Genomic DNA, 240,909 nt, shown 5'->3' on the forward strand with positions numbered 1-240,909 from the left:
ATGGCGGGCAGCCCAGCTGGCATCTCTCAAAGGGGAGGGCCCAGGCCAGCCTGATGCCAGGCTCTGGGATGAGGCAACAGCTGGCACTGAAGGGGCATCAGATTAATGGTTGTGTGCAGGGGAGTGAATCAAAGGGCAGAGCTGGGGACACTGAGGGGCAGGACTGGGTGTTTCCTTAGTGTGTAACTAGAGCCAGGTGAGTTCTCACTGCCGTGGTCCCCCACTGGATGCTGGTTTTTCCTCCCCCTCCATCTCAGCTCTGCTTGTGTCATACACACGCAGGCTGTGTCTAGACTGGCCAGTTTTTCTGGAAAATCAGCCGCTTTTCCGGAAAAACTTGCCAGCTGTCTACACTGGCCGATTGAATTTCAGCAAAAGCACTGACGATCACATGTAAGATTGTCAGTGTTCTTGCAGAAATACTATGCTGCTCCCATTCAGGCAAAAGGGCAAAACTTTTGCGCAAAAGGGCCACTGTAGACAGCTTAGATTTCTTTTGCGCAAAAAAGCCCCAGTCGCGAAAATGGCGATCGGGGCTTTTTTGCGGAAAAGCGCGTCTAGATTGGCACGGACACTTTTCCGCAAAAAGTGCTTTTGCGGAAAAGCGTCTGTGCCAATCTAGATGCTCTGTTCTGAAATTTTTCCGTTAAAAGCATTTCCGGAAAATCATGCCAGTCTAGACATAGCCGCAGTGCTTGGGAGCTGGGAAGTGTTTCCCTTCAAGTGCCCACAGCAGAGCTGTTCAGTGATTCTAGAGGTGGGGCATCTCCAACTGGTCCCTTTGTCTATTTTTCAAAAGGAGGCCCTGGATATTTGACCCAACACTTGTTGCTGCTAAAACCAGTCTCCAGACCATGTTATGCCCCCAGATCACTGTGGCTTTCAGCCCTTCAGGGGTGGGACACAAAGCCGACACTTTCTGGGAACCAACCAACCCTCTATAGGGAAAATTCATTTTAAAACCTGGTGGATAAACAGTCAACTGCTGTGTGGCCCTAGCTGTGATTCTGGTGCCCCCCTCACATACATGGTCCCAGCCGTGCCAGGGAGCAAGGCCAGGAAACACTCAAAAGTGTCTGCAACAATCAGTTTAATTGCAGCTGGGATGACAAAGCACAAAATGATTGCTGCTGGCAGCCAATGACAGTGGGTGAAGAGAAGGGAATGTGGGTGCCTTGGCTGACTGGTGCTGAATTGAACAGGTCTGGACCCTTTTGGGTATAACCTCAGGTCAGGAGTCCTGGGGGTTTGTGAAGTTTGGTTTGCGGATAATCAACATCCCTGGGAGGAATTTAACCCTTGAGTTACTGAGACAGGCTGTCCCCTGAGAGAGTCCTCGATAAGGGATCACTCTGGGGCTGGCTGGTATCCAGAGGGAACAACCACATGGATCCTGTTACAAGCGTTATGGCCAGAACGCACCACTCAAGGAGGCCGATTGTGCAGCCCCTACCACTCTGTTTAAAGCTGCTGTTTGTCCCCTCCAGAAGAAGGGTAAAATGCTGAGGAGAGCAGGCTGCTGTGGGCAGAGATATGACTGGAGGGTGGAGAGGGAAGGGGCGGTGCAGGAAATTGGGTGAGGTCTCTGGCAGAGTGAGGGGAGGGTGACACAGGGACGATGGAGGAGTTAGCAAGTTAGCAAGGCAATACACGGAGCAGGCTGCCCCAGGGAATGCAGGGGAGGAAGAGCAGAGCAGGTGCAGGTGAATACTTAGATCATTGAGCTGTTGCTGGGGTGTCCCGCAGGGAAAGTGGGGTAGGGTGGTGCTGTGTGTGTTTGGGGGCAGGAGTCTACAAAGGAGGGCAGGCTATGGAGCTGGACAGACCCTGTAAAGCTGGGTGTGGGGCTGTGGGAGAGGGGCAAGTCCCTGAGGCTGGAGATGGGAGATGTTAGTGGTTCCACTTGGCCTAGCAGTGATCCACAGACTTGCTCACCCCTCCCTTATCTAGTGCTCTGGGCCGCTAGGCTGGGGAGTCACCTGCTGCCCTGGGGGTTAGCATGGGGGCTCTGTCCACTGCTGTGTTACATTGGATGTAGTGGCAAAGGCTGGGCTGGCGCTGAAAGCCCTCTTGTTCCTGCAGCCTTTGCATGTGGAAGTTGTCCACGGCCACGTTGCAGTAGCTGGGGTAGCCTAGTGAATGGAGCCGCTTGGCCATCACGTTACTCAGCACCCTGTTGTAGCCGCGCCCCGGGTGTTGGGGCAGAGTGTAGCCATGCATCAGGGCACCAAATGCATCTGAAGCCAACCAGCTGACAGGGCGGCCGGTGGCATCCAGGAGGCAGGCACTGGGGAAGTGGTGAATCAGGCTGGCCAGGTATTTCCTGCTCTTCTCGTTCCCCCCAAGAGCCACGTCTCATTCAGCAGGTCGACATGGGAGACATCCAGGGACGAGAGTTTCACAGCCGGGTCGACCCTAGGGGGGCAGAGAGCAACAGGGCGGAGCCCGAAAGGTCAGGGATGGGGACTGAGACCCCAGAATGACGACACTGGTCCGACGATCTTGAGGCTTTAAAAAAGTATGATTCTGTATTGCTGGTCTCCCTTGAGAGCTGATCTCCCCTGGCCCCAACCCTGCCAGTGCTCTATGATTTATTATGGTGATAGCCACCCCCGTCTCCTACCTCCTCATCGGGGCATATCCCCCCCATATAATCATTCTGCCCCAGCCAATCATTCTGCCCCCGTACAGAAATCTCAGCCCTGTGCCCAGCCTCACAACCCCCCCTTGGCACCTCCTGGGTTCTTCCTCCCCTCCCTGTCCTGTGGGGGCTGCTGCAGGCTCCCCTCTGCTGTTCCTAGGCCAGCTGTCCTAGAGATGGGGGAGCAGGCACACTGTGCTGTCCCATTGCTCACAACAGGGGAGGAAAAGGAAGGAGAGGAACTGCCCTGGGATACTGAGCAATTTCTGTTCCCATGAGAAGGTGTCATGCTACTGCCGGGCCTCTTACTACAGCAGCTTTGATTGGCTGCTTTTCCCCAGTATGTCCTGTGGGAGAGGCGGCCAGTCAGACTGGGCTTTCACACACACACCCGCCCAAGCGGTGCGGAATTCTCATGATGGTATTTGTAAGCCGGTTTCAGACCTGGCCAGACTTGTGGGACTCGGGAGGGGAAAGACAGAATCAAGTGATGAGGTGAGGCGCTACCTTGCTTGGGGGATAGAAATGGGACCCAGAGTCTTTCTCTCCTGGGGGGCAGCTCTGATCTGGCCCCAGCACATGGGATATCTACTGGGCCAGGGGTGGGAAATGGGATGTGGGGACTTTCCCTTTATACCCACATGACGGCAACACTGCCAAATGTCCCTTCTTGTTAGAACTGAGCACTTCCTTCCTCCTTTTGGGAGAGACCCCCCCCCCACTGCCCACATCACCCCCTGGGTACCTGCCCCTCCCTGGGTCCAGGTGAAAAGCCAAGTTCTGAACAGGCTGTGGGCAGGGCAGGCTCCTCTCTACCCTGGGCCAGGTGAGACGTGGTGCAGGGATGTGAGGAGCGTGGCCACTCAGCGCCTTCTGGGTTTCCTGGCAGAGGGCAGGGCCCTGTGCAGGTGCTGAAAGGATCTTGCCACCAATGGGAGGTCCCAGCCCATGGCCACACTCCCCAGTCCCTGCGGGGTCCCTGAGGGAGGCTGGGCTCAGCGCCAGTCCCACTGGGATTCTGCTGGTGGCAACAGGACCCCAGTGCTCCAGGCCCTGCATGGGGAGCTGCCAGACAGAGCTTGAGCATCCAAGTAGCCTGCTGGCCAATGCCCCCACCTCTCAGCCTGCTCCCTGCTCCACCACGCTCCACTCCTCCCCCAGTGCCTGGCTATGGAGCCCTGAGGCACAGGCAGTTACTGACCGGATCTCAGGCATGGAGCTGGGATCGGGGTGGAAGTAGGTGAAGTAGCGGTACACGTCCAACTTGGCCCCCTTGGTCTGGGCGATGTCCCTGGAGGCCTCGTACAACCCGTCACAGAACCCTGTAGGGGGCAGTGATGGGCCGTGAGCCATGTGGACCATAGGGGAATGGTTATGAGAAAAGGGCCCATACATGTGGGGAGCCCAGCCTGGCACAGGGGGCCGGAGTCTGAGCTACCAAATCCACCTGCCCCAGGCTTGGGGCTTGGAACAGGACAGGACAGATGCTCAGTAGCTGGGGGGCTCTCCCTGGTGGTGTGGGCCCCACGTTACCATGGATGCAGAAGGCCTGGTTCCAGTTGATGGCACTGCCCAGTAGGGCATGGCAGGCGCCCAGGTCCCGGTAGTGCACTGCATACGTGTTGGTGTAGAAATCAGAGTCATCCGATGCCACCTGCCGGGGGACACATGGAGCCAAAAGGGGAACTCCTATGGAATAACTGATCTGCCTCCGTGCCTTTGCAATCCTGGCCCCTTCTCTGGGGTTCCCTAGAGGTGAAGGGCTGCATATCTCAATCCCAGCCCCCAAACCAGTCTTCCCCCTGAGGGCCCTAGAAGAGGAAGGGTCTAAATCACATTCCTGTCCCCTCCCTGAGCCAACCTGCATCCCATTCTGGGCCCCTATAGAGGCAAAATCCCAGGTCCCATTCCAAGGTGTTCTCCCAGATGCAGAGCTGTGGCTGTGGGGCTGCACCTCTCTGTGTGGCCGGATAAGGACAGCTTTGAATTCGGGCCATGAATCCATCAGCACCTCGTGTCCAGCCAGGTTCCCGCGGTTTATGTTCATCACGGCACTATGGACCTGTGAGAGACAGAGACAATCCTGCGCTCCCAGAACTGGAAGCCCAGTCTCCTTCACTCATGGCAGGATCGAGCACCGCTTGGAGGTATTGGGGGTCAGAGGCAGGGGAGGGGCTGCAGTTCCAGCTTTCCCAGCTCTGTGAAGAGCCTCCCGATGTTTATTGAGGGGTTTCAGCATCTTGTGAGCCCCTACAAATTGGGGGAGATTTTGCCCTTTTGAAAAATATCCTTTGTCTTCCATTACTGCCTATGGGGCTGACACCACAGGCTGCCTTTAGTGAAGATGGTCGCCACCCGTGTTCCCTGTAAGCTGTGCATTTGTGCAGCCACTCAGGAGTAATGGAAATGCGTCCCATATGGTTAGCAGAGAGCCCACAGGTAGGGGCTCAGTGCACCGGGAATGGCCCGAATTGCGCACCAGCTGCTGTAGCCGGGCCGCGCATACACCTTGCGCCCTGGGTGCGGGCTCGCGCACCCTAGGGGGGCGGACCTGTGCTCCCAAGGGGGGCGGGCCCGCTCACCACGGGCGGGGCCGCGTATGTGCTGTGCACCCGGGGGCGGTGCCATGCACCCGTGCCCAGGGTGCCAGAATACCTTGGGCCAGCCCTCGGTGTGGGGAATGTGAATAGCAGTGAGGAGACGAGGCTGTGAGGGGTGGGGAGGGACAGTGGAAGGCACTAGGGGTTGGGCTGAAGGACAAGAAGGGAAAAGGGGGATGGGGACATGGGCCGCGCTGTTTCTAGTCACCCTGGGTTCACTCTCCTAATTTTTGGGTCAGACCCTGCTGTGTGGCTTATATCACAGGGGAAATCCTGAGTGTGTGTGTGTGTGTGTGGGGGGGGGACAAATGGACTGTTAAGCCCCCCCCCCCCCGCCTCCACACACACACACACACATTTGAACCATGTGAAGGGCCTGGAGTCATGAAGGGAGCCAGAGTGACCAGCTTGCTAAGCGTTTGGCACTGAATCCGCCTGTGCAATGATTGCTTCATATGGCAAGAATCTACCGTATGATTGACTGGGGGGGACGTCCCGCTGGCTATGCTGGGTGAGCAGCAGAAATAGGTTCTGGGTTTGGGTTTTGGGAGACAGGAGGTGTGGGTGGGGATGGGGTAATCGAAAGAGCAGCCAGAGCGGGAGAGGGTCCTGCCTGCTGCCAGCCAATCCCTGCCCCATCCCTGGCAAGAGAGAACTTTCTGCCTCACTCCCATTACTATCCCAGGAGGTGCCATGTGGGGGGAAGGCAGGTCCATTTCACCAGCAGAGTCTCAGGCAGGCTCCTCCGCAATGTCCCCTCCAGCAGCTGCAGCTTGGAGGAGCAGCTCCGGAGCAGCATCTCCGGTGGGGACGGGCCCTCGGCAGCTTCCAGCAATGACTGCGCAGGGGACGCCCTGGGAGGCAGGGAGACATCAGTTCCCTGCAACCTCCCTGCTCCCACCTCCCTGGAGACTCACAGGGTGTCTGCAGCCTCCCAGACCTGCCCAAATAGCAAATCCTATTGGCTGACCCCACCATAACAAACCAGGCGGATGCAGCTCCTGTGCCTGGGTGTTGTTCACACTATTGCACCAATGGCTGTTTTCTCAGAGCAGCATTTCCTGAGGGTTTTCCTCTCCCCTACGGATCAGAACTTCCCTGCAGTTAATCCTGGAGCTTTTCACTTTAAAAACCCCGTTACATGAGAATTTGCACAAGTGTCACTTGGACGTTCCCAGACCCAAGCAGTGGTGGGTCAGGACCTCGACTGGACAATTCCCTTTGAAGAGAGAACAAACCTTCCCACTATTTCCCCCACTTTTTTGAGCTGTGTTTGCCTGGGTCAGGACCCTCCCATAACGCACCAGTCTGGGTGCAGCGCCCTGCTCACCATAGACCCTACAACAATAATACGTCCTGTGTGACCCCAGGGCAGGACTAGGCAGGCCTAGGGTGGCCCCAGTAGCTCCCACTCACCTGGGCAGTCTTAGCGCTGGGATAAGGTGCAGCCCCAAAGAAGTTGGAGATACAGAGAGCTGGAGGAGCAGAGAGGTTCCTGCTGGACAGCAGCTGGTTCTGTCCCTGCTGGTCTCTCTCTTGGGGGCTGTTGTAATATTTTATCCCTGAGCAAATGAACCATTAACAGAGTCTGTGCCTGGCTGGGAGCCGGGACAGTCACGTCCCTGCCGTAGCAAGGCAGGGTCAGGCTCCTTCCATGGGCAGAGGGGGAGAGGTGATTTCCTGGGGCCGGTGGAAAGGAATTCTGAGGAGACGTGAGTACGGCCAGGAGTGGGGCGCAGGCGACCAGCTCAGCTGGCTCCTCTTGAATCCTGACCCACGTCCTCGGCGATCTCAGCTCTGGGCTCCCCCATGGCAGCTCCTGCCTCACTCTGTCTCTCTCAAACAGAAGCCTTCGCTATCGTAACCGTAGCCAACCTGGTGCTCAGCTGGCGTATTGTATGAAATCATTCAGCAGCTGCTTTGCTGTCTCCAGATCTCCGGCCTGGGACAATCCTGCAAGTACGGGGCCCCTGAGCAGCGTGACGGGTCCATGGATCTCGGTGGGTTGGCATCCGCAGGAGTGCACCCATGTCGATGATGCAGCTTGGGACAATAGCTGCATACACCTCAGTGGGTGCTCACAGCCCCCCTCATCTGACCAGTACTCAGGAGCCTGTGCCATGCACTGAGCCTGCCTGTTCTCAGCTCCTCACCCTACTCTAGTGGTGTGATTTAGGCGCATCTGGTCTGCGCTCTGCTCCCTGCCAGCAGCACAAGGCTTCTCTGGATGCTGGCTCACACTGGGGGCAGGGAAAGTAGATCAGACACCCCCTAGAGGGCAGGGTCCCCCAGATCCCAGCACACATGGGGGAGACAAGTGTTCATATACGAATGTAGTTGTGGCAATATGGCCTATGAGCTTGAGGGCTAAGAGTACTCGAATCCTGTGATTGCCCCGACAGGTATCTATTCGCAGCGGTATTGACTGAAACCTGACCACAGGTAGAAACGCTCTTTCTGCCTTGGAGTCCAACCTCGCCACAATGAACTCTAAGTATTGGGTAGGGAGCAATATTGATTTGCCCTCATTCCCTACTAGTCCGAGAGACTGGAAAGTTTGTGTGGCGGTGGCTAGCTCTCTGCCTACCTTCGAAGGCGATCGGGCCTTCATAAGATAGTCGTCTAGTTAGGGGAATATGATCACCCCGTTGAGTTGCAGATGAGCACTGATAACTGAGAGCACTATTGTGAACACTCGAAGTCCGAATGGAAGGACCCTGTATTGATAGTGATTTTTGCTGACAACAAACCTGAGAAACCACCTGTGTGCGGGGTGGATCGTAACAGGGAAATAAGCCTCCTGTAGGTCGAGAGCAACGAACCAGTCATTCTGCTCTAAGGCTGGGATAACTGATGCAAGGGTCACCATTTTGAAACGCTGTTTTTGAAGATATTTGTTTAGTTGCCTGAGATCCAAGATCGGTCTCCAACCCTCGGTTTTCTTGTGAATCAGGAAATAAGGGAATAGAAGCCTTTCCCTCTGAATTCGTGCAGCACTCTTTCTACCACGCCGATATACAGCAGATGATTTATTTTGCATGGTTTGGGGGGGTTGTAGGTGGGATAGAGAGGAAGGGTATGACATAACCGGTTCTGATTATCTCTAGGACCCATCTGTCGCTGGTAATGTTTGTCCAGTGCTGGTAAAATAGGCGTAGGCGACGGTGAAACAGCGGGATGGTAACCGGTCAGACTGGTTGAGTGCTCCCAACCAAGCAGTCAAACCTGCTGCCTGGTATTGGGTTGGTTTTGTGGATAATTATTCTGATTCTGATGCCTGCTGCAACCTGGAGGAATGATGCCCTTCACATGACAACTGCAGTGACAGTGGCCCTGGCTGCAGTGTCTGCTATGTCAGCCGCTATCTGTAAGCTGGTCCTGGTGGCAGCGTAACCATCCTGAACAATAGCCTTCAGAATGGGTCTCAGATTCAGGTAGAGACTCCATGAGGGTTGTCAGTTCTGAGCAGTTGTCGAAATTATGCTTAGATCAATGTGCCAAATAGTTGGCTATTGGGAGAAGAAGTGTTGATGATGTACACACCTTCCTTCCAAATAAATCCAGCCTCTTTGAATCTTTATCTGATGTTTGGCCTCTATATTGTGCCACCCATGCTCTTTGTCGTTCCGCATCAACCACCAAGGAGTTGGGGAGCGGGTGGATGAATAAGAACTCTGATCCCTTGGGGGGACAAAATATTTCTTGTCCGCCTTCTTGTTAGTAGGCAGTACTGATTCTGGGGTCTGCCACAACTCATTGGCGACTTCCAATATGGCCTTATGTAGGGGAATCGACAGTTTAGGAGAATGAGATGTCTCGAGATTCTTGAATGCGGTGGTGTTTCCCTTAGATTTCAGTGAGCTGCATCTCCTGAGAGAGAGCTACTCTTTTGAAAAGCTCTTTAAATTGCCTGAGATCATCGGGGGAGAGGTATCCCCTGGTATAACCACCTCGTCCGGTCAGGATGACGATGGATCAGTAGGCGATATCTCAGGCTGGTGTGTTTCCTCCAGTAGGGGCTGCCCTTCTTTTACGTAAGTCTGGGTGGAGGAGCGGGGACCTTGAGTCACGTCGGGAACAGGGCGGGTCAGTCACTGGTGAGTATCTCACAGAGGAATCATGTGTCCTAGATCTAGGAAGTGATCTGGACGAGCAATGATAGGAGCCGTGGTATGGCAAATGAGTTCTATAGCACGTACAGTTCTTGTATGGCTCCTGATAATTATAGGAGGAACAAGATGGCAAGCGGTCGGTGCCGCCCTTGGCATTGGTGCAGGTTTGGCTCGAGCGGAACTTGTTGGTGCCGACAGCGCTGACATACCGGGAATGGGATTTGACTGTGCCAGAGACGTCAGTGCCAATAAATGGTATGTGGTTGGCACCGAAGAGCTGGATTTCACTGATTTGGACGTGCTGTGTGCACCGTAGACACACCTGAAGTGCCCGGTTTACTGCCAATGCTCAATCTTCCATGCGAAGTAGCAGGTAGAGAGCAGGTTTTACCTACCAGCCCTGTGCTCTTGGGAGCCAGGGAGTGACATTTATGGAAAACCATCCTCCCCCCCTTCCCCTAAGCCTTTGCTAGAATCAGACAAAGCAATGAAAAGGCCAGGGAAGACACACCTCAACTAATTAAGGAAACACCCCAAGCTCATCTGCATTGAAGATAGAACCGATTAGCATACAGAATGGAGATCAGCTCTTCCACTGCAGGAACCGCAGTGAACTATGGGATACTGAAAGCAGAGAAGCACTGCCTGATGGGAAATCTCTTCTCCAGATGCTAATGAACCTCGGCCTACTCACACCCAAATTAGTCATTATCAGACCAATTCTAGTAACGATCCTATTGACATCCCAAATGCTGAAACTGCCTAGTTTCATTGTGAGCTCCTTCAGGGAACATCACCCATAAGGAGGGATGACCAGTTTCTATTGTCTCTCCTCTTGCTCTTTGAACTATTGTCCTATCCCTATAAAACTCGTATCCTTGCCCCAAGAAAAACTGTTCTGATCCTGGATTTAAACTGCATTAGTCCCATTGAGACTTCTTCATCTCCTGTCTGATCATGCTGGGGGCTCTGCTCTGCTTGTCTCCTGCCCTCTGGATCCCCAGCTACCATCATCAGCTGGGAACCCCGATCAGTGCAAGCTCCACGGAGTGGTGAGCTCTCTCTCTCTCTCTCTCTCTCTCTCTCTCTCTCTCTCTCTCTCTCCCCCCCCCATCAACTACCTCTCTAGGCATAGCCTCCTGACCCTGCCCTGTCTAAACTGTTATATGGTTACCTAACATTTGTGATCAGTTTCAATTGAGATTTAATATTGTAACTGACTTCATGAACTGGGCTTGTTTAGTTTGGAAAAAAGAAGATTAAGGGGGGACATGATAGCGGTTTTCAAATATCTAAAAGGGTGTCACAAGGAGGAAGGAGAAAATTTGTTCCTCTTGGTTTCTGAGGACAGGACAAGGAGTAATGGGCTTAAAGTGCAGCAGGGGAGGTTTAGATTGGACATTAGGAAAAAATTCCTAACTGTCAGGGTGGTCAAATATTGGAATAAATTGCCAAGGGAGGTGGTGGAATCTCCCTCTCTGGAGATATTTAAGAACAGGTTAGATAGACATCTGTCAGGGACGGTGTAGACGGAGCTTGGTCCTGCCTTGAGGGCGGGGGGCTGGACTCGATGACCTCTCGAGGTCCCTTCCAGTCCTATGATTCTATGATTCTATGATTCTAACTGTTTGATATCTATTCACTACTCAGAAATAAATAACTTTCATTGTTAAGCTGGTTGCTTCTCTCTCTTTCTCTTTTGCTCAGTTTTCCTCAAGGGGTGTTTTGGCTTCCCCATTCGCTCTGCAACAACGCTTCTTGTACCCAAGCTAAAGATCCCTGTAGTGCTCAAAATCCTGTGGGGTTTGCTCATCGTGTGGTTCATAGAATCATAGAGCAGGAAAAGACCTCAGGAGGTCATCAAGTCCAGCCTCCTGCTCTAGGCAGGACCAATTCCAACTAAATCAACCCAGCCTGGGCTTTGTCAAGCCAAGACTTAAACACTTCTAGGGATGGAGACTCCACTACATCCCTAGGTAACCCATTCCAGTGCTTCACCACTCTCCTACTGAAATAGTTTTTCCTAATATCCAACCTGGACCTCTCCCACCACAACTTGAGACCATTGCTCCTTGTTCTGCCATCTGTCACAACTGAGAACAGCCTCTCTCCATCCTCTTTGGAACCTCCCTTCAGGAAGTTGAAGGCTGCTATCAAATCCCCCCTCACTCTTCGCTTCTGCAGACTAAACAGACCCAACGCCCTTAGCCTCTCCTCATAGGTCATATGCTCCAGGCCTCTAATCATTTTGGTTGCCCTCTGCTGGACCCTCTCCAATGCGTCCACATCCTTTTTGCAGTGGGGGGTCCAGAACTGGACACAATACTCCAGATGTGGCCTGACTGATTTACCAGTGAATGATTGTGGTGGGAAAGTGGAGATAGGGAAGTGCTGAACCTGGGGGTGTATGAGGATGGCAGCTTAAAGTGCTGTTTAATTCAGCCCATTGAGTCCACAGGCAGATGAGGGTGCAGTGTGGCATTGCTGTCAAACCCAGCCAGCTGAGTCCAGGGACATATGAGGGGGTCAGCTTGTGAGTGCTGACTACCCAGTCCTCTCAGACGTGCTCTGTTAGTGGGTGTAAGTGTCTGTGTGTGTTGCTAAGGTGGGAAGAACCCCATCCTGAGGAATCTAGTTCCTGCAGGAAAGCTCCAGTGGGAGGGGGAATTGGCAGCAGGGAGAATTCAGCTCCATATGAGAGCACAAGTAAGCACAAGCAGCACACTGATAGAATTGTTAACCTTCCCCCAGTCCCATAAGAGTAACCCTAATACATGAGCATACCCCAGAGTATTGGAAAAATCTGATAACACGGGTCGGAGACGGCTTCCTCTTTCTTGGTGGGGCGGCAGTTGGAGAGGACGCCCTTCTTTTTTGTGGCTCTCTTGATGGTCTCGGGGGGAGGCAGATCCTTGAGGCTGAAGGGCCTTATCGAAGAGGAACATCCTGAGCCTCATCGCTCTAGCTGTAAGCTTAGAGCAGTGAGGGCATTTTTATGGAACATGGCCCTCCCCCAAACAACGAATACAGGAGGAATGGCCATCCAAGGCCTCGCAGCAGGCCTCACGTTTTTTGATTCTTGGTGAACAAGGCATTATTGTAACGTAACTTCGACTTCACTAAACTTCACTTTTAACTTCGTCTCTTTTTTTTTCTTTTTAACCAGGGAGAAGGTGATGAGTAAGAGGGAAGAAAACTGAAGCTTAGCAAGTAAGGGCAAGTAACGTCTGGTAACTACTTTAAACTGTAACTTTTAACTTTAATGTGATTTTTTTAAACTAGGAATGGAAGGAGAAGGTAAGTATAAACTGAGCGAACCAGAGATAAGAAACAAGCTTGAATTCCTCACAAACAGGAGAGTTCCAAGGAGAGAGGTTTCCTCCGCCTGCAGCCTGAGGCGGTTCAGAGGAACTGGTTCAGACCAGACCGAGCAGCGTGAAAGGGTGCGAACGCCGTGAGACACTCCCCTCACACGTGTGGTCCGGCCGGACTACTGCTGCGAAAAATCTCCATCCTCCGGCGCCGGGGCAAACCAACCACCAAGAGTGGAGCACCCACGGGGACATCACTCAAAGAAGAACGAGCTGTTCCCGCTGTGACAAACTGCACCTGCTAACTCTTATGGTTTGAGGAAACTGTACCTGAAGGACAGCAAATTATTCAGGCAACGCTTAAACCAGTAACAACGAAATAAATTCCGTGAGTGAGGGTTTGAGGGGGGGGGGGAATTCGCAGGCAGAGGAAATAGGGTTGCAGTGACCTGGGGCTGAAGCAAAGGTTGGGGGAATATGGGGATATAAGTGGCATTAGGGGGTTCAGGTGAGGGAGCTTGATATCGGGAGGGGTGATATGATAGTGGCAAGGAAGGGGCAGGAGTATCTTTCTTCTAATATGTGCTCTGAGTTTGGGAGGTTCTGGGCTTTGGGGGTGTCTGGGGCCACACTCAGAATCCCGCGGTCCCTCTGCCTTAAGGGGGATCTGACCTGCTCTCCATGCCGCTATACAGGTGCCAGAATCTCCTGTTCCCTGGCCCTTTACAGGGGTGTCTGAACACTTCTCTCCCCTCATGTGTGCTGGGATCTGGGGGACCCTACCCTTTAGGGGGTGTCTGATCTACTTTCCCTTCCCCCAGTGTGAGCCAGCATCCAGGGAAGCCTTGTGAGGCTGGCAGGGAGCAGAGCGCAGACCAGATGCGCCTAAATCACACCACTAGAGTAGGGTGAGGAGCTGAGAACAGGCAGGCTCAGTGCATGGCACAGGCTCCTGAGTACTGGTTAGATGAGGGGGGCTGGGAGCACCCACTGAGGTGTATGCAGCTATTGTCCCAAGCTGCATCATCGACATGGGTGCACTCCTGCGGATGCCAACCCACCGAGATCCATGGACCCGTCACGCTGCTCAGGGGCCCCGTACTTGCAGGATTGTCCCAGGCCAGGGATCTGGAGACAGAAAAACAGCTGCTGAATGATTTCATACAATACGCCAGCTGAGCACCAGGTTGGCTACGGTTACGATAGCGAAGGCTTCTGTTTAAGAGAGACAGAGTGAGGCAGGACCTGCCATGGGAGAGCCCAGAGCTGAGATCGCCGGGGACGTGGGTCAGGATTCAAAAGGAACCAGCTGACCTGGTTGCCTGCACCCCACTTGTGGCAGTGCTCATGTCTCCTCAAAATTCTTATTCACTGGCTCCAGGAGATCGTGTCGCCCCCTCTGCCCATGGAAGGAGCCTGACCCTGCCTTGCTACTGTAGGGACATGACTGGCCAGGCACAGACTCTGTTAATGGTTCATTTGCTCAGGTATAAGATGCTAGAACAGCCCCCAAGAGAGACCAGCTATTGTCCAGCAGGAACCTCACAACTCCATGACCTCCCTGTCCCTCCAACGTCGTTGGGGCTGCTTCTTCTCCCACCACTGAGACTGCCCAGATGAGTGGGAGCTACTGGGGCAACCCTAGGCCTGCACAAACCTGCCCAGGCATGGCAGGAGCCACACAGGGACAGACAGGATGTATTATTGTTGTAGGGTGCCTGGAGAGCAGAACGCTGCACCCAAACTGGTGGGTCTTCCACTTGACGTCCTGACCCACCGCTTGGAACGTCCAAGTGACACTTGTGGAAATACTCATGCAAAGGGATTTTTAAAGTGAAAAGCTCCAGGATTAACTGCAGGGAAGTTCTGATACGTAGGGGAGAGGAAAACCCACAGGAAATACTGCTCTGAGAAAACAACTATTGGTGCAATAGTGTGAATAATGCCCAGACACAGGAGCTGCATCCGCCTGGTTTGTTACAGCCAATAGGATTTGCTATTTGGGCAGTTCTGGGAGGTTGCAGACACCCTGGGTATGTCTACACTACCCTCCTAGTTCGAACTAGGAGGGTAATGTAGGCGTACCGCACTTGCAAATGAAGCCCGGGATTTGAATTTCCCGGGCTTCATTTGCATAAACTGGGCGCCGCCATTTTTCCATTTTTCGTGGAATGAGGAGTAACGGTAGTTCAGACTAGGAAGCCTAGTCCGAACTACCTAGTTCGTGCCCCATATAGCCACGCTGCACGGGGTTCGAACGAGCAGGGATTTAAAAATGGCGGCGCCCAGTTTATGCAAATGAAGCCCGGGAAATTCAAATCCCGGGCTTCATTTGCAAGTGCGGTATGCCTACATTACCCCGCTAGTTCGAACTAGCGGGGTACTGTAGACATACCCCCTGTGAGTCTCCAGGGAGGTGGGAGCAGGGAGGTTGCAGGGAACTGATGCGTCTCTGCCCCCCAGGGCGTCCCCTACTGCCGAGGGCCCGTTCCCACCGGAGATGCTGCTCCTGAGCTGCTCCTCCAAGCTGCGGCTGCTGGAGGGGACATTGCGGAAAAGCCTGCCTGAGACTCTGCTGGTGAAATGGACCTGCCTTCCCCCACCACGCGGCACCTCCTGGGATAGTAATGGGAGTGGGGCAGAAAGTTCTCTCTTGCCAGGGATGGGGCAGGGATTGGCTGGCTGCAGGCAGGACCCTCTCCCGCTCTGGCTGCTCTTTCGATTACCCCATCCCCACCCACATCTCCTGTCTCCCAAAGTCCAAACCCAGCACCTATTCCTGCTGCTGCTCACCCAGCATGGCCAGTGGGACACCCCCCCCCAGCCAATCATACGGCAGATTCGTGCCACAGGAACCAATCATTGCACAGGCGGATTCCTTGCCAAACACTTAGCAAACTGATCACTCTGGCTCCCTCCATGACCCCAGGCCCATCACATGGTTCAAATGTGTGTGAGTGGAGACGGGGGGGGGGCGGGGGTCAGAGTCCATTTGTCCCCGCGCTCACACACACACTCAGGGTCTGCCCTGCGGTATAAGCCCGGGGGCCACACAGCAGGATCTGACCCAAAAATTAGGAGAGTGAACCCAGGGTGGCTAGAAACAGCGCGGCCCATGTCCCCATCCCCCTTTTCCCTCCTTGTCCTTCAGCCCAAGCGCTAGTGCCTTCCACTGTCCCTCCCCACCCCTCACTGCCCCTTCTCCATGCTGCTCACTGGGGTCACGACCTCACTGGGGTCACGATCCCCAGATCCCCAATCTCTGGCTCTCAGAGCCTGGGACAACCAGCTTCCCTGGCCTTGGCCCACTGAAATCATTGTGAGGTGGCAGCCAATGTGCCCTCTAATCTTTTCCTTAAAAGGGCAGATTATTTCTATCCAAGTGTAAAATAATTACTATGTGCACTGAGGCATGTGGGAATGTCACCACCTGTAGAAACAAGCCCCTAGCCGTGGGCTCTCTGCTAAACATCTGGGAAGCATTTGAATTACTCCTGAGCTGCCGCACAAGACCACAGCTTACAGGGAACACGGGTGGCGACCATCTTCACTAAGCGCAGCCTGTGGTGTCAGCCCCATAGGCAGTAATGGAAGACAACAGACATTTTTCAAAAGGGCAAAATCTCCCCCAATGTGCAGGGGCTCACGAGATGCTGAAACCCCTCAGTAAACATCAGGAGGCTCCTGACAGAGCTGTAAAAGCTGGAACTGCTGCCCTGCCTCTGACCCCCAACACCTCCAAGTGGTGCTCGATCCTGCCATGAGTGAAGGGGACTGGGCTTAATGACCCCTTGAGGTGCCTTCCAGTTCTGGGAGCCCAGGATTGTCTCTGTCTCTCACAGGTCCATGGTGCCGTGATGAACATAAACCGCGGGAACCTGGCTGGACACGAGGTGCTGATGGATTCATGGCCCAAATTCAAAGCTGTCCTTATCCGGCCACACAGAGAGGTCTGCCCCACAGCCACCATGCTGCACCTGACCCGGGGGAACAGTGTGAAATGGGACCTGGGGTGTTTCCTCTGTAGGGACCCTAGAATGGGAAACAGGTTGGCTCAGGGAGGGAACAGGAATTTGATTTAGACCTTTACTCCCCTGGAGCCCTCGGGGGAAGGCTGGTTTGGGGGCTGGGACTGGGACATGCAGCCCTTCACCTCTAGGGAACCACGGAGAAGGGGCCAAGATTGCAAAGGGGGGCAGGCAGATCAGTTATTCCATAGGAGTTCCTCTTTTGGCTCCATGTTTCCCCCCGGCAGGTGCCATCGGACGACTCTGATTTCTACACCAACACGTATGCAGTGCACTACCGGGACCTGGGCGCCTGCCGCACCCTGCTGGGCAGTGTTGTCAACTGGGACAAGGCCTTCCGCATCCACGGTAACTTGGGGCCCACACCACCAGGGAGAGCCCCCCAGGAACTGAGTATCTGTGCTGTCCTGTTCCAAACCACACGATCTTACCAGCCTCGAACCCACAGTTCCCCCAAAATTCTAAGGATGTTCCCAAGAGCAGTATAGGGGCTGGCGTACGTGGGGCAGCCCCTTACCAGATATGGGCTCAAATTGGTTCACCTGTCAACATTCCCTTCCATGAGGCCTGGGGCAGGTGGGTTTAGAAGTTCAGACTCCTGCCCCCTGTGCCAGGCTGGGCTCCCCACATACATGGGCCCTTTTCACATCACCCTTCACTCCCCTGTCCTCAGGGCTCCATGACGGGCTGTACGAAGCCTCCAGGGACATCGCCAGGAGCAAAGGGGCCAAGCTGGACGTGCTCCGCTGCTTCACCTACCTCCACTCGGATCCCAGCTCCTTGCCCGAGATACAGTCAGTGTCTGCCTGCGCTGCTGGGCCCCACAGCGAGGGGAGGAGGGGGGATGTTGGAGCAGGAAACAGTCTGAGAGGCAGGGGCACTGGCCAGCAGGGCACTGGGATGTTCAAGCTCTGGCTGGCTGTTCCCCCTTTGGAGCCTGGGGCACTGGGGTCATGGTGGTACCCACAGATTCCCAGTGGGACTGGCACGGAGCCCGCAGGTTCAGGGGAGAGTAGCCATGGACTGGGGAGATCCCTTCAGCACCTGCACAGGACCTCTACCCTCCTCCAGGAGACCCACATCCAAATGGCTTCTGTGGCACCAATAGGGCCCTGCCAGTGGCACCAGGCACCTGACACCCCTCGCAGCACCTGGGTACTGAGAGGCCAAGCTCCCCCCATTCCTGCACCACATTGTGCCTGGCCCAGGCTAGAGAGGAGTCTGCCCTGCCTTCAGCCCGTTCAGAGCTTGGATTTTCACCCTAGACCCAGGGAGGTACCTGGGGGTGAATTGGGGAGTTGCGGGGAGGGTCTCTCTCAAGAGGAGGAAGTGCCCCGTTCTAGCAAGAGGGGACATTGGGCAGCACTGCCACCGTGTGTGTAAGAGGGGATAAGCCCCGCCCATGTCCCATTCCCCACCCCTGGGCCAGCAGATCTCCCTGTGCTCGGGCCAGATGAGAACTAACCCCCCTTGGGAGAAATGCCCTGCAATTTCCATCCCCCCAAAGGCAACCGCTCACCTCTCTGTTTGGTTCTGTCATGAACCCCTCTGAAGCCCCCTAAGTCTGGCCTGGTCTAGAGCCGGATTTCCAAAGCCCATCAAAGGAATTGCCCCACCTGGGGTTGGAGTGGGGCAGCCCAGTCTGATTGGCTGCCTCTCCCACACAATGTCTTGCAGAGGAGCCAATCAAAGCTGCTGCATTGAGAGGTCCCTGCCCCTCTCCTTCCTGCAGTAGCGTGACACCTTCTCATGGGAGCAGAAATTCCTTAGCATCCCAGGGCAGTTCCTGTCCCTCCTTCCCCTCCCCTGCTGTGAGTGAAGAGACAGCACAATGTGCCTGCTCCCCCACCACAGGAACACCTAGTAAGGGCAAAGGGGAGGCCCCAGCAGCCCCCACAGGGCAGGGAGGGGAGGAAGAATCCAGGAGGTGCCAAGGGGGGGCTGTGGGGCTGGATATAGGGCCGAGGGTGCCTGTGCAGGGATAGAATGGATGGTGCAGAAAGATACGCTGGCGAGGAGATGGGGGGTGGCTATCACCATAATAAATCATAGAGCACTAGCAGGGTTGGGGCCAGGGAAGATCAGCTCTCAAGGGAGACCAGCAATGCAGCATCGTATTGTTTTAAAAACCTCCTGACCTTTGGCCCAGTCATCATTCAGGGGTCTCAGTCCCCATCCCTGACCTTTGGGGCTCCGCCCTGCTGCTCTCTGCCCCCCTAGGCTGGACCCGGCTGTGAGGCTCTCGTCCCTGGATGTCTCCCATGTCGACCTGCTGAATGAGACGTGGATCTTTGGGGGGAACGAGAGGAGCAGGAAGAACCTGGCCAGCCTGATCCGCCACTACCCCAGTGCCTGCCTCCTGGATGCCACCGGCCGCCCTGTCAGCTGGTTGGCTTCAGATGCGTTTGGTGCCCTGGGGCCTGCCTACACTCTGCCCCAGCACCGGGGGCGTGGCTACAATACAGTGCTGACTAACATGATGGCCAAGCGGCTCCATTCACTGGGCTACCCCAGCTACGCCAACGTGCTGGTGGAGAATTTCAACATGCAGAGGCTGATGGAGCGACAGGGCTTCCAGCGCCAGCCCAGCCTGTGCTACTTCATCCTCCACAATGCAGTACTGAACAGAACCCCCACGCTAACCCCCAGGCCAGCAGGTGAGTCCCCAGCCTAGTGTCCCAGGGCAGCTCACATGGGAAGGGCAGACAAGTCTGGGGATCACTGTTAGGCCAAGTGGAACCACTAACATCTCCCACCTCCAGCCTCACAGACCTTGCCCCTCCCCCATAGCCCCATGCCCAGCCTTACAGGGTCTGTCCTACACTTCTGAACCCCATATCCTGCCCTCCTTGGTGGACCCAACTCTCCACCCCATACACACAGCACCCCCACCCCACTTCCCCTACACTGCTCCAGCTCGCTTCCTCTGCCAGACATCCCAGTAGTGACTCAATGTTCTTGCAGCCAATCAAGCTAAGTGTCCACCTGCCCCTGCATCTGCTCCGCTCCTTCTCCCCTGCTTCCCTTGGGGCAACTTCCTCTGTGTATTGCCACTCTAACCCCTCCATCTGCAATGTGTCATCCTCTCCCCAAACTGCCAGAGACATCACCCCGATCTCCCTCTCACCCTGTCCCTCTCCACCCCCCATCACATCTCTGCCCCGGTCAGCCTGCTCTCCTCAGCTCATTTCCCTTCTCCTGATCCGGACAAACAGGAGCTTTAAACATGTGGTAGTGGCTGCAAAATCAGCCTCCTTGCGCTGTGAGTTCTGGCCATAACACATTAGCACGGGATCCATGTGGTTCTTCCCCCTGGATAGCAGCCAGCCTGAGACTGTTCCCTTATTATGGACTCCCTCAAGGGACAGCCTGTCGCAGTAACTCAAGGTTTAAATAGCTCCCAGTGATGTTGATTAGCCTCAAATCAAACTTCACAATCCCCCAAGTCTCCTGGCCTGAGGTTACACCCAAAAGTGACCCAGACTTGGTAGATTCAGCACCACCAAGACAAGTGCTGTCCACTTAACTCCACCCACTGTCTGTCATTGGCTGATAGCAGGAACCATTTCCTGATTTGTGATCCCTGCTACAATTAAACTGATTGTTGCAGACACCTTTGTGTGTTTCTCGACCTTGCTCCCTGGCACGGCTGGGACCATGTATGTGAGGGGGCACCAGAATCACAGCTAGGGCCACACAAGAGTTTTGCATTTATCCACCAGCTTTTAAAATAAAATGTTCCCTGTAAAGGGGATGTTTGCTCCCAGAAAGTGTCGGCTTTGTGTCCCACCACCAAAGGGCTGAAACTCACAGTGGCCTGGGGGGGTGACCTGATCCGGAGCTTGGTGTCTGCAGCAACAAGAGTCAGGTCAGATATTCAGGGCTTCCTTTTGAAAATCACCCAAGGTAGCTGCCCCAACTCATTTCTAGAATCACTAAATAGCTCCGCTGGGGGCACTTGAAGAGCAAGCACCTCCCAGCTCCCAAGCACCGGGTGTGTATGACACAAGCAGAGCTGGGTTAGAGGGGAAGAGGAAACCAGCACGCAGTGGGGGAGCACGGCAGTGAGAACTCACCTGGCTCTAGTTATACAATATGGAAACTCCCAGTCCTGCCCTTCAGTGTCCCCAGCTCTGCCCTTTGATTCACTCCCCCGCACACAGCCATTAATCCGATGCCCCAACAGTGCCAGCTGTTGCCTCATTGTGACAGACCGAGCTGGTCTGGGCACAGCAGAGGGCGTCCGCTCAGGGCAAATTGCTCAAATTCGGGACTCCTTACAGCCCCCAGACTGGAGACCTTCCCAAAGAGGCCCACAAACTAGTCCCACAGAGCGCTTCAGCTGCCTGCCTGAAGCCTCACGAGCAACACCCTTCCGACACCCCAGCAATATCCGTGCCCCAGATGGCCCCAGGCCTCATACACAGGTGGGGGGTCTTAGAACCCAATCCCACCTACCCCGAACAAGTTCTGTCCGGTTCCAAGAAACCAGCCACAGATCCCTGGTCAATTTACCCTCCGGATTGTACCCACAAATCATGCTGAGCCAATCTTTTAGCATCTAACATCTAAAGGATTATTGCTACCAGAAAGAAGAGCATGATAGTAAGGTTGCTAAAGAATCATACATTACATGCATCGAATCTCCCAGGTCTCGATGCAGGCTCTAGCAGAGATGTTATAGCTGCTGGCTTAAAAGTCCTTGTGGCACATCCTCGGTTAGGATGGGTCCACAGTTCTTTCCGGCTCTTCGATCCCTGCACTGCTGCATCTGGGATGAAGTGCTGAGCTGAGTCCCAAGATGGAGTTGACCACATGGCCTCTTTATACATCCTTCATGGTCTCTTCTTGGCTGCAGCAGGTCACCTGACAAGCAGCCTATCCCTGTGTTCCCTGCTGGCAGCCCTTAGGTGTCAGCCCTCATTCTTTAGGTGTGTCCTTGGCCCATTGAGTGCCATTGTCCCACAGGGCCTCGCTAATTAGCATGTCCATAGGCCGGGTTCTGCCCAGTGCTCAACCACATGCAGGGAAATATTCAGTATCCATACAAAGTGCATGCTTATAATTTCACACACAAACATTATACAATCACATGACTAGCGTACATAGGATTGGCAGACAGTGAGCTTCTATTCAGCACCTCACATGGCCCCCTTTTATACCATTTTTGGGGCCAACACCCCCTCCTATGGGTGCAGCTGTGATCTGGCTGCTTCCCTCAAATTCGGTAACATGACACTCATCCCAGAGCCTGGCATCAGGCTGGCCTGGGCCCTACCCTTTGAGAAATGCCAGCTGGGCCGCCCACCACCCAGGTCTGGTGATTTGGGCCTTGTTTATGTAGGGTGAGGGAGAGCTGCCAAGGCCTCCTCACCTGCTGCCATGCTTGGCTGCTTTGGCAAAGGGCTCCCTTGGAAGAGTTTTCTGACTTTGCTCAATCTGCCCCCTACGTCTGGTGGATCCACAGTGCTAGGATGAACTTGAAAAGCAAGAGAGCTTAAAAAAGAGAGAGAGAGGGAGGTAAAAGAAAAAAAAACCATTCCAGCCGGGTTCCAATAGCTCTTCTTAACAGTGGGAACCTGGCTGGAGTGGGGTTATCTCTAACCGCTCTCTCTTTATTTTTTTTCAAGCTCTTTTTTTGGCAGAAGATCTTGGGGTATCCTGGGGATGGGTGCAAGAGTTCACCCTGGTTTTACGGATAAAAATCACTTGATGGTGGGAGCAACCCCTCCTCCCAAATCTAAGTATTGTGATTCTGGGGGAAGTTTGTGTATCCAGTGATTGTAGCAGCAAGGTATATGTAAAGTCTTTTCCGCCTTCACCTTCTGCACTCAGAGGCTGTGTCTAGACTGGCAAGTTTTTCCGCAAAATCATCTGCTTTTGCGGAAAAACTTGCCAGCTGTCTACGCTGGCCGCTTGAATTTCCTCAAGAACACTGACGATCTCATGTAAGATCGTCAGTGTTCTTGCGGAAATACTGTGCTGCTCCCGTTCAGGCAAAAGCCCTCTTGCGCAAATCATTTGAGCAAGAGGGCCAGTGTAGACAGCACAGTACTGTTTTCCGCAAAAAAGCCCCAATGACTAAAATGGCGATAGTGGCTTTTTTGCGCAAAACCGCGTCTAGATTGGCAACGGATGATTTCCGCAAAAAGTGCTTTTGCAGAAAAGCGTCCTACCAATCTTGACGCGCTTTTCCGAAAATGCTTTTAACGGAAAACTTTTGCGTTTAAAGAATTTCCGGAAAATCATGCCAGTGTAGATGTAGCCTCTAGAGTGTCAGAGTGGAGAATAGCCCTGACAGGCCCCCGCCGCAGCATCACACACCTCTGACTGCTACACCCACATGGACACAGAGTTCTCCCAGGCCTGCTGGGCACAATCAACTGACATCAGGCCTTCCGTATCCACAGCTACATCGGGGGCTGCCTCCTCCTAAGTCCCACAGCCACCGCGTGTCCCATCAGTATGTGGGGCCACTCTCTCTAATGCTCCCCTGCAGCGCCAGCCTGCGAGTCTACAGGTGTCTCCAGTCCCCACCAAGCTGCACCTAAGAGCCCCAAAGCTCAGGACCGGGCTCGACTGATGCAGGCCCCCATTTGTGAGACCAGAGCGTCAGTGGGTCAGTTTGGCCTCCTCAAGTCCCCGCACAGCAAGCTCAGCCCCCCACAGCCACGTTCCCCTTCGGGGCTCCCACTGCTAAGGGCCTCTCCCTTAGTGGAAGGTCCATGGACTGGCCATCTGGCCTCACGCTGAGCCCCAGGCACATGGCAGATCCCGCTGGGAATGGCCTGTCCCTGCGGTCTGCTCTCTGGCTGCTCAGGGACCCTGCAGACACGACACAGCTCAGGCACAGGGGTGCGGTGGGAGGGGGGTTCCTGGCTTCCCCAGCACCAGAGGTGTCATTTCAGAAGAACTCTGGGGGCAAAGCTCTGTTTGACATTCCATCCTGCAAAGCCAGGTACGGCAAACAGCGCCGCAGATAAACCTGTCGGGGGATCAGTGTCTAGAGGGGCCCTTGCTCCACAGCTGATTATGCCTCTGCCCAACTGTTCCCCAGGCTGCACCTTGGCAAGCTGCCCAGGCTGAGCGCAGACGGACACCAGCCTCACTTCTTCCACCAGCCACCTGCCCCGTTACATGGCCCCACCAGGCACAATGCCTGCCCGGACCAGAGGTGCCTTCCCTCCCCAGACCTGTAGCATTGGCAGCTCATTCCAGCCCCCAGATCAGGCTCTGGCTCCAGGAGGTGCTTTGGGAATGGGGAGAAGCTGCCATGGTGAGATACCCCCTTTGGGTGTGTCTGGACGACATGGCCCTGTCGACGGAGCCATGTAGATGAGTTGACCAGACATAGGAGAATGAAGCGGCAATTTAAATAATCACCACTTCGTTTACATCAAAATGGCCGTCGTGCTGTGCTATCAGCTGTCTGGCGGCACAGCGCGGTAGTCTGGATGCACTGCGGTCAACAAGACTGGACTCTGCCAAGACATTCTGATCCCTGGACATCACCACACTGACCTGCTAAATGAAATGTGGCCCTACAGAGAAAAAAAGCGATACCTGCACCTCTCTGTCACATGTGCCAGCCTCAGGAGCGGGGCTCTAACCAATTCATGCTTCTTGTTGGTCCATTGCCCACTCACAGGATTTTCATATTCGTCAGCTTCATGGTTTCACACATTTTAATCTTAAATTGGGTAGTGTCCAAACTATGAATCTCCTGACCCACTATGAGGCAGGATGCAGGCTTTTGGGAGCGGTTGACGGGGGCACTGGCCCTTTAAGGATGAAGCCCATCCTTAGGAGAAGGCCGAGAGCATGTCGGCCACAGCTGAGGTAGAGATAGACAGTTAGGGCCCAGCTAGGGCTGTATAAATGAGGGTTCCAGGAGGGAGGACAGCACAGATATTCCTGCTCTAGTTGCGGGAGCAGGAGGGGCCTAGCTGCTGGGGGCTTCCCGAGACATAGTGCTGGGGAGAGGCAGGCAGAGCTGGGGAGGTCTGGCCTTACCTCACTCCTAGGCTGCAGGGCCTGAGGGTACTAAGGCTGCAGAGAAACAGCCAGGATAGGCAAAGGCAGCAGGTCCATCCGTTTGGCTAATGCTGAGTGGCCATTTGTGACGGCGCGTTGGGGGTTCCCCGTCTCCTGCACCCCGAGATGGCACAAACAGACTGCACCAGCCAGTGGAATTGAGGGTGGTTTATTGCTCCTCCAGCACAGCGCAGCACAGATGTAGTCTGGTCACAGGAACTGGGCTAGGATGCCTCAGGCCCCCTTGAGATGGGGGAGACTGGGCCCCTAAACTCCAGCCCCTTCCCCTAGGCTCTCCTCCATGCCCTCCGACAGCCAGCAACCAACTCACTCACTTCCAGCCCTGCCCCCCAGCCAAGGCAGCATCCACCTTCCTTTGTTCCTCTCCATGGGGGGTGTCTGGCCACTGGTTTGCATAGTGACTCATCCTGTTTTGCTGGGTCATGGTCCCCACGACAGCCAGTGGGGGTTACCCCAGAGCCAGCAGCATAGAAACCAGCCAGGTACCCCCACTACGTCACAGTTCTCCCCCCTCCGAGAGCGAACTGAGCAGGGTCACTCCGCTCGTGACCTAGGGAAGTTCGGGTCCTCTGCGTGGGAACCCGCCCTGGGGACATGGGTGCTCCCCTTGACTCGGGCCGGCCGTGGCGAGGCCCCACATGAATTGGCTTCCCTCTGTCCACTCGCCGCCCCGCTCCAGGGCGACTGGCACAGGCCTGTCCTCGGGGGTCACACCCACCCTTCCACTGGCCTTGATCTCTGGCCAGGGTCTCTCGGGCTGGGGCCATGAGCCCAGCGAGCCTTCTCTGGACAGCCAGGGCGGCTTCCACCCCCGATGCTCCATCCAGGGAGGACTTCCCCTCCCATAACTCTCTCAGCCAGCCCAGAGGGTCTATCTGGGGTAGAGACCCCCAAGCCGCTTTCCTACTGTCTTGGGCCTTCCCGCCCCTCTGGCAGGAGTCACAGGACCGGCAGTACCGCTGCACGGCTGTAAAGATTCCCGGCCAATAGAAGTGCTGGAGCAGCTTCAGCCGGGTGCTCCGGATTCCCCGGTGGCCCCCAACGGGGGAATCGTGGGCCAAATACAGCAGCTTGAGGCGATACTTTCGGGGGACGACCAGCTGCCGCTCTACCCTCCATGCCCTCACCTTCCTGGGGGGGAGCCACTCACGGAACAGGAGCCCACGCTCCCGCAGGAATCTCTCCTGGCCACCTCTCCCCCGGGGCTGAGCTGCATGGAGGCCAGCCTGGTCCCTCAGCCTCTGCAAGGAAGGGTCTGCCTGCACCTCAGCCTGGAATTCAGCTGCTGAGGCAGGGATCGGGACCTGTCCCCCACCTCTGCCTAGGTCCGGAGTCCCAGCCTGGCTGGACCCCGTGTCCACTGGGATGGGACCCTGAGGATGCTGCCAGGAGTCCTTCCCTGGACCCACGTTGTCAGCCCCCCGCTGGCTCTGGCTCCAGGTAGTGACTAGAGCCCGCTGGGATTCATGGGGCCACTCCTCTAGGTCATTCCCCATCAGCACCTCGGTGGGCAAGTGCGGGTGCACCCCCACTTCCTTGAGGCCTTCCTTCGCCCCCCATTTCAGATGCACCCTGGCTACAGGCACCTTAAACGGGGACCCGTCTATGCCCTTCAGGGTCAGCTGTGCGTGGGGTAGTATCCGCTCCGGGGCCACTATGTCGGATCGGGCCAGAGTCACCTCCGCCCCCGTGTCCCAGAAGCCCGTCACCTTCCTACCATCCACCTCCAGGGGTATGAGGCACTCGCTCCGCAGGGGCCGTCCTGCCCCCACCCGGTACACGGAGAAATCCGCCTCCCGAGAATCAGACCTCCCAGGGGAGGTGCACTGAGCATCCTTCCCCTCTCTCTGAGCTGAGGTTTGCCTGCCAGCCCCTGCCTCTGGGGCAGCCTGCCCTTCCTCCCGCCCCAGCCAGTTAACCCTGGAAAGTCCCCGGTCCTGGGACCTGGTGCACTGAGCCCTCTTGTGGCCTTTTTGCCCACAGCGATGGCAAGTTAGGCTTTGGGCTGTCTCTGTCCAGGCCCTGGCTGGTTCTCTGGGGCGCAGACGACCTGTTCCTTGGTCTCGCCCCATAGTTGACTCCCTCCGTCGCTCAGCCGAGATCCGGTCTCTGCGCGGTTCCCTCTCTCTCCGGGACTCCCGTTCACACCCGGACCGGCTCTCCGTGAACTCATCCGCCAGTCTCCCGGCCTCCTGGGGGTTCTCTGGTCTCCGGTCCTTGAGCCACAGCCTCAGTTTGGGTGGGCACGCTTCATAGAACTGCTCCATCATGACCAGCTTGAGCAGCTCCTCTGCGGTCTGGGCTCCGACTCCAGACACCCACTTGCGGCAGTATTGCGCCAGGCGGGAGGCCAGGTCCACATAGGTCTCCCGTGGCCCTTTCTGTACCCCCCGGAACTTCTTCCTGTACATCTCGGGGGTCAGCCCGAACTTGTGCAGCAGGGCCTCCTTGACTCGGTTGTAATCCCCTGGCTGTAGGTCCTCCAGCTGGCTGAGCACTCCGGCCGCCTCCTGGTTCAGTGCGGGGATGAGCTCCTGCAGCCAGTCAGCTGGGGGGACCCGTTGCAGTCCACAGGCCCTCTCAAAGGCACTGAGGAACCCGTCTATGTCACCCATGTCCTTCAGTTGGGCCACCACGAGCCTCTCCAAGCATTTGGCAGTCCTGGGACCCTGGGGCCCATCCGCACTTGGCGCAGCCGGTGCCCCGCCGGTTCTCCGCTCTGCCATGGCCAGCTCATGCTGCCGCTGCCTCTCTCGATCTTGGCGCTCCTTCTCTCGATCCTGGCGGTCCCTCTCTCGATCTTGGCGCTCCTTCTCTCGGTCCTCTACTTCCAATTCCCTGATCCGCAGCTGGATCTCCAGGCGCCGCAGCTCCGCTTGGCTGGCCCCTGCCCTAGATGGGCTACGGCTTGCAGGCCTCCCGGGAGACGCTGTCTCATCTCTCCGTTGGGTTCCAGCGCTCCTCCCCCTCTCTGAGCCTGACACACTCTCAGGGGGGGTCTGGCTGCTTCCCCTGGGGACAAGATCCTGGCCCTGTGGCTGGTCATTATCTTCCAGCTGGGCAATCAGCTGGGCCTTGGTTGCTTTCTGCACAGGCAAGCCCCTCTCTCTGCACAGCCCCACCAGCTCTGCCTTCAAGAGTTGGGCGTAGGCCATCTGCCCGCTGGTCCCCTCGGTGCAGACTCACCAGTCTAGTGCTGCAGCGCCCCACGATTCCCAGGAACCGCTTCGCTCTGTCTCCAGCACGCCTGGCTCCAGGGCTCTTGCTTCTACAGCGCCTTGTTGCTCACCGCTGGAAGCTCCATCCACGGGGTGCAGTGGATCCCGCTCCTGACACCAGTGTGACGGCGCGTTGGGGGTTCCCCGTCTCCTGCACCCCGAGATGGCACAAACAGACTGCACCAGCCAGTGGAATTGAGGGTGGTTTATTGCTCCTCCAGCACAGCGCAGCACAGATGTAGTCTGGTCACAGGAACTGGGCTAGGATGCCTCAGGCCCCCTTGAGATGGGGGAGACTGGGCCCCTAAACTCCAGCCCCTTCCCCTAGGCTCTCCTCCATGCCCTCCGACAGCCAGCAACCAACTCACTCACTTCCAGCCCTGCCCCCCAGCCAAGGCAGCATCCACCTTCCTTTGTTCCTCTCCATGGGGGGTGTCTGGCCACTGGTTTGCATAGTGACTCATCCTGTTTTGCTGGGTCATGGTCCCCACGACAGCCAGTGGGGGTTACCCCAGAGCCAGCAGCATAGAAACCAGCCAGGTACCCCCACTACGTCACACCATTTCAGGCTGCAGTTTGCCCCTGAGCAGGGGCTAGTCCAGGGTACTGAGTATGAGGCTGACACTAGGGTTGCCAGGTGTCTGGTTTTGAACCGGACAGTCCAGTATTTGAGCTTTCTGTCCGGGAAACAAATTGAGAAAATACCAGACATATAAATGTCCAGGATTTTCTAATTAAGGTTTTATTATTATCATGAGTATCAGTACGGAGTTTTGTACTGACTGTCGGTTAGACACGCTACCAGCCAGACAGTACGCAACTGCACAGTAGAGAAGAGAGGGGTGGGGTGGGATAGGGCTGGGGCGGTATGGAATTCCTGGGGCCAGACTCGCCCATACGCCCTGCCGGGACCATGCGCCAGATGGGCAGCACCTGGGGATCTGCCTGCGGCCAGGCCAGTCCCGCTTCTCGCTGGCCAGTTCTCCCCCTCTCGCTCCCCTCTATCCCCGGCTAGCCCCGCTCCCTGGCAGCTGGTTCTCCTCCGGCCAGCCCTCATTCCCGCTGGATGCTTCCCTCCTCACACCACCAACGCTCCCCTGGCCAGCCCTGCCCCCTCACCCCTCCCGCCATCTGAGATCAAGTGTGTCCACTACCGTGGTCAGGAGGGACTCGGAGCTGAACCAGCAGGAGACCTGCCCCAGAGCCTGGGACACCAACCAGCAAAGGGCACTCCGAGGCAGGAGTGCCAATTCCTGGAGCAACCAGTGGAAGGTGCCAGAGGGAAGGAGGAGGAGGGGGAGGGGGAGTGCCCGCCCTGTGATGGGAGTCAGGGGGGGAATCATGAAATTGGCACCCTTAGTTGAGGAGGTGCTAACGAGGCTGCTCCTGGCAGGGATCCTGCCTTCAGAGCTGGGCTCCTGGTCAGCAGCTGCTTCTCTCCAAGTCGGTTGCCCACCTTCTAAATGAAGTGCTGGCGCCAGCAGCTACAGAAAGCTAAGGGTGACAATCCTGCAACCTCCCTACAACAGCCGGGCCTCATGGAGGAGACCAGAATTCATGCTCCCAAATTCATTTTTCACAGCCATGAATTTGCTAAGCCCTTACTCTTGGGGCCAGCTACTGCAGTTCCATAACCAGCCTCCCTGGATAGAACCTACCCTAACTCCTAAACACATAGCCTAGGTCTACACTGCATGCTTATTTCAATAACTCGTGTTATTTTGAAATGAGCGAGTGCGAATCTACACTCATGTTATTTCAATCTAATTTTTAATAAAGGGTTTCTAACTCTGACGTCTGTAACTCATTTCGTGAGTAGTAAGGAAAGTCAAAGATACTGTCAAATGTCAAGTCAAGCTACTTCAAATTCAGCAACGCTATGCAATTAGCGTAACTGAAGTTGCCTATGTAAACTCAGCTTTCTCTCACAGTGTAGATGTATCCATGGGCTGTGTCTAGACTGGCCAGTTTTTCTGGAAAATCAGCTGCTTTTCCGGAAAAACTTTCCAGCTGTCTACACTTGCCGCTTGAATTTCCGCAAAAGCACTGCCTTCCTACTGTAAGAAATCAGTGCTTTTTGCGGAAATACTATGCTGCTCCCGTTCGGGCAAAAGTCCCTTTTGCACAAAACTTTTTCGCAAAAGGGCCAATGTAGACAGCTGAGATTTGTTTTCCACAAAAAAAACCCCGATGGCGAAAATGGCGATCGGGGCTTTTTTGCCAAAAGCGCATCTAGATTGGCACGGACACTTTTCCGCAAAAAGTGCTTTTGCAGAAATCGTCCTGCCAATCTAGATGCTCTGTTCCAAAAATGCTTTTAACTGAAAACTTTTCCGTTAAAAGCATTTCCAGATAATCATGCCAGTCTAGACACAGCCATGGTGTCCTCTGTCCTAGTTCCTCTTCACTGTTCCGTCCTTGGTTCTCAGACAGCCGAGCAACTATAACAACCTCCCATCCAATACTAGTTTATGCCATAGCGCCCTGTAGCTCAGAGGTGTTACAGCCCCATGGTGGTTAAATGGCTGTAAGGTCACCTCTGACCCTTGGCAGAAGTCTGAGAATGAGCTGTTCCCGCTGTGACATACTGCCCCTGCTAAAAGGAGTTCTAATCTTGTCCTTTGGGGAAACTGTACCTGCAGGAGAGAGAATTACGCAGGCAACGCTTAATCTAGTAACGTGAGTGAGGGGTGGGAGAATTAGCAGGCAGAGGGAATAGGGGTACAGCAATCTGGGGCTGAAGCAAAGGTTAGGGTATATGGGGAGATCAGAGGCATTAGGGGGTTCAGGTGAGGGAGTTGGATATTGGGAGGGGTGATATGATAATGGCAAGGAAGGGGCGGGAGTATCAGCCACTTTCTTTCTTCTAATATGTGCTCTGGGATTGGGAGGTTCTGGCCTTTGGGGGTGTCTGAGGCCTCACTCAGAATCCTGCGGTCCCTCCAGCTTAAGGGGGATGTGAGCCGCTCTCCATGCTTGTATGCAGGTGCCAGAACCTGCAGTTCCATTGCTCTTTACAGCGGTGTCTGAACACTTGTCTCCCCTCATGTGTGCTGGGATCTGGGGGACACTGCCCTCTAGGGGGTGTCCAATCTGCTTTCCCTGCCCCTCGTGCGAGCCAACATCTAGGGAAGCCTTGTGCCCCTGGCAGGGAACAGAGCACAGATGTTCTGGCAGCATGCGCCTAAATCACACCACTAGAGTAGGGTGTGGAGCTGAGAACAGGCAGGCTCGGTGCATGGCACAGGCGCCTGAGTACTGGTCAGATGACGGGCGCTGGGAGCACCCATTGAGGTGTATGCAGCTATTGTCCCAAGCTGCATCATCGACATGGGTGCACTCCTGCGGATGCCAACCCACCGCGATCCATGGACCCGTCACGCTGCTCAGGGGCCCCGTACTTGCAGGATTGTCCCAGGCCAGGGATCTGGAGACAGCAAAGCAGCTGCTGAATGATTTTATACAATACGCCAGCTGAGCACCAGGTTGGCTACGGTTACGATAGCGAAGGCTTCTGTTTAAGAGACACAGAGTGAGGCAGGAGCTGCCATGGGAGAGCCCAGAGCTGAGATCGCCGGGGACGTGGGTCAGGATTCAAAAGGAACCAGCTGCGCCCCACTCCTGGCCGTGCTCATGTCTCCTCAGCATTCTTTTCCACTAGCCCCAGGAAATCACCTCTCCCCCTCTGCCCATGGAAGGAGCCTGACCCTGCCTTGCTAGTGTAGGGACATGACTGGGCCAGCTCCCAGCCAGGCACAGACTCTGTTAATGGTTCATTTGTCGGGTATAAAATGTCAGAACAGCCCCCGAGAGAGAGACCAGCAGGGACAGAACCAGCTTCTGTCCAGCAGGAACCTCACTGCGCCATGAGCTCCCTGTCCCTCCAACTTCTTTGGAGCTGCATTTTATCCCAGTGTTGAGACTGCCCAGGTGAGTGGGAGCTACTAGGTATACCCTAGGCCTGCCCAGTCCTGCCCTGGGGTGTTATTGTTGTAGGGTCTATGGTGAGCAGGGCGCTGCACCCAGACTAGTGTGTTCTGGGAGGGTCCTAACCCTGACAAACACAGCTCAAAAAAGTGGGGGAAATAGTGGGAAGGTTTGTTCTCTCTTCAAAGAGAATTGTCCCATCGAGGTGCTGACCCACCACTGCTTGGGTCTGGGAACGTCCAAGTGACAAATTCTCAGGAAAAGGGGTTTTTAAAGTGAAAAGCTCCAGGATTAACTGCAGGGAAGTTCTGATACGTAGGGGAGAGGAAAACCCTCAGGAAATGCTGCTCTGAGAAAACAGCCATTGGTGCAATAGCGTGAACAACGCCCAGGCACCGGAGCTGCATCCGCCTGGTTTCTTATGGTGGGGTCAGCAAATAGGATTGGCTATTTGGGCAGGTCTGGGTGTTTGCAGACACGCTGTGAGTATCCAGAGAGGTGGGAGCAGGGAGGTTGCAGGGAACTGATGTGTCTGTGTCCACCAGGGCATCCCCTGCGCAGTCATTGCTGGAAGCTGCCGAGGACCCGTCCCCACCGGAGATGCTGCTCCTGAGCTGCTCCTCCAAGCTGCGGCTGCTGGAGGGGACATTGTGGAGGAGCCTGCCGGAGACTCTGCTGGTGAAATGGACCTGCCTTCCCCCCACGCGGCACCTCCTGGGATAGTAATGGGAGTGGGGCAGAAAGTTCTCTCTTGCCAGGGATGGGGCAGGGGTTGGCTGGCTGCAGGCAGGACCCTCTCCCGCTCTGGCTGCTCTTTCGATTACCCCATCCCCACCCACATCTCCTGTCTCCCAAAGTCCAAACTCATCACCTATTCCTGCTGCTCACCCAGCATAGCCAGTGGGACACCCACAACCAATCACGAGGTAGATTCTTGCCATATGAAGCAATCACTGCACAGGCGGATTCCTTGCCAAACACTTAGCAAGCTGGTCACTCTGGCTCCCTCCTTGACTCCAGGCCCTTCACATGGTTCAAATGTGTGTGAGTGCGTGGGGGGGGTGGTCACAGTCCATTTGTCCCCGCGCTCACACACACTCAGGGTCTCCCCTGCAGTATAAGCCCAGGGGCCACACAGCAGGATCCGACCCAAAAATTAGGAGAGTGAACCCAGGGTGGCTAGAAACAGCGCGGCCCATGTCCCCATCCCCCTTTTCCCTCATTCTCCTTCAGCCAAACCCCTAGTGCCTTCCGCTGTCCCTCCCCACCCCTCACTGCCCCTTCTCCACGCTGCTATTCACGATTCCCAGATCTCCCACCTCTGGCTCTCAGAGCCTGGGACAACCAGCTTCCCTGACCTTAGCCCACTGAAATCATTGTGAGGTGGCGGCCAATGTGCCCTCTAATATTTTCCAAGTGCAGATTTTTTCCATCCAAGTGTGAAATAATTTCTATGTGCACTGAGGCATGTGGGAATGTCAACACCCGTAGAAACAAGCCCCTATCTGCGGGCTGTCTGCTAACCATCTGGGAAGCATTTGAATTACTCCTGAGTGGCTGTTCCCAAATGCACAGCTTACAGGGAACACGGGTGGTGACCATCTTCACTAAGGGCAGCCTGTGGTGTCAGCCCCATACGCAGTAATGGAAGACAAAGGATATTTTTCAAAAGGGCAAAATCTCCCCCAATGTGCAGAGGCTCACGAGATGCTGAAACCCTTCAGTAAACATTGGGAGGCTCCTGACAGAGCAGTAAAAGCTGGAACTGAAGCCTCTCCCGTGCCTGTGACCCCCAATACATCCAAGTGGTGCTCAATCCCTCCATGAGTGAAGGGGACTGGGCTTAATGGCCTCTCAGGGTGCCTTCCAGTTCTGGGAGCGCAGGATTGTCTCTGTCTCTCACAGGTCCATGGTGCCGTGATGAACATAAACCGCGGGAACCTGGCTGGGCATGAGGTGCTGATGGATTCATGGCCCGAATTCAAAGCTGTCCTTATCCGGCCACACAGAGAGGTGCAGCCCCACTGCCAGAGCTCTGCATCTGGGAGAACAGCATGGAATGGGACCTGGGGTGTTTCCTCTGTAGGGGCCCTAGAATGGGAGACAGGTTGGCTCAGGGAGGGGACAGGAATTTGATTTAGATCTTTACTCTTCTAGGGCCCTCAGGGGGAAGGCTGGCTTTGAGGCTGGGATTGAGATGTGCAGCCCTTCACCTCTAGGGAACCGCGGAGAAGGGGCCAGGATTGCAAAGGGGGGCAGGCAGATCAGTTATTGCATAGGAGTTTCCCTTTTGGCTCCATATTTCCTCCCGGCAGGTGGCATCGGACGACTCTGATTTCTACACCAACACGTATGCAGTGTACTACCGGGACCTGGGCGCCTGCCGGGCCCTGCTGGGCAGCGCCATCAACTGGGACCAGGCCTTCTGCATCCACGGTAACGTGGGGCCCACTCCACCGGGGAGAGCCCCCCAGATACTGAGCATCTGTCCTGTCATGCTCCAAGCCCCAAGCCTGGGGCAGGTGGATTTGGTAGCTCAGACTCCTGCCCCCCTGAGCCAGGCTGGGCTCCCCACATGTATGGGCCCTTTTCTCATAACCCGCAAAAGCGATGAGGAGTCCTGTGGCACCTTATAGACTAACTGAAGTGTAGGAGCATAAGCTTTCGTGGGCAAAGACCCACTTCGTCAGATCTGAGGAAGTGGGTCTTTGCCCACGAAAGCTTATGCTCCTACACTTCAGTTAGTCTATAAGGTGCCACAGGACTCCTCATCGCTTTCTCATAACCATTCCCCTATGGTCCACACGGCTCACGGCCCATCACTGCCCCCTGCAGGGCTCTGTGACGGTGTGTACGAGGCCTCAAGGGAGATCGCCGAGACCAAGGGGGCCAAGTTGGACGTGTACCTCTACTTCATCTACTTCCACCCCGATCCCAGCTCCATGCCTGAGATCAGTAACTGCCTGTGCCGCAGGGCTCCATAGCCAGGCACTGGGGGAGGAGTGGAGCGTGGTAGAGCAGGGAGCAGGCTGAGAGGTGGGGGCATTGGCCCGCAGGCTACTTGGATGTTCAAGCTCTGTCAGGCTGCTCTCCATGAAGGGCCTGGAGCACTGGGGTTCTGTTGCCACCAGCAGAATCCCAGTGGGACTGGCGCTGAGCCCAGCCTCCCTCAGGGACCCGCAGGGACTGGAGAGTGTGGCCATGGGTTGGGACCACCCATTGGTGGCAAGATCCCTTCAGCACCTGCACAGGGCCCTGCCCTCTGCCAGGAAACCCAAAAGGCGCTGAGTGGCCACGCTCCGCACATCCCTGCACCACGTCTCACCTGGCCCAGGGTAGAGAGGAGCCTGCCCTGCCCACAGCCTGTTCAGAACTTGGCTTTTCACCTGGACCCAGGGAGGGGCAGGTACCCAGGGGGTGATGTGGGCATTGGGGGGGGTGTCTCTCCCAAAAGGAGGAAGGAAGTGCTCAGTTCTAACAAGAAGGGACATTTGGCAGTGTTGCCGTCATGTGGGTATAAAGGGAAAGTCCCTGCGTCCCATTCCCCACCCCTGGCCCAATGGATATCCCATGTGCTGGGACCAGATCAGAGCTGCCCCCCAGGAGAGAAAGGCTCTGGGTCCCATTTTTATCCACCAAGCAAGGTAGCTCCTCACCTCATCACTTGATTCTTCTTTCCCCTCCCAAGTGCCACAAGTCTGGCCAGGTCTGAAACCGACTTACAAATACCATCATGAGAATTCCGCACCGCTTGGGCGGGTGTGTGTGTGAAAGCCCAGTCTGACTGGCCGCCTCTCCCACAGGACATACTGGGGAAAAGCAGCCAATCAAAGCTGCTGTAGTAAGAGGCTCGGCAGTAGCGTGACACCTTCTCATGGGAACAGAAATTGCTCAGTATCCCAGGGCAGTTCCTCTCCTTCCTTTTCCTTCCCTGTTTTTAGCGATGGGACAGCACAGTGTGCCTGCTCCCCCATCTCTAGGACAGCTGGCCTAGGAACAGCAGAGGGGAGTCTGCAGCAGCCCCCACAGGACAGGGAGGGGAGGAAGAACCCAGGAGGTGCCAAGGGGGGGCTGTGGGGCTGTGCACAGGGCTGAGAGTTCCTGTACAGGGGCAGAACGGCTGGGGCAGAATGATTAGCTGGGGGGGATATGCCCCAATGAGGAGGTAGGAGACTGGGGTGGCTATCGCCATAATAAATCATAGAGCACTAGCAGGGTTGGAGCCAGGGGAGATCAGCTCTCAGGGCACACTAGCAATGCAGCATCGTATTTTGGTAAAGCCTCAAGATCATCGGGTTAGTCTCAACATTCTGGGGTATCAGTCCCCATCCCTGACCTTTGGGGCTCCGCCCTGCTGCTCTCTGTCCCCCTAGGCTGGATCCGGCTGTGAAGCTCTCATCCCTGGATGTCTCCCATGTCGACCTGCTGAATGAGATGTGGCGCTTTGGGGGGAACGAGAGGAGCAGGAAATACGTGGTGAACGTCATCCGCCACTTACCCAGTGCCTGCCTCCTGGATGCCACCGGCCGCCCTGTCAGTTGGATGGCTTCAGATGAATTTGGTGCCCTGAGACATGCCTACACTCTGCCACAGCACCGGGGGCGCGGCTACAACACGGTGCTGAGTAACGTGATGGCCAAGCGGCTCCATTCACTAGGCTACCCCAGCTACGGCCACGTGGCCGTGGACAACTACCCCATGCAAAGGCTGCAGGAGCGACAGGGCTTCCAGCGGCTGCCCAGCCTGTTCTATCTTATCCAATGTAACACAGCAGTGGACAGAGCCCCCAACCTGCCCCCCAGGGCAGCGGGTGAGTCCCCAGCCTAGCGACCCAGAGCACTAGACAAGAGAGGGGTGGGTAAGTCTGGGGATCATTGTTAGGCCAAGTGGAACCACTAACATCTCCCACCTCCAGCCTCAGGGCCTTGCCCCTCTCCCACAGCCCCATGCCCAGCTTTACAGGGTCTGCCCAGCTCCATAGCCTGCCCTCCTTTGTGTGCCCCCGGACATACACAGCACCTCCCTATTCCACTTCCCCTGCGGGACACCCCAGCAACAGCTCAATGATCTTCCAGCCAATTAAGCTAAGTATTCACCTGCACCTTCTCTGCTCTTCCTCCCCTGCATTCTCTGGGGCAGCCTGCTCGGTGTATTGCCTTGCTAACTTGCTAACTCCTCCATCGTCCCTGTGTCACCTTCCCCTCACCCTGCCAGAGACCTCACCCGATTTCCTGCACCGCCCCTTCCCTCTCCACCCTCCAGTCACATCTCTGCCCGCAGCAGCCTGCTCTCCTCAGCATTTTACCCTTCTTAGGAGGGGACAAACAGCAGCTTTAGACGGGGTGGTAGGGGCTGCACAATCGGCCTCCTTGAGTGGTGCGTTCTGGCCATAACGCTTGTAACAGGATCCATGTGGTTGTTCCCTCTGGATACCAGCCAGTCCCAGAGTGATCCCTTATCGAGGACTCTCTCAGGGGACAGCCTGTCTCAGTAACTCAAGGGTTAAATTCCTCCCAGGGATGCTGATTATCCTCAAACCAAACTTCACAAACCCCCAAAAGGGACCTAGACCTGTTCAATTCAGCACCAGTCAGCCAAGGCACCCACATTCCCTTCTCTTCACCCACTGTCATTGGCTGTCAGCAGCAATCATTTTGTGCTTTGTCATCCCAGCTGCAATTAAACTGATTGTTGCAGACACTTTTGAGTGTTTCCTGGCCTTGCTCCCTGGCACGGCTGGGACCATGTATGTGAGGGGGGCACCAGAATCACAGCTAGGGCCACACAGCGGTTGACCATTTATCCACCAAAGTTTAAAATGAAATTTTCCCTATAAAGGGTTGGTTGGTTCCCAGAAAGTGTCGGCTTTGTGTCCCACCCCTGAAGGGCTGAAAGCCACAGTGATCTGGGGGCATAACATGGTCTGGAGACTGGTTTTAGCAGCAACAAGTGTTGGGTCAAATATCCAGGGCTTCCTTTTGAAAAATACACAAGGGGACCAGTTGGAGATGCCCCACCTCTAGAATCACTGAACAGCTCAGCTGTGGGCACTTGAAGGGAAACACTTCCCAGCTCCCAAGCACTGGGGGTATGTCTACACTACCCCACTAGTTCGAACTAGCGGGGTAATGTAGACATACCGCACTTGCAAATGAAGCCCGGGATTTGAATTTCCCGGGCTTCATTTGCATAAGCGGGGCTCCGCCATTTTTAAATCCCCGCTTGTTCGAACCCTGTGCCGCGCGGCTACACGCGGCACGAACTAGGTAGTTCGAACTAGGCTTCCTAGTTCGAACTACTGTTACTTCTCGTTCAAGAGTTCACCCTGGTTTTACGGATAAAAATCACTTGATGGGGGGAGAAACCCCTCCCTCCCCAAATCTAAGTATTGTGATTCCGGGGGAAGTTTGTGTAACCAGTGACTGTAGCAGCAAGGTATATGTAAAGTCTTTTCCGCCCTCCACCTTCTGCACTCCCCTGCAGCACCAGCCTGCGAGTCTACAGGTATCTCCAGTCCCCACCAAGCTGCACCTAAGAGCCCCAAAGCTCAGGACCGGGCTCGACTGATGCAGGCCCCCATTTGTGAGACCAGAGCGTCAGTGGGTCAGTTTGGCCTCCTCAAGTCCCCGCATGGCAGGCTCAGCCCCCCACAGCCACGTTCCCCTTCGGGGCTCCCACTGCTAAGGGCCTCTCCCGTAGTGGAAGGTCCATGGACTGGCCGTCTGTCCTCACGCTGACTCCCAGGCACATGGCAGATCCCGCTGGGAATGGCCTGTCCCTGCGGTCTGCTCTCTGGCTGCTCAGGGACCCTGCAGACACGACACAGCTCAGGCACAGGGGTGCGGTGGGAGGGAGGTTCTTGGCTTCCCTGGCACCAGAGGTGTCATTTCAGAAGAACTCGGGGGGCAAAGCTCTGTTTGACATTCCATCCTGCAAAGCCAGGTACGGCAAACAGCGCCGCAGATAAACCTGTCGGGGGATCATGTCATGGGAGGGGGGCCTTGCTCCACAGCTGATTATGCCTCTGCCCAACTGTTCCGCAGGCTGCACCTTGGCAAGCTGCCCAGGCTGAGCGCAGATGGACACCAGCCTCACTTCTTCCACCAGCCACCTGCCCCGTTACATGGCCCCACCAGGCACAATGGCTGCCCGGACCAGAGGTGCCTTCCCTCCCCAGACCTGTAGCATTGGCAGCTCATTCCAGCCCCCAGATCAGGCTCTGGCTCCAGGAGGTGCTTTGGAAATGGGGAGAAGCCACCATGAGATATCCCCTTTGGGTGTGTCTGGACGACATGGCCCTGTTGACGGAGCCTTGTAGATGAGTTGACCAGACATAGGAGAATGAAGCGGCGATTTGAACAATCACCGCTTCGTTTACATCAAAATGGCCGCCGCGCTGTGCTATCAGCTGTTTGGCAGCACAGCGCGGTAGTCTGGGAAGCCCTTGTCGACCGCTCCGGTAAACCTCATTTCACGAGCCATGTAGTCTAGACATACCCTTTGAGACCCACTGACCAGGGACATGACTCAGTGCTGCTCCCATCTGCATTAGTGGGGCAAAAGCCCATGTTTCACACGTCACTAAACCAGCCAGGCCCCCTGAGCCAGGGCCAGAGTGGAAGGCCTCTGTGCCCTATTCCCCATCCCCTGAGCCCACCTGTTCCTCCCTCCACTTGCTCCTACCCTGCTCCCTGTGCCCCCAGGCTGGACTCTGCCAAGAGATTCTGTCCCCTGGACATCCCCACACCGACCTGCTAAATAAGACATGGCCCTACAGAGGTACTGAGCAAAAAAGCGATACCTGGCCAACCTGGTTCTCCACTTCCCCAACTTCTGTCTCCTGGATTCCGGCAGCCACCCCATCAGCTGGAGACTTCTGGACCCCTTTAGTGCCATGGTGCATGGCGACACCCTGCCCCAATACCATGGGTGCGGCTTCATGCAGGTGGTCAGCACCATGATGTTCAAGCAGACGCATGCGCAGGGCTACCCCATCTATGACCTTGTGGTACAAGAAAACCAACCTATACAGAGGCTGCAGGAGAGCCAGGGCTTCCAGTGTCAGCCCAGCCTGTGCCACTGTGTTATCCACACCCAGGGAGAGCAATGGCCCCTGCCAGGGCACCCTGGCCTTGCAGCTGCCACCATGTCACCTAAGTCCCCTTCCTGGAACTTCTATGGGGCAGGGCTGAAGGCCAGCAGGGTGGCCAGGGAAACTTCAGTCTCAGCACATGGCTCAATGAAGCTAGAAACATCTCCCATCTCTCCAGCACCTCTCCATCACATGTGCCAGCCACAGGGGCGGGGCTCCAACAAATTCATGCTTCATGTTGGTCCCTTGCACGCTCACAGGATTTTCATAATCGTCAGCTTCATGGTTTCACACATTTTAATCTTAAATTGGGTAGTGTCCAAACTATGAATCTCCTGACCCACTATGAGGCTGTGGGGGCAGGTTGAAGGCTATGGGGGCGGGGGGGGAGAGAATTGATGGGGACACTGGCCCTTTAAGGATGAAGCCCATCCTTGGCAGAAGGCTGAGAGCATGTCAGCCACAGCTGAGGTAGAGATAGACAGTTAGGGTATGTCTGAACTACATGGCTCCGTAGATTTGTTGTTTTCGCAAAGGTAAATGAAGCCGCGATTTAAATGATCGCGGCTTCATTTACATTTACATGGCTGCCGCGCTGAGCTGACAAACAGGTGATCAGCGTTTTGTCCGCTCAGCGCGCTAGTCTGGACGCTCCTCTGCCGACATCAAAGCCCTTTGTCGGCAGCCCCGGTAAACCTCATCCCCCTCTCGCTCCCCTCTCCCCAGCAGCTGGTTCTCCCCCGGCCAGCCCTCATTCCCGCTGGCTGCTTCCCTCCCTACACCACCAACGCTCTCCTGGCTGGCCCCTCTCTCCCGCCCCTCTCCTGGCCAGACCCCCCATTCCTCCCGCCATCTGAGATCAAGTATGTCCGCTACCATAGCCAGGAAAGAACTCGGAGCTGAACCGGCAGGAGACCTGCACCAGAGCCTGGGGCACCAACCAGCAAAGGATGCTCCGAGGCAGGAGTGCCGATTCCTGGAGCAACCAATGGAAGGAGCCGGCGGGGGGGGGGGGGGGGGAGGGGAGGGTGAGTGCCCGCCCTGTGATGGGAGTGGGGGGGAAATCATGTAATTGGCACCCTTAGTTGAGGAGGTGCTAACGGGGCTGCTCCTGGCAGGGATCCTGCCTTCAGAGCTGGGCTCCCAGCCAGCAGCTGCTTCTCTCAAAGTCGGTTACCCACCTTCTAAATGAAGTGCTGGCTCCAGCAGCTACAGAAAGCTAAGGGTGACAATCCTGCAACCTCCCTACAACAGCCGGGCCTCATGGAGGAGACCAGAATTCATGCTCCCAAACTAATTTTCACAGCCACGAATTTGCTAATCCCTTACTCTTGAGGCCAGCCTCCCGGGGCGGAACCTACCCTAAGTCCTAAACACATAGCCTAGGTCTACACTGCATGCTTATTTCAATAACTCGTGTTATTTTGAAATGAGCGAGTGCGAATCTACACTCATGTTATTTCAATCTAATTTTTAATAAAGGGTTTCTAACTCTGACGTCTGTAACTCATTTCGTGAGTAGTAAGGAAAGTCAAAGATACTGTCAAATGTCAAGTCAAGCTACTTCAAATTCAGCAACGCTATGCAATTAGCGTAACTGAAGTTGCCTTTGTAAACTCAACTTTCTCTCACAGTGTAGATGTATCCATGGGCTATGTATAGACTGGCCAATTTTTCAGGAAAATCAGCTTCTTTTCCAGAAAAGCTGTCTACACTGGCCGCTTGAATTTCCGCAAAAGCACTGACTTCCTACTGTAAGAAATCAGTGCTTTTTGCGGAAATACTATACTGCTCCTGTTCGGGCAAAAGTCCCTTTTGCGCAAAACTATTACGCAAAAGGGCCAGTGTAGACAGCTGAGATTTGTTTTCTGCAAAAAAAAAAAAAAAACCCTGATCGCAAAAATGGCGATTGGGGCTTTTTTACGGAAAAGCGTCCGTGGCCAATCTAGACACGCTTTTCGGAAAATGCTTTTAATGGAAAATTTGTCTGTTAAAAGCATTTCCGGAAAATCATGCCAGTCTAGACACAGCCATGGTGTCCTGCATCCTAGTTCCTCTTCACTGTCCCGTCCTTGGTTCTCAGCCAGCTGAGCAACTATAACAACCTCCCATCCAATACTAGTTTATGCCAGACTTAGTGCCCTGTGGCTCAGAGGTGTTACTGCCCCATGGTGGTTAAATGGCTGTAAGGTCACCTCTGACCCTTGGCAGAAGTCTGAGAATGAGCTGTTCCCGCTGTGACATACTGCCCCTGCTAAAAGGAGTTCTAATCTTGTCCTTTGGGGAAACTGTACCTGCAGGACAGCAAATTACGCAGGCAACGCTTAATCTAGTAACGTGAGTGAGGGGTGGGGGAATTAGCAGGCAGAGGGAATAGGGGTACAGCAATCTGGGGCTGAAGCAAAGGTTAGGGTATATGGGGAGATCAGAGGCATTAGGGGGTTCAGGTGAGGGAGTTGGATATCGGGAGGGGTGATATGATAATGGCAAGGAAGGGGCGGGAGTATCAGCCACCTTCTTTCTTCTAATATGTGCTCTGGGATTGGGAGGTTCTGGCCTTTTGAGGGTGTCTGAGGCCCCATTCAGAATCCTGTGGTCCCTATAACTTAAGGGGGATGTGAGTCGCTCTCTATGCTCATACGCAGGTGCCAGAATCTGCAGTTCCATTGCTCTTTACAGGGTGTCTGAACACTTGTCTCCCCTCATATGTGCTGGGATCTGGGGGACCCTGCCCTCTAGGGGGTGTGTGATCTACTTTCCCTGCCCCCAGTGCGAGCCAACATTTAGGGAAGCCTTGTGCTGCTGGCAGGGAGCCAAGCGCAGACATTCTGGCAGCATGCGCCTAAATCACACCACTAGAGTAGGGTGAGGAGCTGAGAACAGGCAGGCTCGGTGCATGGCACAGGCTCCTGAGTACTGGTCAGATGAGGGGAGCTGGGTGCACCCACTGAGGTGTTTGCAGCTATTGTCCCAAGCTGCATCTTCGACATGGGTGCACTCCTGCGGATGCCAACCCACCGAGATCCATGGACCCGTCACGCTGCTCAGGGGCCCCGTACTTGCAGGATTGTCCCAGGCCAGGGATCTGGAGACAGCAAAGCAGCTGCTGAATAATTTCATACAATACGCCAGCTGAGCACCAGGTTGGCTACGGTTACGAAAGCGAAGGCTTCTGTTTAAGAGAGACAGAGTGAGGCAGAAGCTGCCATGGGAGAGCCCAGAGCTGAGATCGCCGGGGACGTGGGTCAGGATTCAAAAGGAACCAGCTGCGCCCCACTCCTGGCCATGCTCATGTCTCCTCAACATTCTTTTCCACTGGCCCCAGGAAATCACCTCTCCCCCTCTGCCCATGGAAGGAGCCTGACCCTGCCGTGCTAGTGTAGGGACATGACTGGCCCAGCTCCCAGCCAGGCACAGACTCTGTTAATGGTTCATTTGTCGGGTATAAAATGTCAGAACAGCCCCCGAGAGAGGCTGGATCAGCCCCCGAGAGAGAGACCAGCAGGGACAGAACCAGCTGCTCTCCAGCAGGAACCTCACTGCGCCACGAGCTCCCGGGTCCTCCAACTTCTTTGGCGCTGCATTTTATCCCAGTGCTGAGACTGCCCAGGTGAGTGGGAGCTACTAGGGATACCCTAGGCCTGCCCAGTCCTGCCCTGGGGTATTATTGTTGTAGAGTCGATGGTGAGCAGGGCACTGCACCCAGACTGGTGCGTTATGAGAGGCTCAAAAAAGTGGGGGAAATAGTGGGAAGGTTTGTTCTCTCTTCAAAGAGAATTGTCCAGTCGAGGTGCTGACCCACCACTGCTTGTATCTGGAAACGTCCAAGTGACACTTGTGCAAATTCTCATGAAAAGGGATTTTTAAAGTGAAAAGCTCCAGGGAAGCTATACATTAATAGAGATTGCCTATCTCCTAGAACTGGAAGGGACCTTCAAAGGTCATCAAGTGCGGTCCCCTACCTTCACAGCAGGATCAAGTACCATCCCTAACAAATTTTTGCCCCAAATCACCTCTGAAAGGATTTAATTCACAATCCCAGGTTTAGCAGGCCAATGTACAAACCACTGAGCTATCCTCTGATACGTAGGGAAGAGGAAAACCCTCAGGAAATGCTGCTCTGAGAAAACAACTATTGGTGTAATAGTGTGAACAACACCCAGGCACAGGAGCTGCATCCGCCTCGTTTATGGTGGGGTCAGCAAATAGGACTGGCTATTTTGGCAGATCTGGGAGGCTGCAGACACCCTGTGAGTCTCCAGGGAGGTGGGAGCAGGGAGGTTGCAGGGAACTGATGCGTCTCTGCCCCCCAGGGCGTCCCCCGCGCAGTCATTGCTGGAAGCTGCAGAGGGCCCGTCCCCACCGGAGATGCTGCTCCTGAGCTGCTCTTCCAAGCTGCAGCTGCTGGAGGGGACATTGCGGAGGAGCCTGCCTGAGACTCTGCTGGTGAAATGGACCTTCCGTCCCCACACACAGCACCTCTTGGGATAGTAATGGGAGTGAGGCAGAAAGTTCTCTCTCCCCAGGGATGGGGCAGGGATTGGCTGGCTGCAGGCAGGACCCTCTCCCGCTCTGGCTGCTCTTTCGATTACCCCATCCCCACCCACATCTCCTGTCTCTCAAAGTCCAAACCCATCACCTATTCCTCCTGCTCACACAGCATAGCCAGTGGGACACCCACAACCAATCACGCGGTAGATTCTTGCCATATGAAGCAATCTTTGCACAGGCGGATTCCTTGCCAAACATTTACCAAGCTGGTCACTCTGGCTCCCTTCATGACTCCAGGCCCTTCACATGGTTCAAATGTGTGTGAGTGCATAGGAGGGGTCACAGTCCATTTGCCCCCACGCTCACACACACTCAGGATCTCCTCTGCGATATAAGCCCAAGGGCCACACAGCAGGATCCGACCCAAAAATTAGGAAAGTAAACCCAGGGTGACTAGAAACAGCGCGGCCCATGTCCCCACCTCCCTTTTCCCTCCTTGTCCTTCAGCCAAACCCCTAGTGCCTTCCGCTGTCCCTCCCCACCCCTCACAGCCTCGTCTCCTCGCTGCTATTCACAATCCCCAGATCCCCCATCTCTGGCTCTCAGAACCTGGGACAACCAGCTTCCCTGGCCTTGGCCCACTGAAATCATTGTGAGGTGGCGGCTAATTTGCAGATTTTTTCCATCCAAGTGTAAAATAATTTCTATGTGCACTGAGGCATGTGGGAATGTCACCACCTGTAGAAAAAAAAACCCTAGCCGTGGGCTCCCTGCTAAATATCTAGGAAGCATTTGAATTACTCCTGTGGAGCTGCACAAATGCACATCTTACAGGGAACCCGGGTGGCGACCATCTTCACTAAAGGCAGCCTGTGGTGTCAGCCCCATAGGCAGTAATGGAAGACAACAGACATTTTTCAAAAGGGCAAAATCTCCCCCAATGTGCAGGGGCTCACGAGATGCTGAAACCCCTCAGTAAATATCGGGAGGCTCCTGACAGAGCTGTAAAAGCTGGAACTGCTGCCCTGCCTCTGGCTCCCAACACCTCCAAGTGGTGCTCGATCCTGCCATGAATGAAGGGGACTGGGCTTAATGGCCTCTCAGGGTGCCTTCCAGTTCTGGGAGCGCAGGATTGTCTCTGTCTCTCACAGGTCCATGGTGCCGTGATGAACATAAACCGTGGGAACCTGGCTGGGCATGAGGTGCTGATGGATTCATGGCCCGAATTCAAAGCTGTCCTTATCCGGCCACACAGAGAGGTGCAGCCCCACAGCCACAGCTCTGCATCTGGGAGAACGGCTTGGAATGGGACCACCATGCTGCACCTGACCTGGGGGAACAGCATGGAATGGGACCTGGGGTGTTTCCTCTGTAGGGGCCCTAGAATGGGAGACAGGTTGGCTCAGGGAGGGGACAGGAATTTGATTTAGATCTTTACTCTTCTAGGGCCCTCAGGGGGAAGGCTGGCTTGGGGGCTGGGATTGAGATTTGCAGCCCTTCACCTCTAAGGAACCGCGGAGAAGGGGCCAAGATTGCAAAGGGGGGCAGGCAGATCAGTTATTCCATAGGAGTTCCCCTTTTGGCTCCATGTGTCCCCCGGCAGGTGGCATCGGACGACTCTGATTTCTACACCAACACGTATGCAGTGCACTACCGGGACCTGGGCGCCTGCCACACCCTGCTGGGCAGCGCCATCAACTGGGACCAGGCCTTCCGCAGCCACGGTAATTTGGGGCCCACACCACCGGGGAGAGCCCCCCAGATACTGAGCATCTGTCCTGTCCTGTTCTGAAACCCAAGCCTGGGGCAGGTGGATTTGGTAGCTCAGACCCCTGCCCCCTGTGCCAGGCTGGGCTCCCCACATGTATGGGCCCTTTTCTCATAACCATTCTCTTATGGTCCACACGGCTCACGGCCCATCACTGCCCCCTGCAGGGCTCCGTGACGGTGTGTACGAGGCCTCCAGGGACATCGCCCAGACCAAGGGGTCCCAGCTGGACGTGCACCGCTACTTCATCTACTTCCACCCCGATCCCAGCTCCATGCCTGAGATCCGGTCAGTAACTCCCTGCACCACAGGGCTCCATAGCCAGGCACTGGGGGAGGAGTGGAGCATGGTGGAGTAGGGAGCAGGCTGAGAGGTGGGGGCATTGGCCAGCAGGCTACTTGGATGTCCAAGCTCTGTCAGGCTGCTCTCCATGAAGGGCCTGGAGCACTGGGGTTCTGTTGCCACCAGCAGAATCCCAGTGGGACTGGCGCTGAGTCCAGCCTCCCTCAGGGACCCCGCAGGGACTGGGGAGTGTGGCCATGGGCTGGGACCACCCATTGGTGGCAAGATCCCTTCAGCACCTGCACAGGGCACTGCCCTCTGCCAGGAAACCCAGAAGGCGCTGAGTGGCCATGCTCCTCACATCCCTGCACCACGTCTCACCCGGCCCAGGGTAGAGAGGAGCCTGCCCTGCCCACAGCCTGTTCAGAACTTGGCTTTTCACCTGGACCCAGGGAGGGGCAGGTACCCAGGGGGTGATGTGGGCAGTGGGGGGGGGGTCTCTCCCAAAAGGAGGAAGGAAGTGCTCAGTTCTAACAAGAAGGGACATTTGGCAGTGTTGCCGTCATGTGGGTATAAAGGGAAAGTCCCCACATCCCATTCCCCACCCCTGGCCCAGTGGATATCCCATGTGCTGGGGCCAGATCAGAGCTGCCCCCCAGGAGAGAAAGACTCTGGGTCCCATTTCTATCCCCCAAGCAAGGTAGCTCCTCACCTCATCACTTGATTCTGTCTTTCCCCTCCTGAGTCCCACAAGTCTGGCCAGGTCTGAAACCAGCTTACAAATACTATCATCCGAATTCCGCACCGCTTGGGCGGGTGTGTGTGTGAAAGCCCAGTCTGACTGGCCGCCTCTCCCACAGGACATACTGGGGAAAAGCAGCCAATCAAAGCTGCTGCAGTAAGAGGGTCCGCAGTAGCATGACACCTTCTCATGGGAACAGAAATTGCTCAGTATCCCAGGGCAGTTCCTCTCCTTCCTTTTCCTCCCATTGTGAGTGATGGGACAGCACAGTGTGCCTGCTCCCCCATCTCTAGGCCAGCTGGCCTAGGAACAGCAGAGGGGAGCCAGCAGGTGCCCCCACAGGACAGGGAAGGGAGGAAGAACCCAGGAGGTGCCAAGGGCAGGCTGTGGGGTGGGCACAGGGCTGAGAGTTCCTGTACAGGGGCAGAACATCTGGGGCAGAATGATTAGCTGGGGGAGGGGTGGGGTATGCCCCTATGAGGAGGTAGGAGACGAGGGTGGCTATCACCATAATAAATCATAGAGCACTAGCAGGGTTGGGGCCAGGGGAGATCAGCTCTCAAGGGAGACCAGCAATACAGCATCATATTTTTTTAAAGCCCCAAGATCATCGGGCCAGTCTCATCATTCTGGGGGTCTCAGTCCCCATCCCTGACCTTTGGGGCTCCGCCCTGCTGCTCTCTGCCCCCCTAGGCTGGACCCAGCTGTGAAGCTCTCGTCCCTGGATGTCTCCCATGTCGACCTGCTGAATGAGACGTGGCGCTTTGGGGGGAACGAGAGGAGCAGGAAGTACCTGGCCAGCCTGATCCGCCACTTCCCCGGTGCCTGCTTCCTGGATGCCACTGGCTGCCCTGTCAGCTGGGCAGCTTCAGATGCGTTTGGTGCCCTGAGGCCTGCCTACACTCTGCCACAGCACCGGGGGCGCGGCTACAACAGGGTGCTGAGTAACGTGATGGCCAAGCGGCTCCATTCACTAGGCTACCCCAGCTACGGCTATGTGGCTGTGGACAACTTCCACATGCAGAGGCTGCAGGAGCAAGGGGGCTTCCAGCGCCTGCCCAGCCTGTTCTACCTCATCCAATGTAACGCAGCAGTGGACAGAGCCCCCACCCTACCCCCCAGGGCAGCGGGTAAGTCCCCAGCCTAGCGACCCAGAGCACTTGACAAGAGAGGGGTGAGCAAGTCTGGGGATCATTGTTAGGCCAAGTGGAACCACTAACATCTCCCACCTCCAGCCTCAGGGCCTTGCCCCTCTCCCACAGCCCCATACCCAGCTTTACAGGGTCTGCCCAGCTCCATAGCCTGCCCTCCTTTGTGTGCCCCTGGACATACACAGCACCTCCCTATTCCACTTCCCCTGCAGGACACCCCAGCAACAGCTCAATGGTCTGCCAGCCAATCAAGCTAAGTATTCACCTGCACCTGCTCTGCTCTTCCTCCCCTGCATTCCCTGGGGCAGCCTGCTCCATGTACTGCCTTGCTAACTTGCTAACTCCTCCATCGTCCCTGTGTCACCCTCCGCTCACCCTGCCAGAGACCTCACCCGATTTCCTGAACCACCCCTTCCCTCTCCACCCTCCAGTCACATCTCTTCCTGTAGCAGCCTCCTTGAGCGGTGAGTTCTGGCCATAACGCTTATAACAGAATCCATGTGGTTGTTCCCTCTGGATACCAGGCAGCCCCAAAGTGTGTCCTTATCAAGGACTCCCTCAGGGGACAGCCTGTCTCAGTAACTCAAGAGTTAAATTCCTCCCAGGGATGCTGATTATCCGCAAACCAAACTTCACAAACCCCCAGGACTCCTGAGCTGAGGTTACACCCAAAAGGGACCCAGACCTGTCCAATTCAGCACCAGTCAGCCAAGGCACCCACATTCCCTTATCCTCACCCAGGGTATGTCTACACTACCCCGCTAGTTCGAACTAGCGGGGTAATGTATGCATACCGCACTTGCTAATGAAGCCCGGGATTTGAATTTCCCGGGCTTCATTAGCATAAGCGGGGAGCCGCCATTTTTAAATCCCCGCTGCTTCGAACCCCGTGTAGCGCGGCTACACGGGGCTCGAACTAGGTAGTTCGGACTAGGGTCCTATTCCGAACTACCGTTACTCCTCGGGATTTAAAAATGGCGGCTCCCCGCTTATGCTAATGAAGCCCGGGAAATTCAAATCCCGGGCTTCATTAGCAAGTGCGGTATGCATACATTACCCCACTAGTTCGAACTAGCGGGGTAGTGTAGACATACCCCCATTGTCATTGGCTGTCAGCAGCAATCATTTTGTGCTTTGTCATCCCAGCTGCAATTAAACTGATTGTTGCAGACACTTTTGAGTGTTTCCTGGCCTTGCTCCCTGGCACGGCTGGGACCATGTATGTGAGGGGGGCACCAGAATCACAGCTAGGGCCACACAACAGTTGACTGTTTATCCACCAGGTTTTAAAATGAAATTTTCCCTATAAAGGGTTGGTTGGTTCCCAGAAAGTGTCGGCTTTGTGTCCCACCCCTGAAGGGCTGAAAGCCACAGTGATCTGGGGGCCTAACATGGTCTGGAGACTGGTTTTAGCAGCAACAAGTGTTGGGTCAAATATCCAGGGCTTCCTTTTGAAAAATAGACAAGAGGACCAGTTGGAGATGCCCCAGCTCTAGAATCACTGAACAGCTCAGCTGTGGGCACTTGAAGAGCAAGCACTTCCCAGCTCCCAAGCACTGGGTGTGTAAGACACAAGCAGAGCTGAGATGAAGGGGAGGGAGAAACCAGCATCCAGTGGGGGACCACGGCAGTGAGAACTCACCTGGCTCTAGTTACACAGTTAAGGAAACACCCAGTCCTGTCCCTCAGCTCTGCCCTTTGATTAACTTCCCTGCACACAACCATTAATCTGATGCCCCTTCAGTGTCAGCTATTGCCTCATCCCAGAGCCTGGCATCAGGCTGGCCTGGGCCCTCCCCTTTGAGAAATGCCAGCTGGGCCGCCCCTCACCCAGCCCTGGTGATTGGGGCCTTGTTTGTGTAGGTTTAAGGAGGGCTGCCCAGGACTCCTCGCCTGCTGCCCCTCTTGTCTCCTTTGGCAAAGGGCTCCCTTGGAAAGAGTTTTATGATTTTGCTCAATCTGCCCCCTGCCTCTGGCAGACCCACAGCCCTGGAATGAAAAGAAACCACGGGAACCCGGCTGGGGTGGGCACAAGGTGCAGGTGGATACATGGCCCCAGTTCCAAGCTGTTCTCACCATCGGCACTGAGAGGTGCTGCCCCTCAGCAGCCACACTGAACCTGTGGGGCCAGACTGACTCAGGGAGTGGGGATTGGGACACGAAGCCTTGTTCCCTCTCACCGGCCCCAGGACAGAGGCCAGGCTGAGTGGAGAGGGGACGACCAGGCAGATCCCTGATTCCATCAGCAGTTCTCCATTTGGTTCTGCTCCCACCCACCTCTGGCACATGGCAGGTCCCACGGGATTGGCCCGGCTCCTGTGGCCTGCTCTCTGGCTGCTCAGGGACCCTGCAGACACAGGACTGCTCAGGCACAGGAGTGCGTTTGGAGCGGGGGGTTCCTGGATTCCCCAACACCAGCTGTGTCATTTCAGAGGAACTGGGGGGCAAAGCTCCGTTTGCCATCCTGCAAATCCAGGCAAACTGAGCTGCAGAATAACTGGTGGGACAGCAATTTATGCCTCTGCCCAACTGCTGCCCAGGCCGAGCTCAGCCAGACACCGGCCTCACTTCTTCCACCGGCCTCACTTCTTCCACCAGCCTCCTGCCCAAGGGAAAATGGCCACTTGGGACAGAGGTCCCTTCCCTGCCCAAAGCATGTTCAGGGATTGGCTGCTCATTCCGGGCCGCAGCTCAGGCCGTGGTCCCAGGCAGCGCTTTGGGAATGGGGAGAAGCTGTCGTGATGAAGCAAACACCCCCTCAGAGCGCCGTTGATCAGAGATATGACACAGCGCCACTCCCGCCTGCATTAGTGGGGCATGGCCCTGTGTCCACACCTCATGAAACAAGACAGTCGTCCAGGGCCAGAATGGATGGGCTCTGAGCCCTATTCCCCACCCCTGAGCACGCGTGTTCTTCCTCCTTTATCTGCCACCCTGCTCCCGGTGCCCTCAGGCTGGACCCCGTCAGGAGGCTCTTAGCCCTGGACGTCACCACACTGATCTGCTGAACGAGACGTGGCCCTGCAGAGGGACCGAGCAAAGAGGCGATACCTGGCCATCCTGCTCTGTCACTTCCCCAGTCTCTGCCTCCTGGCTACAAGCGGCCACTCCGTCAGCCGGAGTCTCATGGATCCCTTTGGTGCCATGGTCCACGGCTACACCCTGCCCCAGTACCGTGGGCGTGGCTACATGCAGGTGATCAGCCCTGTGACAGCCAAGCAGACGTCACTCCAGCACCTCTCTGGTACATGTCCCAGGCTCAGGGCTGGGGCCGTTACAAATTCATGCTTCATTTTGGTCCATTGCAGTCATAAGATTTTAATAATCATCAGCTTCGTGGTGTTACACATTTTAATCTGAAATGTGATGGTTCTGAAGCCCAATATGAACCAATATTAGGCTGTGGGGGCACATTGAAAGCCATTGGTGGGATCATAGGATTGATACCCCTCCGCCCCCCGTTCTGAGGAGCTGTTAACTAGGCTGCTGCTGGCAAGGAATCTGCCTTCACTTCAGAGCTGGGCTCCTGGCCAGCAGCTGCTTCCCTCCAGTTGGTCACTCACCTTCTAAATGAATCGCTGCTGCCGGCAGCTGCATAAAGCGAAGGGGGACAATCCGCCAGTACCTTGCAATAGCCAGTCCTCATGCAACAGACCAGATTTCATGGTCCATAGCGCACTTTTACAGTCACAAATTTGCTAAGGCCCTACTCCTGGGGCCAAGTCCCACAGCTCCATTACCAGGTTCTCTGCATCCGTTTCCCTTCACTGACCCAACGTTATCTTTCAAACAGCCTAGCAACTTTAACCAAGTCCCACCCGAAACAGCTCTATGCCAGCCACAACGCCCTGCGGCTCAGGGGTGGTACGGCCCCATAATAGTTAAATGTCCCTAAGGTCACCTCTGACCTTTGGCAGACGTCTGAGAACGAGCTGTTCCCGATGTGACGTCCTGTCCCGCTAACGGCATTTTTAATCTCATGTTTTGGGGACACTGTACCTGCAGGACAGGGAATACTTCAGGCTACACTTAACCTAGTAATCAATAAATAAATGCCATGAGTGAGAGTTTGTGGGGAGAGGGAGTTGGGAGGCAGGGGAATAGGGCTGCAGGGGATTGAGACTGCAGCACACGGAGGAGTGTTACAGGGAGATCAGAAGCATTAGGGGGATCAGATGAGGAAGTTGAGTATTGGGAGGGGTGATACGATGGTGGCAGCGAGGGGGGGGAGTATCATGCACATTCTCTCTTCCAATACAATTGCAAAGGCCTGCTCCTTTTGAGAGTGTTGGATGCTCCCCTTAGAATCCCAGGGCTCCTCTACCTCAAGTGGTCTCTGAGTCCCTCTCCTCGCCCCTGTGCAGGTGCCGGGATTTGGAGGTCCTGGCACATTATAGTGTTTTCTGACCCCTTGTCTTGTTTCCCCTCAAGAGTCCTGGGATCTGGGGGATGTTGCCTCTCTGGGGGGTTGTGACAGCAAGTTCAGGGTCCCCCTGATCATGAAGCCCCGTAGCAGAGAGAACAGACTCCGCCAGCCAGTATAATAGGGTATGTCTACACTGAAAAGTTAGTTCGAACTAACGGACGTTAGTTCGAACTAACTTTCCTAGGCGCTACACTAGCGCTCCGTTAGTTCAAACTTAATTCGAACTAACGGAGCGCTTAGTTCGAACTAGGTAAACCTCATTTTACGAGGACTAAGCCTAGTTCGAACTAGCTAGTTCGAACTAAGGGCTGTGTAGCCCTTTAGTTCGAACTAGTGGGAGGCTAGCCCTCCCCAGGTTTCCCTGGTGGCCACTCTGGCCAACACCAGGGAAACTCTATGCCCCCCTCCCGGCCCCGGACCCCTTAAAGGGGCACGGGCTGGCTACGGTGTCCGTGCCAGGTGCAAGCCTGCCAGCACCCAGCTAGCAGACCCTGCACCTGGCACGGCACAGAGCCACCCACCCGATGTCCCCCAGACCACCCCCTCTTGCCGGGACCAGGCTGGCGGCTCCCGGGAGCTTGCCCTGGACTGCAAGAGGCGGGCACCTTCCTGGGCTAGTGCGGACATCGTGGACCTCGTCCATGATCTCCGCACTAGGCACAGGAAAGTGGCCGGCTAGGGCAGGAGAGCTGCCAGCCTGGCCACCCAGGAGCAGGTGTGCATGAAAATCAAGGGGGTCCACTGAGACCCCCGACCCTGAGCCCTGAGCTTACAATGGCCGTACTGGGTCAGACCAAAGGTCCATCTAGCCCAGTAGCCTGTCTGCCAACAGCGGCCAACCCTAGGGACCCTGGAGGGGATGGACTGAAGACAGTGACCAAGCCATTTGTCTCGTGCCATCCCTCTCCAGCCTTCCACAAACTTTGGGCAGGGACACCACTCCTACCCCCTGGCTAATACCACTCCATGGACCCAACCTCCATGACTTGATCTCACTTCCCTTTCAACTCTGTTCTAGTTGTAGCCTTCACTGCCTCCTGCAGCAAGGAGTTCCGCAGGTTAACTATTTGCTTTGTCAAGAAGAACAACTTTCTCTTGCTAGTTTCAAGCCTGCTACCCATTCCTTTCCTTTGGTGTCCTCTAGTCCTTCTTTATGGGAACTCAGGAAGAACTTTTCTGAATGCACCCTCTCCACCCAACCCCTGCTTTTAGAGACCTCTATCCTGTCCCCGCTCCGTCTCCTCTTTTCTAAGCTGAACAGTCCCAGTCTCTGTAGCCTCTCTTCATCTGGGACCTGTTCCCAACCCCTGATCATGTTAGTTGCCCTCCCTTCTCCCAGCCTTTCTCTTCCCCTCTCCCACCTCCTTTTCCCAGTCTCCCCCAGTTTTGTTCAATAAAGACAGAGTCAATGTTGGAAGAAACGTTATCTTTATTTTGAACATCAATAAGAAGGGGGGCTAGGGAAGGGTAAGTGGAAGGAGGTGAGGGAGGAATGGGGTACGAGCCCCCGATGGGGAGGACTGGGCTGGCTCTGCGGGCTTCTGGGGGTGGAAGCTCTCCTGCAGCCCCCCGATTGCCCCCTCTCCCCAGATGGCAGCCTGTGGCAAGTGCAGCCGGGCTGATGGCCGAGTGGTGTGATGTGCCCAGTGTGGGTACTCCGGGCACTCCAAGCCAGAACTTCTTTGTAAGCGGGGCACCCCTTAGAACTGTGTGTCCGGGGTGGGGGTCGGGACCCTTTAAGCGCAGCCCTCGGCTAGCCTGAGACAGCATCTCCATGCTCTAAGTCCTCCTTTTATGCCCTGCCGGCACTGCTTCCGGCCATCCTTAAGCCCTGTTCAGAGTCCACTCAATGTGGACTTGCTAGTTCGAATTAGCAAAACGCTTATTCGAACTAGTTTTTAGTTCTAGACGCGTTAGTTCGAATTAGCTTAGTTCGAATTAACTAATTCGAACTAAGTTAGTTCGAACTAGCGCTGTAGTGTAGACATACCCATAGAGTGTTTATTGCTTTTCCAGGATACAGCGCAGCCTAGACGTGACGTGGCTACAGGAGTCTGGGCCAGGATGCCTCAGACCCCTAGAGATGGGATGCCTTGGCCCTGAGACTCCCAGACCCCTCCATAGTCTCTCTCCTTCATGATTCCAGCCAGAAACTGCCCCTTCCCCCAACACTCACTGCTTTTGTTCCATCCCTTCCTTTCATTGGTAGAACCAGTTCGGTCACTGCCATGGGGGCCCTGAAAACACCCCCTGCTGGACAGTGCTTATAGACAGAGGCCAGTAGGGGTCATCCACAGCCCTCAGCCCAGCAAGATACTGACACTACATCACAGGGGTATCTGACCAACTGTCCCTGTGCCCAGAGAAAGCCAACATCCAGGGAAGCCCTGTCCCGCTGGCAGGGAGCAGAATGTAGCCATCCTGGGAGCATGCACCAGGCTTTTCACACACACCATGAATAGCCACTGAGTTTTGGGGCCATGAACCAGCCACACACACCAGAGATCACACAGCACCAGCATTCTCTCCACTCCACTGGAGCCAAGAGTGCAGGGGAGCAGCAATGCCCCAGGACGCCCACAACACACCCACGCACATTGCGCCAGGGCACTGCACTGAACAGGGGCTCCCGAGGCTGGCCTGGCAGATGGACACTAAGGGCTGGGCGACAGGACAGAGTTACTGAGCCAGTGAAAATCCCCCCTTGGAAGGACGTGGTTACGCTGAGCTAAGCCCCGTTCAGACAGCGCTAGAGGGCAGAACTGGGGCTGCAGCATTTTCAGTGTAGACACGGCCTCTGCCTGCTCCACCCACAGCTGCTCAATTGTAACCCCCTCAGCCTCGCCCCCCCCTTGGGTGCATGATGCTTCCATCTCCAACAAAACTGACATTGACCTCTCCTGTGGGCTCACCTGCCTCCAGACCCAGAGTCCACAGGTACATCTCCATGATGTCTCCCCTTGTTGAGCATGTGGCAATGTCGGCCACTGCTGCCCCTGTCAGCCACCTGCCACTGCTCCCGCCGGCCACTGCACCTGTCCCCTGCCACTGCTCCCACCAGCCACTGCACCTGTCCCCTGCCACTGCTCCCACCAGCCACTGCACCTGTCCCCTGCCACTGCTCCCACCAGCCACTGCACCTGTCCCCTGCCACTGCTCCCTCCAGCCACTGCACCTGTCCCCTGCCACTGCTCCCACTGGTTGTCGGCCAACTGCTCCCACCAGTTGCTGCGCCGGCCGCCTGCTGCTGCTCCCGCAGGACACTCCACCCGCCTCCTCCCGCTGCTTGAATGGGCCGTTCCTGCCAACTGCTCCCACCATCCGCTCCCACCAGCTGCCTTCTGGTGTCTGTTCTAGCTCCATCATTGGAACAGGGAGGAGACTTGACTGAGTTTTGGCAGAGGAAGGCTCGTCCATTCCAGATTCTGTGCACTGACAGATTCTCTCTCCTCTGAACTCAGTTAAACACAGTCTGACTTCTCTCTGTCCCCCCAGTAACTGCCTGCATTAGTGGCCATATCTTACAGTTCCTGCATTTAAAGTTAACACAGTTGTGACCCCAAACCATCCATTGGTTACAATGGGCAACACGCCATTCTAACTGTTGAATACCTAGCAGGCCTAAGCAAACTGAATGAACATAACCCCATCCAGGATTCCTATCCCATTCCAGCTATCCTCAACTAAAAGTCTTATACATGTTCGGATGTTGTGATTGTGAATACCCGGCAAGGCAGTCTGCTCAAGACTGGCCTTGAATCTTGATATCTATGCCTTTCATTAAATGGCTTGTGTGAAATTAGGAAGAGCAGCTCAGAGAGACCTCTCTCCTTTACTCAAGGTAGAATCTCACAGCAGTCTGAAGGAAAAAGTCCTCGTGGCAGACAAAGCCACGCTTGTAGTGTATCCTCAGCCTTACTGCTCCAAGTGCCTTCAAGAAAGTGAGGGGGTGTGACGGACTGGGCCGTGTCTGGGCACAGCTGAGGGCGTCCGCTCAGGGCGAATTGCTCAAATCTGGGGCTACTTACAGCCCCCGACTGGTGACCTCTCCACACAGGCCACAAACCAGTCCCACAGAGTGCTTCAGCAACCTGCCTGAAGCCTCCCGAGCAAAACCCCTCCGACACCCCAGCAATATCCGTGCCCCAGATGGCCCCGGGCCTCATACACAGGTGGGGGGTCCTAGCACCCAATCCCACCTACCCCGAACAAGTTCTGTCCGGTTCCAAGAAACCAGCCACAGATCCCTGGTCAATTTACCCTCTGGACCTTACCCACAAATCACGCTGGGCCAATCCTTTAGAATCTATATCTAAAGGTTTATTATTACAAGAAAGAAAAGCATGAGAGTAAGGTTATTAAAGTACAGTACGTTACATGCACCGAATCTCCCAGTTCTCGATGCAGGCTCTAGCAGAGATGTTGCAGCTGCTGGTTTAAAAGTTCTTATTGCACATCCTACGATCAGGATGGGTTCACAGGTCTTCCGGGCTCTTCAATCCCTGCAGTGCGCCTCTGGGATGAAGTGCTGAGCTGAGAACAAAATGGCATCGACCACATGGCCTCTTTATACCCTTCCTGGCCTCTTCTAGTATGCAGCAGGTCACCTGGTCCTCAGCCTCTCTCTGCTGGTAGCTCTTGGGTCTCCGCCCTCCTGCTTTAGGTGTGTCTTTGGGCCATCAAGGGCCATTGTTCCACAGGGCTTCACTACTCAGCCTGTCCATAGCAATGCTCAACCACATTCACAGAAATATTCAGCTTCCACACAGATTACAGATTCCTACCTACACACATAGACATTATACACTCACATAAATAGCGTACATAAGATCAACAAACAATAATCTCCCATTCAATACCCCACATGGCTCCCCCCACACCAATTTCTGGGGCCAACACCCCCACCTAGGGGTGCAGCAGCGGTCTGGCTGCTTCCCTCCAATTCAGCAACGTGACAGGGGGATTCTCGTGTTGGGTGTTAGTTGTATTTAAAAGTTTGTCTGAGTTATTTTAACAGGTAAGTTAATTTCTTACATTCATAACTCTCGTGTAGTTTATTGCTGTGCGATAGTATGAAAAACAATTAGGTTAACAAGGTAAGTAACTAGGCAGTTAGGAAGCTTACAATAAATTTGATCTATTCAAAATCTTTTTTACTTTTTATTCATTAAAGCAACAAGTTACTCATTTTCTATGACTGGTTTTAAATCCTTGATTGAAATATAATGATGAAATTCATATTTAGATTGTATAACATTCATTTCTCTTGTGTTTTATAAAACGTACATAGTGTAAGAATTTGACATTTTTTATGTAAGACATGAACCTAAAGAGAGAAAATGATTTAACAGAATGGAAACCACAAACGTTATAACTTATATTAGTCTGTAGTTAGTAAACTAAATAATTAATTAAACAATAAGTATCCTAAGAGGTGAATTGTTTACAGTGGTGTAGTGAGGAAGGCCGGGGGAGGAAGGGGGTGATTGCCCCCAGCTGCACACTAGTGGGGCACCAATTTAGTCCCCCTCCACTGCCTTGGTCATCCCTCTGCTTGCCTGCTGCTCCTCTGCTCACCGCCATCAGCTAGACCCACCTCTCTGCCCCCCGCCTGACCCTCCTTCACCTCTCCTGCAGGGCTAGCGCGTGCGGGGCGTGGCCCCAAACTAGTGGGGGTGAGGTAAGATGCGCTACAAGCTTCCTCCCCGCCCCCAGGGCCAGGCTCAGCCGTGCACCAGGTTTGGGGCCTTGCCACACGGCGGTGGGGGATGGGGAGCACACATTTTGCATTCACGCCAGGTGCGTAACACCCCCTCTAAGCTTCTGGGATCACAACTCCTAGCCCACCTCTAACGCATTGCCTAGCAGCCGTCAGGAACCCATGAGCCTTTTAAATAGCAGGAGCTGAACAGCGTGGGCTTCCCTAGTGGCTCCCAGGCAACTTGTTAGAGGGTGGGGCTGGGAGTTGCCCTGGGCCAGTTGAAAGGGCGGGTGGGTGGACTGGATCCAGCCTGCTGACAGCCTCATGTTCAGTGCCCCGGTCTAGCCCTGCTCAGGGGCAAACTGCAGTCTGAAGTGGCCACTCAGCATTAGCAAGAGGGGACGGACCTGCCGTCTTTGCCTATCCTGGCTGTTTCTCTGCAGGCTTAGTACCCTCAGGCCCTACAGCCTGATTATGACATCAGGCCAGAGCTCCCCTGCCTGCCTGCCTGCCTGCCTGCCTGCCTTTCCCCGGCTTCCCCAGGAACCAGATCCCTCCTGCTCCCCTAGCTAAAGCAGGAAGATCTGTGCTGTCCTCCCTCTAGGAGCCCTTATTTATACAGGCCTAGCTGGGCCCTAATTAGTTACATCTGCCTCAGCTGTGGCCGACATGCTCTCAGCCTTCTCCCAAGGATGGGTTTTATCCCTTAAAGGGCCAGTGCCCCCGTCATTCTCCCCAATAACCTTCAAAATGCCCCCACAGCCTCATATGGGTCAGGAGGCTCATAGTTTGAACACTGCCCCATAGAAGTTGCTGGGCCAGGGTGCCCTGGCAGGGGCTGTTGCTCTCCCTGGGTGTGGATAACACAGTGGCACAGGCTGGGCTGACACTGGAAGCCCTGGCTCTCCTGCAGCCTCTGTACAGGTTGGTTTTCTTGTACCACAAGGTCATAGATGGGGTAGCCCTGCGCATGCGTCTGCTTGGCTGTCACGGTGCTGACCACCTGCATGTAGCCACGGCCACAGTACTGGGGCAGGGTGTAGCCGTGCACCATGGCACCAAGGGGTCCATGGGGCTTTAGCTGACAGGGTAGCTGCTGGGATTCAGGAGGCAGAAGCTGGGGAAGTGCTGGAACAGGCTGGCCAGGTGTCACCACACCCTTGGTGCCTCTGTAGGGCCATGTCTTATTTAGCAGGTCGGTGTGGTGACATCCAGGGGTCAGCATCTCATGGCAGAGTCCAGCCTGGGGGCACAGGGAGCAGGGTAGGAGCAAGTGGAGGGAGGAACAGGTGGGCTCAGGGCTGGGGAATAGGGCACAGAGTCCTGCCAAACTGGCCTGACTCCCTGGCTGGTTTAGTGACGTGTGGGACTTGGGGTCTTGCCCCACTAAGGCAGACGCGAGCAGTGTTGTCATACCCCCTTCGAGACTCACTGATCAGGGACATCTCATCACTGCAGCTTCACCCCATTCCCAGAGTGCCCCTGGGGGCCAGAGCCTGAGCTGGGGGACCGAGTGAGCTGCCAATGCCTGAGCAGGCTTTGGGGAGGGAAGGCACCTCTGGTCTGGGAAGCCATTTTGCCTGACGGGGCCATTTAAAGGGCCAGGTGGCTGGTGGAAGAAGTGAGGCTGCCTCTCACTCTCCCTTTCTCTTCCCTTCCTCCTCCTGCCTCTCACACTGTGCGGGAACAAGCAGAGCAAACGGCCTCTCTGTCTCTTCCTCTTCTCCTCCTACTGCCTCACCCTCTCTCTCTCTCAGGCTGTGTCCAGACTCAGGGGTTTTTTCCGAAAAAGTAGCCTTTTTCCGAAAAAACTTCACCTGTGTCTAGACTGCAGCCGCGTTCTTTCGAAATTAAATCGAAAGAACGCGGCTTTTCTTTCGACGGTGGTAAACCTCATTTTACGAGGAAGAACGCCTTTTTTCGAAAGTGCTCTTTTGAAAAAAGGCGTTCTTGAATGCAAACAGGGGTTTTTCAAAAGAGAGCATCCAGACTGCCTTTCGAAAAAGCGGCTTGCTTTTTCGAAAGTTCCGCTTGCAGTCTAGATGCTCTTTTTCGAAAGAGGCTTTTTCAAAAGTATCTTTCGAAAAAGCCTCTTTCGAAAGAGGCTTGCAGACTAGACATAGCCTCAGCTCTTGTCCGCCTCCTGCCTCTCTCTTCTTCTCTCTCTTTCTCTTCTCTCCCTCCCACCTCTCACTCTGGCTACATCTAGACTACATCCCTTTTTCGTAAAAGGGATGTAAATTAGATGTATCCCAAATGCTAATGAAGCGGGGATTTAAATCTCCCCCACTTCATTAGCATAAAAATGGCTGCTGCTTTTTTTCCTCACAGTGCTTTGCCGGAAAAGAGCGCCAGTCTAGACGCTGATCTTGCGCAAAATAAAGTCTTTTCCGAAAGATTCCTTATTCCTTATTTCATAGAGATTTAAATCCCCGCTTCACTAGCAATTGCGATACATCTAATTTACATCCCTTTTACGAAAAAGGGACGTAGTCTAGATGTAGCCTCTATGTTTCTCTTCTCCTTCTCCTGCTGTGTGTCTCTCACTCTGTTTCTCGCTGTCCTCCACCTCCTCCATTCTCCTCTCTGTCTCCTCCGCATCTTTTGTGTCTCTTCCGCTCAGCGGTGGATTTAGGGCACGAGGAGCGGGGCGGCTGCCCCGGGTCCCACGCTTCCTGAGGCTTCATGCATGCGCCATGGCGCCACGGTGCATGTGCTGTGTCAAAGGAGGGCCCCACAAAATTTCGCTGCCCGGGGCCCCGCGGCTCTTTCATCTGCCCCTGCTTCCACTTTCCTCCTTTTGAATCTGGCACCCTTTCCTGATGTCAGAGATGCACGCGCATCCAGGCCCCATCCCCTGGCTGTTCCCTCTGGACGGCATTATTGCCTCCCGCCGTGGCACTCAGCCATGGGCCACTCAGATGGGCCGCTGCGCAGCAGCAAGCGGCCGTTTGGGCCCCGCGTTCCCCATGCAGCACACTTGTGCTGCTTGTTCCCATGTAGTGGCCCGGCTGAGCGGCCACGGCGGGAGGCAACAGCGCCGCCCAGAGGGAACAGCCAGCGTTTCAGCATTACGGAGTCACAGACATTGGGCTACTATAGAGACGACTAGAGCAAGATCAGCTCTCACTGCCGTGCTCCTCCCGCTACCGTGCTGGGTGAGGGTTTCCCCTTCCCCGCTAACGCGGGTCTGCTCGTGTCATACACACCTGGTGCTTGGGAGGGAGGAAGATAAAGGCTCCCACAAGAAGGATATTTAGTGACACTCTAATGAGGTGGATCAGTTCCAAGCAGTGTTATTGGTCAGTTTTCAGAAGGAAGGCCTGACCCTGGTTGCTGCAGACCCCAGTCCCCAGACCAGGTCGCACCTCCAGACCACTGTGGCTTTCAGCCCTTCAGGGGTTGCACACAAAGCTGACACTTTCTTGGAGCAAACGGCCCCTTTTCAGGGAAATTTTCATTTCAGAAGCTGATTTCTTACAGTAGGAAGTCAGTGCTTTTGGGAAATTCAAGTGGCCAGTGTAGACACAGCCACCATGTCGTGTGGGAGAGGCAGCCAATCAGACTGGGCTTTCATACACATGGTCTTTGTAAGCTGGGCTCCAAACCTGTCCAGACTTGTGGGACTTGGGCTGGGTGGGGAGGGAGGTGGAGGTAAGTGATGAGGTGATGAGCTAAGTGATGAGGCGAGGGGCTGTCTTGCTCAGGGGATAGAAATGTTACCCAGGGCCTTTCTCTCGTGGGGAGTAGCTCTGATCTGGCCCCAGAACATGGGATATCCACTGGGCCAGGGGTGGGGAATGGGACACGGGGACTTTCCCTTTATACCCACTTGACGGCAACACTGCCAAATGTCCCTTCTTATTAGAACAGAGCGCTTCCTTCCTCCTTTTGGGAGAGACACCCCCCCCCCACTGCCCACATCACCCCCTGGGTACCTGCCCCTCCCTGGGTCCAGGTGAAAAGCCAAGTTCTGAACAGGCTGTGGGCAGGGCTGGCTCCTCTCTACCCTGGGCCGGGTGAGACGTGGTGCAGGGATGTGCGGAGCGTGGCCACTCAGCGCCTTCTGAGTTTCCTGGCAGAGGGCAGTGCCCTGTGCAGGTGCTGAAAGGATCTTGCCACCCAATGGGTGGTCCCAGCCCATGGCCACACTCCCCAGTCCCTGCGGGTCCCTGAGGGAGGTTGGGCTCAGCGCCAGTCCCACTGGGATTCTGCTGGTGGCAACAGGACCCCAGTGCTCAACACCTCAGAGGTTGGGCGTCCCAGTGCCGTGCCGGCCAGTGCCCCTGCCTCTCAGCGTGCTCCCTGCTCCACGACTCTCCACCCCTCCCTCCCCAGCCATGTGGCCCTGCAGCGCAGACAGTCACTCACTGGATCTCAGGCAAGGATCTGGGATCTGGGTGGAAGTAGATGAAGTAGTGGATCACCTCCTGCTGGGACCCCTTGGTCTGGGCGATGTCCCTGGAGGCCTCGTACACACCGTCACGGAGCCCTGCAGGGGGCAGTGATGGGCCGTGAGCCATGTGGACCATAGGAGAATGGTTATGAGAAAAGGTCCCATACATGTGGGGAGCCCAGCCTGGCACAGGGGGGCAGGAGTCTGAGCTACCAAATCCACCTGCCCCAGGCTTGGGACTTGGAACAGGACAGGACAGATGCTCAGTAGCTGGGGGGCTCTCCCTGGTGGTGTGGGCCCCAAGTTACCGTGGATGCGGAAGGCCTGGTCCCAGTTGATGGCACTGCCCAGCAGGGCCCGGCAGGCGCCCAGGTCCCGGTAGTGCACTGCACACGTGTTGGTGTAGAAATCAGAGTCATCCGATGCCACCTGCCAAGGGGAGACATGGACCAAAAGGGGAACTCCTATGGAATAACTGATCTGCCTGCCCCCCTTTGCAATCTTGGCCCCTTCTCCGTGGTCCCCTAGAGGTGAAGGGCTGCATATCTCAATCCCAGCCCCCAAACCGGCATTTCCACTGTGGGCCCTTGAAGAGGAAGGGTCTAAATCAAATTCCTGTCCCCTCCCTGAGCCAACCCGCCTCCCATTCTGAGCCTCTAAAGAAGCAAAACCCCAGGTCCCATTCCAAGCCGTTCCCCCATATGCAGAGCTGTGGCTGTGGGGCAGCACCTCTCTGTGTGGCCGGATAAGGACAGCTTTGAATTCGGGCCATGAATCCATCAGCACCTCGTGTCAAGCCAGGTTCCCGCGGTTTATGTTCATCACGGCACTATGGACCTGTGAGAGACAGAGACAATCCTGCGCTCCCAGAACTGGAGGGCACCTCGAGAGGCCATTAAGCCCAGTCCCCTTCACTCATGGCAGGATCGAGCACCATTTGGAGGTGTTGGGGGCCAGAGGCAGGGGAGGGGCAGCAGTTCCAGCTTTTACAGCTCTGTCAGGAGCCTCCCGATGTTTATTAAGGGGTTTCAGCATCTCGTGAGCCCCTGCACATTGGGGGAGATTTTGCCTTTCTGCAAAATGACCTTTGTTTTCCATTTATTACCTATGGGGCTGACACCACAGGCTGCACTTAGTGAAGATGGTCGCCACCCGTGTTTCCTATAATCTGTGCTCTTGTGTGGCTGCTCAGGAGTAATTCTAACGCTTCCCAGATGGTTAGCAGAGAGCCCACAGCCAGGGGTTTGTTTCTACAGGTGGTGACATTCCCACATGCCTCAGTGCTCATAGAAATTGTTACAGTTGGATAGAAAAAATCTGCACTTGGAAAAGATTAGAGGGCACATTGGCCGCTACCTCACAATGATTTCAGTGGGCCAGGGCCAGGGAACCTGGTTGTTTCAGGCTCTGAGAGGCAGAGATAGGGGATCTGGGGATCGTGAATAGCAGCGCGGAGAAGAGGCTGTGAGTGGTGGGGAGGGACAGGGGAAGGCATTAGGGGTTGGGCTGAAGGACAAGGAGGGAAAAGGGGGATGGGGACATGGGCCGCGCTGTTTCTCGTCACCCTGGGTTTACTCTCCTAATTTTTGGATCGGACCCTGCGGTGTGGCCCCTCGGCTTATACTGCAGGGGAGACCCTGAGTGTATGTGAGCGAAGGGTCAAATGGACTGTGACCCCTCCACACACACACACATTTGAACCATGTGATGGGCCTGGAGTCATGAAGGGAACCAGAGTGACCAGCTTGGTAAATGTTTGGCAAGGAATCCGCCTGTGCAATGATTGCTTAATATGGCAAGAATCTACCGCATGATTGACTGGGGGATCCCGCTGGCTATGCTGGGTGAGCAGCAGGAATAGGTGCTGGGTTTGGACTTTGGGAGACAGGAGATGTGGGTGGGGATGGGGTAATCGAAAGAGCAGCCAGAGCGGGAGAGGGTCCTGCCTGCAGCCAGCCAATCCCTGCCCCATCCCTGGCAAGAGAGAACTTTCTGCCCCACTCCCATTACTATCCCAGGAGGTGCCGCGTGGGGGGAAGGCAGGTCCATTTCACCAGCAGAGTCTCAGGCAGGCTCCTCCGCAATGTCCCCTCCAGCAGCCGCAGCTTGGAGGAGCTGCTTAGGAGCAGCATCTCCGGTGGGGACGGGCCCTCGGCAGCTTCCAGCAATGACTGCGCAGGGGACGCCCTGGGGGGTAGAGACGCATCAGTTCCCTGCAACCTCCCTGCTCCCACCTCCCTGGAGACTCACAGGGTGTCTGCCGCTTCCCAGACCTGCCCAAATAGCAAATCCTATTGGCTGACCCCACTGTAACAAGGGAGCCAAATGCAGCTTCTGTGCCTGGGCGTTGTTCACACTATTGCATCAATGGCTGTTTTCTCAGAGCAGCATTTTCCTCTCCCCTACGGATCAGAACTTCCCTGCAGTTAATCCTGGAGCTTTTCACTTTAAAAATCCCTTTTCATGGGCATTTGCACAAGTGTCACTTGGACGTGAAAAACGCACCAGTTTGGGTGCAGCACCCTGCTCCCCAGACACCCTACAACAATAATACATCCTGTGTGTCCCTGTTTGGCTCCTGCCATGCCTGGGCTCAGCTGGTTCCTTTTGAATCCTGACCCACGTCCCCGGCTATCTCAGCCATGGGCTCCCCCAAGGAAGGTCCTGCCTCACTCTGAGTCTCTGTTAAAAAGAAGCCTTCGCTTTCGTAACCGTAGCCAACCTGGTGCTCAGCTGGCGTATTGTATGAAATTATTCAGCAGCTGCTTTGCTGTCTCCAGATCCCTGGCCTGGGACAATCCTGCAAGTACGGGGCCCCTGAGCAGCGTGACGGGTCCATGGATCTCGGTGGGTTGGCATCCGCAGGAGTGCACCCATGTCGATGATGCAGCTCGGGACAATAGCTGCATACACCTCAGTGGGTGCTCCCAGCGCCCCTCATCTGACCAGTACTCAGGAGCCTGTGCCATGCACCGAGCCTGCCTGTTCTCAGCTCCTCACCCTACTCTAGTGGTGTGATTTAGGCGCATCTGGTCTGCGCTCTGCTCTCTGCCAGCAGCACAAGGCTTACCTGGATCCTAGCTTGCACTGGGGACAGGGAAAGTAGAACCGGCCCCCTCTAGAGGGAAGGGTCCCCCAGATCCCAGCACACATGAGGGGAGACAAGTGTTCAGACACCCCTGTAAAGGGCCATGGAACTGCAGATTCTGGCACCTGCATAGGGGCATGGAGAGTAGGTCAGGTCCTCCATAAGGTAGAGGGACCACAGGATTCTGACTGTGGCCTCAGACACCCCCAAAGCCCAGAACCTCCCAATCCCAGAGCACTTATTAGAAGAACGATACTCCTGCCCCTTCCTTGCCACTATCATATCACCCCTCCCGATATCAAGCTCCCTCACCTGAACCCCCTAATGCCTCTGATCTTCCCATATTCCCCACCCTTTGCTTCAGCCCCAGATCACTGCAACCCTATTTCCTCTGCCTGCGAATTCCCCCTCCCACTGGAGCTTTCCTGCAGGAACTAGATTCCTCAGGATGGGGTTCTTCCCACCTTAGCAACACACACAGGGTATGTCTACACTAGAAAGTTAGTTCGAACTAACAGACGTTAGTTCGAACTAACTTTCCTAGGCGCTACACTAGCGCTCCGTTAGTTCGAACTTAATTCGAACTAACGTAGCGCTTAGTTCGAACTAGGTAAACCTCATTTTACGAGGACTAACGCCTAGTTCGAACTAGCTAGTTCGAACTAAGGGCTGTGTAGCCCTTTAGTTCGAACTAGTGGGAGGCTAAGGCTTCCCAGGTTTCCCTGGTGGCCACTCTGGCCAACACCAGGGAAACTCTATTGCCCCCCTCCCGGCCCCGGAGCCCTTAAAGGGCCACGGGCTGGCTACTCACTTTGTGCCAGTTGCAAGGCTGCAAGCACCCGTGCCTGCACAGCCTGCACCTGCCACAGGATGAGCCAGCCATCCGAGGGCTCCCAGCCCTCCACTGCTCCCCACGACCAGCCTGGCGGCTCCCGGGAGCCTGCCCGGGGGCGCAAAAGGTGGGCGCCCGCCTGGTCAAGTGCGGAGATCGTGGACCTCATCGAGGTTTGGGGGGAAGCCTCCAATGTCCACGATCTCCGCACTAGCCACCGGAACGCGGCCGTCTATGGACGCATGGCTGCCAGTCTGGCCGCCAGGGGCCACCAGCGCAGCCGGGAGCAGGTGCGTTGCAAAATTAAGGACTTGCGGCAGTCCTACTCCCGGGCCTGCCTGCCAGGGGCTGACCCGGAGGCCTGCCCCCACTTCCATGCCCTGGACCGCATCCTGGGGCCTCATGCCGTCCCTGCCCCCCGGGACGTGATTGACCCCGGGGCAGAGGGACCGCTCCTGGACACGGAGGAGGAGGAGGAGGGCTCTGAGTGCCAGGAGCCTGCCGCCAGCCTTCCCAGGACCCGGGACCCCCAAGGCACCCCACAGAGCCGCTCGCCTGCATCATCAGAGGCCGGGGAGGCGTCCACCTGTGAGTACCCTCGTGTTCCCCTTATGTATACGGGGGGCTGGGGCGAGAGGGAGCCCCGGGACCGTGCGCCTGGGCCTTGCCCACCACGGAGCAGCAGCTGGGGATCCTGCAGGGGCCCTGGCCTTGCAGAGGGGAGCTGGGTTTCACACACCTGGGCCCCTGGGGTCATTGACCGCTGGTCTTCTTGCACCACAGCTGCAGCACCGGGGCCTGCAGGGCGCACCACACCGCCTGCAGCAGCCGCCCGCACCCGGGCAAGCAGGACAGCCAGGAACCAGGAGGACTACCAGAGGCGGCATCTCCGGTTCCTGGACCGACAGCTCCGTCTCCAGGACCACTGGGTCCAGGAGGACCTCAGGCTGCGCCAGAGGAGTCTGGAGGCCCTGGAGGAGCAGGGCCGTGCCCTGCGAGGCCACCTCCAGAGCCTGCTGGACCGCTTCCCATTTCCTCCTCCCCCTCTTGCTCCCCCTCTTGCTCCCCCTCTTGCTCCCCCTCTTGCTCCCCCTGCTCCTCCTGCTTCCGCTCCTGCTTCCTCCACACCCCCTGTCCTCTCTGCCCCCCCCTCCACAACCATTCCCCACCGACGCCCCCGGACCCGCAGTGTGGCGAGACGGGAGAGGCAGCCGGACTCCCACCCCTGAGCTTTCCTTTCCCTTCCTCCCTTCCCTCCCCTCCCCTTCCAGCTCCCTCGTCCCCGGTTTCCCCCTCCCTTCTCCCACCTTCATTCCTCCCTCCCCCACCCCAGTTCTGTGAAATAAACAGACGTTTTTGTTGGAAAAACAGGTGTCTTTATTTGACAGTAGGTAGGGAGGGGAAAGGGGAAGGGGGGGGTAGGGTGGAAGAAGGCCCCGGTGGGGCATGCAGGGAGAGGTCAGTCCTCCTCCTCCTCCACCTGGAAGCTCTCCCGCAGGGCTTCCCGGATCCGGATGGCCCCCCGCTGGGCTTCCCGGACGGCGGCGGTGCGGGGCTGACCGTAGTGTCCAGCCATGCGGTCAGCCTCAGCCATCCAGGCTGGCAGGAAAGCCTCCCCTTTCCGCTCACACAAATTGTGGAGCACACAACATGCCGCCACCACGGGAGGGATGTTGTGCTCGGCCAGGTCCAGACGGGTGAGGAGGCATCGAAAGCGGGCTTTCAGTCGCCCGAAGGCCCCCTCTACCACGATGCGGGCCCTGCTCAGCCTGTTATTGAAGGCCTGGCGGGAGGGATTGAGGTGCCCCGTGTAGGGCTTCATGAGCCACGGCTGCAGTGGGTAGGCGGCATCCCCCACCAGGCAGACGGGCATGTCCACGTCCCCGACCCTGATGTGGCGGTCGGGGAAGAAGGTCCCGGCCTGCAGCCGCTGGCACACGGAGGAGTTGCGGTACACCCGTGCGTCGTGTGCTTTGCCGGACCAGCCCACATTTATGTCCGTGAACTGTCCCTGGTGGTCACACACGGCCTGCAGGATGACGGAGAAGTACCCCTTGCGGTTCACGTACCGGGACGCCTGGTGTTCCGGGGCACGGATGGGGATGTGCGTCCCGTCGATGGCCCCCCCGCAGTTGGGGAAGCCGAGGGCGCCGAATCCCCGGATGACGGCGTCCGGGTCGGCGAGGCGGACCACCCTGCGGAGCAGCACCCGGTTGATGGCCTTGACCACCTGCGGAGAGAGACACAGCAAAGCGTCAATCAGTGGGGCGCCCGGGTGGCTGGGAGCGTGCGTGCCCTGGCAGTGCCCCGCGCCCCACTCCCGGAAGCAACCCCCCTGGCGGCGTGTAGTACGGCCGGGACAGCCCGACCCCTCCGGTGCGGGGCGCCTTCGCCTCCTCCCGCCCCCCCCTTTGTCCCTGGGGCGGCCCATCCCCTCCTCGCAGCCCCCCTCCCCCCCGGCTCGGTGGCCGACGAGCGCCGTACCTGCATGAGCACTGCTCCGACAGTGGATCTCCCCACGCCGAACTGGTTCCCGACGGATCGGTAGCTGTCCGGCGTGGAGAGCTTCCAGAAGGCGATGGCCACCCGCTTCTGGAGGGGGATGACGGGCCTCATGCGAGTGTCCCTTCTTTGCAGGGCAGGGGCGAGCCACTCGCAGAGCTCCAGGAAGGTGTCCCTCCTCATCCTAAAGTTCTGGGTCCACTGTCGGTCGTCCCAGCGCTCCAGGACAATGCGGTTCCCACCAGTCGCTGCTGGTGTCCAGACGCCAGATGCGGCGGGGCACGCCGGTGCCGGGGCACCGCCGCGGCTCCTCCACGGCCCCCAGGGCGGCCAGGCGGAGAGGCAGGGGGCTGACGTTCCCCAGGTGGTGCCAGGCAGCCTCGAGCCATTGCTGGCAGGCTTGCAGCAGCAAGTCCAGAACGTGCACCAGAAGGTGCAGGGCGAGCCGTGGCTCCATGTTGCCACCTGCGGCGGCCCCCCCGAAGGGAAGCACCGACACAGACGGGCACAGAGACCAACGCTTTGCTGTCCCTCGGCGAGGTTGGCAAGCAAGCAGGAAAAGCTGAGAACCGGCTGTCCAGGGGGGGTCCCTTTAAGCACGAGCCTCAGATAGCCTCAGACAGCAGCCACACAAAGCAACTGCTGACCTGATGCCCTGCCAGAACCGGTTTCAGGTGCCCTTAAATGCCCCCCTGCGTCCAATCAGTGTGGACGCGCTAGTTCGAACTAGCAAAACGCTAATTCGAACTAGTTTTTAGTTCTAGATGCGCTAGTTCGAACTAGCGCTGTAGTGTAGACGTACCCACAGACACTCACACCCACTAACAGAGCACGTCTGAGAGGACTGGGTAATCAGCACTCACAAGCTGACCCCCTCATATGTCCCTGGACTCAGCTGGCTGGGTTTGACAGCAATGCCCTATGATTCTATGATTCTATGACCCTCATGTGCCTTTGGACTCAATGGGCTGAATTAAACAGCACTTTAAGCTGAAATCCTCATACACCCCCAGGTTCAGCACTTCCCTATCCCCACTTTCCCACCACAATCATTCACTGGTAAACCAGTCAGGCCATATCTGGAGTATTGTGTCCAGTTCTGGGCCCCGCCTCCTCCACTACAAAAAGGATGTGGACGCATTGGAGAGGGTCCAGCAGAGGGCACCCTAAATGATTAGAGAACTAGAGCATATGACCTATGAGGAGAGGCTGAGGGACTTGGGTCTGTTTAGTCTGCAGAAGCGAAGAGCGAGGGGGGATTTGATAGCAGCCTTCAACTACCTGAAGGGAGGTTCCAAAGAGGATGGAGAGAGGCTGTTCTCAGTAGTGACAGATGGCAGAACAAGGAGCAATGGTCTCAAGTTGTGGTGGGAGAGTTCCAGGTTGGATATTAGGAAAAACTATTTCACTAGGAGGGTGGTAAAGCACTGGAATGGGTTACCTAGGGATGTAGTGGAGTCTCCATCCCTAGAAGTGTTTAAGTCTTGGCTTGACAAAGCCCTGGCTGGGTTGATTTAGTTGGAATTGGTCCTGCCTAGAGCAGGGGGCTGGACTTGATGACCTCCTGAGGTCTTTTCCTGCTCTATGATTCTATGAACCACACGATGAGCAAACCCCACAGGATTTTGAGCACTACAGGGATCTTTAGCTTGGGTACAAGAAGCGTTGTTACAGAGCGAATGGGGAAGCCAAAACACCCCTTGAGGAAAACTGAGCAAAAGAGAAAGAGAGAGAAGCAACCAGCTTAACAATGAAAGTTATTTATTTCTGAGTAGTGAATAGATATCAAACAGTTACAGTATTAAATCTCAATTGAAACTGATCACAATTGTTAGGTAACCATATAACAGTTTAGACAGGGCAGGGTCAGGAGGCTATGCTTAGAGAGGTAGTTGATGGGGGAGAGAGAGAGAGAGAGAGAGAGAGCTCACCACTCCGTGGAGCTTGCACTGATCGGGGTTCCCAGCTGATGATGGTAGCTGGGGATCCAGAGGGCAGGAGACAAGCAGAGAAGAGCCCCCAGCATGATCAGACAGGAGATGAAGAAGTCTCAATGGGACTGATGCAGTTTAAATCCAGGATCAGAACAATTTTTCTTGGAGCAAGGATAGGAGTTTTATAGGGATAGGACAATAGTTCAAAGAGGAAGAGGAGGGACAATAGAAACTGGTCATCCCTCGTTATGGGTGATGTTCCCTGAAGGAGCTCACAATGAAACTAGGCAGTTTCAGTATTTGGGATGTCAATAGGATCATTACTAGAATTGGTCTGATAATGACTAATTTGGGTGTGAGTAGGCCGAGGTTCATTAGCATCTGGAGAAGAGATTTCCCATCAGGCAGTGCTTCTCTGCTTTCAGTATCCCATAGTTCACTGCGGTTCCTGCAGTGGAAGAGCTGATCTCCATTCTGTATGCTAATCGGTTCTATCTTCAATGCAGATGAGGTTGGGGTGTTTCCTTAATTAGTTGAGGTGTGTCTTCCCTGGCCTTTTCATTGCTTTGTCTGATTCTAGCAAAGGCTTAGGGGAAGGGGGGAGGATGGTTTTCCATGAATGTCACTCCCTGGCTCCCAAGAGCACAGGGCTGGTAGGTAAAACCTGCTCTCTACCTGCTACTTCGCATGGAAGATTGAGCATTGGCAGTAAACCGGGCACTTCAGGTGTGTCTACGGTGCACACAGCACGTCCAAATCAGTGAAATCCAGATCTTCGGTGCCAACCACATACCATTTATTGGCACTGACGTCTCTGGCACAGTCAAATTCCATTCCCGGTATGTCAGCGCCGTCGGCACCAACAAGTTCCGCTCAAGCCAAACCAGCACCAATGCCAAGGGCGGCACCGACCGCTCACCATCTTGTTCCTCCTATAATTATCGGGAACCATACAAGAACTGTACGTGCTATAGAACTCATTTGCCATACCACGGCTCCTATCATTGCTCGTCCAGATCACTTCCTAGATCTAGGACACACGATTCCTCTGTGAGATACTCACCGGTGACTGACCCGCCCTGTTCCCGACGTGACTCAAGGTCCCCGCTCCTCCACCCAGACTTACGTAAAGGAAGGGCAGCCCCTACTGGAGGAAACACACCAGCCTGAGATATCGCCTACTGATCCATCGTCATCCTGACCGGACGAGGTGGTTATACCAGGGGATACCTCTCCCCCGATGATCTCAGGCAATTTAAAGAGCTTTTCAAAAGAGTAGCTCTCTCTCAGGAGATGCAGCTCACTGAAATCTAAGGGAAACACCACCGGCTATTCAAGAATCTCGAGACATCTCATTTTCCTAAACTGTCAATTCCCCTACATAAGGCCATATTGGAAGTCACCAATGAGTTGTGGCAGACCCCAGAATCAGTACTGCCTACAAACAAGAAGGCGGACAATAAATATTTTGTCCCCCCAAGGGATCAGAGTTCTTATTCATCCACCCGCTCCCCAACTCCTTGGTGGTTGATGCGGAACGACAAAGAGCATGGGTGGCACAAAATAGAGGCCAAACATCAGATAAAGATTCAAAGAGGCTGGATTTATTTGGAAGGAAGGTGTGTACATCATCAACACTTCTTCTTCCAATAGCCAACTATTTGGCACATTGATCTAAGCATATTTTCGACAACTGCTCAGAACTGACAACCCTCATGGAGTCTCTACCTGAATCTGAGACCCATTCTGAAGGCTATTGTTCAGGATGGTTACCCTGCCACCAGGACCAGCTTACAGATAGCAGCTGATGTAGCAGACACTGCAGCCAGGGCCACTGCCACTGCAGTTGTCATGTGAAGGGCCTCATTTCTCCAGGTTGCAGCAGGCATCAGAATCAGAATAACCGTCCGCAAAACCAACCCAATCCCAAGCAGCAGGATTGACTGCTTGGTTGGGAGCACTCAACCAGTCTGACCGGTTACCATCCCACTGTTTCACCATCACCTACGCCTATTTTACCAGCACTGGACAAACATTACCAGCGACAGATGGGTGCTAGAGATAATCAGAACCGGTTATGCCATGCCCTTCCTCTCTATCCCACCTACAACCCCCCCAAACCAGCCGAAATAAATCATCTGCTGTAGATCGGCGCGGTAGAATGAGTGCTGCATGAATTCAGAGGGAAAGGCTTCTATTCCCTTATTTCCTGATTCACAAAAAAACCGAGGGTTGGAGACCGATCTTGGATCTCAGGCAACTAAACAAATATCTTCAAAAACAGCATTTCAAAATGGTGACCCTTGCATGAGTTATCCCAGCCTTAGAGCAGAATGACTGGTTCGTTGCTCTCGACCTACAGGAGGCTTATTTCCCTGTTACGATCCACCCCGCATACAGGTGGTTTCTCAGGTTTGTTGTCAGCAAAAATCACTATCAATACAGGGTCCTTCCATTCGGACTTCGAGTGTTCACAATAGTGCTCTCAGTTATCAGTGCTCATCTGCAACTCAACGGGGTGATCATATTCCCCTACCTAGACGACTATCTTATAAAGGCCCGATCGCCTTCGCAGGTAGGCAGGGTGCGAACTTTCCAGTCTCTCGGACTAGTAGGGAATGAGGGCAAATCAATATTGCTCCCTACCCAGTACTTAGAGTTCATTGTGGCGAGGTTGGACTCCAAGGCAGAAAGAGCGTTTCTACCTGTGGTCAGGTTTCAGTCAATACCGCTGCTAATAGATACCTGTCGGGGCAATCACAGGGTTCGAGTACTCTTGGCCCTCAACCTCATGGGCCATATTGCCACAACTACATTCGTATATGAACACTTGTCTCCCCCATGTGTGCTGGGATCTGGGGGACCCTGCCCTCTAGGGGGTGTCTGATCTACTTTCCCTGCCCCCAGTGTGAGCCAGCATCCAGGGAAGCCTTGTGATGCTGGCAGGGAGCAGAGCGCAGACCAGATGCGCCTAAATCACACCACTAGAGTAGGGTGAGGAGCTGAGAACAGGCAGGCTCGGTGCATGGCACAGGCTCTTGAGTACTGGTCAGATGAGGGGGGCTGGGAGCACCCACTGAGGTGTATGCAGCTATTGTCCCAAGCTGCATCATCGACATGGGTGCACTCCTGCGGATGCCAACCCACCGAGATCCATGGACCCGTCACGCTGCTCAGGGGCCCCGTACTTGCAGGATTGTCCCAGGCCAGGGATCTGGAGACAGCAAAGCGGCTGCTGAATGATTTCATACAATACGCCAGCTGAGCACCAGGTTAGCTACTGTTACGATAGCGAAGGCTTCTGTTTAAGAGAGACAGAGTGAGGCAGGAGCTGCCATGGGAGAGCCCAGAGCTGAGATCGCCGGGGACGTGGGTCAGGATTCAAGAGGAGCCAGCTGAGCTGGTCGCCTGCGCCCCACTCCTGGCCGTACTCACGTCTCCTCAAAATTCCTTTCCACCGGCCCCAGGAAATCACCTCTCCCCCTCTGCCCATGGAAGGAGCCTGACCCTGCCTTGCTACGGCAGGGACGTGACTGTCCCAGCTCGCAGCCAGGCACAGACTCTGTTAATGGTTCATTTGCTGAGGGATAAAATGTTACAACAGCCCCCGAGAGAGAGACCAGCAGGGACAGAACCAGCTGCTGTCCAGCAGGAACCTCTCTGCCTCACCAGCTCTCTGTATCTCCAACTTCTTTGGGGCTGCACCTTATCCCAGTGCTGAGACTGCCCAGGTGAGTGGGAGCTACTGGGGCCACCCTAGGCCTGCCTAGTCCTGCCCTGGGGCCACACAGGACGTATTATTGTTGTAGGGTCTATGGTGAGCAGGGCGCTGAACCCAGACTGGTGCGTTATGGGAGGGTCCTGACCCAGACAAACACAGCTCGAAAAAGTGGGGGAAATAGTGGGAAGGTTTGTTCTCTCTTCAAAGGGAATTGTCCAGTCGAGGTGCTGACCCACCACTGCTTGGGTCTGGGAACGTCCAAGAGACACTTGTGCAAATTCCCATGAAAAGGGATTTTTAAAGTGAAAAGCTCCAGGATTAACTGCAGGGAAGTTCTGATCCGTAGGGGAGAGGAAAACCCTCAGGAAATGCGGCTCTGAGAAAACAGCCATTGGTGGAATAGTGTGAACAACACCCAGGCACAGGAGCTGCATCCGCCTGGTTTGTTACAGAGGGGTCAGCCAATAGGATTTGCTATTTTGGCAGGTCTGGGAGGCTGCAGACACCCTGTGAGTCTCCAGGGAGGTGGGAGCAGGGAGGTTGCAGGGAACTAATGTGTCTCTGCCCCCCAGGGCGTCCCCTGCGCAGTCATTGCTGGAAGCTGCCGAGGGCCCGTCCCCACCGGAGATGCTGCTCCTGAGCTGCTCCTCCAAGCTGCGGCTGCTGGAGGGGACATTGCGGAGGAGCCTGCCGGAGACTCTGCTGGTGAAATGAACCTGCCTTCCCCCCACGCGGCACCTCCTGGGATAGTCATGGGAGTGGGGCAGAAAGTTCTCTCTTGCCAGGGATGGGGCAGGGATTGGCTGGCTGCAGGCAGGACCCTCTCCCGCTCTGGCTGCTCTTTGATTACCCCATCCCCACCCACATCTCCTGTCTCCCAAAATCTAAAGCCAGAACCTATTTCTGCTGCTCACCCAGCATAGCCAGCGGGACCCCCCAGCCAATCATACGGAAGATTCTTGCCATATGAAGCAATCATTGCACAGGCAGATTCAGTGCCAAACACTTAGCAAGCTGGTCACTCTGGCTCCCTTCATGACTCCAGGCCCTTCACATGGTTCAAATGTGTGTGAGTGCATAGGAGGGGTCACAGTCCATTTGTCCCCACGCTCACACACACTCAGGATCTCCTCTGCGATATAAGCCCAAGGGCCACACAGCAGGATCCGACCCAAAAATTAGGAAAGTAAACCCAGGGTGACTAGAAACAGCGTGGCCCATGTCCCCATCTCCCTTTTCCCTCCTTGTCCTTCAGCCAAACCCCTAGTGCCTTCCGCTGTCCCTCCCCACCCCTCACAGCCTCGTCTCCTCGCTGCTATTCACAATCCCCAGATCCCCCATCTCTGGCTCTCAGAACCTGGGACAACCTGCTTCCCTGGCCTTGGCCCACTGAAATCATTGTGAGGTGGCGGCTAATTTGCAGATTTTTTCCATCCAAGTGTAAAATAATTTCTATGTGCACTGAGGCATGTGGGAATGTCACCACCTGTAGGAAAAAAAAACCCTAGCCATGGGCTCCCTGCTAAACATCTAGGAAGCATTTGAATTACTCCTGTGGAGCTGCACAAATGCACATCTTACAGGGAACCCGGGTGGCGACCATCTTCACTAAAGGCAGCCTGTGGTGTCAGCCCCATAGGCAGTAATGGAAGACAACAGACATTTTTCAAAAGGGCAAAATCTCCCCCAATGTGCAGGGGCTCACGAGATGCTGAAACCCCTCAGTAAATATCGGGAGGCTCCTGACAGAGCTGTAAAAGCTGGAACTGCTGCCCTGCCTCTGGCTCCCAACACCTCCAAGTGGTGCTCGATCCTGCCATGAATGAAGAGGACTGGGCTTAATGCCTTCCAGTTCTGGGAGCGCAGGATTGTCTCTGTCTCTGACAGGTCCATGGTGCCGTGATGAACATAAACCGCAGGAACCTGGCTGGACACGAGGTGCTGATGGATTCATGGCCCGAATTCAAAGCTGTCCTTATCCGGCCACACAGAGAGGTGCAGCCCCACAGCCACCATCCTGCACCTGACCTGGGGGAACAGCATGGAATGGGACCTGGGGTGTTTCCTCTGTAGGGGGCCTAGAATGGGAGACAGGTTGGCTCAGGGAGGGGACAGGAATTTGATTTAGATCTTTACTCTTCTAGGGCCCTCACAGGGAAGGCTGGCTTGGGGGCTGGGATTGAGATTTGCAGCCCTTCACCTCTAAGGAACCGCGGAGAAGGGGCCAAGATTGCAAAGGGGGGCAGGCAGATCAGTTATTCCATAGGAGTTCCCCTTTTGGCTCCATGTCTCCCCCCGGCAGGTGGCATCGGATGACTCTGATTTCTACACCAACACGTATGCAGTGCACTACCGGGACCTGGGCGCCTGCCGGGCCCTGTTGGGCAGCGCCATCAACTGGGACCAGGCCTTCCGCATCCACGGTAACGTGGGGCCCACACCACCGGGGAGAGCCCCCCAGCTACTGAGCATCTGTCCTGTCCTGTTCCGAACCCCAAGCCTGGGGCAGGTGGATTTGGTAGCTCAGACCCCTGCCCCCTGTGCCAGGCTGGGCTCCCCACATGTATGGGCCCTTTTCTCATAACCATTCCCCTATGGGCCACATGGCTCACGGCCCATCACTGCCCCCTGCAGGGCTCCGTGACGGTGTGTACGAGGCCTCCAGGGACATCGCCCAGACCAAGGGAGCCAAGTTGGACGTGTACCGCTACTTCATGTACTTCCACCCTGATCCCAGCTCCATGCCTGAGATCCGGTCAGTAACTGCCTGCGCCGCAGGGCTCCATAGCCAGGCACTGGGGGAGGAGTGGAGCGTGGTGGAGCAGGGAGCAGGCTGAGAGGTGGGGGCATTGGCCCGCAGGCTACTTGGATGTTCAAGCTCTGTCAGGCTGCTCTCCATGAAGGGCCTGGAGCACTGGGGTTCTGTTGCCACCAGCAGAATCCCAGTGGGACTGGCGCTGAGCCCAGCCTCCCTCAGGGACCCGCAGGGACTGGGGAGTGTGGCCATGGGCTGGGACCACCCATTGGTGGCAAGATCCTTTCAGCACCTGCACAGGGCCCTGCCCTCTGCCAGGAAACCCAGAAGGCGCTGAGTGGCCACGCTCCTCACATCCCTGCACCACGTCTCACCTGGCCCAGGGTAGACAGGAGCCTGCCCTGCCCACAGCCTGTTCAGAACTTGGCTTTTCACCTGGACTCAAGGAGGGGCAGGTACCCGGGGGGTGATGTGGGCAGTGGGGGGGGGGGTCTCTCCCAAAAAGAGGAAGGAAGTGCTCAGTTCTAACAAGAAGGGACATTTGGCAGTGTTGCTGTCATGTGGGTATAAAGGGAAAGTCCCCACATCCTATTCCCCACCCCTGGCCCAATGGATATCCCATGTGCTGGGGCCAGATCAGAGCTGCCCCCCAGGAGAGAAAGACTCTGGTTCCCATTTCTATCCCCCAAGCAAGGTAGCTCCTCACCTCATCACTTGATTCTGTCTTTCCCCTCCCGAGTCCCACAAGTCTGGCCAGGTCTGAAACCGGCTTACAAATACCATCATGAGAATTCCGCACCGCTTGGGCGGGTGTGTGTGTGAAAGCCCAGTCTGACCAGCTGCCTCTCCCACAGGACATACTGGGGAAAAGCAGCCAATCAAAGCTGCTGTAGTAAGAGGCTCCGCAGTAGCATGACACCTTCTCATGGGAACAGAAATTGCTCAGTATCCCAGGGCAGTTCCTCTCCTTCCTTTTCCTCCCATTGTGAGTGATGGGACAGCACAGTGTGCCTGCTCCCCACATCTCTAGGCCAGCTGGCCTAGGAACAGCAGAGGGGAGCCAGCAGGTGCCCCCACAGGACAGGGAAGGGAGGAAGAACCCAGGAGGTGCCAAGGGGAGGCTGTGGGGTGGGCACAGGGCTGAGAGTTCCTGTACAGGGGCAGAACATCTGGGGCAGAATGATTAGCTGGGGGAGGGGTGGGGTATGCCCCTATGAGGAGGTAGGAGACGGGGTGGCTATCACCATAATAAATCATAGAGCACTAGCAGGGTTGGGGCCAGGGGAGATCAGCTCTCAGGGCACACTAGCAATGCAGCATCATATTTTTTTAAAGCCCCAAGATCATCAGGCCAGTCTCATCATTCTGGGGGTCTCAGTCCCCATCCCTGACCTGTGGGGCTCCGCCCTGCTGCTCTCTGTCCCCCTAGGCTGGACCCAGCTGTGAAGCTCTCATCCCTGGATGTCTCCCATGTCGACCTGCTGAATGAGACGTGGCGCTTTGGGGGGAACGAGAGGAGCAGGAAGTACCTGGCCAGCCTGATTCGCCAGTTCCCCAGTGCCTGCCTCCTGGATGCCACTGGCCGCCCTGTCAGCTGGTTGGCTTCAGATGCGTTTGGTGCCCTGAGGCATGCCTACACTCTGCCCCAGCACCGGGGGCGGGGCTACAACAGGGTGCTGAGTAACGTGATGGCCAAGCGGCTCCATTCACTAGGCTATCCCAGCTACGGCTATGTGGCTGTGGACAACTTCCACATGCAGAGGCTGCAGGAGCAAGGGGGCTTCCAGCGCCTGCCCAGCCTGTTCTACCTCATCCAATGTAACACAGCAGTGGACAGAGCCCCCACCCTACCCCCCAGGGCAGCGGGCGAGTCCCCAGCCTAGCGACCCAGAGCCCTTGACAAGAGAGGGGTGGGCAAGTCTGGGGATCATTGTTAGGCCAAGTGGAACCACTAACATCTCCCACCTCCAGCCTCAGGGCCTTGCCCCTCTCCCACAGCCCCACACCCAGCTTTACAGGGTCTGCCCAGCTCCATAGCCTGCCCTCCTTTGTGTGCCCCCGGACATACACAGCACCTCCCTATTCCACTTCCCCTGCAGGACACCCCAGCAACAGCTCAATGGTCTGCCAGCCAATCAAGCTAAGTATTCACCTGCACCTGCTCTGCTCTTCCTCCCCTGCATTCCCTGGGGCAGCCTGCTCGGTGTATTGCCTTGCTAACTTGCTAACTCCTCCATCATCCCTGTGTCACCCTCCCCTCACCCTGCCAGAGACCTCACCCGATTTCCTGCACCGCCCCTTCCCTCTCCACCCTCCAGTCACATCTCTTCCTGTAGCAGCCTCCTTGAGCGGTGAGTTCTGGCCATAACGCTTATAACAGAATCCATGTGGTTGTTCCCTCTGGATACCAGGCAGCCCCAAAGTGTGTCCTTATCAAGGACTCCCTCAGGGGACAGCCTGTCTCAGTAACTCAAGGGTTAAATTCCTCCCAGGGATGTTGATTATCCGCAAACCAAACTTCACAATCCCCCAGGACTCCTGAGCTGAGGTTCCACCCAAAAGGGTCCAGACCTGTTCAATTCAGCACCAGTCAGCCAAGACACCCACATTCCCTTATCCTCACCCACTGTCATTGGCTGCCAGCAGCAATCATTTTGTGCTTTGTCATCCCAGCTGCAATTAAACTGATTGTTGCAGACACTTTTGAGTGTTTCCTGGCCTTGCTCCCTGGCACGGCTGGGACCATGTATGTGAGGGGAGCACCGGAATCACAGCTAGGGCCACACAGCAGTTGACTGTTTATCCACCAGGTTTTGAAATGAATTTTCCCTATAAAGGGTTGCTTTGTTCCCAGAAAGTGTCGGCTTTCTGTCCCACCCCTGAAGGGCTGAAAGCCACAGTGATCTGGGGGCATAACATGGTCTGGAGACTGGTTTTAGCAGCAACAAGTGTTGTGTCAAATATCCAGGGCTTCCTTTTGAAAAATACACAAGGGGACCAGTTGGAGATGCCCCAGCTCTAGAATCACTCAACAGCTCAGCTGTGGGCACTTGAAGGGAAACACTTCCCAGCTCCCAAGCACTGGGTGTGTAAGACACAAGCAGAGCTGAGATGAAGGGGAGGGAGAAACCAGCACCCAGTGGGGGACCACGGCAGTGAGAACTCACCTGGCTCTAGTTACACAGTTAAGGAAACACCCAGACCTGCCCCTCAGTGTCCCCAGCTCTGCCCTTTGATTCACTTCCCTGCACACAACCATTAATCCGATGCCCCTTCAGTGCCAGCTGTTGCCTCATCCCAGAGCCTGGCATCAGGCTGGCCTGGGCCCTCCCCTTTGAGAGATGCCAGCTGGGCCACCCCCCCCCCCCCCCCCACCCAGCCCTGGTGATTGGGGCCTTGTTTGCGTAGGTTTAAGGAGGGCTGCCCAGGACTCCTCACCTGCTGCCCTTCTTGTCTCCTTTGGCAAAGGGCTCCCTTGGGAAGAGTTTTATGAATTTGCTCAATCTGCCCCCTGCCTCTGGCAGACCCACAGCCCTGGAATGAAAAGAAACCACGGGAACCCGGCTGGGGCGGGCACGAGGTGCAGGTGGATACATGGCCCCAGTTCCAAGCTGTTCTCACCATCGGCACAGAGAGGTGCTGCCCCTCAGCGGCCACACTGAACCTGTGGGGCCAGACTGGCTCAGGGAGTGGGGAGTGGGACACGAAGCCTTGTTCCCTCTCACCGGCCCCAGGACAGAGGCCAGGCTGAGTGGAGAGGGGATGACCAGGCAGATCCCTGATTCCATCAGCAGTTCTCCATTAGGTTCTGCTCCCACCCACCTCTGGCACATGGCAGTCCCACGGGATTGGCCCGGCCCCTGTGGCCTGCTCTCTGGCTGCTCAGGGACCCTGCAGACACAGGACTGCTCAGGCACAGGAGTGCGTTTGGAGCGGGGGGTTCCTGGCTTCCCCAACACCAGCTGTGTCATTTCAGAGGAACTGGGGGGCAAAGCTCCGTTTGCCATCCTGCAAATCCAGGCAAACTGAGCTGCAGAATAACTGGTGGGACAGCAATTTATGCCTCTGCCCAACTGCTGCCCAGGCCGAGCTCAGACAGACACCGGCCTCACTTCTTCCACCAGCCTCCTGCCCAAGGGAAAACGGCCACTTGGGACAGAGGTCCCTTCCCTGCCCAAAGCCTGTTCAGGGATTGGCTGCTCATTCCGGCCCCCAGCTCAGGCCATGGTCCCAGGCAGCGCTTTGGGAATGGGGAGAAGCTGTCGTGATGAAGCAAACACCCCCTCAGAGCGCCGTTGATCAGAGATATGACACAGCGCCACTCCCGCCTGCATTAGTGGGGCATGGCCCTGTGTCCACACCTCATGAAACAAGACAGTCGCCCAGGGCCAGAGTAGATGGGCTCTGAGCCCTATTCCCCACCCCCGAGCAAGCGTGTTCTTCCTCCTCTATCTGCCACCCTGCTCCCGGTGCCCTCAGGCTGGACCCCGTCAGGAGGCTCTTAGCCCTGGACGTCACCACACTGATCTGCTGAATGAGAGGTGGCCCTACAGAGGGACCAAGCAAAGAGGCGATACCTGGCCATCCTGCTCTGTCACTTCCCCAGTCTGCCTCCTGGCTACAAGCGGCCACTCCGTCAGCCGGAGTCTCATGGACCCCTTTGGTGCCATGGTTCACGGCTACACCCTGCCCCAGTACCGTGGGCGTGGCTACATGCAGGTTCTCTGCATCCGTTTCCCTTCACTGACCCAGCCTTATCTTTCAAACAGCCTAGCAACTTTAACAAAAGTCCCACCCGAAACAGCTCTATGCCAGCCACAACGCCCTGCGGCTCAGGGGTGGCACGGCCCCATAATAGTTAAATGTCCCTAAGGTCACCTCTGACCTTTGGCAGAAGTCTGAGAACGAGCTGTTCCTGGTGTGATGTCCTGCCCCGCTAACGGCATTTTTAATCTTATGTTTTGGGGACACTGTACCTGCAGGACAGGGAATACTTCAGGCTACACTTAACCTAGTAATCAATAAATAAATGCCATGAGTGAGAGTTTGTGGGGAGAGGGAGTTGGGAGGCAGGGGGAATAGGGCTGCAGGGGATTGACACTGCAGCACAAGGAGGAGTGTTACAGGGAGATCAGAAGCATTAGGGGGTTCAGATGAGGAAGTTGAGTATTGGGAGGGGTGATACGATGGTGGCAGCGAGGGGGGGGAGTATCATGCACATTCTCTCTTCCAATACAATTGCAAAGGCCTGCTCCTTTTGAGAGTGCTGGATGCTCCCCTTAGAATCCCGCTCCTCTACCTCAAGTGGTCTCTGAGTCCCTCTCCTCGCCCCTGTGCAGGTGCCGGGATTTGGAGGTCCTGGCACATTATAGTGTTTTCTGACCCCTTGTCTTGTTTCCCCTCAAGAGTCCTGGGATCTGGGGGATGTTGCCTCTCTGGGGGGTTGTGACAGCAAGTTCAGGGTCCCCCTGATCATGAAGCCCCGTAGCAGCGAGAACAGACTCTGCCAGCCAGTACAATAGAGTGTTTATTGCTTTTCCAGGATACTGCTCAGCCTAGATGTGATGTGGCTACAGGAGTCCTGGCCAGGATGCCTCAGACCCCTAGAGATGGGATGCCTTGGCCCTGAGACTCCCAGCCCCCTCCATAGTCTCTCTCCTTCATGATTCCAGCCAGAAACTGCCCCTTCCCCCAACACTCACTGCCTTTGTTCCATCCCTTCCTTTCATTGGTAGAACCAGTTCGGTCACTGCCATGGGGGCCCTCAAGACACCCCCCTCGCTGGACAGTGCTTACAGACAGAGGCCAGTAGGGGTCATCCACAGCCCTCTGGCCAAACACAGCAACCACCATGGTACTGACACTACATCACAGGGGTATCTGACCTACTATCCCTGTGCCCAGAGAAAGCCAACATCCAGGGAAGCCCTGTCCCGCTGGCAGGGAGCAGAATTGAGCCATCCTGGGAGCATGCACCAGGCTTTACACACACACCATCAATAACCACTGTGTTTTGGGGCCATGAACCAGCCACACACACCAGAGATCACACAGCACCAGCATTCTCTTCACTCCACTGGAGCCAAGGGTGCGGGGGAGCAGCAATGCCCCAGGACGCCCACAACACACCCACGCACATTCCGCCAGGGAACTGCACTGAACAGGGGCTCCCGAGGCTGGCCTGGCAGATGGACACTAAGGGCTGGTCGACAGGACAGAGTTACTGAGCCAGTGAAAATCCCCCCTCTGGAAGGATGTGGTTACGCTGAGCTAAGCCCCGTGCAGACAGCGCTAGGAGGGCAGAACTGGGGCTGCAGCATTTTCAGCGTAGACACGGCCCCAGCCTGCTCCACCCACAGCTGCTCAGTTTCACCACCCTCAGCGTCTCCCCCGTCGGGTGCACGATGCCGCCATCTCCAACAAAACTGACATTGACCTCTTCTGTGGGCTCACCTGCCTCCTGACAGTCCCTGGCCAGACCCACTGCCCCAACAAAGAGGCAACCTGGGTCTCACAGGCCAGCTGGGCACCTTTCCTTAGATCGCACACAGAGCAGGAAATGGGGCTTTACCCCTCCCCTGTTCCGTAAGCCGCACCTAACACACTCAGGGCAGATGGAGCCCAGGGCTTTGGGCAGGGGTAGAGTTCAGGCCCATGGGCCAGCACCACGCCATAGCTGCTCGTAGCAATGCTGCTAGTACCCCTGTGAGATCCTGGCCACAGCATGGTGAAAATAGGCCCTGAGCATCCCAGGGCACACATGCCTTGGGACAGGGCTGGAAAGGACACAGAGCAGAGGGACAGTCAAAGCCAAAGAGAGGGCCCAGACTGGGGCTTCCAGTGCAACTCAGAGTCAAATAATAGAGACAGAGTTAGGCAGGAGCTGCCATGAGTGAGCCGTGAGCTGGGACAGCCGGGGATGTGAGTCAGGACAGAACAGGACCAGTTGAGCTGGTTGCCTGAACCCCACTCCTGGCCGTGCTTGTGTCTCCCCAACATTCTTCTCCACCGACCCCAGGAAATCACCTCGCCCCCCTCTACCCATGGAAGGAGCCTGACCCTGCCTTGCTACTGCAGGGACATGACTGGCCCAGCTCCCAGCCAGACACAGACTCTGTTAATGAGTCATTCGCTCAGGGATAAAAGGCTGGAACAGCCCCCGAGGGAGGTATCGAGGGATCCGTAAGGACACAACCAGCTGTTGTCCAGCAGGGACCTCACTGCCCCACGAGCTCCCTGTCCCTCCAACTTCTTTGGGGTTGCACCGTATCCCACCGCTGAGACAGCCCAGTGAGTGGGAGCTACTGGGGCCACCCCAGGCCTGCACAGACCTGCCCTGGAATGGCTGGGGCCACAGAGAGACAGACGGGACATATTATTATTGTAGGGTCTCTGGGGAGCAGGGCGCTGCACCCAGGCAAGAGTGTTATTGCAGAGTCTTGACTCTCACTAAGACAGCTTAACAAAATTGTGTGAAAAAAGTATAAAGATTTCTATGCCTCTCAGACGAGAAATCTGTCACTTGAGGGCCTCACCCACTGCTGTTTGGGTCTGGGAACATCCAAGCAACACTTGTGCAAATTCTCATGAAAAATTATTTTTCAAGAGAAAAACTCAAGTCAAGTCACAGGCAAAGCTGCCATGAGATTACAAGTATTGGTACCCTGGTGTGAACAACTCCCATGGTTATTGGGTTTGTTATTGTAGGGTCTCATGATCACAGGGCTACAGCCAGACTGGTTTGTTATTCTACTGTCACCTCATAGAGTTTGCTATTTTGGCAGGGCTGGGAGGCTGCAGACACTCTGCATTTCTCCCGGGAGGCGGGGTCAATGAGGATCGTAGGGAATTGATGGGTCTCTACCCCACAGGGTGTACCCTGCTCTGTGATTGCTGGAAGCTGCCCAGGACCCATTCCCACCACCGGAAATGCTGATCCTGAGCTGCTCCTCCAAGCTTCAGCTGCTGGAGGAGACACTAAGGAGGGGCCTGCCTGAGACACTGCTGGTGACTGGATCTGTCTTTCACCCCCATGTGCCACTTCCTGAGACAGGGATGGGAGTGGGGAAGAAAGTTCCCTCCCCAGGGATGGGGTGGGGATTGGCTGGCTGTGCACATGTAACCCTGCTCCCGGGAGCAGCTGGCAGACAGAAGGGCCCAGTTCAGTATCAAGGGGGGGGGGGGTTCCTTCAGCAATGTGATCAGTTGGCTCAAGCCCCCACCCAGCAAACTGGGAAAATTTCAACCTACCCAGTGGGCACCTTTAAAGGCAATTCTTCCCCTCTCGCAAGCACTTTGTCGGAGATAGAAACAGTCTGTTCAATGACAGTAATCTAGCAGATACACACAAAACCAAGTAAACCTGTAAGTAGACACCACCGCAGAGTCCACAGGGAGAATCTTTTGCGTCAGGATGTTTAGTCCACATCTCGTACAGTGTGCTCTCCTCGCTCTTCACAGCCCCCACTCACGGCTCTGGCCAGTCAGGGCAGACCCAGAGTCCACAGGTACATCTCCATGATGTCTCCCCTTGTTGAGCACGTGGCAATGTCGGCCACTGCTGCCCCTGTCGGCCACCTGCCACTGCTCCCACCAGCCACTGCACCTGTCCCCTGCCACTGCTCCCACTGACAGTCGGCCAACTGCTCCCACCAGTTGCTGCGCCGGCCGCCTGCTGCTGCTCCCGCAGGCCACTCCATCCGCCTCCTCCCGCTGCTTGAATGGGCCGTTCCTGCCAGCTGCTCCCACCATCCGCTCCCGCCAGCTGCCTTCTGGTGTCTGTTCTAGCTCCATCATTGGAACGGGAGGAGACTTGACTGAGTTTTGGCAGAGGAAGGCTTGTCCATTCCAGATTCTGTGCACTGACAGATTCTCTCTCCTTTGAACACAGTTAAACACAGCCTGACTTTTCTCTGTCCCCCCAATAACTGCCTGCATTAGTGGTCATATCTTAGGGTACGTCTAGACTACAGGCTTTTGTCGACAGAAGTTTTGTTGACAAAGAGCGTCTAGACTACATTCAGTTCTGTCGACAAAGCAAGCTGCTTTGTCGACATGGCAGTGTAGACGCAAAGGACAGTTTAGATGCAATAATGCCTTCTATCGACAGAACTCTGTCGACAAAAGGTGTTATTCCTCGTAAAATGAGGTTTACCAGCGTCGACAAAACTGCTGAGTTCTGTCGACGTTATGTCGACAGAACTCAGCGGTAGTGTAGACACAGGTTTAGTTTTGTCGACAAAACCCTGTAGTCTAGACACACCCTTACAGTTCCTGCATTTAAAGTTAACACAGTTGTGACCCCACACCATCCATTGGTTACAATGGGCAACACGCCATTCTAACTGTTGAATACCTAGCAGGCCTAAGCAAACTGAGTGAACATAACCCCATCCTGGATTCCTATCCCATTCCAGCTATCTGTATGGAACTACTGATTCAGACCCTGCTTGCAGACAGCACCTTCCCCCCCATGTTCTGGCTTCTCTCTCGGCCACCCCATCCCCACCCACATCTCCTGTCTCCCAAACTCCAAACACAGCATCAATTCCTGCTGCTCAACCAGTACAGCCAGGGGGACCCCCCAGCAAATCAAAGGGCAGGTTGGCTCCATATCAACCAATTACAGCACAGGAGGACTCTGTGAGCCAATCACTGCACAGGGAGGCTCTGTGCCAGGCAATCAGGGAGCTGGGTTGCTCTGGCTCCCTCCATGTCCCTGTGCAGTCACATGGCTCCAGTGTGTGAGAGCGGTCACAGTGCATTGGTCCCCGCAATACACATACACACAGGGTCTCCACTGCGATACAAGCCCATTGGCTTCTAGGCAGGGTCAAACACGAAAAGTGAGAGAGTAGATCCAGGGTGGTTAGAAACAGGCCCAGCGCACGTCCATCATTCTCCTTTCCTCCTCCCTGACCTTCACCCTAACCGCTTGTGCATGCCACATCCTCCATACCCAGCCTCTACACTGTTCTCCTTGCTGCTACTTCCTTTCCCCAGAACAACCCATCTGTAGCTCACAGAGCTGTGGGCAGCCAGCTTCCCTGGCCTTGGACCACTGAATCCATTGTGAGGTGGTTACCAATGTCCCCTCTAATCTTTTCCATCCAAGTGCAGATTTTTTTCATCCATGTGAGAAATAATTTATTGATGTGCACTGCGGCATGTACAAATGTGCACCACCCATACAAACAAAATACCAAGCTGAAGGTGCTCTGATCATCAGAAGGGCATCATTTGTAGCTCTCCTGAGAGGCCTCACAGGTGCACAGTGAACTGGGAACCCTATGAGGAGACCATGTTGACTAAGTGAAACCTGTGGTGCCAGACCCTTGGGCAGGAATGGGAGGTGGAGGTCATTTTGCAGAAGGTCTAAAATCTCCCACAATGTGCAAGGGATCCCAAAACCCCTCAGTAAACATCAGGGCTGCGTCTAGACTGGCAAGTTTTTCCCGCAAAAGCAACTGCTTTTGCGGGAAAAACTTGCCAGCTGTCTACATTTGCCACTTGAATTTGCCCAAGAACACTGACGATCTAATGTATGATCATCAGTGTTCTTGCGCAAATACAATGACTCTCACATTCGGGAAAAGACCCTCTTGCACAAATGCTTTTGCGCAAGAGGGCCAGTGTAGATAACTGAGAACCATTTTGCGCAAAAAAGCCCCGATGGCGAAAATGGCAATCGGGGCTTTCTTGCGCAAAATCGCGTCCAGATTGGCACGGATGCTTTTCCGTAAAAAGTGCTTTTGCGCAAAAGCGCTCGTGCCAATGTAGACGCTCTTTTCCACAAATGATTTTCCGTTAAAAGCATTTGCGGAAAATCATGCCAGTCTAGACGTAGCCCGGGAGTCTCCCAACAGAGCTGGGAAAACTGGAACTGCTGCTGGAAATGCTGCCCCTCCCCCAGCTCTGATTCCCAACACCTCCATGTGCTGGTGGTGCTTGATCATACCAGAGGGCAGGGGACGGGACTGGATGACTTCCCGTGGGGCCTTCCAATTGCTGTAGGAGCCTAGGAGACTCTGTCTCTGGCAGGTCCACGGTGCTGTGATGAACATAAACCGCGGGAACCCGGCTGGGCAGGAGGTGCTGGTGGATTCGTGGCCTGAGTTCAAAGTCGTCCTCACTCGGCCTCACAGAGAGGTGCCAACTCGCAGCCACCAAGATGATCCGTTGCCCGAGGGCTCAGTCCAAGGAAGGGGGAACGGCCTGTGGAATGGGACCCAGGGCATTTCCTCTCTAGGGGAGCTGTAGAGACTTAGGTTGGCTCAGGGAGGGAAGAGGGATTGAGATTTAGGCCCTTCTTCTTCGGCGCCCCACAGGGGAGAGGCTGGCTTGGGGACTGGGACTGGGACATGCAGCTCTTCACCGCTAGGAGACCCCAGACTGGGGTCGAGTTTGCACAGTGGTTCAGCAGTGATAGAGTGTGGTGAGGGGGCAGCTGATCAGTCATTGCATTGGCAGTTCCCCACCTGACTCCATGTCTCCCCGGCAGGTGGCATCGGACGACTCTGATTTTTGCACCAACACGTATGCAGTGCACTACCGGGACCTGGGCGCCTGCCGCACCCTGCTGGGCAGTGCTGTCAACTGGGACCAGGCCTTCCGCATCCACGGGCGCACAGAACTGGGGAGAGCCCCCCCAACAACTGAGTATCTGTGCTGTCCTGTTCCCAACCCCAGGATCTTGCCAGCCCCAAACCCTCTGTTCCCCAAAAATTCTAAGGATGTTCCCAAGAGCAATATGGGGGGCTGGCGTACATGGGGTAGCCCCTTGCCAGATATGGGCTCAGATTGGTTCAGCTGACCACATCCCCTTCCCTGAGGCCTGGGGCAGGTGGGTTTAGAAGTTCAGACTCCTGCCCCCTGTGCCAGGCTGGACGTCCCACATACATGGGCCCTTTTCTCATCACCCTTCACTCCCTGTCCCTATGGCTCACGGCCAATCACTGCCCCCTGCAGGGCTCCGTGACGGGCTCTATGAGGCCTCCAGAGACATTGCCACGACCAGAGGGGCCAAGCTGGACGTGCTCCGCTACTTCACCTACTTCCACTCGGATCCCAGCTCCATGCCCAAGATCAAGTCAGTGTCTGCCTGCGTCGCAGGGCCCCATACCGAGGAGAGGAGGGGGGATGTTGGATCAGGAAACAGTCGGAGAGGCGGGGGCACTGGCCAGCATGGCATTGGGATGTCCAAACTCTGGCTGGCTGTTCCTCATGAAGAGCCTTGGGCCCTGGGGTCCTGTTGGTACCAACAGAAACCCAGTGGGACTGGTGCTGAGCCCATAGAATCATAGAACTGGAAGAGACCTCAGAAGGTCATCAAGTCCAGCCCCCTGCTCTAGGCAGGACCAATTCCAATTAAATCAAACCGGCCAGGGCTTTGTCAAGCCAAGACTTAAACACCTCTAGGGATGGAGACTCCGCTTCTTCCCTAGGTAACCCATTCCAGTGCTTCACCACCCTCCTAGTGAAATAGTTTTTCCTAATATCCAACCTGGACCTCTCCCACCACAACTTGAGACCATTGTTCCTTGTTCTGCCATCTGTCACTACTGAGAACAGCCTCTCTCCATCCTCTTTGGAACCTCCCTTCAGGAAGTTGAAGGCTGCTATCAAATCCCCCCTCACTCTTCACTTCTGCAGACTAAACAGACCCAACTCCCTCAGCCTCTTCTCATAGGTCATATGCTCCAGCCCCCTAATCATTTTGGTCCACTGGACCCTCTCCTATGTGTCCACATGCTTTTTGTAGTGGGGGACCCAGAACTGGAGACAATACTCCGTATGTGGCCTCACAAGAGCCGAATAAAGGGGAATAATGATGTCTCTGGATCTGTTGGCAATGTTCCTCTTAATGCAACCTAATATGCCATTAGCCTCCTTGGCTACAAGGGCACACTGTTGACTCATATCCAGCTTCTTATCCACTGTAACCCCCAGGTCCTTTTCTTCAGAACTACTACTTAGCTGGTTGGTCCCCAGCCTGTAACAATGCTTGGGATTCTTCCATCCCAAGTGCAGGACTCTGCACTTGTCCTTGCTGAACCTCATCAGATTTCTTGTGGCCTAATCCTCCAATTTGTCTAAGTCACTCTGGACCCTATCTCTGCCCTCAAGGGGTATGTCTACACTACCCCACTAGTTCGAACTAGCGGGGTAATGTAGGCATACCGCACTTGCAAATGAAGCCCGGGATTTGAATTTCCCGGGCTTCATTTGCATAAGCAGGAGCCGCCATTTTTAAAACCCCGCTGGTTCGAACCCCGTGCAGCGCGGCTACACGGGGTTCGAACCAGCGGGGTTTTAAAAATGGCGGCTCCCCGCTTATGCAAATGAAGCCCGGGAAATTCAAATCCCGGGCTTCATTTGCAAGTGCGGTATGCCTACATTACCCTCCTAGTTCAAACTAGGAGGGTAGTGTAGACATACCCAAGGGTATCTACCTCTCCCCCTAGCTTAGTGTCATCTGCAAACTTGCTGAGGGTACAATCCATCCCCTCATCCAGGCTATTAATAAAGATATTGAACCAAACCAGTCCTAGAACTGAACCTTGGGGCACTCCGCTAGAAACCGACTGCCATCCTGACATCGAGCCATTGATCACTACTTGCTGGACCAGTCCTTCTAGCCATCTTTCTATCCATCTTACCATCCATTTATCCAATCCATGTTCCCTTAACTTGCTGGCAAGAATACTGTGGGAGACCATATCAAAAGCTTTGCTAAAGTCAAGGTATATCACATCCACTGACTTTCCCATGTCCACAGAGCCAGTTACCTCGTCATAGAAGCTAATCAGATCTGGTCAGGCACGGCTTGCCTTTTGTGAACCCATGCTGACTATTCCTAATCACTTTCCTCTCCTCCAAGTGTCTCAAAATAGATTCCTTAAGGATCCTTTCCATGATTTTTCCAGGAACCGAAGTATGACTAACCGGCCTATAGTTCCCTGGATCGTCCTTCTTCCCTTTCTTAAAGATGGGCACTACATTTGCCTTTTTCCAATCCCGCGGGATTTCTCCCGATCTCCACGACTTTTCAAAGATAATGGCCAAAGGCTCCTCAATGACATTTGCCAGCTCCCTCAGTACTCTTGGATGCATTAAGTCCGGACCCATGGATTTGTATACATTTAGCTTTTCTAAATAGTTCCTAACCTGTTCTTTACCCACCAAGGGCTGTCCATCTTCATCCCATCTTACGTCACTTAGCACATTAGCCAGGGAGCCCACCTTGTCCGTGAATACAGAGGCAAAGAAAGCATTGAGTACTTCAGCTTTCCCCACAACATCTGTCACTAAGTAACCTTCTTCATCCAGTAGGGGCCACACACCCTCTCTGATCACCTTCTTCTTGTTAACATGACTGTAGAAACTTTTCTTGTTATCCTTCACATCCTTAGCCAGTCACAATTCCATTTGCGCTTTCGCTTTCCTGATAACCACCCAGCAATCTCGAGCTATACATTTAAACCCCTCCCTGGTCATTTGTTCAAGTTTCCACTTTTTGTAAGCTTCCTTTTTGTGCTTAAGCTCACCAAGGATTTCCCCTGTAAGCCAATCCGGTCTCCTACTATGTTTGCCTCTCTTGCTATGCATCTGGATGGTTTCTCTCTGTGCCTTCAATAAGGCTTCTTTAAAATACTGCCAGCTGTACTGGACTCCTTTCCCCTTCATGTTAGCATCCCAGGGGATTCTGCTCATGAGGTCTCTGAGGGAGTCAAAATCTGCTTTTTTGAAGTCCAACGTATGTATTTTACTACTCTCTTTTCTTCCTTTGGTCAGGATCCTGAAATCTACCATCTCGTGATCACTGCTTCCCAGGTTGTCACCCACCTCTATTCCCCTATTAGTTCCTCCCCGTTTGTGAGCAGAAGGTCAAGTTGCACACAGCCCCTGGTCAGATCCTTCAGCACTTGTACCAAGAAGTTATCCCCAACATTCTCCAAAAACTTCCTGGATTGCCTGTGTACTGCCATATTGGTTTCCCAATAGATGTCAGGGTGATTAAAGTCCCCTACAAGTACCAGGGCCTGCGATCTGGAAGCTTCTCTCAGTTGTCTGAAGAAAGCCTCATCTACCTCATCCACCTGATTCGGTGGCCTATAGCAGACACCAACCACAGCATCACTGCTGTTGTTTGCTCCTCTAAACTTAACCCATAGACTCTCAACAGATTTTTCTCCGTCTTTATACTGCAGTTCAGAGCAATCATAGTGTTCTCTTACATATAGTGCAACTCCTCCTCCTTTTCTCCCCTGCCTGTTCTTCCTGAACATTCTATACCCTTCCATGACAGCACTCCAGTCATGCGAGTCATCCCACCAAGTCTCTGTTATATCAATTAAATCATATTTCTTGGACTGGGCCAGGGCCTCCAGTTCTTCCTGTTTGTTGCCCAGGCTTCTCACATTAATGTACAAATACCTTAGATAACCAGTTGATTGCCCTATCTTTGCCATTCGAATCAGGGGTCCTCCTTTGTTGCTTGTTCCTCTTTTCATTTCTTTCCCAGTATCTGACTTTCCCACTCCCCTCAGGGTTTTGGTCACCGTCCCCCAACGAACCTAGTTTAAAGCTCTTCTCAGTAGACCTGCCCGCAAAGATACTCCTTCCTCTCTTGGTTAGGTGGATCCCATCTCTTCCTAACAATCTTTGTGCCTAGAACAGAGTCCCATGGTCGAAGAAACCAAAGCCCTCTCTGCAACACCACCTGCACAACCACGCATTTACTTCCTCAATTCGACGATCCCTGCCCAGTCCTTTCCCTTCAACAGGGAGGATGGACGAGAACACCACTTGTGCTCCGAATTCTTGGATCCTTCTTCCCAATGCTACATAATCTGCAGTAACCCGCAGAAGGTCATTCTTGGTTGTATCGTTAGTTCCCACATGAAGAAGCAGGAAGGGGTAGAGACCCGTAGGTTTGATCAGTTTGGTATGCCTCTCAGTCACATCCTGAATGCGAGCTCCTGGTAAGCAGCACGCCTCTCAAGGTTCCAGGTACGGACAGCAGATGGATGGCTCAGTCCCTCTTAGGAGGGAGTCCCCGACCACCACCACCCATCATCTTCTTTTGGGGTGGTGTTCGTGGAACCCCCATCCCTAGGACTATGCATCCCATGCCTTCCAGTGGATGGTGTTCCCTTGCGGTTCTTCCTTGTAAGGTCCCTTCCAAAGCATTCAGCACTGCAGAGCCTGTGGAGAGAGCCTGAAAGCGATGACATCCGCAGAGACAGGAGAGTGTAGCCTGAAAGCGATGACATCCGCAGAGACAGGAGAGTGTAGCCATGGGCTGGCACCACCCATGGGATGGGGAGATCCCTTCGGTGCCTACGCAGGACCTCTAACCTCTGCCAGGAGACCCAGATCCAAATGGCTTCTGTGCCACCAATAGGGCCCTGCCAGTGGCACCAGACACCCCTGCAATCAGTTATCAGCTTGGGCACTGAGTGGCCAAGCTCCCCCCATTCCAGCACCACATTTTGCCTGGCCCAGGTTAGAGAGGAGCCTTCCCCACCCTCAGCATATACAGAGCTTAGATTTTCACCTGGACCCAGGTTAAAGTACCCTGGAGGTGAATTGAGGAGTCGAGGGGAGTGTCTCTAAGAGGAGGAAGTGCGCCATTCTAACAAGAAGGGACATTGGGCAGCACTGCCAATAAGAGGGGAAAAGCTCCGTCCATGTCCCATTCCCCACCCCTGGGCCAGCAGATCTCCCTGTGCTCGGGCCAGATCAGAACTAACCCTGCAATTTCCATCCCCCAAAAAGGCAACCGCTCACCTCTCTATTTGGCTCTCTCATTAACCCCTCTGAAGTCCCCTAAGTCTGGCCTGTTCTAGAGCGCGATTTCCAAACGCCATCTTAGGAATTGCTCCCACCTGGCATTGGAGATGGGGCAGCCCAATGTGATTGGCTGCCTCTCCCACACAATGCCTTGCAGAAGAGCCAATGAAAGCTGCTACAGTAAGAGGTCCCTACTCCTCTCCTTCCTGCAGTAGCATGACACCTTCTCCTGGGAAGGGCAAGCAGAAATTGCTCAGCATCTCAGGCAGTTCCTCTCTCTCCATTCCTTCCCCTGCTGTGAGCAATGAGATAGCACAATGTGCCTGCTCCCCCCACCACTGGAACACCTAGTAAGGGCAGAGTGGAGGCCCCAGCAGCCCCCACAGGGAGGGGAGGAAAAACCCAGGAGATGCCAATGGAAGGCTGTGGGGATGGACACAGTGCTAAGGGTGCCTGTGCAGGGATAGAATGGATAGGGCAGAAAGTTAGCTGGCGAGAAGATGGGGGGTGGCTATCACCATAATAAATCATAGAGCACTGGCAGGGTTGGGGACAGGGGAGATCAGCTCTCAAGGGAGACCAGCAACACAGCATCGTATTTTTTTTAAAACTTCATAATCTTTGGGCCAGTCTCATCATTCTGGGGTTCCCATTCCTTATCCTTGGGGTTCTACACTGCTGTTCTCTGCCCCCCTAGGCTGGACCTGGCTGTGAGGCTCTCATCCCTGGATGCCTCCCATGTCAACCTGCTGAATGAAATGTGGCTCTTTGGGGGGAATGAGAAGAGCAGGAAATACCTGGCCAGCCTCATCTGCCACTTCCCCAGTGCCTGCCTCCTGGATGCCACCGGCCGTCCTGTCAGCTGGATGGCTTCAGATGCATTTGGTGCCCTGGGGCTCACCTACACTCTGACCCAGCACCGGGAGCGCGGCTACAGTACGGTGCTGACTAATGTGATGGCCAAGCGGCTCCATTCACTAGGCTACCCCAGCTACGGCAACGTGCTGGTGGAGAATTTCAACATGCAGAGGCTGGTGGAGCAACAGGGCTTCCAGCCCCAGCCCAGCCTGTGCTACTTCATCCTCCACAACACAGCACTGAACACAGACCCCACGCTAACCCCCAGGCCAGCAGGTGAGTCCCCAGCCTAGTGTCCCAGGGCAGCTCACATGGGAAGGGCAGACAAGTCTGGGGATCACTGTTAGGCCAAGTGGAATCACTAACATCTCCCACCTCCAGCCTCACAGACCTTTCCCCTCCCCCATAGCCCCATGCCCAGCTTTACAGGGTCTGTCCTACACTTCTGAACCCCATAACCTGCCCTCCTTGGTGGACCCTACTCTCCACCCCATACACACAGCACCCCCACTCCACTTCCCCTACACTGCTCCAGCTCGCTTCCTCTGCCAGACACCCCAGTAGTGACTCAATGATCTTGCAGCCAATCAAGCTAAGCGTCCACCTGCCCCTGCATCTGCTCTGCTCCTTCTCCCCTGCTTCCCTCGGGGCAACTTCCTCTGTGTATTGCCACTCTAACCCCTCCATCTGCAATGTGTCATCCTCTCCCCAAACTGCCAGAGACATCACCCCGATCTCCCTCTCACCCTGTCCCTCTCCACCCCCCGTCACATCTCTGCCCCGGTCAGCCTGCTCTCCTCAGCTCATTTCCCTTCTCCTGGACCGGACAAACAGCAGCTTTAAACAGGGAGGCAGGAGCTGTACAATTGGCCTCCTTAAGTGGTGAGTTCTGGCCATAACGCTTCTAACACGGGATCCATGTGGTTGTTCACCCTTGATAGCAGCCAGCCCAAGGGAGTTTCCTTATCAAGGACTCCCTCAGGGGACAGCCTGTCTGAGTAACTCAAGGGTTAAATTCCTCCCAGAGATGTTGATTATCCTCAAATCAAACGTCACAATCCCCCAGGATTCCTGACCTGAGGTTACACCCCAAAGCGACCCAGACTTGTTATAATCAGCACCACCAAGTCAAGGCACCCAAATCCCCTTTACTCCGCCCACTGTCATTGGCTGATAGCAGGAACCATTTTGTGCTTTGTGATCCAAGTTGCAATTAAACTGATTATTGCAGACAGCTCTGAGTGTTTCTCTGCCTTGCTCCCTGGCATGGCTGGAACCATGTGGGCAAGGGGGTGGCAGAATCACAGCTAGGGCCACACAACAGTTTCCCATTTATCCACCAGCTTTTCAAATAAAATTGTCCCTAAAAGGGGCTTTTTGTTCCCAGAAAGTGTCAGCTTTGTGTCCCACCACTGAAGAGATGAAAGCCACAGTGGCCTGGAGGGGTGACCTGGTCTGCGGTTTGGTGTCTGCAGCAACAAGTGTTAGGTCAAATATCCAGGGCTTCCTTTTGAAAAGTACCCAAGGGGACAAGTTGAAGCTGCCCCACCTCATTTCTAGCTATGCCCTTTGATCATTCCACACATCCCCTCCCACACACAACCATTAAACCACTGCTCAGGTCGGGGCTCACCTGATGCAGGCTTCCTTTTGTGAGACCAATGCCACAGTGGATCAGTTTGGCCTCCTCAAGTCCCCGCACAGCAGGCTCAGCCTCGACAGCTATGTTCCTTTTCAGAGCTCCCACTGCTCAAGGCCTCGCACCACCAACACATGGTTCCAGGACAGAGTGTATGAGAGACATTGCCCGGGTGGGAGGGGGCAGTTTGAGTCATCCAACAACTTCACTTTCCTCCTCCCACATCCCACCACTAGGGTTACCAGGTAGACCCCCTGCAAAATACCGGGCACACTCGATCTTGGGTTGGGGGAGGAGGGGCTGGCCAGGAGGAAGGGGGGCAGGAGGTGGGGCTGGAGGTGTTGGGGGCCGTGGGACTGGCCGGGAGGAAGGGGAATGGGAGGCAGGGCTGGAGGGGGGGAGGGAGCCGGAGGCCACGGGGCTGGCCGGGAGGAAGGGTGGGGCGGGCAGCAGAGCTGGGGGGGATCGGGGGCCGGGGGGGCCAGAGGAAGGGGGGGTAGCAGAGCTGGGGGGGTAGAAGGAGCAGCCACTGGCCGCAGCCGGAGTCCACCAGGCCATGCCCCTGGCAGGCACTCCCTCTAGTTGCTAGTAGAAGCCAGGCGGGGTCCATGGAGTAGCCGGCTGGCCCCGCTCATCTCACCTGGACCCCAGGCACATGGCAGGTCCCACTGGCATTGGCCCTGCCCCTGGGGTCTGCTCTCTGGCTGCTCAGGGACTCTGCAGACACGACACAGCTCAGGCACAGGGGTGCGGTGGGAGGAGGGTTCCTGGCTTCCCCAGCACCAGAGGTGTCATTTCAGAAGAACTCGGAGGGCAAAGCTGTGTTTGACGTTCCATCCTGCAAAGCCAGGTACGGCAAACAGCGCCGCAGATAAACCTGTCGGGGGATCATGTCATGGGAGGGGGGGCCCTTGTTCCACAGCAAATTATGCCTCTGTCCATCTGCTGCCCAGGCTGCACTTTGACAAGCTGCCCAGGCTGAGCTCAGACAGATTTTGGCCTCACTTCTTCCACAGGCAACCTCCCCCACAAAGTGGTCCCACAAGGCAAAATGGCCACCTTGGGGCAGAGGTGCCTTTCCTCCACAAAGCCTGTTCAGACATTGGCAGCTCACTCAGGCCCCCAGCTCAGTCGTGGCCCCAAGGAGCACTTTGAGAATGGGGAGAAGCTGCCGTGGTGAAGGAGACACCCCATCGGAGCACCGCTGTTCAGAGACATGACACAACGCCGCACCCACCAGCATTAGTGGGGCAAGGTCCCATGTGCCACACGTCACAAAACCAGGCAGCTCCTAGCCCCACGCTGGATTGGAAGGACTCTGTGTCCCATTCCTCACCCCTGAGCCTGTCTGTTTCTCCTTCCCCTTGCTCCTACCCTGGCCCATCTGCTCTCCCCAAATTCACTCTGTCATGAGATCCTGACCCGTGGACATCTCCCACACCAATATGTGAATGTGACGTGGCCCTATGGGGGGAGACCGAGCAGAGCAGCAATACCTGGCCAATCTGATCCTCCATTTTCCTAGCTTCTGCCTCCTGAATGCCAGCAGCCACCTTATCAGCTGGAGCCTCATGGACCTCTTTGGTGCCATGGTGTCCAGCTACATCCTACCCCAGTACTGTGGGTACACCTACATACAGGTGGTTAACACTGTGGTAGCTAAGCAGATGCAGGCACAGGGCTGCCTGTAAGCTGGCTGGTTTGCTCCTGGGCCCTGACTTGCGCTCAGGCCTATAACTACTGGTCCAGCAGACCCTTTTAAACCACAGGGACTGAGGGAGCAATGCACACACCAGTCCAATGTCAATACAGCCCAGCCCTGGTTCAGGTAGGGCAGGCAAACCAACACAGTTCCCAGGCACAAGTGAGGAGGGGGACATTGCCACCCAGAACATGGGGTTGCAGGGGGGACGTGGGCCCTTCCTACTCCACCACGTCCTGGCCCAGGACCCTAGCAGTGGCAGCCTTGGTGGCCACTGGGATCAGTGGGGAATCCAATCCGCAACATGCCAACACGTTAAAAGGTTATTAGGTTAACCTGACCATCGTCAGCTTCCCCCGAGCCACTTCCAAACTCCCTCTCGGTCTCTACCTGGCTCCCAGTCAGCTGCGGGTAGGGTTGCCAGGTGTGACAGTCCGGTATTTGCACCCTCTGTCCAGTAGAAAAATTCAGAAAATACCGGACATGTGCTATGCCCGGTATTTTCTGAATTTCCGGCTGGGTGCCAGATGGAAACCTGGCGGGGGAGTGACTGGGAGGCAGGGCCGTGATTGGCGCTGGGAGTCCTGTGGTCACGTGCAAAAGCCGATCAGCCCAGCTTCTGCGCACAACCAGAGGCTCCCAGTGCCAATCGCGGCTCCGCCTCCCAGCTGGGAGCCTCTGGTTGGGTACAGAAGCCCGGAGGGGGGAGTGGCTCCGAGTCACTCCCCCCATCCCCACCTGGCTTCTACTGGCAACTAGAGGGAGTTCCTGCCGGGGGCACAGCCTGTGGCCAGTGGCTGCACCCTCCCCCCCCATCAGCTCTGCTCCCCACTTCTTCCTGGCCAGCCCCGTGGCCCCCAATCACCCCCCAACCCTGCCTCCCACCCTCCTTCCTCCCAGCCAGCCCCGCAGCCTCCAGCCCCCGCCCATGATGAAGTGTGTCTGGTATTTTGTGGAGGTCTACCTGGTAACCCAAGGTGCGGGTTCTCGGAGGCCTGGTACTCTGCGTTCTGGAGTAGGATAAAAAAAGTCTCCTCCTTGGAGCCTGGGCCCGGCGATCTGGGACAGTCTTCAGTCTTTGCCAGATCCTCAGGGCCCTCCTGGCATGAGAGCTCAGGGCAGGCCTCCGCTTCCTCTGGCAGCTGGGTCACCACTGAGCTCCTGGGCTGGGCTTTTATGCTCCCTGCCCCCACCCCTGGGCCTCTGGGGAATTAAATGGGCAGGACCTATCTCATGCCACCTGGGCTCAAAGAGGGGTTCTTCCCCCTAGGGGTCAGTGAGCGGCCACCCCTGCTCACTACACTACCCCACCCCATCTGTGACCTTGTGGCGCAGGAAAAGCATCCTACACAGAGGCTGCAGGAGAGCCAGGGTTTTCAGCGTCACCCAAGCCCGTGCCACAGCATTATCCACACACCAGGGCCAGTGATGGCCCCTGCTAGAGCACCTTGGCCCAGTGGCAGCCACCACCCCACCTCAGTCCCCTACCTGCAGCTTGTATGGAGCTGGGCTCAGGGTCAACAGGGTGGCCAAGTAAACCCCAGGCTTGGTATTGGACCCAATGGAACTAGCAACATCTCCCGTCTCTCCAGCATGTATCCCAGGCACTAGCAAATCCATGGTCCATTTTGATCGATTTAATAGGATTTTAATAATCATCAGCTTCATGATTTCATGCATTTTAATCTGAAATGAGTCTACTGATGCAATATCAGGCAAGTTGAAGGCTATGGTGAGGGACCACAGAATTGCCACCCTTACTTCTGAGGTGTTATTTACTGAGCTGCTGCTGGCGGAGGTCCTGCCTTCAGAGCTGGGCTCCCAGCCAGCAGCTGCTGCTCTCATTGGTCGCCCACCTTCTAAATGAAGTGCTGCTGCTAGCAACTGCAGAAAGCTAACAGTAGCAATCCTGCAAATGCCCTGCAACAGCCAGACCTCATAGAGGAGACCAGATTTCATGCTCCTCAATGCATTTTTCACAGCCATGAATTTGGTAACATCCTACTCTTGGGGCGAGCTACTGTAGCTCCATAACCAGCCTCCCTGGGTGGAACCTAACCTAACCCTAACGGCAGAATGTCTGGCAGCCCAGCTCCCCCTTCCTTAGCTCTCTGGCCAGGCCTACACTACAGCTTTTTTTTTTTTCTTAAAAAGCTATGCAAAATGCGCTCTGCCTTTTGCATCGTTTTTTCCAATTTTTTTTTTCAGAAGAGGCTTTTCTGAAATTTGGCCTGTCTACGCTGGGCCAGATTTTGGAAAATCTCCCTCTTTCAGAAGATCCATTCTCCTTATCAAATGAGGAAGACAGGGCTTCCAAAAGAAAAAAAAAGCAGAAGAGCAAATGCATTCTCTGGATGTGGTGTCCTCTGGTATCCTAGAAAAATCCTGCAGTGTAGACATAGAGAACCTAGCAACCATAACAACCTCCCGCTCAATACAACTCTGTGCCAACCATAGTGCCCTGTGGTTCAGGAGTGATACAGCCCCAGGATAGTTAAATAGCAGTAAGGTCACCTTGACACCTGGCAGAAATCTGAGAACAAGCTGTTCCCACTGCAACATCTTCTCCTGCCAAAGGGGTTTTTAATCTTATGATTTGGGCACAATGTATCTGCAGGACAGCGAATCCTTCAGGCTACACTTAACCTAGTAGCAAATAAAACATGTCATGAGTGAGGGCTTGCTGGGAGAGGGTAATAGGAGGCAGGGGAATAGGGCTGCAGGGGACTGGGGCTGCAGCAAAAAGAAGGGATTTATGGGGAGATCAGAGGCATTGGGGGGGTTCAGATGAGGAAGCTGGATATTGGGAGGGATGATATGATAGTGGCAGGGAGGGGAGGGACTATCATCCACATTCTTTCTTCCAGTGTGTGCCCTGGGATTGGGAAGACCTGTCCCTTTGGTGGAAACAGAGCCCCCCCCCCTCAATCTTGGGGCCCCTCTTCCTCAAGGGGGCTCCTCTGAGTGGCTCACCTCCCCTTATGCAGGAGCCAGGATATGTGGGCCCATAACGCTTTAGAGGGGTGTCTGACCCATTGTCTCCCCTCATGTGTGTGGGATCTGGGGGACACTGTCCCTTTAAGGGGTATCTGACTTCCCTGTCCTCAGTATGAGCTGGCATTCACAGAAGTCCTGTCCTACTGGCTGGCAGCAGAGTGCAGCCATACTGGTGTAGACAACAGAGTTTAAGAATGTTTTATGTAATCTGCTTAATGGATTAGCGTGAGAATAAATGTTAAACTATAACTCGCCCAGCTGCCCTTCTCTGATTAGCAGGGAAGAATAGTCTTCTAGGCCAGTGTTTCTCAACCAGTAGTACGAATACCTTTAGCGGTACTCAAAAGAAGTCGGGGGGGGGGGGGAATGTATGTCAACACAACTGAAATTTGGAGAAAACTTTTAAGTTTTACGGCGCTTTTTTGTACTTTTTACACCAAAAAATGTCATCCCCCGTCTGGCTACGATTAAGTTGTTTAAACAAAAACATTGCAACGGTAGAAAAAAATTGTGTGTATCTGAAAACTATAAGTACTGGGGGTACTTTTTTTTTTTTTAAATAAAGTTGAGAAACACTGTTCTAGGCCCTTAATAAAGATCCAGCAGGCACATTGTTTGTTTCTGTATCTGATGTCAAAGCAGAAAGAGATCAGAAGAATAATTGCGATTCAGCATGCTCATACTGTTGCTCTTGGAAGTAATTAGCATACAGATTGTGTTATAAAAAATATGTTGAATGATTAAAAGTTTGTACTCACAGAAGCTTAGTATTGGAAGTAGACTGATATCTTACTAAGGCAATTGTATCTCTTTTCCCATGTCACAATTGTGTAGTTCCTGGGGAGGGGGAGTGAATGAGTGTGGAATATGAGTGTTTGGAGAAAAATAACCCGCAGGTTCAGCAGTTTAAATCCAGATGATTAAAGAAGCTGGAAGACTCGGGGGTGCCATAGTACCATCAATTGGGCCCAATATAAGACAGACCAGTGCAGGACATTTAGATGGCTTTGGAATTATGAGCAAGCACCCCTTTTAGACAAATACTGGGAAGAAGGCATCAACATACTGTCATCAGATGACAAAGAAAAATGACTTCCAGACAAATAGATGCGAAAATACCGATGGTGATTGATTGAGAGCTGACACAGCAAAATGTATAGAACTGGATGGGACAAAAGTCCTGGAAAAGATGCGGTGTCTTCTACGTATCTTGTCAAGATCGGAGCATCAGTCCGGACCAAGAGAAGCCCCCGCTCTTCTCCTCCTCACATTTAACTCTCCTGGCCAATGAGTTAGGGTTTGTCTACACTACAAAGTTAATTCGAACTAACAGCCGTTAGTTCAAATTAACTTTACTATGCACTATACATGCAAACCGCTAGTTTGAACTTAATTCGAACTAGCGGAGCGCTTAATTCGAACTAGGTAAACCTCATTCTACGAGGACTAACGCCTAGTTTGAATTCAGGGCTGTGTAGCCACTTAATTCGAACTAGTGGGAGGCTAGCCCTTCCCAGGTTGCCCTGGTGGCCACAACCAGGGAAACTCTTCTGCCCCCCTCCCAGCCTCGGAGCCCTTAAAGAGGCATGGTCTGGCTACGGTACTTGTGCCAGTTGCAAGCCTGCCAGCACCCAGCCAGCAGACCCTGCACCTGGCATGGCATGAGCCAGCCACCCGCTGCCACCCAGCCCTCCCCCTCTTCCCGGGACCAGGCAGGCGGCTCACAGGAGCCTGCCCGGAGCCGCAAGAGGCAGGGGCCGCAAGAGGCGGGCGCCCGCCAGGTCTAGTGCGGAGATCATGGACCTCATCAAGGTTTGGGGGGAAGCCTCCAACATCCATGATCTCCGCACTATCCACAGGAACACGGCCGTCTACAGCCGCATTGCTGCCAGCCTGGCCACCAGAGGCCACATGAGGACCTGGGAGCAGGTCCGCTGCAAAATTAAGGACTTGCGACAGTCCTACTCCAGGGCCTTCCAGCCAGAGGCCAACCCGGAGACCTGCCCCCACTTTGAGGCCCTCGACTGCATCCTGGGGGTTCACACCGTCCATGCCCCCCGGGTGGTGATCGACCCCGGGGCAGAGGGACTCGTCCCTGACTCCGAGGAGGAGGAGGAGGACACCAAGAGCCAGGAGCCTGCAGGGAGCCTGCCCAGGACCCAGGACCCCCGAGGCACCTCACAGAGTACATCGGCTGTGTCGTCCGAGGCCGAGGAGGGCTCCACATGTGAGTGCCATCATGCTCCCCTTATGTGTACGGAGGGGTGGGGAGAGAGGGAGCCCAGGGACCATGCGCCTGGGCCTTGCCCACCATGGAGCAGCAGCTGGGTGTCATGCAGGGGCCCTGGCCATGCACAGGAGGGCTGGGCTTATCCCCACCGGCGATGCTGATCCTGAGCTGCTCCTCCAAGCTGCGGCTGCTGGAAGGGACACTGTGGAGGGGCCTGCCTGAGACACTGCCGGTGATCTGGATCCATCTTGCCCCATGCACTGCATCCTGGGGCAGAGATGGGAGTGGGCAGAAAGTTATCTCCCCCCCTCCTCCCCCAGGGATAGGGCGGGAATTGGTTTGTTGTGGGCAGGCTCCAATCGCTGGGACAGTGGATAGAACGGAGAGGGCAGGTCCATCCCCACAAGTACTGGCTGCTCTCCTAGCTGCCCCCACCTCACTCAACCCTTGTGTCTTCCAAAGTCCAAACCCAGCATCAATTCCTGCTGCTCACCCAGCGTAGCCAGCTGGCTCCATGTCAGCCTATCAGAGAGCTGACAGCTCTGCCTCCCTCCTCAAGTGTATAGGGGCATCACCAGCCCCTTCTCTCATACCCCATATTGTGGGCCACCAGCCCCAGAGATCACCAAGGAGGAGAATAAACCCCAGGATCAGGAGGGTGGGTGGGGGATGAGATGAGACTTGGCTCCGCTTCCCCCTTTCTGTGGTCATTGCTGGGTACCAGTCCCTGAACCCAGGTGTGCTTAGGCATTGCCCCTCTGTGCCCCCGTGGCTGTGCTGCCTTCCCCCGCCACTGCAGCCCCATCTCTGCCTTGCCTCCTCCATCCACTGCGGTCCCATTGCTGCCCTAGCTCCCCCGGCCATTGTGTCTTCATTCCGGCCTTGCCTCCCATGGCCATTGCAGCCCTGCACATACTATAACCACTGACCTACTCCCCACACTATGGCTGTGTCTAGACTGCATCCCTTTTCCGTAAATGGGATGCAAATTAGACACATCGCAATTGCAAATGAAATTTAACCCCCCCCCTGCTTCATTTGCATAAACATGGCTGCCACTTTTTTCCAGCTTGGAGCTTTGCCAGAAAAAAGCGCCAGTCTTGACAGGGATCTTTCAGAAAATAAAGCCTTTTCCATAAGATCCCTTATTCCTCTTAAAATAAAGAATCTTTCGGAAAAGGCTTTATTTTCCGAAAGATCCCCGTCTAGACTGGCGCTTTTTTCTGGCAAAGCTCCGAGACGGAAAAAAGTGGCAGCCATGTTTATGCAAATGAAGTGGGGGGGATTTAAATCCCAGCTTCATTTGCAATTGCGATGTGTCTAATCTGCATCCCTTTTACGGAAAAGGGATGCAGTCTAGACACAGCCCCTGTGTTTAGATGATTCATATGGCCAGTGTTTGCAGAGATACTCAGCAGCTTTTCCAACCAGGGAATTGCTCATTAACTGCTGGCACATGTCAGATCTTCCTCAGGTAGCTCTGGTGAGACCTTTTTCCCCCACTCCTGACAGGCCTCTGTCCCTGAGCAGGGCTCTGTTCGGCTGCCTGCCAGAAAGCGGCTGTCCTTGAGTCATGGGGTCTGGATCAGTTCAGCCAATTCCTGAATGACTGTCTTCACTCTATCCAGCCAAGGTGGTGTCCCGCCTGTCCCCCAATATCTCTTAGGCTGCCTTGAGGCCACACTTTAGGGTATGTCTAGACTACATGGCTCCATCGACGGAGGCACGTAGATGAGGTTTCTAGACATAGGGAACCATTCCACGAGGCATAACGGAGCATCCAGACTACCGCGCTGTGCCGCCAAACAGCTGATCGGCACAGCACGGCAGCCATTTTTATGTAAATGAAGAAGCGATTATTTATATCGCCGCTTCATTTCCCTATGTCTAGAAACCTCATCTACATGGCTCTGTCGACGGAGCCATGTAGTCTAGACACACCCTTAGTCCCTCCCTCACACACATTGGATAGCCAGGCAATGCAAGGTGGAAACTGAGGCACGCATAGGATTAATAAAAATAGTCCAAACACACACACACCGGTTTTGTCACGTAGCCTTCTTGACTTAGGGCAGCCTGTGGCATCAGCAGGGAGGGGAGAAGGCGGCCATTTTGGAGAAGGGCAAAAATCTCCATTAAGGTGCAGGAGAACATGAGAGACTGGAAATTGCTGTTAAAACTTGGGAGGCTCCTGACAGACTCGTGGGAGTCAGAACTGCTGCCCCTCCCCCAGCTCTGATACCCCTCCCTCCGGTCTCTGGTAGGTCCATGGTGCTGTGATGAACATAAACCGCGGGAACCCAGCTGGGCACGAGGTGCTGGTGGATTCGTGGCCCCAATTCAAAGCTGTCATCACCCGGCCATGCAGAGAGGTGCCCCCACAGGCCCTGTGCTGTACCTCAGGGATTGGCTGGCTCAATGGGATGAGGAATGCGATCTGGCCCTCTCCCCGGAGGGGGAGCTGGCTCTTATCTGCCCCAGGGAGGGGGCCAAACTGGCTGGAGGGGGGCCAGGATTGGGATTTGGGGCCTCTCCTATTAAGGGGCACTATGGTGGGGACCAGGCTGGCTGGGTGGGGGGGGGAAGGGAGATCAGTCATTCCATTGGGAGTGTCCCACTTGGCTCCATGTCCCCACCGCAGGTGGCATCAGACGACTCTGATTTCTACACCAACATGTACGCGGCATTTTACCAGACCTGGGTGCCTACCAGGCCCTGCTGGGCAGTGCAGGAGCCATTAACTGGAGTCAGACCTTCTGCATCTATGGTAATGCCTGGGGTTGCCTTCTCTTGCGTCCCACAGCAACTGCATGCCCCTCCCCCCAGCATCAGGGCAAACCCTGCACCCCCAGACACTGCCAAACCCTGAACTCTCAGGTGTCACAAGCTGCTCCCTCACAGCCCCATGGCCTCAGGGCTTGAACCTTTCCTGAGACCTGCCTGCTGATGGTTTGCCTTGGTCCCCTCTCCTCCTCACATGCCAAGCTGGCCCCCCACAGCCACATTACCCATTCAGGGCTCCCACTGCTCACGGCCTATCAATAACCCCTGCAGGGCTCCAGGACGGGGTGTACAAGACTTCCCGGGACATTGCAAAGGACAAGGGGCTACAGCTGGAGGCATACAAGTACTTCACCTACCTCCACCCAGAACCCAGCACCATGCCTGAGATCCGGTCAGTGTTTGCTTGTGGGTACACATGGATCAGAAATGTCTGGCTGCTCAGGGATAGAGCAGGTACTAGAGAGCTCAGGCTGAGCATGGTGGAGATAGGGCTCCTGTCTCCGCAAGACTAGCGGTGTCATGTTCAAACAGCCCTTTTGAAATATCATTGCAGGTGCATCCTGCAAAGGCTGCTGGTGCAAAAAGCCGAGCAGATAGATCTGTGGGGGAGGGGGCAAGACCACCACTAGGTGGCAATGGCCTCCCTTGCTCAATAACAAATGATGCCCTTCCCCAAGAGCTGCCTGAATTCCACCCTGCCCCAAATCTGCACTGTGGCAAGCAGCCCAGGCAGAGAACGGAAAGCCCCCAGCCACCTGCCTCATGCCATGGCTTAGCCAGCCACAGGGTCCCCCAGGGTAGGGCTGCCCACCCTTCCCAAAGCTCATTAGGACTTTGGTGCCTTACTCAGGCCCACAGAGAAGGCTCTGGGAATGGGGAGAAGCTGCCATGTTGAAGGGACCACCCCTTTGAGACCTGCTGATCAGGGACATGACAGCACTACGCCCACCTGCATTAGTGGGGCAAGACCTCATCTTCCCCACTTCCATGAGCCAGCAAATTCTGCAGCCCCAAGGTCTGATTGGAGCTGATGCCCCCCCGGAGGGGAGAGGCTCCATTTCCCATACCCTACCCCCTGAGCCCAACAATTCCTCCCTCCTCCTTGGTGCAACCCTGCCCCTCTCTCCTCTCTCAGGCGGGACTCTACCATGAGGCTATCGTTCCTGGACATCCCACACTGACCTGCTGAATGAGACATGGCCCTATGGGGGTACCAAGCAGAGCTGGCAATATTTGGCCAATCTGGTCCTCTACTTCCCCAGCTTCTGCCTCCTGAACGCCAGCAGCCATCCTGTCAGCTGGAGCCTCCTGGACACCTTTGGTGCCATGATGCACGGCTACATCCTGCCCCAGTACCGTGGCCGTGGCTACATGCAGGTGGTCATTACTGAGACAGCAAAGCAGACGCATGCGCATCTATGACCTTGTGGAGCCGGAAAACCAACCTATACAGAAGCTGCAGGAGAGCCAGGGCTTCCAGCGCCAGCCCAGCCTGTGCCATTGCATTATCCACACCCCAGGGACAGCGCCAGCCTCTGCCAGGGCACACTGGCTCAGCGGCAGCCACCGCCCCACCTAAGTCCCCTGGCTCAGTAACTTCCATGGGGCAGGGCTGAAGGCCAACAGGGTGGCCAGGAAAACTCTGGGTTCAGCATATTGCCCAGTGGAGCCAGAAACATCTCTGATCTCTCCAGCACCTCTCCATCACATTTACCAGCCTCAGGGACTATGTCCCACCAAATATATGGTCCATTTTGGTATATTGCACAGTCATAGGATTTTAATAAATCATAAAGTTCATGCACTTTAATTTGAAATTTGATGGTGTTGAAACCAAGAGTCTCCTCACCCACCAGCCATGGGGGCAGGCTGAAGGACATTCAGGGTTGGCAGCAAGTCATAGGATTGCCACCCATAGTTCTAAGCAGCTGCTGGCAACAGCACTACCTTCAGAGGGGTCTCCTGGAGAGCTGGTTGTCCACTTTGTAAAGGTAACAGCTGCAGAAAGCTAACGATGACAGACACCCTCAACAGCCAGACCTCATGGAGGAGATCAGATTTCATGCTCCATAACACATTTTTCTCAGTCATGAATTTGCTAAGACCCTATTCTTGGGTGTATCTACCACAACTGTCTGCCCTAAGTCCTAAGCACGTAGTGTCCAGTAGCCCAGTTCCCCTTTGCTGACCCTTCCTTGGCTCTCAGGTAGCTTAGCAACTATAAAAACCTCCCACCCAATACAGCTCTATGCCAGCCATAGTGCCCTGTGACTCAGAGGTGTTACGGCCCCATGGTGGTTAAATGGCTGTAAGTTCACTTCTGCCCCTTTGCGGAAGTCTGAGAACGAGCTGTTCCCGCTATGACATCTTTCCCCTGCTAAAGGGGTTTTTAATCATATGCTTTGGGGACACTGTACCTGCAGGACAGCAAATACTAGGTTAAGTGTCACCTGAAGTAACAAATAAATAAATGCCATGAGTGAGGGCTTGCTGGGAGGGGGAAATATGACTGCAGGGGAATGAGACTGCAGCAAAAGGAAGGGATTTACGGGGAGATCAGAGGCATTAGGGGGTTCCGGTGAGGGAGTTGGATATTGGGAGGGGTGATGAGATGGTAACAGGGAAGGGAAATGAGTATCAGCCACATTCTCTCTCCCAATGTGCCCTGAGATTGGAAGGTCCTGCCCACTGGGGGTGTCTGAGGCCCCCCTCAGAACCTTTTGAGCCCCTCTCCCTACCCCTATGCAGGGGCCAGGATCTGTGGGTCCATGGCACTTTGCAGGTTTGTTTTTTTACCTTTTCCTTGTCTCTTCTCATGTGTCCTGGGATGTGGGGAACCCTGACCTCCTTTCCCTGCCCCCAGTGCCAGCCAGAATCCAGGGAAGCCCTGTCCCAATAGCAGGGAGCAGAGTGTAGCCATCCTGGAAGCATGCACCAAAACTACACCACTAGAGTGGAGTGAGGAGCTGAGACCTACCAGGCTCAGTGCATAGCACAGGCTCCTGAGAACTGGCCAGAGGAGGAAGACTGAGCGCACCCAAGACAAATGGAGCTATTGTCCCAAGCTGCATCATTGCCATGGGATGCACTCCTTCAGTGGATGTCATGGACCCCATCACACTGCTCAGAGCCACCATATTTGCAGGATTATCCCAGGCCAGGGATCTGGAAACAGCAAAGTAGCTGGTGCTCATTTCATATAATATGACAGCTGGGTGCCAGGTTGGCTATGGTTACAATAGAAAAAGGCTTCTTTTTAAAACCAATTTTTCTGAGTTCTCTATGATCTCCATGCTTACTTGGATTGTCTTCCAGTTTGGAGCACCTCCTGGGGTTACAACGCAGGGTTAGTGACCCACATTTGAGGTCATTTGAATAAGATTTCGATCTGAAGTGGGCTGTGCCCATGAAAGCTCATGATACCATCTACATGTTTTGTTAGTCTTCAAAGTGCTACTAAACTATTTGTTGAAGTTTTTCCAAAATACAGCCACTCAACCTCTGAAAGAATAGATTTTCTTCACATAAGCACCTACCAATGTACTGTGCACAGCTGCCTTCAAACTGTTTGTAACTCAGTGGAACAAGAAAAAGAGGGGGACATGGAAATTTGGGGCAGGAAAAAGGCTGTATGTTGGAGGGGATGGTGGAGGGTAGGGAGAAGACACTGGTGTCTTTTCACATGTCAAAACTACCACCAAGTTAGAGGGCCATAAACTAATGCACTGAGCAGGGGCTCCATAGGCTAACCTAGCAGACGGACACTAAGGGCTGGTCAACACTACCGAGAGTTACACTGAGCCAGTGAAAATCCCCCCTCCGGAAGGACGTGGTTACGCTGAGCTAAGCCCCGTGCAGAACTGGGGCTGCAGCATTTCCAGTGTACACACGGCCCCAGCCTGCTCCACCCACAGCTGCTCAATTGTACCCCCCTCAGCCTCACCCCCCCTTGGGTGCACAATGCCGCCATCTCCAACAAAACTGACATTTACCTCTCCCGTGGGCTCACCTACCTCCTGACAGTCCCTTGCCAGACCCACTGCCCCAGTAGTGACACAATGTGCACAACTCACAATGAGGCAACCTGGATCCCAGGCTACCCTGGCACCTTTCCTTTGATCCCACAGAGCAGGAAATGGGCTTTACTCTGCTGAGGGAGAACAGCCCCTGAAACCACCACGTCTCACACCCAGCTCTGCCGAGCTGCTCTAGCAAACTCCTCCCCCATTCTGTACAGCCGCACCATAGGCCAGCCCCTGGACTCCTCACTGCCTGGTGTTCGGACCTGGCAGTTTTGCTGGGCTCCACATTTGGGAAGGGCCCTTGAAATTTCTAGGCGGCATTAATGCTGCAGTTTGCCCGTCACTTAGTGCTGGCCACCTGGGAGACAAGGGAGTGGGAGACGTGGACACAGCAACACTGCAGCTTGGAACCAAAAGACAGGGTGTGAGGGAGGCAACTGTGTTGGAGAACCCCAGAAACTCAGCCTCCCAGGAACTCACAGAGACAAGCCAAGATGGATCCCAAAGAGCTGGATATTGAGGCAGCTGTGCTGCCAGCAGGGCCCCAGCCTTCAGCTTAGCTTTGCCAGACCAGCCTGATGACTCCGAGCCTGGATTCAAGTTGAGTGTCACGCATCAAGCTGAGTCAGGGCAGATACTGATTGCGTTGCTCCTGGCGGGGAATGAACCATGACAGCCCCATGCCAAGGGGCTTCCATCTTGGGGTAGTGGAAACCTGCCCAGCTAGCACCCCATGGATGCTCCCCTGTGCTGATAGTGGCCCCTGTGAAATCCTGGCCACAGCAAATAGACACCAAACATCCCAGGGCCTTGGGACAGGGCTGAGAGACACAGAGCAGAGAAAAGGCCAAAGCGGGCCCAGCCTGGGGGCTCCCAGTGCAATCCTAAATCAAAGCAATAGACCAAAAATTAGGCAGGAGGTATTGTGGGGAAGTCTAGTCTCAGCCTTATACTGGCTAACAAACCATACAAACAACTCCCTCAGTTCCAGGATATCCCAGTCAATCACACCACCATTGTTCACACTAGGGATGTTAAATAAATCGGTCAGCTGAATAGTTGATTAACCTCATGAATTCTTATTGGTTACTCAACTATTCTATAGTTCCTGGTCAGAGGGGTGGCAGCCAGTGGGCTCTGGCCCCACTCCCGAGGAGCCCTCTGTCACTCCGTGCTGCTGCTTCCGTATCCACGGCAGCAGTGCAGGATGCCAAGCAGGAGCTGGTCCACAAGAGGAGCCAGTTTAAAAGCCAGCTCGCCTCACAGACTGGCTGACTGTTGTCCCATGATGTTGCCTCTGATACAGAGGTGGCAGCAGCCCTTGACCGGGGGAGAGGGGGGCACGGAGGGAGGGAGGGAGGGAGGGAGGGAGTGGTGGTCTGTGCTCCTGAACCCAGCGCGACCCAGAACTGAGCAAGGCTGCTGACCAGACTGCTAAAAAAATTACTGCCCGGGGGGGGGGGGGGGATGCATGTAGTCCATAGCATTAACCTATAATCTTTTGCTTATCAGTTAATCAATTACTCAACTGTGCTATTCCTTCCCTAGTTCACTCCCACACCAGCCAACCAAAACACTAATTTTTTTTCATAAAATGTACTTTTCTGGGTGTTCATCTAGTGTTTGCCTTTCAGCATATGCCTTACTCATAATATTCTCATTAGGGAAGTACAAGTTCAATATACTTTTATATACAGTTGACTGATCAGCATTCATATCAACTAGCGTTCCATAGGGTAGAATAGCAAATTCCTCCGTGGACATACATTTTCTTAAGTGTCATTACATCATCTTGACTAAGATTTGCTGTCACTTACAGTTCAGCCAACTAATTTAATACAGTTTCCTTATTTCAAGGTCCCATCTGATTCCCAAGAGCCCTACTTGCTCTGGGGTGAGGGCCTTACTCTCTTGCTTGATCACCAGCAATATCTGATCATATCTCCTTATGGTAGTCACTATAAGAGCCAATGTGCATCCCTGAGTATTAGGCAGGTCTTCCTCAAAACACTGAGAGGGTGAGGACTCCAGTTTTTGTTCCAATGGGATATCTTAAGTGGAAGGCCTCCTGCTTCAAAAGTCCGAGTTCATTTAATCTAACTTGGAACTAAAAGCAGTTAAAGGGTTTGTCTCCTTGGGTCCCATTAAACCTTTAGCTAACAGAAAAGTTGCAAAAACAACGGCAATCTGTCTTGGGCAGGCTTGATAGCTTACTGACCTTTGCAAAAGGCTACATCGCAAAAGATGACAGAAAGGCCATAAAAGAAAACTGCTTCCAAATAAGACCCTAGCAATAAAGCAGGGCCCAGCAAAATATTGCAGCTCTTATGGCCTAAGAAAGCCATTTCCAATTTTCAGGAGGTGATAGCCAATATTCTCTCTAATTTTGTCCATCCATGAGCAGAATAAATTTTTCTTAAGTGCACCAAGGCATGTGTGATTGTGCACCACCAGTAAAGACACAGGCTGCTGTCTGTGGCCACCTTGGCCATTGTGCTAATCAGCTGGGTGGCACCTGAATGTCTCCTGGGCAGCTGCCACCCCCCTCCCCCCAAGCACTTAGCTTACTGGGAACAGTAGAGGTAGCTCACCCCTCCAACCTTAATTATTGCCAGCTTAAGAAAGGTGGCAACCCTTATAGGGCCCAGTATGGCCCCATGTCCACGCCTTCATAGAGGGACACTAAACACCAGTAAGGGGCCTGCCAGCACTGCTAACGGCTTATCGGTGAGGGGGCCAGGCATCCCTACAACCCTGACCACTGAGGCAGGATTTCTGTAGGACGGAATTAAATTCCATCCCTTTGCCACCGGTTTCGGAGAGGGGAGGTTTTTACCCAAACCACTCCCTTCCCGAGTCAGTTGGGCCGTTAGTCACGGTCACAAACAAAAACCCAATATCGAACGCTCACAGGACCAAAATGGGTGGTTTATTCCCAAACAGGCCCTGCTGTGGTCGCCAGAAAATGTGACCTCCAGGGCTATGTCTAGACTGCAAGCCTCTTTCGAAAGAGAGCGTCTAGACTGCACACGGAACTTTCGAAAAAGCGGCTTGCTTTTTCGAAAGAAAGCATCCAGTGAGTCTGGATGCTCTCTTTTGAAGAAGCCCTATTTACATTGAAGAACGCCTTCTTTCGAAAGAGGAACTTTCAAAAGAAGGCGTTCTTCCTCGTGAAATGAGGTTTACCGCCATCAAAAGAAAAGCCGCGTTCTTTCGATTTAATTTCGAAAGAACGCGGCTTGAGTCTGGATGCAGGGGAAGTTTTTTCGGAAAAAGGCTACTTTTCCCGAAAAAACCCCTGAGTCTGGACACAGCCCAGGGGAGGAAGACAATTCCCTTTAAACTACAGAGGGAATAAAAATAAGAAAGCCCCTTCTCCGAAGGTGCAGATCCACCTATTTTCCAGGATGTGTCACCTGCTGACTAACCAAACTCACATCAATACAAAGAAAGAGGAGACAGTAGGTAAAGTATAAGCAAGGGAACTGTATCAGCGTTGGGACAAAGGGGTCAATAAACACACGCACTCTACAGTGAACAGTGACTGATGCCCGAAGCTTGAAGCTCAGTTTCCAACCTTATCAAACTTCCCCGTGGCTCCGTAAAACTACCCCCAAACGGAGACCTGTGTCCTACCTACAATGCAGGTGCTGCTGATGAGAGCGCGGCAACGAGGTCCAGGACCTACGACTCTCCGGCTAAGTTGAAGCCTTTGAGGAGGAAACTCTGGGGAGTCCCGCGAAGGATGGCCATTTCGCCAGTGGAGAAGCCCTCGAGGAAGAGGGTCACTCGGCTGCAGGATTCGCGACAAGTCAGTGGCTTTCTCCTTAGGAAGATGTTGTTGATGCGCCACGCAGGCTTTTCCTTCCTCACCCTCGTCTCGGGAGTGCTGCTGCCCATGGAGGGTCGGTCTGGGCAGCGTGGAGGCCCGTACCGAAAACACGGTCTCAGACAGCCACAGGCAAGCGCTAAGTGGCGCCTTATATAGTCTCTTGGGCAGGAAAAGTTCTGAGGTGATGGAATGTTGGGTGCTGGTTTTGGCAGGAAAAAACAGTCCCATCCCGCCAGAGCTAGTGCAGGCCCAGGACCTTGGTTGTTCACAGGCGAGGTGACAAAATGGAGCCCAGGGGTCAGAGTTCACAGACTCCATATTAACTCCACAGAAAACCGTGGTTTACCTCAGAACTCTTTACATGTGATTTGCCCATTACACAACACTAACCAAGTTCTGAAGCCTCTCACAGTAGGGTCTTGACTATCAAACACAAATTTTAAAAAATTTTGAGGAAAAAATAGTGTGAAAATGAGTTGCCTCTTAGAAATGTCACTCCGTTGAGGTCTGGACCCACCATTGCTTGGGTCTGGGAAGATCCTAGCAACACTTGTGCAAATTCTCATGAAAAGTGATTTTTAGCTTGAAAACCTCAATTAACTGCAGGAAGTTCTGCTACTTAGAGGGAGAGGAGAATCCACAGGAAATGCTGCTCTGAGAAGATAAAAATTTCTGCCTTAGTGTGAGCAACTCCTATGCACATTGGGTTTGTCATTGAAGGGTCTATGATCACCAGGGCCGCAGCCAGACTTGTTTGTTATTGAAGGGTCAGCCCATAGCATGTGTTCTTTTGGCAAAGCTGAGAGGTCCCTGGACCCGTCTTTTGCCCCCCATGTGCCACTTCCTGGGACAGTGATGGGAGTTGGGGAGAAAGTTCTCTCCCTATGGACAGGATGGGGATTGGCTGGCTATGGGCAGGCCCTCAACCACTGGGTCAGGGGACAGCATGAAGAAACAGATCTGTCCCCACAGGCACTGGCTGTTCCCCGCAGCACTTAATCCTTGTATCTCCCAAAGTCCAAACCCAGCACCAATACCTGCTGCTCACCCAGTATAGCCAGCTAGCTCCATGCCAGCCTATCACGCCTCAAGTGTACTTGGGGGAATTACCAGCCTCTTCTCCCCCCCCCCCCCCCAAGGGCCACCAATAAGGAAAATAAACCCCAGAGTTAGGAGGGCGTGTGCCCCCATGACTGCTCTGACTCCTATGATCCCTGTGCCGCTGCCCCCACTCCGTCCCCACATCCCTGCCCTGCCTCCCATGGTCATTACCGCCCCTGCATGTACCCTTACCACTGACCTGCTTCCCCCCAGGATGTTTAGATGGTTCGTATGGCCAATGTTTGCAGAGACACCAGGCAGCTTTTCCAACCAGGGAAGGGTTTGTTAGCCCACTGGCACATGGTCTCACTGGAGCTTTCTCCCCACTCCTGACAGGCCTCTGTCCTGGAGCTGAGCTCTGCTCCGATCTGGGTCAGTTCAGCCAATTCCTGGACAACTGAATTTATTCGGCCTAACCCAGGGGGTGACCCGCCTGCTCCCCATGTCTCTTAGGCTGCCCTGAGGCCACACTTAGTTCCCCCCACACACACTGGGGAGCCAGGCAACGCATGGAGGAAACTGAGGCATACATAGGATTCATAAAAATAATCCAAAAAACACCCCTTTCATCACATGTGGCCATCTTCACTAAGGGCAGCCTGTGGCATCAGCAGGGAGGGGAGAAGGCGGCCATTTTGGAGAAGGGCAAAAATCTCTGCCACGGTGCAAAAGATCACAACTCTTGAAACTCTGGTAAAACTTGGGGGTTTCTGCCTGACTCGTGGGAGGGGGGACTGCTGCCCCTCCCCCAGCTCTGATACCCCTCCCTCCAGTCTCTGGCAGGTCCATGGTGCTGTGATGAACATAAACAGCTGGAACCAGGCAGAGCATGAGGTGCTGGTGGATTTGTGGCCTGAGCTCAAAGCCATCCTCACCAGGCCACACAGAGGTGCCACCCCATAGCCACCGCACTACACCTGGGCCCTGGCTGACTCAATGGGGTGAAGAATGGGACCTGGACCTTTCTTGGAGGGGGAGCTGGATATGAGGGGGCCAGGCTGGCTGATGGGGGGGGGGGATTGGGATTTGGGGCCCTTTCCCATCAGAGGGCATCACACCAGGGGCCAGGCTGGCTCAGGGTGGGGTGGCAGTGTAACCCATGCACTTAATAGGGAGCTATCTCTTTAAGAGACCCCTATGGGGGGAGGTAGGAGTGAGTTGAGTGTTATGGGGCAGATTCAGCACTGCACCCAGACACTTCTGGAGTTGGGTCTAGTAGTTTGGGGTCAGACTTCATGAGCAAGCAGGCGGGACAGATGCTTTTCTAAGGCCCGTGTGAGCTGGAAGCAGCTAAGCCAGGAGTAGAGGCCTAGCTGCTGTTCCTCACTCTGCAGCACTTTGCAGCAGGTGGTGATGTTAATCCTCTACCATGGGCTCAGGCCAATGCTACTTAGAGCTAGGGGAACCTGAGAGGGAAAATAACTTGTGTTAATTGTCTGCTTTCAATGCTGTTTTGATTTTAGTCAAACTGTTCTAGTTCACTTTCTCAGTCTTTGTGATTCTTCAGCTCCTCTGTAAATGTAGCAGTGGGGAAAAGAGTCATTTCTATTGTTATTCTCAAGGGTTTTTGGTATGTTCTTGTAATAGGGTTTCTTTAAGTCTGTTCACTTGTGAGCTAACTGACTAGTTAATCAGTGAGCTGGCTGCCTACCTAGCCGTGGCCATAGCAGAGGAAAAGTCTGCCTGGACTCCAACTGAGGATTCCCTACAAGCAAGTGGAGAGAGACTTCACACATGGTGCAGATTTGATATCATGGGCACAAACTGAGACTTTGGTGAACCAAATCTAAGCTCTTAGGACCTATCAGTCTTTTCTTACTGTGTGTGGACTGAACTGTTCAAATTTCACTTTTAGTTTTCTCTTTACTTATGTTTATTGTAATTATAGGTATAATTTGTGGGGTATACAATAGCTGTATTCTGTTGTAAGAATTAGATTGTTTCTTCATACAATTTTATAAAGTCATTCAATTAAATTCATTCTTTTGGAACTTGAATGTAGGGAGCCTGACACTGTGCAATTCTTGCTTAAATGTCTTACGGACTAAACTCTGGGTCTCCAGTACTACAGTGGAAGTGGGGGTTTCTTTAGACACTGAAGAAGGGCAGTCAAGTCTAGCCTACTCAAGGTTACAGCAGCACATCACTCATTCCATTGGGAGTTTCCTACTTAGCTCCCTGTCCCCACAGTAAGTGGTATCAGACAACTGATTTCTACACCAACATGTACGCAGCGTTTTACCGGAACCTGGGTGCCTACCAGGCCTTTCTGGGTAGCACAGGCGCCATTAACGGGAGTCGGACTTTTCGCATCTGCGGTAACGCCTATGGCTGCCTTCTCTTGCGCCCCACAGCCACTGCATGTCCCCCCTGATGCTGCCAGACCCTGAACTCTCAGGGGTCACAAGCTGCTCCCATGTTTCCCCATGGCCATGGTTCTGCTTGAACCTTTCCTGAGACCTGCCTGCTGGTAGTTGTTTGCCTTGGTCCCCTCTCCTCCTCACACGCCAGGCTAGGGCCCTCACAGCCACATTCCCCATTCAGGGCTCCCACTGCTCACTAAACCCTGCAGGGCTCCAGGATGGGGTGTATGAGACCGCCAGTGACGTCATCAAGGACAAGGGGCTACAGCTGGAGGCAACCAAGTATTTCACCTACCTCCACCCGAATCCCAGCATCATGCCTGAGATCCGGTCAGTGTCTGCCTGGCGGGGGGGGGGGGCAGGAGGGTGCACATGGATCAGAAATGCCCATGGCCTGCCCTCTGGCTGCTCGGGGACAGGGCAGGCACTAGAGTGCTCAGGCACCGCAGGGTGGAAATGGGGGTATCAGAGGACCATTTATCAGCAGGCGACCACCTTCCTCAGCACCCTGGATCCTCGCAAATGCCTGGTCCTGGGAAGGGACTTCAACACCACCCTTGAGAAGCGGGATCGCTCAGGACTTGAGAACCTCCAGGCCGCAGCAGGCATCTTCAGGGAGATCATAGATCACCACTCCCTGGTGGACATCTGGCGCAACCACCACCCAGACAACACCACCGCCTTCACCTATATCCGGGTGGGGGGACGATCGGGCGCCCTACTCCTGGTTGGACATTTATTTATCACATTTCCACCTACCACGGGCCCACTCCTCCAGCATCTGGCCAACCCCTTCACGGACTTCCATTTGGTGGCTGTGAAGGCCTCTCTGAGTGCAGAGGCTGGGGCCAGCCTACTGGCATTTTAACAATAGCCTGATGTAGGATGTAGGCTTCATGGCATCCTTCCGGGAGTCCTGGCTAGCCTGGCGGGGGCAGTGGCCCGCCTTTCCCTCGGCACAGCAATGGTGGGACGTGGGGAAGGTGAGCGCCCAGCTCTTTTGCTGCAGCTACTCCTGGGACACCAGCCGGCAGAGGGATATGGCGATGGAGCAGCTGGAGCTGGAGGTTTTAAAGCTTGAGAGGCACCTGGCATCTGACCCCGAGGATCCACCCCTCCGCGAAGCGCACTAGGAGAAGCGGAAGGAGCTCTGGGCCCTTGAGCACCAGGCCCGGGGTGCCTTTGTTCGATCTCGCATCCATCTCCTTTGGGAGATGGATCGGGGCTTCTGCTTCTTCTGGAGAAAAAGAGGGGGGCCAAAAAGCACGTCCTCTGCTTTCTGGTGGAGAACGGCACCCCCCTCACAGATCCGAAGGAGATGCGCCGAAGGGCCAGGGCCTTCTACGCCAGCTTATTCTCCCTGGATCTGACATGCCAACACCGGCAGGGTACTCTGGACCAAACTCCCGACGGTCAGCATGGGTGACCAGGACTAGCTGGAGCTGCCTTTCTCTCTGGCCGAGTTCTCAGAAGCCCTCCATCTCGTGCCCATCAGACTCCAGAGGATAGCCCTGGAGTTCTTCTGGCTAGGACTGCACTGGCTCTCTGTAGGGGTCCTGTGTCTTCCCCTGGCAGAGCCTGGTCTGCATGCGCAGCCAGGTCCGGACCTTCCGCCTGCAGAGACTCCTCTATAGGGCAGATAGTAAGGTGTGGAGCAGATTGGTACACGCCTCCCTCTGCCACCTCCGAGGGCTTCGATACGACCGGCAGCTCTTTCATCCACCGGAGCGGTCTTCCGTGAGACCTCCCAGAGCTGCCGGAATTCTACCAGGACCTCCTCCAGACCTGGAAGCTGTTCTTGGTGATCAGGTCCATTGTGTCCACCAAGGGAGCAGATCTCCTCACAGAGCCTCTGCTCCACAATCCAGCCTTGTGCGTGCAGGTGGCGGAATCCCCCTCGGTGTGCCGGAGGCTGATCCTGGCAGAAACCACCAAGGCTCCTGGACTATGACAAGAAGGACTGGGTGGACCTGTGAGCGCTCACTCAGCGCATGAGACTCCACCCCCTGAACCTCCCTGTGCATAGTCCAGGAGGTGAAGGTGGCTTTGTCGCAGCCCACTTTCTATTCCCTGCAGCGAGCCCACTGAGAGGGTACTCCCCCTCACTACAAGCCCCTGTTCCACGCTTCCCTCCCCCGCATCCCCATTCCTGGAGCCTCAGCCGGCTGCAGGATCTGCAGCCAGTCTGCTTCCAAGTAGATGCCCAGAGACCATCTGTACATGCTCGTGCTCTGCACGTTGCATTTCCTCACCCTTGTGTCCCGCCCCGACACCATGTAGCAGGACATCTAAAACCTCTTGAGGGTGGGGAACCCAGAAGGGCCAGTGTCTATTCCTTCTGAATCCCACAGCCCATCGGGGACATCAGCTGGTGGCTCCTTCACGGAGCCATGAGCACACGTGTGTACCTGGTGCAGTTCATCCCCATCCCAGCCACCTGCCCCTTTGTGGTGTGAGGGAAAACCTGGCACATGCATACCTAGAGTGCGCCAGGTTGCAGCCCCTATTCCAGCTCCTCCAGATGAGGTTCTGGTTGCGTTACTCCCCACACCTTTTCATTTACACACACCCCATCCGTGACCCCACAAATTCACGAGACCTCCTTGTCAACCTACTCCTGGCCCTGGCAAAAGCTGCCATATACAGCGCCAGGGGGAGGATGCTGGACGAGAGGATACTCTGCGACTGTGGGGCCTACTTCTGTTCCTCCCTAGTTTCACGTATCCGGGCAGAGTTCCTCCGGGCGGCGTCCACTGGCTCCATGGACAGCTCTGAGGAGCAGTGGGCGCTGTCCGAGGTTCTCTGCTCCGTGTCCCCATCCGGTTCCCTGGTTTTAAACCTTTGACCCGCCCCCCCCTTTGACTGTTTTTCATTATTTGTCCTGCAGAATCAGTTGATCACAAGGCTGGGGGGGGCTTTTAGAAGTGGGTGGGCTAACCCCCGCCCACCCCTGGGGTTTCAAATAGTAGCCACTGCAGCCCCACAGAGAGGAGAGGCCCAGTGTGTCATTCCCCCACTCTCTCCCCTTGCCACTACCCTGCCCCTCTCTGTTCTCTCAGGCTGGAGTCCGCCATGAGGCTCTTTCACACTAATATGCTGAATGAGACATGGCCCTATGGAGGGGGACTGAGCACAGCGGCGATATCTGGTCAACCTGGTCCTCCACTTCCCCAGGTTCTGCTTCCTAAATGCCAGCAGCCACCCATCAGCTGGAGCCTCCTGGACCCCTTTGGTGCCATGGGGCATAGCAACACCCTGCCCCAGTACCGTGGCCGCGGCTACATGCAGGTGATCAGCACCATGACAGCCAAGCAGATGCATGCGCGGGGCTACCCCATCTATGACCTTGTGGAGCAGGAAAACCATCCTGTACAGAGGCTGCAGGAGAGCCAGGGCTTCCAGCACCAACCCAGCCTGTGCCACTGTGTTATCCACACCCCAGGGCCAGCAACAGCTCCTGCCAGAGCACCCTGGCCCAGTGGCAGCCACCACCCCACCTAAGTCCCCTGGCCCAGCAACTCCCATGGAGCAGGGGTGAGGGCCAACAGGGTGGCCAGGAAAACCCTGGGCTCAGTATTGGGCCCAATGGCACTAGAAACATCTCCTGTCTCTCCAGCATGTGCCAGCCTCAGGGGTGGGGCTCTAACAAATTCATGCTTCGTGTTGCTCCATTGCACACTCATAGGATTTTCATAATGGTCAGCTTCACGGTTTCTATCTAAAACGTGATGGTGTGGAAACCAAGAGTCTCATCACCCGCTGAGGGGCAGGTGGCAGGCTATTCGGTGGCGGGGGTGGCAGGTTCTAGCATTGCCATGCTTAGTTCTCAGCATCTGCTGTCTGGGTGCTGCTGACAACAGTATTATCTTTATAGGTGGCTCCTGGCCAGCAGCTGCTGCCCTCCAGTCAGTCGCTGAGCTAATAAGGCAGTACTGCTGGCAGGAGCTGCCTAAATCTAAGGGGGGAAATTCTACAACAGCTACACCTGATGGAGACCTGATTTCATGCTCCCTAGTGCATTTTTCACAGCCATGAATTTGCTAAGACCTTAGTCTTGGGGCCAGATACTGCAGCTCCATAATCAGCATCCCTGGGTGGAATCTACCCTAAGTCCTAAGGGCAAAGTTTCCTGCCACCCAGTTGCCCTTCGCTGTCTCTTCCTTGGCTCTCAGACAATCTAGCCACTGTTAACAACCTCCCACCCAATAAAATTCTATGCCAGCCACACTGCCCTGGGGCTCAGGAATAGGGCAGCCCCATGGTGGTTAAATGGCTGTAAGGTCACCTTTGACCCTTGGCAGTCATCTGTCCCCTCTGTTACATCCCGCTCCTGCCAAAAAGGTTTTTAATTGTATACTTACGCAACACCACCTGCAGGACAGCAAATAATTCAGCTGACGCTTAAACTAGTAACAAATAAATAAATGCTGTGAGTGAGAATAAGGGATGCAGCAGATTGGGGCTGCAGCAAAGGGTGGGGGAATATGGGGAGATCAGAGGCATTAAGGGGTTCAGGTGAAGGAGCTGGATAGTGGCAGGAGTGAAATTATGGTGGTAGGGAGAGGGAGGGGGTGTCAGCCATACTCACATTCTTCCTTACCTTAAGTGCCCATGGCTTGGGAGATCCTGTCCCTTTGGGGGTGTTTGGGGCACCCTTCAAAATCTTAGTGCCCCTCTACCTCAAGTGGGTTCTGAGCTCAATACCAGACACACTGGACATTACATCACAATCCACATTACATCTTATTTAGACACTACCGGATGTTTATATTTTCTCATTTCTATTTTCTCAATTTGTTTCCCAAACAGAAAGCTCAAATACTAGACTGTCTGGTTCAAAACCGGACACCTTTCAACCCTACTCCCCCTGCCCTTAAGCAGGTGCCGGGATCTGAGGATCCAGGCCTCTTTATAGGGGCATCTGGCCCCTTGTCTGATCGCTTTCCCTGTCTCCCCTTGCTGGGGGGAGCTCAGGGCTGGGACAGCAGGGCCTGTGGGTTTGGATTGAGGGGCAGCAACAGAGCTGGTTTGTGTGTTCCCCACTCTGGCTGTGCGCATGTTTCCTCACAATTCTATTCCATTGGCCCCAAGAAATTCTCTCTCCCCCTCTGCCCATGGAGGAGCCCGATGCTGCCTTGTGACTTCAGACACGTGCCCCTGGCTCCAGGCCAGGCACAGATGCCATTAATGGTTCATTCACTCGAGGATAAGAGACTGGAGCAGCCTCCAAGGGGGAGACCCAGCAGGGACAAGACCCGGTGCTGCAGGCATGTCTACACTATGAGATGAGTCAACTTTATGAAGGCTGATTTTTTTTTTTAGCACCCGATTTTGTAAAGTCAAAAGTGCACGTCCCACTGTGCACAAACATTTGACAGTGTATCGCTACCATTGACTTTGATAGCAATGCACTGGGGGTAGCAATCCTACAATCCCCTGCCACTCCTTTGCATTTTGGGTTAGACTCCCAGTGCCTGATGGGACAGAAATAGTGGGTGATTATGGATACCTGTGGTCCGCCTTCCATGGTGCACTTATCTCCTCCCTCCCCCCTGCTTGAAAGCAATGGCAAACAATCTTTTCTCATCTCTTTTTTCTCTCCTGTGGTCCTACTAAAGAATACCAATAAACTGCTTATGAAGCTTTCTGATGCTGCTCAGGAACAAATTTACACTAACACCCTTCCCCTGCAATCCCCAACCAGGAGCTTTCTATCTGCTACACAAGACACACAAAACTGGAAATCCAGGATGACCCATCATCTCAAGCAGGGAAGCATATAGGGCAGGGCGAACGGGGCGGCCGCCCCGGGCCCCGTGCTTCAGAAAGCCCCGCACATGCACCGTGGCGCCACTGCACATGCGCCGTGGCAAAGGGGGGGCCCCGTGGAATTAGGCTGCCCGGGGCCCCGCAAAACGGTCATCTGCCCCTGATCTCAAGCATTGGCACACTTACAACAGGATTATCTGGCTATATCAACTCCTACCTCTGATCCTATGCTGCCAGCACTCCCAGCTACCTCTGTGACACCACTGACTTCCTGAGGAAACTTCAAAACATCAGTAATCTACCTCAAAATACCATCCTGGCCACTATGGACGTAGAAGCCCTCTACACCAACATTCCACATGAAGACAGATTACAGGCCATCAACAGCACCATCCTGATAACAACACTGCACACCTGATTACAGAGCTCTGCGACTTTGTCCTCACCCACAACTACTTCCGATTCAGAGACAATTTGTATCTCCAAGTCAGCAACACAGCCATGGGCACACGCATGGCACCACAATATGCCAACATCTTTATAGCTGACCTTGAACCATGTTTCCTCAGCTCTTGCCCCCAACACTCTTATTTTACTTACGCTACATTGACGACATCTTCATTATATGGACCCACAGAAAGGAGACTCTTGAAGAATTTCACAAGGATCTCAACAGCTTCCACCCCACCATCATCCTCAGCCTGGATCAGTCCACATGGGAAATCCACTTCTTGGACACTAAAGTACAATTAAATAATGGACAAATTTCCACCACCCTATACCAGAAACCCACCGACCACTATACTTACATTCATGCCTCCAGCTTCCATCCCAGACACATTTCTCAATCTACTGTATACAGCCAAGCCCTAAGATACAACCGGATTTGGTCCAATCCTACAGACGGAGACAAACACCTACAAGATCTTTACAGAGCATTCCTAAAACTGAAATACCCATCTGGAGAAGTGAAAAAACAGATTGACAGAGCCAAAAAAGTACCCAGACATGAACTACTTCAAGACCGATCCAAAAGAGAAAATAACAGAACTCCACTTGTCATTACCTACAGTCCACAATCCAAACCCCTCCAACTCATTATCCGCAATCTACAACCTACCTTGGAAAATGATCCCTCACTCTCAGAGGGAGAAAGACCTATTCTTGTTTACAGACAACCCCCTAATCTGAAACGAATTCTTTCTGATAACCATGCTACACAATTACATCATAAACATCCAGGAACACAGCCCTGCAATCAGCCACGGTGCCAACTCTGCCCACATATCTATACAAGCGAATTCATTACTGGAGCCAACCACATAAGCCACCAAATCAGAGGCTCATTTAACTGCACATCCAATAATTTAATCTATGCCATCAAATGCCAGCAATGCCCCACTGCAATATATATTGGACAAACTGGACAGTCCCTATGGGAAAGAATTAATGGACACGAATCAGATATCCGTAAAGGGAACATATAAAAACCTGTTGGAGAACACTTTAATCTCCCTGGGCATTTATTAACAGATCTTCAAATAGCTGTTTTGTTACAAACCAATTCCACAAGCCAAATACACAGGGAAGGACTGGATCTACAATTCATTCACAGGTTCGATTCTCACACCCATGGACTGAATAAAGATACTGGATGGCGGGGTCATTATCAACCTACCAAACAATGAAGGTGACAATGGTTCTTTGTCTATGTAGAATCTCATGATACCATCTATATGGTAGCAACGAAGAGTCCTGTGGCACCTTAGACTAACAGATTTATTGGAGCATAAACTTTTGTGGGCAAAGACCCACTTCATCAGATGCATCAGATCTAAATGTTTTGTCAGTCTTTAAGTGCTACCTGACCATTTGTTGTTTGCTAATTTATGGTTCTTATCTGCCTCTTTTGACTATCCAGCCTTTAGGTTCTTAGAAACTATTTGTTTCTCCTATTACATTCCAGCTTGGCTTTCCCCTTGATATTTTTTACCCACTGCCTCTTCTTGTCTCCCTCCCCCCCATTTATTTTGGTCCTGGACATCCAATACTCCAGTTATCTGAAGAAGTGGGCTGTGCCCACAAAAGCTCATGATGCCATCTACATGTTTTGTTAGTCTTTAAAGTGCTACCAGACTATTTGTTGTTTTTTAAGTTTATCCTGTACAGACTAACTCAGCTGCCCCCTGAAGCTTTTTTTCTCCTGGTTATCTGTGCAAACACCATAGCGAGGAGCCCGTGCAGCTGCAAAGTGCTATGGATAAGCATTACAAACATCTTACGTTGCAGCTGCCCGGAGACTAACCAGGAGCTGCTGGAGCAAGGAATACCCTGAGAGGGGCATGAACACAGACACGTATGAAACATGTGAGTGTAGCAATGGGCTGATGCCGGCAGCAGTTGTTCCTGTTGATACTGTGAAATGGCCCGTTCTGGTCTTGTCAGATAAGCACAGACTGGTGGGACCACACAGTGTTGCAGTTATGGGATGATCAGCAGTGGCTGCAAAACTTTCTCATGCGTAAGGCCACTTTCACAGAACTGTGCAAATTGCTTTCCCCCACTGTGACGGGGCGGCAGGGATCGCGAGCCTCAACCCCGCGCCCCGCACTTGGGCGCTGCGGGGAACTGCCGCCGAGAAGCCGGAGTGGCTTTGCCGTGCCTGCTCGGCGGCGGCTGCCAGTGCAGGCGCAAGAGCTTCCCCAGCGCCCGAGCCCCGGGAGTTCCCGGCGGCCCAGGGTGCATGCGCCGGCGTCCCAGGCCAGGGGCGCCAGATTCAAAAGCCGGTCGTCCGGGAGCCAAGGGGGAGAGACAGAGCCCCGCTTGGGTGGCAAGGTGGTCGGTGCGGTGAGTGGAGGACGCGGCGGGACCGGCAGCGGAGGAACCCCGCGGCCGGAGAGGGTGAGTCTCATCCGGCGCCCCGCCGGATCAAGCACGGCAGGACAGAATTGAAGGGGACGGAGGAAGTAGCCCAGGACGGGGTCAGAAATCCCCGGGGACCGGTGAGGTGCGGCCGTAGCCCCCCCCCGGTAGGTGGTGCATTTAGGATGCCCACCCGTAGGGTCCTGGGCTGGGACCTGGAGACAGGGTGGGCCCAGGTCCCCCTCCGCCCCAAGCGGTAACCAAAGAACTAATTGAGACAACCGAACGTGACTAATCGCCCCTATCCAGCGGGGCGGAACGTTACACCCACCCTGAAGGACAGTAATATCAAAATGAGACCCACTCCCTCAACAGTCAACCGGGAACCAATTTGGAGCAGGTAAATCTTACAATAGGGGCTGCTGAGATCCAAGTAGCCAAAGCAATCAATACCCTTCGGCTACGAAGGACAGTGACTCTGGGAAACATGCAGGACATAGTGGAGGGCTTTGCCATGATGGGGTTCCCTAAATGTGGTGGGGCAATAAATGGAACATACATCCCCCACCTTCGCCCCGACCACCTTGCCAAAGAGAACAAACTCCAAAAGGTACTTCTCAAGGCACTGTATGGCCACAAATATTTAGCAGCACAATAATGATCTACAAATCACGAATTTTCAGATGATACTTCCACCATACGTGTTGTACAAAAGTCATCGTAGTCTTGTAAAAGAGGTGAAACATAGAATCATAGAATACTAGGACTGGAAGGGACCTCGAGAGGTCATCAAGTCCAGTCCCCTGCCCTCATGGCAGGACCAAATACTGTCTAGACCATACCTGACAGACATTTATCTAACCTACTCTTAAATATCTCCAGAGATGGGGATTCCACACCCTCCCTGGGCAATTTATTCCAGTGTTTGACCACCCTGACAGTTAGGAACTTTTTCCTAATGTCTAACCTAAAGCTCCCTTGCTGCAGTTTAAGCCCATTGCTTCTTGGTCTATCCTCAGGGGCCAAGATGAACAAGTTTTCCCTCCTCCTTATGACACCCTTTTAGATACCTGAAAACGGCTATCATGTCCTCTCTCAATCTTCTCTTCTCTAAACTACACAAACCCAATTCTTTCAGCCTTCCTTCATAGGTCATGTTTTCTAGACCTGTAATCATTCTTGTTGCTCTTCTCTGGACCCTCTCCAATTTCTCCACATCTTTCTTGAAATGCGGTGCCCAGAACTGGACACAATACTCCAACTGAGGCCTAACTAATACAGAGTAGAGCAGAAGAATGACTTCTCGTGTCTTGCTCACAACACACCTGTGAATGCATAGTGGTACAGATCCTCACACGCTCCCAGACAAACTTAACTGCCCCATGACAAGCCTGGCCTCCCCTCTCCCCAGCCCAATGCACGAGCAGGGTCATGCAGGGCGAGGCCAGGAACAGAGCTGAGGCAGGGCTGGCTGGCAGGGCAGGGTGTCCCCATGGACGGGGGACTGCTCCGCACGTTCTAGAGGCGCGCACCATCTGTGTCTGTGTAGCACCTGGTGCAGCCAGGCTGCCTAGGCCCAGCAATGCCCCAGAAAAGCCAGAGCCCTGACTCCTTCCTCCCTCCCACAGCGTGCCCATCACCTGTTATACCAGGCACCTGTCCCCCATCACTGATGAGTCTCTCCTGCCCTCTGCCCAGCACCCTATGACCCCTAAGGATTTCTAGTTCCCCTCCCCCATCCCACAGGCTCAACCTGACAGCCCCAGAGGGAGACCCTGTGGTGCTCCATCCTCCACATCCAGTGCCCCCATCTGTACCCCTCAAACAGAGGGAGGGGTCTGGTCTCGGGCACCCCCCCAATATGCCAGTGCTATGTGTACACCCTCTCCCCCTACACTGTTCATGGGGAGGGAGGGGTCCCTGCTACCCCATTCACGCTGGGGGTGCTCACTGGGCCTGCCTGGGAGCAAGGCAGTGGGATGGGGAGGCGTATTGCACCCCCTATTTCCTGGCCTGAGTCCCTCTCCCCTCCTATCCCAAGGGAACATGTCGGGGTCGGATCCCTGCCTTGAGATAGATAGGGCAGGATGGGCGTGACTCCCCCCCCCCCATGCTGTGTGCGCCCCCGCCCCCCAGATTTCCATCCCTTCCTCCCTCTGAACCCCTCCCCGCGGCGTGCCCCCATTTCCCCAGCCCCGTGCGGCGCCCCGCGTTCTATCCCCGGGGTCTCTCCCTGGGGTGCGCCCCCCCCTCCCCTCCGCGTGTCCTGGCCCCTTTAAGACAAAGCGAAAGCCGCGTCCCCATTGGCCAGCCGGCCCGGAGGCGGGGCCCCAGGACACCCCCTCCCCCCGCCTCGGCTGACGGGTCCTGGCGCCGATCGCTGCGGGAACCCACCCGGTATCGCCCCGTGGCTGTGTCCCTGTCTCCCCCTCCCCCCCCCCCACCGCAACTGGGGCCTGCAGCCAGGAAGGGGGAACCCCCGGCCACGCCCTGCCGATCGGGGGGAGGCAGCCAGGACTCCTGGGTCCTAACCTGGGGGGGAAGCGGGGACTAGTGGTTAGAGCGGGGGGGAGGCCTCAGGACTCCTGGGTCCTAACCTGGGGGGGAAGCAGGGACTAGTGGTTAGAGCGGGGGGAGGCCTCAGGACTCCTGGGTCCTAACCTGGGGGGGAAGCGGGGACTAGTGGTTAGAGCGGGGGGAGGCCTCAGGACTCCTGGGTCCTAACCTGGGGGGGAAGCGGGGACTAGTGGTTAGAGCGGGGGGGAGGCCTCAGGACTCCTGGGTCCTAACCTGGGGGGGAAGCGGGGACTAGTGGTTAGAGCGGGGGGAGGCCTCAGGACTCCTGGGTCCTAACCTGGGGGGGAAGCGGGGGCTAGTGGTTAGAGCGGGGGGGAGGTCTCAGGACTCCTGGGTCCTAACCTGGGGGGAAGCGGGGACTAGTGGTTAGAGCGGGGGGGGGGGAGGTCTCAGGACTAGCAGAGAGGAGGGAGTAGTTAAGTGTCACGGTCCTTAGTGGGCATCATTCCCCTCCCCCGCCCTCCTTTCCCCCACTGACTTTCCCCTTCTCGTCCCTCCTGCAGCCGGGAGCCATGGGCAGGAAGCGGCTTATCACCGACTCCTTCCCGGTGGTGAAGAAGCAGCGGCAGGACCCGGACACCAAGTTGGGGAGCCTACAGCCAGGTGAATCCCAGGCCAGCGGAAGATGGGCTCCTACCCCAGCCGGGTCTGGGAACGTGGGTAAAGCAGGAGCTGGGGGTGTGTGGCTCAGAAGCTGGGGGTGCAGAACTGCCTCAATAGGTCAGGTGGGGCAGGGCAGGGCTCTTTCTGGGTTGGGGGTTTCAAGGGAAAGGAGCCGTGGGAGGTTGCAGGGGACTGAGCTGTCTCAGGGACAGGTTCCTGTGCTGCTCATTGTGTCGTCCCCCCCCCCCACGCCCCCCCAAGTGTGGTCAGGCTGGGGCTGCCGGGTGCCTTAGACTGAGGTCCTGGGAGTGACCTTATCCCTGTGGGGTGTGGGGGAGAGCCAGGGGCCAGGGTCCCTGGAGACAGCCAGATCTGGAACCATAGACCCAGAGTAACCCAGCTGCCCCCTGGCTGGTGGAGGTGAGCCAGCCCATGTTACTGGCCTGTGTTCCCAAGCCATGCCCCTCCAGCTGGGCCCTGGGAGAGCTGCTGGGCCCAGGCCAGGCGTTCCCAACTTACACTGGGGAGGAGGCATGTGCTGGGGGACTGGCCCTGTTTCCACAGTGATGTAGCGCGTTGTCCCCATGGCTCAGAGGCTGCACCGGATCCACCTGATTCCCACCCGGGTGGCTCCCTGTACCCGGCCCCGCTGGAGATGCTCAGACAGTTTGACCTCAGTTGGGAGTATGGACCCTGCACTGGTGAGAGCCCCACATCTTCCATGCTTCCCTGCCCTTCCCCCGTGCACATACGCACTGGTGCTAGCCTCATCGCCTTCTCCTGCACTAGCAAAGTCTGCCCCCTTCCCTCTCGGTGATTCCCTCACCCCTCCATCCCGTCCTGGTAAGAGCCCAGCCCTTGTCCCCTGAACTGCAGAGTCCTGCTTCCTTGCCTCCCACACTTGTAAGAGCTCCGCCCCCCTCCCTGTCCTGGGAGAGCTCTGCCCCTTGTCCCTACACAGAGCCACCTCATGAGACCAGCAGGCTCCTGCTGAGGGGTCTGGCCCCTTGCAGTGCAGCATGGGGGCAGGGGCATAGCCACAGGGGGTTGAAGTGGGCTCTAGCCCACCTGCTTTGCATCCAGGCTCACCCCAGCAGCCCTCCAAGGCTCTCTTCATTCCTCAGCACTTAGCCCACTCCCCTGGCTCACCCAGGACAAGTGGGCCCTTTGGGTTACACCACTGGGGGGGGGGGGAAGGGAATATGAAGCCCCTGGATCATCAGTTACTCTGCTCCATAGGGCCTTGCCTATCCTGGCCGCTCCCTTTCCCATCCCTGGTTGGCCAAGAGGGCCAAAAACTGGGGGACACAGTGATGGACCAATGGCCATAAATGCCACACCGCCTTGCCCACTGCTACCAAACTGCACAGGGGGGCTCAACTCTGGCTGGATCGGAGATGACACCTCTTAGAGGGGAAAGGCTGTCCTATTCCCTGCCCCCATGAGCCAACGACTCCCTCTGGCCTGGGGCTGGATCAGAGCCAGCACCCAGCCACAGGATGGGTGCTGTGCCCCATTTTGAAAACAGTCCCTTGGAGGGCCCGTCAGTGAGTTGCACGCACACACACCCAAAAGCATCCCGTGCTTCCTCAAGGGCCCGTCTCATCACCTTAGCGCCTCCAAGACCCAACTGCTGGGCTCCTGCAACGCACCATGAGCTCTGCCCAACTGAGCCAGACCTCCGGTCAGAGACCATCCCTGTCCCCAGGGCACCCCAGCCAGTGATACCAGGCAGCTTTTCCAACCAGCGCAGGGACCGTTAGATGCAAAGGTCATTGACTCAACCAAGCAGCTAGAATCCCATTGGGCTCAGGCCCCCCAAAGACCAGTCGGATGCCTGCAGAGCAGCGTTGAATGCCCAGGCTCCACCTGCTGGCAAAGGTGTCAGGGGCTCACTCCTTGAGGAACCCAATGGGCCTTCAGTGGCAGCACCTCTGCACTACACTGCCTGGTTAAACATGTCTTGAGGATCCCTTCTGGGGGTAGGGGTGGAGCTACAGCTGCCCCACAATGACTCCCATTTTCCCAGGGCTACCCCCCATCAAAGTTGGGGGGAGGTACCATTTCCATCCTCCCTGCCCAGGGCTGAGCCTGCTGCCCATCATGCCAAGGATCTTTGGCTTCAGGGTGGGATGATGGGGCATGCCTGGACCGTCCCTGCCATCCTGCAATCTCGTCCCCATTAACCCTTCACTCTCTTGCTGGCAGGGATCACCCGGCTGCAGCGCTGGGAGCGGGCTAAGTCCCTGGGGCTAAGTCCCCCCGTCGTGGTGCTGGAGACACTGCTGGAGCATGAGGGAGACCCCAGCTTCACCCACTGGTTGGTTTGGGGCCCCTTTCCAGGGGCTACAGGTGCAAAGTAGCAGCAGATCTGTGTGTGGTGCTTTCCCAGTGGCTGCCCAGTGATATCGTCACTTCGAAATAGTAAATCTCCCCAAAACAGGCTCTGCTGTGACCAGTCTCCTGGGTTGGCCCCCTCCCCTTGGCTTGGAAGGAGCTTTGGGCATAGAGCTGAGGGAATGAGGGGGCCCTGGGTTCTCTCTGAGTGGCTCCGGCAGATCGCGGGCATCTCCACCCCTATGGTGCAGGCTCCAGCCCTTGGCCACAACTCCCAGTGGAGAAATGAACCTTTGCCCCTCCCCCAGCTGTGAAGCAATGTTCCCCCTACAGCGAGAGCTGCGAGTTGGCAGAAAGCCTGGAGCTGCCCCAGCACCTCACTGGGGCGCTAATTCTGAAACCTACTGAGAGTGAGTCTAAGGTCAGCACTGTGGTGCCAGCACTGACGGTGAGGAGACACCCCCCTTCCCCTGGCAGCCCAGCACTCCCTCATACTGCACTGGAGCACTGAGAGGAGAGTGTCATTGGCTGGGCCCTGCTCCATGCAGGCTCTAGGGTTTCCTGGAAGTTCTCCCAGCTGGCGACTGCCCCTTCTGTCCCTGCCTTGGGGGCTCAGAGCTCTGGGCAGAGAAGGAAGAGATGAAAGGGTTTGAGGGGAGAGTGAGAGTTCTCCCCCTGCCCCAAGCCGGCCATCCCTGAAAGCCAACAGCTATGGGACCCAGCCACATCATTTCCCTAAGTCGACTGTAAAACTGCATCTCCTGCAGACCCACCACCGCAGCGCTGCAGGGAACCAGCTGCATTCCAAGCCATCCCGCCCCTCTTGGTCCATTGGAGAGGGTGGGAAGAGCAGGAGGCAGCACCAGGGCCCCTAGGAGTAACCACACTTTCTCTGCCTTCCTCTGCAGCCTCTGGCATGCCTACCCCCTCTGAGGGAGCACAGCTGCCCCAATACTGAGAGGAAGAGAGAATCATGCTGTCATCTGGACTCCATGGCATTTTCTCTGGTTTCTGATTGGACAATGGCTCTACACTCAGATTAAAAGGGGCATCCCTGGTGACTGGGGTATTCAGGGCCTACACTGGCTGGGTAAACCCCAAGCCTAGACCAAGCTGAGCTTTTTTCCATTAGCTGTTGATGTTGCGATGCGAGATTAAAGGCTTGTTTGAGAACTCCTGAGATCTGGTGAATGCTAGACCCCGGAGACAAGGCACATGCTGGAGGGCCTCATTCCACAGCATGAGTGGGCTGCACAAGGGCAGTGGCTTCTCTGCGAAGCCCAGGTGCCACAGGCAAACAGCATTCCAGCTGCAGTGCAGACAGGCCCTGGCAAGACAGGAGGGACAAGCAGCCACTGATGGGGACCCCGTGCCCTTTAGTGACCCCTGTTCCAAACTACTGAGGCTTGCAGCTGTTCTGGCCCCTTATGCCCAGCTAGCCTTACAAGCGAGAACTGCTCTACCTCCTGCCTGCTCAAGAACCCGAGTCGAGCTGCCACGCTGGAGCCGTTGCATTCCATGTTCCCCTCCCCATGTGTTGGCCAGACTGTGCCAGCTCTCCAGAACCATGCCGCAGCAGGCCTATAAGCCATCACAGCCGGCGAGGGCATGTTCTAGAGCCCTGGGGAGACCCAATAAGGCAAGCAGTCTAGAGCCAGCTGCTGTGTAACTCTATCTGGCTAATGGGCAGGTTCTGGACCCATTTGGTACCCAGCTGACATTAAGCAGTTGCAGAAGCAGATTTGGTTCTAGCCAATACACCCCCTCCACAGCCTCACAGAAGTGTCTGGCCTAGCACATGCGGCTCAGCTCCAGCACACAGCAGTCCAGCACTACCCCCTAGTCTAGCACCATGCTGTATTGTCTTCTGAGGGCCCTGAGTGCAAACAGATCATGGCAGGGGGGTCTGGCCTACAGGAGGAACAGGACACCCAGCAGCTGCAGCTGGAATTGTGTGATTTCTCCAAACAGGGCACACGACTCCCCCCACCCCTCCAACCCAACGGCCAAGTCCCACCCCACTCCCAGGCCAGCAGGAATCCATGGGGCAGAAGCACTCACCAGCCCAGGCCATTCAGCCTGGAGCAGTCCCCACCTCACAGTGCAAAAGAGCACTAAGTCATTCCGTGACGGACACTGGGCCTGAGGGGGCTTTTCCCTCAGACCTGGCCCCAGGATGGGAGGCTGGCTGAGGCTGGGGAAGGGGGGGGGGGTCTTTCCCCTCTGGGGACACTGGCTGTGAGTGCAGGCTGTAGCATGCTGAGGACTCCCCTGTGCCATGGCTGGCTGGCAGGCCTTCAGGATAGCTGCTGGCTCTTGGCCTGGCCAGTGCCCATTCATGGCTGAGCTGAGAGCAGGCCATGCAGGCTGAGTGTCCATATCTCCTGGCCCAGGCTGGGCTCTTTGGGGTTAAACCCACCATGTACCTCCTAACCACAGACCTCTGCACCACAAGGAAACCAAGGTACCAAGCATGGAGGGGGCTGCCCCCCCATGCTGCTCAGGAGTCCTCATTCCTTCCCGCCCCAGGTCTGCTGCCCCAGGCCTGCCAGTCCCTAGGCAGTGCCAGCAAACGAGCACCATGGGGGCTAATCCACCCCGTGCGGGGCAAGGAACTTCAAAGCTGGGTGAGGAGGAAAGGAAGTAAGACCCAGCACCTCACATGGGGTGAGGGAGCCCTGGCTCGGGGTAGGGGTTGGGGATGTTGCCCTGGGCTCTGAGCTGGTTGACAGCTGACACGGGCCATGGGGGTGGCCAGCAGCTATGTGCTTCAGTGAGGCTAAATCTCTGACCAGAGGGGTTGTGTCAGCCACAGGTGGGGGTAACTCCAGGGAGACATGCAGAGAAACCAGAGCAACCCATCCCTTCTGGGGCCAGGCCAATCAGCACTGCCTGGCTCAGCCCACCCACCTGCCACCCCTGCTCCCCACAGCAAGGAGAGATGCAAGGTGCTGGTGTGTCTCTCATGCTGGGCATTTAATACAGCTCCCACTGTCACTGTTCAGAGGCATGTTCACTTGCCAGCAGCCTCGCACCCCATGGAGGGGAGCTATAGGGGGCCCTCTACTTATCCCCTCAGCTCCCCATCACTGGAGGGGCATAGGGGAATCCCCAGCTCGGAGCCCCCATGCAGATCCTCCTTGCTACAGGGGATCCCAGCTCTAAGCCATTCCCCATTCTCCTCTCTAGGGATGCCCAGCCCGAGTCCCCAGTTCTCCACTCTCTGTAGATCACTCAGCCTCCCACTGCCAGGGCTGCTACCGAAGTCCTGCATCGTGGCCCATGGTGGGAAGGGACCCATGGCTGAGTCCCTGCCATCCTCTCTTCTCCACCGGCAGGTGGCATCGGGATGTCTTGGCACAGCACCATGGCACCCACTAGCTGTGGCCCTTGCCATGCGGGGGGCGGCCAACAGCCTGTAGGGCCTGCTCGGGGAGGCGTGAGGGCTGGGTCAGGATGGCCGTGAGCTTGCTGAGCTGCAGGAGGGAGCTGGAGATAGCTGGCAGGGTGAGAGGAAGGGGAGATTAGCACTAGCTCCAGATGGGAACCACCCACCCACCTCCTTCCCCACAAGCCTGCCGGTTTTGGGGGGAGGGGGAGTAGGAGGGGGGAGAAGAGAGCCTGAGCTGGGCCTTGCAGAAAGCCCTGCCCCATCTCAGGGACAAGACAGAACACACAGGGAGTAGGGGTGACACTGAAGCCAGGGCAGGCACACTCCAGAGCAACCCACCTGAGTTGGTGTCTGGTAGGGGTGGGATTCAGAAAGGCCTGGGGCGTAGGGAGTGGTGTCTAATTGGTAGCAGGGGAGTGGACAGATTGGGAGTCAGGACCCCTGGGGTCTAGTTCCAGCTCTGGGAGGGAGTGGGGTCTAGTGGCTAGAGCAGGAGGGTGTCTAGGAATTCTTGGGTTCTGTCTCCATCTCCACCACTGATTGGCTCGGACACAGGTTACATCCTGTCTCCTCTCTGTGCCCGGTGGAAGGGGACGCCCATGGCAGGCAGGATGAACAAATGTCCATCTCTGGGTGCTATGGGGCCCTACCTCAGGGATTTGGGGTGTTCTTGGAGGCCGAGGGGGGTCACAAACTCCTGAAAAGGCTGGAAATTCCCCTTCCCTGCTGGGCCTGGGGTGGGGGAGGGACGTACCAGGACGCAGCATGGGCAGGGCGCAGTGCTGCTCCAGCCAGTCCAGCACCGACTGGCAGAACTCCTTGGCACTGCTGGTGCTCACTGCCCCCCGGTAGCTCTCGAACAGCGGCTTGATGAGCACACTGAACTGCGGGCGGAGGGGCGTTAAGGAGAATCTACCTCTCACCTGCCTCCCCCTTTGCAGCCTCCAAGGGCTGCCTTAGCCCTCCCCCCATCCACCACCTGCGGGGGGAAGCCCACAATCTTGCCCTCCAGCGCTCCCTCTCCCAGAAGGGGTCACCCCCACTCTGCAGAGACTGTCATTGCCCCCACAGCTCCCAGTCCTGCCCCACCCCATCCCCAGAGACGTGCCAGCCCTGCCCCCTCCCAGCCAGGGCCCTGTGATGTCCCTGCCTCCTTGGAGGCTCTGGACACATCCAGGACTGCGGATACGAGCCAGAAGCGCCAGTTCTGCAGGGTGCGCTGGCGCACGTAGTCGTCATACAGCTGGGCCGTGTGGTCTGAGCGCGGCGATGCCACCGGGGCCCCGCTGGGGGGCAGCTGGCGCTGGAACTCCCTGGGGCAAGAGGGGGCAGAAGGTAAAACCAGTCAAGGGCACAGCCCCGCCCCCTCCCCCGCACTCACCCAACAGCTGTGACTTAGTCCCACCCCCTCCCCACACTTACCCAATGGCAGCGCTCAGCTCCTCAATCTCGCCCCGCAGGCATCGAGCCATCTCCTGCACCTGCCGGCGCTCCTGCTGCAGCCGCTCCACGTACATCACGCTCCTCTGCAGGAGCATGGCCTTGCTGAGCTGGGGAGACAGGCAGAGCATGAGACAGCAGCCAGCAACAGGCAGAGGGGGAGACAGCGTGGGAGGGAAGAAGACCGGGGATGCACAGAGGAGACAGGGAGGGACAGGGATGGGGAGAGAGGGTGGGAAGGACAAGGGTGGAGGACAGACAAGGGTGGAGGACGGGGATGGAAGAGGGACTGGGCCAGCACAGCAAAGTGGGAGAGGAGAGGACCCTTCCCCAAGTATCCCAGCACCCTTTGCTGGAGACGATGGAGCCGCACAATGGAGGGGAGCCAGAGATAGAGGGCACAGCCGGGGGCTACGGGGCATGTACCTTGACACTGGGCTGGGCAGGGCCTGGCAGCACCAGGCTGGCAAGGGTGTCGAAGGCGCAGCTGATGTTCATGCGCCGGGCGTGGTCGGCGGAGTTAAAGCCGGCTTGTCGGTTGCCCTGCAGAGTCCAACCAAAACACAGGCTCTGAGATCTGCCCCAGGGATCAGAGCGGAGCCTAAACCTATCCAACAGCCTGGAGCCAGAAGCAATCACAGGGGCAGTCAGACCCATCCAGCCCATGCCTGGCACCCATGGGGCACTGAGCTCAGCACCCAGGATGAAGGGAGAGCGCCCTTTACCGAGGCCCAACCCCACCAGCAGCACAGTGCCCCCTAATGTCAGCACTGACTGTGGGGAGACAGCATCCTCTGCTGAGCCCTCACCCCACTCCCTGCAGCACTTTCCCTAGGAAGTCCTGCCACCCACCCAACATGTGAGGGAGCGACAAGGGCCCATGTTACCTTGGTGTGGGGGAGGCTGCAGGGCTGGCGAGGAGTGTGGGGTCCCCTGGGCTGGGTTCTGTCCTTGGCCTTGGCATCTGGAAGAAGCCAAAGGAGATGAAGAGGAACGTCTGGGTGGCTCCTGAGGGCAAGACACTGATGCTGCCCCCCAGGGCCCAGTAAGGCATGCAGCGCAGCCCTCCCACCCAGCACTTCTGAGCACACAAGCTGGTGAGGAAGCCTGTCAGACCTGCCCACGTGGGATCATTCCCAGCCCCACTGCAGAAGAGTTCAAGTCAGAGGGAGGAGGGCCCAGGGCCCAGCCCCATGCCTGGTCCAGAATCCACCCCCAGCCCCAATCCAATGGGATCTGAGGGATCAGTGATGCCCAGAACCCTCCCCAGCCTCAACCTTGCTAATAGGAGGAGCCTAAAGCTACAGCCTCCCCAGAATGCCACATTCCAGATCAGCCCCAGCCAGTGCCAGCCCAGGGCCAAACCAGCCCCTGCAGCCAGGTGCAGACCACAGACCTGACCCTCTTGGGCATGATCAGCCTCGCGCCAAACAGCTGATGTCCCTTGATCTGAGCAGCCTGGGCCCCCACCAGTAGGCACTGCAGGGTGACACCCCCCTGGGCTCCCTACTTCCCTGAGCCAATCCCACCACCCTCACCCAGACCTCCCAGCCAGCCCCCACATTACTGTCCCCCAATCCCACAGCCAGCCTTCACCTTGCCATCACTCCCATGACCCTAGGCACCCCCTCCTAGCCATGCTTCAGATCCCCAGGGCAGTCCCTCTTTTATATTCCCTCAGATCCTCCATCATGCCCCCTTGCCATCCTCTCAGACCCCCACGCTGCCCCCCTTTATACGCCCCATCCTCCCAATCGGCCCCTGCTCTGCTATCCTTCCAGTCACACATGAATCTACCAAGTTCCAGTTCCTCTGCTGAGATAAACACTACCCTGGCCCTGCCCTGCGTCCCCTGTGGCCTGATGCTTTTCCCCAGACCCATCACACATCTTCCCTGCCCCATTGCCCCCGAAAGCCAAGCACCTAGCGAGAGTCCAAGTGACGAGGGGCCTGACAGCAGCAACCCCATCTTACCAGCACCCAAAGGGGCTGTGGCAGAGCAAGGGTGAGTGGGCCTCTTCATCAGCTGGATGTCTGAGGTGAGCTCTGGGAGGCTGCAAACCTAGAGCAGAGAGGGGAGGGGAGAGTCAGCAGGGAAGGACAGCAATCTGCCCAGCACAAGCACTGGGGCAACCCCAAACCCAACAGATTGATTGCTCCTGGGCAGATTGACATTGCACTGGGGCTGGGAGTGGGAGGAGCTTACAGCTACCCAACCTCGCCCTCCCCAGCAGGGGCACACTCACCTGAGAAGAGTTCCTGGCTGGAGCGAGGGGCTGTAGAGATGGACCTGGGGACAAAGTGAGGTGGGTAGAGGAGAACAACTCTGTCATGGACGTCACGGATTCTAAGTAGCCACCCTGGGTCCTGGGAGGGGCTCTCCTGCCCTGTGGACACCCCCATTCACCCTCTCTCGCCAATTTCACTGTTCTCCCAACAGTCCTCCGCTGCACTTCTCACCAGCAATACCCCTTATTCTCAGCCCTCTGCCATTGCCCCCCAAGTGCCTCATCCCCCACCCCAATGTCAACTCTCTGTGCCCAGCCCATCAGCAACTCCCCCCACCACCACTACCCCCAAAGCGTGCCCTATGCACACATCCCTATCTGCCCTCCCCTTAAAGCAATGCCCACCCAGACACCTCCCTACCCCACACCCCCTCCCTCTCATCCCACCACAATAGCCACTCCCCCCAATGCCAAGCAAACAGGTAGCACTGCTCCTGCAACCACATACCTGCTATGAGCAGGCGGGTAAGGAAGGTACTGGGGGAAGCCAGAGTCTGGCTGGAGGTGGGCGCTGGGGCAATGTTCTGTAGCTGCCGGGACCTTCCGCCCTTGGGTGGGGGGCCAGACACAGGCACAGCAAAGGTGCCCCCAGGGGAAGGAGGGTGTTGAGCATCCATGCCAAGGGTGGGGGAAGGGGGCTTTTCAGCGGCCGTATGGGTGATGACGGAGAACAGGAGGGCAGGCTGGAGATGCTGCATGGCAGGGCTGGGTGGGGACGGGCTGACCCGCAGCGGGGAGGTGGGGAAGAGTGGCAAGAAGGTCTGGTCCCCACTTAGGGGTGTGAGGGGCTCCAGCTCCAGGGGGAAGGAAAGGGGGGTGAGGGAGTTGCTTGGGAGGGGCAGTTCCTTGGTGCTGGGGGTCACGTCCAGATCACAAGTGCTGGATGGAGAGCCCAGTGGGGAAGCGGCTGGCAGCAGCGTGGAGGCCTGGGGAAGAGAACATAACAACCACCATCCTGGGTCTGACCAGAGCTCCACCAAGCCCAGCGTCCTGTCAGCCAACAGTGGCCAGTGCCAGGAGCCCAGAGGGAATGCGGGGGCCACCGTGACACTAAGCCCAGGGGAGAGGCTTCACGGCCCAGCCCTCCCCAGCAGGGGGCCTGTGACACCAGAGAAGAGGTCACAGACCTTGCAGTGGGGGCGGGGGAGAGAAGAATGTGGGGTCAGCTGATCTCTGCAGGCAGAGGACAGGGGCATTGCTGAGCAGTGAGGGGGCAGCTGCTACTTGCTACTCACCTGGGTCACAGGCTGAGGGCGACAGGGGGCAAAGAAATCTGTGAAGGGAAAGGGAGAAAGAGTGAACTGTTTGGGACAAAGAAGAAAGGAGGTGGGGCCGGGGAAAGAGAGAAAATGCAAAGGACCTAGATAAATAAGCCAGAATCTAAATGCTCATCAGAATACTCGGGTACAAACGGCAGCTACAGATACCATACTTGGGGGATCCCAAAACTGGGACTGTGGGTCAGGACTGAGAGGCATTGGCAGAGCTGGGGGTGAGGGTCCCTGGTCTTAACTGCAAGGGGCACTATGGGGTCAGGATTGAGGGACTTTGGCAGAATGGGGTGGGGTGGAGCTCAGGGCTAACGTGTGGGTCAGGATCAACGGGCACCAGCACAACTGTGTGCAGGAGAACTCAGGTCAGGGCTAGCAGGGGGCTGCAGGTTGGGACTGAGTGGCGTGGGCAGAGCTGTGGGGCTGACGGTGCACACAACGCACTGGTGTGCAGTGGCGGGGGCAGGGCAGTGGGTGAGAGCTGTGGGTTGATGTTGTATGTACAGGTAGTTCTGGGCATATGAGCAAATCCCTTGATAAAATGGTGGCCCCAATTACCTTATCCTGAATGTCTGGAGACACCACATATCCCAGCATGCACTGCTCCAATTTGATCTTCACAGATGCATGCTGGGACTTGTAGTCACAGCTGGTTGCCCCTCAGCATTCATGATGCTGGCAGTTGGCACCTGGGTCATGGCCCTCCAGCTGGTCTGGGCCAAGCCCCTAGCATGGCAGCAAGATGTACAAACATGGGGACCCACTCTGTACCTTTCTTGGCAGCAGCTACATGAGTGACAGACAGGAGGAGTTTCAGAGAGTCAGAGGAGCTAGAGGCGACAGAGGAGACACAGCTGAGCCGCTGGAGGCTGGGGCTGGCGGCCCCCCAGGGAGAGCTGGCCAGGCCGCTTGCTGGGTCCAAACGAGGAGTGGGCAGAGAGAGACAGACAGAGAGTGAGAAGTCTCCTTGGCGAGGCCCTGCAGCAGGAATTTCTGCTGGTGTGTCTGTCTGCAGTCACTTCACTCTCTCCCCACCATTTCCCTCTGATGAGCCCTACAGACAACACTAAAACCCCACACCTCACCTCACAAGCTAGCCAGTCCCCTGCCCTGGGGTTGGATTGGAGCTGGCACCTCCTAGAGAAGAAAAGCTCTGTGTCCCCCATTCCCTACCGCTCTGAGCCAGCCAGGGCCCTACCCTAGGGCTGGCTCAGACCTGGCACCCTATAGAGGAGAAAGGCCCCATGCTGGGATAGCTGCCCTGGGGCATCTCTTTCAGGACAGTGAAGTACTTTAGCCTCCTCTGCAGAGACCGGCCTATATGGAGCACAGCGCCTGCCCTAGCAGGGACAATGTTCAAAGTGAGATGCTCCCTTCACTGCAGTGTCTCACTGCAGAAACCAGCGGGCCTGGCCTGCAGCACGTGAGGGGGCAGGCAGCTCAGCAAGCATCTAACAAGGGCCTGGGTCAGCAAGGACTGAGCTAGCAATGGGTCAGCCACAGGCAAGGCCATGAGCAAGCAATACCCCAGAAACAGATTCACAGTTGGCTCCAGCAAGGCAGGGAGGGGACACCTGGCTGATTCCCTCTCTGGCCAGGCAGCATGGTGTCTAGAAACTCTGCACCCGCCATGTGCCAGGACTGCCCACCTCTCCCCAGCTGGGATCCGTGCCCAACGGCCAGTGAGAGTTACCATGAATGGGGTCCAGGGTGTCCATGAAATCCTCTCCAAAGTTGGGGTGCAGCTGGGTCAGGGTGGGCTGGATCATGTCTGCATTGCCTTGGTGAGCTGGGAAGACACAATGATGGGGGCCAGACACAACATCAGCCACTCCCACGGCTCTGCCCCACCCACCTTGCTCCCTCAGACAACTGATTGCAGGGAGGGAGTGGGGACTCTGGGGGGCCCAGAGACAGGAATGCCTGGGGGATTCAGAGCTCAAGACCACTCCCTTTTAGATTTTGGTGCAAATGAGAGAAGGAAAACCCTATGAAGCAAAGGGGCCGGGCCCAGATCTAGGGGGAGAATCCCTCTAGGGAGTGGAGAGACGCAGAGAATTCCTGTGAAAAGATGGGGAAAGGGGGCTGAGATCTGGAGAGGGGAGTCCTTATGGGGCACAGCGGGGGAGGGGATGCCTACAGGGCCCAGAGAGGGAATCCCCTGTGTTAGGGATGCTGAGCAGTGCTCACCATGGCCACGGGGGTTGGGCCCCCCATACGGGTTGCGGCTGGAGAAGATGGTGTCAGCCAGGTCCGAGATGAGGCTGTCCAGAGTGTCCAGGTCAAGCTCCATGGGGCAGGTGCCTTCAGCCTCACGGCTCAGCCCCTCACCTGGGGCAGCATAGGCCACTTCCTGCCCAGGTGGGGGGGAAGGGGCGGGGGGGAGGGGAAGAGACAGAGAAAGAGAATTGTGAGCCCAAGCCCTGCGACAGGCGGAACAGTATCTAGCAGCACCCTGGCGAAGTTCAGGGGAAGGGCCTTGGGAGGCTGCTGTCTATTACACTAGCTGGATTATTGTGGGAGACTGAAACACATTTAAGGGGCAGACAGGACAAACAGAAACCCTGGGAAGTGGCATGTGCTTCAAAGGCCTCTCCAGTCTGACCTTTCTGTTGAGTTGATTTCCTAGGAAATACCTGGGAAGAGGGGATGCAAATCGCTCCTCCCAGAACTAGTGTTTTGAAGCGGCACCTTGAGAAGAAACCCACTGCTTGGGGTTAAAGGGTCACTCCTAACTCCTGGGGAAGCCAGTGCTGAGCGACAGCTGCTATGGACTTGTGAGCACAGAAATACCCCGGCTGGGGGCTGAAGCACTGATCACTGGCCAGTGCCCTGGTTGGAGCTGAGGTGATCTCTGGCAAGATTACTATCCCAGGTAGTTTCTCGTACTGTTCCTATTTGCTCGCTATCGCTTTTGCCTTCAGAATAAGAGTGCTTTTTCAGCAAAGCCACGTGAGTGTGAGCAAGGTGGCTACTGTTAGTCTCTGAAGAGAAAGCACAGATGCTGGCCTGGTTAGGCCATCTGCTTTGCTGGGGGAATCTCACAGCACAACCAGGGGCCTGTGCAGCCTGGAAATGCCCCAGGCAGGAGGCGAGAGAGGTGTGTCTCTGCCCAAGAGAGGGGACAGCTCAGAAGCCTGCAGCTGAGAGTGGGTACCCTTGCCGGACCATGGAGGGGGAACACTGGTGCAGATTCATCTTATGCAGGGGCTGTGGAGCGCCATTTAAAGTAGAGGGGGCAGCAGCACATATTTGCTATACACACAGCCCTGCCACGGCTCCTCCATCTTCTCCCCCTCCCCACCAGCCCGATCTCCCTGGCCTATGAACCCATCCATCACCTCAAAATCTGAGTTTGATGCCCTGGGCTGCAGTGCCACTCATATTGGCCTGGCCCCACTCCTCCACCCCCACCAGCTATGCAGCCAATGCCGTGTACTCAGGCAGGATCAGGAGCCCTGGAGTTATGATGGGGAGCTCCCAGCTACCTCAGTCCCAGCTTTTCCCAGCATGTGGCACTATAGAGAATGAGGCAGGAATGCTGGGCATGGGGGAACGCCAAGGTGGCTACTCCTGTCCAGCCTCTCCCAGAAGAAGGTGCTGCAAGCTGTAGGGACAAAACAAGGAATCTGTACCTGGGCGGATAAAGACTCAGGTTCGTCTTTGTTCCTCTGGACCTAAACATTAAACAAAGAGGAGCTTTAAAACCAACATGTGGCCTCTGCCCACCATGCTCTGTGTACTCTGGCATGGGGCTGGTGGCCCACTTACTTCCCATCCCCAGCAGGCTGAGATTTCACAGAGCCAGCCTGGACTCTCTCAGCCACTGAGGTAATTTGGGACGATCTGAGATGGAAGTGGGAGAATTAAGGGCGGGGGGGGGAGGGGGAGAGGGTCCTACCATCGTGGCATTCCAGTAGCTGGAGAGATCTACAGATCTGCTGTGAGCAAGCAGGGGTGGCTGCTGGCAGAGATCACAGCCAGCTGTCCAGGGATGGAGGGAGTGGGGAAGAGACTGATGGACAGATGGGGTACAGCTTCAGAGGTGAGCGCAAGGCTGGCCACTGAGTCCCCTCTAAACTGGAGGGTATAATGGCAGAGTCTTTCCAGCTGGAGTCTGTTCAGTTCCCTCTTCCCCTTATTTGGCTTAGAGATCTCAAAGAGATTTTACCCGTGTTGGGGGGGGGGACCCTCAATTTTGCTTTTCATGGACACCTCACAGAAGCCAGACCCTGCTGCTGCCAACTTACCCCCAGACTGCAGTGCCAGCAGAGAGGCGGAATACAGAGCAGGTCTGGGTGCCACAGCATCTACTGCTGCCAGGCACTGTCCAGAGCAGGGGAGGGCACCAGAGATGTAGGAACAGAGACTGTGGGGTCCTACCTGGGTGCAGAAGTACGACCTCCACTTGTGATACTCCCGAATGACAACTTCAATCTGGCGCTTCCAGTACTTCCCTTCCATGATCACGGCCTGCAAGGCAAGGGCAAGGTGGTGCTAGAGCCAATTGCAAAATGGAGTTTCCACAGAAAATTCAGATATTTCAGCATAAATTCAAAAATATCTCAGCAAGAACTGCAATATTTGAATTACTGGCACCTCATGGGAGCTGGAGTTTGACTGTCTCGTGCTCATGTTCTCCCCTATAAGCTGGTCTTCCTCCTTGGACTACATTTCCCATGAGCATGATAATCTCCCCACTTGTGAAAAGGAAGCTGTGCATTTAGGGTTGCCAGGTGTCCAGTACTGACCTGGACAGTCTGGTATTTTTGCCTCTTGTTTGGTAAAATAATTCAGAAAATACCGGACACCTTAAATGTCCGGTATTTTCTGATTTTTTTTCCCTGACAGGAGGCGAAAATACCAGATACCTGGCAACCCTACAACACACTCAGCAACCAGGCCCAGCTCCCGGCCCCTCTGCCAGGCCCCCTGGATGCCCCCCGCTTACCTGGTTCTGCAGGGGCTTGTCTTGTGGAGCAGAAAAACCAAAATGGCCCCTGGCAAAAAGTCTTTTCTTAAAGGGGCCATGCTGATTTTTTTTTTTTTTGCTTAACTGCTGTGGGGGTCCTTTTTTTGGGGGGGGGGGTGTGGGGTTTTTGGTATTTTGGGGTAAGCCATCTGGCAACTCTATATGCATTGTGGGCCTCCATGGTCCTGGTACATCATGGGAAATGTAGTGCAACTGGTGAGCCCAGTACAGAGAGAAAACAGAATCACAATTCCCATGATGCATCACAGTTTCCCTTCTTGAAGACAGGAGGCAGAGCATCATGAGCGTCCCTGGCCTGTGGTACGTCACAGTTGATGTCGTCCAGACAATTGAGGAAACTGAGGGACAACTCGCATGAGGCATAGCAGAAGCTTTGCCTAATCACATTTTGTTTCTCGGGCATTCAATTTTTTATGAAAAATTGGAATTTCCCTTCACAGCAGAGACTGAGGAAATCTCTGCTTAGCAGAAAACCAAACTTCTACCAAAAGACAGTTTGGATGGAAGAATGTCAAAGAACCCCGGTGAGGACCTCACCACGGGAGAGAGGAGTGGAGAGGTGAGCCCAGGTCAGTCCTTTGCGAGGGAAGGCACAAGCCATAAGCAGCTCTCAGGGAAGAGAAGGCAAGTAGGAGATACAAATTCATCTGCATCACTGGTGCAACAAAGCCTGCTGGAGTCTGGGTGACAAGGAGTCCCTGCCAGTGCCCCCCACACCCGCGCACTCACCTCCGGTTTGCGGTGCTCGTCCCCAACACTGCACTCCAGCGGCGTCACAAAATTACACACAGGGTTCTTCCTCCTCTCCACATCTGCAGGAAGATGTGGAGAAACAAGAACTGCCTTAGCTACAGCCTCCTCGGCCACCTGCCGGGGGCACCCCAAGGGAATCATGCAACAGGAAATGGGCCTTTCCCTTTAAGGGAGCATTAGCTCTAACCTGACCCTTGGCCAGGTGTGAGACATGGAACCTTCCCCCTCTAGGCTCTGATGTGGCCCCAGGGCAGGGGGATGGGGAATGGGACATGGGGCATTTTCCCTCTGAGGTGGGCAGTGACGGAACAATCCTGAAGTGGTGCTTTGCCTAGTGAAGCAGGTTCTTGCTGCCCTGAAAGCAGGAATTGCCTTGCTCACACAGCACAGGGCCCTGGCAATCGAGCAGCCCCTCTGGCGTGGTGGGATGCTAAGCAAGGGGAGCTCACCCTGCCACAGCCTGCTCTGTGTACACTCTGGGGAGACTCCAGAGCCTTGTGTGCCCCTGGGCAGGCCCCCTCCCCCACTCACACTGCAGGTACCATGCCCTCCAGATGGCATTATTGAGCCGGATTTTGTCACGCTGCAGCAGCTTCAGGCCTTTGAACGTTTTCCACTTGGGGGACACGATTTTCCCACTATGAAAAACAAGGAAGAAAACTCTTTAATGACGCAGACCCCGAGAGATGGGGATGGAGGCAGGGAAGGGCAGAGTCTAAGAGGGGAGCAGGCCAATGACAGACTGGAATCCTACACTCCACCCGACCCCACACATCACACCCTCACCTCAGGGATCCTCTACAGAGCCCAATTTCCTCCACATTCACACAAAGGAAAACGTAAACTAGATTTGGAGGTGACTAGTTGACCCAGCAAGGGGTATCGGTTAGAACCTAGAGTCTGGTTTCACTTGGGCTAGCACCCACCCCAGTTTGCAGTGAGGATGCAGGCTAAATCACTTGAATGCCAACCGTCCTCCAACACCTTCCCATAATTCCTCCCATGGACAGAGAAGTTCTCCTGCAATTGACACAACTGACATGGAAAGAATCTGAGAGCGTTTCAGAACAAAGAACATGGGGAAACACCACCAGCCACACTCAGCCAAATGCACATGGTTGGGCTTTGCAGTGAGGGTATTCACACCTTGGTGCCAATCACCCAGGGCTAACTGTTAAGTGAAGGCAAGTTCTAGTAGGTCCAAGGCATTAAGAAACTGAAAAGACTCTCAAGGCTTGCCCACGGGGGGACATTTCTTTGAGGGATCTAGTTTTTTTTAGCAGAGACTGCCTTGCATCCAAACACACAAGCTGTTTTTTCAACATTATCTGGTATCTTATCCTGCACTGAAAGTTATCACCACCCACATGATCAGGGCAAGCTAGGAAGGCAAACCACTCGCTGCCTGGCTCAGTCTCCAGCTAGCTCCCCAGGACAGCCTGGCTGCAAGTTCAGTCTCTGTCCACCAGAAGTCTTCCTTTTGGTGCCCACGTGATCACTGGCCATATAGCAACATTCTTGGTAAACACATTTAATAACCTCTTGGCCTTCCATCCTAATAATATGTCGGTATCAAGAAAGCCACTGAGCCTGAACCTGTGCTGATGTGCTGTGCGGCTCAGCAAACACATCACATGGCAGGCATTTTTACCACAGCAGCAGAAAACAAGAGCAACAGAAACTGCACCTTGGATCCCAGTTTGATCAGTGCCCTGGGCTTGATTTGTTGTATTTTGTCCTCCTGGCACAGCACAGCCTTTGCAGAGAGAGGGCTTATCAGTGCTGCACTCCTGGCAAGCCTCCGAGGGAAAGCAGATTTGCTAGATCCCAGCAGAGGGCAAGAGACAGAAGACTGGAAGGAAGGGTTCATGCTGCAGAAGAACGAGAGAGATGAGCACAGGGAGCAGTCCAAGAGGGTGTCACATCATAAAACACTCCTAGGAATTGTGCTAATAAACTCAGAAATGCACATCTCACTATGAATGTGTCAAAATACATAATACAAACAGCCAAACTCCCTCGTTTCGAGCACTGCGTCAAATTCCACCAGATCCCTTGGCAGTAGAATCCATCACTAGCTGGCCTCTACTCCAGTCTAAAAGACAAGCTGAGTTTTAATACAGAAACGGGGTAATAAACAGTGATAATACAGTGGCAGACGCATTGACCAGCAAGAGACTTTTGAACCAACAGCGACTGACCCTAGCGTGTAAGAGGATAAGTGTGATTCAGAAATGCTTTCAGGCCAGCTGGCAAGAGACACAAAGTGAGTACAGAGGGGTTGCAAGAAAAGAACCTCCTATATTTGATGTGTGTGATTCACCAAAGAATGTCATGTGAGGTCTCAAGTAAAGACTGATGTCAGGATGGTCAACAATATCATGGTGAAACATATGTATGGATTGCTGGCCTATGACCCTGTCCTGCCTGTGCAAAAGGATTTGTTTGTTTTATTGCTGAGAACTCATATAACAAAGATGTTAGCTATATAATGGGTCAGTCATCGGAAACCTAATTATGGTCACTTGGAACACCACATCTGGACAGAGGGCTGACTTAAATTTATTATGGTCATGAAAATGGTCACATATGTCCAGGGATCTATGTGGTTTATATAATTTAAGGATACAAAGATCTAGAAATTTACCCTAAGCTAGGGGGAGTCAATTATTTTTGTCAAGGTCCAAATTTCTTGGTAATGGTAGAGTTAGGGTTCCAGACTCCAGAGAAAGTAACAAGAAGAATGATGATGATGATGATAAGTAAATACAAGTATTTTGGGATCTGTCCAAAAATGTCTGGCCGTCCAGATCTGGCTCATGGTCTACCTATTGACTACCCCTTCCTTAAGCCCTTGGGTACATTGGCTTCCCAAAATGGCGTCGACTGAAACAGTACCTATTCTCTAATGTACTCTGCTGACAGATGCCTTCGGTCCTTTTTTTCCTCCATTTTAGGAATATGAGTTTGTTCATAATCCTAAAAGCTCTCTCTCTGCTTAGAGCTTCACGTTGTTAGGTTATATTAATAAAGGAACTTACTTGACTGTTAAAATAAGTATCTCTATCTGTTGTGTGTCTCATGAATCCCACACTCAAACAACTGTGTCACTTCCTGAACGGAAAAACTTGTGATGATAATAAATACCAGTGTGAGAATTGATCGGGCTACAGAATGTTGTGTAAGCAGTCATATATATACAGGCAGTCCCCGGGTTACGTACAAGATAGGGACTGTAGGTTTGTTCTTAAGTTGAATTTGTATGTAAGTCGGAACTGGTACATATTGTAGGGGAAACTCTAGCCAAACATTTCTCCAGAGCTCAGTTTTATTCTCCCACACCTCACTTCCCTCAGTCCTTTATTCTCAAACTGAGGTGTCTGCTGAGAAAAGCCGCTCCGCATCTCCCTGGTCTGCTGGGGGGAGCGCTAGCTTCACGTCTCCCTAGTCTGCTGGGGGGAAGCAGCTAGTGCGGGGTTGCCTCACCCCGTTTGTAAGTAGGGATCCGAAGTAAGTCGGATCCATGTAACCCGGGGACTGCCTGTAGAATTTTTAACTTTTTGGCATGACATTTTTAATTTTTCTGCACACAATTTCCCCAGGAGTATATATAATGCAGTGTTTTATATAAGGACAGGAAAATTAATTCTTTGGAGTTACTCCACTGTGATAAATAAAATAGGTAAAAATAAAAACTGACAAAAGTAAAGACACTGGTGCATTTTGAGTATATCTAAAAAAGGTTTGCACTTGAAGTTTTGCACCACTGTGCCTTCCCCTTCTCACCATCATTCTTATTGTGCTTCATGTTAAGCACTGTAATGTGTGTCTTGGGAAACAACAAAAGTTTTTGTTGCTTCTGAGATAATTCTACAAAATATCTCAAATCCTGTAAAGATAAGGATACTGACCATGTGAAAGTGTTTTTCATCTCGTTTAGAAATGACCACTCTCACAGTTTTGCTCTAGTATGAATATTCATTCCTCCTGATGCTTTTGTAAGTGTTATTTACTTACCACTTTTCAGAGGCAATCAGAAAGAGTAACATAATGCCTGAGGAGATTAGAAAGTGTTTGTGTATGAGGAGCATTTATCCTTGCTAAAGCACAACAACTAACAATGAACAGATACAAAACTGTTTCTCTTAATAAAAATTGTTAAAACATCTCTCAACATCCAGACCCAATGTCTTATGCTCATGTTTTGTTTAGTCATGTTACTATTAAAAGTCTGGGTTACTCTGTGAGTATGTTTTATGACAACTTTTACATTTATTTTGCTAGATGTGTCATATAATTAACAGTGCAAAATATTTACTGCTAAAGCATCTCACATACATTGAGAACATTGTTTGTATCCACTGCCTCTCAAATACAAAAATATAGTTGTCCCTAATGTCCAATTCCTGCTTTTATTTTACTTATTAAATCTAACATTAATCTATTTAATTGACATTCCATACTTTAAATTCTGAAAGAGTCACAACAAAAAGGGAATAATTTGTAGAAAAAATAGTATCTACCTTTTCACATAAAATAATTTATACCAGTTCTTCCTTTTGTCAACACTATATATTCCTTGTAAGTTAGTTCTCTATGTGTTTTATCTAAAATGATTCTAAAAAAAAAAGTATGAATGTGTGTGATATATCCATAAAACAAGCATAATCAGAATGTATGCTTAATTAGTTTATTTATAAAATAATATCCAATTTTGTGTGAATCTATGATTCTACAATTAATTGTTTTGAAAAAAGAGATGGGAAGGGTATAAGTGCTCTATGCTGGGGGTGGAAGGAGAAATAACATTCTTATCCTTGATAAAAAGTGTAATTGACTATGTAAAATAGTTTAAACTAGTCATGCACTTTGTCAACAGGGGGTGTATTAACCAAATTTACACCATTTGATTTCTTTTAAGTCAGGCTATGTGTATTTTGTATAAAATAATGCTGAAAAACAAACAAGTATGAAAATGTGTGGGAAGGTGATCTATAAAATAATATAAAGGGGGTTTGAATGTATGCTTACAGAAGTTTCTCTCTAAAATTGGATACAAATTGTCTTCAATGTAATTGTTTTGGGAAACAGGGTGTGTTTGGGGATAAGCGGTGCTGTGTATTTGTATTCTGTTGTATGTTTTGCCTTTATTTATCTGTCCTTCAAAAACTACATTTACCAGGCCTCTACTGCAACTTAAGCCAACAGGCTCAATATGCCAATTGTTTTAAACACAAATGCTGAAGTCATTACCAAGAAAGAAAAGGTTAATTTCCAAATGTATGGCTAATTACTAAAGAAATGAACACACATGAGTTTTTTGACTGGTATTTTACTTCTAGTTTACAATTTAATATGTTACAACCAGTAAAGTACTGTATTCACCATGACTCAGAAAAATACAGGTCAATTAAATATCAATGGATAAATCCATAAAGTGCTGCACTCAGAGTGATTCTGGAAAATGGAAAATATTTTAATATTCTATGCAATACGTGCCCATAAGATTAAAGAATACCTTTTGACCGGCTTAACCAATGAAGTTTTGTGCTATTTGGCCAGTAACAATCTGTGGGGAAAAATAGGTTTCTCTATCTTCTTCCCTTCTTTCTGTTTTAAAGTTTCTCAGTTATCTCATGTCTGTCTGTCCCTTTAGTATGTAACTAGCTCTCTTGTTATAGTTTCTCTATTGCTAATATTTTGTGACTTCTGTGCAACTTTTTAATCAACTTTATTTAGAATTGTACTAACTACATACAATTATTGTTTCTAAAAATAGATGTTTGTGTGTATTAATATGTCACCATTCTTCTGTGATTAGTACTTGTAATTAGTACTTCTGTGATTGTACATTTAATGACTTTATTAAGAAATGCGCTAACCACTTAAAAAGACTATTTTCCTCTAAAAAATCATGTTTTAATATATGGATAGAGGTATACATATTAGTACTTCTTTATTCTGCTGTTACTAAGATTCTGTAAATGAATGACTTTTAAAAGTCAATAAATGGATAAGATCATATTTTCTCTTAAAATTCATTATTGTATATACGTATTAATGCTTTTCTTTATTCCTTTGACCAAAGGCTTTTTTTTTTTTTTTTTTTTTTTTAAGGTTGACTAATGGCTTATAAAGTATTTTTCTCTAAAAATGCCTACCATACAGAGTATTCTGTCATTACTAAGATTTTTTTGGAAATTATCTAGAGCCTTTATTTAGAAAAACACTGTGTTAACATTATTTTCCTTTAGAAATGCAAGTTAATATTTCTCCTTTAGTATCTGTCATTCACTTGTTTACTAGATAATATTTATAATTTCAGTCAACATGCAAAAAGCATATTTTCTTCTAAAAATAAGAAAAAGGCATGAAAGCTATATTTGTACATAGCTCTAATGCACCCAATAAGGACAACTTAAGTAAAAAAAAAAAAAATGAACCCCCATTTTTTTTCCCAAAATGGCCAACAGCACCAAAAATGCATGTATTCAAAAACAAGGCCTTGGGGGGAAAAGGGAGGAATCAGAAGGCAAAAAGGGGTTTGTGTGAAAACCTGTCAACATTACGTGAAAAACTATAGTAATATAGAGATAAAAATGACTTTAATGGTTGAGAAAATATTGTGGCCATTACCAGGAGCACCAACAACCACCATGGGCCCCTGAGCAAGGTGGTGGGGCCTCAGGTGGAAGGAGCAGAGACAGGTAGCCAGCCTACAGTGCCACCCACAGTGTGGTGTGCCCCACCCCCTAGCCCTCAGCGGCAACTAGAGTACATCCACACACCCCACACACCCTTAGAGCAGCCTGGAGCATGTAAGGTGGTACTCTGCCAATGATTTAATGGGCCCCTTTGAATTGCCAGGCCCCAGGGTACTGCCCCTTTTGCTCCCCCCCTCTCGTCGGCAGGCTTGGAAAAACACTGTCCAGGCAAGAGAATTCTGAACCAATGCCTAAGGATCAGCAGTTGATTGACTGACCTTACTGTATAAATGAAAGAGAGGATGTGTGACCCAGGGATTTCTTAACACCAACTGTCAGGGGGTACAAGGGCACATTAGGTTATTAGGGATCCCTGGGTTCACCAAAAGAGCATCATATAAGGTCTCTAACTAAACCCTGAGTCATAGTGCTCTTCACAATCAATTGTGAGATCTACGTATAGGAAATATGAGAAGCACTATGTACATATACAGGCAGTCCCCGACTTACGCGGATCCGACTTATGTCGGATCCGCACTTACGAACGGGGCTTTTCTTGCCCCGGAGCTCACGTGCGGCGGGTCGCCACCCGTGTCCTCCGGGGCGAGAAAAGCTTCTCCCGGTCTCCCTGGTCTGCTGGGGGGGTCCAGCAAAGCCGGACCCCCCCAGCAGACCAGGGACACCCGAGCAAAGCCGCCCAGGTGGCGGGGGTCCCGCTGCCTGGGCGGCTTTGCTCCCGGGCAAACGAGGAAAGCCGCCCAGGCGGCGGCTTTGCTCGGGTGTCCCTGGTCTGCTGGGGGGGGGGGTCCAGCGGCTTTGCTGGACCCTCCCCCCCCAGCAGACCAGGGGGACAGGAGCAAAGCCGCCCAGGCGGCAGGGGTCCCGCTGCCTGGGCGGCTTTGCTCGGGTCTCCCTGGTCTGCTGGGGGGGAGGGGGCGCAGCTAGTGCGCCCCACCCCAGCAGACCAGGCTTTTGTTGCGGGACGCCTCGGGTAGAGCAGCTGGGGTGCTGCCGGGTTGGTCCTGTGGGAACCTACCGGGCAGCGCCCCAGCTGTTCTGTCCCAGGCTCCAGATTCAGCAGCTGTTGAAACTGATCAGGCTGATTCCAGGAAGCTGGGGGCAGAGGAACTCTGCCTCCCGCTTCCTGTAGTCAGCCCCTGGTCAGTTTCAGTGGCAGCAGCTGAATCTGGAGCCAGTTCCGACTTACATACAAATTCAACTTAAGAACAAACCTATAGTACCTATCTTGTACATAACCCGGGGACTGCCTGTACTAAAAATTATGTTGTCTACTTCTGTGACTTAAAGCAGGCCACCAAAATGTAACTTACATTCTCCTGGCAGGCAGGAGGGGAAGAGATGCTTATCTCAGTCTGGCTCCTCACACACAAAACTGAGGATTGCATCATTTTCAATGACTGCCCATTTCAAGCCTGAGCAAAATGCTAACCCACTGAATAGGGAGAGTTGAGCAAGGACTTAAAAGGAAAAGGTAAACAGTAGGGATGGAACACTATTTTCAGATGAGTGTGAAAGGTGTAGACAGATGCACTTGTGGGTACAGAGCGACCCCCTGGCAGACTTTCAATCTGATAGGACAAGCCACTAGTAAACTTGACCTTATAAGAAGGGATCTCAGCCAAACTAATTGAAAACGCTTGGATATGTGATCATGTAGGAGATAGGGAAATGCCTTGTTAGTTAAGTTCAGTCTCTAGAAAATGTGTTATGATTTTGTTTTAGATGAAGCCATTTATTTCTAGTATTTTTACTCTCTGTCGCTTGACTCTCAGTTATTTGATAATAAGCATATTCTTATTTCACCATATCTATCCATCTTAGAGATGTTAAATTGCTGTTAATCAGCTAATTGAATAGTGGATAAGGGGCAGCTGTCCAGCTCCTACTACATTTTAACTGCAGAGCCGTAGCAGGGATAGCTCCCAGGGACAGCGTGAGCCTGGCCTAAGCAGTCCTGGCTCTCACTGGCCCCAGGATATAACCTTGCTGCACTGATAAGACCGATAACCTCGGTCTTAAATGTAGTAAGAGCTTGGGCGGCTCTTACTACATTTAAAAAAGGCAGAGCCGCATCACTCAGGGACCCGGCGTAAGCAGGAACTGAAGCAGTCCCCGCTCGTGCCGTGTCTCTGGCTTTTAAATGTAGTAAGAGCCACCCAAGCTCTTATGACATTTAAAAGGCAGAGCCGCAGCACCGCGGCTCCTCTGCCTCTCCTGCTCCCCCCGCCCCAACACTGTGGAGACAGTGCTTGGGGGGAACCAGCTTTTAAGCCAGCTCCCCCCAGCACCAGCTTCCCCTCTTCCCCCTTGCTGCCTAGGCTTATCAGGTAGTTGACTATTATCCCTAATCTATCTATCTGTTGTGTGTTACATAAGAGGAGATCTTGAGGTGAGTGTGACAAGCTGGTATTATTCCTTTCAGAACAGAAAATCTAAGATTCTACATGCTCTCAGCAGAACAGCGGCTGAGCACTCCAAAAGGACACCTGGAAGTCTCAAGGATTCCCTAGCCCCGTGATCAACAACCAGTAGATCAGGATCTACTGGTAGATCTTGGAGCCTCTGACAGGTGATCCTGACTGGGTGGCAAAGAGGCTATCAAGCACAGCACTTCAGCTGCCCCTGCTCCCACTGCTGCGCACCTCCTGCCCTTTGCCTTGGAGCTGCCTCCCCTTCCCCCCACCCCCCAGGAGCCTCCTACTTGCTCTTCAGAGCAGGGAAGGGAGAGGAGGGGGCGCTGCTGTCAGAGTGCCCCCTCTCCCACTCTAGATCTTCACAGAATGGAGTGGGGGCACAACAGGGCTTGGGGGGGGAGGGGAAGGGAGTTTGCTGGCTGCTTTTGAAAGTGGAGCAGGGCAGGCGTGAGCCTGCCTTAGCACCACTGTACCACCACCCAGGAGCCACCTGAGGTAAGCAGTGTCCAGCTGGAGCCAGCTCCAAACCCCTGCCCCAGTCATGAATCCTCTCCTACATCCAAAGCCCCTGTCCTAACTGAGTCCCCTGGACCCAAACTCTCTTACAGATCTTGTACCCCAATTCCCTGCTCCAGGCTTAGCTCAGAGCCCCTCTCACACTCCAAATCCCTTAGTTCCCCCCTACTCCCGCCGAGTCTGTGACCCAAACCTCTGCCTCTGCCTGGTGAAAGGGAGAAAGGATGGACTGAGCAGGGGCAGAGCCTCGGAAAAGAGGCACAGAGGAGGCAGGGCAAAGGTATTTGAGTTTGAGGTAGATCCTGGGTTGCATTTAAATTCAAAAAGCGATCTTGTACTTAAAAAGGCTGGAGATCACTGCCCTAACCTGTGCAGAGAGTGAGGCCTGTGGATCCCCAGCAGATAGTGCTGGTGTTGCCAGAGGCTGGTGACCTGGTGAGCGTCAGCCAGCACCAACAAGTCTTCCTCAGGTAAAGAACAAGTGGTGGTGAGGAGCCACACAATGCTGGGTGTACCCCACCTTCTCTTCTCCAGCTGGAAAAATAGATTTTTAGCTTCCAACCTGCTAAGGCAGTGGGTTCCAGCTAAAGGAGGCTCCCCTCATCCAAACTGTAGTGGATTCACTAAGCAGTAGAAAAAAGAAGCTTGGGAATAATCAGAAACTGATCAGAGTCATCCAAGTGTTCCTAAAGCACTTGCATGGCTTTAGAGTTCATCTCTCTCTGGCCCAGGAAGTGGGGGGTACAGGACAATGGGTTGTAAAGTGAACCCAGTAGAAATGAGACGGGAGGCTTCTGAACTCCATGGTCAAGCTTTCCAGTTGTTATGCCTGTAAATGACCATGCTGGCATAACGCCACCTGGTGAGGACACGGATGTCCACATATTCATGGCTGGGACCCTAACAAGTCTTAGAAAAGGTTCTGCAATAGCATCATGCACCCTGATTTCTCCACTGGTCTCTTGCAGGCCTTGGGAAGGTGATGAATGGGAAGCACAGAGGACACTCCCTGAATTTCATGCAAGAGTGAAATGTTGGGTGAGTAAAGAGTCTCCTCTCCCAACAGCCTCCACCTGCACTGACCAAGGAGGGAAGAATCCTTCCTCGTCCGCTTTAATCCCAGATGAGATCCATTGTGCTCCATGGAAGAGACCTCAGAGCTGGAGCCTATTTTCTCCAGGCCAGCTTCACATCCTCATGGCTCCAGGAATATTGTAGCATGAAAAACTGGCAATGTCCAGTCAGGCTCAGCATGGGGAGCCCTTAAGAAAATTCGCAGACACAACTGTGTGCATTTGCACCAAAGATTTCCACCTAAGGAGGAACTACACCTTCTAACTTGTACAACCTCCTATGCACCTGATCAGACACTGGCAGATCAAGGGTTACCCTTCTTCAGTACAATGTACAGTGCAGACAAATGCACAAGTCAGTGCAGACACTAATACAAATCCGATGCATTGAGTGCATACAAACTGTAGAGGCATGGAGCAGGAAGTTACAACACTAGCATGAAGAGAGCAAAGGTTAGAGAAGTGAGAAAGTGTCACACTTACAAATGGCTTCCGCTATATAGAGTCATAGATTCCAAGGCCAGAAGGAACCAGAACCACTGTGATCATCTAGTCTGACCTCCTGTACAATGTAAGGAGCTTCAACTCTGGTCATCTGAAGAAGTGGGCTGTGCCCACGAAAGCTCATGATACCATCTACATGTTTTGTTAGTCTATAAAGTGCTACCAGACCATTTGCTTGCTGTTTTTTTGGTACAATGTAAGTCAGAGAACTTCAGTAAAATTCCCAAAGCAAAGCTTTTAGAAAAACACCTAATCTTGATTTACAAATTGCCAATGATAGAGAATCTACCACTGCCCTTCATCAATTGTTCCAGTGGTCAATTACTCACCGCCAAAAATTCACTTATTTCTACTTTGAATGTATCTAGCTTCAACATCCAGCCACTGGATCATACTATCCCTTGCTGTGCTAGACTGAAGAACCTGTTATTAAATAGTTATTCCCCAGTAGGTACTCCAGGGCTGTAAGTAAATCACCCACCTTTCTCTATGTTAAGCTAAATAGACTGAACTCCTCAAGTCTCACTACAACAAGGCATGTTTTCTAATATTTTAACCATTCTCATGGTTCTTCTCTGAACACTCTCCAACTTACCAACAAAGTATGTGAATGTGTACCCACGTACATGACTGACCAGTGAGCCTCGGCTCATTGGGTAAATCTAACAGTTACATGCAACTACCGCCCCCCCCCCAGACACCTTTTCCTCTATATCAGAGGCAGCAGGAGCTGGTGAAAGTGGGTAGCCAACTTTTAAGCAACAGCAGCAGGGGGAGGAGGAACAAAGCAGAGGGGGACAGGCATGAGCCAGTATGCATGGGGAACTGGCTGTTAAGTCGGCTCCCCTATGCGAAGCCAACTGACCCTACCGCCCACCCCACAGAGGAAGTGGAGGGGGCAGGTAAACATCACTCCCACAGAGACACCTGCCCCCCACTGCTGCCCTGATACAGCTCCCCACTCCCACTTGGCCCCCCTGCGGTTACACGCTTATACATGCATTTTTAACACAAAGGCTGTGTCTACATTGGCATGATTTTGCACCAAAGCGGCCGCTTTTGCACAAAAACTTGCTGTCTGTCTACACTGGCGGGGAGTTCTTGCACAAGAACACTGACGTTCTAATGTATGAAATCAGGGCTTCTTGCACAAGAACTATGATGCTCCCGCTCAGGAATAAGCCCTCTTGCGCAACAGTTCTTGTGCAAGAGGCCAGTGTAGACAGGCAACATGAATTTCTTGCACAAGAAAGCCCGACGGCTAAAATGTCCATGGGAGCTTTCTTGCGCAAGAGAGCGTCGACACTGGCACGGATGCGCTTGTGCAAAGGCACACGCCGGTGTAGACGCTCTCTTGTGCAAATACTCTAACGCAAAACCTCTCACGTTAAAAGCATTTGCGCAAGGTCGCACCAATGCAGACGTAACCCCCGTGTCTCACAGCAGCGCCCTGCGCACCCCGGGGCTGCAGCAGCGCCACACCCGCAGCGCTCCCACGGGAAGAGCCACACGCCCGCCGGCCGGGACCCGCCGCGTGGGGCGCGCCCGGGAGAGCCACATCCTGTGGCAAGGAGTTCCACAGGTTTCGCCCCCGCCCGCTCACCTGTAGGCCAGGGTCATGCACTCGAAGAGCTTGGTGAGGGAGGCGTCGATGCTGAGGGCGCCGCTGCTGCAGGGGCCGTAGCGGTAGGTCCGGCAGGTGCAGGTGTTGACGGTGTCGAAGTCGTAGGGGGCCCCGGGCGCCCCGGCCCCCTCCCCCGCCGCGGCCCCCTCCCCGCGGCCCCCGGCCCCCGCCCGCTCTGCCGCGCCCCCCGGCTCCGGCTCCGGGTCGGCGTGCGGCTCCGACACCATGAAGTGGCCGCTGTGGATGATCTGGGGTCGCGCCATCGCGGGCTAGGCCGTAGCAAGCGCCTGGCAGCGCCCCGGTTGCCAAGGCAACGAGGATGCCCCCCCCCCAATCCCCTCAAGTTGGTTCCCGGGAGGAAGTTGAGGGCCAGACCCCAGTTCTACGCTCCCATAGCAACAAGGAAGAGACCTCAGCGCGCATGAGTAGCGCCTCCCCCTTTACGCAAGGCACGATGGGAACTGTGGTTCCCGCGCACGCTCCCATGCACAGATCGCTCCCCCCAGTGGACACAAGATGGCGCCCGAGCCCAGGGCGACGTCGCATAGAACTACATTTCCCAAGGTGCTCCGCGGCAGGTGGGGCGGGCTGGAAGGCGGAGGTGCGCATGGCTTGCTGGGAGATGTAGTTTTGTGGTCGTAAGCGGAAAGAAGCCGTTCTGCGCGCTTCAGCCCTGCAGAGTGTAGGGCGCAACGGAGCGGGGGAGAGGGGCCAGTCTGCCCACAGCCCCTTTCCCTGCCACACAGGCCGTGCGAAGGGTGCACTCACCGCCATGCCCCTGGGTTAGTGGATAGGGGGGGGGGGGCAAAAGGGGCGTCCCTTACCCAGAACCTCTGAGTCAGGGAGCAGAGGTCATGTCGTGTTAACTCTGGAACCTAATGACAAACTCTGTTAACTATTTTGCTGCTGAGCAACCAGCCATGCTGGAATACTGGGTGGATCTTGAATAGACCCCCCAACCTCTGCCGCCCACACCAGTCTGTTCCTCTTCCTCCAATCTGTCCCCTAGATTGCAAATAGGGGTGCCTGACTCTCCTGAAATCCAAGGCCAGGAGCACTTTGGCCTAGTGGCTTCCCTGCACATGCCAGCAGCTGGCAGGCAAAGTGCTCAGGACCACTTCCCAAAAAGTGAGGGCTTTCCACAGAACCACAGCTTTGACTAGCCCAGAGGCATGGTTGGACAGGAAACGGCTGAGTCCCAGTCATGCCCAGATTCACCTCCCAGAGGCAATTAAAAGCCCCCTACTTAGAACAGAGTCATGATTTTGGTTTTCCTTTTTAAATGTCATGCCTCTGTTCTCCCCTTTCACTCACCAGTTCCAGCCCACTCTCCTCATTGCTAGTAACCACAAATTGCACTCTGATGGCCTCTCTGTGACATGAATTAGTGGCAGGCTTTGTATTGCCAACCTTTAGAGATCCAAACCCTGACATCCAGGCTCCCCTCAAAAGCTCAGAAATCATGAAATTAGTCACAAAAATCATGAGGTTTTTTTGGTCTGTCTTTTGCCTTTTTAACTCCTCTCTACTCCTCTGCCAATGTGTGTGTGATAATTTCAGGTGAAAAAGTAAAGCCTTTAATGCTCACATTTCCCTGGCTGCTCAGATGGCAGCTTCACTAACCCTCACCTGACTCCACTCAGAGGGTGACTGCCATTCATTTCCTGTTACTATCTTCAACCAGCAGCCACATCTCCCTGCCTGTGGCTGTCCCGGGGTTTCTCTACCCATGGTATCACTTCCTTTGTTCCCCACAGCTCTCCTACTCCAGGGCATCTCTTCCTCCTGGGACCCAGCAGACCCATTTCCCTGATTCCCAACTCACTGGAGGTTGAACATGCAGCTTTCAGCACCAAAATCTTGGGCATTGATCCTTTGACTTAAAGGCTGATTCTGCTATTAGGAACTGTCCTGTAGCAAGTGTATAGTCTATTGAACCAGCCTAATTATTACATTCACGAGACCCTTTCTGGTCGCCATCCCTCCAGGGTTGTCCTGAAGTCTCCAAGAATTAAAGATTATGTGATGAAAGCTCTAGAAATACAGCCAATCAAAATTGGCAAGCCTGTGACCTCCTTTGCTCCTCTAATGGCTGTTCCATTTATCTCCACAAGCAGCTAAGGTTGCTAAGTGACCACAATGCAAACTGTAATATCTTCATTTATAAAGCACCAGTGCCTCACAGCTAAAAACCACCAAGGTGATTCATTCACTAATTCAGAGATGTCCTTTATGCAGGTCAGACTAATGATCACAAGGGTCCCTTCTGGCTTTAGGATCCGTCATTCACCTATATTGCATTTCCAGATGGCCTGTGATTTATGTTTTGAGGTTACTAATGAGTCTAACATATATTTGAACTCAGGAGGAGGCCGCTTTTAATCGATAAATGTAGATTTCACGATGCACACCCAAACAGACAAAAAATATTACCATCAATAATCATTAAAAGAAATAGGCCACGTAACAAAAATGTTGCTGAAGACCTTTAGAGTTTTAAGTGTATTTTCTGTGTATATTACGCCATGAGATGTTGCTAATTTGTGCTTTCATAGAATCATAGACATGGGATCACAAGAGGTCCTCACATCCATCCCCCTGCACTGAGGCAGGGCGAAGGAAACTTGGAATATCCCTGACAGAGGTTTGTCTCACCTGTTCTTACAAACTTCCAATGATAGGAATTCTACAGCCTTGCTTGGGAACCTGTTCTAATATTTAACAGCACCTATAGTTAGACACACAAGGGCTATGTCTAGACTGGCATGATTTTCCGGAAATGCTCTTAACGGAAAAGTTAATATTTGTCATATGATTCCCTTGGACTGTAGGCATTGCCAAATCAGCCAAGGGGACCCTCTAATCTAGTCCAGTATTATAGCTACAAAAGTGGCCACTACAAGATGTGTCACAGGATGGGGTGTGAGTGTGCTCGCACATGTCCACAAGACACTACATTGAACAGTTATCTCCAGATAGGGAATGTTGTTTCTTTACTCCCATCATTTTGCGGCTGGCTTATGACCTGAAACATGAGTGGGTTTTAATCTGTTTTTTATCCTACCTATGGTATTTTAGATGTTTTCATTATCAATAAGCCATCATTTTAAAAATCTTACAAACTTTGGATCTCAGTGCTATTTAATGGCAGTGAGTTCCACAGATGAATCGGGTAAAAAGAGTTTCCTTTTATCAATTTTTTAGTCATGTTTTGGCTGTTTGCTCATCAATTCCTACTTTGCACACCTTATATCTATCTTACATTTTACCTATCCTTGTTTCATTTTCTACTCTTTAGACTTAACTTGGTTTGGGTTTCCAATTTTTGAAGGATACCCATTTGGCTCAACTAACATCTGCTTTAATCATAAAAAAGGAAAAGGAAATTATCCAGTTTTATATCGACGACGTACCAGCCAGTCAAGAGTAACCAGGGCATACCAATATTGCTAATGAATATGCACTTGTACATCAGTCAGCCAAAGGACAATTAACTTGTTAGTCTTGCATGGATTATCTGTGTAGGAATATTACACATACCTTTGAAAGTGCAAAGTTTAAGAAATCCTAAGGACAGCTGAAAGGCCAGCTTTGCAAGCCACTCGATTCGTTTTGGTAATCCTTCTGGGGACAAATAGACACTTAGAGCAAAAAAAGAATCAGCATGTACCTGGTTTACACTGTGTTTCTTTAAAGAAAATTCAAAGGCTATTGTTTGCCAGGCTGAAGCAATTATTCTGAGATATGAGTCTCTCCCTTATTGTTTTGGTCTATACTTGTTTTTATTTCAACAAAACAAGTTATGTATCACATAAAAAATAATTTTAAAAGTACCTTAATTTTATATTTAAAAATTATAAAAATTATTATAGATGAGCAAATAACAATTTTACACATCAAATTATTGTACTATATTCAAACGAGATCTGAAAAATATTATACAATATACCTAAAACATAATCTATAATAAAAAATAATTACCACTTTCCAATAGAAGTATATTATTGGCCCTGAAAGCTATCAGTTTTTGTTTGTGTGGTCCTCAGTAGGCTTCGAGTTTGACATGCCTGGACTAAACCATCCATTCATGGGAGGTGGGTAATGGAGGCAAGAGAAGACATTGCTGTCCCAAAAATGCCTACATTCCATAGCTGCTAGGGAAGGCTGGGGTGGCAGCCGCAGGCCTCCAGGTGGCCAGGAAGGATCAGGTTGGGGTTGGGCTTGGCTCCACAGGTGATGGGGGGGAATGCTGTATGGGTGGGGCCTCAGGGTAGAAGGGCAGGTGCTGGAGCTTGCCTTCCCCAGCTGGGTCTTCACCTGCCACCCATGTATCCATCCAGAGTCTTTATTAAGTCCATTATTTTTAGCATCTAGCAACATTAATTAATTTAACCTCCTGGGACGAGACCAAAGACAACAACATTGGGACAAAGGAAGGATAAGGGGGCCCAGAATGTAGGGACGTTGGGGGGCTCCTCCAGTGGCACAGTGTATAAGGATTTTCTCCCTATCTAACCCAAAATCTGCTTTGCTTATAAAATTCTAATGGGTTTGGATCTTAATATCTACTATAATTTAATAGGCAGCAGGTTTAAAACAAATAAAAGGAAGTTTTTCTTCACTCAGCACAAAGTCAACCTGTGGAACTCCTTGCCAGAGGATGTGGTGAAGGATAGGACTTTAACAGGGTTCAAAACAGAGCTAGATAGATAAATGGAGGTTAGGTCCATCAATGGCTATTAGCCAGGATGGGTAGGAATGGTGTCCCTAGCCTCTGTTTGTCTGGAAATGGGAGACGGGAGAGGGATCACGTGAGGATTACCTGTTGTGTTCCCTTCTTCTGGGGCATATGGTGTTGGCCACTGTCGGCAGCCAGGATACTGGGCTAGATGGACCTTTGGTCTGACCCAGTGTGGCTGTTCTTATGTTCTTATTAAATAATTATCATCTCACACACTCCCCCATTATTTCCCACCACTGCTAATATTTAAATCAATACAAATGCTGGAACCCCCTAATTTTGTGCTGTGATAAAATTTTAAATAAAAAATGCTGAAAACCAACAATATAATTAGCCATCAAAATGATATAAAAAAAATTCTGGCTAAACTTTTGTATATTTTATACCTGATACATTATTTGGGGCTTACATTAAGGCTGTGCTGAAAAATGCATGTTTTCCTGCTTAGCGAGGCTGCTGACGTTGAGTGCGTGGGTAGCATCAGCGTGAGGTGTGGCTTTAATCATTAATTGCCTGGCTTTTAAAAATTGGCAAGTAAAAAGGAAGGGAAGTCAATGGGCCACACTTAACAAGGCTTGTAACTTGTTTTTGAAACCAAGTGTTTTGTTTTGGTCATTTCCCAGGTATGGGGGGGGGGAGGGGGGCAAGTATAAACATCTTTCTCGATTTCCTTTTGTGTCCGTACCAGAGAGACAATTTACAAAAAATGAAGTGAATGGAAAGGGTGAGTCACTAGATTGTTAAAGCAAAGATCTAAGCAGTGCTGGGGTTTCTTATAATGGCCCTTATAAAGCCCTGCTTCATTGGGTCTACCTGACAAGCTACACATTTTCCGGGTGGCATTCCTATAGAGCCTAAGAGCTCCGGGCAAGGCCCAAGACCTTACTGAGTTGTATGCACAGATTCCAACAGCCCTTGCCCCAGGAGTTAACACACTATATAGACAAGACAGGGAGGCCTAGAGGGGAGAAGTGATTTGCTCAAACTCATGCACCAGGAACATAGGAACGGCCAGGCTGGGTCAGACCAATGTTCCAGCTAGCCCAGCGTCCTGTCTGCCGACAGTGCCCAGGGCCAGGTGCCCCAGAGGGACCGAACAGAACAATCAAGTGATCTACCCCCTGTCGCCCATTTCCAGCTTCTGGCAGCGCTGAACACCCCGTGTCTTTTCAGCCCTTCTGAGGATCGGCCCTCAAAGGAAGAGCAGGCTCAGATGCCTCAGTGATGGGCAGCCGTGTGCAACCCAAAGCTACTGAGCCTCCTCTCTGCCTCTCTGTGCCTCGACTCTCCCAGCTGGCAGATGTGGCCTGCTAGCAATGCCTTGCACATGATGGGCCTGTTCCCATCTGTCAGGGTGGGAGCACTCTGGAAAGATGTGGTTGCCTGGCCAGCAGGGCTTTTTCAGCTGCTTGGGTGCAGAAACTAGAGCAGCCAAGGGCAGAATCCTTGAAAGCAGACAACACAGGCCAGAGTCAGGCCTCTGTACCAAATTCTGCTTCCCCAGCGGCAGTTAGGCACCTCCTCACTCCCAAGTGGGAAAATCCAATTTTCCACAGAAAGCCAGAAAACTTGTAGCCAGCTGCAGAAACCCAAACCAGGCAGCTGGGGTCCCTGAGGAAGGTAGCTGCCTGCTTTAGCCAGCACACCCAGGGACAGGGGAAAGCCAGCAGTGCCTGGCTCCCTGCAGGGACAGACTGGGAATTTCCTGCAGGGGCAGCTTGCCCCAGCTGCTCCTTGGGTTGAACAGAAGCCAAGAGGGGTTTGTGTCACATAACCAGTCTGGCTGGAATGCAGGGCCTATAAGGCCTGGCTGAAAGTGACTCCTGTCCACAGAGGGCTCAGAAAGGGGTCCCCCTCAGGGCTGGAAGCCCCCCAATGGGAAATGCATGAACCTAGCGTGACTTCAGGACCATGAGCTGGGACCCGCTGGCAACTCAGCAGCTGCCCCATGGGCCGGACAAAGAGAAGGTGGGAGAGAGCCAACCATGGGTTCCATGCCAGCCTGGCAAGATGGAGTACCCGCTCGGCTAGGACAGAAGTCCTAACTTTTGCTTCTCCAGCCCACGCCATGGGGCACCCTAGCCCTACTCTGGTGGGAAAAGCTGCCCACATCCCTGCAAACACTGGCTGGGACCCTGGAGAGGGGGAAATGTGTCTGGCTCAGTTGGACTCCCTGGGCAGAGCTCATGATCTGAAGCAGGAAGGCTGGAGCTCAGAGACTCCATCCCTGAGATGCTGAGGCCACCTGGCTGGCCCTGGAGAAAGAGGGAGCACCCTGGGGGTCTGACACGGGACAGTTTAAAGCTGGAGCTTTGCACCGAGGCTGTGGCTCCATCATTCCTGCCCAGCTACTCATATTTCACTGCCCCCAGGGGAGCAGGTCTCATGCTGAGTCGTGGCCTCGAGGCACGAGGCGTGGGGGGCTGGCGCAGAGACACAGATCACCTCAGGCTCCCCTTTCTAAAAAACGAGGCTGGCCTGAAGGCCAAGGGGAGAGCTCATAGGGCCGGGTGCTCCAGGGACGGGCACAGAACCTGGCAGTAAATGCCAGACGCATCAGGGGTTGATACTGGACTGACAGCTCAGCTCATCCCTTCCTGAGCCTGGACTGGGGCTTCAAGCCCCCTTTGCTCTCCCTGCACAGGGTGGCCAGGTGTGCTCTGCTCCCCTTAGGAGGTTAGTCCATGTGCTTCCTCCTTGGGGTAGAGGAGAGGGGGCGGGGCCACACTGGGAAGTGCCCCCTTCATGCCACATTTCCTGGCTGAGAGACGATGCATTCTGGGGCAGGCTAAATAGTCAGAGCACACGAGTTGGGGGCTTGTGTTCTCCCCTCAGCCACGGCAGGGCTGATGGTGCCTCAGTTTCCCCCCTTGGAACCAGCCCCCAGGTTTGTAAATTGCTTTAAGTTTGATCTTAAAAGGCATCCCAGAGCATCTGTGTGCCCCCAGGAGGGTAGGCAGGTAAATCAACTAGCAAGGAAGCCACCAGTGCCCCAGGATCTTAGGGCTGTTCAGCCAGCATTCTTCCCCTAGTTCCCAGGGCCCACATGGCCCCTGATAACACAGATCCCACCTCCCAGGGCTTTGGGACAGCAGGCGGCAGGGGAGCCTGTACCCCGGGGTGGATACCCAGGAAGGGATGAGCCCAGAAACAAATTACAAAGTGAATTAAACTCTTTATTCATAGGCAGAGCGAGGCTGGCAGAGTGCCATGGTGCGGTGTCCATGTGTGCAGAGCAGGCTGGGGAGAGGGTACCTCTCAGAACCCCTTCTCGCTTCAGTCTCAGCGAGAGGCCGGCTCCCTTTGGCCCAGCTGACCAAAGCCATGCTCAGTAGCTCAAAAGCAAAGGCTAATGGGGTGGGGGGGGGAGGAAGCAACAGAGGGAATCATGTCTCCCATCTCTCTCTGGTGACACCTGCTCAGCTGTGGGGCAGGAACCGCAAGGCAGTGTGGGGCTGGGCAGCATGAGGGGCAGACCAAGCGATCCACGGATGGTGAGGTACCCCCCCATCATTCCTCCAGATCCATGGGGGGGTGCATAGTGGCAGGGAGGGGCTGTCCTTGACCAGAGTCCAGCTCATCCATTGCCCCCTCCAGCAGCACTCGGGCATTGATGTCCCCAGTAGCCAATGCCCTGCCCCAGGGCAGCCGGCAGTACCTGGGGCCATAGGGGAGCCGCTACAGTCAATCAGAGGCGGGGCCACAGGGGCAGAGTCTCACCCGGAGCCAGGCTCCATGTCCATGCTGGCCTGCCGCACCATCCTCCTGGGTCGTGATGGGGGTAGTGCGCCTCCTCCAGGCTGGGGCTCCTGAGGTGGGGACGAGGGGCTAGCAGGCTCCTCCTTTGGGGGCCTTTCCTGGCCAGCAGCCTCCAGCCGCTCCTCGAACTCCCTGGTGCGGCTGAGCACCAGGGCTGCGTCCATGAGCTGGGCCACGGAGTGCCGGTGCTTCATGGCCTGAGCCCGGCGTGCGTTTGGGGCCCTGTCTTTGGGGGAGGAGCCTTCCACAGGCTTCACGGCCTTGTGCAGCTTGCCCTTCGCTGGGTGGTAGGAAATCTGCTTGCACGGTTGGGCATGGCTCCGAGGGACCTGGCGGCCGCGCTGTCGGCCCCGCCGCTTACCCGTCTTCTCTGTTGGGGTCCCCTGTGGGTGCTGCTCGGCCGTGGGGCCTGGGGTTGCTGTTTTCGGCTCCTCCTGGTTCTGCGCGGGTGCTGGTGGGGCCGCAGGCTCCGAGGTGGGGTGCTGCCTCGGGGACTCATGTCCTGGGATGACAAACACCTGTAGGGAAGAGAAGAGGGGGCGATCAGAGAACAGGCATGCTCAGGGCACTGATAGACTCAGGCCTTCTCTCTGCAGGCCCAATCCCTCCCTCCCCACACATGGGCCCTACTTCCTCCTGCATAGCACTGCCCTACAACCCTGGATCCCACCAGCTGGGGCTGTCTCCCTCCCCGCAGGTGCTCCCTGGCTGTGCCCCTTACCTCCCCCTCGGTAGGACCCCCCAGCGGGGAGGGTACGTCGGGGCTGTCCATCTCGCTGATGCTCCTCATCACAGCATAGAGGTTGATCCGCCGGTCACGTGGCGTGCTGGGCGTCTTTGGCACCCGCAGCGTGGCCAGGTGCCCCCGGACCTCCTCCGCCCCTGAGTCATCGGAGGCCCCTGGCTCCTCCACCACCTGCAGGCAAATCTGGGGCCCCTCGCCGCCTTCTGGTGCCTGGGGCTGGGCTGGTTCCTCGGGGGGCTCCCGCAAGGGCCGGAAACAATACTGGGGCGTCGTGACTGGCTCCTCCTCCTGCGGTCCTGGCTCCTCCTCCGAGCTCAGCCGGTCCTGACTCAGGCTCCCCTCGCTCTCCGATTGGTCACTGCCAGTGTCACTCCCGTTCAGCGTGTCCTCCCACTGGGAGTCTCCTGCCTTCTGCTCCCACAGGCTGCTGTGCCGGCTGGGCAGAGACACACTGAGCTCACCACAGGGCACCGGGGTTGTCAGTGCCCCCGGCTGAGGTGGGCAGGGCTGGGCACTGCAGGCTCCTCCCCCTCCCTGATGTCACAGAATGGGGAGGGGCAGTACAGGCTCCTCCCCCTCCCTGATGTCACAACAATCCCTGCCAGGAGGTGGAGCTAGGCAGTGCAGGCTCCTCCCCCTCTCTGGGGTCAGAGTGCCCCCTGTTGGGGCTGGGCAATGTAGACTCCTCCCCCTCCCTGATGTCACAGAATGGGGCTGGGTAGTGCAGGCTCCTCCCCTCCCTGATGTCACAGAATGGGGCTGGGTAGTGCAAGCTCCGCCCCCTCTCTGGGGTCAGAGCACCCCCTGCTGGGGGCAGAGCTGGGCAATGCAGACTCCTCCCCCTCCTTGCAGTTACCTGGCATCCAAGATGCCCTGGTAGAACTCCAGCTGCTTCATGAAGCTGGGGTTGGGGTGCACTATGGGGCGTCTGTCCTGCACGTGCTGGTAGGCCCGCTTCAGCGTCCAGCCGTACTCCTTCATGGCGTAGGCAATCACCGTGGAGGCAGAGCGGCTCACGCCCATCTTGCAGTGTACCAACACCCGCGAGTTCTGAGCCCTGCCAGGGGATATAGGCCAGTGAAATGGGTGCAAGAGACTCAGCATACTTTCCTCACCTCTCCTTCCCCAAGGCATCCCCTGGCAATGCCCCCCATGGCATCTTGATGGCAACTGCTATCTCCTTCGTGAGCACACAGGAGGGCACCACTGAATAGTATCTCGAAGGTGCCTTCTGTCTAACTATGATTACACATTCACCAGGACCCCACCACACTGCCCACTAGAAATGGGCTGCATTGGATACATTTACATCAGAACCCCTGTTACTCTCCCATTGCAGCCAACCCAGGGAAAGGCCAAATCTGAGAGACCAAACTTGAGGCTTGGGGAGTAGAAGGAGACACAACCCACCAAGACCTCAATAGACAGACGGCGATGTAAATGCATCCCGTCAAGGTTTCAGCCAAAGACAGCAGAAGGCGTGCAAACAGCCATCCAGAGAGGCACAGAGACAGAAGCACCAGACACACAAGGCACCCCAAACACGGAAAGCAACACCCCTGGCAGCATAATATTTATCTGTGACAAAGGCCTAGCGGAAAGCACTGCTAGGAAACATCACACTATAATGGGACCTAGGGCTGAACTAAGAGTAGCTTCTGTTTACAACCTACCAGGAGACCGGCGGACATGGCCAAGTGACCCTCTTCTGCCAGAAAAGCCATGCCTTGTCATCCCTGATGTTAGCAGTCATGCCATCTCCTTGGACTACTCCAGCAAGGGGTAGGCAGGAACCTTGACCTTGCTCTCTGACTCCGGGAGGTACATGTGTCCTCAAAGAGCATGCTAGAGGGAAGGGGACAGCCCTGACCTAGGCTACCACTACACCATCAGTGTCGCAGTGCAGTGCAGACACGGCAGAAGCGGTTTTCCCGTCAATGTGAGTAATCTACCTCTCAAAGGTAGGAATTAGGACGGCGGTGTACTTGGAGAATACTATCACACATGGGTCCTGAAAGCAGATGCCTAGCAAGACACCAGTGTACACCTTCCACCTGAAACACTGTCCGAACAAACTACCGTATCGTGGGCGGGGACAGTCTTTGAGCTCTGCAAAGATCCTGCGTCCCTAGGGTCACAGGAGACAGAACGTTGACACTCAAAGAGCACAGCGAGAAGCTGGAAAAGGAACTCCGGGAATTGTGTACTTCAAAAACTGGCCAACATGAAAAGGGGAGCTGTCCTCCAAATGCAAGATGGGCTAGTCAGAGTGTGATATTCCATGAGAGAGAGACAGAGAGAGATTCTGCTCTGGATTACTTAGCCCTGTGTGGTCCTGCATGAGCCAGGCACACAACATTGTTACTGAACTCAACCAATCCTGCAGGATCATCACGGAGATGTTTAAGCTGCAGCTCTGTGGCCTTGGCAGGGACTGCGCCACTGTCAGTGAGGTGGGATGCTGTCAGCAGAAAGGAGAGACCGAAACTGGTTCAGGATCCCAGATACCCACGGCATGGGCGTAGTCCGCCACCCAAGCAGCTGACGTCCTCAAAGAGCTTTGCCTCTGAACATCCACTACCCCAAAAACCTCTGCAGTAGTCTCCAGGGAAACAAGCACCAGGAAATGTCACCGAACGTGGAAAACACGATTCCTCCAGAATCACTCCCTCCAGGCACAACCTCAATGAAAGCCCTGCCGCGTGGATCCACAGGGGTGGTGCGACACCCCAAACGTTGAACAATCTCTTGGAGGCCCCCCTTTAAAATGCCAGGCCCCCTCATTCTTCCTGCACGGGGAGGATGCAGAGTGTGCTAGGAGCCCTCCCTGCCTTCTGAGACAGGGCCTCTGGGGCTCCCACCCTCCTGCTGCACACGGGAAGCTCTGGTCACCAACTCCAACTGGTAGAGGGATGAACACAGCTCTGAAAGCATTTGCAGCGATGCCAGTCAACAGTGTTAGAACAGTTGGGTTTACCACCTGCAGCCCAGGTGAGCAAAGCCTTAGGTTGGCACAGACTAAAGAAGGCTGAAGTCTGGTGGACTGTGGTCAGCCCAGACCCTGGGCAAGTTGGAACCAACTCCATTTTCAGGCTCTGACTTCCTTCATTAGCTCCCAGGGGAGAGCTCCAAGCTTCTCCCAGGAGCCACCCTCTGCCTCCCTTTGTTCTGTAACTGGGCTCTCTGCTCTGCTCCACTCTGGAGAGGCCTGGAAATCCTTAGCCCCCAGGGTCCTTGCTTGCTAGGTGTCAACGTCCTGGCAAGTGGCCTTCCATGGTCTTCTCACATGATCCATTGTTACAGGTTGGCCTCTGCCGGCCCTTTGTAACATTCATGGAACCAAAGGGGTGGAAGAAACTCAGGAGGCCATCGAGTCCAACCCCCTGCTTAAAGCAGGACCAACCCCAACTAAATCTTCCCAGCCAGGGCTCTGTCAAGCTGAGGCTTAAAAACCTCTAGGGATGGAGATTCCACCCCCTCCCTAGGTAAGTCATTCCAGTGCTTCTCCACCCTCCTAGGGAAATAGCTTTTCCTAATATCCAACTTAGTCCTCCCACACTGCAACTTGAGATCATGACTCCTCGTTCTGCCATCTGTCACCACTGAGACCAGCCTCTCTCCATCCTCTTTGGAACCCCCTTTTCAGGTAGTTAAAGGCTGCTCTCAAATCCCCCCTCACTCTTCCCTCCAGTAGACTAAATAAGCCTAATCCCTCAGCCTCTCCTTATAAGTCATGTGCTCCAGCCCCCTAATTGTTTTGATTGCCCCTCACTGGACTTTCTCCAATGTGTCCACATCCCTTCTATAGTGGAGGGCCCAGAATTGGACAATACTCCAGACGTGGCCTCACCAGTGTGAAGAAAGGGGAATCATCACTTCTCTAGTTCTGCTGGCAATGTTTCTTCTAATACAGCCGAACATGCCATTAGCCTTCTTGACTACAAGGGCACTCATATCCAGCTTTTCATCCACTGGAATCCCCAGGTCTTTTTCTGACAGACTGCTGCTTCATCTGTCGGTCCACAGCCTGTACCAGTGTTTGGGATTCTTCCATCCCAAGTGCAGGACTTTGCACTTGTCCTTGTTGAACCTCACCAGATTTTTTGGCCCATTCAATCCAGCTACTAGACAGGGAAGGAGGTATGTACACACACACACATACAAACACCCACACACACACACACACACACACCTTCACACACACACACACACACACACACACACACACACACACACACACACACACACACACACACACACACACTTACTTCTCAGCCTTCTCTCACCGGGCAGCCATGCAAGGGGCAGAGGAAACTGAGGCACACACAGCGCTCATAAATATACCACTGAAAATTTGGTCTCTGTCACGCACCAACAGGCTCTAAGTTGAGAGAGAGTGACAAAGACTGGCAACAATATCACCAAGTGGAAACTGAGGAACGGTCCCAGATGTCAATGCGGAGAGCTGAGGCAAACACCTGAACACTGCTCCTGTCACCATCCCCTACTACCAAGGATCTGGCTGTGGTTTTGGAACAATCAGCTGTGACTATTATTGGAGTCTGTGCGGATACAAAATTTGTATCCACATCCGCGGCCATATCTGCAAAAAGGAGCGGCGGATATCCGCGACTTTGCAGGGTTCTCATGATCATGTCTGGGATGCCCTCCACGCTCCCTGCACACGTGACCAGAACACACACGACACCTCCCACACATGTCTTTGGACATGTCTCCCCCCCACACACTCACACCGTCTGTAAGACACTCAGCAAGCAAGAAAGTTTGTGGCCACCGAGAGCCACAGCGCAGCCACAGAAAGGACAAAGGACCAATTGTGTGTGGTGCTGACATGCTCTCTATGGAGGGCGAGGGGCCAGGTGCAATGTGCCCATCTCTCAGCACACCTATGACTCCTCCCTACTGAACCCCCCCGCTCACCGGACATCAGAGATGAAGCGATAGGTCTCTTTCCAGTAGGGCAGCAGCTGGGAGGCCTCTTCGTCGTAGAGCCGCACGTTCATGTAGGTGAAAAGCGCCGGGAAGAAGTTGTCGATTTCCCGGGTCACGTTGAGGATGTGGCTGATTCTGATCCAGGAGGAGGAGTCAGGGGGGTGCTGGGGCCTCCCAGCCACTCACCCCACGGATTGGGGTGGGCCCTGGGGGTGGAGGCAAGTTGCCCTGCTCCCTTGAGGAGCGCCAGGCAGGGCTGGGAGGGGGTGTGCAGGAGGCGGGATCTGAACTCAGCTCAGACAGTCCCATCCAGCCTGGAGAAGGGAAAGGAGGCAGGGCCTCTCCAAGATGCCCATTCCCCAGCACTTTGGCTCCAGCATTTCGCTCTGCACCCTGGTCAGGACGGCTGCGGGGACTGATCCCGGCCCCGGGGCAGCTGCAGACTCACTAACCTCTCTACACGGTCTGGTCATTGCAGAGCGATGGAAAGATGCCCTGGGTCAACACAGGCCCGATGGGGAATCTTCCCCCAACCCTCCCCCAGGGCCGGAGCACACACCTGTTGCGCTGCAGCTCCTCCAGGTTGGCTGCGTTCCACTCGGAGCCCTAGAGACAGGCAGAGAGGGGGACAGCAGGGTGAATGGCCGGACGGGGAAATCCCAGGCAGCCACTGCAGCTGCTCCCTTAGCTCCTTCTCCAGGAAAGTCTGACCCCCTGGGGGCTACATCTAGCCTCCTGAGTAACTACAAGAGCACCCCCTGCTGGAAGAGGCTGGGACTGAAGTAACCGGGAGCACATGCCCCCTCGCCCCGTCCCAGCCAGTGCTCCTGCCCTGCTCCCAGCAGCGCCCCCTGCTGGGAGAGGCCAGGATGAGCTCTCCCCAGCCCCTTTCAGCTCCTCACTAGGTACAGGTGGTCAAAGATCCTGGAGGGCCGGTCCATCTGGGCCATGATGAGCAACATCTCGTTGTCGATGAACTCCTTGTACTCCTTCAGGCTGCAGTTGGTGCGGTGCTCCAGCTCTGTGCGGATCTGCATGGGGAACAGAGGGACGGATCCTTGGCCGGAGGGAGAGGCTGGTCACGCCCACTGTCCCCTATCCCATTAAAACGGCCCCTCTTTCCCTCCCCTGCCCCCCTCCAGACAATTGCTTCCCAAGCCCGCTTTAACCACAAAAGCATATCCATCCCCATCTTCCACCCTGATGCCCCATGCCTCTCACACCCCATTGACTTCCCCTATCCTCCCTCGCCACCCCCCACTCCTCTCCCCTCCCCACCATGTACCCTACCTCCTTGGAGGTGATGCTCTCCAGGTCAGCCGTGGCCATCAGTTCACGCAGTTTGGCCCGGATCATCCGCTCCATCATCTCACGCTGGGTTGGGCTAGGGCACAGAAATGGGGAGGGCATCAAATCTCACAGGGCTCCCAAGTTCTGCCCCCAGACTCCATCCCCCTACCTCACAGACCCCACCCTCCTGCTTAGGTTTGGCTTGGGTCCAACCGATGTGGGGGCCCTAGAGAAAATTCGAACTCAATACTCTGGCAAAGGGGCGGGAGCTCTCCTCCAGCCAATCATCATCCAGCATTCGAAGCCCTTATACGGAGCCTGGCCCTGTCCAGATTCCACTGGCTGCCAAGGTGGGGGAGCCCCAGGGAGAGGGATACATGTGGGGCTCCCTGAGTTTTACTCAGGGAAGTCACCACAGCACCCTGCCCTGTATAGATCCTGCCCCACCCTGCCCACATCGCCCCTGGCCTGGTACCGACCGGTCAGAGAAGACAGCGGGGAAGTCAGGTCGCACAGACTCCAGGTCGGACATGGCCAGCCACTCGTTGATGCAGCTCTGCTCCGAAGCGATGCCGCACTGATACCACTCGGCCCAGCTCAGGGCGGTGCCCCCAGGGAAGTGGTTGTTGTGAACGGCTTCATTGCACGCCTTGTGCAGCACCTGCAGCACCGACCTGGGGAGGGGAGCAGACAAGGGCTGGAGGGGGCAGAGCTCCCCAACTAGGGCCCCGCCCTTCCCCACTGCTTGGCGAGTGGGAACGGGGCGCCTGCACTAGGACTACTTTACTGCCGTGGCCTCTGTTCCATCGACTGAGGGCTTTGGCGGAGGGATATATAAGCAGGTGAAGATCCCCACAGTGGTCCCACTGACTCCCATGGCCACAGCACCTCCCCATGGCAATCCCCCACAGATACCCTTCCACCTCCCACAGCCATCACCTCCAATCCCAGAGCAATGCTCTCTGATATCCCTGCACTTCCCAGGGCTGCCACATCTCCCCCACTCAGAGCAATCCCCACAGGTATCCCCCTCTGCTTTCTAGAACCATGACACCTCCTCCCTGGCCGACCCCCACAGATAGCCCCTGCTTTCCAAGTCCCTGCCTAATCCCACCTTCCCCTCAACCCTTGCCCTAGTGCAGAGGTGGGGAACCTTGTTATCTTGGCCACTGACCCACCTCCGGGCTTCCTGCCCCTCCACCCGTGACAGGTGGGTTGAACGTGTGTGGCCCTTGTACTGCATGAAAATGCTGAAGGGACCAGATCTGGTCCATAGGCTTCCCATCCCTGCTCTGGTGGGCCCCAGCCGACGTGATATTCCATCCCTGGAATAATCCCACCGCTCCCACCAGCTGTACTTGACAGGCAGTGCGGGGCTCACTCACCACATGGTCTGCACAGAGATGGGTTTGAAGATGCGTGTCTGCCCCCAGGATGTCACACTAAAGCCCCTAGAAACAGAGAGCAGGGCTGGGATTTCACAGGGGGTTTGGGCAGGCAGAGGCAGCTGCATGCAGAATGGGAGAAAGACATTCTCCCTTCACACACAGGGCTGGTCAGAGAGGCTTCATGAATGCACAGTGCCAGCCCAGCAGCTCCCTGCAGGCCAGATCATACGCAGGAGCAGGGGGAAGGGGAAGGGGAAGGTTGCAGCATTGGGGCTCTGAGAGTCAAGCTGGGCTTTCTCTGTGCCATCTGGCAGTGCCAGCCTAGGACCCAGAAGACTTAGTTTCTATTCCCAGCTTGGCTTCTGGCCTGCTGGGTGATTTTGGGCAAGTCACTTCCCCTCCCCATGCCTCAGTTTCCTCATCTGTAAAATGGTGCTAAGGACCTTGACCTTGTACAGTGTTTTGAGATCTACTGATGAAAAGTCCTAGATAGGAGCCAAATGTTATTGTTCCTTAGATCACCACAGTGGCATCGGTGGGAGTCGGCAGGCAGCTCAGAGCAACAGGTGGGAGAGGTACGCCTGCATATCAGTTTGTGATATTGACTCTGAAACCTAAGGATGGCCCATTAAAGTTTCCTACATTATGAAACATTTTGGGCCCATTTCTCATTGCTGATTGGGGCTGGGGATGGTCAGTTTAGATGCAACTGGCCCTGCAGAGCACACAGAACCCTGAGCACCTCTTGCAGGTCACGGCCGGTGCTGCTGCTGTGGGAAGTGGCCAATGGCCCTGCCCGGACAGAAGAGGGGAGCTACGCGCCAGGGTGTGGGTCAGGCAGAGAGTCCGGAGCCTGTACTCCTTTCTCTGTCCAGCAGAAGGTAGCACAGGCTCTTGCTGGGGGCACAGTATGTGGCAAATGGTGGGTGAAATGCAGACCCGAATGGACACAGCAGAATTTCCCTTTGCCTCCCAGCGGAGTAGCACTGGCTCTTACCCATCCCCGTCGAGGAAGACCTGGGTGTCGCTCCAAAGGGGCAGCACCATCCCCAAGGTGCATCTGGCCGAGCTAGGGGCAGAGAGAGAGGTCAGAGCGTATGGCATCGGGGTGAGTGCAGGGGTCCCTAGTGGGGCATGGGAGAGGTTATAGGTTCAGACCAATAACTCACAGACTACGGCTCCCTGTGCCCATCTGGGGCCCTGCCCTGGTGCTATGGAGGCAGTGCAAGGGCAGGTCAAAGAGCTTGACAAGCATAGGGTGCAGGCAGCTCCTCCCCGAGGCCACAGGGCATAAGCCCCTCACTCCTCAGTCCTGCTTCCCCCGCCCTGATTTCCCCCTTCTCTGGGCTCCCCATGACTCACTTGCCATCTCCCCTCCCCCCCCCCCGTCCCTCACCGCCCCTCTCTCTCCCTGCCCTGTCTCCTCACCCCTCTTCGGGGAAGTCCACACCCAGAAGCACCGTCTCACTCTTGCCCTCCAGCTTCTCCACAAGCAGGAGGTACCGGATCCGGTGGGGCCGGGTCGACTCCAAACGCACAGCCTGGAGGCGAAGTCAGAGCGAGACTGAGACCGGCCTCTCCCGCGCCCTGCTATGCTCCTGCCCCCGTGTCACAGCACCCCCTGCTGGGGAAGGCGGGTTGGGCCGTGCAGGCTCCGCCCTCTCGCTCATCTCCCAGCGCCCCCTACTGGAAAAAGCAGGGCAGGGCTGTGCATAGGAGGAAGAGTCTGCGATTTCCCAGCACCCCCTGCTGGGGAGCAGCTTCCCAGGGGATGTTAAGAGATGAGCCCCTGGGTCTCTGCTCTGTTCTCGGGTCAGTGTGCGGCTGGGCTCAGGGATGCACTCAGAGCTCTCCGGGCTGGTGGGCCCTGGGGGCACAGGCAGCGTGACTCAGCCTCACAAGCAAGGGCAGCGCTGAGCAACCCTGGGAAGCTGCCTGCAGAGTCCCGGGGCTGGACCGTGTAGCCGGCTCTGGCTGCCAGCCCAGGAGGCGAGAGCGAGAGCCCTGCAGCCATAAATGGGGAACTGGCTGCTGAGAAACAAAATTCCACAGGCAGGGAGCCCCTCCCCCAACAGCCACCATGCTGCAGACAGCAAGCAGCCTGTCCTCCCCTGCAGGGGGCGCTGTCACACCAAGAAGGGGGAGGGACCTGCACAGCCCTTCCCTCCCCAGCAGGGGGTGCCAAGACTCCAAGGAGGGGGAGGAGCCTGCACTGCTCTGCCCTGCTTCCCCAGCCAGGGGTGTTGGGAAACCAGGAAAGGGGAGGAGTCTGCATGGCCCAGCCCCGCCCCCCCCCAGCCTGGCTTGACATCCTGTACCCAGCAGGGCCATGCACGGGAGTGGTTAATAATTCTCCAGTCAGGCTGGGTCAGTGCCAGGGCCAGGGGGAGGGGCCAGGCCTGAATTGCAAACAATGAATAATGCTTGGGCAATGGCCTGACTCCAGCCCTGAGCCAGCCTGCTGGGGAGGGAGTCTGTGCAGGCAGGGCTGGGGAGGGGGGTGGGGGGAAAGGGCAGTAACAGGACTCAGGAGAGGGGCAGTAGGGGTGCAGGGAGGCACAGGTCTGGGGGCGGGGGTTCCACAATTTGTTCCTTATCCTCCCCACCTACAGAATCATCTCCAAGCTGTGCTTCCCCTCCCTGCCCAGGGCACTGGCTGGAGACCTAGGTGCCCTGAATGGAGGTGGCACCAGGATGAGGTGGGGTGGGAGCAGTGCATTGTGGATAAACAGATGGCTGCTCCTGCAGGGCTGGGGCCAGGGGGCTGGATGGGCCTATAGGGCTAATCTGGGATAGGACGTGATAGTGGGGAGATGCTGGACTGGATGGGTCCTTGGGGCTGATCTGGGGCAGGCTGGCAGGGAGGTAGATGAAGGGATGGGTTGATCCCAAGCTGCATGGACCCAGTGACTTCACGATTGGATGTAGTGCCTGTCGCCCTCTCTGCTCCCTGTCCCACTGTTTCTGGCCCCTAGTCTGGTCTCTCCGGGGATCCACCTCGTGCCAGCCATGCCCCATCTCACCAGGCGGATGCCATCCTCTGGCCGCAGCAGCCCCATCATCAGCTGCAGGTGCCGCTCCTGCTGGCTTTGTGTTTGGTCTGGGGAGGGTGGGGCTTCTTGCACCGTTTCCAGCTTCTCCTCTTCCTGCAGGAGCAGGGCAGCCCCCTTGACCATGACGAAGCTCTGGCTGGGGGGGAAGGGGGAGGGGACATAGGCGTGAAATAGGGAAACATTCTGCATGTACAAGGGAAGCTGGGGCCCTGGGGCAGAGGAAGGAGTCACTGTCCAATTTGGGCACATCAGCTTCCACTGAAAGAAAGAATCTAGAGCTGTGAACACAGTCGCCCAGAGTCCAGTCATCTGTCTGAGTCTGCAGGCAGTCAGCCCCCGTGCCTCAGCGGCTGCTCAGAGCTTGACCACACACAGTTTAGTTCAAGATCAATTGCAGGGCAGCTGAGCAAGGAAAAGTCTCCAGGGACAGATTAGTTTCACCCTGATGCAAAGGCTGTTGTGATTCATGGGGGCAAGACTCAAAAACTAGTGATGGGAGAGGGATTGAGAGGAGCACCCTCCCGCACAGTAGTCTGGATGTTTGGGGGACCAATGAGGGGCATAGTCCTTTCTCCTCTCCAGCAGCCAGAGGGCAGGACTTTCAAATGCAAAAAAAACTGGGCTCAGGGTGGGAATCCCAGCACCACTTCCTTCTTCCAAAAAGCAGGGCACTTGGACAATTTTCCTCCCTTGCGAATCCTCCATGCCTGCAACCCGTCTCCCACCCTAGGGACCCTAAGCAGTCGGGGGGGGGGGGGGCAGTGCTGGAGATGGGAACCAACTCCTCTTTTACTGAGGGAAAGAGTTTAAGAGTTTACAGCCTCACCGTCGCTGTAGTTGGCTCCTCCTGGAAACCGCTTCATCCTGTAAAAGAAACAGAGACAGCTGGATCAGTCCCTGCATGGGGTGGGCATGTGGGACCACAACCCCCAGGTGGGGCCAGATATGTGGATGACCCATCCCCCAAACTGCCATGTAGGCTGGGCAGGTCCCGAGCCAGGAATGAGGCTTTGGCCCTATGGGTTGTGGCCCCCCAAGCACTAGCTGGCACTGCAGGGCCCCAGGGAGTGTCCTGAGCAGCAGCGCCGGGTGGGAGCTAGCACCTGCAGACGCTTGAATAAGAGCCAGCCAACTGATCACTCTGCCAGCACATCTCGCAGTTCACATGGTGGCCTTGTAGTATGTCACCCTAAGTGGCCCAGACCTAAAACCAACAAGGCGGTGGAGTCGGGGGAAGCTCGCAATCCCCATACCCCGCTCACAAAGACTTTGCCTTAAACAACCAGGGAAATTCCACAGCAAAAATCATTGTGAAGGCTGCAAATGGAAAGACAGGGTTGCCGGTAGGGATGTCAACGTGTAGTCGACTACATGACTAACTGATATGCCTGGGCCTGTATCGCAGGCAGCAAAGGAGGGGGAGGGGGTAGCCATGCCCATGAGGAGCCAGCATCGGCTTCCATGGAGTCACTCCGCTCTCCCACCTAGTGCTGCGGCCTCTCTATCAGAGGCACCAGCATGGGGGATGAAGGTGCAGCAGACAGGAGCCGACACGCATGAGGAGCCAGCTTTTAAGCCAGCTCTCTGTGTATTCCAACTCCACAAGTCACCTGCCTCTCTCCCCAGCGCTGCTGTGCCTATCAGAGGCAGCAGCACAGGGGGAGGGGCAGAGGAGGCTGCTGTAGAGCAGCCTCTGTCCACAGGAACTCAGGCCTCCCACAGACAGGGGCTCCGGTCACCCTATGCTGCTGCCTCTGATACAGAGGCAGCACATGCAGGATGGCAGGGGGCTCCCTGGGAACGAGGCCAGGACTGCACTGGCTGCTGGCCCCACCCCCAAGAACTAGCAAATAAAGTAACCGCTAAGTTTTTGATGCGGTAACACGATTATTAAGTTGCATATTGATTAACATCCCTAGTTGCCAGGCACACATGCCCTGGCAACCTGAAACAGCTGCCCCATTCATCCACCCTGTGCAGCACATTTCTCCCTGGAGAGCAGCAGGGTAAGGGCGGGGAGGGGGACAGGGCATGGCTGAAGAGCCATTGAGGGAGGCCTCCTGGGGTCATGTAGGTGGGGAAGGGGCAGCCTGGGGAGAATTGCAGACAAAGCTGAGAGAGCAGCTCTGGCACAGGGGAGGCAGCCTGGAGCAGCATGCTGGGAAGAGGGGAGAGGAAAGAGAACTCCCCCTTCAGTGCACGTGCACGTGCGCGTGCGCACACACACACACACAGAGCCCAAGAGGTATTCTACATGAGGATTCCTGCTCAGCTCATCCAACTCCTTTCCCTCCTAGAAGTGGGCACAGAGAGTTGACGGAACATCAGGGTCATGTGGCTGATGTGCCAGAGAAGCCAGGCATTGCAGAGGGGGTCAGAGATCCCTGTAGACTGGGAGGTCAAAGTCGCTGGCACAGGAAGCTGGAGTTCCATGATCTCAGCTGGGATTTGCCACCTGCTGCCAGAGCTCAACAGGGAAATGTACACATCTGGATCACTCCTGCATCTACTTGGAGCATTGACTAGGCCACGAGCCCTTTTCGGTACCATCCCCGGCCTCCGTCTGCGAGGCATGGCATGGCCTTGTGGTTCCCTCTTGGGAGCTGGAGCAGGGCTTGCAGCCCAGCGACAATTTCCTCTGACATTTTTTAGTGTGGAAAATAAAATTAACAGCATCCTGGCCCTTCCCGAGCAGCAGCTCCCAGCAGAATGCATGCCACAGACATGATGCTCACAAGCCCACGCAGCCGAGAGACTGCTCTACCAGTGAAAGGGGAGGGGAAGGGGGGCAGGTTCGCTTGGAGAGCAAATCCTGGTACTAGTGCTCTGGAAATGGGACGAGGGGGGTGAATTCTGGCACTGGTGCCCTGGGGCGCAAAGCCCACAATGCTCAGAGTGACTTTGCAAGACTGCAAGACACTAGCTGGAGAGGAAGCAGCCTCCGAAGGAAGTGTCAGTTTGTGAAACTTAATGACAAGTCAGTACCGGTGCTGATAAACCACTGGGCTGCGCAAGGGTGATTAGAGCCATCCACAAGCACTGGCGGCCTATGTGTAATGACAGCCCTCTTGTCCTGTTCACTACAGTGCTCCCCACTGGCAGAGCCCGGGCTGCAGAAGCCAGGCACACCTGGCACAACCAGTGTCCCCACCCCACGCCCTGCAGTGCCCCCTGTTGGCAGAGACTGGGGCTGGGGCTGGAGCAGCAAGGCACCCCCCCCTACAGCACCCCCTGCTGGCTCAGGGCAGGGCTGGAGAAGCAGGGCACACCACCCACACACAGTGCCCCCCCCACAGACAGCACCCTCACCCCCTCCCTGCAGCACCCCCTGCTGGCAGAGGCTGGGGCTGGAGAAGCCGGGAACACCCCGCACAGACAGTGCCCCCACCCCGCTCCTTGCGGCGCCCCCTGCTGGCAGAGGCTGGAGAAGCCGGGAACACCCCGCACAGACAGTGCCCCCACCCCGCTCCTTGCGGCGCCCCCTGCTGGCAGAGGCTGGAGAAGCCGGGAACACCCCGCACAGACAGTGCCCCCACCCCGCTCCTTGCGGCGCCCCCTGCTGGCAGAGGCTGGAGAAGCCGGGAACACCCCGCACAGACAGTGCCCCCACCCCGCTCCTTGCAGCGCCCCCTGCTGGCTGAGTGCAGGGCGGAGGGAGCCGGGCACACCCGGCGCTGCAGGGAGCTAACAACTGCACAAGCTGTAGCCTCCAGCCCCGGCAGGGAGCAGAGACCGCACCAAGCCGGCGCAGGAGCGACCAGCGCGGGGCCGGAGAGGCTGGGAGGGGAGGGAAAGGGGTGCAGCGTGGAAAGGGGGCGCCCGGCGGGGGTCCTGGCTGCGGGCGGGGCGGACACTCACCTTGCAGCCGGTGGGGGAGCCGGGGCCGCCGCCGGCCGGGGACCTGCGGACGGTGACCAGCGCCATGCGCCCCCCCGGCCCCGCCTGCCACAAACTTCGGGCGCCCCCGGCCGTCTGCCGCCGCCTGGACCAGGAAGAGCCGGGAGGCGGCAGCGCCAGGCGCCTCCCCCGGGGGCGGCTCTTAAAGGGGCAGCCCAGCCCCGGGGCTTCCCCAGCTGCCCGCCGCAACCGAAAGGGGACGTGCACAGCCCCACCAGTGCCCCTCTGCCCTGCCCCACACAGCCCCACCAGTGCCTCTCTGTCCTGCCCCCAAGCCCCTGTCTCTCCCAGTCCCAGGCTCCACCCCCGTCCGTCCGTCCGTCCCCTCGTTGTGTTAATGCACCTCAGTTGCTAGCAGCCGCTGAACCTGCTATTCCTGTCCTAGGCACTTCCCCTGCTATTTCCCAGGGCCTCCGTGTCCTGGCTTTGCTGTTTGGAGCCTCTGTGCTCTGCAATGTGAAGTTGGAAGGGCCAGAGCAGCAGCTCCCTGGCCTGGGATAACACCCTGCCCCCAACCCAGGCAGCAGCCACCTGGTGTTGGGGTTGCTTTGATGGCTCTAGTTCAAGGCCCTGTTGGTGGCAACTTTGGGGATGTGATGGGGAGGAGAGCATAGCCATGGGAACACATAACTGGTCAGGGTGGCCCAGGGGATCACATCCTGTCGCCTGCTCTCCCAGGTGACCCCAACATACAATCCTAGTCATAGACTTGCCATGCTCCACCTTAAAAATAGATTTGGTGCCCCACTTCCAGACTGGGAGACTGGGCCAGCCCCTCACTCCTCTGGTGGGTAGAACCCGTTTTTAGTTCCCAGCCTAAGTTTACTCTTGGCCACTTTCTCTCCCTTCCTTCTTGTAGCCACATTGTCCTTTCTTTTAAATGGCTCAGCTCTCTTCCTGCTGCACAGATACAGAGCCCCACTCAAGCAACATGCAGAGCAAAACAATCCAAATTACAGTCTCTTCTCAGCTCAGCAAACAGGCTCCTGCTTGTACAGCCAGCAAAGTGCAGGACCCAAAAGGACCAGGAGAGGGTGGCCTGTCCAGCCCCATGTACTGGGGCAGGACCAAGCAACTAGACTATCCCTGACAGGGGTTTTTCCCACCTGTTCTTCAGACCTCCAGTGCTGAGGATTCCACAATTTGGGTGTCTATACTAGCATGTTTTGTTGTTAAAACCTGCCTTTTGACTACAAAACAGTGACTTTTACACTTCAATGTGACTTTTGTCGGGAAAACACCCACTTTTGTCATAAAAATAGTCCACCCCTGCAAGAGACTTGTCTTTTCCCATCCCTTTGTTGTTGACAAAGAGCTAGTATGGACTCTGCTGTTTGTTTTGTCAAGTGATTTGGCTTCTGCCAGTATCCCACAGTGCCTGCCCTGATTGCTGTGCTCAGTGTTTTATGATCTCTGCTGCCCTGCAGGCAGGCACCCTTCCTCTTTCAGAGCTCTGGGAAGTATCTGATGGCTGAGCAAACTGCTCCACTTGGGGAACAAAGAGCAAACCATTAGCATTCTTCTGTTCTGCCCTGCTAAGAACACAGTGGCAGGCAGACTTGCTGCCAGGGTAAGGCTGGAGAGACTGCTTTGCTGCTTTGCCATTCCTCAGCATAGAGAACTCACAGAGCCGCGAGGGAATCTCAAGAAGCAGTGAGATCAGCTCCACCTTTTCACAACACTGCACTGTGGGATGCTCACCCACATTACTTTGCTTGGTCAACAAGGTGCTGACAACATGGCTATGAAATGTCGATAATAGGAAGCAGAAAAACCGGCTTTCGCTTTTGGCATCTTTTGCGTGTTGACAGACTTTTATTGCAAAACTTTCCCTAGTGTAGATGTAGCAATTGAGTTGGAAAGGTTTTCTTACCATATAATCAAGAACTGATCTCCAGCCTCGTTATAACAGCCCTTCATGTATTTGAAGTCTTACTACATTCCACCCTCTGCCATCTTGTCTGAAGCCTAAATGTGCCCAGTTTTTAACTTTTCTTTATGGGTCAGCGTTTTAAAACCCACATCATTTTTGTTGCTCCTCTCTGGCCTCTCTCTAGTTTGCCCACCTCTCTTGCAAAACCCAGTGCCGGGAATGGCACTTACTGGTCCAGATGCAGGCTCCTTGGTGCCTTGTACAACAGCACGAACTCATCTGCTACATGCTTGGATCCCTTTTGCACAGCCGTGGCTCATCATCAGCTTGTGAACAGCTCATACCCCCAGGGTCTTTCTCCTCTGCTGTTTTCAACCACCAAGCCCCAATTTACAGCAGAAATTCTTCTTCTTATGACTTTCCTAATGGGATCTGGAGTAGCAAGAAGGGGGATAGATATGGGGATTGTAGCTCACAGATTCATAATGCTCATGAAAGCAAGCCAGTGCAACCACTTGGCCCGATCTCTGCCCTAGACGCCCAGGCCCAGGCATGGTTCCCTTGGGCCCTGGGCACAGGCATTTCTGGATCTTGCTTGGTTGTTGAGCATGCCAGTAGTGGTGAGGAATAGGGTGGTATCCCTTTAAGTAACATATGAGCTCTCTAGCAGCACTCACAGAGCTGCCTGTTTTGGAAGCTAGGAGAAACCAGCCAGCGCAGCAATGGGCACTTAGCCAGGCCTGTCTGCACTGGGGAAGCTGGCCAGAGAGGGACCCCAAAGCAAAGGAGATGTTCCGTGCAGGATATTCCCTCCCTCAGGTTGCTGATGCACCAGTGAAAGCCCAGGCTGGAGCTTGTGACAAGAAGAATGAAGGGAGCCGGAGAACTGGGGGGATTGGTTGGTTTCTTCTTTTTATTTCATGGTTCCTGCTGCCCAGAGTCCCACACCTAGCCCCTGTGGGTGCCAGGAGGAGCCGCTCAATGCAGCCATTCCCTTTCCAACCTTTGGAGTTTAAAAAAAACAAACCCAACCCCCCACCCTTCCCGCTCCCCATTCTAGAGCTGCAGAGATATAAATAAAATAAATTAAACAGGCAGGAGAGGGCGCGGCAGCTACGCACACAGGGCTCGGGAGGCGAGATCACAGGCCTGCCTCTGAGTGCTACATCCCACTAATGCAACGTCCGCATCCCAGCCATCAGGTTCTGACCCCCATCACCTCTAATCCCACCACCTTCACTGCCCTCACCCCTACCGCCCACGTGGGTCTGACAGGATACAGTCAGCATACGCGTGCATGTGGATGTATATCTTTATGCCCAGTTTCAGAATCCCACTCCCTCCACCAACGCGAATTAAAGAGTCCAGTTGGAAACTGCTCTCTCTCTCTAGCAGAGGGTTCTCCTTAGGGTTTGCCGCTTTGTCGGTCCTCCTCTCCTCTGTTCCCTCCTAGTGGTGCAAACACTTTCCTCCACTGGGCAGGGGGGATAGAATAACCATAAAAAAGAGTTAACTTAAATAAGACCCAGGAGGCGGCGAGACCGAGAGCCCCGGGAAAGGCACAGGATGTCTCGTCCAGTCCGGTTCTGCTCCTCCTCAGGACAGGGGGTGGGGAATGGGACAGGTGACTCCCTCAAGGTTAGAAATACAACGACAGAAAAGCCAGGGCATTGGGGAGCCCCAGGAGTCTTGAAGGAGGTTGGGTTCAGGGCCCCCTGCTCACAGGCTGGGGCATTACTTCTCCGTCAGGGAGAGCTGGAGGATGCGCTGCAGCTCCTCATCCTCTTCGCGCCGCCGGCGCTCCTGCTCCTCCTGTTCTCGTGAGGACAGCTCCATGGCCAGGCGCAGCTGCTCGTCGAAGCTGGGGTAGGCCGGCGGGGGCAGGGCCGAGGAGGAAGAGCCATTGGTGCTAGGGGCCGGGCTGCCTTCCGGGGGGATGATGCTGCTGTCAGTGTCACCTCCGCTGCCAGACTCGGTTGTGGCTAGGCCCTGCCCCGACTGCAGGAACATGCTCTCCTGGATGGCTCTGGGGGACACAGACAAGTGTCAGCACCTGCCCTCGCAGCCCCACCCCCACAACCAGCCCTGCCCCCACTGACCAACTCTTTCCTCATAGCCTTGCCCCCTCACCAACTAGGCCCTCTCTCACAACCCTGCCCCCTCACCGCCCCACGACCCAACCCTTCCCTCACAGCCCCGCCCCCTCACTGACCAACGCCTCCCTCATCGCCCCTCCCCCTCACCGACCAACCCCTCCCTCACAGCCCCACCCCCTCACTGACTAACCCTTCCCTCACAGTCCCACTGCCTCCCCTCACAGCCTCGCCCCCTCACCGGACCCTCCCTCACAGCCCCATGACCCAACCCTTCCCTCACAGACCCGCCTCCTCACCGACCACCCCCTCATTGACCAATGCCTCCCTCACTTCCCCTCCTCCTCACTGACCAACCCCTCCCTCAGTCCCAGCCCCAACCTCTCCCTGTGCAACCCCTCCCTCACAGCCCTGACCCCTAACAGCCCCACCCTCCCTCTCCACCCCGCTCCCCTCACCAACCAACCCTTCCCTCAGTCCCACCCCCTCCTCTCACAGACCTGCCCCCTTGCCAACCAAACCTCTCCCTCACAGCCCCACCCCCTCACTGACTAATCTCTCCCTTACAGGCCCACCCCCTCACCGACCAACCCCTCCCTCAAAGCCTCAGCCCTTCACTGACCAACCCCTCTCTCACAGCCCTGGCCCCTCCCAACCAGCTCCTCCCTCACAGTTCCATGACCCAACCCCACCCTCACCGCCCTGCCCCCCCACTGACCAGCTCATCCCTCACAGTCACATCCCCCACCAAGTAGGATTTGCTTCTCACAGCCCCATCCCACAGCCCAGCCCCTGCCACTGATCAGCCCCTCCCTGTCAGCCAGCTCCCGACTAAGTAGCCACGTCCCCTCTGCCTGCAGCTCACGGCCCCAGCCCCACTGACCAGCCTCTGCCTCCCCCGGCCCAGCCCAGAGAATGGCGACGCTGGTGGCCAGGGAAAGAAGGGCTGAGAGGCCTTGGCACGGCACAACTCCCCCCCCTACTCACCGCTCCAGCTGCAGCTCCTCGTCATAGGAAGGGGGGTTGGAGCCTGGGCGCGTGTTGGTCAGCGCCTCCCAGATAGTGACCTGCTGTCCGGGGCACAGATCAGAGTGTGCAAATATTCCCCTCCCTCGCCGAATCGGAGACCCCCCGCTCCTGCCCTCCCTCACAGACAGCCAGCCAGCAGCCACAGTAGGGAACAGGCACCCCCAGGATGGGAAAAGCCCCTTCCCCCATTCCCTACCGCCCCCCAGCCTGAGCCACCGCATGGGCCGGATCAGAGCCAGCGCCCTTAAGAGAGGAAAGGCCTCGTGTCCCAGCCCGTCTCCCTCCCACGACAGCCAGTCCCCACCCACTGGGGCTGGCTCGGCGCCAGTGCGCTTGAGAGGGGAAGGGCTGTAACTCTGCCCTCACCTGATCAGTCTCGGTGCCGGCGTCTAGCAGGCTCTGCTGGATGGCAAACTGCAGCAGGTCGTCGTCCTCGTCCCGCATGGGTTCGTTGCGCCCAGCGCCCAGCATCGCATAGCCCTGGGGCACCTCGAACACCACCGGGTCCACCTCGCAGGGGAACGGGAACACTGGGGAGGGAGGGGGGTGAGTGGGGGAGGGTACCCCAAGACCTGCCCCGATGAGATCACATACTGCTCCGTCGTAGGAGTCTGCCCCTCCCCCACATACACTGCCCTGGCCCTCGTGGGGACTGGAGTCAATAGGGGTCTCTGTGGGGCTTGCAGCAGGATTCCTGGTGTGCACAGCTGCCCCCCCCCACTCCCTACCTTTGGGGTTGGTGGGTGCCTCTGCCCCCACAGCCAGCTCTCCGGTGTCCACTGGGGAGGAGCTACGGCCGCAGATCTGCACGGAGCTGAGTGGCTCGTCACAGCCGCACAGGTTGCTGAAGGTGATCCGTGCATTGAGCACGTGGAAGAGAGGGATCTCTGGGGTGGGATGGACACGAGTGAGAGAGACACTGGGGGCAACATACGGTTCAGCCCCCAGGCGGGCCCCCGAACCCCACCACCCCCAGCCACACCAGCCCATTACCCCAGCCTCTCTCTTCCAGGAGTCTTCCCACCCCTTCCAATGTCCCTCATTTCCTCCACCTCCTCCATACCCCAATTCCCACTGCATCCGCAGCCTCAGGCTCCCTAGCTCCTAGCCACTCCTCCCCTCTGCACTCTCCCCTGCCCACTTCTAGCACGCCCCAAATCCCACCAGATCCCTCCCCTCCCCCCACCCCAGGTTTGCAGCCCGCCCCTCCCTCCTCACCGATTTTGACAGGGAAGCCGGGTGGCAGCTTGAGGGTGATGAAATCGCGCAGCTTGGCAAAGTGGGCGTTGCTGATGGCCATGAGGTCGATGATGGGTGTCACCTGCTCCACCAGCGACAGGGGGTGATCCTCGCACAGCCACAGCGTGGCCTTGAACCTGTCGCAGCCAGGGGGGCGTCACCACCAGCCACCAGCCCAGCCCTCTTCCCTGCACCGCATCAGCCACTCAGAGCCAGGGACCAGGCCTGGCGCCTTTTAGTGCCCCATTCCCTGTCCTGGTCTCTCCCGCATGCAGAGGGCGGGGAGCTGCAGGGTCTCCTAGAGCCTGCACTGCCATGCTGGACCCCCGGCGGAGGGGGGCTAGAAGTTGGGTAGACTTCCCAGGCACAGCAGTGTCACTGGCTGAGCATGCAGAGCGAGGCTTCCCGCTCCTCCGGCACAGACTCCCCTCTGCAGCCATCTCCCCCCCACCTCACCTCTGCACCTTGTTGGACAGCTCGATGGGGCGGCCTATGTTGCGGGCCTCCAGGTTGAAGCTGGGGTCGAAGTACTCCTCGGGGGTGATGGCTGTGGGGTTGGTGGGGGTGGCAGACTGCAGCACGGGGGCCTGGAGGAAGCAGGCATGGAGTCACACTAGAGCTCCCCACTCACATGCTCTCCAGCTATGCCAAACTCCCCCTCGCCTGCTGCATCCCCCCCCCCAACCCTTAGCCCTCCAAGCAGCCCCATCTTCAGATTCTGCCCCAGCTTCCACCGTGCCAGGCACTCTTCCTGCATGCCCAAAGCAGAAGGGGGGGCATCACTCACCCCGTTATGGGAGGCATGCTGCTGGGCGATGCCCAGGAAGGACTGGAAGGGCGTCTTGGAACCTGAATGTGGGGAGGGGAGGGGAGAGTAGGTGAGACTCAAAGACCCCAAGACCCGGAGCGCATGAATCGCCCTGCCTCAAAGCGGACACGCCTTCCCCCGAGGAAACAGCCACGTACGCATCTCGTGCCCTCCCCATGTCATCTCTGGTGAGGGCTGCTCCCCCCGACTACGTCCGATGAATGCTCTGAAACCACAAGTGCAGGAGGGCAGTGTAAATACGCTCAGGGGCGTGGCTTGAGCCATGATGGACAGGTGGAGAGGCGGGCTGACTGAAGGAATGGTCGGTGTGGCCCTGTGATTGGAGGACCAGTGGATGGGGCCAGGCCCTTGTAATCAGAGTGGGGGCTGTGACTGGAAGGCTGGGGCAGACGTGTCACAAAGGGAGGGGCGGGGCACTGTGCCTGGGGGGGGGGGTAAGTCAGAAGGAGGATGCCCAGAGCAGGTGTGAGAGAGAGGGGTGGGGGGCAGGGTGAATGAAGGGCAGAGGCCAGAACGGGCAGGTGAAGGGGAGGGGGTTGGACGCTGTGCAGGCGTGTGGGGCAAGCACTAGGACTGGGTGTCTGGGATGGGTGTGGCAGAGGGAGGAGAGGGGAGCCACGACTGGATGTCTGAGGAGGGGCTGAGCCATTTCAGCTGGGATGTTCTGACTGGTTGTGTGGGGCTGGCATGTTACCTTTGGTGCGGGACTTGTCCTGGTCCGACAGGTGCTCGGTTCTCGTTTTGGTGACGAGCTCCACGTTGCTAGCGCTGTAAACCTGCCAGGACATAGGGTGCAGCTCAGCTTGCCCAGATCTCTGCCCCCCTCGTGCTGTTACCTGGCTCCCTCTGGCTAGCTTGGGGTCTTCCCCCAGCGAGCTGGAGGGGGTGCTCATCCCTAGGGACCCCTCCTACTCCTGGGTCCCATTTCCCAAGCTTGTCTCTGCTGCCTTGGAGAACTGTAAGCTGTGAGACCCCCACAGGCAAAGGCTTCATGTTGCTATCTGCTTGGGTCCTACCCTATCCCCGCCTTCCCCTCCCAGCAAGGGTTCCCATCCCCTGAACCTTCAGTATGGGGAGCAGGGTGTTACCTTGGCTTCATAGCCGCTGATCACCTCCATCTTCTCCGAGCGCCAGCCCCAGATCCCAGACTTGTTCCTGCCAAGGCAGGAATGACTCCGGTCAGAGACTGTGTTCCTCACTTCCGACCTCACAGGTGCTAGACAGACCCCTTCCCTCCACACATCCCACCGCTAGGCCATGGCTCCCACAGACTCCCCCCTGCCAGGGGCTGCTCTGCTCCTCCCCGGCACCCCCTTTTCAGTGCCCAGAGCTGTGGCACAAGATCTGCAGCATAACAAGTGTTGGGATCGGTTCTGCTCAATATCTTCATCAACAATTTAGATAACAGCATAAAGAGCACACTGATAACATTTGCATAAGATACCAAATTAGGAGGGGCTGCAAGTGCTTTGGAGGATAGATAAGTGACTGTCTAGGAAGGAGTACTGCAGAAATGGTTCTCAGGGTCACAGTGGACCACAAGCTAAATATGAGTCAACTGTGTGATACTGTTGCAAAAAAAGCAAACATGATTCTGGGATGCATTAACAGGAGTGTTGTGATCAAGACACGAGAAGTCATTCTTCCGCTCTACTCTACGCTGATTAGACCTCAGTTGGAGTACTGTGTCCAGTTCTGGGCACTACATCTGAAGAAAGATGTGGAGAAATTGGAGAGGGTCCAGAGAAGATCAAGAAGAATGATGAAAGGTCTAGAAAACATGAGCTATGGGGGAAAACTGAAAGCATTGGGCTTGTTTAGTTTAGAAAATAAAAGATTTAGAAGGGGCATGATAGTGATTTTCAAGTAACTAAAAGGGTGTTACAAGGAAGAGGGAGAAAAATTGTTCTCCTTAACCTCTGATGTTAGGACAAGAAGCAATGGGCTTAAATTGCCACAAGGGAGGTTTAGGTTGGACATTAGGAAAAACTTCCTGCCAGGATGGTTAAACACTGGAATAAATTGCCTAGGGAGGTTGTAAAATCTCCATCTCTGGAGATATTTAAGAGCAGGTTAGACAGACACCTGTCAGGGATGATCTAGATCAGTGGTTCTCAACCTTTTTTTAATATAAAGTACTCCTTTTACAAAAAATTGTAAGTATCCCCAGTACCTACAGTTTTCAGACACACAACTTTTTGTCCTACCATTGCAACACATTTGTTTAAACAACTTAATCATAGCTGGGTGGGCACTGACATTTTTGGGTGTAAAAAGTACAAAAATAATAAAGCGCTGTAAAACTTAACACAAACATTCAGTTTTCTCCAAATTTCAGTTGTGTTGACGTACCCCCCAGACTTCTCTAAAGTCCCCCTAAAGGTACTCGTACCACTGGTTGAGAAACACTGATCTAGATCAGTGGTCCCCAACCATTTAAGGTTGCCGGGCGCTAGGGGGTGTGGCCGTTCGCCCGCCGAGCGCCAGAGGGTGCCCCCCTCCCATAGCTGCGTGCCCGGGGGCAGGGCCCCCCCTATAGCCATGTGCCCGGAGCCAGCCCCCCACCCAAAAGCGCCACATGCCCGGGGCCGGCACCCCCCCCCCCCCAAGCGCCGCATGCCCAGAGCGCAGGCGGCCAATCCGCGGCTCTCCCGGGACCAGCGCTCACCGTGCGGCACGTGCCCGGGGCCAGGCCAGCCCCGAGCACTTGGCAGGTGCACACAAATGCCCCCATGGGCACCGTGTTGGGAACCACTGGTCTAGACAGGGCTTGGTCCTGCCATGAGGGCAGGGGACTGGACTTGATCTCTTGAGGTCCCTTCCCGTTCTAGGAGTCTATGCAGGCATATGCATTCCCCAGGCCGTGGTCTTGTTCCAAACCCTGGGGGCGGGTGTGGGGCAGAAGGACAAGCTGTCTAAGGAAAGGTTTGGTCACCCCTCTGCCCTGCTCAGCAGCATGAGTGGTCATACGAGGGCATCCCCCACCCAGATCACGAGTATGTGCAGTCAGTTGTACAAGGGCTTGTCACATGTACCCCTCCCCCACTCTGCTCACTAGTACACGTGGTCATACCAGGGTCCGTCACACTTGTGGACATCCCGCGCCACTCACTAGCACACAGAGTCGAGCCTGTCACAAACACCGATTCCCCCCACCTTGCTCATTAACACACGTGATCCTAGGAAAGCCTGTTGCACACACAAGTCCGCTGCCCCTCTCCTTCACACACGCAGCCATACACGGGCCCATCCCACAAGCAGACTCCCCCCAACCTACTCACTAGCACATATGGTCATGTGAAGGCCTGTTGATTATACAGACCCCCTTGCTCATCTCATTCACACACAGACACAGAAGGGCCCCTCGCATGCAAAGATCCCACCCTGTTCCGCTCACTAGCACACGCAGTCATACAAGGGCCCATCACACATGCCCCACCCTGCACTCACTAGCACACATGGTTGAACAAGGGCCCATCGTGCACAAAGATCCCCTCCCCCCCCTCACTCACTAGCACGCATGGTTGTACAAGGGCCCGTCGTGCACACAGACCCCCTCCCCCCATCTCACTCACTAGCACACATGGTTGTACAAGGGCCCGTCGTGCACACAGACCCCCTCCCTGGTGTCACGCACTAGCACACATGGTTGTACAAGGGCCCGTCGTGCACACAGACCCCCTCCCTGGTGTCACACACTAGCACACATGGTTGTATGAGGGTCTGTCAGATGGGACCCCCATGTCTCAGTAGCACGTGCGGTCACATGAACCCCTCACACGTGGACCTCCCCCTCCCCCACCCAGCTCACCAGCACAGTCTTAGGAGGGCATGTCACACACAGGGATCCCCCGCCCTGCTCACAAATGTCAGTCATGCCCAACCCCCTCCCTCCGCCCCGATCCACAGCCTCTTGCACAAGGGCCTCTCCTGCCCAGCCACCTCCCCTACCACCTGTGCATTGCTCACACTCTCCTCCTGTCCCTGGCCTCCCCTGCCTCCCTCAAGGCTGTCCTCATGCACCCTGCCTCCCACAGCCCCTCCCCTCTCTCAGGCCCACCCCCCCAATGCCCCTCCTTGCCCCCCCGCGCACCGCTCGAAGGCAATGTTCTTCGTGTCGAGGTGGGTGGAGACGATGGGCGAGGTCAGCCGGCCGGCCACGTGCTCCTCGGTGGGCTGCATGGCAGCCAGCATCAGCTCCGGCTCGTGCAGAGCCAGGGACAGCGTCTCCGTGTAGACCACCTGCTTGTCGTGGTCCACCTCCATCACTACGGCGCCCTCCTCTGGCCAGCGGGAGAAGGGACATGTCAGTGCCACAGCCCCATCCTGCCCCACACACCCCCTGGCCAGGCACGAGGGGCCGGGAGGGACCCCAGGAACCAGCCCTATGGCAGGTGCTGACCCAGGCTGCTACATGACCACCCGCCCTGACACCTGCTCCCACAGCTACACCCCCTCGCAGCCGCCCCCCAGCTCAGAGGGCTCTGGGTGCCTCCTTCTGGGGGCTGCAACCTCCCACCTGATTCCCCCCCAGGTGGTGATGTCACCTTAGCCTCCCTCCAGGATCCCTGCGGGCTGTAGGTGCAGGGGGACTGCTCTCCCTGACCCTTCCCAGCTGGGGGGACCTAGCTCCATATTCCCATGGGGGGCCACCTCCCACGAGCAATGACCAGGCTGGCGGGGGTCTCAGCCCCTCCTCTGGGATCTGCGCACACAGGGGAGCGATTCAAGGGGGGAGCAGACCCCAACCCCACCCCCAGGCTCAGCAGGACACCCCCAGGAATGGGGGAGAGGGGGAGGCTGTGGGCCCCTCTCACCTTCGCCCTTGAAGATGTAGCTGCGCCGGCCCCGCTGCCAAGTCATGTGCTCGAAGCCCAGCAGGGTGGTGTCGACCCGCAGGCTCTCGCCGCGCTTCCACACCCGGTACACATCGCTCGGGCACACCTTGGAGACCAGGGGCACTGGGGGAGGGAGGGGCAGAGTGAGCGGGGGACGGGCATGGAAGTGGGGGGCAGCTGCACCTTGCTGGGGGGGGGCGCAGGGGGAGGAGCGCCGCCTCTAGACGCCTGCAGTTCATCCTCCCGGCCACCGGGGGCTCTCTTGTCTCTGGGGTTCAAATTGCCAGATGGCGCTTCCCCCCCCCCCCACTCCCAGCGCCAAAGGGAGACACCAGCTGTGGGCGGAGCAGGGGTGGGGCAGGGACAATGACAGGGGGTGTGTGCACCCACAATAATCTAGTCTCACCCCCCCCACAAGAGGGCTGAGAATCCCTGGGCTCCAGCACCAGGGAGGGAGCCTGGGGGTGTCCTCCTGCAAACCCCACATCAGGAGCCCCCAGGGACGGACTCACCCCAGCTGGTGAACTCCCACTTCATCTCCACGTAGAAATCAGGAGCCTAGAAAAGACACCAAAGGGATGAGATCAGGCATTCCCGGCAGAGAACGTGTCGGGGGGGTCCCTGCAGAGACGGGTCTGGGAGATGGGGGGGGGAGGAGGGGAGAGGGAGATCTGGACTTGGAGGGGGAGAGGAGATCCTTGCCCAGATGGGATCCTGGAAGAAGAGAGGGAAACCCTGAAGAGATCCTGGGGCAAATCTCAATCTAGGAAACCCCTTGGGCTGGCTGAGACCCTGAGTATTCATATGAGCTCAAACTAGCTACAGGCATAAAGAGAAACAAGACGACAGTCTATAAATATATTAGAAGCAAGAGGAAGACCAAGGACTGGGTAGGCCCACTGGTCAGTGAGGAGGGGGAAAACAGGAAACTTGGAAATGGCAGAGATGCTTAATGATTTCTTTGTTCCGGTCTTCACCAAGAAGTCTGCTGAAGGAATGGCCAACATAGTGAATGCTAGTGGGAAGGGGGTAGGCTAAGAAGATAAAATAAAAAAAGAACAAGATAAAAATCACTTAGAAATAATAGATGTCTGCAAGTCACCAATGCCTGATGGAATGCATCCTAGAATACTTAAGGAGCTGAGAGAGGAGGTATCTGAGCCTTTAGCTATCATCTTTGGAAAATCATGGAATACAGGATAGATTCCAGAAGATTGGAAAAGGGGAAATATAGTGCCCATCTATAAAAAGGGAAATAAAAACAACCCAGGAAACTATAGACCGGTCAGTTTAACTTATGTGCCTGGAAAGATAATGGAGAAAGTCATAAAGGAAATCATCGGCAAACACTTGGAAGATAATAAGGTGATAGGAAACAGCCAGCATGGATTTGTAAAGAACAAATCATGTCAGACCAACCTGTAGCTTTCTTGATAGGATAATGAGTCTTGTGGATAAGAGAGAAGCAATGGATGTGGTATACCTAGACTTTAGTAAGGCATTTGATACGGTCTCGCATGATATTCTTATCAATAAACTAGGCAAATACAACTTAGATGGGGCTACTATAAGGTGGGTGCATAGCTGGTTGGATAACCGTTCCCAGAGAGTAATTATTAACGGATCACAATCCTGCTGGAAAGGAGTAACAGGTGGGGTTCCGCAGGGGTCTGTTTTGGGACTGGTTCTGTTTAATATCTTCATCAGCGATTTAGACATTGGCATGCAGAGTACGCTTATTACGTTTGCAGATGACACCAAGCTGGGAGGGATTGCGACTGCTCTGGAGGATAGGGTCATAATTCAAAATGATCTGGACAAATTGCAGAAATGGTCTGAAGTAAACAGGATGAAGTTTAATAAAGACAAATGTAAACTGCTCCTCTTAGGAAGGAACAATCAGTTTCACACATACAGAATGGGAAGCGACTGTCTAGGAAGGAGTACGGCAGAAAGGGATTTAGGGGTTTTAGTGGACCACAAGCTAAATATGAGTCAGCAGTGTGACGCTGTTGCAAAAAAGCCAACATGATTCTGGGATGCATTAACAGGAGTGTTGTGAGCAAGACACGAGAAGTCATTCTTCCACTCCACTCTGCGCTGGTTAGGCCTCAGTTGGAGTATTGTGTCCAGTTCCGGGCGCTGCATTTCAAGAAAGATGTGGACAAATTGGAGAGGGTCCAGAGAAGAGCAACAAGAATGATTAAAGGTCTAGAGAACATGACCTATGAAGGAAGACTGAAAGAACTGGACTTGTTTAGTTTGGAAAAGAGAAGATTGAGAGAAGACATGATAGTGGTTTTCAGGTATCTAAAAGGGTGTCACAAGGAGGAGGGAGAAAACTTGTTCTTCCTGGCCTCTGAGAATAGAAGCAGCAGCAATGGGCTTAAACTGCAGCAAGGGAGGTTTAGGTTGGACGTTAGGAAAAAGTTCCTGTCAGGGTGGTTAAACTCTGGAATAAATTGCTTCGGGGGGTTGTGGAATCTCCATCTCTGGAGATATTTAAGAGCAAGTTATATCAATGTCTATCAGGGATGGTCTAGGTGGTACTGGGTCCTGCCATGAAGGCAGGGGACTGGACTCGACCTCTCGAGGTCCCTTCCAGTCCTAGTATTCTATGCTTCTGTGTCAGAGACCTGGGGGATCCCCGCTCAGTTCTGGCTCACGCTGGGTCCAGGAGCTCAGATCCTCCGCTGGACAGGGCCTGCTGCCACCCTGTGCTGCTACCTCTGTATCAGAGGCAACAGTGCGGAGTGGCAGGGGGTCTTCTCGGGAGGGGGGCCGGAGCGCACTGGCTGCCAGCCACGTCTCTGGGGACTATAGAATAGTCGAGCAACTGATAAGAATTCATGACGTTAATCGACTATTCGATTAACCGATATTTAACATCCCTAGTGTGTGCCCCAGGGCAGGATGCTGGGTCCCAAGGGAGGTCTGCACGCCACGGCGGGGTGCCAAGGGCCACACGCACACACTCACCCTGCGCAGTTTGTTGAGCAGCTCAGGGATGCCAGCCAGGCGGTTGGTAGCACGTTGGTAGTCGCGGTACTGGAGCACCAGCTGCACCATCTCGGGGTCTCCGGTGCTGACGGCCTCCTGCAGGACTGGCGGGCAGAGCGGGAGCAGCGGGGAGCTGTCAGGGGCCTTCCCTGCCCACCGGCACTCAAGCCAGCTCCCTCCTGGGCACAGCCATGGGCACAGCCAGTGCCAACCCCCGCTGCCAGAGTTGGGCAGAGCCCGGCACTCAAGAGCACCCCTCAGGGCACTCTGCTGGCAAAGCCCAATTTGACTGCCTGGCCCATAGACACCAGCCCCCGGCACAGGGAGGCTGAGACCTCCAGCAACCGGTGGGGAAGAAATGCTGCGCCGCAGGGCAGGAGTGGCACAGTAGAGCTGGCACTAGAGCTGCTCCCCCCCCCGTATCTCCGCTCCCCCAGCTCCGCGCACGGCCCCCACCCGTACCTGTCCAGCCACTGGCATTCTCCCTGCCGACGTTGGCGTTGTGCCGCAGCAGCACCCGGGCGGACTCCAGGTTGCCCAGGCACACGGCCAGCTCCAGGGGCGTCCGGCCCCGAGGGTCGATCAGCTCTATGTCGTGCTGCACGGGAACCACGGGGTTAACAGCTGCCCCTCCCCAAGTAAGAGCCCAGCTCTACCCTGCCCTCCTGGACCCTCTGGCCCCGCACCCTGCACTGCCATCTTGGACGTCTGGGTCCAACGGCTCCCCCCACCCCAGGACTCTCCTGCCCAGCTCCTCAGCCCCATTCATGCACAGAGGGGTCCCTCCCACGCCAGGAGGGGACATAGGGGCGTCTTGTTCTGCTCCTGTCCCCTATGCCCCCCCCCAACTGCTGTCACGCTAACTGGTTGCAGCGGGCGGGGAGCCAATATGGGGTCAAGGGGGGCACTAAGGGCAGGGGGAAGAAAGGAGAGAACAGCCCAGGTGATGGGCAGGGGGAGGAGCTATGGGATGGGGTGAGCGGATCACACTCCCGTGCCTGGTACCCGCTGGGGAATGTGGAGACCTGGTGAGGGGGAGGGGGCCGGGAGGTGCTGGAAGAAAGTTGAGATGCACATAGCGGTCAAAGCAGTTAACGGGTGAACTGTTGGTAGGCGAGTGCAGGGCAGCCAGGGCTGGGGTCCCACTGGGGCTATGGGGCAGGTGTGGCGGGGTCTGCGCCAGGCCAGCCTGCCCAGTGCAGATGCTTCCCTCCTGCTTGCCACGGCCACTCCAGCCAGGGTCCCTTCTGTTTGCAGGCTCTGGCGCGTCTGGGGTGCCGCCTTCCTGCTGGGGCCACCGTAGCGAGGCTCCTGTCTGTCTGGCAGGGCCCTGCCGGGGCTGCCTGCCCTGACACAGCCAGGGTCCCGTCGGCCAGTCCGACACAGCCGGGGCTGCACTGGCCTGGCCAGTTGTCCACCAGGATTTGGGGAAGATCCCATTAACTGGGGAACTGGTTACATGGCTGGGGCCTGCCCGGGTGCAGCTCGCTCTCCAGCACCAGTTACCAGTTGGGCAATGCTGGGTGGGGTGCCAGGTGGAGGGAAGAAGGAACCAGGGGACCTAGGTTGGGGGATACCAGGGAGAGGTGCTGGCTGGAGGCGTCAGGTGGAGGGAAGGAGGATGGGGTGTACTGGCCTGGGGGTAAAGCGTAGGATGATGCTGGGACAAGAGGTACTGGGGGGGGAATTAAGGTGGTGTCTGGGGCAGGTACTGGGGTGAGGGTGGGAGACAGATATTCTGGGGAGTTCAAAGTTAGCAGTTAGGCGGATCCTCACAGGAGGAATCCGAAGAGTGCCTGGTGGGGTTAAGGGGTCCCAGGAATGGCTGCAGCAGAGTAGGGTGCCTACAGATGGGGGGAATTCTGGGGGGTCCCAATGGAGGAGGGGAACCCCAGGGGTTAGGTGTTGCCGGATGACCAGTACTCAGGAAGGTGGTGGGGTGAGGGACCCTGCGGTGGAGTGGGGAATAGCTAGCAGGGTGGAGGTCCTGCAATGGAGGCTACAGCATGGGGTTCCTGGGGGGGCGGAAACCTGGCAGGGTGACGGATGCTAAGGTGTTTTTGCAGGCCGTGGGGATGCTTGGCAGGGGAAGGGGTGCTGGGATGGAGAGTTCAGGGGGTAACACAATGGGGTCAGGGTGCTGGGATTTTAGGAGATCCCAGGGAGGATCATGGGATCATGGCAGGGATGCTGGGAAGTTAGGATGTCCCGTGGTTCTGGGCAAGATGGTGGTCCCCATGGGGATGCCCAGCGGGGTGGAGGTAGAGGGTCCCGAGAAGCGCCTGGCATGGTGGAGTGGGGGATCAGGAGACACTCTCCAAACTGCTCATGAGCACATACAACGCCTGTTGCATACAGGTGGGGTGGGGGATTCCCAGGGGCCTGGTGGGGCAGGGGTCCCAACAGCACGTGGGGGTCTCCAAAGGAGGCTGGTAGTGTCTGGTGTAGTGGAAGTGATCCAGGGGATGCCTGGTGCGGTGGGGAGGCATCCTAGGAGCGTTCTGGGGGGACGCTGGGCTGTTAGAGTCCCAGGCAGAGGGTGCAGGGGTGCCGAAAGGGGGGGTCCTGGAATGGTCTCAGAAGTGCCAGGCGGGGGGCACAGCGGACCCTGGAAGGGTCCTGGGGGGGCTGGGCAGGGGATGTGGAGAGAACCAGAAGGGTCTCAGGGGAGCCAGCTGGGGGACACGGGGAATCTCGGGGGTGCTGGGCGGGGAATGCGACGGGGTCCTGGGGAACCCAGGCTAGGAAAGTGGAGGATCTTGGGGGGGGGGGTCCCGGGCGGGGAGCGCCGGGCGAGGCTAGGGGGTCCCGGGGGCGGGCGGGGAGCGCGGGGTCCCGGGGGCGGGCGAGGGCCCGGTGCCGCACCTGCCCCGTGCGCAGCTCGCTCTCCAGCGCCTGGTGCCGGTTGTGCCAGGCCAGCAGGTGCAGCGGGAAGGCGTCTCCGGCCCGGGCCATCCCGTCACCATGTCCCCGGCCCGGCCGAGGCTGCGGCGCTGGCTGGCGGCTCCGGGCGGCGGGCGCGGGGCCTGGCCCGGAATCGCTGCAGCGGCCGGGGGCGGCGGGGCGGAGCGCGGCGCTGCGCGGGGCGGGGCGGAGCGCGGCGGGCGGCTCGCTGGGCCCTGGCGCCCCCGGTCCGGCTCCGCCCGAGCCACGCACCGGCCTGGGCGCAGCGCCGCTCTCAGCCCTGCCCCTCTGCACCGTGACTGCCCCCCCCCCGCCTTAATTGCCCCTCTGGGGCATCTCAGCCCTGCCCCTCTGCACCGTGACTGCCCCCCCGCCTTAATTGCCCCTCTGGGGCATCTCAGCCCTGCCCCTCTGCACCGTGACTGCCCCCCCGCCTTAATTGCCCCTCTGGGGCATCTCAGCCCTGCCCCTCTGCACCGTGACTGCCCCCCCCCGCCTTAATTGCCCCTCTGGGGCATCTCAGCCCTGCCCCTCTGCACCGTGACTGCCCCCCCCCGCCTTAATTGCCCCTCTGGGGCATCTCAGCCCTACGCAGCCATATATTAACTGCCCCCCTTGGGGCATTTTAGTTTAGCCCGCTGCATCTGAACTGTCCTCTTTTGGGGCGCCCTCCCTCCCGTTTCCTTCCCCAAGGCCACCCACCTTAGCTCTGCCCCTCTCCTGCTTTTAAACTCTTTGGGCCAGCAGACTCCCCTGCATCTTAACTGCCCCCTTCGTGGCATTTTAGTCCTGCTCCCCCCTTCCCCGCCTTGTGCAGCCAAAATAGGGCCTTAGCATAGTGTGGAAACACCCCGGCTGTGTCTACACACTGCACCCCTTTTCCGGAAAAGGGATGCAGATGAGACAAGTCGGAATTGCAAATGAAGCGGGGGATTTAAATATCCCCCGCTTCATTTGTATAAACATGGCTGCCGCTTTTTTCCGGCTCGGGGCTTTGCCGGAGAAAAGCGCCAGTCTAGACGGGATCTTTTGGAAAAGGCTTTATTTTCCAAAAGATCCCGTCTAGACTGGCGCTTTTCTCCGGCAAAGCCCCGAGCCGGAAAAAAGCGGTAGCCATGTTTATACAAATGAATCGGGGGATATTTAAATCCCCCGCTTCATTTGCAATTCCGACTTGTCTCATCTGCATCCCTTTTCCGGAAAAGGGGTGCAGTGTAGACACAGCCCCCACGTGCATCTACACACCACAGTGAAGGTGCAATTGCCTTGTGAGCAGGGATAGCCATGCCAGGGCCCTCTTCTCCCCAACCCACACTCAGGCTCCCTGGCAGACTCGGGCTGGTGCAGCTAGTCCATGCCACATCCTCATGGTTTTTCTTCCCTTCCCTAGCTAGGTTAGGTCTGGCACAGGTCAGCTCTCTGAGGCAGGGCCTGTCTGTGTCCATTGGCTGTGATACTGTACCCTGTGACCATCAGCTCTGAGGCAGGGCCTGTCTGTATCTGTTAGCTGTGATACTGTACCCTGTGACCATCAGCTTTCTGAGGCAGGGCCTGTCTGTATCCGTTAGCTGTGATACTGTACCCTGTGACCATCAGTTCTCTGAGGCAAGGCCTGTCTGTGTCCACTGGCTGTGATACTGTACCCTGTGACCATCAGCTCTGAGGCAGGGCCTGTCTGTATGTTAGCTGTGATACTGTACCCTGTGACCATCAGCTCTGAGGCAGGGCCTGTCTGTATCCGTTAGCTGTGATACTGTACCCTGTGACCATCAGTTCTCTGAGGCAGGGCCTGTCTGTATCCGTTGGCTGTGATACTGTACCCTGTGACCATCAGCTCTGAGGCAGGGCCTGTCTGTGTCCATTGGCTGCGATACTGTACCCTGTGACCATCAGCTCTCTGAGGCAGGGACCATCTGTGTTGTGTGTGTACAGTACAGAGCACAGCAGGTGTCTTAGTCCACAGCTAAGGCTCCTACATGCTACAACCATGCAAATACCTACAGCCTTACCACTGTCCCATCGCATGGGTGCATTGTGCTACAGCCATGTGTGCAAACTTGTGCAATCCCTGCTTGGAGAACAAGGAACTGAGACCTGCCTCCTGGGGCAGGGACTTGTTCAAGGTTAGCAGAAGAGGAAGCACTTGAAGTCCTGGATTCGAGTCTAGTGCATCTTGCCCTAGGCCAAAGGGTAGTAGAGGAAACTGGAGGTGGAATGGAGGTCCCAGTGAAATTAGCCTTCAGTTATTTCAATCCCTAGCTGCAGCACCATTCACTCTGGCCGACCAGAAAGTGCTTTAATCAGCTACATCTCGTGAGGGTGGAATCCCTTAATCCAGCAGCGCTAAGATGCAGCTCCTAAATACTGGGGTATGGCGCAGGGGCTATTTGCACCAGGATCCCTTACCCAGCGCTAAGACACAGCCACCTCCGGGATGAGACGCAGCCGCTGTATATATGAGTAATACCACGCACCCAGATGCTCCAACGGTGAGATGCAGCCACTTCCGGGTGCGCCACAGTGAGGCTGTGTCTACATTGGCGCGATCTTGCGCAAAAGCAGCCGCGTAGACAGACAACATGAATTTCTTGCGCAAGAAAGCCCGACGGCTAAAATGGCCATCAGAGCTTTCTTGTGCAAGAGAGCGTCTACACTGGCACGGATGCTCTTGCGCAAAAGCACATCTCTTGCGCAAAGGCACATGCCAGTGTAGATGCTCTCTTGCGCAAATACTTCAACACAAGAACTCTTGCGTTAAAGAGTATTTGCGCAAGATCGCGCCAATGTAGAGACACCCTGGTTGTTTAAAAGCCCAGTGCAACCCCATGCACAACAGCTGGCTAGCAGGTCATGCTGCTTGCTTCCCCCTCGTCCTACATCTCAAGCATGCAGAGGCATCTCCCCATTCAGGGTCCTGCATCTGCAACACTAACTGGAAGGACAGACAGCACCCTCCCCCACACCCAAGTGCATTCAGAACCAGCCCTACCTGGGGCTGGCTGCCCGGGGCCAGGGCTAACGCTGATTGGCTGTTGCCTTGGGCTACAGGAGCTGGTTAAATCCACCTGTGAAGTCAGAAGCCAGCTGCTGGGGGACTTGGAAACCACAGTGAAGCTGGTTCTGGGATGCCTGGGGAGGTGGGCACAGAGGGGCTGCCCTGGGGGTCTAACTGGCTTTGGGTCTTAAGGGCTGCAGGAACATAACAGATCTCTGCCAGGACTGGGGACTCTTCTCAGAGCAGGAGAGGGGAACCAAAACTGCTGGGGGGAGGGAGATGCAGCTGCAGAGCTGGGTGGGGATAGGTAGTTGCAAGTCACGATTGAGGGGCACCAGCAGAGCTGGGTGGGTGAGCAGGAGGGAGGCTGCCGGTCACATTAAAAGCAGAGGATCCCCTAGCATGTACCCCCCCCTTTGTACAACCCCATGGCCCACGATCCCACAATTGAGCCCGCACCTGTCCCTCCCTGCCTCCCTAAGGCCTCGGAGCTCCCAGCTGAACCCCGTCATGTACTTCTCCCTCCCCAGAAGCAGGATGCCTTGTGACCCTGGTTTATCTAGGGGGCTGAGCACCACCCCAGCCCTGCCCCTCCCATGGGCCGGCCAGAGTAGGCAGAGCCCTATTTTTTCACTTTTTTATTATAAAAAAATCAGTTGTTTTTTTTTTCCTCTCCACTTGTTAAAATCACATTCAAAAATCGGCCAAAAAAATGAATAACCCCGAGAAGAGACGGACCAGAAACCAATATTTACAGACACTGCGAGGGGGGAGGGGCTGCTCCCCCCCAAAAGAAAATCGCCCCCCCCAGGGGAAACAAAGAGCCATTGGCAGAACTCATCACATGGGGCGGGGGGAGGAGGGGGGGGCGCATGCAATACAGCCAGCTTCGCATGCGGTTGGGGGTGGGAGACCATGGAGATGGGGGGAGGGAGACCCCTCCTTGTCTCCCCTTTCCAAATGCTCCCCCTCCCATCTTGCTATGGAAGGGATGGAAAGAGGGCCAGGGTAAAGTTACCCTAAGAGCCCCTGCCACGGGGCGGGGGGGGGTGTTCTAACACTGCGTGGAGGAGGGGGAAAAGGTGGGGTGTCTGGCTGGAGCGATAATACAGTGGGCTATGGCTGGGGGGGGAGGGGGGAGCCAAGCCAGCACCCTTGGCCACAGAGCTATTTACATTGGCTGCCCTCAGACAGACACACACACACACACACACACCACGGAGTTGGCATGGGCTCTCCAGCTAGCTGGGAACAGGGCAGCCTTCACCGCTCAGCCCAGCCCAGGCCCTGCCCCAGCCAGCTGGACAGCACTGGCACCAGACAACAACACTTCCTTGTCCTTTGGCACAAGGCCTATGTGATACCTCTGCCACAGGGCTGGGGCCCAGCAAAGCGCCTGGCTCCCTTGCCGTCGGAGGGCAGAGATGTGGCACGACGGGGCAGTTCCACCTGCACAGACCTGGGTTTGGCACCACGTGGAGTCAACCCGTTGCCGGGTCTGCCAGGCCAGGGACCGGCCCCATGCAATTTGGCACAGTCCATTACGAATACCACGGGAGGCAGGCACCCCAGCATCGCACCAGCAGGGAAGGTGAGGCTGCGGGTCAGGCCGGAGGGCCCATTGGCACAGTGGGGGCAGGAGCCCAGGGCGGAGGGCAGTTGGGGTAGGCAGAGGCTGCCATGGGTGGGGGGAGGGAACGCTGTTTGCCTCCATCAGAAAATTAATTCTTCGTTCCGAATGTGACTCTTGCACCTCTCCCTGTTGGAGAGGGAGGGATTTCTCTCCCACACCCGGCCCTCGCTCCTTTGGGCCTTGGCCAGTCTGGAGTCCCACGGGGTCCTACACCGTGGGGCAGCAGTGCTGGAACTGGAACAGCTTCCAGTGAGAGCGGGGGACTCCTAGATGAGGGGGAGGGGGAGGAGAGGCAAGTCTGTTCCCCTCTCTCCAATGCTCACTGCATTCTCCAGGGTAACACCCTCACCGGAGCCCTCACTGGGCCAGGGATCTGGCCCAGGTCCCTCCCCCCATACCCCGAAGGGGGTCTCCTGCACTGGCAGCGATTTCATAAGGGAGAGAGAAAACAGGAAGTTAAGTGCCAAAAGAGGAAGTTTCTCCCTATGATCCCCGCATGCCCAGGCCTGCTGGGGGTAGGGCCAGCACAGCCCTGCCCCAAGAGCCGAGACACGAAGGAGGAGGGGAAGAAAGGGATCCAGACGGCAGGATCCGTCCCCAAATTTGCCCCACCCCCTCCCAATGCCCCCACCCTCTGCAGCAGGGGGTGGGGTGGGAGTCACAAGGACCAGCAAATCAACAGTTACGGTTCCACAGGGGGTGAGGGCAGGAATAAAACCCAACCCAATAAATTAAAGCCGTGAGGAGGGGGGGTGAGGGGGTCAGAGGCCGTTGGCACTGGAGCGCTGCAGCAGTGGCACCTTGCTGAGCTCCACAATGGGCGAACGCGGCTTGTTCTTCATCTTCGGCACCCGCTGCAGCAGCTGCTGGGCCTCATGGTAGGCGTCACGCAGCTCCTTCTTCCACTGCACCAGCTCGGGATCGCTCTGTGCCGGCCAGAAAGGGGAGAGGGGGCGAGGTTAGGCAGGAGAGCACCCCAGAGAGGTCAGGGGTTATGGCTGGGGTGGGGGGGGGGGAGAGAGGGGACCCGTGTTTCCTCTTAATTATTCCCTCCCAAGCGGAAGGAATATTGTTACGTGCACCCATGGGGAGGGGACGTGCGACACAGAAGCAACGTGACATCTCCATATGATATTGGTGCACGTAGTAAAATTCATGTGCCAGCGGTGGGGCTGAGGGATTTGGCGAGGGAAAGAGGACTCAGGGCTAGGGCAAAGGGTTTGGGGTGTGAGGGCTCTGAAAGGGGTGTAAGTTCTAGAGTGGAGCCAGGGATGAGGGGTCGGAGGTGCAGGCTGCCCCAGGGCTATGGCAAGGAGAGAGGACTCCCCCCACTCTCTTTCCCCACAGCAGCATATGGGGGAGAAGCACTATGGGTGGCAAATTAGATAGGCCCACAAAATCATAGAACACTAGAACTGGAAGGGACCTTGAAAAGGGCATGGAGTCCAGTCCCCTGCCCTCACGGCAGGACCGAGCACCATCTACAACATCCCTGACAGATGTCTATCCAACCTGCTCTTAAATATTTCCAGTGATGGGGATTCCACAACCTCCCTAGGCAATTTATTCCAGTGTTTAACCACCCTGACAGTTAGGAAGTTTTTCCTAATGTTGAACCTAAACCTCCTTTGCTGCAGTTTAAGCCCATTGCTTCTTGTTCTATCCTTAGAGGCCAAGGAGAACAATTTTTCTCCCTTCTTGTAACACCCTTGTAGGTGCTTGAAAACAGCTATCATGTCCTCTTCTTGGGCTTCTCTTTTCCAAGCTAAAGAAGCCAAGTGCTTTCAGTCTTCCCTCGTAGGTCATGTTTTCAGACCTTTCATCATTTTTCCTGCTCTTCTCTGGACCTTTTCCAATTTCTTGAAATGCGGTGCCCAGAACTGGACACAATACTCCAACAGTGTGGAGTAGAGCGGAAGAATGACTCCTGTTAATGCACCCCAGAATTGTGCTTGCTTTTTTTGCAACAGTCTCTCACTGCTGGCTCATATTTAGCTTGTGGTCCACTATGACCCCTAGATCTCTTTCTGCAATACTCCTTCCTAGACAATCACTTCCCATTCTGTATGTGTGAAACTGATTGTTCCTTCTTAAGCGGAGAACTTTGTATTTGTCCTTATTAAACTTCATCCTATTTACCACAGATCATTTCTCTAACTTGTCCAAATCATTTTAAATTAGGACTCTATCCTCCAAAGCACTTGCAACCCCTCCCAGCTTGGCATCACCTGCAAACATAGTAAGTGTACTCTGTGCGCCAATATCTAAATCACTGATTATGCCTAAGCTCTAGGAATATTCCTGGTTCAAGGCTCTGCTCCAGCAAAGGTTGGGGCCAGGTCTCTCCTCTGGCCCCACTTGCCACGCCTCCCTGCTGCGCCCCTCCAGACTCCGTGCCACCCCAAGGCAATTTAAAAGGCCCAAGGGTCCCTGCCACCACCCCCAGCAGAGCAACAAGGTTGTTTCTGGCCCACCTGCTCTGCTGCTGGCACCAGGCCCCCTGCTAGTCCCCTGGGCCGTATTGCTTGGGGGAGGAGGCCTGAGCAGAAGGAGTAGTGTGGGGTTGGGGTGGAGACAGGGCAGGGGGTTGTCCCAGGCCCTGCAGCCCCTGAGTGCAGTTTGCAGTGAATGGCAGAAGGGGATGTGGCTGGCTGCCTGAGCTTGCAACACCACAAACACAGCTGCACAGAGCAGCACAAAGTTTGGGGCCCCCACGTGGCTGTGCGTTTTGAACCTTGGTAGGGACAACCTGGTTTGGGACAGTGGGGGCTGGGCTCCAAGCACCTGCAGGGCGCTTAATAGACTGCTGTGTGGTTACAGCTCACGGAGGAATCAGGGCCGGGGGGGCAGAACTAACCACAGAGCCCCACGGATGGGTCAGGAGCCACAGTTCAGGGGCATCCACAGGAGCCCCACGGAGGGGTCAGATCACAGCTGGGCTGAGCCGAGGGAGCACAGGACGGGGTGGGGAGCAGTGACGCGACGTGGCCGGGCCCTGCAGGGGCGCCTGTGGCAAGGGAGGGGGGCCCTGGGGCACACTCACATCACACTGCAGGATGAGCTGCCTGTGCTCGCGGGTTTTGAGCAGGATGCATTTGCGCTCCTTGATCTGAGTTTCCTCTACGGACTGGATCTCCTCCATGGTGATCAGGGACTGCTGCAAGGGGGAAGAGCACCAGGGGGTCAGGGGAGACCAGGGCTCCCCTCCACCCCTTCAAGTGCCCTCCCACGCAGCACCCCAGGCCCTGCCCTCAGCTCCCTACCGGGGACTCGCCCTCCCCTCGCCACTCCAGACGGTTGGGGAACAGGTAGAAGTACCGCCGCTGCCATGGCGTCAGGAAGGGGTTGCCCATCTTGGACATGTAGCCGTGCATGATGCAGTCTTTGCCCAGGGCGTATTCTGTGCCGGGGAAAAGAGAGAGAGAGAGAGTCAGATCACAGCACCAGCCTGCCCGGAACAGCCAGGGAAGAGCCTGCAGGGGGCGCTGTGGGGGAGCACCCAGCTACTCCAGCCTCTGCCAGCAGGGGGCATTGTGGGGAGCAAGATTGCGAAGCTCCCAGCTACACCAGCCCGGTCAGCAGGGGGCGCTGTAGGGTGGCCGTCTGTAGGGCTGGCCATATGGGAAAGGGGCTGGCTGTGGCAAGCAGATGCCAGCAGCGAGCAGCATGGGGCCAGGCTCCCCCCAGACTCACCCTCCTCATGGCCCAGCTGCTTGTTCTTGGCCTTCTTGCGGGCCTCCAGCTTGTCGGTCTCGGCGTTGACAGCGTCGAAGACGGTCTCCGTCACCTCCTGCTGCCAGCGCTCCGAGATGGTGAGTGGGAAGTTGCGGTACAGCTCCTGGTCGCTGTCCAGCAGCTGGGGACAGACCGACAGGTGGATGGCAGCTGGGCTCCCCCACACCCGCTCCCCACCGGGGGAAGAAGGGCTGGGTGGTTCGGGAGAGGGGGAAGGGGCTGGGTGAAGGTGAAGCAAGAGGGAACAGGGGCTCCAGAGAGAGTAAAGGGCTGAGTGGGAGTTGCTGCATATGCCCCCCGGCAACCTCCCTCCAGCTCCAGGCAGCTCCCACAAGGGATTCCAGCCCCAGCCCTACGCCCCTCCTCTGAGATCCTGCAACCCCCCACACACTGCACTTACCCCAGCTCAGACACCTCTTAGAGACAATCCCCTCCCCCTCCCGCACACAGTTCCTCCAGGCTGAGACCCATGCCTCCTACCCACTCCCCCCAAACCCAAGATCCGCCCTGGCTCTCCACTCACCTGCTCAGAGATGGGTGGGGTGATGAGGGTGAGACCCACCCCTCCCTTCCTCCCACTCACAGATACCCCTCCACCCCCATGCTGTTGGGACCGTGTGCTGCAATAACCCCCCCTCAGGGCCCCCTTTCGCCGCTGCCTACAACATCAAAACCCTCAGTGCAGCTGGGCGCACTGCAGCACCCAAGCTAGACCAGGGGTGCCCCCAGTGGCAGCAGCTGGCCCTGCGCCCTGAAGGACCCCAGCCACACTGTACAGCAGTGCTACTAGTGGGGCTGAGACCCCACTAGCTCCTCAGGACGAGAGCCCCCCGGGCACTGCAGTGCTCCCCCTCAGAGCTTATGTCGGGAGGGGGAGGAGCCTGCCCGGCCCAACTAGACCCCACCGCTGGGGGAGCTGTGCTAACCCAGGAGGTCCCGCTGGTACCTTGATCCCTTTTGTGTCCTCTTCATCAAAAGATCCGATGTCGAAGGCGTCGGCCGCGTTCACTTCCCCGCGTGGCGGGATCAGGGGCGGTGGGTACTGCGGGGACAGGGGAATGTGGAACGCGTAAGAGAATCTAGGGGGATGGGAAAGCAGCTCCAGCCACATGCCCGTCCCTCTCCTCCTCCAGCCGCTCTCCCTGACCACCCCACTTACCTTCTGCAGGAAAACCATCTGCCAATCTAGGTTCTGGAAGAAGGGATCGTCCTTCACTTCTTGTGCCCTGGAGAGGACGAGCCGGGGGGGGGGGGGGGGGGGGGGGGGGAGAAAGGTGTCAGCAGACCCGGCAGGAAGGTCTCCCTGGCCCCCACCTGAACAGCAAGGGGGTGCTGCAACCTACGCTGGAGCCAAAGGATCTGATCCTAGCAGGGGCTGGACTGGAGCACGAGGCAGAGAGGCAGGCAGAGATGGTGTTGCCAAGCCAACAGGGGAAGCAGCCTATTCTATAAAAACACACACGGGGCATCTGATGAAGGGAGTTAATAACCTACAAAAGCGGATGCCCAAATAAATCTGTTAGTCTGTATGGTGCCACAGGACTCCTTGTTGTTTCTAAAAACACTGGGACGGTTTCTGTAGGTCCTACACAAACAGGGTTGCTCAGGCTGAGGGATGGGTCTCTGCAAGTTGGGAAATAGCAGCTCTGTGCACCTCTCCTTCACGGGCTGGCTCTTGCCACATGCCTTCTGGGTCCTGGTGCGATCCCAGGGTGCAGCACAACCCCCCCGCCACCCTTGCAAAGCACAGACTCACCCACGCCCCATGCAGCCCAGCCTCCGGTTGACGTCTCTCTGGAGCAGCCCTTCCAGCAGGTTGCGCAGCTGAGGTGAGAAGGAGTCGGGCAGCTCTACAGGCTGTGGGGGAGGAGAGAGGATTATCGTAGGGGAGAAGCCAATCCCTGATTTTGGGAGCCAGGCAGAGGCTGCCTGGGGCTGGAAGGACACGGCAGTTCCAAACCCAGCCAGCAGGGGGCAGCAGTGCTTAGTCAGACATTCCCAGCCAGCAGGAGGCAGTCTCATGCATAGCCACACTGCAGCTCCATTCTGTTCAGGGCAGGACCAGGAACGAGGTGTATATGGCGGGGTTAGGCAGGGCCCTGGCTGAGGGCCCAGCGGGACAGGCGGCTGGGGGCAATGGGCTCAGAGCTGAAGAGCGGGGCTGTTCCTGGCCTAGAATGACAAGGAACCAGTTTGTGCAGATGCTTTCGGGCCTCTCTCCGTACAGCCCGATCCCACCTGCCGGAGTCCCCCACTCACCATGGTCAGGGTCATGCGGTCGATCTCATGCTTGTCCTTGGTCTTGTGCTGCCGGAAGGGGCTGTGCCTGAGACGGGAAGGCAGAGGATGGTCAGACGCTGCCCATGCCCTATTCTTCCCTCCCGGGTGCCTCTGCCCTATTTGCACCCCTTTGCCCCCCAGCTCGCTCACTCACCCCCGCAGCAGCTTGAAGAGCATGCAGCCCAGGGAGAACCAGTCGGCGCTGCTGTCATAGGCCACACCCTTCTGCAGCACCTCCGGCGCCATGTACCCATGCGTGCCACTGTGGGGACACAGGAGGGAGGGGAGAGAGACAGATGAGGATCCGGGTACAACAGAGTCATGGCCAGTGCAGGAATGCAGTGCCACACTCTCCCTGCAGAAGGTGCCAAAGAGCCGTCACAGAGCTACTACAAACCCAATGTCTCCCAGCAAGGGGCGCTAGGGGGAGCAGGGTGGGGGTGCTGGCTGTGGGGAGAACACCCGGCTACTCTAGTTCCAGCCTCTCCCTGTAGGGGGCACTGCACAGAGCAGGATGGGGGCACTGGCTGTGGGGGCAGCCCCTGGCTACACCAGCTCTGGCCTCTACCAGCAGGGGACGCTACGCGGAGTGGGGTGGGGGCACTGGCTATGCGGAGAACACCTGGCTACTCCAGTTCCAGCCTCTGCCAGCAGGAGGTGCAGCACGGAGCGGGGTGGGGTGCTGGCTATGAAGGAAGCTCCCAGATACTCACACACTGGCATGAGGCTTCTTCTTGGAGAAATCACAGGCCAGTCCCAGGTCCGAGATCCTGACGTGGCCAAACTCGTCCAGCAGGATGTTTGCTGGCTGCAGAGAGGGGAGAGCAGCCCCATGAGCCAGGGTGATGGGACAGGGGTCCCCAGGGTGGGGATGGAAGAGAAATACCATGTCTGAAGTGCTCTGCGAATGGGAGGGGAGCCAGAGGGTGGCAGCTGGGGTCGCTGGGCATAGCCAGTCCCTCACACCTGTCCTCCCCTGCCCTTCACCTGCTGTGGAGGTGGGGTCCTGGAACGGGAGCTCTGCTCTCACCCTGAGATCTCCAGGCATCCCCCCCTGTGGAGGCTGAGCAGGTGGGAGCCCCAAGGGAGAGTGGGTGGGTACTAGACAATCCCCATCATGTGAGGGGCGAGATTCCGGGAGGGGGCAGATTTACTTTGAGGTGCATGTGTGGGAGGATGGGAGATACCCATGGGGGGGGGGGTTAAGCCAGAGGCCAGCTCTTGCTAAGGCTTTAGGTCTCAGCCAAGCACCCGCCCAGCTCGCCTGCGTGAGTCTGATGAATAGACTGACATGTGGACACTTTTTGAAATGCTTGTATGTTGCTATAATCCTTCTTACAACGTCCCTCTTCCATGCTATCCGGGGATACTGAAACTCACCAGCTAAGAAACAAACTGCCCAGTGCAAAGTGCTACCTCCTCGCTATGACCTCTTGCCCCTAAGGAAGGGGCTATCAAAAGTAAATGGGCCACTGCGGGACACCACAATACAAAGACTTTGCTACTCGTCCCTGCACAGGTTACGTGCACAGGGCTTGGCTCAGCAGCCGGCGTTCTAGGAAAAGGAAATAAAGATGTCAGCCTTGATGTTTGCTGATCTTTTCGCTCTTTGGACTCTCACAGGGCTGGAGCCAGGAACAGAGGCAGAGCTCCCCAGGGTAAGCCAGATAGTCCTACAAGATACTGAACACTGACAGAGCCCGACAGCTCTTTCACCATTTTTGGAACCACAGACTCCGTGGTGCCTGTGTTTGCCAGTTTCACCCTGTCAATAACTCACTCCTTTCTTTGTCCTAGTCCCTAAACCCTCCCTTTGTTTACTATCGAACTGGCTACAGGCGCTGTGTGTGGTGCGAGAGATGAGGCACTGACTGGCCCTGGGGAAGTGTCTGGTTTCTTGGGACTGGAATGAACCCAAATGTTTTGTGAGTTCTGACGTAGAGCAATGACTCATGGCGAAATGTAACTACGGAACACACCACTTATCGGGGTCTCTGCCCTGCGGCCATGGACCACTCCAGACAGCGTGACAGAGGGGTTACACTGAGGTCCCGGTGTGAGAGGAAGGACACCTGTGATGGGGGTAGGAGGGGTTACCTTGAGATCCCAGTGTAGGAGGAGGGGACACCCATGGTGTGATGGGTCAGAGCTCCTGGACAGGGTGGGATTACCTTGAGGTTCTGGTGTGGGAGGGTGGGAGACACCCCTCGTTGGTGGGAGGGGGTGAGTCTACCTTGAGGTCCCGGTACACCACGAAGCGATTGTGCATGTGTTCCAGGCCCAGGATGATCTCAGCAGCATAGAAGCGCATCTCGGCCTCGGAAAAAACCCCATGCTGGGAGAGGTGGTAATGCAAGTCGCCCCCTGCAAGAGCGACAGCCGACATCCCAGTGAACACAAGGCCCTGCCCTCTCAGGGAAGATAGGGTGCGCAGTGCAGGAGGAGGCAGTGTGGCCTAGTGGCAGGAACACCAGGCTGGGAGCTAGGACTCCAGGGTTCACTCCCCAGCCCTACCACAGGCTCCTTGGGCAAATCACATTCCTGCACCCATGACTCAGTTCCCCTCCCACTCTTTGCTTGTGTGGTCAGCAAGCTCTTTGGGGCAAGCCATATCTCACTAGTGTGGGGGCTGGGGGGTTTCCCTGAAGGTGGTGGGGGGGGGTCTCACCATTCATGAGGTCCAGGATAAAGCTGAGTTTGTCGGGGGTGTGGAAGGCATACGACATACACACGATGAAGGGGCAGTCCTGGGACGAGAGGGCAAGATGAGTCACGCACAGAGCGAGGGAACCCTGCAAACTGCGCCACTGCCAGTTCCCCTCCCACACACGCTGCCCCGATACTGCCCTCCAGATTCCCCCTTCCTCCATTTTGCCCCACGTGCTTCCCCCACCCCACCGCACATTCCCCCAGGAATGGACCTACCCCTCTCGAACCCCCTCTGCATGCTCCCTGTCCCCCGTGTGTTCCACACCCCATGCTGTGAGAACAGACACCCCCGACTGGCCCCCCTTTGCTTTAGGCCGGGCTTGCCCTGTTCTGATGCACCCCCCCACACTCTGTGTACGCTGTGGGGAGGCTGCCCTGGCCAGGTGGGGCCCCCGGCCGTGTAGAATGAAGAGGGCCGTCCTCACCCCAGTGCTGACAAGAGACAGCATGATGCGCTCGTTTAGGGCCAGCGTCTCCCCTTGCTTCATCTTAATGCGCTTCTTGTCCAGACATTTCATGGCGTACCTGTACCCAAGAGAGAAAATAATCCCTCCTGCGATCCTTCCGCCTCCCACGGCAAATCCCCTCGCCCCGGTATCCTTCCACCTCCCACAGCCACAGAAATCCCCCCTCTCCCATATCCCTTTATCGCCAATGGCCATAGCAACCTCCATAGCAACAGGTGTCTTTCCATTTCCTTTACTGTCGCAGCACCCTCCCTGAAGGTATCCCTCCGCTTGTCATGGCCAGGGTAACACCAGCACCACTGATATCCCTCTCCTGTTCCCTGGAACCACACCCACACTTCCACAGGTATCCCTCAGCTCCAGCACTCCCCATCCCAGCAGATATCCCTCCGCCACCCTGGGAATCCTAGCAGATATCCCTCCGCCACCCTGGGAATCCTAGCAGATATCCCTCCGCCACCCTGGGAATCCTAGCAGATATCCCTCCACCTCTTGGCTATAAACACCTCCCCTCTCTCCCCATTCAGAATCCCAGCTGATATCCCTCCACCTCCCAGCTATAGTACCTCTCCCACCCTGGGAATCCTAGCAGATATCCCTCCGCCTGCCAGCTAGAATGACAACAAACTCGGTGCTGGCTACTTACATTTTACCCGTGTCCGCTTTCCGGCAGCCGTACACCTCTCCGAAGCCACCACGGCCGATGATCCGGTGCACGCTGAAGTCGTTCATGGTCAGCTGTGCCCACGGCAGGGGGAGAGGAATCCAGACATCATTTGTGCTGGACTGCTACAAACTCCCGCCACATCACCCCGCAACACGTGGGCTGACAGAGCATCCCACCCCTGGGCAGGAAGTGGGAGGGATGGGCTTGACATGAAGAACGTCTGGGTTTAGTTCCCAGCTCTGTCACCGACTCCCAGGGGGACGTGGATCAAGACATTTCCCCTCCCCCGTCCATTTGTGCCTCAGTTTCCCCAGATACAAAGCAGGGACAATAATCTGCCCTATGTCCAGACTGTCTGTTCTGAGGGTCAGGGCCCAGCTGTTCTGCGTGCGAGTGCACAGCTCCTAGCACAAGGACGATCATTCATCGGAGCAGCAGCAGCTCTTCCCTGGCCATTCCCACTGCGGCAAGCACTTTCACTGTAGCATTGCCAGGAAGCTGCGGTGCCTCCCCCAAGCCCTGGAGGAGGGGCCTGGACGTGCACCAGGATTTTGGCGTTCTCTTGATACATAACCGCACGCCAGGAAGCCCCAGCTCAGTGTGGCTGGGTTGAGGAGACCCCTTGCCTCTCAGGGCCTGGCAGGCTAGGAGGATGTGGGGCAGATCCCAGAGTGGGGTGATGCTGAAGGAAGACACTGGGGCTAGTATTAAGGGTGGCAACCCCCCAAACTCATTCCTTTGCCCTGGGATACGTCCCTCCCCTCACTCTCCCACGGGTGTTTAAACCCCTTGCCCCATAGCTACTGCCCGCACCCCCAGAGAGTACAGCCCCACGGGTGGGATAAGTGGGTAGCAGCGGGGTTAGGTTAGGATTCAGGGGCTCCATAGGACACGGCAAGGAAGAGGCAGTGGGAGTGACTGTGCTGGGCACAGGGCACACAGAAGTGGGACGCAAAGTCAGGCAAGTCCACCCACCAAAACACAAGCTGCCAACCCTGCCAGGTCCCCCTTTCGCCATGGCCTGGGAAAGGGAGGGGCCTGGTGTCTAAGCCCCCCAGTTGGAACCCACCACTCTATAAATCATTGGCGCACCCCCACTTTGAACACAGCGTGCAGTTCTGGTCACCTCTCCCCCTAACCTGGTTTGTCAGAATAAGTTCAGCAAAGGGCAGCGAAAATGAGGGGTCTAGAACAGCTTCCATATGAGGAGAGATTCAAAGGGCTGGGGCTGTTCAGCTTAGAAAGGAGACAACTAAGGGGGAAGTGGGGAAGTGCTGGTGGTCTCCTCAAATCAGACTGGTGTGGAGAAAGCGAGTAAGGGAGTGTTCTTTACTCCTTCCCATAACAAGCGAATCAGGGGTCACCCAAGGCACGTCTAAACTTCATTCCTCTTCTGGAAGAGGAATGTAAATGAGCCCCATCGAAAATACAAATGAAGTGCTCATTTACATATCTCGCACTTCATTTGCATAATTGCATGAGAGCGCTTTTTCAAAAAAGGGTTTATCGAAAAGGAAACCGCAGTCTAGACGGGGTTCTTTTGGGGGGGAAAAAAAAGCCTCCCTCGAAAGGATCCATACACCTCACTTTTTCAGGAGTACAGGTTCTTTCAAAAAAGGGTTTTTTCCCCCTGAAAGAACCCTGTCTAGACTGCGGATTCTTTTTCGATAAACCCTTTTTCGAAAAAGCACTCATGGAATTATGCAAATGAAGCACGAGATTTGTAAATCCACGCTTCATTTGCATTTTCAATCGGGCTCATTTACATTCCTCTTCCGAAAGAGGAATGTAGTTTAGACATAGCCCCAGTGAAATTACTAGGCAGCAGGTTTAAAACATAAAAAAACCCAACTTCACACAATGCACAGTCAACCTGTGGAACTCATTGCCACAGGATGTTGAGAAGGCTAAGAGGACAGGTCCATCAAGAGCTATTAGCCAGAAGATGATCAGGGACACAATCCCAGACTCTGGGTGTCCCTAATCCTCTGCAAGAAGCCAGGACTGGATGACAGGTGACAGATCGCTTGATAATTGCTGCGCTTTGTTCCTTCCCTCTAAAGCAGCTGGCCCTGATCACTGTCCAAACACAGAATCCTGAGCTAACGAGGCCATGGGTCTGACCTAGTATGGCCGTTCTCATGCCCTGGAGCACACTCACATGGATATTCAGCTCTACATTCTTCCACTGGCAGAAGCGGGTGAATTTGTCGCTACAACAAAACAGAGAGAGGAAAAAATTGCACCAGTCCCCAGAGAGCGCGGCCCCCCTCAGCCCAGCCGAGTCCCCCCTCCCTCTCAACCAGGGAGACTCCCATAGTCCTGTAGAGAGATACCCCATTCCCCTACCACTCCGAGACCCCAAGCTGCAAGGAGAGAGCCTCCAGCCCCAGACAGGCACACCCCCAGGATCCCCAGTGCTCGGTTCCGCTCACCTCTCAATGAATTTCTGGAAGATGGCCCCATGCAAGTTCTGGCAGATCTCCTCAATGTACGGCTGGGGGAAGACACGAGGGTCAGGGCAGGGGTCAGCAGGGAACCCCACCCATCCCCACTGGGATGGGCCCTGTCCCGGCATTCCTTTCCTCTCTCCCCCACCCCCATGCGGCCACTCGGGGCAGACAGTAGGGTGGGACATGCTGCTCTCGGGGACATCATGCCTTGGAGAGGGACGGAGCTTCCTCTCCCTCCTCCAGCCACCACCAGGGCAGCCCTGGCCCCTCTCACGCTGCATTGGGCAAGAGAGCAGGCTAGATGGGCTTGCTGGCTAGATCTGGGAGGAACTAGCAAGCTCGTGGGGCTGGCTGACACGGTGCAGCACTGGCCCAGGGGCTGGCTTGGCACCGCAAGGATGGGAGGAGGGATCTGGAGCGAGGAGCCTGACCTGGAGGGGCTGGCAGAGGGGAGACCGGGGTGGGGATACACACCTGGAACAGGTCTGGTGGCACCTGCTTCTTGCTGAGCCGGCTCTGCACGTGCTCTGTGGCGCTCTTGGAGAAGGGCTGCGGGGAGAGCCGGGGCGCAGTGAATGCCTGCGTGGCCCTCGTGCCCCCCTCTCAGGGAGGTTAGTGCAGGTCTAGGGCTGGGTACCCCCCCACCTCGTGGTAGCCCACAGGGCAGGGCACCAGGGAAGACCTTGGACAGTGCGAACAATGGGAAATCCAGGCCGGGGAGCCATGTGCGATGGGGCCTCTTCAGGGTCACCCACGAGGCAGGGGTCATGGAGCCTTTGGGGTGTCTCGTTTGGGGCAGGGGGTGTAGCAGTTTCAGGGTCCCATCCAAGGGGCTGCTGGAGGTTTCTGGGGTCCCCCAGGAAAGAGGCTGTGGCGGTTTCTGGGCTCCACCCTGGGACGGTGCACTCACATGAGAGCAAGACAGCAGCTCCTTCATGATGTATTGGTCGAAAATCTGGCGGCTCTTGGCAGCACGATCCTCTTCCGAGTCCAGCTTCTCGTATTTCTTAATCTGGGGAGGAGGGGTCCAGGGGGAGCAGCGTCACCATGGGGCAGGCTGCACAGCCGTGACTGGGAGCCCCCCCCCACACATACACCCTGGAGAGCGGGGGAGCCTTCCAGCTGTCACCCTGACACCCCACAGTCTGGAGATCTACCCCTCCACCTCCCATGCTGGGGGGGAAAGGGGGGGGCAGGGAAATTCCAGGGGCTCTGTGAGGGCGGTGGAAGGGCTCAGTGTCCGCAGGGCCTCACCTCCTCATAGAACTCGACTAGCGGCTTGGCCTCCTCCACTTGATTCAGGCAGAAATCTCGGAAGAGCAGGTACCCTGGGAAACAGGAAGAGTCAAAGCTCCAGAGCCCCGAACCCAGCCCCTCTCCTTCCAAGCCAGCCACCTCCCCAGCCGGATGGAAGCCAGCGCCCTATAGCGGGGAAAGGTCCCGCACCCTAAGCGAGCCAGAGCCCCAGCCTGGGGCCACACCAGGGACAGTGCCCAGCGGAGGGGAGATGCACCGTGCCCGTCCCTTGCAGCCGAGCCCCATGATCCCTCCCGACCCCCCTCAGACCCAGCTCCCGTCTACACCCATGGCAGCAACAACGGGCTGTTCCTTCCAAGGGCCCCGAAGACGCACAAGGGGAGAGGAGCTGCAGGCCCCGCCCCAGAGCCAGGCGGCTCATCCCACCCCCGCCGGCCCTGCGGTTAAACGGCCCCAGGTGCTGTCGGTTCCCATCCTGCCGAGGAGGAGGCTGCAGTTCACAAGGTTAATTGGGCAAGAGGCCAGGCGGTGTGGAGCAGGGAGGGGAGTGCGGGGGAGGGGAGCGCGGGGCATACTGGTGCGGAAACCACAAATGCCAGCGTGGGCGGGGGAGGAAGTGACAGGGACTTCCTGCCGGGGGGCCGTTAGTTGCCAATAGCAGAAAGGGGAAGTGCCCCACCATGCCAGCTGGGGGGCCCGGGCAGACCACTGGGAAACGCCAGCCCCTTTGGAGCACCTGTCTGACGGGTGAACCCTGGTCCCTACCTCCAAGCCCCCAGCTATGCCCAGCTCTGATCCCCCAGGGGCCCCCCAACCTATGTTCCCTGTAAGTGGGGCGCTTGTGCGGCTGCTCAGGAGAGATTTAAATGCCACCCAGCGGATTAGCAGCGTGCCCCCAGTTAGGGTTTTGTTTTTACCGGTGGTGCACATGCCTTGGTGCACATAAAAATATTCCGCACATGGATGAAACATTGCCTCCAACTCACCAGACAGCCCAGTCTCTCGCTCCAATCCCCCTCCCAAACCCAGCCCTCCAAGGACCCCTTCCCCACACATCCTGAACCATCAGGGACCCTCCACCCACCAGAACCCCCGACTGGGTGGACACTGGATTTCTGACCCCCATCCAATCCCACACCAGCCCCGACTCCAAACCTCCTGGGGGACCTGACTCTGCCCATCCCCCACCAAAACAATGACCCCCCCCCCCCCAATCTGCACACATCGCTACCCAGCCAGCAACCCCTTCTCCCTGCCCACCACCTGACCCTCTCTTCAACTGGGAAACTGCACCCAGCGCTCCTCCCCGCTTCTAGGCCAGGCCCTGGGAGAGGGAATTGGGCCTGGTTCCTGGGTGGGGGGAGGGGAGGAGGCGGGGAGATGGGAACTGCCCAAGCCACACAAAGAGGAAGGAGAATTTCCTCTTGCACAAAGGGTGCTAAGATGCATGTTCGTGGCCGGCCTCTTGCTTCCCCTGGGGCTGCGGCTGCACAGCCAGAGGCAGGGCCAGCCATGGGGTCGGGGGGAGCACAGAGCCCCCCCTCCCCAGTTCTGCTGGTGCCCCTTCATCCCCACGCAGTCCCCAGCTAGCCTATCCCTGCCCCCCTAGGTATGGGGGGGGATGTTCACGGGCAAATCTGTGTGTGTCTCGGCAGCATCCCCTGCAGCATTTCACACCCCACCCGCCACTCACCGATCTTCTGCGAAAAGATCTTTTCAAAGGTCACTTCACCCCGATCCTCCAGGTACTTCTGCATGACGCTGCGGATGCTGGCGAGACATGGCGCACAAGGGGTTAACCAGGACACCCATCCCCAGCGCGGTGCCCTCCCATGTAGAAACCTCCCGGGCCCATTCGGGCTCTAGACCCACACATGCAGAGGTGCTGCCTCAGGCCTCTCTGCTGCTGCCCCAGACTTTCCCACGACCGGGAGTTCCATAGGTGTTTTCCCCCCCTCTCCAAACCAAACCTGTCCCAGCTCTCCCATGCTCCACGGGTGGGGACCCTAAGGCCCCGGGAGCCAGATGTCACCCAGGCTTGCCTGGATCCAGCCCCCAAGTTTCAGGGCTCCCCCCCCCAGCAGCTGGTGCTCCAGCCTCCCCACCATCCTCCAATGGGGCTGGGGAACACAAAATCTACTAGTCTGGGCCCCCCAGCTTCTGGTGTGGGGAGCATCTTTCTCCTTTGCAGTCGGGGGCCACGTCAGTGAGGGTTTTGTTTTCTTTCTTTTGCTTCTCACTTGTGCGTGGCTCCCGCCTGATTGTTCTGTGGGTCATCAGTCCCCGACCCACAAAAGGTCCCACGCCTGCCATTTGTGCTGGCTGGTGAAATTCCAGCTGTAAGACTCTCCCCTCAGTAGCTGCCTCCAGCTGCAGCTTCAAGTTTTTTGGGGTGGGAATTTCCTCGCGGCAGCGCGAGCTCCCCGCTCGCTCGTTCATTAAGTAGCCACCCAAAGGCCCGAGCTCAGAGCAGACCCTGGTCACAGCACACAGCCATAGGAAACAGCCGCTAGCTTTCGGGGCTCCCAGTCCAGCCGCACAGGAGCAAACCCCAAGTCAGAGATGGGAAGGGGCTGGCCCACAGTCACCCCGCCCCACCCACTAGCCCCCCGCCGCTGACAGGGGGAACTGGCTGCAGAACTGAGATGGGTTCACTCCAGCAGTCGCCATCTCTCTCGGGGACTTGTCCGACCCCAACCGAGAGCTTTATGATCTTCCATGGATTTCATGTCCCAACGCCCCAGGGAGGAAGGGAGGGAGGGTGGGACGTGCCAGCAGCCTCGTGTGCCTGCGGGGGAAACTGAGGCGCAGAGCAGCCAAGTGACGTGCCCAAAGTCACACATGGAAGAGGAAGGTACTGAAAGCAGGTCTGCCCACACCCTGTCCCCCCGCAGAACACCTGAGTCACCACTGAGTCTGGCTCCTTGAGTTCAGTACAAGGCCTGGCACAGCCATGCCAGGCCTGCAGGCTGCCTACTGTCCATTGAGCCAGCTGGGCGCCACAGGGCCTGGGCCAGAGACCTCTGCCATGGGGTAGTCCGGACAGCTGGAGTCCTGTGGGGCTAAGTGCTTGAGCAAGCTACAAAACTCTCACCCTAGCCAGCGTCCCACTTGCCCCGCATGCTTGTGGGCAGCCCCCCCATGGGGCAGCAATGCCACGGCCACGCAGCAGCTGGCACCCGGCAGACTGAGCAGGGAGACACCTGGCCTCGTGGCACAGGCAACATCTCAGACCTGGGGGCCGTATCCCCTTGGCCCCAGCAAGAGGGTCATGTCCGGTGGATAGTGGGAAGATGGAGAGAAGCCATTGCCTCTGTCCTCACCCACGGGAGAGGGAGGGGGAAGGGAGCGGGGCGGCCACATCATCCTCTGGGATCTGCCTGGCAACGTTCAGGGCAAAGAGCAGAACCTGGCCTGTGCAGGACTCCTGGGTTCTCTGGGAAAGGAGTGGTGCCTAGTGGTGAGCGCAAGGAGGGACGGGAGTCAGGACTCCTGGTTTCTCCCTCAGGTCTGAGAGGGGAGTGATGCCTAGCGGTTAGAGTGGGGGGGGGGGGGCGGCTCAGGGCAGAAGGGAGCCAGAGGTCCTGGGTTTTTCTTAGATCTGGGAGGTTAGTGATGCCTAGTGGTTATGGGGGGGGGGGGCGATGGGAGCCAGGAATCCTAGGCTCTCTCCCAGGTCTGGGAAGGTAGTGGTGCCTCGTGGTTAGAGCAGGATGGGCCTGGGTTTTATTTCTGGCTCTGCCGCGGACACCCTGTGTGACTTGTCTCTTGGTGCCTGAGTTCCCCATTGGGAACACAGGAACGGCGCCCCTGGCACAGGCTGGCAGCTCCATGCAGAGTGATGTCTTCAGGGCCCAGGCTCTTGCCCACCTGCCTGTGTAGCACCTGGCTGCAGCCGGGGCCCCTCAGGTCTATTGGAAAGTAGAGAAAAGTGAAAGCTCTGCTCCAGAACTGACCACCAGGAGGCTCCCCAAGAAGCCAGGACTGGGGCATTGTGGGAGGCCAGATACCAGGCTAGATGGGCCGCTGCTCTGGGCATGAACGTGTGGCTGCAGGCCTTTCGGAGGGCCCCAGCCCTGCCCATGAAGTGAAGGTGCCATCCTCCCCCGGCCCTTTACCAGACCATGGGCCAAAGAACCAGGGCATCACGGGGTAAGGCAGCGCAGGGAGCCCCCAATAGCAGAGGTAGGAGAGTGCAGGGACCCCGCTCCCTGCAACACCAGGACTCGGTGGGCTGTCTCTGCCAACAGTCCTCCCCGGAAGGGGGTGTCTGAGTCAGGCCTGGCTGTGACCCTGTCACCCTGTCCAGGCCAGAGGGGGCCCTGGGCTACTGCCCTGGGTATCTTATCATAACTACAGACAGCACCTCTGCTCCCCACACCCCCCTGCCTGCCCCCCACTGCCGCCCAGCACACAGGCCTGGCCCCTGCCTGCCGCCCACTGCCCTCCAGCACACAGGCCTGGCCCCTGCCTGCCCCCCACTGCCCTCCAGCACTCAGGCCTGGCCCCTGCCTGCCCCCCACTACACCCCAGCACACAGGCCTGGCCCCTGCCTGCCCCCCACTGCCCTCCAGCACTCAGGCCTGGCCCCTGCCTGCCCCCCACTGCACCCCAGCACACAGGCCTGGCCCCTGCCTGCCCCCCACTGCCCTCCAGCACTCAGGCCTGGCCCCTGCCTGCCCCCCACTGCACCCCAGGACACAGGCCTGGCCCCTGCCTGCCCCCCACTGCCCTCCAGCACTCAGGCCTGCCCCCCACTGCACCCCAGCACACAGGCCTGGCCCCTGCCTGCCCCCCACTGCCCTCCAGCACTCAGGCCTGGCCCCTGCCTGCCCCCCACTGCACCCCAGCACACAGGCCTGGCCCCGCCTGCCCCCCCAGCACACAGGCCTGGCCCCTGCCTGCCCCCCACTGCACCCCAGCACACAGGCCTGCCCCCTGCCTGCCCCCCACCACACAGGCCCTGCCCCCCCACACAGACAGGGGGCAGAATTGTTTGGGTGGGGGAAAAAAAAAATCTACCACTAAGGAAGAGTCTGGGGTCAGACAGCCCGGGCTCCAGGGAGCAAGGCGGGGGCCCCAATCCCACCATGCCTTCCCCACAGGCCCAGCGCAAAGAAATTTGGAGTCCAGGCTGGGGCAACCCCTGGTGCTTGCAGGGGCTCCGAGCTAAAAGGGTCCCCCTGGGCACCTGCCCCCTGTGGAGAAGTTGGAGGCAGAGAGCTGGAGCTGGTTGGGCCTGCTCCTCCCAGGCCGCGAGAGCAGAGGTGGCTCAGCACACAGAGGGCATGGATTCTCTCACACATGCGTGCAAGAGGATGGAAACCCATAGGCCCAGCCTGCAGGCCGACTCCGGGGCCTGTGTGCCTGGCTCTGCTAGCAGGTAGTGCCAGGCCCCTGCCTGCTACACAGGCCTGGCCTGTACCTCCCCTCTGCACCCACGGGTCACCTCTGGCCTACTCACCCCCCAGCCCAGCCTAGGCCTTGACGCCATCATACTGTGGGCCTGGGATGAGCTGGGGGTCTGAAGCCAAGAACCTCTGCACTGGGGGCCCGGGGAGGGGGTAGCTCCCAGGGGGAAGCCCTGACTCCCCTCTCCTTCGGCCTGCAGCCCCAGCAGAGCAATGTAAGGCCGGGCTCTTTGCTGGCAGTGATGGGGGGGCCTCTGTGGTCCAGGAGGGCGCTGGGGCAAAGGCTGCACCATTGAGAGTCCATGGAAGAGGAAAGCAGCCCCCAGCAAAGTAGAATCTGCCCCCATCCATCCATCTCCTCACCCCTTCTGCTCCCTTCCCAGCTGGATACACTAAGCTCCAACCCAGTTCTGACACGACCTCTTCCAGCACCCCTGTGCCGCATCTGCCCATCATGGCACCATGCACCGCATAGGGGCATGGATGCTAAAGGAGGAGGGAGCAGCCCTGGCCATGTCTCTCTGCATCTCTCCTCTCCCACCCCAGAGCCAGCTGCATTTTGACTCTGCCCCATTGCCACCGAAGCCAGGTTGATGTCCAGCGTTGGCGAAGGCCTTTGGGAGCAAAACAAGGCGCCAAGCTATTGTACGGGTCTGCTGTGCCCTCGTTCCCCAGGGGCACCGATTACGGGTCACTATCCCATCGTGCTACATAGGATGGGGGCAGGTGCAGGGCACAGGCAACCTGTAGCCCAGACTGAGCCTCTGACCCCGGCGGGTGCCTCACGACCACCTCAACAGGCGCTAGGGCTGCCCGGCTGCGTGGGACGCGTGCCCGCCGTGCGGCTCGGTCCGGGGCACGCGGGATCGTGCCGGGCACACGGGGGCTGCTCTTCCGAGCCTCCCAAACGCAGGGAGGCTACGACCCTGGTGCTGGGAACTGATACCTGGAAGGGGGCGGCGTGGGGGAGGAGGGCCCCTGGGGTTTAGATGGGAAGGGGGGAGGAGAATGGAGAAGAGTCAACACCCCCCCCCCAAATCCTGCTCTGCTTAGGATTCGAGGGCAGAACCAGGAAGAAAACAACAGAAGTGGAAACGATCCAGATTGCAGGGGCGGGAGGGGGAATGTCAGGAAGCTGCTGGACACGGCAGCGGGCGCCAGCCCCCCCATCGAACCCTGACACTCCGCTGCCCCCCCCGCCCCATCGAACCCTGACACTCCGCTGCCCCCCCCGCCCCATCGAACCCTGACACTCCGCTGCCCCCCCCCCCCGCCCCATCGAACCCTGACACTCCGCTGCCCCCCTCCCCGCCCCATCGAACCCTGACACTCCGCTGCCCCCCCCGCCCCGGCGCGAGCCCCCTGCAGGGCGCAGGGCGCGCGCGGGGCTCACCTGGGCTCAGGTAACAGGATCTTCTTGCTGGCCCGGGCGGCCGGGGTGGATTTGCTCTTCTCCATGGCCATCAAGTAGCTCACATCCGCCAGCACCGCTTCCAGGTCGGCCATCTTGCCGGGCTATTTGCGCTCCGCGGCTGCGGCTTCCCTTCGCCAGGCGCCCGTCGGGGGGGGAAGGGGAGAAGGTTTTGCGGGGGCTCCGGCCGGGGCCCCCCCCGCTGCCGGCGGGGCGGGGGTGGGGGGCGCACAAAAGGCGGGGGGGGGGCGCTGTCCCCCGCCCCTCTCACCAGCAGCGCCGCATGACGCCTCGCCCGACAGCCCCGGACCCTTCTTCCTGCTCTCGCTGCGCTCCCGGCCGCTGCGGGGCGCGGGGCGTGCAGGGGCGGGCCTGGCTGCGGCGCTCCCCCGCCCCCGACAGCTGCTCGGGCTGGGGCGCGACCCCGGGCTGCAGCCGGCAAGGGGGGGGGTCCGGGCAGTAACAAGCCGGGGAGGGTCGGGGCGCTCGGTCCCGCAGAGACGCGGCGCAGGCAGGGTCGCGGGTTCCGCAGCGCCGCCCCCGGCCCGGCCGCTGCTGCTGCTGCTGTCGCCGCCGCACGGGCTCCGGCAGCCGCTTAAAGCAACAGCGGCCCGGAACAGGCAGGCGCAAGCTGGCCCGCTGCCCGCTGGAGGCTTTGTGCTGGCCCGCTGCCTGCGCCGGGGAGCAGGCCGCGCTCCCCACCGACACACACACACACTCTCACAGACACATGCACTCCCAGCGACACACACACTCCCCGTGACTCACACACACTCACAAACACACGCATTCCTAGTGACACACACACCCTTTCACAGACACACTCTCCCAGCGACACACACACACTCACAAACACACGCATTCCTAGTGACACACTCACACACACACTCCGTGACACACACACTCTTTCACAGACACTCTCCCAGCGACACACACACTCCCCGTGACACACACATACTCACAAACACACGCATTCCTAGTGACACACACACACATACACACTCCGTGACACACACACACTCTTTCACAGACACTCTCCCAGCGACACACACACTCCCCATGACACACACATACTCACAAACACACGCATTCCTAGTGACACACTCACACATACACACTCCGTGACACACACACTCTTTCACAGACACTCTCCCAGCGACACACACGCTCCCCGTGACACACACATACTCACAAACACACGCATTCCTAGTGACACACTCACACATACACACTCCGAGACACACACACACTCTTTCACAGACACTCTCCCAGCGACACACACTCTCCCCATGACACACACATACTCACAAACACACGCATTCCTAGTGACACACTCACACATACACACTCCGTGACACACACACTCTTTCACAGACACTCTCCCAGCGACACACACGCTCCCCGTGACACACACATACTCACAAACACACGCATTCCTAGTGACACACACACACATACACACTCCGTGACACACACACACTCTTTCACAGACACTCTCCCAGCGACACACACACTCCCCATGACACACACATACAAACACACGGCCTCCTAGTGACACACTTTCTCACACACACACACTTTCACAGATGCACTCTCCCAGCGACACACACACACTCCGTGATGCACACGCACACATTCTCCCAGCAACACATACACACACTCTCTCATACACGCTCCGGGACACATCCTCTTTCTCTCACACACACACTCCTAGTGAGACACACACACACAGTCCCGTGACAAACAGATGCACACCCACTTCCAGTGACAGACACACACTCTCTCTCTCTCTCTCATCTCCCGGCATACCTATCAAGAGTCCCCCATGCACAATTTAAGTGCCTATCCTGCCCCCTGCATGTGCCTGCTACCCAACTGGCCTGCAGGGTAGCAGTGGGGTGCTTACTGCAGTCTCTACAGGCCCCCAAGCAGGAACTGCCCCATGAAAACTGGCAGGCCCACCATGGCCATGATTCATGCAGAACAAATTGGCTAGGGGGCAGCTATACTGTTTGCTATGCCAATCAAGTCTGTTACCCCATGCATCCCTCTTCCTAGGCAAGCGCCTCTGGCCTCTCACCTCATCTCCTGAGATTGGAAGCACTTTGGGGCAGGGAGCATGACTCGTGGGAATGTACAATACCCAGACTCACTGCTGTGTTTGAGAGGCCAGAGCAACTCAGCCAGGGACCATGTAGATTCCTCCATGACTTGGTGTCTTTCCCAAAGATCTAGCTCTGAGATCGATGCCGGAAGCAATGGGGGAAATTTTTTGGCTTGGCTTATAAGGGACGTCCAACTAGATGATCACAGTGGTACTTTCTGTTTTGGAAATCTACCACTCTGTAATATAGACAGCTGCCCCCAGATGAATTGTTCTAGGCATTGTACACTTGTGAAATGGCAAACTGGAGTCTGTCTCCTCAGTGGCCTAAGAACGACTATACTGGGTCAGACCAAAGGTCCATCACCTCAGTATCCTGCCTACCGATAGTGGCCAATGCCAGATGCCCTAAAGGGAGGGAACCCAATAGATAATCATCACGTCATCCATGTCCAGACAAACAGAGGCTAGGGACACCATTCCTATCCATCCTGGGGAATAGCCATTGATGGACCTAACCTCCATGAATCTATCTAGCTCTTTTTTGAACCCTGTTAAAGTCCTAGTCTTCATCACATCCTCTGGCAAGGAGTTCCACAGGTTGTGCACTGAGTGAAGAAAATCTTCCTTTTGTTTGTTTTAACCCTGCTGCCTATTAATTTCATTTGGTGACCCCTAGTTCTTAAACTGTGGGAATAAGTAAATGACCTTTCCTTATTCACTTTCCCCACACCAGTTATGATTTTATAGACCTCTGTCATATGCTCCCTTCATCTCCTATTTTCTAAACTGAAAAGTCCCAATCTTTTTAATCTCTCTTCATATGGGACCCCCTCCAAACCCTAATAATTTTTGTTGCCCTTTTCTGAACCTTTAGAATGGCGCCTTCTATTTGGAGAAATCAGGCTTTTAGACCATATCAATTGTCTGTTTACAACATAGGCCTGGCCACTGAAGATTACATAGGCAGATCATAGTTTAAACAGAGTTTCTGTCCTTTAACAAAATGAATAGAAATTAGTGGCTTTGACTTCACCCCTCCCTTACATGTGCTCAAAGAGCAGGAGCAACCGAAAGTGAAATTGACTAAGGTAATAATGAAATTGAATAGCCTAGTGCCACAGGTCACAGGGCGAATGAGGAAAAGCAGCCCATCCCTTGGCATCTTCAGCCAAATATTGACACCTCTGTCCAAAGTGCACAGCCCACCAGTTAGGGCCCTGCTGCTGGGTGGGTAACCTAAGGACAGAGCTCTTCTCCATATCAGACAGAAGCAGGCACTGAGCCTGTATCTCCCACATCCTGGGACGGTGGGCTGAACACTGGACTAAGGATGTTCAAGAAGACTAGTGCTTTCTCCTCCACTAGCTGGAAGTAAGAGCCAAACAAATCCAGAAAGAAAATAAGGTGTCCATTTTAACTGAGTAATTAATCCCTGACACAGTTTACCAAGTGTTGTGGGGGATTCTCCAGTACTGGTAATTTTTAAGTCAAGATCAGCTTTTGTTTGTTTTTCCGAAAGACCTGCTCTAGTTTCCAGGGTCAGACTGGACGATCACAGTGGACTTGAAATCTTAGACAATCTCTTGCTGCTTTCTGCCAGCTCTGAACATTGTAAAAGCATGACCCAGGACTCCTCCCAAACCATGAGATATTTAGATAACAGTAAGAAGATGGTGGAATCTTTTTAACCACTGGGTCTGAGCCTTCAGGTTTTATGCCTTCAAGCTTTTTTTTTTTTTTTTTTTTTTTGCAGACAGGAGAGCGAGATACTTACAAAAAAAAAAAAGTGAAGGTTCTCACCTGATGGGCAATTTTTAGCAGAACCACCAAATATCCCAAAACGCATAGCAGCTGGCAACATCAAGGTGCATAACTTTACACCCCCTCTGCATGACATCAGTGGGGCTATTCCATTACTTAACCCAGTTGATCAGTCCAGGCCGTTAGGCCCAGAGCCCCATACAACGGAACAAGCTGCATTTTACACCTGGCTTCAGCTTTCCAACCCTCCGGCATTTACTTTGTCTACACTACACAGCTTTTAGCAACACTCTTGTGTCACCACAGGGCCTGTGTGGCTAAAAGCGGGGCCTAGTAAATGCTGTTTGTCAGCACTTCTGTAGATAAAATACTTCCACTCGCTACCAGTGGGGTTCCTGTTGTTGACTGGACCGATCCTGCTGACCACAAGCCATTGACGCTGCTGCTTGCCACAGCAGCAAAACTTTTGTCTTGGGGTGGGGGAGGGAAATGTGAGGACCTGTGAATGCGTTGTCATTAAATTGTTACTGCAGACCAGAGATGGGGAACCTAAGGCCTGTGGGCCAGATCTGAACTTCGGAGCCCACTTGTACCGTGTGACTAAATGCCAGCACCAGCTCCCTGCTGCTGTGTGGGAAAGGGGGGATTATGGATCCTTGCAGGCCGGATCTAGGCAAGCCACGGGCATCATCCAGGCTGTGGGCTCTGCTCTGTCTGGTAGGGGAGGAAGTAGCTTTGGACCAGGGACAGCAGTGCAGGGAAAGTCTGTGCCCTGGGCTAGCATGCAGGCTCCCAATGTCCAGGAGTCCCGGTCAATGGGGGAGGTACCTACCAGTGCAGGGTAGTATGGAGCCACTTGTGCCCTCACAGGAGCTGTGCCAGGTAGGCACCCCACTCCCCTGCTCCCCTTCTGCACTCCCCTCCTCCCCAGACCCTACCCCCACACCTCCACCTTGCTCCTGTATCCACCCTCCCTCCCCTCTAAGAGCAGCACTTGGGCCGTCACCCAGGAGAGATTCAGGTGCTTCCCAGCTGATTAGCAGAGCACCCACAGCAGGCTGCATATGTTTCTACTGGCGGTGCACGTCTGCACACACCTCAGTGCATATAACAACATTTATTCTGCACATGAATGGAACAAATTAGAGGGAACACTGGCCCAGATGCGCCACTCACAACCCTCTCCTGTATCCTTCCACCCACTCAGACTGCACCCCCATCTCCAGTCCACTCTCTGGCAATCCCTCCCACACTGAATCCCTCACTTCTGGCCCTACCCCAAAGCCTAAAGCCCCCGCCAAAAATGTACTAGCCTCAAACCCCCAGAAAAGTTAATCCAGGTCAGGGCAAAGTTCTGAGGCTTGGTACCTCCCTCAGGGATGAGGGGAATCCTGGCATGCCACATTGTGAGAGTGAGGCAAGCGTCTCTTCTGTTCTGCTGATCAGCTGCAGGCGGAGCGGTGGCTTTTCTTTGTACTTCTCACTTGTGTGTGGCCTCCACCTGACTCTTCTGTGGGTCAACAGCCCCCCTCCCCTTCCCAACCCAAAAAGGGCTTTGTCCACACTGACCAGTTACTACACCCTAACTGTCTCTCGTAGGGGGTGTGAAACAAATCACTCACCGAGCGCAGGAAGTTTCAGCTCCGTCACTTATCAGTGTAGACCAGGGGTCTCCAACCTTTTGAAGCCCAAGATCACTTTTTGAATTTAAGTGCAATCCAAGATCTACCTCAAACCTAAATACCCTTTCCCTGCCTCCTTCCCGCCCCCTTCTGAGTCCCGCCCCTACTCACTCCATCCTCCCCCCCTTGCCCATCCTGCCTCACTTTCACCGGGCAGGGGCAGTGGGTTGGGTGCAGGCTCTGGTCTTGGATTAAGAATTTGGAGTGCGAGAAGGGCTATGAGCTGAGCCTGGGGCAGGTAGTGGGGATGCTGGAGGGGGGTTTAGGTGCAGGCTCTGGCTGGGTGTTTGGATGCAGGGGTGCTCGGGGCAAAGGAGGGGGTTTGTGACTGGGGTAGGGTTGCAGGATGTGGGCTCTGACTGGCTCAGGTGGCTCCTGGCTGGTGGTGCAGTGGCGTTAAGCCAGGCTCACCCCTGCCCTGGCCCTACACTGCTCTCAGAAGCAGCCAGCAAACTCCCCCCATCCCAAGTCCTGTTGTGCCCCCCCCCTGCTCCGTGGAGATAGGATACAGAGTGAGAGAGGGGACACCTTGACATCAGCACCTCTCTTCTCTCTGTGCTGCCCTGCACCGCAAGCAGGAGGCTCGCAGGAGGGGCACTTCAGAGCCTCTTGGCCAAACCAGTCAGGATCCCCTGTCAGAGGCTCCAAGATCTACCAGTAGCTCCCACTCTACTGGTTGGTGACCACTAGTGTAGACAGTCTCAGAGCTGCGCCTCTCCCGGAGGTGGTTTTCCTGAAGCACTGGGGCAAGCTCTCTCCCAGTGCTGGGGCAGTCACATTAATGCAGCACGGGTAGAAAAAACTTTAATAGCACAGGGAAAGGAGGCTGCTAAACAAAGAAGAGGTGAAGCAGTGACCGGCTCACAGTTTCTAAGGGCACATCTACACAGCAGGGCTAAAGCTGAAATAAGCGATGCATCTTGAGCTCCATCAATAGCCTAGCATAAACTAAAATAGCTTATTTCAGCTTTTGGCACTAGCTACACCACAGGAAGTCTGAGAAAGAGCCCTCTTCCTCTGACTTCCCTTAAGCCTCCTACAAGGGTTACTGGAGGTGGAGTAAGAAGTCCTCCAGCTCGACGTTATGTCGAAATGACTGCTTGTCGTGTAGACGCAGACTATGTTATTTCAGAATAACATCCGTTATTCTGCACACACCTCAGTGCATATAACAACATTTATTCTGCACATGAATGGAACAAATTAGAGGGAACACTGGCCCAGATGCGCCACTCACAACCCTCTCCTGTATCCTTCCACCCACTCAGACTGCACCCCCATCTCCAGTCCACTCTCTGGCAATCCCTCCCACACTGAATCCCTCACTTCTGGCCCTACCCCAAAGCCTAAAGCCCCCGCCAAAAATGTACTAGCCTCAGACCCCCAGAAAAGTTAATCCAGGTCAAGGCAAAGTTCTGAGGCTTGGTACCTCCCTCAGGGATGAGGGGAATCCTGGCATGCCACATTGTGTGAGTGAGGCAAGCGTGTAGACGTACCCCTAAGTCCCTTCTATGGGGAATAAATAATTCTAGCAGAGGACAGAACACAGCCCTCCGTCTGGAAGTCAAAGCTAGACAGTTTAGAGTGGACATCAGGTGAAAACATTTAAGCGTGAGAGTATTTAACCACTGGACCAACTTACCAAGAGCTGGGGTGGATTTTCCCACAGTGGCAGTTTTTAAATCGAGATGGGAGGTTTTTCTCTGCTCTAGTGCGAACAGGAATTACTTTTGGGAAGTTCTCTGGCCTATCTTATGCAAGAAGCCAGACTAGGTGCTCACCCGCTGTCCCTGACCTCAAGTCTAGTCTGCAACTAGGAAGATCAGCTGCCATAATGAGGTTTCTCAGGAGTGGGTTAAAATCCCCCCCCCCCCTCCATATGACACAGTTGAACTGACCTAGCTGCCAGTGTAGACAGCAATTGATAGCTCCTGGGGCAAGGGGCGAGGAAACAAACGCAGCTAGAGGACCCCTCTCTCAATGGAGGTAGAACCTTCCCTGAGGTGCAGCGTGTTAGGTGGGGACAAACCCCTCGGATCTCTGATTTGCTGATAAGCTTTTAACATCAGCCCTGATGCTAACCACAAGGGTTCCAAACATGTGAGTCAGCCTTTGTAAACCTACAACAACAAACCCTGGGCCCAGCTGGGCCCCACTCAGGGCACGTTTGCAAGCTTTGCTGCACAGTCGGAGGGAGGGGGGAAGGGTCAGCCGCTTTCAGGGCTAGCAGAACCAAGGGCAGGAGTGGGGTGGGAGGAGGGGAGGGGTTAGTGGATAGTAATATTGGGAGAAATCCATGGCTCTCCCCCCCCCCCCCCAGCGTCTCAAGAGGGGAGCAGGACCCATCTGTGTTCCATGCACTCACAGGGGGGTGACTGCTGCCTCCCAGCCTGGGGGAGGTGCAGGCCACACATGCATCAGGAGAGGACGAGGCTCCACAATCAAGAGGAGAAACTGAGGAACTGCTACGGGAACGGCAGCTGGAACCACTGGACAGCCCTTCCCAGCCTGAAACCAACTGCCCCTCCACCAGCTCACATGCCTGTCGCCTCCTCCCACCCCTTTGCACCCCCATTCACCGGGAGTTTATGCCCCACCCTGGAAACTCTCATTTGAATAAAGCTGGGATGGTCGGGGCAACCCTGCCAGGGCTGCAGGGAAAACCCCAGCTAGTGTACAAAGGGGCAACCTTGCAGCGTGCTCCATGCTGCAGCTTGAACCAGACTCGCCCAGCTGAAATGGGAGGATTGTACGGTAGCTGATAAAAACCATTTCTGATGGAAAACTTCCTAGGTGGCAAATTTAATTTTCAAGTAAAAGAACGTTGCCACAGAAAAGGTAGGAGTTTTTCCCCTCCAAAACTCCAACACCCAAAAATAGAAATAGCTTGATGTGGAAAGACAGCCATGGTGCCTCATGGAAGTTGTAGTTTACTTTTCTCTTGTCCTTATTCTCCCCCTATGGGCTGGGGACCCTGGGCACACACCACCACCCAGGATACACCAAGGTTGACTCCCATGATGCACTGCCTTCCTTCTCCAGTCAGGCAGGACGGTAGTGCATCATGGGAAATAAGTTCCCTGGTTGGATGATGGCTTATAGATGAGAATAGGAGCATTAAGGCATTCAAACTACAATTCCCACAAAGCCCCGAGGCAGCATTTATAAATTTTTATTTTTTAGTTTATTAAAATTACCCAAAGTAAACAAAAAAAAAATCAACACACACGACAGGATGTGTGCTTGCCTTGTAGTATTCCTTGCTGGCCATGTGCGAGGCTGCCTCAGTTTCCTCTTCCACTTGGTTTTTTCTCTGGTGAAGGTGTCACATGTCTCAGCCCTTGTAAAGTCACCTAGTTGATCCAGATTAGGGATGCTAAATATGGGTTAATCGAATAGTTGATGGGTCTCAGGACAGATTCCTGGTGGGCACCACTAGTTACCTCTCCTTGGCTAGGTGGCAGCCAAGTCCGCCTATAGCCACGGGCCACCCCTGAGCATCATAGACCATCCATTGCTGATAAGTGTATTTATTTCTAAAGAGCAGGTTACCCAACCTCCCTTGGCAATTTAACCACCTTGACAGTTAAGAAGCTTTTCCTAGTGTCCAACCTAAACCTCCCTTGCTGCACTTTAAGCCCATTGCTTCTTGTTTGATTCTCAGAGGCCAAGGAGAACAATTTTTCTTCCTCCTCCTTGTAACACCCTTTTAGATACTTGAAAACTGCTATCATGGCCCCTCTTTTCCAAACTAAACAAGCCCAGTTCATGCTTTCTAGGCCTTTCATAATTTTTATTGCTCTTCTGGGGGCCTTGTCCAAATCTTTCTTGAAATGTGGTGCCTAGAACTTGACTATTATTATAAGGGATGTCCCTTATCCTGCCTTCCTTGAGCTAGAGCCAGGCTGGAGCATTGCATGGCCCAGGATTCAAACCCACCACGTTGCACTCCTCAGATAGATGCCCTAGTCCCTAGACCACTCCAGAACCCACTCCACCCTCCTACCTTGAGGATGACCCTTATCCTGCCTTCCTGGTGCCTGATCCAGGCAGCCTCCTCAGAGTAGGGTAGAAGAATGACTCCTCACTTCTTGCTCACACCACTCCTGTTGAACAACCCTGGGGCTACATCTACACTGTCGGTTTTGCTAGTAGTGAGTTTGCAAATGTGGTGCAGATTAGCATATTGCCACACCCCATTTGCATAAAAGGTTTGCTGATCTGGAGGGGGAAAAGGGTTTTTGTGCAAAAAGAAAACATCCGCACAACTTTTTCCTGCAAAAACACCTTGCATAAATTATGCAAATGAGGCATGGCAATATGCTAATCTGTGCCTCATTTGCATACTCACTGCTGGTAAAACTGACAGTGTTGATGGAGCCTGAGACACCAGAGACCTACAGAAGAGAGCAAGGCCATTAACTCTAGCCAAAGAGGGCAGTTGTATTGACTGTAGCCCCAGCTCATGCCATCCTGAGATAAAGGGTAATGGTCAGTTCTCAGAACAGAGAGAGATAACTAGTGGTGCCCACCAGGAATCTGTCCTGAGTTTCATCCTACAACACATTGTTAACCTGTGGAACTCCCTGCCAGAGGATGATGTGAAGGCCAAGACAGTAACAGGGTTTAAAAAGAACTAAATCCAATTCATAGAGGATAGGTCCATCAATGGCTATTAGACAAGATGAGCAGGGATGGTGTCTTTTGCCTCTGTTAGGGGCTGGGAGTGGGTGGATCATTTGGTATTTGCTTGGTTCATTCTCTCTGGGGTACCTGGCATTATCCATTGTCAGAAGACAGAAAACTAGGTTAGATGGACCTTTGGTTTGACCCACGGTGGCTGTTAGGTTCTCAAAATACCTGAACACCTTTGGGGATCTTGAGTTAAGTGACTCAGCATCAGATCCAAGGAGGGGCCAGTGCAGAACTGGGAGGCCCCAGTATTGCCGTCTCCTCTTGGGCTGGTGCAGCAGCTGAGGCGGGAGGAGGGGGCTGGCTCAAGGTGCCAAGGAGCCAGAAGGAGGGCTTGGTTATGGAGCAGGACACCACTACTCAGTGCTGCAGAACACAGGACAGACAGAAAACTCATTGGGATACTGAAATTCTGGTCAGGCTGGAGGAACGGCACCTGCAGGAATGCTCCATTTTCTTTTCCAGAAAAACGACAGTGGCAGATGCCTGGGCCTTTACACAGTGTAGATCAGAGCAGCACATCAACAGGTCTGAAGTAGCGCAGCAGCGTGGGATTAATCCACACCTCCCGCCACTAGCAGCATGCTCTGCAGCGCTGAGGAAACAGAACGCTATGCAATAGGAACAGCCGCGCAACAGACGGGTAATGTAGCCCCCCCCCCCCCGCCACAAACCAGGCGCACGGCGAGCCCAGCTCGGAGGCCTAAGCCTACCACCAGAGCTCAAGGAAGGCCCGTGCCCTGAACGGCACCAGGCGCTTAGGGGAGGGCAGTTCTTCCCAGTTAAAGGGTGTCTTATCGGGGATTAGTTTAAACTGGCTGCTTATTGATTTCAACTAAGCTGATGGGTGCCTGGTTAAACCAGAGGGAAACCCCCTTCTGGTAGGGATGAGTCCTGGTCTGTTACGTGGCTGCAGTTTTCTCCTGAAGCCACGGTTCTAACTCTCAGGAGAGAGGGATTCCCCAAGCACGGAGAAGCGCCTGGCCAGTGTGAGAGCTTCCCTCATTTCCAGATGAACTCTACCTGGAGGACTCTGCGCCCTCAAGGAATCTCCTCATCCTTCTAAAAGGTCAGAGTGGAAGCTGCCCAGGAGAGGACGTGCGGCATAGCACGGGCTAGAGCCAGGCACTCCGTGATCCCTGGCATGACCCCAATGACATGGGATTGACTCCACTGCAGTTTCTTCATCCTCACCCATTTGCTCTTTAAGCTGCCGCATCTGGGAATTCAGGCTGTTCAGACCCGCTGGGGAAGCATCAGCGCCAGTTACGCTGCTTTCGGCCTTCTAGAGAGTGTGGGTTTCTTCAGGCACGTCGCCAGCGGGGCTTTTACCTGTCCTAGTTGTCTGTCTGACACAGCCCACCTCCCTCCCCTTTTCTGACAGGGCAGGCGGGCAGCCCGCTGAATGACATCCTCTGCCTTTGGAGTCCTCCTCTGTGGCCGGTGCTCAGGTTGACGGTGGTGTCTGGACCAGCGCAAGCTTCTTAGAAGGTAGTTAGGCTCTCAACGCCTCTTCACTTCCGGGGAAGCGAGGAACTGGAATAGCCTTGAGATCAGGGCTTTACTGGCTCAGCTCAGTTACAGGCAAAGCAAGGAGCAGCGTGTGCGATGGAGAGAGGTGCAGGTCACAACATAAAAACGGCCACACTGGATCAGACCAAAGGTCCGTCTAGCCCAGCGCCCTGTCTGCCGACAAGGGCCAGTACCAGGTGCCCCAGAGGGAGTGAACCGAACAGGGAATGATCAAGTGATCCCTCCCATTTCCCTGGCCATGACTCATCTGCTGCTGGGCCTTCCAACAAGCCATGGCTAGAGCTAGGTTGAGGGTCAAGGGTTTGAAGGTGGCTGGGGTGACTGACATGCCTGAACACCCATCAACCATGATCCCTTCAGAGCTGCATCAAGCTGGGCACCCAGAGGGGTCACATGGGGCAATCTCAGCCAGACCGTGCGACATCCGCAGGTGACAGGAGAATCCCATGGCAGGCAGAGACCCTAGGAAAGGGGGGCAGGGAGAAAGGAACACAGCTTGGGAAAGGGATTGTAGGGAAACTAGAGAAGGCCGAGGAGAAACAAGAGGAGGCCATGGTGGGAAGCAGCCCAGGCTGCTAAGGTGTTTTTTTGCAGGGTTCAGAAAGTGAAAGAAAACAATGTCCCCCACTTCCCCGCCCTGCAGGGGGAGGGAGAAAGGAGGAGGAACAAGAGCTAGAGCCTGTTGGGGGTTGGAGCAAAGGAGGCTGCATGTGCGAAAGACATCGGGGAGCAGGGCACATGGAAAGGTGTGGGCAGCAAGACACGGCAGGAAGGAGAAATGTGGCTTGGGCTTTGTCTGTCACTTTGAGCAGGGAAAAGCAGACGCACACGGAGTTGCAGCAGGGCCGCAGAGTGTCAGGGAACATCTCACGCTCCTCCAAAGGGACCACGTGGGAGGGGACTGGCGATTGCGTCCAAGAGGAAACTGGCAACCCCAGAGGTGAGTCTCCCATGGCCTGAAACACCCAGTGCTGGGCTGTAGAGAATGCAATTAGGCCACTTGCAGAAGCTGGGGGGGTGGGGGGGGAGGAGAAATAAGGGAGGCTGTTCCTTTCTGGCAGCCCGAGTTTAAGACCTTCATCTGGTGTGTGTTAGCTGGGGGGAAAAAAAGTGCTCCATTCATCAGTGAGTTGAGTTGCGACAGTTCTCAAGGGGGATCTCCAATGCCAGGGTTACACTGCCATCACCTGGCCATTTGGGGAAAGAGCAGGAATGGTCAATTTCACGCTGATCCATTTCCTTATCCCTTACTTATGGGTTGGGGCAAGGGTTACCCACGATAACAGAACCAACGTCTCTGAGCAATGAGAGTGTGATGAAGTAGATCCACTTTCAGCAGAGGGGGGCTGCTGCCCAGCAAGGCGTTGTTTACAGCTGTCTCCTCTTTCAATTCACGCTCATCTTCCTGTCTTTGTTTCTAGCAAGCGGTCTCTGTACTCCTGACCAGCTGAGAATCCTGTTTCTCCACTTGTTCACACAGGGCCAGGAAGGCCAGCTCCATTTCTTGCATTCACATAGCTTCAGGGGGTTCCCTATAGACCTTCCACACCCCAGCTTCTACTCCCGGGTTGCAATTGGCAGTCTGTCAACAAGAGTGTCTGCATTTAGCACATTTGAGTCGGGGGGGGAGGGGGGGAGAGCTGGAGCCCACACCACACAGAAGGGGAATACGACAAGTCACTGCGATCCGCAGTACAGATGACAACTTCCCCTGCACAAGAATAAGGAACAAGACGCAGCCATGCTGGGTGCCCAAGGCCTGAAGTTAAACCGAGGCTAAAATGGAAGGAGACTGACAATCAAACAGACTGACAGAGACAGGGAAGGTGAACGAATGGCTGTTTGTCAATGGAAACATGCCACAGAGAAAGCAAAGTTCACCAGTAAACAAAGTAGGAGAATTGAAGTTGCAAAATCTCTAGGCTGTTTTTGAAGTGACTCTAAGGAAAAGGCATCTATGAATAGATCCTGCTTAAAATAGCCGTGCATCAGGGAGACCAAAGGCATCCGGATCTGGGACTTAAGCTCATGTAGGATGTTACTACTTAACTTTTATATAGCTTGCTAGTGCTCAGAAGCCCTTTACACAAAAGGGAGGGAGGCGGGGATGAAAGGGAATAGTTACAGAACAGGCAAGTGCCAAGGCTAGGAACAAAACTCTCCTGGTTTCCAGTTCAGAGCCTCCTCTGCCAGGTCATATCCCTCTACAGAGCATTACCTTGTAAGTTTACATGTCTCTAAAATGTGATTGCAAACGCAGGAGGGACCAAAGGACCCAGAGTAGCCATAGCAAGAGCACAAGCTTTACAAAAAGTCACCGCATATGGTGGAGTCTCCATCACTCGGAAGCTTTAAATCAAAATTGGGCATTCTCTTGCATCAAGATTGCTCAGGCCCGGCCAAGAGGGTTGAGCTGGAGACTGGAATCCTTGCCGCCCAGTAAATTTAACTTCTCAGCAATTTATATACATTAAATGCACAAACTGGTTAGCACACCCTTAAAAGGGAAAGGGGAAAACAGGTTTGTGCTTCAAAGACAAAGCCTGAAAGTTTTGCTACACTGCAGCATGGTAGTGCCTAAGGTCAAATGGAAAAGGGGGGCATTGTGTCAGGCATGGTACATAAAGAATAATGGTTTCCAGATCCAGTAGTCTAGTGCAGCTGCCTCAGCTTCTCTTTGGAATGTCCTTTTTTCCCCCCAATCAAGTCCATGTGGCTCAGGTTCATTCATCCTACTACTGCCACCAGCAGGAATGGGGACTCACGGCTACATCTCTCTGTGTCTGGAGGAGGTGCTGGTGTGATCCTAGCTGGAACCCCATCACCCTTCCCAATGCTGCATTCTGCTCACCTGGTAAGTCTGCTTCTGAAAAGAATACTGCAGAAGCAAGGCAGCAAGATATCTGAAAGGGTATTTTTTTTATTGCCCTGGCTTAAGAAGTTTAATCTGGCTGCCTGAGACCGAGGAAAGATCTTGATGAAGCTCGGCTGCCCTTTCCAATACAAGCTTAGTGACCTCCCCAGCAAAGGAGAAGGCAGACTCTTCAGCAAAAGAGAAGGCAGATGCTCTGGGCTCTGTACCCCTGAGACTTCTAAAGGTGAAACCCAAGCAGAAAGAAGTGTGCAGGCTGCTCAGAAAAGCCCATGGGACAGTACCTACATACACAGCTGTTTAAACAGCCCGACACAGAACCAAAGCTGCTGCTGCAGAGACTGTGTGCGCAAATGTTTGAGGAAAGCAGATGACCCC

General features: G+C 55.4%; 10 protein-coding genes and 3 pseudogenes across 24 annotated transcripts; 7 read left to right on the forward strand and 6 right to left on the reverse strand.

Moving 5' to 3' along the window:
- Positions 1–1,073: 1,073 nt before the first annotated feature.
- Positions 1,074–6,055, reverse strand: LOC112546493 (glycine N-acyltransferase-like protein 3; annotated as a pseudogene). The gene is made up of 5 exons (XR_016349718.1): positions 5,963–6,055; positions 4,596–4,703; positions 4,175–4,295; positions 3,843–3,963; positions 1,074–2,415 (listed from the first exon to the last, which is right to left on the reverse strand). The product of XR_016349718.1 is annotated as a glycine N-acyltransferase-like protein 3 (transcript).
- A 667-nt stretch (positions 6,056–6,722) lies between these two features.
- On the forward strand, positions 6,723–80,473 carry LOC102449608 (glycine N-acyltransferase-like protein 3). Of its 5 annotated transcripts, XM_075928534.2 has the most exons (7): positions 6,723–6,768; positions 74,970–75,028; positions 75,591–75,723; positions 76,906–77,013; positions 77,321–77,441; positions 77,653–77,773; positions 79,203–80,473. In XM_075928534.2, exons 3-7 carry the CDS (start codon positions 75,646–75,648, stop codon positions 79,654–79,656), a joined length of 882 nt encoding a protein of 293 aa, XP_075784649.2. In that variant the 5' UTR covers positions 6,723–6,768; positions 74,970–75,028; positions 75,591–75,645; the 3' UTR covers positions 79,657–80,473. The 5 variants fall into 5 exon arrangements, with proteins under 5 accessions (XP_075784649.2, XP_089634891.1, XP_089634892.1 ...); XM_089778765.1 differs by lacking the exon at positions 6,723–6,768 and having other exon boundaries at positions 74,899–75,028; positions 76,906–76,956; XM_075928535.2 differs by lacking the exon at positions 6,723–6,768 and having other exon boundaries at positions 74,956–75,028.
- Positions 6,874–36,719, forward strand: LOC149524385 (glycine N-acyltransferase-like protein 3). The gene is made up of 8 exons (XM_089778841.1): positions 6,874–6,953; positions 7,088–7,241; positions 12,520–12,563; positions 32,438–32,570; positions 33,798–33,905; positions 34,208–34,328; positions 34,728–34,857; positions 36,266–36,719. The coding sequence occupies exons 4-8, from the start codon at positions 32,493–32,495 to the stop codon at positions 36,717–36,719; spliced, it is 891 nt and encodes a 296-aa protein (XP_089634967.1). The 5' UTR covers positions 6,874–6,953; positions 7,088–7,241; positions 12,520–12,563; positions 32,438–32,492.
- Positions 12,859–20,303, forward strand: LOC142829273 (glycine N-acyltransferase-like protein 3). Its single transcript, XM_075928540.2, has 6 exons — positions 12,859–13,052; positions 15,128–15,242; positions 16,507–16,614; positions 16,920–17,040; positions 17,366–17,486; positions 18,913–20,303. Exons 2-6 carry the CDS (start codon positions 15,165–15,167, stop codon positions 19,364–19,366), a joined length of 882 nt encoding a protein of 293 aa, XP_075784655.2. The 5' UTR covers positions 12,859–13,052; positions 15,128–15,164; the 3' UTR covers positions 19,367–20,303.
- LOC142829272 (glycine-N-acyltransferase-like protein 3) lies at positions 42,059–49,171 on the forward strand. Of its 2 annotated transcripts, XM_075928533.2 has the most exons (6): positions 43,445–43,594; positions 44,298–44,430; positions 45,627–45,734; positions 46,079–46,199; positions 46,411–46,531; positions 47,961–49,167. In XM_075928533.2, the coding sequence occupies exons 2-6, from the start codon at positions 44,353–44,355 to the stop codon at positions 48,412–48,414; spliced, it is 882 nt and encodes a 293-aa protein (XP_075784648.2). In that variant the 5' UTR covers positions 43,445–43,594; positions 44,298–44,352; the 3' UTR covers positions 48,415–49,167. The 2 variants fall into 2 exon arrangements, with proteins under 2 accessions (XP_089634890.1, XP_075784648.2); XM_089778764.1 differs by lacking the exon at positions 45,627–45,734 and having other exon boundaries at positions 42,059–43,594; positions 47,961–49,171.
- Positions 57,048–65,101, reverse strand: LOC142829275 (glycine N-acyltransferase-like protein 3; annotated as a pseudogene). Its single transcript, XR_016349719.1, has 5 exons — positions 64,996–65,101; positions 63,671–63,778; positions 63,250–63,370; positions 62,917–63,037; positions 57,048–57,628 (listed from the first exon to the last, which is right to left on the reverse strand). The product of XR_016349719.1 is annotated as a glycine N-acyltransferase-like protein 3 (transcript).
- A 2,521-nt stretch (positions 80,474–82,994) lies between the features above and the next one.
- Positions 82,995–96,319, forward strand: LOC142829276 (glycine N-acyltransferase-like protein 3). The gene is made up of 5 exons (XM_089778769.1): positions 82,995–85,780; positions 88,814–88,921; positions 89,274–89,397; positions 89,741–89,861; positions 95,265–96,319. The coding sequence occupies exons 1-5, from the start codon at positions 85,703–85,705 to the stop codon at positions 95,716–95,718; spliced, it is 885 nt and encodes a 294-aa protein (XP_089634895.1). The 5' UTR covers positions 82,995–85,702; the 3' UTR covers positions 95,719–96,319.
- A 7,507-nt stretch (positions 96,320–103,826) lies between these two features.
- On the forward strand, positions 103,827–108,356 carry LOC142829323 (glycine N-acyltransferase-like protein 3; annotated as a pseudogene). Its single transcript, XR_016349739.1, has 5 exons — positions 103,827–104,225; positions 106,258–106,365; positions 106,635–106,760; positions 107,048–107,168; positions 107,913–108,356. The product of XR_016349739.1 is annotated as a glycine N-acyltransferase-like protein 3 (transcript).
- Positions 108,357–126,342: 17,986 nt separating this feature from the next.
- On the forward strand, positions 126,343–133,416 carry POLD4 (DNA polymerase delta 4, accessory subunit). 4 transcript variants are annotated; one of them, XM_006113744.5, is made up of 5 exons: positions 126,343–126,765; positions 129,807–129,906; positions 130,500–130,607; positions 132,115–132,226; positions 133,152–133,416. In XM_006113744.5, exons 1-5 carry the CDS (start codon positions 126,382–126,384, stop codon positions 133,174–133,176), a joined length of 729 nt encoding a protein of 242 aa, XP_006113806.2. In that variant the 5' UTR covers positions 126,343–126,381; the 3' UTR covers positions 133,177–133,416. The 4 variants fall into 4 exon arrangements, with proteins under 4 accessions (XP_006113806.2, XP_075784666.1, XP_075784667.1 ...); XM_075928551.2 differs by lacking the exon at positions 126,343–126,765 and adding an exon at positions 129,028–129,123; XM_075928552.2 differs by lacking the exon at positions 126,343–126,765 and adding an exon at positions 129,203–129,250.
- Positions 133,417–135,195: 1,779 nt separating this feature from the next.
- LOC102444181 (MLX-interacting protein-like) lies at positions 135,196–159,636 on the reverse strand. 2 transcript variants are annotated; one of them, XM_075928549.2, is made up of 18 exons: positions 159,215–159,636; positions 146,911–147,017; positions 146,356–146,438; positions 145,017–145,106; positions 144,269–144,310; positions 142,824–142,986; positions 142,327–142,422; positions 141,405–141,545; positions 140,598–140,635; positions 139,811–140,288; positions 139,321–139,364; positions 139,049–139,136; positions 137,962–138,038; positions 137,501–137,617; positions 137,057–137,184; positions 136,824–136,947; positions 136,389–136,518; positions 135,196–135,742 (listed from the first exon to the last, which is right to left on the reverse strand). In XM_075928549.2, exons 1-18 carry the CDS (start codon positions 159,496–159,498, stop codon positions 135,621–135,623), a joined length of 2,352 nt encoding a protein of 783 aa, XP_075784664.2. In that variant the 5' UTR covers positions 159,499–159,636; the 3' UTR covers positions 135,196–135,620. The 2 variants fall into 2 exon arrangements, with proteins under 2 accessions (XP_075784664.2, XP_075784665.2); XM_075928550.2 differs by lacking the exon at positions 141,405–141,545 and having other exon boundaries at positions 159,215–159,633.
- A 6,946-nt stretch (positions 159,637–166,582) lies between these two features.
- On the reverse strand, positions 166,583–183,304 carry SSH3 (slingshot protein phosphatase 3). Of its 2 annotated transcripts, XM_075928555.2 has the most exons (14): positions 183,023–183,304; positions 179,991–180,028; positions 179,135–179,300; positions 177,540–177,652; positions 177,109–177,180; positions 176,109–176,174; positions 175,203–175,397; positions 174,724–174,817; positions 174,336–174,464; positions 173,993–174,039; positions 173,422–173,568; positions 169,337–169,537; positions 168,457–168,916; positions 166,583–168,253 (listed from the first exon to the last, which is right to left on the reverse strand). In XM_075928555.2, exons 1-14 carry the CDS (start codon positions 183,086–183,088, stop codon positions 167,693–167,695), a joined length of 2,355 nt encoding a protein of 784 aa, XP_075784670.2. In that variant the 5' UTR covers positions 183,089–183,304; the 3' UTR covers positions 166,583–167,692. The 2 variants fall into 2 exon arrangements, with proteins under 2 accessions (XP_075784670.2, XP_075784671.2); XM_075928556.2 differs by lacking the exons at positions 177,540–177,652; positions 179,991–180,028; positions 183,023–183,304 and having other exon boundaries at positions 179,135–179,294.
- A 2,928-nt stretch (positions 183,305–186,232) lies between these two features.
- Positions 186,233–201,037, reverse strand: ANKRD13D (ankyrin repeat domain 13D). Of its 2 annotated transcripts, none has more exons than XM_075928557.2 (15): positions 200,828–201,037; positions 198,425–198,560; positions 197,942–198,066; positions 195,475–195,520; positions 194,942–195,085; positions 194,218–194,407; positions 191,213–191,279; positions 190,819–190,900; positions 190,083–190,144; positions 189,752–189,882; positions 189,275–189,432; positions 188,785–188,943; positions 188,423–188,586; positions 188,015–188,097; positions 186,233–186,960 (listed from the first exon to the last, which is right to left on the reverse strand). In XM_075928557.2, the coding sequence occupies exons 1-15, from the start codon at positions 200,915–200,917 to the stop codon at positions 186,669–186,671; spliced, it is 1,929 nt and encodes a 642-aa protein (XP_075784672.2). In that variant the 5' UTR covers positions 200,918–201,037; the 3' UTR covers positions 186,233–186,668. The 2 variants fall into 2 exon arrangements, with proteins under 2 accessions (XP_075784672.2, XP_075784673.2); XM_075928558.2 differs by having other exon boundaries at positions 188,015–188,094; positions 200,828–201,036.
- Positions 201,038–204,482: 3,445 nt separating this feature from the next.
- Positions 204,483–226,579, reverse strand: GRK2 (G protein-coupled receptor kinase 2). Its single transcript, XM_075928559.2, has 21 exons — positions 225,867–226,579; positions 220,756–220,832; positions 219,060–219,133; positions 218,716–218,817; positions 218,280–218,354; positions 217,788–217,849; positions 217,514–217,565; positions 215,332–215,423; positions 214,644–214,743; positions 214,178–214,256; positions 213,743–213,873; positions 212,223–212,317; positions 211,664–211,771; positions 211,489–211,555; positions 210,986–211,086; positions 210,389–210,455; positions 210,176–210,271; positions 209,188–209,350; positions 208,758–208,894; positions 208,538–208,651; positions 204,483–206,420 (listed from the first exon to the last, which is right to left on the reverse strand). Exons 1-21 carry the CDS (start codon positions 225,977–225,979, stop codon positions 206,256–206,258), a joined length of 2,070 nt encoding a protein of 689 aa, XP_075784674.1. The 5' UTR covers positions 225,980–226,579; the 3' UTR covers positions 204,483–206,255.
- Between the last annotated feature and the right edge of the window lie 14,330 nt (positions 226,580–240,909).

This window comes from Pelodiscus sinensis, chromosome 5 (genome assembly GCF_052426305.1).
Source record: "Pelodiscus sinensis isolate ZL-2025 chromosome 5, ASM5242630v1, whole genome shotgun sequence".
In the NCBI taxonomy this organism is placed as follows: Eukaryota; Metazoa; Chordata; order Testudines; family Trionychidae; genus Pelodiscus; species Pelodiscus sinensis.

Coding starts and splice junctions, on each gene's coding strand:
- LOC149524385 (XM_089778841.1), top strand. CDS start 32,493: ATGCTGCTCCTGAGCTGCTCCTCCAAGCTGCGGCTGCTGGAGGGGACA. Junction 32,571..33,797: donor GCCTGCCGGAGACTCTGCTG/GTGAAATGGACC, acceptor TGTCTCTCACAG/GTCCATGGTGCCGTGATGAA. Junction 33,906..34,207: donor TTATCCGGCCACACAGAGAG/GTGCAGCCCCAC, acceptor TCCTCCCGGCAG/GTGGCATCGGACGACTCTGA.
- SSH3 (XM_075928555.2), bottom strand. CDS start 183,088: ATGGCGCTGGTCACCGTCCGCAGGTCCCCGGCCGGCGGCGGCCCCGGC. Junction 180,029..183,022: donor GCTCCCCCACCGGCTGCAAG/GTGAGTGTCCGC, acceptor TTTCTTTTACAG/GATGAAGCGGTTTCCAGGAG. Junction 169,538..173,421: donor CGCTTCATCTCTGATGTCCG/GTGAGCGGGGGG, acceptor ATCCCCTGGCAG/GGCTCAGAACTCGCGGGTGT.
- LOC102449608 (XM_075928534.2), top strand. CDS start 75,646: ATGCTGCTCCTGAGCTGCTCCTCCAAGCTGCGGCTGCTGGAGGGGACA. Junction 77,014..77,320: donor TTATCCGGCCACACAGAGAG/GTGCAGCCCCAC, acceptor TCCCCCCGGCAG/GTGGCATCGGATGACTCTGA. Junction 77,774..79,202: donor AGCTCCATGCCTGAGATCCG/GTCAGTAACTGC, acceptor CTGTCCCCCTAG/GCTGGACCCAGCTGTGAAGC.
- POLD4 (XM_006113744.5), top strand. CDS start 126,382: ATGCGTAAGGCCACTTTCACAGAACTGTGCAAATTGCTTTCCCCCACT. Junction 129,907..130,499: donor GTTGGGGAGCCTACAGCCAG/GTGAATCCCAGG, acceptor CCCATGGCTCAG/AGGCTGCACCGGATCCACCT. Junction 130,608..132,114: donor GGAGTATGGACCCTGCACTG/GTGAGAGCCCCA, acceptor TCTTGCTGGCAG/GGATCACCCGGCTGCAGCGC.
- LOC142829276 (XM_089778769.1), top strand. CDS start 85,703: ATGCTGATCCTGAGCTGCTCCTCCAAGCTTCAGCTGCTGGAGGAGACA. Junction 88,922..89,273: donor TCACTCGGCCTCACAGAGAG/GTGCCAACTCGC, acceptor TCTCCCCGGCAG/GTGGCATCGGACGACTCTGA. Junction 89,862..95,264: donor AGCTCCATGCCCAAGATCAA/GTCAGTGTCTGC, acceptor CTGCCCCCCTAG/GCTGGACCTGGCTGTGAGGC.
- LOC102444181 (XM_075928549.2), bottom strand. CDS start 159,498: ATGGCGCGACCCCAGATCATCCACAGCGGCCACTTCATGGTGTCGGAG. Junction 142,423..142,823: donor GCCCAACCCCCGTGGCCATG/GTGAGCACTGCT, acceptor GTGTCTTCCCAG/CTCACCAAGGCAATGCAGAC. Junction 140,289..140,597: donor GCCCTCAGCCTGTGACCCAG/GTGAGTAGCAAG, acceptor TCTCTTCCCCAG/GCCTCCACGCTGCTGCCAGC.
- LOC142829272 (XM_089778764.1), top strand. CDS start 43,434: ATGTCAGAACAGCCCCCGAGAGAGGCTGGATCAGCCCCCGAGAGAGAG. Junction 43,595..44,297: donor CCAGTGCTGAGACTGCCCAG/GTGAGTGGGAGC, acceptor TCTGCCCCCCAG/GGCGTCCCCCGCGCAGTCAT. Junction 46,532..47,960: donor AGCTCCATGCCTGAGATCCG/GTCAGTAACTCC, acceptor CTGCCCCCCTAG/GCTGGACCCAGCTGTGAAGC.
- ANKRD13D (XM_075928557.2), bottom strand. CDS start 200,917: ATGGCCCGGGCCGGAGACGCCTTCCCGCTGCACCTGCTGGCCTGGCAC. Junction 198,561..200,827: donor GCGAGCTGCGCACGGGGCAG/GTGCGGCACCGG, acceptor GTTCCCGTGCAG/CACGACATAGAGCTGATCGA. Junction 195,086..195,474: donor GTGGGAGTTCACCAGCTGGG/GTGAGTCCGTCC, acceptor TCCCTCCCCCAG/TGCCCCTGGTCTCCAAGGTG.
- LOC142829273 (XM_075928540.2), top strand. CDS start 15,165: ATGCTGCTCCTGAGCTGCTCCTCCAAGCTGCGGCTGCTGGAGGGGACA. Junction 16,615..16,919: donor TTATCCGGCCACACAGAGAG/GTCTGCCCCACA, acceptor TCCCCCCGGCAG/GTGCCATCGGACGACTCTGA. Junction 17,487..18,912: donor AGCTCCTTGCCCGAGATACA/GTCAGTGTCTGC, acceptor CTGCCCCCCTAG/GCTGGACCCGGCTGTGAGGC.
- GRK2 (XM_075928559.2), bottom strand. CDS start 225,979: ATGGCCGACCTGGAAGCGGTGCTGGCGGATGTGAGCTACTTGATGGCC. Junction 213,874..214,177: donor TATCCTGGACCTCATGAATG/GTGAGACCCCCC, acceptor TCGCTCTTGCAG/GGGGCGACTTGCATTACCAC. Junction 209,351..210,175: donor AGGACACAAAAGGGATCAAG/GTACCAGCGGGA, acceptor GTCTGTCCCCAG/CTGCTGGACAGCGACCAGGA.